Here is a 288,358-nt window from a genome sequence, read left to right as displayed (position 1 = left end):
AAGTCATGATTTTATTAAGGACACGGAGGCGAGTATTGCCCCACCCATATTATATTAACCCACCCTTATTGTCTATTTTATGGTATTTATTATTATGATGATGTTCTTGTTATTACTATTATGCTCTATCGTGCATCATTTTTCCTTAATATTTATTGATATATATTATTCTGCTTTAGTGCAGTATTGATCTGTTCTTCTTGTTATGCAGTGCATTAGACTTGCATTGATCTTACATTATCTATGTTTCTCTTTGTCTGTTTTTTCCTTAGGTTAATAGTACTGTCGTCCTTGGTGCCTGAGGTCAAGATTGGCTCTGTTGCCTTGTTTATACAATCATCCCGGTTGGATGCTTTCGGATGGGATTCTTCGTGATTGGATCCGGTCCTGTTGTCATCACGGTTTCTCAGGATGTGGCTTCGTCAAAGAAAGAGGAGGAGTTATTTGATGCCAGGACTCTTATACTGGGTTAGGGGTGGGCTTGTTGCCATAGTTACCCTGTGTGGTAAAGGTTTTTTCTCTTTTTTCTGTGCTGCTATGATAAATTTCAGTAAAGAAAGAGAATGCAATACTCGCCTCCGTGTCCTTAATAAAATCATGACTTTACGTCATAAACTAGGAAAATCATGCAATTATATCACAGAGAAATAATAAATGGACTTTTTTTTATCTGCAAGGTATTGTGAGTGACACCCTGTAACGGTATGAGTGGTGGCCTAGCCAGTGGCCACAGTACAGTCTGTGGGCCAGACACTCACTGGCATGCAACTGGGATTATATCACAGAGAAATAATAAATGGACTTTTTTTTATCTGCAAGGTACTGTCTGTGACACCCTGTATGAATAGTGTGCACACAGTTCTGTCTGTGAGCCTGCAGCCTCTCACACACGGGCAGGCAACAGCAATATATATATATATATATATATATATATATAATTTAAAAAAAGCAGACTGATGTACCAGCCCTAAAAAGGGCTTTTTGGGGTTCTGTCAGGATGCTGTCCTTACAGCAGATGAGTCTGTGGACACAGAACACTGCCCTAGCTAACGCTTTCCCTATTAAATCAGCAGCAGCAGCACTGTCCCTCCTCTCACTAAGAATGCAGCTTCCGAATGAATCTAAAATGGATGCTGTCCAGGAGGTGGGAGGGTCTGGGAGGGAGGGTCTGCTGCTGATTGGCTGGAATGTGTCTGCTGACTGGGGTACAGGGTCAAAGTTTGCTCAATGATGATGCATAGGGGGCGGACCGAACATTGCATATGTTCGCCTGCCGCGGCAAACGCGAACAAGCTATGTTCGCCGGGAACTATTCGCCGGCAAACTATTCGGGACATCTCTAATTAACACATGTGGAATTATATACATAACAAACAAGTGTGAAACAACTGAAAATATGTCATATTCTAGGTTCTTCAAAGTAGCCACCTTTTGCTTTGATTACTGCTTTGCACACTCTTGGCATTCTCTTGATGAGCTTCAAGAGGTAGTCACCTGAAATGGTTTTCACTTCACAGGTGTGCCCTGTCAGGTTTAATAAGTAGGATTTCTTGCCTTATAAATGGGGTTGGGACCATCAGTTGCGTTGAGGAGAAGTCAGGTGGATACACAGCTGATAGTCCTACTGAATAGACTGTTAGAATTTGTATTATGGCAAGAAAAAAGCAGCTAAGTAAAGAAAAACGAGTGGCCATCATTACTTTAAGAAATGAAGGTCAGTCAGTCAGCCGAAAAATTGGGAAAACTTTGAAAGTAAGGGCTATTTGACCATGAAGGAGAGTGATGGGGTGCTGCACCAGATGACCTGGCCTCCACAGTCACCGGACCTGAACCCAATTGAGATGGTTTGGGGTGAGCTGGACCGCAGAGTGAAGGCAAAATGGCCAACAAGTGCTAAGCATCTCTGGGAACTCCTTCAAGACTGTTGGATGACCATTTCAAGTGACTACCTCTTGAAGCTCATCAAGAGAATGCCAAGAGTGTGCAAAGCAGTAATCAAAGCAAAAGGTGGCTACTTTGAAGAACCTAGAATATGACATATTTTCAGTTGTTTCACATTTGTTTGTTATGTATATAATTCCACATGTGTTAATTCATAGTTTTGATGCCTTCATAGTCATGAAAATAAAGAAATCTCTTTGAATGAGAAGGTGCGTCCAAACTTTTGGTCTGTACTGTATATATGGTTAAAATATGGTCAGAAGATCCCCCATGGATGCCCCCCCTCTGGAATGTGCCTGCAGGAGGGAGAGACCGACAACTGGACATTTATGTCCAGTTTTGGCCCGTTCAAAGGACAAAGGATCAATAAAGATCCTCTGCCCTTTGTTAACATCTCCGGCAGCGCTGGAGATGGTATGCCTAACAGGGACATGGGAACAAAAAGTTCCCATTCCCCTGTGTGCCGCTTACCTCCGGTGCTGTAATTGCAGCGCCAGAGGTATGCATTATCCTCACAGGCGGGAGGATCAAAGGATCCCCCCCGCATGGAAGCACGCGCCAGGACATGCGGGCTGGTGCGGTGATGTCATATCATCGCGCCAGCCCACGTGGACTGGGCTGAGCGCGGGAAGACCGGAGAGAGCGCGGCCGGGTTTAAATACCCCGGCCGTGTGACGCTCAGTAGTTGAGCCGTGCCACCTCAAGAGAATCAACCCCTGGACAGCGAGCAATCTGGAATCAACCCCTGGACAACGAGCACAGAGGAATAGGTATCATTAACCCCTGCATTCCCTATCCATTATACCACCAACAATATAATTAACCCTTACCTCCCTATCCATTCTCCTATAACAACAACGATTCCCTGTTCTCTTGTATTTAACCCCTACTTCAGCATTCCCTCATTAACCCTTGCTCCCCTGCCATGTATTCCATTTACCCCTGCATTGCATTAACCCTTGCTCCCCTGCCCTGTATTGCATATACCCCTGCACTGCATTCCCCTGCTGCCCTGTCTATTGTATTTACCCCTTGTTATCCCCATAGGGACAATATAGTGTCAGGAGGGTGGGTTGCTACTATTTATGTGTGTGCATGTGAGTGTATTGTATAGCTAGTTTGTGGGGTGGAATTGTATTGTGTTAGCGTAGTTTAGGAACGTATACTGTGTATTGTAGTTCTATTATTGTATTGCGGTGTGTGCGTCTATATGTATATATATTTATAACCATTGATCTATAAATATATATAGATATAGCGTATTATTAGACTTGCATAATTGTATTGTATAATAAATACTTTATTATTCATAATACAGTTTATAGTGTTTTCAGTGACCGCCGCAGTATAGTAGAAGTAAGTCGCATGTAGTGTAGTTCAGTGTAGTGTATAGGCAATCAGAGGTAGTTAGTTAGCTAGTCAATTAGCTAGTTAACAGTTAGGCCTCTTTCACAAGGGCGTTGCGGGAAAAGGTGCGGGTGCGTTGCGGGAACATGCCTGATTTTTCCGCGCGAGTGCAAAACATTGTAATGCGTTTTGCACGCGCGTGAGAAAAATCGGCATGTTTGGTACCCAAACCCGAACTTTTTCACAAAAGTTCGGGCTTGGGATCGGTGTTCTGTAGATTGTATTATTTTCCCTTATAACATGGTTATAAGGGGGAATAATAGCATTCTGAATACAGAATGCATAGTACAATAGCGCTGGAGGGGTTAAAAAAAATAAAAAAATTATTTAAACTCACCTTAATCCACTTGATCCGTAGCCCGGCTTCTCTTCTGTCTTCTTCTTTGCTGTGTGCAGGAAAAGGAACTGTGGTGACGTCACTCGGTCATCACATGAATCTTTTACCATGGTGATGGATTCATGTGATGACCGGAGTGAAGTCACCACAGGTCCTTTTCCTGCACACAGCAAAGAGAAGACAGAAGAGAAGCCAGGCCGCGCAATCAAGTGGATTAAGGTGAGTTACATATTTTTTTTTTTAACCCCTCCAGCGCTATTGTACTATGCATTCTGTATTCAGAATGCTATTATTTTCCCTTATAACCATGTTATAAGGGGAAATAATAATGATCGGGTCCCCATCCCGATCGTCACCTAGCAACTGTGCGTGGAAAATCGCCCAGCATCCGCTCTTGCTTGCGGATGCTTGCGATTTTCCATTGCAACCCCATTCATTTCTATGGGGCCCTGCGTTACGTGAAAAACGCACAAAGAGGAGCATGCTGCGATTTTCACACAACGCACAAGTGTTGCGTGAAAATCACTGCTCGTGTGCAAAGCCCTATAGAAATGAATGGGTCAGGATTCAGTGCGGATGCAATGCGTTCAACTCATACATCGCATGAGGAATACTCGCCCGTGTGAAAGGGGCCTTAGAGTTATTATATTTAGGTATAAATAGGCGGAGTCATCACTAGACGACTCACGCCTATTTATGAAAATTAATTATTGAGATTATCCTAAATTTCAATAAATTAATATTTTCCTTAACAGGCAACTAGGCCACTTCTACTTTACACCAGTAAATCACCCCCATAATTTGTAAGGCTGGAAAATAATAATAAAAAAAATCCATCCAGTTCCCCCTGCAAGTTACACATATATTATCCAGATATAATATCCAGATACCCCTCCTCCCACCCCCATCTCCGTGAGATACAAGCAAATTACAAATGAGGCAGAAATATTAGAATCAGCCATTTATTTATTGAGGAAAATGATCCGTCTTAAAGGGTCACAAACTTTCAAGCACAACTGTATAAGCAAGTACACGCAGGAGGTAGGGAGACCAGTGTGAAACTGCATCCCATAGAACTACAATGGAGAAAATACAGGAGGTTTATATAACTGCAGCTAATCACTGCATACTGCACCTATATATACACTGCTCAAAAAAATAAAGGGAACACTTAAACAACACAATGTAACTCCAAGTCAATCACACTTCTGTGAAATCAAACTGTCCACTTAGGAAGCAACACTGAGTGACAATCAATTTCACATGCTGTTGTGCAAATGGAATAGACAACAGGTGGAAATTATAGGCAATTAGCAAGACACCCCCAATAAAGGAGTGGTTCTGTGGGTGGTAACCACAGACCACTTCTCAGTTCCTATGCTTCCTGGCTGTTTTGGTCACTTTTGAATGCTGGCGGTGCTTTTACTCTAGTGGCAGCATGAGACGGAGTCTACAACCCACACAAGTGGCTCAGGTAGTGCAGTTTATCCAGGATGGCACAGAAGGTTTGCTGTGTCTGTCAGCGTAGTGTCTAGAGCATGGAGGCGCTACCAGGAGACAGGCCAGTACATCAGGAGACGTGGAGGAGGCCGTAGGAGGGCAACAACCCAGCAGAAGGACTGCTACCTCTGCCTTTGCGCAAGGAGGAACAGGAGGAGCACTGCCAGAGCCCTGCAAAATGACCTCCAGCAGGCCACAAATGTGCATGTCTCTGCTCAAACGGTCAGAAACAGACTCCATGAGGGTGATATGAGGGCCCGACGTCCACAGGTGGGGGTTGCGCTTACAGCCCAACACCGTGCAGGACGTTTGGCATTTGCCAGAGAACACCAAGATTGGCAAATTCGCCACTGGTGCCCTGTGCTCTTCACAGATGAAAGCAGGTTCACACTGAGCATGTGACAGATGTGACAGAGTCTGGAGACGCCGTGGAGAACGTTCTGTTGCCTGCAACATCCTCCAGCATGACCGGTTTGGCATTGGGTCAGTAATGGTGTGGGGTGGCATTTCTTTGGAGGGCCGCACAGCCCTCCATGTGCTCGCCAGAGGTAGCCTGACTGCCATTAGGTACCGAGATGAGATCCTCAGACCCCTTGTGAGACCATATGCTGGTGCGGTTGGCCCTGGGTTCCTCCTAATGCAAGACAATGCTAGACCTCATGTGGCTGGAGTGTGTCAGCAGTTCCTGCAAGATGAAGGCATTGATGCTATGGACTGGCCCGCCCGTTCCCCAGACCTGAATCCAATTGAGCACATCTGGGACATCATGTCTCGCTCTATCCACCAACGTCACGTTGTACCACAGACTGTCCAGGAGTTGGCAGATGCTTTAGTCCAGGTCTGGGATGAGATCCCTCAGGAGACCGTCCGCCACCTCATCAGGAGCATGCACAGGTGTTGTAGGGAGGTCATACAGGCACGTGGAGGCCACACACACTACTGAGCCTCATTTTGACTTGTTTTAAGGACACTACATCAAAGTTGGATCAGCCTGTAGTGTGTTTTTCCACTTTAATTTTGAGTGTGACTCCAAATCCAGACCTCCATGGGTTAAAAAATTTGATTTCCATTTTTTTATTTTTGTGTGATTTTGTTGTCAGCACATTGAACTATGTAAAGAACAAAGTATTTCAGAAGAATATTTAATTAATTCAGATCTAGGATGTGTTATTTTTGTGTTCCCTTTATTTTTTTTAACAGTGTATATCTGCACTCCTTTAAATAGGGGAGACATATCTTCAACAGAATCTAACTGTGAAGAGGGGAGGAGCCTAAGAGCTGCAAGAAGGGATTTCAGTAGTAGTTCACAGGAAGTCAGCCCCACAGGGGAGAGACTGAGTTCTTGGTTACACATTAGAGCAAAGAGTTAGCCTTGAGATCATATGAACAGGTTCCTATGATGTCTTCTGCCCCATTCTTGTGTTCCCGCTATACTTTATTATTCACTTGTTTCTGTTGATGTCTCAGCCCCGATGGCCAGGTTTCCCTTCTCCCTCTGGAATTTTCGCAAATCTCTAATGCTTCTCACTGCCCAGATTGCTAGCTCCCTCAGAACATGATAACCCCTGACCTTCCTCTCAAAGACTCCTCCTGATCCACTATACACATCTATGTCTTCATCTAATTCTTTGTTTATGCCCATTGTTATTCCAAGGTGCTCTAGCTGAGACCTCAAAGCTGACACTTGTCTTAGAATGCTATGAAGACCACTATGGAGAGTACCCTCTCCTTGCAACAAGCTATCACCCTGTTCTTCAATCACTTGTATCAATCGTCTCTCCAAGTCCAAGTAAGCTTTTATATTAGCAAGTAGCCTCTGCTCCGTCGCCATCTCTGCCCAGGTGTAGGAATCCATAGATGTGTTCCCTCCAGGGACATCACAATGTGTTAAATTATGGAGTCCATGTGCTTCCACCTGTGAGGGAAAACATGGGGGTTAGAAAATGATATGTACTGTTTATCATAGCCAGAGCCATCTATATTTAAAGAAGCACTCCTATTGTTTTTTTTCTCTCCAAACCTAAAAGATACAAGTATGTCAAAACAGTTCTTACTGCTGCTTCATACCTGCTACATGTCTACTTTCTGCATTTCCTGTGATTGTCTGCCATCTTTATCTGCCTTTTCTCTTTACTATATTCTTTTAAAATGGTGGCTGCTGCAGTTTCAAAATGACTTTCCATGTGGCTGCAGTCTTGCCAACAAGTCCCAGAATACTGCTGTCCTAAGGGACTGCCAAGAGGACAAGGATCATTAGGCATTTACCCTCTCCTTAAATGCCCAATGATCCTCTATCCTGGCAGTCTGTATTCTCATCATCCTGACAGGAGCATATGAGGTCACTTAGTCATGTGACCCATTTTCTGATTTCCAATAATCAGAACACTTATTTGATTAAATGGGTTGTCCGGGTTCAGAGCTGAACCCGGACATACCTCCATTTTAAACCAGGCAGGCCCCCTGACTTGAGCATCAGAGCAGTTCATGCTCCAATGCTCTCCTTTGCCCTGTGCTAAATTGTGCAGGGCAAAGGCATTTTCAGGAGTTCCGGTGATGAACCGGGCTCTCCATGGGGGTGCCAGGAAGCCCGGTGATGTCACCGGCACTGACGGGCAGGCTTTAGAGCTGCCCTAGCCAGTAAAACAGCTAGGACAGTGCTAAAGCACGCCCATCAGAGCCGGTGACGGTACCGAACACGCTTCCTCTCGGCAGTGATATTGTAAACAAAAGAGCCCTTTCCCCGCGCGATCTAGCGCAGGGCAAGGGAGCGCATCGGAGCATGAGATGCTCCGATGCTAACATCGGGGAGGCTGCCTGGGTGAAAATATGGGTATGTCAGGGTTCAGCTCTGAACCCAGACAACCCCTTTAAATTATGCATAATTTTCTAATATATACATATGATGGTTTAATAAAAAAAGGGGGGTTGTCCAGCCTTTCTTTGAGAAGTTCCAATAGCACTTTATTTCGTATCAAAATTTAAAAACATCCAGGTACAGATAATGTTGGTCTACGTGTTTCAGGCAACAAAACAGTTACAGCCGTTACTCATGACCATTAAACAAACATTGAGTCCTCACACTTACACTGGGTTCACACCTGAGCGTTGCTGAGACGCGCGTTTTACGCGCATATTTGTCGCGCGTTCTACGCGCGTTTTTAGGCGCGTTTTTTGCAATAATAAACGCGCGTTTGTGTGATTGACTGCAGTGTTGTCCAATGAGCAAATATCCCTGTCTATATGAAGTTTGGCCAATCATAGGTCATTGTAGGTGTGAAATTCCATGTGTGTTGGTAGAGTGTGTGGTTTGGAGTCATGGAATGCTATAGACGGCGACGTGTTGCGGCACTTGTTGCAGCTATCGACCTGGAACGCTTGAGGAGAAGGCGGGACAGCGGGCGACGTTTCTGGGTCCATCCTGTCATTGCCAATAGACAGGAGAGGGGCAAGTTCTGGGCAGGGCAGTTTCTAGGTTATTTTACCAACAGGGCGGACATTAAAAAAGCGCCCCCCCCCCCCCCCCAAACATTAAATAACAATGACTTAACCAATGTTGCATAGCATACACAGAACAGAAAAGATTTTGCCTGCCCATGGCCTGTGCCTGGTATCGCAGCCTAGCTCAGTTCTGTTGAATGGAACTGAGTTACAATCAAATCCATATCTCATTACAGGTGAGGGTGGTGGAGTTTGTAATCATGGACAACCATTTTAGGTATTTTGGTCTTTATCTACAAAGTGCCTGGAGCAAAACTTATTCTAAAAAACATTTTCTTACTGTGCAGCTGTAGTCCAGTTGGTGTAGTTCAGATGGTGCTGTCCAGATGGTGTAGTTCAGATGGTGCTGTCCAGATGGTGTAGTTCAGATGGTCCTGTCCAGATGGTGTAGTTAACTTGCTGCAGATCTGTGTGTTTCCACTTCTGATGCAGAACAAGCAAGAACCTGTGAATAAAGGACAAGATGACACTATGTAAAATGCTTACCGTAGACCAATCTTCAGCAAAGACATAGATTGATATGTCTCTTACCGGTTATCTTCATTAGGTTGTCTTCCATCAAGATATTCTAGTTTTAAACAAAGTTCACTTTTCTTGACCTTACGCTGCTGCAAAGGCATCTATTGCTGCAGAATAATCTGTATATTTTGCCCATCTCACTCTCAATAGATAGGATTGCCTAGAGCGATAGCCTGTCTTCAGACATAGTAGAACGCAAGTATGTTTTTATTAGCTTTAATTTGCTAAAGCTCTTTCACAATTTGCAACTGTCACTGGAAGGGTTAATAAAATTCTCATTGCAATCCATCATATTTGGGACTAGGTCATGGCAATTGGGTATCTTGTATGTGTTGCAAACTTCAAGTGGTCTGATAGAATCTTTGCTTATAGTTGGTTGGATATGCTGTAGCTCTTCACATAGCTGAGATGCCATTTATATCATGCTGCAGTCTACCATCCTCAGCAGTGTGGGCTTAATTATTTGCTCCAAGTCCCTTACATAGACCTAGAAGTTTGTCTTTTACTGGCAAATCTAAAATATTATATAGAAAAAAAACCCCCCCCCCCATTGCTTATTATGTCTGGATAACTGTAACAACGGGTCTCTAAGGATTTCAGTCATGTTGTCGATCAGGGGGTAAAAGACAGACACCTTATAATGCTGTTCTGGATCTGTAACAGGTTCATCCTGACTTTCATAATCAAACATTCTTTTCTTTTTACTTGGCCTTTTCTTCACAATGAAACATGCTTCAATGCCCAAATCCAGAGCAATTTCTGATGCAGTTATTTTTGCAGAATTCAAGCCTGAGGACCTATAACTTCTGACATACTGAGTACAATTTTTCAGTAAATCGTTGCAACGAGTTAGTTCCATATCTCTAGACTGCATTTCCTTGCTGACTATGTTCACTTGAAATAGCACATCATACCAAATAACAACTGTCAAAAGAAAACTGAAGTCCTGCAGCATAAGTGAAAGGGATTTAGCTTCAGATGAAAGTTTTGGATCATCAGTGTTTTCCTCTAAATCTATAAGAGCTTCATAAATCTCAGTATACTGGTAACGGACAGCTTTCAAGCTTTCAACTCTGCATTCCCAGCGTGTGGCACACACTTTCTTAAGTGTTATATTTTTTACATGGTCACTTATTATACACCATCTTTTAGACGAAGAAGCAAATAGATTATAAAGCCTTTGCAGAGTGCCAAAAAGGTTCACAGACTTAACAGATGATTTGGATGCATCTGCCACTACAAGATTCAAGCTGTGGCAACCACATGGATTGAAAAATGCTCGAGGGTATTCTCTTAAAACTCTGGTTTGCACACCTTTGTTAATGCCAATCATATTGGCCCCATTATCATACCCTTGGCCTCTACAGTTGTCCATATCAAGGCCACAATTTGATATCTCATCAAAGAGAAGATTACTCAGACCTTCACCTGAGGTATCATTAGCTGGTCGGTAACCAATAAAATGTTCACCTACTGATAGCTTTTCTCCTGCGAGATCTAAAAACCTTAGGGTATATGATAGTTGTTCAATATGACTAACATCTTGGGTGCAATCCAAAATAACAGAGAAGTATTTAGCTTTCTTTACATTTTGTAATATGTTGTTTTTAATTTGAGAGGCCATTAAAATGATAATTTCATTTTGAATAACATTACCACAGTAATGGACGAAGGTTTGCTGAGACATTATTCTTTGTATATGGTCTTTCATCACTGGTTCAAATTTAGCCAAAAGTTGAATAAGACCAAGAAAGTTGCCATTATTCGGAGTATTTAATTTGTTTGATGACCCACGAAATGGCAAATTGTTGCTTGCCAAAAATTGTGTAACTGCCATAATTCTTTCAAGAACATCTCTCCAACGTTTAGTTTCTTGATTCATCTGGGTTTGTAAATTTTTGTCAATGCCTTGTACCTTTTTCAGATTGTTTTCTGCATGAATCCATTTCTGATGGCTAGAAATATGGGCAGGAGAAGATTCATGCATTGTTAGATATTCGCCAATGTGCTGCCATTTATTAATGCCTTCCATTCCAAATTTTGATTTTGGACTGGGGTCAAATAACTTACAGCAAAAGCAGTAAATTCTGTCGGTAGACAAAGAATATTGAACCCATCGCCTAGGCACCTGCTCCTTGTTTGGCAAAACTAAAAAGCCATAGAAACCGGAAAAATGCCGCTTATTATGATCTTTTGGGTAAACAAAATTAGCAGGGGGCAGAGGCTGTGGTCCTTGTAGTACAATAAGGTCTCTTAATCTACTGTTGATTATCCTTGGCCATAGTCCTACATCTTGATATGTGGTCACACTATCCAAATGGGCAGTGTTCCCAGCAACCGGGGTGTCTGACTCTTCACTACTTTCCTGCGCACACTCAGTATGGCCTTGAGACTGTGAAACCTGAGGGCTTTCTGTAGATGTTGTAGGCTGTATTATGACAGTGTCTACGGTTTCATCTTCAGATTGTAAAACATCAGAACAACCTTCTTTGTGTTGGGAAAGAACATTTATAGTAAATTCTTGCTGAATAGACAGATCTTCAGTTGATGTACACTGTAGATCTGTACTTGCTAATTCTGCATCTTTTTTTAAAAACATTGCCATTGTTTTTGCAGCTTTTTCATCTTCAAATTTTTGTTGTTTTCTTTTCTTTCTGTTTTGTGCTCCTGAAAGTTTTGGTGGGGCCATTTGTGTTGCTTTTGAAAAAAACAAAAAGTGTTGGTAACTACAGTTGTACATGCCCTTTTGTTTTAACAATAAAAATGCCAATTTCTGAACATCTGAAAATCAGTGTTTGGTCTGTAATTTCCATCAGTGATTGTGAGTGAAAAGTAGGAGTGGGTCAAAAACATAGAACAGAGGCAAAGTTTTTTTTATTATACCTTTATCTCTGTGTAACATTCATTCCTGGTTTTGGCTCACAATCACTCACCAAAAACAGAATGGGTGTAAGCAGCCTAATTATATACAATTGTATTTGCATTGCTATTTTTGTTTTAGTACAAATATGTGTTATAAGAAAACACTGAGCTGCCTACAATCATATCCATATTTCATCACATAGGTACGGGCGGTGGAGTTTCTATTCATGGACAGACATTTTAGGTATTTCTTTAAAAAGTGTCTGTAGCTACACTAAGGTGTATTTACACTGCTTGAACATTGGGCCAACCACCTGCCACAAGCATTCATCGAAACGCTTGTTCCAGATAATCGGCCAGTGTAAAGTTGCAACAGATCATGCGATGAATCCCTGTTTAAAATGATGAGGGGTATGGACGCCTGAATCAAAGTTGTCAGCAGCTAGTGTTGTCTATACAGTCGTCTGCCTAAAGAGAACAATGCTGGCTTAAGAGAAAAAGCGATAGCTCGTTCTTATATCAGGAGAAGAGACAGTCGTGTGTAAATGCAATGTCGACTGAATGAGCAGTAAATCCACTTTGTGCAATAGATTTTTTTCTTACTGTGAAGTTGTAGTCCAGTTGGCGTAGTTCGGAATGTGCCGTCCAGTTGGCGTAGTTCAGAATGTGCCGTCCAGTTGGCGTAGTTCAGAATGTGCCGTCCAGTTGGCGTAGTTCAGAATGTGCCGTCCAGTTGGCGTAGTTCAGAATGTGCCGTCCAGTTGGCGTAGTTCAAAATGTGCCGTCCAGTTGGCGTACTTAGGTTACTGCAGATCTGTGTTACAGAACAAGAAAGAACACGTGGATATGTAAATGCTTCCTTCCCACAGACTGAGTTTCAGCTACCACCACCAACTCTCTCTCCCACCGCTGAACTATACAGTCCAGCAGCCTCCACTAAGTGTGTAAATACAGAGCTTTACCTCCACACTGAATGAGCAGCAGATTGTCAGGAGGGAACCATCCTTACTGACAATCTGCTGCTAGTTGCAGTGTGTAAATCCACTTTGTGCAATAGATTTTTTTTCTTACTGGGAAGTTGTAGTCCAGTTGGCGTAGTTCAGAATGTGCCGTCCAGTTGGCGTTGTTCGGAATGTGCCGTCCAGTTGGCGTAGTTCGGAATGTGCCGTCCAGTTGGAGTAGTTGAGAATGTGCCGTCCAGTTGGCGTAGTCCAGAATGTGCCGTCCAGCTGGCGTACTTAGGTTACTGCAGATCTGTGTTTCCACTCCTGATACAGAACAAGAAAGAACACGTGGATATGTAAATGCTTCCTTCCCACAGACTGAGTTTCAGCTACCACCACCAACTCTCTCTCCCACCGCTGAACTATACAGTCCAGCAGCCTCCACTAAGTGTGTAAATACAGAGCTTTACCTCCACACTGAATGAGCAGCAGATTGTCAGGAGGGAACCATCCTTACTGACAATCTGCTGCTAGTTGCAGTGTGTAAATCCACTTTGTGCAATAGATTTTTTTTCTTACTGGGAAGTTGTAGTCCAGTTGGCGTAGTTCAGAATGTGCCGTCCAGTTGGCGTAGTTCGGAATGTGCCGTCCAGTTGGCGTAGTTCGGAATGTGCCGTCCAGTTGGCGTAGTTCGGAATGTGCCGTCCAGTTGGAGTAGTTGAGAATGTGCCGTCCAGTTGGCGTAGTCCAGAATGTGCCGTCCAGCTGGCGTACTTAGGTTACTGCAGATCTGTGTTTCCACTCCTGTTACAGAACAAGAAAGAACACGTGGATATGTAAATGCTTCCTTCCCACAGACTGAGTTTCAGCTACCACCACCAACTCTCTCTCCCACCGCTGAACTATACAGTCCAGCAGCCTCCACTAAGTGTGTAAATACAGAGCTTTACCTCCACACTGCAACTAGCAGCAGATTGTCAGGAGGGAACCATCCTTACTGACAATCTGCTGCTAGTTGCAGTGTGTAAATCCACTTTGTGCAATAGATTTTTTTTCTTACTGGGAAGTTGTAGTCCAGTTGGCGTAGTTCAGAATGTGCCGTCCAGTTGGCGTAGTTCAGAATGTGCCGTCCAGTTGGCGTAGTTCAGAATGTGCCGTCCAGTTGGCGTAGTTCGGAATGTGCCGTCCAGTTGGCGTAGTTCGGAATGTGCCGTCCAGTTGGAGTAGTTGAGAATGTGCCGTCCAGTTGGCGTAGTCCAGAATGTGCCGTCCAGCTGGCGTACTTAGGTTACTGCAGATCTGTGTTTCCACTCCTGATACAGAACAAGAAAGAACACGTGGATATGTAAATGCTTCCTTCCCACAGACTGAGTTTCAGCTACCACCACCAACTCTCTCTCCCACCGCTGAACTATACAGTCCAGCAGCCTCCACTAAGTGTGTAAATACAGAGCTTTACCTCCACACTGAATGAGCAGCAGATTGTCAGGAGGGAACCATCCTTACTGACAATCTGCTGCTAGTTGCAGTGTGTAAATCCACTTTGTGCAATAGATTTTTTTTCTTACTGGGAAGTTGTAGTCCAGTTGGCGTAGTTCAGAATGTGCCGTCCAGTTGGCGTAGTTCAGAATGTGCCGTCCAGTTGGCGTAGTTCAGAATGTGCCGTCCAGTTGGCGTAGTTCGGAATGTGCCGTCCAGTTGGCGTAGTTCGGAATGTGCCGTCCAGTTGGAGTAGTTGAGAATGTGCCGTCCAGTTGGCGTAGTCCAGAATGTGCCGTCCAGCTGGCGTACTTAGGTTACTGCAGATCTGTGTTTCCACTCCTGATACAGAACAAGAAAGAACACGTGGATATGTAAATGCTTCCTTCCCACAGACTGAGTTTCAGCTACCACCACCAACTCTCTCTCCCACCGCTGAACTATACAGTCCAGCAGCCTCCACTAAGTGTGTAAATACAGAGCTTTACCTCCACACTGAATGAGCAGCAGATTGTCAGGAGGGAACCATCCTTACTGACAATCTGCTGCTAGTTGCAGTGTGTAAATCCACTTTGTGCAATAGATTTTTTTTCTTACTGGGAAGTTGTAGTCCAGTTGGCGTAGTTCAGAATGTGCCGTCCAGTTGGCGTAGTTCGGAATGTGCCGTCCAGTTGGCGTAGTTCGGAATGTGCCGTCCAGTTGGAGTAGTTGAGAATGTGCCGTCCAGCTGGCGTACTTAGGTTACTGCAGATCTGTGTTTCCACTCCTGATACAGAACAAGAAAGAACACGTGGATATGTAAATGCTTCCTTCCCACAGACTGAGTTTCAGCTACCACCAACTCTCTCTCCCACCGCTGAACTATACAGTCCAGCAGCCTCCACTAGGATCAGAAATTATCTAAAATGAACACGTTTTTGCCAAGATTTGTCCATGGGCTTTGCCTGGTATTGTAACCTAGCTCACTTTTGTAGAATAGAACGGAGCTGTGTGAGGGCTTGATTTTTAAGTGACACCGTGTAGTTTTCATTTTGGGGTCCATCATGCTTTTTGTTCCCTTTCTTTGGTGGCAAATAAACAAAAACCAACAATTTTGTTTTGTTTTTTAAGCCATTGTTCACTATGTTAGTAATGCAGGCTACAGAGCCAGCTGCTCTACCATGAATGCTTGCTGTTGGCCAGGTTAAAAATGCTGCAGCCCCACCAGTTTGTGCTACGCATCACAAATGAAAGATATGGTGCAGAACGGAGGCACAGAACCTCAAAGAAGCACTATGGAGTGCTTCTGTGTGGTTTCTCACCATGCTCTTGCACCACAAAAAAATAGAACATGTTCAATTTTCTAACTAACCAAGGTTAGTGATGTGGATGGATCAGTGGAAACTGATGGGTGTCGGAATGTGTGAAAACGCCCATAGTATAAAAATATAAAAATATATTTCCCATACGGTAAACAGAAAAACGGAAAAAAGCGCCCAAATGGCCGATTTGCCGTTTTTGGACGCTTCATTTCCTCAAAAAAATTTTAATAAAAAGCGATCAAAAAGTCCTACACACCCCATAATGGTATCAACTAAAAGTTAAGATCGCCCCGCAAAAAATAAGCCCCCATACAACGCCATACACTTATATACAAATACGTTATAGCGGTCAAAACATGGCGACAAAAAAATAAAAAAAAATTTCCCACTTTTGAATTTTTTTTCACTATCAAAACGCAAGAAAAGCTATACATATTGGGTTTCGCCGGATTCGTACTGACCTGTAGAATAAAACTAAATGGTCAGTTTTATCGCAAATCAAACGTCGTAATTTAGAAACCCGTAAAACTGTGGTGAAATTGCTTTTTTTTTGCAATTTCACCCCATTTGGAATTTTTTTCCCGCTTCCCACTACACCGTATGCATTATTAAATGATGGCGTTGGAAAGTACAACTTGTCCCGCAAAAAATAAGCCCTCATATGGCTATGTGAACGGAAAAATAAAAAAGTTATGGCTCTTGGAAGGCATAGAGCGCAAAACAAAAACGCAAAAATGAAATGAAAAAACCCTGTGTCCTTAAGGGGGTATGCTGCATAGCTGATATATATATATTTATTACTGACAATATACGTGTCAGCTATGCAGCATCCATGTGTATGTGTGTATATATATATATATATATATATATATATATATAAGAGAAATGGCGGCACTGGACAAAAGTGCTTAGGCGGGTGCAATGTTCAATGGGGACTGACCATAAGCCCCAAGATAATATGGAAAAACGAACTGCACTCCAAAAAATAAATCAAAAAAAGATAATTTATTGACCCATGCGGTGCAACGTTTCATCTCTGAACCTAGAGCCTTTCTCAAGCTTGAGAAAGGCTCTAGGTTCAGAGCCGAAACGTTGCACCAGAAGGGTCAATAAATGATCTTTTTTTGATTTATTTTTTGGAGTGCAGTTCGTTTTTCCATATTATATATATAGCAGGCTTATACAGCTGAATATGAATAGTACATATGTACAATTATGCTCAGCGCTGTAACTGTACATATAAATTATAATTATACTCAGTATATTATCTATAGTATCATCTGAGACTGAGTATAATTATATATACAGCAAAAGCACTGAGCATAATTATATATATGCACATGTACTATGCAGCTATATATAGGCCTGCCATACTATCTGTTTTTAACTTAATACTTCTTTAACTGTACGGTACCTAACCTGCTGGGGGGCCTGGGCTAGCCTAGTGCCACTTCCTGACTGAATCTGCTGGTGGAGGACCGGAGGCTGAAATCCTGGAGGATTCTGTGCCAGTGCAGTGAGTAACTGAGCAGACAGACTGGAGAGACTAAGAAAATGGCATCCCCCTCGCTCTTCTGCTCCCGCCTGAAGTAATGGACGCACGCAGCAGCGCTGCCTATGACGTCACCCCGCACAGCGCACTGGTCTTGGGGCGTTCCGGACATGCTGCCAGGCCCTGCCCCTTACAGCTTACAGGACAGCCGAGCCTGCAGCCAGAGGCCCAGAACCATTAGCAATATGGAGCCGCAGCGTAGTAGCACTTTTAACTTTGCCTGCGCTGCGCTCCCAGCCAGTAAATAGATGCCCACGGGCCACGGCGCCCCCCTCTTCTTGCTGGAGACATGCGCCCCGTGCGGTTGCACCCCTCGCCCGGCTGTAGAAACGGCCCTGCTTCTGGGCACTGTATGCGAAACTCTGTGGCCATGAGGACAAGTTTTTTGACTACACCAGGATGTACATCCACAGGTTAGTACGTATACGTTGTAGCAATGTTTTTTCAATGTTTAAGCTAAGTGTTTTGTGCTTTTTGTATTGTTAACCCTGAACATTTTATTGTTTCCCAGCTTTGACGAGCTCCTGGTGCTGTTGTCCTCTCATTTGCAGCGTCAGGACACCTTCATGCGGGACTGCATCCCACCAGTGGAAAGACTGGTCATTACTTTGCGGTAAGTAGCCTATTATTGTGGCCATTTTAACCATTTGCAGTGTGTTGGGCCAGGATCAGAGTTTCTCTTGTTGTTTGGGACGTATGAGTGTTTGTGCGGGGGGTATGTGATGTGTATGTTGTCAACGTGTGGCATAGATATCCCATACATGCATCATGTATCCACATTTGGCCATGTTTTACCCCTCACTTTCAAAAAATAGTCCAAACATTTGCTTCAAATTTTTTATCTTTGGTGAATGTATTAACATCGTACATTTCCAAATTAAATGTGTTAACTCTGTTTAACAAACAAAGGAGCAATTTTTTTGAAACAACATAAAAATATTAGAAACCTTTTTCTTTATATGTGACCTTTTTGTCACCAAAACCCTTGAGCCTGAGAATTTCCCTCTTATAATTTTCAAAGGGTTTCATATTGCGGCCCTGAAAACTCTGCCTCGGGATCCCGCCGTGTCTCTCTGGCTCCGCGAGACTGATTGGCGGGTGGCATTTCAGTGGTGGTGGTGGTGGAGGTGCTTGGGCCCGTGCTTGTAGAGGGATATGGGTATGATGTGTGTTGTGTCTGCCATGTGTCAAGAGGGTGTTGTATGTTACTTTGTGTGTATGTGTGTGCTGGGTATGTGTGAGGGTGTTGTTGTGCATGTTGGGGATGTAGTGGCCCATATTGTGGCCCATATTGGGGGCAATATTGTGGCCCATATTGTTGCCCATATTGTGCTGGCTGCTGTGGGGCCTGCAGTGGGGCCTGCTGTGGGGCCTGCAGTGGGGCACTGATAGATGTTGGGCTCTCATAAGGGATGCAATATTTATCAATGGTCTTAGACAACTCATCCCTTACTTTTGTGACCAGATTTCTGGGCACATGTAGCATTTTCTCCTCTAGACTGAGGAGAAAATAGGCATAACATGAAAGTTTTGCCACAGGATGTGCCAGGGCATCCAGGCAGCCTATTAGCCTGTCCTCATGCCTCTCTGTTCGCCTCCTTTTATGTCGGGGCTGCCGACTTGCTTCTGGGACGGCTGGGACAGTCTGCATGGGGCTCACCAAACTCGGAGTGGGTGGGGGGCCTGGAGGACTCATTGGCCCCATAGACGGTCCGGGCTCACTGTCCATGGTTGTGCCCTCGTCCTCTTCATCGTCATCTCGCGCCTGGCTGGGTTCCCAGCTACTATCGGTGCTGTGAAGTGGAAAATCTAGGTAAGTATGTTCCCCATATGAAATTGAATGTATGTCATGTCATACCACAGCCTCTCCTCAATGTGTATGCCCTTGACTCACCTCCGCATTTCCGTGCATGGAATCAAAAAAGACATCTGTTGGGCATGCACGTAACTGGAGCGTGCGCTTGGGGACGATCCGCTCCTCTGCTCCCTTTCTTTCCGCCTATGGCGGATGAAGGCGTCTTTCAGGCTTTTCCATTTGCCTTTGATAGTGTTGACTATGAAAAAAAAACAAAAAAAAAAACGTTAATGTCTCTTTATTTTCTTACATTTGTTTCAGGTATTTTGCTACCGGACAGTCATTGGCCAGTCTACACTTCGCCTTTCTCATCGGGAAGTCCACAGCCAGTATGGTCGTCCGGGAAACCTGCGTGGCAATTTGGGACGTCCTTCATCCTGCTGTGATGGCCCAACCACAGAAGGAGGACTGGCTGCAAATTGCGGATCATTTTTTACAATCCTGCAATTTCGGCGCAATAGACGGCAAGCACATCCGCGTTCAGAAGCCCATCAGGAGCGGGAGTCAATTTTTTAATTATAAAAAATATTTCTCGTTTGTTCTTTTTGCGGTGTGTGACGCAAACTATTGCTTCAGGTACATTGACGTGGGGTCCTACGGCAGCAGCTCAGACTCAGCTGTTTTGGGGCATTCTGCTTTTGGCCAAATGCTCAATAATAATGAGCTGGACCTCCCGGGGAACACCACACTGCCTGGGACCACTTATCCGGCTATGCCCTTTGTTTTTGTGGGGGACGAGGCCTTTGCGCTGGGGGAGCATGTGATGAGGCTGTACTCCAGCCGGGGACTCTCCATTGCCAGGCGGGTATTTAATTACCGGCTAACAAGGGTAACAAGGGCACGCAGGGTGGTGGAGTGCGCCTTCGGCATTTTAGCAAACAAATGGCGCTTTCTCCATTCTCTGATTCATTTAAAATTGGAGACCACCATCTCGGCCGTGAAGGCAGCGTGTGCTCTGCATAATTTTGTACGTGTACGGGATGGCTTTAATTTTGAAGATTCCCTCAGCCATTCCTTGGAGAGTCCTAATGCGAGCGGTGTGCGTGGGAGCAGACACAGTGCGGCTGTCCGGGACCACTTCACCGCATATTTTTTATCACCACATGGGGCGTTACCCTGGCAATTGGAAGCCATCTAAGTTTATGTTAATTTATATATTTCGTCTGAAAAGAGTGTTTCAGTTTTATTTAATTTTCCTTTTTGGTTGTTTATTACTATGCCTAAATGACAAAATTTGAAACGATCTTTTGTGCATTTCAGTTTTTTCACCTATATAGTGCCCCTTGTGGATGCCCCTATAGTGGCCATCAATAGTCGCCCGTTAACACTGGTTAAAAATGTGGGCGAAATCATGTGTCCCATTTAAGTGCCCCATACTCGGCCAGTAGAATATAAGCCAATGTGGGTGAAATAACGGATCCCATCAAGGTGCCCAATACTGGCACGTTAGAAACAGAAGCACCTAAAATATGCCAGCCCACCCATAGCCCACAAGCAGTCGATTTTGAAAAAGTACACAATAACAATAACAACTTAGGATTCATCCCTCAACCCAAAATTAGGCCTACATTTCAAAATGCCACTACATTTGCGGATTGAGAGAGCGCAGTCTGGCACAAGACAGTGGAACCACTGCAAATTGAACATACTGGGCCATTGCATTGTACCAGAATGTGGGGGAGGGTGAACCAGGACAGTACTAAAAACTAAAGGGCTGAGGGGACACTATACAACATGTAATGTGCACATCATTCTTTATAAACTAAGGCCACTGAGTGCCCATATACAAGAACAGGGATGGTGATGCTGCGTCCCTCTAGCTGTTGCTAAAATACAACTCCATGCATGCCTGCACAGGCTCCAGCAAGTAAAATACAGCCCAGCATTTGTGGAGGTGGCGTTTGCCAACAGCTGGAGGGCTGCAGGTAGAGCTGGCCAGGGCTATTACATATAGTTGGTACACCACTGCACACAAGGAGTTTACTTTTCACATTAGAACACACATGGAAATACCTTTTCCCTGTTTCACTGTCTTTGTGAAAGTTGGCCAATCTGGCCAGATTCTTTTAGCTATATCCTCCCAGGCCTGCAGCCTGCTCTTCCTATTTTTATACTTGGCATCCTGCGTATCATACAGGCAGCGTTTGGCTTGCACCAGCCTGATCAGGGTCTCTGTGTCACACACAGACTCCTCCATGCTGGGTTCTCTCCAAAACTGTGCTTTGCACCTGGTGTTGTGCCTTTTCCAGCATGTTGCAAAATCCCAAACACGCGTTTTCAGTGTCAAAAATGCGCTAAATACAAGCGTTGCGCGTTCCCATTGAAGTCTATGGGCCAAAACGCGCGACAAACGCCCAAAAAAACGCTCAAGAACTTGTTTATGCGTCGTTCAAACGCGCTGTAAAACGCGAAAATGTGAACCAGTCCCATAGGGAAGCATTGGTTTGCATCGGTTATGCGTTTTACAGCGCGTTCGAACGCGCTGTAAAACGCTCAGGTGTGAACTGGGTGTTATAGGAGGAGAAAACCGCATCTGGACCAATCAATGGGTCATGCGGCCACTCACTCCTACAAAGATATATAACAATAAAACACTTTTAAACTTAAAATATCCTCATGATTAATATGGAAAATAAAGGGAATCTAATGTTCAGTATTGTAGAATCAAATCTAACCTTTTATTTAATCCTAGGGGTTGGCGGCTTTCTAATCTAAAAATCCAAAAGGATTCTCTATTTAGAAGTTTCCTTCTTCGGTCGCCACCTCTTGCTGGTCTATTGACCCTTTCAATACCTTGCACAAGCATATCTGATGTATCGCCACCATGAACTACCGCAAAATGAAGGCTGGCCGCAGAAACATTGCGGCTTTCATGGTGCGGTACTTCAGATACATGCTTTCTTATCCGGGTTTTTATAGCATTTGTGGTACATCCCACGTATTGGACCGAGCATTTAGTGCATGTAATCAAATAGATGGAGTACGTTGTGTTGCAATTTAAGAATGATTTTATCGCAAAGCTTTGGCCAGTGACACAGGATTCAAATGATCTGGATATTTTCATATATCTACTACAAATACACACAGAATGCCCACATTTATAATTGCCCTTGGTAGATAACCAAGTATTTTGAAGAAGCGTTGTTCCTTTGTTTTTCTGAAACATACTTGGGCTAACCGTATTTGCAATTGTAAGGGCTTTACCTGCTGCACATTTTACACCAGTTAAAGCCACCTCACTCCAGTTTTTATCAAATGCTAATACTGGAAAATGTTTTTTGATGATGTTGCAAATTTGATGGTTGTTTCATTTATCAGCTAAGAGTAGCCCATGTGACTTGATCTGGTCACATGACCAAGTAATGTCAAAAGGTCCTTGTAGCTTAGTGATTCTAAGCATTCTATGCTGGCGTTGGGGAGGTGGGGACTGTAGTGAGAGGAATGAAGAGCTACAGAGGGGAAGAGATACAGCAGATGACAATCTTCCTTCAGATTCCGCTTGTAGTTTCCATCTGCACAGGAAGGAAACTGGCTTCCTGGGGAACACATAAGTATGAGTACAGAACCAGTGGCGTAGCTACCAGGGAAGCAGCTGATTCGGGGGCCCGGAGCAGTACTAGATACAGTAACAGCAGTAATAGATCGGGAAGAACTGTCTGTCATGTGATTTGCTCCTCTCATAGCACCTCCCTTCTAGAGCGTGCAGTCCTTCCATGTTGTTTTCAGTGCATCAGGTAGAGCCAGCATCTTGAGATCCACTGGTAGCCACGCCCCTTAGTAATAGTAATAGTAATAGAACGCAGCTCAGGTTGGCAGTCAGGACTAACAGGAGGGGGAGGCTGCAGAGACTGAGCTGTCCGAGCCTGTCTATATCTTCACAGACTGCAGAGAAAGAGTAAGTGTAAATGTATGTATACAGTGTGTATGTGAGAATATATGTGTGTGTATATACAGGTTGTGTGGGAATGTACAGTGTAACTATATATATATATATATATATATATATTGTGTTAAAGGGGTTTTCTCATCTCAGACAATGGGGGCATGTCTTATAGGTGCGGGTCCCACCGCTGGGATCTGCACCTATATTGAGAACGGAGCCCGGCCGGCAGTGATCGGAACCCGGTGCCTGCTCAAATCATCGAGCAGGCACCTAGGCTAAATGCGCGGGGGGGTCCCGTGACCCCCCCATGTCGGCGATCGCGGCAAACCGCAGGTCAATTCAGACCTGCGGTTTGCTGCGATTTCTGCAGTTTCTGATCCCTGCGGTCCCTGACCGCGGGGATCAGAAACTTTAGTATTCCTAAAATAGATCTGTATCCCTCCCCCTGCACCCCCCGAGTGATTTTAGCCCGGTGGGAGGTGCAGGGGGAGGGTTGCGGGCAGTGCGGGCGGTGCGGGAGGCGGGCGGTGCGGCAGGCGGGATCGCGATCCCCCGCCCGCCTCCCCTTGTATAATCGTTGGTTTCTAGTGGGTATACCAGGGTGCCAGCACATTGCTGGCACCCTGGTATAAACGGCTGACATCTGCGATGCGATGTCAGCCGTTAACCCTTTCCATACAGCGGTCCGTACGGACCGCTGTATGGAAAAGGTTAACAGCGCAGGGAGCTCCCTCCCTCTCCCATCGGGGGGCTGCTGTGCCTTTGCAGCCCCCCGATGGGAGAGGGAGAGAGCCCCCAGAGAGCCCCCCTCAGCCCTGTGCTTACCCTTCCCCGTCTGCGCAGTTCTGAGCAGACGGGGAAGGTTCCCATGGCAACAGGACGCCTCTCAGGCGTCCTGCTGTCCATGGTGCTGAACAGATCTGTGCTGAAAGCATAGATCTGTTCAGTGTAAGTAAAATACAGTACAGAACAATATATATTGTACTGTACTGTATTATACAGACATCAGACCCACTGGATCTTCAAGAACCAAGTGGGTCTGGGTCAAAAAAAAAGTGAAAAAAAGTGAAAAAAAAGTAAAAATCAAAAAACACATTTATCACTGATTAAAAATGAAAAAAATAAAATTCCCTACACATGTTTGGTATCGCCGCGTCCGTAACGACCTGATCTATAAAACGGTTATGTTACTTTACCCGAACGGTGAACGCCATAAAAATAAAAAATAAAAAACTATGATGAAATTGAAATTTTGCCCACCTTACTTCCCAAAAAAGGTAATAAAAGTGATCAAAAAAGTCGCATGTACGCCAAAATAGTACCAATCAAACCGTCATCTCATCCCGCAAAAATCATACCCTACCCAAGATAATCGCCCAAAAACTGAAAAAACTATGGCTCTTAGACTATGGAAACACTAAAACATGATTTTTTTTGTTTCAAAAATGAAATCATTGTGTAAAACTTACATAAATAAAAAAAAAAGTATACATATTAGGTATCGCCGCGTCCGTATCGACCGGCTCTATAAAAATATCACATGATCTAACCCCTCAGATGACCACCGTAAAAAAATTAAAATAAAAACGGTGTAAAAAAAGCCATTTTTTGTCATCTTACGTCACAAAAAGTGTAATAGCAAGCAATCAAAAAGTCATATGCACCCCAAAATAGATGCCAATCAAACCGTCATTTCATCCCGCAAAAAATGAGACCCTACTTAAGATAATCGCCCAAAAACTGAAAAAACTATGGCTCTTAGACTATGGAGACACTAAAACATTTTTTTTGTTTTAAAAATGAAATCATTGTGTAAAACTTACATAAATAAAAAAAATTGTATACATATTAGGTATCGCCACGTCCGTGACAACCTGCTCTATAAAATTACCACATGATCTAACCTGTCAGATGAATGTTGTCAATAACAAAAAATAAAAACGTGCCAAAAAATCTATTTCTTGTTACCTTGCCGCACAAAAAGTGTAATATAGAGCAACCAAAAATCATATGTACCCTAAACTAGTACCAACAAAACTGCCACCCTATCCCGTAGTTTCTAAAATGGGGTCACTTTTTTGGAGTTTCTACTCTAGGGGTGCATCAGGGGGGCTTCAAATGGGACATGGTGTAAAAAAAAACTGTCCAGCAAAATCTGCCTTCCAAAAACCGTATGGCGTTCCTTTCCTTCTGCGCCCTGCCGTGTGCCCGTACAGCAGTTTACGACCACATATGGGGTGTTTCTGTAAACTACAGAATCAGGGCCATAAATAATGAGTTTTGTTTGGCTGTTAACCCTTGCTTTGTAACTGGAAAAAAAATATTAAAATGGAAAATCTGCCAAAAAAGTGAAATTTTGAAATTGTATCTCTATTTTCCATTAAATCTTGTGCAACACCTAAAGGGTTAACAAAGTTTGTAAAATCAGTTTTGAATACCTTGAGGGGTGTAGTTTCTTAGATGGGGTCACTTTTATGGAGTTTCTACTCCAGGGGTGCATCAGGGGGGCTTCAAATGGGACATGGTGCCAAAAAAACAGTCCAGCAAAATCAGCCCTCCAAAAACCAAACGGCGCACCTTTCACTCTACGCCCCGCTGTGTGCCCGTACAGTAGTTTACGGCCACATATGGGGTGTTTCTGTAAACAGCAGAGTCAGGGCAATAAAGATACAGTCTTGTTTGGCTGTTAACCCTTGCTTTGTTAGTGGAAAAAATGGGTTAAAATGGAAAATTAGGCAAAAAAATGAAATTCTCAAATTTCATCGCCATTTGCCAATAACTCCTGTGCAACACCTAAAGGGTTAACGATGTATGTAAAATCAGTTTTGAATAGCTTGAGGGGTGTAGTTTCTTAGATGGGGTCACTTTTAGGGAGTTTCTCCTCTAGGGGTGCATCAGGGGGCTTCAAATGGGACATGGTGTAAATAAACCAGTCCATAAAAATCAGCCCTCCAAAAACCATACGGCGCACCTTTCACTCTACGCCCCGCTGTGTGGCCGTACAGTAGTTTACGGCCACATATTGGGTGTTTCTGTAAACGGCAGAGTCAGGGCAATAAAGATACAGTCTTGTTTGGCTGTTAACCCTTGATTTGTTAGTGGAAAAAAATGGGTTAAAATGAAAAATTAGACAAAAAAATGAAATTCTCAAATTTCCTCCCCATTTGCCAATAACTCTTGTGCAACACCTAAAGGGTTAACAACGTATGCAAAATCAGTTTTGAATACCTTGAGGGGTGTAGTTTCTTAGATGGGGTCATTTTTGGGTGGTTTCTATAATGTAAGCCTCGCAAAGTGACTTGAGACCTGAACGGGTCCCTAAAAATTGAGTTTTTGTAAATTTCTGAAAAATTTCAAGATTTGCTTCTAAACTTCTAAGCCTTATAACATCCCCAAAAAATAAAATATCATTCCCAAATCAATTCTAACATGAAGTAGACATATGGGGAATGTAAAGTCATCACAATTTTTGGGGGTATTACTATGTATTACAGAAGTAGAGAAACTGAAACTTTGAAATTTGCAAATTTTTCCTAATTTTTTGTTAAATTAGGTATTTTTTGGTGCAAAAAAAATAATTTTTTTGACTTCATTTTACCAGTGTCATGAAGTACAATATGTGACGAAAAAACAATCTCAGAACGGCCTGGATAAGTCAAAGCGTTTTAAAGTTATCAGCACTTAAAGGGACTCTGGTCAGATTTTCAAAAAATGGCCTGGTCCTAAGGTGTAAAAAGGCTGTGTCCTTAAGGGGTTAATCGCTGGGGCTCTGTTCGGTAACCATGGCAACCAGGACGCTACTGCAGGCCTGGTTGCCATGGTAACTTAGCAATATTACAATATTAGAAGCATCATATTTACCTGCTGCGCTGTCTGTGACCGGCCGGGAGCTCCTCCTACTGGTAAGTGACAGATCATTAAGCAATGCGCCGCACAGACCTGTCACTTACCAGTAGGAGGAGCTCCCGGCCGGACACAGACAGCGCAGCAGGTAAGTATGATGCTTCTAATATTGTAATATTGCTAAGTAACCATGGCAACCAGGCCTGCAGTAGCGTCCTGGTTGCCATGGTTACCGATCGGAGCCCCAGCGATTAAACTGGGACTCCGATCGGAACTCTCCGCTGCCACCAATGATCGGGGAAGGGGGGGAGGGGAGGCCGCACACTGGCCACCAATGATAATACAATAGAGGGGGGGCCGGGGGAGGCCGCACACTGGCCACCAATGATAATACAATAGAGGGAGGGAGGGGGGGCCGGGGGAGGCCGCACACTGGCCACCAATGATAATACAATAGAGGGACGGAGGGGGGGCCGCACACTGGCCACCAATGATATTCAAACTGGGGAGGGAGGGGGGTCTGCCCCCTGCTGCCTGGCAGCCCCTGATCTCTTACAGGGGGCTGAGATACGAACAATTAACCCCTTCAGGTGCGGCACCTGAGGGGTTAATTGTGCGTATCATAGCCCCCTGTAAGAGATCAGGGGCTGCCAGGCAGCAGGGGGCAGTCATGTACACAGTTCGTAGTATATTCTAACTTGAAGCGTCCCCATCACCATGGGAACGCCTCTGTGTTAGAATATACTGTCGGATATGAGTTTCACGATGTAACTCAAATCCGATGGTATATTCTAACATAGAGGCGTTCCCATGGTGATGGGGACGCTTCAAGTTAAAATATACCATCGGATTGGAGAAAACTCCGATCCTATGGTATATTAACTCCTGACTTTACATTGAAAGTCAATGGGGGACGGATCCGTTTGCAATTGCACCATATTGTGTCAACGTCAAACGGATCCGTCCCAATTGACTTGCATTGTAAGTCAGGACGGATCCGTTTGGCTCCGCACGGCCAGGCGGACACCAAAACGATTTATTTTTTTCATGTCTGTGGATCCTCCAAAAATCAAGGAAGACCCACGGACGAAAAAACGGTCACGGATCACGGAAAAACGGAACCCGTTTTTGCGGACCGCAAAAAAATACGGTCGTGTGCAGGAGGCCTAAGTAGTATTGCAGTTAAGATAAGATTTCACTGGGAAGACCTTGTTATTAACTGTGGACTTAAAAGTCCTAGCTACCACGGTATGGTCACAGCATATACATTTGTTATGTCCACATTTGTAGCTGCCCTTTGTCTTTAACCAATTAGGTTGTGATGTCTTTCTATCCTGAAAGAGGCTTGGACTAACATAGGTTGCTACTGTGGGGGCTCTGCGGGCCGCACATCTTACACCCCCCCTGCTATTTTTGCCCATTGTTTATCAAATGCCAGGACCGGAAAATGTCTCTTAATGATCTTACAGATCTCAGGAAACTCCACGCTATATTGTGTTACAAATGTACTCTGGAGGGTTATGTCTGATGATACCCGTGCTTCAGTTTGTATCTGTCTCCTCGCCGGGTAAACTAGCAGGTTTCTATCCATGTCCAATGTCTGCTGAACACAACTATCTATATGTTTACGTGAATATCCCCTTTGTGTCAATCTGCTCATAATTTCCCCTGCTTCCTCCATAAGACCAAATAAGTATCAGGTCATCGATGTAGCGACCATACCACCTGATATGCTCCCAAAAAGGATGGGTGTCGATGAGGAGAAAGCTCCTCTCCCACCATGCCATGAAAATATTGGCTATGGAGGGGGAGAAATTAGCCCCCATCGACACCCCAGAGACCTGTAAGTAAAATGAACTGTTGAACATGAGGAGGAAGTCCACCACCATAACGACATATTCCTGCAGTCCCATTGTGAAGTCAGTGTATGTCCTCAAAAACCAAGCCAGGGATCTAAGGGCCAGCTCATGTGGTATGTTTGTATTAGGCAAATGAGTATTTTGACCACATCATCCTCTTTATGCATGTTGTCTTACTCCAAGCTGTAGAGGCTCGAAAGCCTACTACCAATTAAGCATATTAGGTGATGTGATCTCTGTAATGAGAAGGGGTGTGGTCTATGACATCAACACCCTATATCAGGTGTGCATAAATATTAGGCAACTTCCTTTCCTTTTGGCAAATGGGTCAAAAGAAGGACTTGACAGGCTCAGAAAAGTCAAAATAGTGAGATATCTTGCAGAGGGATGCAGCACTCTTAAAATTGCAAAGCTTCTGAAGCGTGATCATCGAACAATCAAGCGTTTCATTCAAAATAGTCAACGGGTCGCAAGAAGCGTGTGGAAAAACCAAGGCGCAAAATAACTGCCCATGAACTGAGAAAAAGTCAAGCGTGCAGCTGCCAAGATGCCACTTGCACCAGTTTGGCCATATTTCAGAGCTGCAACATCACTGGAGTGCCCAAAAGCACAAGGTGTGCAATACTCAGAGACATGGCCAAGGTAAGAAAGGCTGAAAGACGACCACCACTGAACAAGACACACAAGCTGAAACGTCAAGACTGGGCCAAGAAATATCTCAAGACTGATTTTTCTAAGGTTTTATGGACTGATGAAATGAGAGTGAGTCTTAATGGGCCAGATGGATGGGCCCGTGGCTGGATTGGTAAAGGGCAGAGAGCTCCAGTCCGACTCAGACGCCAGCAAGGTGGAGGTGGAGTACTGGTTTGGGCTGGTATCATCAAAGATGAGCTTGTGGGGCCTTTTCGGGTTGAGGATGGAGTCAAGCTCAACTCCCAGTCCTACTGCCAGTTTCTGGAAGACACCTTCTTCAAGCAGTGGTACAGGAAGAAGTCTGCATCCTTCAAGAAAAACATGATTTTCATGCAGGACAATGCTCCATCACACGCGTCCAAGTACTCCACAGCGTGGCTGGCAAGAAAGGGTATAAAAGAAGAAAATCTAATGAAATGGCCTCCTTGTTCACCTGATCTGAACCCCATTGAGAACCTGTGGTCCATCATCAAATGTGAGATTTACAAGGAGGGAAAACAGTCAACCTCTCTGAACAGTGTCTGGAGGCTGTGGTTGCTGCTGCACGCAATGTTGATGGTGAACAGATCAAAACACTGACAGAATCCTGGAGGGCAGGCTTTGAGGGTCCTTGCAAAGAAAGGTGGCTATATTGGTCACTGATTTGTTTTTGTTTTGTTTTTTGAATGTCAGAAATGTAATTTGTGAATGTTGAGATGTTATATTGGTTTCACTGGTAAAATAAATAATTGAAAATGGGTATATATTTGTTTTTTGTTAAGTTGCCTAATAATTATGCACAGTAATAGTCACCTGCACACACAGATATCCCCTAAAATAGCTTAAACTAAAAAACAAACTAAAAACTACTTCCAAAAATATTCAGCTTTGATATTAATGAGTTTTTTGGGTTCATTGAGAACATGGTTGTTGTTCAATAATAAAATTAATCCTCAAAAATACAACTTGCCTAATAATTCTGCACTCCCTGTATATAAAGAGACCACATCAGCTGTGATCCATACGTAATGTTCGGACCATTCCATGTTATCAAATGCCTGTATTACTGATCTAGTGTCCCTAAGGAACAGGAGGGGGAGGCTGTCCCTAAGGAACCCTGGTATGTGTGGGACTACAGGTTGCAGAAGTGAGTCTACCCATTGTGATAATCTCTCTGTGAATGAACCAATTCCTGCCACTATTGGTCTGAAGGGGGGAGGGAAGACATCTTTATGTGTTTTTGGAAGCGCGTGGAAGACAGATATAATCGTATACTCCATATAAATATATTCTGTTTCTCTCTTACTAAGAAAGCCTGACTCCAATTCTAGCGACAATAACTCCATCATTTCCTTCTGAAGGAGGGGAGCGGGTTGCCTCTTAATACAGCATATACATTTGTATCACTGAGCATAGCCTCAATTTGTGATTTGTACATTCCGCTGTCAAGTACAACCACCGGAGCGGCCTGTTTTATGATTATGTCATCCCTGTCTTTTAAGTCGCAACGCTTGTGACTCCCCTTTGGTCATATTATGGTTTGGCCATTCATCCATGGATTTGATTTTATTATCCAAAATAACCAGATCCTTTTCAACCAACTCCTGGTACCGGTCCAGTGCAGGGGACCTTGATTGGATCAGGTAATAATCCTGATTAGTAGTATTGAAACCAATGGATGTATTAATCCGTTCAAGGTCTGCCTGCTCTGTACGGGACTCCTGTAAATTACAAGTATGCATCATTTCAATAAAACTCATACTGCTACATTTCATAGACATGCTAGATGTACTGGTATCAATGTTAAGGGGTATTGCTATATCCTGGGTTGCCACGAGGCTGCCGTTTCCATAACCCTCAGGTACATTCTCAGGGGAATCCCGAAAATGTTGCCTCAGTCTAAGGTTGCGAGCAAGCCTATTGACATCCAGTATGGTTTTATACAGATCAAAATAACAAGTAGGCAGGCTCGGACTGGCCCACAGGGGTACAGGGGAATCCCCTGGTGGGCCCCTGAGCAAGGTGGGCCCCTAGTCTCCCACCCCCTGCAGAAGTGGCACATAACACATTAGATTTAGTACACTACATACATATATTCAATGTACAGCACCTCAACCAGCCTATGTTCATATAAAACACTTGTTAGATTATTTATTGTATTTGAATGTATCCAAACGGTGGGCCCCCAAAATTATCTTTTTCTGGTGGGTCCTAGGTACCCCAGTCCGACACTGCAAGTAGGTGAGAATGTTAGGCCTCTTTTGAGGACATTAATTTCATCTCCAGAGAGTAGAGATGTAAATGCTTGTATATACAATGGTGTGGATATATAGAGAGAGATAAAACATGTGTCTATATATACAGTATATATGAGTGTGTTTTTTAAATGTATGCCGCATAATGTATTCCAGTATTGTTTCTTTCTGTACAGTTAGGGTACTTTCACACTAGCGTTTTTCTTTTCCGGTATTGAGTTCCGTCCTATGGGCTCTATACTGGAAAATAATTGATCAGTTTTATCCTAATGCATTCTGAATGGAGAGCAATCCCTTCAGGATGCATCAGGATGTCTTCAGTTCAGTCACTGTACGTTTTTTGGATGGAGAAAATACCGCAGCATGCTGCAGTATTTTCTCCGTCCAAAATTCCGGAACACTTGCTGGAATGCCGGATCTGGCATTATTTTACATTGAAATGCATTAATGCCGGATCTGGCCCTAAGTCTTCCTAAAAAAACTGACCCGGTATTGCAGTCTGATAAATACCGGATCCGTTTTTGACAACCGGAGAGACGGATCTGGTATTGCAATACATTTGTGAGACGGATCCGCATCCGGATCCCTCTACAAATGCTATCAGTTTGCATACAGATTGCTGGATCCGGCAGGCAGTTCCGGCAACAGAACTGCTTGCCGAAATTCAGCGATGCTAGTGTGAAAGTATCCTAAGGGGTTTTCATAAGTATCCCCAATCCACAGGATAGAGGAAAGGTATCTGATCAGTCAAGTTCCGACTGCTAGGAAGGTGAAGTCCTCAGGGTGAATGGAATGGCAGTAACTAATGCACGCTGCCATTCCATTCATCTGTATGGGAAGTGTATAGCGCTGACCTGCCACCTGCAATCCCATAGGTTAAATGGGGCAGAGGGCTCTTGTGTGACCGCCGTTTCCATTCACTCCAGGGACTCCAACACCTCATTCTTGTGATCTCATTCTGAATTCGAGTTGTCAGATCCCCACCAATCAGATACTTATCCTCACCTAGTGAATAGGGGATGAGATCTTAGGCCTTGTCACATTTCCATTTTTCATAGCATGCATACTGTAGTACAGGAGGCCGGCCAACGAAGGAGGTGGGCAGAGGCTGGGATGGCTATCTGACAGCTACATGCTGATCCAAACCTCTCCCCACTCCTTCCTCTGCCATCCTTCTGTATTATGTCATATAGTACATGGCAGCCTCCCTTATCCACCCCACTGCTGCGCTGTGTATTAGTGCTTACTTTGGCACACTTACATATGACACAAAGTGGTGCCAGGATAGGCAGGTGCATGTGTGTAGGTCCTGGGTCTCCACACAGCAGGGCACTTGACCACTGCAGCCAATAACTGTTTGCAGCAGTGATGTGTCACCCATGAAGCTTGTAAGTGGGTCATGTGCCAATGATCATCGCCGGCAGGTTGGTGACTTTTAAAAAATCGAATCAGAAGCCATTTAACACCTTATTTTTATAAACCTAAGGTGTTAAATGGCTTCTGTGCTCCTCTGCTGGTCCTTTTCGTCAGTTGGTCCCAGCAGAGGAGCACACATCACTGTGAGTACATACCAAACACTACACTTAGCCCCAGATCACCCCTCATCGCCCCAATTAACCCCTTGATCACCCTGTCAATCACTAGTGAAAGGGAAAAAAGTGATCAGTGTAAACTGTCACTTTTTTTTCACTAGTATTGATGGTTTAGGTTTTAGGTTGTTTAGGCCCCTTTGTTAGGTAGTTAGCGTAGGTTAGCGCCAGCCCACCGCACCGCAGTCACTAGCGTATCGCTAATCAGCATTGGTACTTTTTATAGTATCTGTAAGTGATCAGTACTGATCACAGTCAGATCTATAATAGTATTAGTGTCACCTTAGTTCGCTCTCCACCCAAACGGCCTGATCCCGGCTCGCCCACACGTGCGTTCACCCTCGCCCCGCCCCGCCGCAGTGACAAAAATTATTTTTTTAATCAATGCACAATCACTTTACAAGCGCTGCGGCGATAAAAAATTCTGTTTTGATATTTTTTTATCAATCACAGCGGCTTCCTCCCATTTGTAAGACAGGCTTGCTTTTTTTCTTGGGTAGTCTCAGGAAATACCCCTAAATTTAGTTGACAAATGGCAAGTAAGGGGTATTCTTCTGAAGAGGCCTACAGGCTTCTGACCCAGTCGGATGAGGAATGGGAACCCTCATCTGACGAATCCAGCGGGTCAGAATACGATCCTGTAGAAAGCAGTGGCAGTCTGACCCAAAGTTCGGACGATGAGGTTGAGGTCCCTGATACCACCAGGCGTACCCGGCGCCGTGTTTGCTAGACCACAGGTTGCGCAGAATCCGCTTCAAGGGCAGCAGAGTGGGGCTGGCGCTGTCGGATTACGTGGTGAGGCATACACCAGCAGCGCAGCCCATCCTGGACCTAGTACCAACACTGCCGAAGAACATGGTGACGTAGCGAGCACCAGAAGGGGCAGTTGAAGCTGGTCGGTGGCACGTGCATTAGTTCCCCCGTCGCAGGCCACGCACAGACAGGCCCGTAGAGCCCCTAGAGTCCCTGAGGTGCTGGCAAACCCTGATTGGCAGTCCCAACTTCAGCCGTTACCAGTCTGGAGTTCGGGTTGAGACAGCTCAGATCGGATCGGCACTGGGGTTTTTTGAGCTGTTCTTGACTGCGGAGCTCTTGGACTTAGTCGTGGCAGAAACAAATCGGTATGCCACTCAATTTATAGCCGCCTTTTTTTGCCCAGTCTTTCCGGTGGAAACCCGTCCAAGTTTTCGAATTTAAAACTTTTCTGGGCCTTCTCCTCAACATGGGCCTGACAAAAAAGCATGAATTGCGGTCATATTGGTCCATGAACCCAATTCATCACATGCCCATGTTCTCTGCTTGCCATGTCCAGGACACAATTTGAGACCATCCTGCATTTCCTGCACTTTAGTGACAACAGCACCTCTTGTCCCAGAGGCCACCCAACTTTTGACCGGCTCAACAAATTTCGGCCCCTCATAGACCACCTAACACCAAATTTGCAGATTTGTATACCCTGAGCAAAACATCTGCATAGACGAGTCCCCTTATACATTTTTACCGGGCGCCTTGGCTTCAAACAATACATCCAAGCAAGCGCGCCCGGTATGGGGTTCAAATTGTATAAGCTCTGTGAAAGGGCCACAGGCTATACGCAAAAATTTCGAGTCTATGAGGGTAAAGATCAGACCCTGGAGCCGGTTGGTTGCCCTGACTACCTGGGGAGCAGTGGGAAGACAGTCTGGGACTTGGAGTCACCCTTATTTGGCAAGGGGTACCATCTTTATGTGGACAATTTTTACACAAGTGTGCCCCTCTTCAGGCATTTGTTTTTAGAACAGATTGGCTGCTTTGGCACCGCGCAACCTAGTCGACGGGGCTTCCCCCAACGGCTCGTTACCAACCGTCTTGCAAGGGGGGAGAGGGCTGCCTTGTGTAATGAAGAATTGCTCGCTGTGAAATGGAGAGACAAGCGTGACGTTTACATGCTCTCCTCCATTCACGCAGGACACGACAATCGAAATTAAACGAGCAACTGGAGTCATTGAAAGCCCCTCTGTGTCCACAACTATAATTCGCTCATGGGAGGGGTGGACTTCAATGACCAGATGTTGGCTCCTTATTTACTTTCCCGCAGGACCAGACGCTGGTATAAGAAGGTGTCTGTATATTTAATATAATTGGCAATGTACAATAGTTTTGTTCTCTACAGTAAGGCTGGGAGAACAAGACCTTTTCAAATTTCAGGAAGAGATAATCGAGAACCTCCTGTATCCAGGAGGTTCCATGGCCCCAACCACCAGTGTAGTGAGCCGTCAACACGAGCGACATTTCCCAGTGTCGTTGCTGGTACCTCAAACCAACCGCTAACCGAAAAATTTTTATGTCTGTAGCAGGAGTGGAATAAGGAGTGACATCGCTATTTCTGTCCTGACTGCCCTGACCACCCTGCCCTATGCTTAGGGGAGTAGTTTCCGGAAGTACCACACACAGGTACACTTAGCATAGGGATTGCGTTACACAGGACAGGCACACAGGGCTCTTAGGGCCCTTTCACTCACAGCTGCTGCAAACCTCTCCTTTCATCTGGACAAAGTGCATAATGTACTTCGCCACATCTCTGGGCGATTTGCGCTTTGCACATTGTCCCATGGGAAGGAGAGGTTTGTCCTATAAAAGGTAAAAAAATCACAGGTAAGCAAAAAGTTAATGTTCCAAAAGTTCAAAAAAGTTTTTAAAAGTTAATGTTCTGTTTTAAATGTTATATAAAGTTAATGTTAATAAATTTTATTGCGTTGCGGCCTGTTTTTTTTTTTTTTTTTTTACCTTCTAGGGGGACCAACCGATGAACCAGCTGCAGCACTGATGTGCATTCTGACAGAAGCATTGCGCTGCTGTCAGATTACACAAAAGTCTGTGTATGCGGCACTGCAAGACGAGATTTCTCCAGATACGTTTGCCGAGGCTTATGAGCTGAGGGGCGGTGTTCATATGCTTTGGCAAACATTTTTTATAAAAAAAATAATAATTCCGGCAATGATTTATTCATCCACATCGATTGATGTGAATGGAGAAATCGGGTTTGCCAGGGCATACGAGCTGAGTGGGCTTGGATGTTGGGCGGAGCTCCTATGTCCTGGCAGACGCCTTTCCCCTCCTTTTTTTTGGCAGAGATTTTTTCATCCACATTGATCGATGCGAATGAAGAAATCTGTGCCGTTCATTTTTTCTTTCAGCCCAGAGGCTGAACGGAAAAAAAAAATCTCATTACCCGTATGCTCAATATAAGGAGAATAGCAGAAACTCCTAATGCTGGCCATACATGTAATGATTGCGGAGACCCTCAAATGCCAGGGCAGTACAAACACCCCACAAATGGAAAAGAAGACACCCCAAGGTATTCGCTGAGGGGCATATTGAGTCCATGAAAGATTGATCTTTTTGTCCCAAGTTAGCGGAAAGGGAGACTTTGTGAGAAAAAAAAATATCAATTTCCGCTAACTTGTGCCAAAAAAAAAAAATCTTCTATGAACTCGCCATGCCCCTCACGGGATACCTTGGGGTGTCTTCTTTCCAAAATGGAGTCATATGTGGGGTATTTATACTGCCCTGGCATTTCAGGTAAGTCTGGAATCCAAATGTCTAAAAATGCCCTCCTAAAAGGAATTTGAGCCCCTTTGCGCACCTAGGCTGCAAAAAAGTGTCACACATGTGGTATCGCCGTACTCAGGAGAAGTTGGGCAATGTATTTTAGGTTGTCTTTTTACATATACCCAGGCTGGGTGAGAGAAATATCTCTCTAAAATGACAACTTTGTATAAAAAAATGGGAAAAGTTGACTTTTAGAGAGATATTTCTCTCACCCAGCATGGGTATATGTAAAAATACACCCCAAAACACATTGCCCTACTTCTTCTGAGTATGGCGATACCACATGTGTGACACTTTTTTGCAGCCTAGGTGGGCAAAGGGGGCCAAAATTCTAAAGAGCACCTTTAGGATTTCACAGGGCATTTTTTACACATTTGGATTTCAAATTACAGGGTGGGCCATTTATATGGATACACCTTAATAAAATGGGAATGGTTGGTGATATTAACTTCCTGTTTGTGGCACATTAGTATATGTGAGGGGGAAAACTTTTCAAGATGGGTGGTGACCATGGCGGCCATTTTGAAGTCGGCCATTTTGAATCCAACTTTTGTTTTTTCAATAGGAAGAGGGTCACGTGACACATCAAACTTATTGGGAATTTCAACTGGCCCATGACGACCAATCCACTTTCCAGGAAACTGTTCATCTAGGAATGCTCGGACCTGACACCCATAATGTGGTGGTGCACCATCTTGCTGGAAAAACTCAGGGAACGTGCCAGCTAGATGAACAGTTTCCTGGAAAGTGGATTGGTCGTCGTGGGCCAGTTGAATGGCCCCCAAGGTCTCCCGATCTGACCCCCTTAGATTTTTATCTTTGGGGTCATCTGAAGGCAATTGTCTATGCTGTGAAGATACGAGATGTGCAGCACCTGAAACTACGGATACTGGAAGCCTGTGCTAGCATTTCTCCTGCGGTGTTGCTATCAGTGTGTGAAGAGTGGGAGAAGAGGGTTGCGTTGACAATCCAACACAATGGGCAGCACATTGAACACATTTTATAAGTGGTCAGAAACTTGTAAATAACTCATGAAAGAATAAAGTTACGTTAAAACCAAGCACACCATTGTTTTTCTTGTGAAATCCCCAATAAGTTTGATGTGACCCTCTTCCTATTGAAAAAACAAAAGTTGGATTCAAAATGGCCGACTTCAAAATGGCCACCATGGTCACCACCCATCTTGAAAAGTTTCCCCCCTCACATATACTAATGTGCCACAAACAGGAAGTTAATATCGCCAACCATTCCCATTTTATTAAGGTGTATCCATATAAATGGCCCACCCTGTAGTTTGAAATCCAAATGTGTAAAAAATGCCCTGTGAAAAATATAAACTTCTATGAACTCACTATGCCCATCAGCGAATACCTTAGGGCAGTGATGGCGAACCTATGGCACGGGTGCCAGAGGCGGTACTCAGAGCCCTCTCTGTGGGCACCCGCACCCTGGAGAAAGTCTATGGTGTACCAATATGCCTTAGACTTTTCCTGCCATTCATCAGTGTGGGACATGCTATGAACAGCACAGGCAGCACATTGAATGTAGGCAGGTTATTATAGCTAAATGATAAAGTACATCGAAGATATATGATATTGGTGTTCAGGTTAAATTGCCGTGTTGGCACTGCGATAAATAAGTGGGTTTTGGGTTGCAGGTTGGGAACTCGGTCTCTAAGAGGTTCACCATCACTGCCTTAGGGTGTCTACTTTCCGAAATGGGGTCATTTGTGGGGTGTTTCTACTGTCTGACCATTGTAGAACCTCAGGAAACATGACAGGTGCTCAGAAAGTCAGAGCTGCTTCAAAATGCGGAAATTCACATTTTTGTACCATAGTTTGTAAACTTTTGCGCAAACCAATAAATATACACTTATTGCATTTTTTTTTATCAAACACATGTAGAACAATAAATTTAGAGAAAAATGTATATAGAAATGTAGTTTTATTTGAAAAATTTTACAACTGGAAGTGAAAAATGTCATTTTTTTGCAAAAATTTCGGTCAATTTCGATTAATAACAAAAAAAAAGTAAAAATGTTAGCAGCAATGAAATACCACCAAATTAAAGCTCTATTAGTGAGAAGAAAAGGAGGTAAAATTCATTTGGGTGGTAAGTTGTATGACCGAGCAATAAACCGTGAAAGTAGTGTAGTGCAGAATTGTAAAAAGTGGTCTGGTCATTAAGGGTGTTTAAGCTAGGGGAGATGAGGTGGTTAAAAAAAGTGTAAAATAGCCACAGGAGTGGATTTTACACGGGATGAGAAGGTTGCAAAGAAGTGTGTCTGTGGTGGGGGGGCCCCATTCAAAAATTTGCTGTGGGGCCCAGTCAGTTCTAGCTACGCCCCTGTACAGAACAGTCAGTCCTATTTATGTCACATGAAGAAATAACTGAAAATAAAGATGTGAATTTCTGCATAAACTAATCTAAAAATGTAACTTTATTAGTAAAGATTTAATATCTATTTAAAATGCAATTCTGAAAAAATAAATAAAAAAAACATGGGAGTGGCTCTTTAACCCCTTCAGGACACAGTCTTATTTCACCTTAAAGGGCTTCTGTCACCCCACTAAACTCATTTTTTTTTTGTTGTGTACTTAGAATCCCTATCCTGCCATATTGCCATACATTATGTTATTAATAATTTTCGTTCAGTAGATTTAGCAAAAAACTTACTTTTATGATATGCCAATTACCTTTCTACCAGCAAGTAGGGCGTCTACTTGCTGGTAGCAGCCGCAGAAAACCGCCCCCCTCCTTCTGTTGATTGACAGGGCCAGCCGCGATCTCCTCCTCCGGCCAGCCCTGTCAGCATTTCAACAATCACGCGCCTGTGTTGATTCGGCGCAGGCACTCTGAGATAAGGAGGCTCGCCTCCTCAGCACTCCCTCAGTGCGCCTGCGCCGATGACGTCACCAAAAGAGAAGACGTCATCGGCGCAGGCGCACTGAGGGAGTGCTGAGGAGGCGAGCCTCCGCATCTCAGAGCGCCTGTGCCGAATAAACACAGGCGCGCGATTTTTGAAATGCTGACAGGGCTGGCCGGAGGAGGAGATCGCGGCTGGCCCTGTCAATCAACAGAAGGAGGGGGCGGTTTTCTGCGGCTGCTACCAGCAAGTAGACGCCCTACTTGCTGGTAGAAAGGTAATTACCATATGATAAAAGTAAGTTTTTGGCTAAATCTACTGAACGAAAATTATTAATAACATAATGTATGGCAATATGGCAGGATAGGGATTAGAAGTACACAAAAAAAAAATTATGAGTTTAGTGGGGTGACAGAAGCCCTTTAACCACCTCAGCCCCCATGGCTTAAACACCCTGAAAGACCAGGCCACTTTTTACACTTCTGACCTACACTACTTTCACCATTTATTGCTCGGTCATGCAACTTGCCACCCAAATGAATTTTACCTCCTTTTCTTCTCACTAATAGAGCTTTCATTTGGTGGTATTTCATTGCTGCTGACATTTTTACTTTTTTTGTTATTAATCGAAATTTAACGATTTTTTAGCAAAAAAATGACATTTTTCACTTTCAGTTGTAAAATTTTGCAAAAAAAACGAGATCCATGTATAAATTTTGCTCTAAATTTATTGTTCTACATGTCTTTGATAAAAAAAAATGTTTGGGTAAAAAAAAAAATGGTTTGGGTAAAAGTTATAGCGTTTACAAACTATGGTACAAAAATGTGAATTTCCGCTTTTTGAAGCAGCTCTGACTTTCTGAGCACCTGTCATGTTTCCTGAGGTTCTACAATGGCCAGACAGTACAAACACCCCACAAATGACCCCATTTCGGAAAGTAGACACCCTAAGGTATTCGCTGATGGGCATAGTGAGTTCATAGAACTTTTTATTTTTTGTCACAAGTTAGCGGAAAATGATGATTTTTTATTTTATTTATTTTTTTCTTACAAAGTCTCATATTCCACTAACTTGTGACAAAAAATAAAAGCTTCCATGAACTCACTATGCCCATCAGCGAATACCTTGGGATGTCTTCTTTCCAAAATGGGGTCACTTGTGGGGTAGTTATACTGCCCTGGCATTCTAGGGGCGCAAATGTGTGGTAAGGAGTTTGAAATCAAATTCTGTAAAAAATGGCTGGTGAAATCCGAAAGGTGCTCTTTGGAATGTGGGCCCCTTTGCCCACCTAGGCTGCAAAAAAGTGTCACACATGTGGTATCTCCGTATTCAGGAGAAGTTGGGGAATGTGTTTTGGGGTGTCATTTTACATATACCCATGCTGGGTGAGAGAAATATCTTGGCAAAAGACAACTTTGTATAAAAAAATGGTAAAAGTTGTCTTTTGCCAAGATATTTCTCTCACCCAGCATGGGTATATGTAAAATGACACCCCAAAACACATTCCCCAACTTCTCCTGAATACGGAGATACCACATGTGTGACACTTTTTTGCAGCCTAGGTGGGCAAAGGGGCCCATATTCCAAAGAGCACCTTTCGGATTTCACTGGCCATTTTTTACAGAATTTGATTTCAAACTCCTTACCACACATTTGGGCCCCTAGAATGCCAGGGCAGTAAAACTACCCCACAAGTGACCCCATTTTGGAAAGAAGACACCCCAAGGTATTCGCTGATGGGCATAGTGAGTTCATGGAAGTTTTTATTTTTTGTCACAAGTTAGTGGAATATGAGACTTTGTAAGAAAAAAAAAAAATCATCATTTTCCACTAACTTGTGACAAAAAATAAAAACTTCCATGAACTCACTATGCCCATCAGAGCATACCTTGGGATGTCTTCTTTCCAAAATGGGGTCACTTGTGGGGTAGTTATACTGCCCTGGCATTTTCCAGGGGCCCTAATGTGTGGTAAGTAGGTAAATGACCTGTGAAATCCTAAAGGTGCTCTTTGGAATGTGGGCACCTTTGCCCACCTAGGCTGCAAAAAAGTGTCACACATGTGGTATCGCCGTATTCAGGAGAAGTTGGGAAATGTGTTTTGGGGTGTCATTTTACATATACCCATGCTGGGTGAGAGAAATATCTTGGCAAAAGACAACTTTTCCCATTTTTTATACAAAGTTGGCATTTGACCAAGATATTTCTCTCACCCAGCATGGGTATATGTAAAATGACACCCCAAAACACATTCCCCAACTTCTCCTGAGTACGGCGATACCAGATGTGTGACACTTTTTTGCAGCCTAGATGCGCAAAGGTGCCCAAATTCCTTTTAGGAGGGCATTTTTAGACATTTGGATACCAGACTTCTTCTCACGCTTTGGGGCCCCTAGAATGCCAGGGCAGTATAAATACCCCACATGTGACCCCATTTTGGAAAGAAGACACCCCAAGGTATTCAATGAGGGGCATGGCGAGTTCATAGAAATTTTTTTTTTTTGGCACAAGTTAGCGGAAATTGATATTTTTTATTTTTTTCTCACAAAGTCTCCCTTTCCGCTAACTTGGGACAAAAATTTCAATCTTTCATGGACTCAATATGCCCCTCACGGAATACCTTGGGGTGTCTTCTTTCCGAAATGGGGTCACATGTGGGGTATTTATACTGCCCTGGCATTCTAGGGGCCCTAAAGCGTGAGAAGAAGTCTGGAATATAAATGTCTAAAAAATTTACGCATTTGGATTCCGTGAGGGGTATGGTGAGTTCATGTGAGATTTTATTTTTTGACACAAGTTAGTGGAATATGAGACTTTGTAAGAAAAAATAATAATAATTCCACTAACTTGGGCCAAAAAAATGTCTGAATGGAGCCTTACAGAGGGGTGATCAATGACAGGGAGGGTGATCAATGACAGGGGGGTGATCAGAGAGTCTATATGGGGTGATCACCCCCCTGTCATTGATCACCCCCCTGTAAGGCTCCATTCAGATGTCCGTATGTGTTTTGCGGATCCGATCCATGTATCCGTGGATCCCTAAAAATCATACGGACATCTGAATGCAGCCTGACAGGGGGGGGGGGGGGATCAATGACAGGGGGGGGTGATCAATGACAGGGGGGTGATCAGGGAGTCTATATGGGGGTGATCACCCCCCCTGGAAGGCTACAGGGAGACGCCTGTATGTGTTTTGCGGATCCGATCCATCTATCAGTGGATCCGTAAAAATCATGCGGACGTCTGAATGGAGCTTTACGGGGGGTTGATCAATGACAGGGGGGTGATCAGGGAGTCTATATGGGGTGATCACCACAGTCATTGATCACGCCCCTGTAAGGCTCCATTCAGACGTCCGTATGCGTTTTGCGGATCCGATCCATCTATCAGTGGATCCGTAAAAATCATGCGGACATCTGAATGGAGCTTTACAGGGGGTTGATCAATTACAGGGGGGTAATCAATGACAGGGGGGTGATCAGGGAGTCTATATGGGGTGATCACCACAGTCATTGATCACGCCCCTGTAAGGCTCCATTCAGACGTCCGTATGCGTTTTGCGGATCCGATCCATCTATCAGTGGATCCGTAAAAATCATGCGGACATCTGAATGGAGCTTTACAGGGGGTTGATCAATGACAGGGGGGTAATCAATGACAGGGGGGTGATCAGGGAGTCTATATGGGGTGATCACCACAGTCATTGATCACGCTCCTGTAAGGCTCCATTCAGACGTCCGTATGCGTTTTGCGGATCCGATCCATCTATCAGTGGATCCGTAAAAATCATGCGGACATCTGAATGGAGCTTTACAGGGGGTTGATCAATGACAGGGGGGTAATCAATGACAGGGGGGTGATCAGGGAGTCTATATGGGGTGATCACCACAGTCATTGATCACGCCCCTGTAAGGCTCCATTCAGATGTCCGTATGCGTTTTGCGGATCCGATCCATCTATCAGTGGATCCGTAAAAATCATGCGGACATCTGAATGGAGCTTTACAGGGGGTTGATCAATGACAGGGGGGTGATCAGGGAGTCTATATGGGGTGATCACCACAGTCATTGATCACGCCCCTGTAAGGCTCCATTCAGACGTCCGTATGCGTTTTGCGGATCCGATCCATCTATCAGTGGATCCGTAAAAATCATGCGGACATCTGAATGGAGCTTTACAGGGGGTTGATCAATGACAGGGGTGTAATCAATGACAAGGGGGTGATCAGGGAGTCTATATGGGGTGATCACCACAGTCATTGATCACGCTCCTGTAAGGCTCCATTCAGACGTCCGTATGCGTTTTGCGGATCCGATCCATCTATCAGTGGATCCGTAAAAATCATGCGGACATCTGAATGGAGCTTTACAGGGGGTTGATCAATGACAGGGGGGTAATCAATGACAGGGGGGTGATCAGGGAGTCTATATGGGGTGATCACCACAGTCATTGATCACGCCCCTGTAGGGCTCCATTCAGACGTCCGTATGCGTTTTGCGGATCCGATCCATCTATCAGTGGATCCGTAAAAATCATGCGGACATCTGAATGGAGCTTTACAGGGGGGTGATCAATGACAGGGGGGTAATCAATGACAGGGGGGTGATCAGGGAGTCTATATGGGGTGATCAGGGGTGATCAAGGGTGAATAAGGGGTTAATAAGTGACAGGGGGGGGGGTGTAGTGTAGTGGTGCTTGGTGCAACATATTACTAAGCTACCTGTGTCCTCTGGTGGTCGATCCAAACAAAGGGGACCACCAGAGGACCAGGTAGCAGGTATATTAGACGCGGTTATCAAAACAGCGTCTAATATACCTGTTAGGGGTTAAAAAAAACACATCTCCAGCCTGCCAGCGAACGATCGCCGCTGGCAGGCTGGAGATCAACTCTCTTACCTTCCGTTCCTGTGAGCGCGCGCGCCTGTGCGCGCGCGTTCACAGGAAATCTCGCGTCTCGCGAGATGCCGCGTATATGCGTGACTCTGCGCAGCGCTGCCACCTCCGGAACGCGAATCTGCGTTAGGCGGTCCGGAGGTGGTTAAGGACCAGGCCATTTTTTGCAAATCTGACCAGTGTCACTTTAAGTGCTGATAACTTTAAAACGCTTTGACTTATCCAGGCCATTCTGAGATTGTTTTTTCATCACATATTGTACTTCATGGCACTGGTAAAATGAATTAAAAAAAATTCATTTTTATTTATAAAAAAATACCAAATTTACCAAAAATTTGTCAAAAATTGCAAATTTTCAAGTTTCAATTTCTCTACTTCTATAATACATAGTAATAATTCCAAAAATAGTTATTACTTTACATTCCCCATATGTCTACTTCATGTTTGGATCATTTTGGGAATGATATTTTATTTTTTGGGGATGTTACAAGGCTTAGAAGTTTAGAAGCAAATCTTGAAATTTTTCTGAAATTTTCAAAAACCCAATTTCTAGGGACCAGTTCAGGTCTGAAGTCACTTTGCGAGGCTTACATAATAGAAACCACCCAAAAATGAACCCATTCTATAAACTACACCTTTCAAGGTATTCAAAACTGATTCTACAAACTTTGTTAACCCTTTAGTTGTTCCACAAGAATTAATGGAAAATAGAGATACAATTTCCAAATTTCACTTTTTTGGCAGATTTTCCATTTTAATAATTTTTTGCAAGTTACAAAGCAAGGGTTAACAGCCAAACCAAACTCAATATTTCTGGCCCTGATTCTGTAGTTTACAGAAACACCCCATATGTGGTCGCAAACCGCTTTACGGGCACACGGCAGGGCGCAGAAGGACAGGAATGCCATACGGTTTTTGGAAGGCAGGTTTTGCTGGACTGTTTTTTTTGACACCATGTCCCATTTGAAGCCCCCCTGATGCACCCCTAGAGTAGAAACTCCATAAAAGTGACCTCATCTAAGAAACTACACCCCTCAAGGTATTCAAAACTGATTTTACAAACGTCGTTAACCCTTTAGGTGTTCCACAAGAATTAATGGAAAATAGAGATACAATTTCCAAATTTCACTTTTTTGGCAGATTTTCCATTTTAATAATTTTTTGCAAGTTACAAAGCAAGGGTTAACAGTCAAACCAAACTCAATATTTATGGCCCTGATTCTGTAGTTTACAGAAACACCCCATATGTGGTCGTAAACCACTGTACGTGCACACGGCAGGGCACAGAAGGAAAGGAATGCATACGGTTTTTGGAAGGCAGGTTTTGCTGGACTGTTTTTTTTGACACCATGTCCCATTTGAAGCCCCCCTGATGCATCCCTAGAGTAGAAACTCCAAAAAAGTGACCCCATTTTAGAAACTACGGGATAGGGTGGCAGTATTGTTGGTACTAGTTTAGGGTACATATGATTTTTGGTTGCTCTATATTACACTTTTTGTGAGGCAAGGTAATAAGAAATAGCTGTTTTGGCACAGTTTTTATTTTTTGTTATTTACAACATTCATCTGACAGGTTAGATCATGTGATATTTTTATAGACCAGGTTATCACGGATGCTGCGATACCTAATATGTATACTTTTTTTTTTATTTATGTAAGTTTTACACAATGATTTCATTTCCGAAGCAAAATAAATCATGTTTTAGTGTTTCCATAGTCTGAGAGCCATAATTTTTTCAGTTTTTGGGCGATTACCTTGGGTAGGGTATGATTTTTGCCGGATGAGATGATGGTTTTATTGGCACTATTTTGGGGGGCGTGTGACTTTTTGATCGCTTGCTATTACACTTTTTGTGATGTAAGGTGACAAAAAATTGTTTATTTAGCACAGTTTTTATTTTTTATGGTGTTCATCTGAGGGGTTAGGTCATGTGATATTTTCATAGAGCCGGTCGATACGGAAGCGGCGATACCTAAGGGCTCTTTCACACTTGCGTTATTGTCTTCCGGCATAGAGTTCCGTCGTCGGGACTCTATGCCGGAAGAATACTGATCAGGATGTCTTCAGTTCCGGTACGGAACGTTTTTTGGCCGGAGAAAATACCGCAGCATGCTGCGCTTTTTGCTCCGGCCAAAAATCCTGAACACTTGCCGCAAGGCCGGATCCGGGATCAATGCCCATTGAAAGGCATTGATCCGGATCCGGCCTTAAGCTAAACGTCGTTTCGGCGCATTGCCGGACCCGACGTTTAGCTTTTTCTGAATAGTTACCATGGCTACCGGGACGCTAAAGTCCTGACAGCCATGGTAAGTGTAGCGGGGAGCAGGGGAGCAGCATACTTACCGTCCGTGCGGCTCCCCGGGCGCTCCAGAGTGACGTCAGGGCGCCCCAAGCGCATGGATCACGTGATCACATGGATCACGTCATCCATGCGCATGGGGCGCTCTGACGTCATTCTGGAGCGCCCGGGGAGCCGCACGGACTGTAAGTATACCGCTCCCCCGCTCCCCGCTCCTACTATGGCAACCAGGACTTTAATAGCGTCCTGGGTGCCATAGTAACACTGAAAGCATTTGGAAGACGGTTCCGTCTTCAAATGCTTTCAGTACACTTGCGTTGTTACGGATCCGGCAGGCACCTCCGGCAACGGAAGTGCATGCCGGATCCCAACAACGCAAGTGTGAAAGAGGCCTAATATGTATACTTTTTTTTATTTATGTAAGTTTTACACAATAACAGCTTTTTTAAAACAAAAAAAATGATGTTTTAGTGTCTCCATATTCTGAGCCATATTTTTTTTTATTTTTTGGGCGATTGTCTCAGGTAGGGGCTCATTTTTTGTGGGATGAGGTGACGGTTAGATTGGTACTATTTTGGTGGGCAAACGCCTTTTTGATCGCTTGCTGTAGTACTTTTTGTGATGTAAGGTGACAAAAAAATTGTTTATTTAACACAGTTTTTATTTTTTACGGTGTTCATCTAAGGGGTAAGGTCATGTGATATGTTTATAGAGCCGGTCGATACGGACGCGGCAATACCTAATATGTATACTTTACATTTTCTCCCTATTTTTTACCAATTTATTTTTAATTTTATTTGGGGAAAATGATGTTTTTGTTTATTTTTACTTGAAACTTAAAATTTTTTTGGGGGAAAACTTTATTTTTTCAACTTTATTTTTTTACTTTATTTTTTGTCCCTCTTTGGGACTTGAACTTTTGGGGGTCTAATCCTTTACAATGCATTCCAATACTTCTGTATTGGAATGCATTGGCTGTATGAGTAATACTGTGTGTATTACTCATACAGCTTCCGGCCTGTGAGATCCAGGGGGCTGGATCTCAAAGGCACGTCACAGGAAGGCAGCGGCGATGCCTCAGGAACGCATCGCGCTGCCTTCCATGCCATCGGGCCCCCCCTACAGCCGCATGGGGACCCGATAATACCGCCGATCGCGCCGCAAACCGCAGGTAAAGCCGCAAACCGCAGGTCTGAATTGACCCGCGGTTTGCGGCGATTGCCGACACTGGGGGTTCATGGGACTCCCCCGCGCATTTAGCTGAGGTGCCTGCTTAACAATTTGAGCAGGCACAGGGCTCCGATCACCACCCGCCGGTTGGCGGTGGTCCGGAAATACACAGGACGTATCCGTACGCCCTGTGTCCTTAAGTACCAGGACATCAGGGCGTATCGGTACGCCCTGTGTCCTGAAGAGGTTAATGTTAGCTATATAACAGATGCAGATTTTCATGTGTAAATCTGGTAGATCATAATGAAATATTGGGAAGAGTTTAAATTCCATATCTACTCTAAATAATAGTGAAAGGTAAGCTCAACACTACATAGTTATTACTTACATGCAGTGTTGCTGTAGACTTTACTAAAGCCTCATGCACATGACAGTGAATAATGGCCGTGTGACGGCCGTTTAAGTAACCGCCGTCACACGGCCATTTTTAGCACAAATGAAAGTCTATGGGGCTTTTCACATGGCCGTTCTTTTAATGGCCAGTAAATAGCGTCTGTCCAAAAATAGGACATGTCCTATTTTTGGCCGTTTCCACGGCCAGACGGACACCATTGAAATCAATGGGACCATTTTTAACGGCCGATTGACAGGAGTGCACTTGTCTAATGGACGTTAAAAACGGGTACACTTTATCTATATGGATATTTAGGGGTAAAAAAAAAAACTTACCTTATCCACTTTCTTGCGCTGCGGCAGTCTCTTCTCTCTTCATTGAGCAGGACCTGCCATATCTGTGGTGACGTAACCACGTGGGAGCGCTCAGTGACGTCATCACGCACATCGCAGGTCCTTCGGCAGGTCCTGTTCAGTGAAGAGAGAAGAGACTGTGGATAAGGTGTGTTTTTTTTTTTTGTAAAATCGACAAAAAACAGCTGTGGGCCACTATAGGGGAATTATTTAAACAATGGGGGAAATTATTAAAGCTGGGGGCGGCAAAAAATGTTTTCTACACTATGGGGGGCAATATGTTACCAGGGGGCCTACATAGGGGACATTAAAGCTGGGGGCAGCAAAACAATTCCTACACTATGGAGGACATTATTTTAGCTGGGGGACTGCCATCCTGTGGGTGTTCTCAGAAGGGTGGGTCTAGAAATAACTGAAAAAAAATCACTGAATGCAAGGATATTCCAAAAGACAGTTGCTATAATGTAAGGGTCAGCCCCTAGAATGACTAAGTTACATTGAATTGCTAGTAATAATGTTTTACACAGACTGTGATGACTTCTTCAAACCACAAGAGGCCGCTGTGTCTTTGAGTAAGAAAGAAATATAGGTTGTTTGTTCCAGCGGATGTAGGAAGAGTTTCAAGTTCCCGGGCTTTGTCTGGTGTGTGTCTGGCTGCAGTTGGACAGAGCAACAGAGACTAAAAAGTGATTCTGAGAAAAGGATATTGTCCAATTGAAAGACTTGTGACAGGACACGGGGCCTGCATAACGTGCTATAGGTTAGCGGGACTCCTGGCAGAGCTGAACTGATGTGGATTCTTGTACCTGCAATCTAGAGATAGAGAGAGGAAAAGACAACGCGCTGGGACAAGCAAAGAGACAGACGACATCTGCCCCCACGTACCAGACCAAGACACGCAGCTACCTAGTGGGAGAATGTGACATAACTGATCTCTGCCCAGCTACCTATAGAACTGTGAGTGTGCACCGGTGCTAACCTGCGATAGGGCATAGAGCAGAAATCTTTAGTCAGAGCGTTGTAGCAACGTGCCCTGAGTAGCAGGGGTCAGGCAGGAAAATATCAGAGGAGAGTAGCCTGTATTTTTATGTGTTTTCTGGTTGGAGCGCATTTAGTATATCACGGATCAGTTACCCATCCTGTAAATTTGTGTAAACTTGTTAACATTGTTCCTGTCATTTGTCGATTGAGCCCCTGGTGCTTAGGCACAAAACTGTTAAACAGATTTTCAGGCCGTTATATTTTGTTATTTAATAAAGCCGGTATCTGCTTCTCGTCTGCTGTACTGTATTTGAACCCTGCCCTGCAGTCTCTTCCTCCCCTAACCGCTACAATAACACATAGATCACTGAGGGCAACTTCCTAAAACGTAACTTTTAATCTACATTCAATTTAAAATACAAAAGATAAATGCAGTCACAAACTGGACCATGATATCTATAGTTCAATAAGCTGTCAATACAATGGACAATTAGCAAAAAAACAATAGTTAGCAAAAAATCAGGACAAAATGCATTTGGGACAGAAAATCAAGATATAATATGTCTGTCCCTATTCTTACCCTTATCAACAATGCTCAGCCCAGAGATACACCTTGAAGGTAGGTGTACTCTGTCCACGTACCTGGGCTAACCTGTCCTTATACAGCCCTATCACTTTCTGACACAACGTACAATGTTCCAACGCGTTTCCCCTTATAGATAATGAAAGGTTCATCATGGGACCAATAGTATAAGTATGGTAATAGGATGCCATATACAAAAATAACCGATAAATCATAAATTACTGAAGCGTCCCAGACCAGCATTCATCTGTGACAAGGGGAAGATAACACAAAGAAAAAGTAAACTAATACAGTGTGTAAACACAGACGTGTACTTGATATAAATCCGATGCTAGTTGGAAGGTTTAACATCACTGTATTAAATAAAGAGAAAACAACTTAGCTGATTCAAGTCAATATGGAAATAAGTCAAGTCCTCTCACAGATGCAGGTTGCGCAGCTGGGGGGCTCCAGGGGGCCAAACAGCTCCATTTTGCCAGGGACGTGGGCTTTCATTTAAATGATAAAGTACTGGGCGGGCTCAAACTTTATTGGTAGGCTCACCCCTACACTCCATCCCTCATAGTCCCATGATCAGATCTAACAACCACTATTGGGTGGCAGCATAAAAATCTCCTCCCCAGCAGTCCCCACCAATAGTCCTCGAACGCCATGCATCCCAGGACTCACTTGGAGTTGGAGATATAATCTCCCCACCCTCATGCTTTTCATGCCTCACTCTGGAGGAGCGACGGGACCAAGATCGTGTTGCGCTCCACATATAACCATCGTGGAGCGCACAGTCACATGATACAAAATGGCTGTGCGTTCTATGCACAACGATTGCGTAACGCACAGATGATGCAGTCCAAGATGGCCATGCGTTCCACTTACGGCGATCGTGGAACGCACAGATCTAGCGCTCGGTAGGAGGCTCAGCGCACCTGGTAGAAGCGCAAACCACCTATCCAGAGGCATGAGGAGCTCAGACCACACTATTCCCCATAGTAGCCCCACCCCCTGCTGCATTATAACGGGGGGGGGGGGGGGGCGGTATAAGGGGGTTGTTATGTACATAGGGTCCGGCGATATTATATATACAGGGGAATATGGGGAATACCGTATGAGGATCACGTTATGACAAATCCATGGTCCCATTCAACAGATAAGGGTCGGACCATGTCATATACGTATAGAATGCCGCAGGATATAAATAGAGGGCGGTGACACCACTTTAAATATATATGCTGGTTGTTAATAGTCTGGTTATATAACAAAGTCTTAAGTCCTCCAGGTGACTGAGACCGGAACCTATATTTCCACTCTGTTTCTTTTTGGAGGATTCTACGGTCCCAGTCACCTTTTTTGGGGGAAGGTCTAATCAATTCCAGTGCTGAAAACGACAGATCTAGGATCTCCATCATGAGATTCCCAGATGTGATTGGCCACGGGAGTATTATTCTTTTTCTAGATGTCATTAACATGCTAAAGAATTCGGCAACGAAATTCCCTTAATGTTTTCCACACATAATCCAAGGGACAGGGGCACTTCTACAATGAATTAAATCCCTTACGGTAAAACTTCTGTTTGTGGCTGAACATATATTAACTTTCGAATTTCTGACAAAGCGACAAGCCGAGCACACCCCACAACGAAAAGTACCCAATGGTTTCCTGTCTAACCATGTCCCTGCTGGAACTGGACGTGAAAAGTGGCTACAAACAAAACGGTCCCGCAGGCATCTACCACGTCTGAAAGTAATGCTTAGACGGGGTAGCACCACGTCCGGATCCATTAGAAGGATTGGCCAGTATTTATCAGATAATTCTGATAACTTCCTCACCCCTGGGATAAGATTCCTTGGGGACCAAGAGGGTACTTAGCTCCCGTACTTCGGCATTCTGGAAAGCATTTCTTAAGACCTGTTGGGGATAACCTCTCGCCCTAAAGAGGTCATGAAGCCTCCTTGATTCACGATAAAAACTCTCTGGATCTGAGCAGTTTCTTTTCATCCTCAAGTACTGGCCACGGGGTATCCCTTTTTTAAGATTCATGGGATGATAGCTGTCCCAATGAAGGAGATTGTTCGTAGCAGTGGTCTTCCTAAAGGTGGTTGTGACCAATATATCCATCTCCTTGGTGACCCTGACATCTAGAAACATTAGTGTCTGGATGAAACTCAAAGGTAAATGACAGACCTAACTCGTTCGTATTCAACATCATAACGAATTATTTAAATTCATCAAGGTCACAATTCCAGATGACAAAGACATCGTCTATATAACGTGTCCAGAAGACAATTTTGTCACACCACCAAGCTTGATTATCAGGAAAGACCACTTTATCCTCCCACCAGCCCAGGAAGAGATTAGCATAAGTGGGAGCACAAGGGCACCCCATAGCGGTCCCCCTGAGCTGGTGAAAGAAGCGCAAATCGAACAGAAAAAAATAATGCGTAAGAACAAATTCAAGAAGAGTCAACACAAATTCATTATGGGAACGATAACAGACTGCCCTTGTCTTTAAAAATTCAGCTACCGCCATCAGCCCTTTAGAGTGAGGAATGGAACTATATAATGATACTACATCAATGCTCACAAGAGAGCATGATGGTTCTAAATTGATGGTTTCAATTTTCCTTAAAAAGTCCATTGTGTCCCTCGTGAAAAACGGAAGCACTTAAACAAACCCCCTGAGAACCTTATCAATGTACAATGTACCCCAGATACAATAGGACGACCCTTCAAAGGAGATAAACCTTTGTGGATCTTTGGTAATCCATAAAACGTAGCTATCTGGGGTGAACCTGGCCTCAGAAAGTGGTATTCAGCCTCACTGATGACACCTTTTATAAGGCCTTCATCAAGGATAGACACAAGTTGTTTAAGAAAGACCTCCGTAGGGTCAGATGGTAAGATGTGGTAGCAGTCACAATCGCTTAGCAGGCGTTCACACATTTGTCTGTATTGGTTACAGTCGATGATCACAAAGTTACCCCCCTTGTCGGCAGATTTAATAACTATCGAGGAATCTCTTTCTGAACCCAACAGGGCCTCTGTCTCAGGACCAGAGAGATTTCGATATGATGGTACATATAAGGGTAGCTTCTCAATATCCGCAATAAACTTTTGCAAAAAAATGTCTATGTGGTCATAACTCATAGGGGGAAGGAGTTTAGTACTCTTTGGATGAAGGTCCGTAAATGGTCCATGTCCTGGTTTGCGCGTTCCTTCCTCCAAAAGGTCCATGAATATTTTAAGGTCTGCAAAATCACTATCCTGAATGCCCAGTTGCTCACAGGTAAGTTTATTGTTATAGTTAATAAATTTATGCCATTTCAATTTCCTCAAAAACAGATGAAGGTCTTTAACCCAGATAAAGGGGTTAAACTTAGTTTTCTGAACAAATGATAGTCCCTTTTTTAACAAATGAAACTCAATATCACTGAGAACACAGGAAGAGAGATTACTTATTTGTAATTCATCACCTTCTTCTCATCCTCCCCCACCCTTGTTCGATCCCTCAACTGATAGGGAGTGCTTTTCCCCGGGCACTGGTTGCAGTAGGAGTGGAGGAAGAAGAGGGTAAGGGAGGAGATGACTACGATTTCCCCCCCCTTCCCCCTCTGACTGCCTGGCCTTGGCCATCTCCTATTGTTGAACCGTCCTCTACCACCGCCCCTTTAACCACGTCTATAGTTGGTACTACCTCTGAAATGGGAGGATTCTGAGTCGGAAAATTCCTGTTCCAAGGATGAAATCTCGGATTTGGAAGGGGGAGGTGGCTTACTATCCAGCTGGTACGCTCTGTTTTCTTTGAACTCCTTAAAGAGGACCTTTCATCAGAATCAAGTATGTAAACTGAATATACAGACGTGTAGAGCGGCGCCCAGGGATCCCCCTGCACTTACTATTATCCCCAGGCGCCGCTCCGTTCTCCGGTTATAGCCTCCGGTATAGTCATAGTTAGGCTCCACCCAGTTGAGCCTGCCGGCGTCTCTTTCTCCTATGCTGTAGCGCTGGCCAATCGCAGCGCTCAGCTCATAGCCTGGCTAAGAGCTGAGCGCTGCGATTGGCCAGCGCTACAGCATAGGAGAAAGAGACGCCGGCAGGCTCAACTGGGTGGAGCCTAACTATGACTATACCGGAGGCTATAACCGGAGAACGGAGCCGTGCCCGGGGATAAAAGTAAGTGCAGGGGGATCCCTGGGCGCCGCTCTACACGTCTGTATATTCAGTTTACATACTTGATTCTGATGAAAGGTCCTCTTTAAGGTCTTTATTAAACGGTCTATGCTTACGTTCTTTTAACCAGACCCTGAAATATCTCTACTGCAGTCTGTAGTGATGACTCTTTTATTGAAATCAGGGTCAGCCTTAAAAGTCACAGCAAGATAGATTAGTTCTTTTAGTCTCACTGATGATTTTTCAAAGAAAACTTTTTCTTCTTCAAGAAGTAAACTCATGAGCCTAAGGGAACTATTAGTTAGTTCCTGTTCCCACAGTACCAGTAATCCTGGTGACCGTATGTGTGCTGCTGGAAAAACAGGGATATGCAGTCCCTTGGGGATGATGTTCTAAATAACTCTCTAATGATTTAATTTCCCACCATGATTTAATGTTCTTTTTATATTTGTCATACAGGTCAGTAAAAGCAAGTTTACAGGTTACTGAATTTGACAGAAAATATATCTTGTGCTTCCTTGATAAGTGCCTCCGTAAATAATGTACCTGACAGAAATCCAGCCATAGGGAAACAACAAAATCACTGAATGCAAGGATATTCCAAATTCCTAAAACGTAACTTTTAATCTACATACAATTTAAAATACAAAAGATAAATGCAGTCACAAACTGGACCATAATAAGCTGTCAATACAATGGACAATTAGCAAAAAAACAATAGTTAGCAAAAAATCAGTACAAAATGCATTTGGGACAGAAAATCAAGATATAATAATATGTCTGTCCCTTATATCTCCGAGTGAGTCCTATGACGCAAGGCGTTCGAGCACTATTGGTGGGGACAGACATGAAAAACTGATGCAAAACAGACATTAAAAACGGACTCACAGACAGAAAATGGATGCACACACTGATGCAAAATGGCCATGAAAAACTGACAGTGTGTCAGTCTTTAACAGAAATTTTTTTTCACAGTCGTGTGCATGTAGCCTAAGGCCTCATGCACACGACAGTGAGAAAAAACGTCCGTTAAAAATTAACACACTGTCAGTTTTTCATGGCCATTTTGAATCAGTGTGTGCATCCATTTTCTGGCCGTGTGTCCGTTTTTAATGTCCGTTTTGCATCAGTTTTTCATGTTCGTTAAAAACTGACATGAAAAATTGATGAATTTGACCCACCCTTCTGAGAACACCCACAGGATAGTAGGCCCCCAGCTAAAATAATGTCCCCCATACTGTAGGAATCATTTGTTTTATAGTGTCCCCAATTTTAATAATGCCCCCATGTAGGCCCCCAGCTAAATAAATGTCCCCCACGGTGTATATCATTTTTTTTATAGTGTCCCCAGCTTTTATAATGCCCCCATGTAGGCCCCCAGTTAAATAAATGTCCCCCACAGTGTATATAATTTTTTTAAACTCCCCTAACTTTAATAATGCCCTTAATGTAGGGCCCCATCTTAAATAATGTCTTTCATAGGTTTTTTTTTTTTTTAAGGGCCCTCATGGTTTATATAATGCCCCCCATAGTGTCCCGCAGGCAAAAAAAACAAAAAAACAACAAACCCTCACCTTAACCACTTGCTCGCGCTGACGCAGTCTCTTCTCTCAATGACATTACTGCGTGCTCCCACGTGGTTACGTCACCACGCAGATCCTTTGGTAGGTCCTGCTCAATGAAGAGAGAAGAGACTGCCACTACTCGAGCAAGTGGATGAGGTGAGTTTTTTTTTAACCCCTAAATGGCCTGTGTACTAGTTTTTTCACTCGTCGTGTGCATGTAGTTTGTATAAGACATTGTTTACTTTGTGACCATAGATTGTTATGAGGATTTCATGAACTAATGGCATGCATTACAGATGTACAACAGATTGGAGGTCATTATAACAATATGGGTCCAGCCTTTCAATAGATATAATAACCAGGCAATAGGGATGATCCTAACTCCAAGACCCGTGCCACTTTTACGTTTGTAGGCATTTCAACTTTCTCCATTAAAGCTTTTATAGGTTTGGATCTCGTATTGAATTCAAAAGGTGGTACCACTATGCATCAAGTGTGTAATTTGATTTTTACTTCATTTTCAAACAAATTTGAGTTATTTCTTCCATACTTTCTCACTGACATGAGTGACAACAGAATTCAGAAATCCATTAGAACACCAAATCCTAAAAAGGTCATCAAAATAGCTTCAGTCACAACCCATCAAACAAATTGATCTGCAGTTGATTTGACTGTTAAATAATTTTACCTCTTTCAATAATTATATTGGGAAAATATAACCATATATCAGCAATAAATGTCAAATAGTACCTTCTACAGAAGAAATTACATATAGCTGAACAAGTTAAGGGTAACTGGTCACACTGGAGAAAAAAAAGATTCAGTCATAAGAGGCGACAAGCATTCTTTACTGTAAGGGCTGTGAATCTCTGGAATAGCCTGTCGCAGGAGCTGGTCACAGCAAATACAGGAGATGGCTTCAAAAAAAGGTTTAGATGACTTTTAATTCAAAATAACATTGACGCTTATGACCATGTATAGAAATCTAGTTCTACACAACCTTTCCCTTTGACTCAACCCCTTTTAAAAGGAAGATGGACATTGATCCAGGAATTTGTTCCGTGGATCGATATAGCAGGATTGCAGGTTGGACTTGGTGGACTTTTGTCTTTTTTCAACCTTAACAACAACTATGCAACACTGAACATGGTGTCTGAGCTGAAGACAGCAAGTTATAGAGCAGGAGGAGCTGAGCAGATTGATCTATAGTTTTATAGAGGCGTAGTGTTGGCTCACCTATTCTATGCTTATGGGTAGGGTGCCTCCAACCAGATCAGATGCACCCAATCTGTAGAAAACAAAAATGTAGTATAATAGTGGGTTGGGCACACCTCACTCGGAAAAATCTATATATAGGATATCTAAACTATATATTAAAATTAATTTTATTACAGCAGTATTATATAATATAATACCACTGAGGAAGGAGACAGGTGTCTCCGAAATGCGTCTGGTACATGGTACAATAGGACCCCCAAACAGATGACATCTATATAAAGCATTGATCCGGAGGACATTTACGAATATTTTAACTCTCCTATCCAAAAATCCTGCCTATGGCTACCAGGATTATTATTGCTAACATCGAATTAGCCGGCACCTGGATACTGACGACGGAGTATCCTGAGCAGGAGCGAGCCGATAAAGAGCAGGAGTCTATATGATTATGCACACGTGGGACGCCACGATTACATACTCTGCCACCTGATATATTTAGTATACGTCCGCAATACAAGGATAAGGAGATAAGAAAATGTCCGTACACGATTATATTTATGGATCGCCACTCTCACTATTCATAAAGAGATGACATCCAACCATGAGTAATACATCAATATATTCAAGTATACAAGTGACAATTGAATAAGAGATTCCCAATATACTGTTTTAATCTGTGGATACTGTTTTAATCTTTGGATACCTTAAAGTTAACAACGAAACCAGTACGCTAACTACAAAGGATATAGCGTTACGACTGTTTTGAGTTACCATAGTGGAATCACCAAACTTTGTATTTTGTTACTGCCACATATATATATAGTGTTGAGGGGGACATCGCAGCCTTGCACAGTTCATATATATCGACTATCTTTTAACTGAGTAGAGAAAAGAAAAGATTTCATATCTCATATTTTATTTATATCATTTGGAAAAAAGATCTTTCTGAATTGCATCGATATAGCTAAGTTTGGACTGTGACAGTTCAATATATTGGTGTGAGAAATAACCAATCACATCTAAATATACATGAATACGCTGCTTGTTCACACCTCATACACCAATATAAAATATATGGGTCTTAATACATATATCTGAGTGTTTTTGTATATGCGCATATATATATATTTGTATGATGTTTTAAATAGAGATAGTTATTGTTTTTATATTATATAATACTGCTGTAATAAAATTTATTTTAATATATAGTTTAGATATCCTATATATGGATTTTTCCAAGTGAGGTCTGCCCAACCCACTATTATACTACATTTTTGTGATCTATAGTTTTGTGGGAAAAGATTCGGTATAACTTGTATTTCAGTAATTTAAATTGCTTCTTATCCTGAGCTTTGAAGTCAAGGAGGTGGTCCTATCAGTGATTGACAGCTATCTCTGCATGTACAGTCATAGAAGCAAAGATGTCAATCACTGAGAGGACCGCCTCATTGACTTCAAAACCCAGAATGAGCAGGAATTTACATGAATGAAATACAAGTTTTACGTAATCTTTTACCACAAAGCTATATATCAATCTGCTTGGCTCCTCCTTCTCTATAACACACAGCCTGCACATTACACTACATTTACATGGTGACAGATTTCCTTTAAGGGGTGTTCCAGGCAGATAATTTTAACTCATATGACCCTTTCAAGAAAATTAACAAAGATGCTTTTCTTAATGAAATCACTGCAGTTCCAATGTTGCTCTGTTCCCAGTTGCTGTCTACTTCTTGTTCCAGCTCAACGAGCAAGAAAAAACTGGATAAGTGGGCCTTACAGATGTAGCAGAACTGAAAGAAACTGTGATGACATGCCTAAGTCTTATCTTGTGACAAAAGCTTAACGGATATAGCAGAAATAAAACCACTGAAAAAAAGTAAACTAACATTTTCTTGCTATTGTTTACTTAATGTGTTAACTAGAGATGAGCAAATTTTCAAAAAATTCGATTTGGCTGTTTACCGAATTTTTTCGGAAAAATTTGTTTCGATCTGAATAAATTCACGGCGAATTACGTAAAAAAATTGCCATTTCCTGGCTGCAGAGATCCTTGCAGTAACACGCATATGGAGTCTGCATTGGTAGTGAATTAATACTGTGAGTCCGTATGACATGCAGATGACAGGCGTCACACTTAGAATCACTGCATACTTCACTTATTTGGGCAGTCACACAAACAAAACTGACCAAATAAGTATTAACTCAGCCTTACAGGTCGATGTTAGCATCAAGAAGCACAGTCCTTTTACACCCTCGACAGCTGATTCCACATAGAGGTCTATAGAACCTGTTCTATTAAACGCTTATACAAGTAGAGCCCCCCTGACAGAGTGGAGAGGGTGTCAGAGGTAAGTTTGTGTTGACGTCACTGATTAATTTGCCTTTCCCCTGATACGTCAGAACAATAACCCACAAAAAACGGATCCAGTCTGTGGAGCATACGCCTTTGCTCGGTCAGCATTAGGTCAGTAATCCATCAGTATTGCTAATGCCCAAAAAAAATAAATGAGTGGATCCAAAACAGAGATGACACGTGAATGGAATATTTGCATGTCTTCTGTGTTTTGTACCCACTCCTGCTTTTCGCTACCAAATCATAAGCCAATTCTGATGGGACCATACAGGCCTTATAGCCGTTGCACAGACAGGATCCGTTGTGTGTCTAATTTTTCAGTCCTACTGACAGATCAGAAAAATGGTCAAATAAATGATTATGTCAGCCAGGCCAAAAGGCAAAATAGTGGCCCAGTCATGAAGTGCGGAGGATGGGAACAGCATGAGAAGTCCACAGAGTGGACATATGACATATTGATGAGGTGGAAGCAGCATGAGAAAACCAGAGTGGCCCAATGACAGAGTGTGGAGGTGGCAGCAACAGCAGCAGCAGCATCAGGAGGATACCCCAGAGTGGCAAGGTGACATAGTGTGGATATGGCGGCAGCATCATCAGACCACAGAGTGGCAAGGTGACATAATGTGGATATGGCAGCAGCAGCAGCAGGATACCACACAGTGGTAAGGTGACAGTGTGGAGATAGCAGTAGCAGCATCAGGAGACCACAGAGTGGCAAGGTGAAATAGTGTGGAGATGGCAGCAGCAGCTTCATCAGGAGACCACAAAGTGACCCGTGACAGAGTGGGGTGGTATGTGGCAATACCAGTACCCGCTGATGACGGTGGCTGAAAGAAGGAGCACTTGGCATCAGATGTGTGGCATCAGGCGGGTGGCAGCATCAGAGTAGCAGCTGAGGCAGGTAGTCATAAGAAACTTTTATCAAAGTGTTGGTGTGGCACCATGGATGATCTAGTCTGATGCATCAGGAATTTGTGGTTGGAAATCCTGACTGATTCACTCCTGATTCATCTTGACAAAGGTCAGTCTCTCCACATTTTGTGTGGACAGGCGAGTTCTCCTTGGGATAACTATGGCCCCCTCCACAGTAAACACCCGCACTGATGCCACACTACTGACCCAGTGGGCCCTGAAGGACATGTATTGTCCCTGACCGTAGTTACATCTCCACACGTCGGCGCTGCCATGCACTTTGGCAGACACCGAAAGGGTCAAGGACTGGCCCACCTCCTGTTCTACATATTTATGCAGGGCTGGTACTGCCTTTTTCGCAAAGAAATGACGGCTTGGGACTCTCCACCTTGGCTCGGCACAAGCCATCAGTTCTCTGAACGGTGCAGAGTCCACCGCTTGGAAAGGGAGGTACTGAAGCACCAGCAACTTGGATGTGTGAACGCATGCTGCTGTCTCTTGGAAATTGCTTTGGTGATCGATTGCTAACGGAATGACTGACTAGGAGTAGGAGCAGGAGCATCTGGACCAGCAGAAGATGGGAATGACAGACTGTTCCTTTTGGCTGAGATGGTGGAGCCTTGACTGGCTGAAACTGGGTGTGTGCCACTGGCTGATGCAGTGGTAGCTGCGGCAGGCTGGACCACATCTGAGCCACGGTTCTCCCAGGCCACTTTATGGTGACGCTGCATATGTTGCTGCAGGGCTCTGTGGTGCCAACATTGTCACCCTGGCCACGCCTCACCTTCTGCCCACATATTCTACATATGGCCATGTTGACCTCCTCCGGCAGTTTCACAAAAAACTGCCACACCGCCGAGTACCTGATTTTCCCCCCAACACTACTCCCTGACTGCTATCGCCGCTGTTTCCGTGAACCTGTGCAGCACTCCTTTCCGGGCAGGAAGGCTGCTGCAAAGCGGGTGGTCTACACCGTGCCTGTTTGGCTCACGACCTCCCACTGCTGCCACCCTGCTGACTCCCGGCCACGCTAGAAACTTGCTGACTCAGCCTCTGCCTGATGGGCAAGCTGCCACCCTCGTCTCCTGATGATGATAAAGCCCCTTCTTCACCGGCTCCCAAGTGCGATTGGATTCATCATCATCGAGTAGTGTCTGAACGTCACTGATGTCCTCCTCAACGGTCTCTGGGTCAGGAGCCTGACCGCTCGCAACACTCCCCTCATCACTACTTACCCGCCTAGCGGAGAAAGCGGTGAATGCCTCCTCCAGATCTTGGCTGGGCAGTAGCTGTTGACTGTCCTCTAGTAGCTCTTCCTCGCTGAAAAGTGGAGCTGAGCCCACAGCATATAGTACTTCTCGCAGTGAGGGAACAGAAAAGGACAGAGGCAGGTTGAGGACAGGTGAGGGCACAGGGCCTGCTCCCAGGCCATGCTAACTAAGGGTTGTGTCTGACGAATCCACCGACGGTTGGTTGGGGGTGTCTGATGTCACTTGGGATGACTGAATTAACCAATCAAGAACCGCTGGGTTGCTGGTCAAGACACGACAGCTAGATGACACCGGGAGCTCATGCCTGTTGCTGCGACTTCTGCTGCCACGCCCCCTTACTCTGCTGCGACCTTTGCTTGTGCCAGGAACATTTAGGCCTCTGCTACTCCTCTGTGCATGGCCTGGCACTTCTCTGCCTGACATACTTGTAGCTGAACTAAACAGATTAAACGGAAATTAAAACACCCCTAAAAGCGACTAATATATTTCTCTTTTTGTACTGAAATAGGCCACTAAATGCTTTCACCACAATTAACTGCAGAAGTGAAGTGTGTATATATTTTTCTTGTAGTACTGAAATACGTCCCTATACACTTTAACCAGAAATAACTGCAACAGTGCAGTGCATATATATATATATTTGTGGTCGTGGCTGGAAGATGAGACACTATAGTGAGGAATGGCTGGATAGCCAATAGTAAACTAACTGAATGGCTGGTGGTGTGCCCTTAGCCAAGTGCGCGGGTAGGCCTATAAGGGGGCATACCCTGGGTGAGTGTGAAAGATTATGGGAGAAAGGGTGGGGCACCGGAAGCACATGCGAGCAACAGGCACCCCCCTGTGGGTAGATATATCCATACGCCCCTCCCACAAATGCAGGCTTGAGAAAACTCAGCCTTCTAACTTGTGGTCGTGGCTGGAAGATGAGACACTGTAGTGAGGAATGGCTGGGTAGCCAATGGTAAACTAACTGAATGGCTGGTGGTGTGCCCTTAGCCAAGTGCGCGGGTAGGCATATAAGGGGGCAACAAACCAAGCGTAGGAGATATGTATGTATTATTATTTTTTTTTAGAAGCATGTTCAGAGAGCCAAATGACAGAAGGCTTTGGATATTTCTGCAAGTGGGTTAGGCATGTACCAGGCAAAACAAGAGGACTTCCAGCGACCTATTTTGCAGATGACATGCCCGGGCACCCCATGTCTGGAAGCTGCCGAAGCCGCTCCGATTCGGAAGGAATGCCCGGATATGACGTTAGGTTCGAAACCTAGACCGGAAGCTAGAGATCGGATGTGCGAGATGAACTGTGAGGATGTGAGTGAGCTATTTTTGAATGGAAGTAAGGGGCTAGCGGGCGGAGCGTCACCTAACACGGTGAGGAGTTTTCTCAACACTTGAACGGGGCACCATGCATTAAGGGACTGGAAATATTTAATCGCTACCGGGGGACTGGTTTGGAAAGTTTTGGAGGATAGAAGATGGAGAACGAAGTGATCGGAATGCCATTCTATTTGGCCCTTTGTCAATCCTTTATTCCTGAGTGAGGTGCTGGTAAATTCCCCGGGTCTTAAGAAACCATAAAAACCTAAATACATGGCAGCCTTAATGATGGTGCTAGGATATGGCCCAAAAGGATTCCCATCTAGTGAATTGGATAGCTTCCTGAACAGGTCGCCTGATACTGGCTGTCTAACGGAGGTGGAACCCTTGCAATTTTTTTGAATACCCCTGAGGGTTTTACCGCCTGAGGTGAAAAAGCCGACGCACTATCCGGATGCTCGAGCATGAAATAATGCTGGACCCCAGCCAAATACAATCTGATGGTGTTGTAAGAGAGCTTGAGCTCCGTGTGTCACTACCAGAGCTTTGGGACGTTCTCACAGCTCTGTTTCTCCACCCCTGTGATGATGTCACTACTAGAGCTGGGAGGAGTTTTCTGTTTCCTTCCTCCCAGCTGTTTCTCCTCCGTTTGATTTCCCTGCCTTTATATTCCCCCTCCTCCTATTGTAGGTGTGGATTATATTTCTCATTTGGGTTGTAGCTCTTGCTTGAGTATCTTCCCTTGTATGCTATCCTTTCACTGGACCTGTGTTCTGCTGCAGCAAGTACTCCGGATATTGCCAGCCTGTCTTTGGATCCGTCTTCACTGCGGCTGCAGCCCTTCAGCTAAGTGTGCAGACATTGCTGTGTATCTGTGTGTTTTCTGACTGGATCCGAGGCGACCACGGTTCCCTCCATATACTGAGCAGGGCACCGGTGGCCGTGCCCCTTCCACTATTGTAGGGGTTACAGTGGCCATCAGTCTTAGGTACGCGGGCATGCCTCCTTCCACCATTTGGATCCGGGCATGGGCTTAGCAGCATAGGGAGAGCTTTTGAGGGTCGGACAGGGGTCACCCTTTATCCTCCCTAGTTTGGGTCCGGTCAGTAGCTCTATTTTCTGTGCATGCTCTTGTTGCTCACACACAGCCGTGACACCGTGTGGCAGTAAGTCAGAAACGCTAGACTGTATGTAGTTTTGTCAGTGTTGGCCCCAGGGTATGAGAGCGAGAATTTTTTGAATATTTCCATGCGGACCCGTAGTTCCTGGCGGTATTGGCTGACAGTGACCTGTGGATGAGAGCTTTCGCGGAGGCAATGTGGGAATTTAGTCCATTGTCAGGGTATGGAAGGCTGGCGGGGTTAATCCTGTTTGGTCCGCTTCTGGCATTACCTGGAAAAAAAGTGGGGAAGTTAAATCGAGAAAGGGCATCTGCCGCCAGGTTCTTGGAGCCCTGGATATGCCTACAGAAAAAATGGAAATTGTAACCCATTGACAGCCAGACCAACTTGCGCAAACAAGACATGATTAGGGGGGATTTGGATCTGCCCTTGGTGAGTATTTCCACTATAGACTGGTTGTCTGTGATGAAGATGACTGGGGAATTGGCCCAGTGCCTACCCCAAACTTGAGCTGCTGCTATGATGGGATAAATTTCTAGCAATGGTGAAGATTTAAGGGGTACCTCGTCTGACAGTATTTCTGGTGGCCAGGGACCTGCGAACCACTGCCTGCCAAAAATTGCCACAAAGCCACAGGAGTTGGCTGCATCCGAAAAAACGGTGGGGGAAGCAGGGCTCCAGTGTGGAACAAACAAGGAAACACCATTCCATTGGGACAAAAATCTGTCCCACATTGCCAGGTCGGCCAAGGCTTAGTAATCCAAATGAATGGGAGAGTCCTGTTCGGCGGCTGTGGGGAGTAACTGGAGCAAGCTGGAAACAAAGGCCGTGCCTTGGGGCATGACTCTCGTGGCAAAGTTTAACATGCCTAATAAGGACTGCAAATCTGCCTTGGTGAGGGTATTAGATGACACTGATTTGGAGATGGTGATTCTGATTTTCTCCAGCTTTTCATCCAGAAGCCTTGCTTCCATCTTAACAGAATCCAGAACTTTGCATTGTCCACTGCTGGAGTCTGCCTTTAGAGGCCGGATGGACCTGGACGGGCCTATCTTGGGAAGCTGAGGCTAGATTGGGGCACCAGTCGGATGAATGGAAAATGGACTGGCAAGATGCGCAGGAAGGAGCCATGAGGCCTGTGAAGTGCCGGCAGAAAAGCTCCATGTCTAGTACGGCCCAGTTGGTGACATGGCTGAACTGAGCTAAGGTAACGGCGGCTTTGGCTGAGAAGGAGCGGTGGTAGTCGTAAAAAATGAAACCACCATACTTATCCCCCAGGTCGGTGACCCTGTAGAGATAAATGTCCAGCTCCTCCTGTCTCTCTGGCTGGGCAGAGCAAACGATGTCCCTGAAGAGGCTGAAAGCCAGAATGAATTCCGGTATAGACAGCTTCTTGTTTAGACGGGCGTTTTCGGACTTAAGGACTATGGACACATCGCCGCAGGCGATTGTCTTGTTCTCCATGGTATCGTGGGTGGCGATAAGTTAGGAGGCTAAATTGACCTCCTTCCCAGCCAAAATGTCCTTCCTAATATTCTCGGGAACAAAATGGGAAGGTGCGATGGCCGGGGTGCTGGGAACCCTCCCTATAGAGAGGCAGCGGGAAGTGGAGGGTACTGGAAGAGGTGGGACTGGACTACCGGCCGTGGAGGTTTGGGACTCGACAGCGAGCAGCCGAGACTGCATGTCCGATACAGCGCTGGAGATGCTATTTATGGATGCGTGCAACTGTTGCAGGCAGAGTTGAATAGAGGACATTGGCACTTGATCCTCAGCAGGAGCTGGTGTGCTGGTAACCAAAAGCCTGTATAGTTCAGCCTTCCGAGCGGAGGCCGGATGGTGAATGCCTCGATGATTTAGTTCCGCGATTAACCTAGGTACGGTCCAGCTTCACAGGGACATGCCGCTAGCACGATCGGATGTGTGAGATTCCAGAACTGAGACAGCGTCCTCGATATCAGAAGCGTGTGACATGACTGCAACTGTGAAGCAAGAAAAAATTAAGCCTAGCCGTGACCTCGATCTAACCAGAGCCACCCGAAGTGTGCAAAGGAGTAGAAGTCAGATGGTTGATAGTTGAGAGCAGATGGCGGCCCGCAAGACTGCGAAACGGAAGGATGTGGAAGTAAGAAATTAAAGCGAGGAGAGGGAAGTGACCGGCTGTTGGGTGCACTGTTACCTGAACTGAGATTAGCTGAGACCTGGAAGAAAAAACTAAAGAAACACGAATGCAAAACTAGAAGAAATAAATAACATGTAAAACATGAGTACAGGCAGCAACGTGATTGACAGTGGAACTTGAATGAGGAACTGCTGGATGGAAGCCCGATTGTGAAATGGGCTATGTGGCCTGGGAGAGGAAAATAAGAAACGTATCCTGGGTGACGTGGCAGGTTGACCCTAAACAAATTGTAGTATGTAGTCTGAGGAAGGTGGCAGGCCCCCCTCCCCCCCTTTTTTTTTTATGCGTGAGCTACGTGGCCTGATGACAGGCGGTAGAGAAATTAACAAACGTAAACCTGGCCGACGTAGAAGGTTGACCCTAAGAATTGTTACTACGTGGCCCGAGCAACGTGGAAGGCGGCAAAACATTAACAAACGTAACCTGGTGACTTGGCAGGTTGGCTTTGAACAATTTGAGCTATGTGGCCTGAGTGATGAGAGGAGGTGGAGAAATTAACAAATGTAAACCTGGGCGATGTGGCAGGTTGACCCTAAGACGAATTGATAGTATGTGGCCTGAGCAACGTTACAGGCGGCAAAACATTAAGAAACATAACCTGGTGACGTGGCAGGTTAGCTCTGAACAATTTGAGATACGTGGCCTGAGTGACATGACAGGCGGTAGAGAAATTCACAAACGTAAACTTGGCCGACGTGGCAGGTTGACCCCAAGATGAATTGATACTACCTGGCCTGGGCAACGTGGCAGGCGGCAAGAGATTAACAAACGTAACCTGGTAAATGCAGAAGGTACAAAAATGCAAATTTGAGCAGAAAAGCAGAGGAACGTACCTTTGACCTGGATGGAAAACAAGAGGTAAGAGAGTGGTTCGTTGAACCTGGTGAGATGACTCAAGGCCGCAACAGCTGAAAGCAATGGCAAGGCAAAGGATAAATATACTTTTTTTTACACAACTCTCTCTTTGCGGCCTCTGTGGGTAGCGAGGAAAGAGAGGGATCAGATACAGCAGAAATTGTAGGTAAAATCGCATGTGAGCTCCCAAATTTTGCTGTTGCATTGGGTGATGGTAGAGCTCAGTATCAATGTATCTGCTCATGCACTTAGACTACACTCATTGCCTGACAGTTTACATAACTGTTTATAAGAATCTGTGTGGTGCTGATAATTAATATTTGTATCACAGAGTGTCTATGCATGTTACTATGGTTGCAGGAAGCCTGAGGACGCCAGAGTCACGTGGTCTGAGTGCGGGGACGCAAACTCGCTGCTGGGGAACAGGAAGCCCAGGCGGCGAGAATCGGAGCATGCGGCCCACGTGACCCCGCGATGCCGGCCGGAAGGACAGAGCTGAGCTGGGAGAGTGGAGCCGGCCCGGCCGGCGGCGGGGACGGAGATTGGGAGGTAGGGAGCGAGTGAAGGCAGGGAAGGAGCAGACTTACCCGGGATGCCGGATGACACTGTGATGCCGAGACGGGCCCTGTCGGGGCCGTGCTTACCTGCGAAGTAACGCTGCGAGAGGGGACGTGCTGCTTGAGGTTGGGCACCGGAAGCACGCCACGCAAGCACCCCCCTGGGGGTAGATATATCCATACGCCCCTCCCACAAATGCAGGCTTGAGAAAACTCAGCCTTCTAACATACATATACACTGCTCAAAAAAATAAAGGGAACACTTAAACAACACAATGTAACTCCAGGTCAATCACACTTCTGTGAAATCAAACTGTCCACTTAGGAAGCGACACTGAGTGACAATCAATTTCACATGCTGTTGTGCAAATGGAATAGACAACAGGTGGAAATTATAGGCAATTAGCAAGACACCCCCAATAAAGGAGTGGTTCTGCAGGTGGTAACCACAGACCACTTCTCAGTTCCTATGCTTTCTGGCTGATATTTTGGTCACTTTTGAATGCTGGCGGTGATTTCACTCTAGTGGTAGCATGAGACGGAGTCTACAACCCACACAAGTGGCTCAGGTAGTGCAGCTTATCCAGGATGGCACATCAATGCGAGCTGTGGCAAGAAGGTTTGCTGTGTCTGTCAGCGTAGTGTCCAGAGCATGGAGGCGCTACCAGGAGACAGGCCAGTACATCAGGAGACGTGGAGGAGGCCATAGGAGGGCAACAACCCAGCAGCAGGACCTCTACCTCCGCCTTTGTGCAAGGAGGAACAGGAGGAGCACTGCCAGAGCCCTGCAAAATGACCTCCAGCAGGCCACAAATGTGCATGTGTCTGCTCAAACGGTCAGAAACAGACTCCATGAGGGTGATATGAGGGCCCGACATCCACAGGTGGGGGTTGTGCTTACAGCCCAACACCGTGCAGGACGTTTGGCATTTGCCAGAGACCACCAAGATTGGCAAATTCGCCATTGGCGCCCTGTGCTCTTCACAGATGAAAGCAGGTTCACACTGAGCACGTGACAGATGTGACAGAGTCTGGAGACGCCGTGGAGAATGTTCTGCTGCCTGCAACATCCTCCAGCATGACCGGTTTGGCATTGGGTCAGTAATGGTGTGGGGTGGCATTTCTTTGGAGGGCCGCACAGCCCTCCATGTGCTCGCCAGAGGTAGCCTGACTGCCATTAGGTACCGAGATGAGATCCTCAGACCCCTTGTGAGACCATATGCTGGTGCGGTTGGCCCTGGGTTCCTCCTAATGCAAGACAATGCTAGACCTCATGTGGCTGGAGTGTGTCAGCAGTTCCTGCAAGACGAAGGCATAGACGCTATGGACTGGCCCGCCCGTTCCCCAGACCTGAATCCAATTGAGCACATCTGGGACATCATGTCTCGCTCTATCCACCAACGTCACGTTGCACCACAGACTGTCCAGGAGTTGGCAGATGCTTTAGTCCAGGTCTGGGAGGAGATCCCTCAGGAGACCGTCCGCCACCTCATCAGGAGCATGCACAGGCATTGTAGGGTGGTAATACAGGCACGTTGAGGCCACACACACTACTGAGCCTCATTTTGACTTGATTTAAGGACATTACATCAAAGTTGGATCGCCTGTAGTGTGTTTTTCCACTTTAATTTTGAGTGTGACTCCAAATCCAGACCTCCATGGGTTAAAAAATTTGATTTCCATTATTTTTTTTTTGTGTGATTTTGTTGTCAGCACATTCAACTATGTAAAGAACAAAGTATTTCAGAAGAATATTTAATTAATTCAGATCTAGGAGGTTATTTTTGTGTTCCCTTTATTTTTTTGAGCAGTGTATATATATATATATATATATATATATATATATTTTTTTTTTTTTTTTTACTGAAATACACTACTATACGCTTTTAACAGAAATAACTTCAGAAGTGAACTGAGAATATATTTTTCTTGTTGGACTGAAATACGACCCTATACGCTTTGACCAGGAAAAACTAAGAGTGAAGTGCGTATATATATTTTTCTTGTAGTACTGAAATACTCCCCTATATGGTTTCACCAGAAATAACTGCAACAGTGCAGTGCATATATAGCTGGAATGACAGAGCTGTCTAATGGCTATTTGGATCCCCAAATAATCTTTCCCTGCACTTGTAAATCGCTTTCCTATCAATGTCCCTAGCGCCTTATGACAATTCCTCCCTATCCTTTCCCTGCACTTTTTTCTAATTGCGGTCTCTCAGGTTTTTTCTAATTGCTGTCTCTAGCGCCTTCACACGTCTGTCCCTGCACTCTGAACGCTGGAAAATGTCTGACTCTAAGATGGCCGCCATATTAATAGGGCTGTGACATCACATGGCTGACTGGCTGCATGCAGGCATGTTAATCTGGGTGATCCGGCCTTCCCAGAGTTCCTTGCCCCATGTCCTCACACGTGTAGCTGCCATTTTAGAAAAAATGCGATTCATTACCAAATTTTTTCAGAAATTCTAAACGAATTCCACTTCGTCAGCTTCGATTCGCTCATCTCTAGTGTTAACCATTCCTTTTGGTTTTGCTACAGTGGCATGCAACAGTTTGGACAACCCCTGGTCAAAATTGCTGTTACTGTGAACAATTAATCGAACTGAAAGGATCTCCAAAAAGCATAAAATTAAAGAGGAAACACACCTTTCAACATTTTAACCAATACTGGTGTATTGTTTTGGTTTTGTACAGTATTAGAGTGAAAAAGGAAAGGATTACCCTGCAAAAGTATGGAAACCCAAGGAGATTTGAGCGCTCAGATAAATTTGACTCGGACCATAAATAGCCTTATACCATCCATTCACACGTCTGTAGTGTATTGCGGATCCGCAATACACCCGGCCGCCACCCCCATAGAATTGCCTGTTCTTGTCCGCAATTGCGGACAAGAATAGGACATGTTCTATTTTTTCCGGAGCAGCGGACCAGAAGATCGGGGGCACGCTCCAGAAATGCGGATGTGAACAGCACACCGTGTGTTGTCCGCATCCATTCCTGCCCCATAGAGAATGAATGGGTCTGCCCCTGTTCCGCAGAATTGCGGAACGGGTTCGGACACATTCACTGATGCGTGAATGGACCCTTCAGGTTAAGGCTTGTTCACAATCATCATTAGAAAAGGCAAGGTGATGCAAATTTCAAAGCTTGTCCCAAAAACAGCAGCCATGGGTTCTTCTAAGCTGCCTAACACAATGGTTGAGGCCCACAAAACAGGAGAAGGCTGTAAGAAGATAGCAAGGCATTTTCTGATTGCGATTTCCTCAGTTTGAAATGTAATTAAGTAATGGCATTTAACCAGGAACAGTGGAGCTTAAGAGAAGGTCTGGAAGACCAAGAAAAATTTCAAAGACTGCTGCTCAAAGGATTGCTAGAAAGGCAAATCAGAACCCCTGCTTGACTGCAAAAGACCTTCAGGAAGATTTAGCAGACTCTGGAGCTGTGGTACACTGTTCTACTGTTCAATGACACCTGCACAAAATTCAGCATCAGAAGTTTGCAAAAGAACATCTAAACAAGCCTGATGCATTTTGGAAAAAAGTCCTGTGGACCAATGAAGGTAAACTAGAACTCTGTGGTCACAATGAGCAAAGGTATGTTTGGAGAAAAAGGGCACAGCATTTCATAAAAAGAACACCTCTCCAACCATTAAGCATGAGGGTGGATCAATCATGCTTTGGGGCTGTGTTGCAGCCTAAGGCATGTGAACAATTCACGGACAGAGGGAAGAATGGATTCAATAAAATTCCAGCAATTTCGAGAAGCAAACAATCTTTTTGTTAAAGTTGGTGTTAAGTTGAAAAGAAGATGGCTTCTACAAATGGATAATGAACACACCTCAAAATCCACAACAGACTACCTTCAAAAGGCATAAGCTGAAGTTTTTACCATGGCCTGCACAGTCCCATGATCTAAACATCATTGAAAATCTGTGGATAGACCTCAAAAGAGCAGTGCATGCAAGACGGTCCAGTAATCTCACACAACAGGAAGAATTTTGCAAGGAAGAATGGATGAAAATTGAAATACTGTTATGTAGCTGACTGACATTAGCGATGCGCTAATGTCAGCACTACATAACAGTATGTTGTACCAATTCCCGCGCCTGCGCCATGCGCTTTTGTATTCGGCGCAGGCGCAGTGAGTGAATGCCGCGCTCCTGGTGCCGGCTTCCTCATTGTAACGTAGTTGGCGCAGGCGCAGTGAGGAAGCCGGCGCCGGGAGAATACAGAAGCGCACGGCGCAGGCGCGGGAATTGGTACGAGATACTGAGAAGTTTCACGTCAATGAACAGGAGCGGGGCGGGCTGGAGGGACGCGATGGGCAGCTGAAATGGTTAGTGGACGGAGCTCTCTAGGTGCTAATGAGGCCAACATAGCACCTAGAGGCTCATTAGCATATCTATAAAAGTGCTTTTTTAACAAAAACGGCTGCAGGGACTAATGTTAGAAACATAGCGCATCGCTAATGTCAGTTAGCTACATAACAGTATTTCTGGTGGTAGAAACCCTTTAACTGTATGCCTTTCATCTTGTTTAACTGTTCACAGTAATAGTAATTTTGAACAGGGGTGCCCAAACTTTTGCATGTCACTGTACAGAAACTGTAAAGCAGCCGAGACCAATGTAGCAATGCAACAGCAGTGAAGGGGGATAAATAGGAGGTGAGTAACACACTTTTGTAATAGTCAACCCTTCATGTCCCTTTTTTGTACCAAAATGATCTGATTGGAACATCCCTTAACCCCTTAAGGACTTAGGGCGTACCGGTACGCCCTGTTTCCCGAGTCCTTGAGGACTCAGGGCGTACCAGTACGTCCTAACTTTAAATCGCGATTGCGGCGCGGCGGGGGTTAATCGCAACAGGATGTCCGCTGAAATCATTCAGCGGGCATCCTGTCACAATGCCGGGGGGGGGGTCCCGTGAATTTGGGCCCCTTTGCCCACCTAAGCTGCAAAAAAGTGTCACACATGTGGTATCGCCGTACTCAGGAGAAGTTGGGCAATGTGTTTTGGGGTGTCTTTTTACATATACCCATGCTGGGTGAGATAAATATCTCTGTCAAATGACAACTTTGTATAAAAAAAATGGGAAAAGTTGACTTTTACAGAGATATTTATCACACATAGCCCTACTTCTCCTGAGTACGGCGATACCACATGTGTGACACTTTTTTGCAGCCTAGGTGGGCAAAGGGGCCCAAATTCTAAAGAGCACCTTTAGGATTTCACAGGGCATTTTTAACACATTTGGATTTCAAACTACTTCTCACGCATTAGGGCCCCTAAAATGCCAGGGCAGTATAAATACCCCACAAGTGACCCCAATTTGGAAAGAAGACACCCCAAGGTATTCCATGAGGGGCATGGCGAGTTCCTAGAATTTTTTTTTTTTTGGCACAAGTTAGTGGAAAATTATGATTTTTTTTTCTTACAAAGTCTCATATTCCACTAACTTGTGACAAAAAATAAAAACTTCCATGAACTCACTATGCCAATCACGAAATACCTTGGGGTGTCTTCTTTCCAAAATGGGGTGACTTATGGGGTATTTATACTGCCCTGGCATTTTAGGGGCCCTAAAGCGTGAGAAGAAGTCTGGAATATAAATGTCTAAAATTTTTTACGCATTTGGATTCCGTGAGGGGTATGGTGAGTTCATGTGAGATTTTATTTTTTGTCACAAGTTAGTGGAATATGAGACTTTGTAAGAAAAAACAAAAAAACAAAGAAACTAAAAATCTATTTCCGCTAAATAAAAAAATCTTCTATGAACTCGCCAGCGATTTTACGGTGTTTTTGCAGTGATCAAAAAATATATAATTTCTGTCACTGCGGTGGGGCGGACTGAATGCAAGTGTGCGCACAAGATTAGGCCTGATCGGGCAAACACTGCGTTTTTTGTAGAGCCTATAGAACATGTCCTATTCTTGTCCGCAATTGCGGACAAGAAAAGGCATTTTCTATATAGTTCTGCCAATGTGCGGATCCGCAAAATGCGGAAAGCACATTGCCGGTGTCCGTGTTTTGCGGATCCGCAAAACACATACTGACGTCTGAATGGAGCTTTACAGGGGGGTGATCAATGACAGGGGGGTGATCAGGGAGTCTATATGGGGTGATCAGGGGTTAATAAGGGGTTAATAAGTGACAGGGGGGTGTAGTGTAGTGGTGATTGGTGCTACTTACAGAGCTGCCTGTGTCCTCTGGTGGTCGATCCAAGCAAAAGGGACCACCAGAGGACCAGGTAGCAGGTATATTAGACGCTGTTATCAAAAGAGCGTCTAATATACCTTTAAGGGGTTAAAAAAATCGCATCTACAGCCTGCCAGCGAACGATCGCCGCTGGCAGGCTGCAGATCCACTCGTTTACCTTCGGTTCCTGTGAACGCGCGCTCCTGTGTGCGAGCGTTCACAGGAAATCTCGCCTCTCGCGAGATGACGCGCCGGCGCGTGAAGGTGCCTTTATCGACCTCCTCCGGACCGCAATCCTGCGTTAGGCGGTCCGGAGGCGGTTAATTCTTGTGGAACACATAAAGGGTTAACGACGTTTGTAAAATCAGTTTTGAATACCTTGAGGGGTGTAGTTTATAGAATGGGGTCATTTTGGGGTGGTTTCTATTATGTAAGCCTCGCAAAGTGACTTCAGACCTGAACTGGTCCCTAAAAATTGGGTTTTTGAAAATTTCGGAAAAATTTCAAGATTTGCTTCTAAACTTCTAAGCCTTGTAACATCCCCAAAAAATAAAATATCATTCCCAAAATGATCCAAACATGAAGTAGACATATGGGGAATGTAAAGTAATAACTATTTTTGGAGGTATTACTATGTATTATAAAAGTAGAGAAATTGAAACTTGGAAATTTTAAATTTTTTACAAATTTTTGGTAAATTTGGTATTTTTTTATAAATAAAAATGATTTTTTTTTACATAATTTTACCAGTGTCATGAAGTACAATATGTGGCGAAAAAACAATCTCAGAATGGCCTGGATAAGTCAAAGCGTTTTAAAGTTATCAGCACTTAAAGTGACACTGGTCAGATTTGCAAAAAATGCCCAAGTCCTTAAGGTGAAATAGGGCTGAGTCCTTAATGGGTTAGAAGACACTAAAACCTGGAAAAAACATAACTCTAAAACATTTAATCCATAGGGTACACACAGCTATGTCTACAAGATGCTGCTCAAACTGCTGCCATACGCAGTTTAGGAGAGATCTTGCAGACAAAAGAACTTTCTCCTTCCCTAATCCTCTCCATCTTTGGCTACAGAATGGCTAGGTGACAAGTGCTTGATGTCACACACACTCACTCAACAGGAAGCTCGTAAAAGAGGCTTAAGTCTCCATTACATGGAAATGCCAGCAGCAGATTGAAATGCCTGCACTGTTTTAAAGTGTAATTGTCTTTTTTTGTTGTAATGCTTTTTTTTCTCTCTCTCTCTCTCTCTCGAAAGAGAGAGAGAGAGAGGCAGTGAGGGCAGCAATTAGTGTGAAGTGTGTCTCCACAGTTAAGTAAACAGAAGACATGGAGCACAAAATGGGACAATTTTGAACTATTTTTCTAATAATGTACAAATTAACAAAAATGGTCAATATCACTGCCGCTACACATTACAAAAAACATAATGACAGTTACACTTTAAAGTACCTTCTCTGATTCTATATATAAGTTAGGAGTCCCTGCTCTGGTCTCTTGCTGACTCCATATATGGATATGGCCTATATAAGTCCCTGTAATTTCTGTCTGACTCCATATATGGAGTCAGCACTATGCAGATGAGTATCCCCAATGCTTGGGGATACCCATTGTGGGGATCCGCTCTGGTAGGCAGTGGTAGCGAGTGGAGTATAGAGGCAACACAGACCGGTCTTGGTGTAAAACACAATCATTTGTTTATTCACACGGTGCAGACAAGTGAAAGATTGTGCAGTTCATAGGGAGGGTGGTCACACACAACAGCAAAATAATTGTTCAAACACAGCAAGTCCCTGCTGCAGGCTACTTGAGGCCTGTTTCCGTCACATAAAGCAAAGTCTATTTAAAGCCAGGAGTAATGTCACTTTTTTCTTCTTGGTGAAGTAAGTCCCTGGGTCCAGCTTCTAGCCACGGAACACGGATCCCTCCTGGCTTCAGCTGCGGGTTCCCGCACACTCCTTTACAGGCCTCAGCACACAGCCTAGCTCACCTCCACTTCTCACTCTCACAGCCAGAGAGCAAAGAAGCTCCACATTGCGCACCACACCCTTGTTGCTGGTCGGGTTTTAACCCTTCCCTGCAAAACCTGGCCTGGGCCGTGGGGAGACAGGCACCCGCCCGCATATCTGCCTGCTCCCAGTAAGAGCCGTCCCGGATCCGCTGTGTTAACAGCATAACCGTTGGAAAATGCACTTTTCTGGCTCTTACTCCACTGGGGCCAGGACCCCCGGTGGCACGTACCTCCCGTCTACCACTACCCCAGGTACTCTCCTACATATCCCCCCCCTTTGTTCAACCCTGAAGGGTTGCACACCCTGTTCTATCCTGAGAGGTTGGACACATGTACAACAGTGTACCCGGGACAGGCCATCGGCATTCCCCTGTAAGCGGCCTGCCCTGTGTTCGACACTGAACTTAAAATTCTGGAGGGACAAAAACCATCTGGTGACCCGGGCACTCCCCTCCTTGGCCCGGCTCATCCACTGGAGAGGTGAATGGTCGGTGACCAGATGGAACCTTCTCCCTAACAGATAGTACCTAAGGGACTCAAGGGCCCACTTAATGGCCAGGCATTCTATCTCTACCACGCTGTACCTGGTTTCCGCTGGGGTGAGTTTGCGACTCAGGAAGACAACGGGGTGTTCCTCCCCACTGATTTCCTGAGAGAGTACTGCCCCTAGGCACATTCCAGAGGCGTCCGTCTGAACGACAAATTCCCGTGTGAAGTCGGGTGTCACCAAAACCGGGGACCCACACAGAGCAGACTTCAAACGGGAGAACGCCTCTTCCGCCTGCTCATCCCAGCGGACCATCACCGTCTTCCTCCCCTTTAAAAGTACTTTGCCCGCTACTGTGGCAAAGTTGGGGATAAATCGCGTGTAATATCCTATCATCCCTAGGAGCGAACGTACTTGCTTGGTAGTAAGAGGTCTGGGCCAGCTCTTGATCGCCTCAACCTTGTCTACCTGGGGTTTGACAACTCCCCGCCCAATCACGTATCCCAGGTACCGGACCTCCTCGAACCCGATTGAACACTTTTTTGGGTTGGCCGTCAGTCCGGCTTTTCTAAGTGAATCGACTACGACCTGTACCTTGGGCAGGTGACTGTCCCAGTCCTGGCTAAACACGATGATGTCGTCCAGATATGCCGAAGCATATGGACGATGGAGCCGTAGGATGACGTCCATCAATCGCTGGAAGGTGGCTGGAGTGCCATGTAGGCCAAAGGGCAAAACTTGGTACTAAAATAACCCCTCGGGGGTGACAAAGGCCGTCTTCTCCTTTCCCGCCTCCGTGAGAGGCACCTGCCAATATCCTTTTGTGAGGTCGAGGACCGAGAAATAGCAAGCTTTCCCTAGCCGTTCTAGGAGCTCATCGGGGCATGGGGTAGGCATCGAATTTCGACACTTCGTTGAGCTTTCTAAAGTCATTGCAGAAGCGCAGAGTACCGTCAGGTTTTGGGATGAGGACTATGGGGCTGGCCCACTCACTCCTTGACTCCTCAATGACCCCTAACCTCAACATGGACCTTACTTCTTCTGAAATCGCTTGTCGCCGGGCCTCCGATACATGATACGGCTTTAACCGTACCCTGACGTGGGGCTCGGTGACGATGTCATGCCGGACTACCGAAGTTCGACCAGGAAGCTCAGAGAACACGTCCCTATTTTGACTCACCAACTCTTTGGCTTCCTGAGCTTGTTTGGTCGACAGACCACCCGCTATCTTTACTGCGGAGGTGCCCTCCGGGACCTCGGGTGGAGCTGGGATCTTCCCCGCAGACAAGACAGTGCTTGGGCCGTCCCCAACGAGACACTCCCTATCTCTCCACGATTTCAGTAAATTTACACGATATACCTGTTCTGGCTTCCGCCGACCTGGCTGGGATATCTTGTAATTCACTGACCCTACCTTCTCTTTCACCTTGTAGGGACCTTGCCACCGTGCCAAAAACTTACTGTCAATGGTGGGGACTAGCACCAGTACCCGGGTTAAATGTCCGGACCTGGGCACTCCGGTTGTATACCCGGCTCTGTGCTAGTTGGGCGGCCGCCATGTGTTCCCGGACGAATGGTAGGACTGTCTCTATACGGTCCTGCATCTTCTCTATATGCTCTATAATACTCTTGTGTGGGGTGGGCTGTTGCTCCCACGCCTCTTTAGCGTTGTCCAGCAACCCTCTTGGACGTCGACCGTATAATAGCTCGAAGGGCGAGAAACCCGTAGATGCCTGGGGCACTTCTTGCACAGCGAACAATACATACGGCAGCAACAGGTCCCAATCCTTTCCGTCTTTGGCTACGGTTCTTTTGAGCATAGTTTTTAGGGTTTTGTTAAAGCGCTCCAGTAGTCCGTTGGTTTGAGGATGGTATACGGACGTGTGTAACCGTTTAACCCCTAAAAGCTTGCAGAGCGCCCTTGTCACCTTAGACATGAAGGGGGTCCCCTAGTCGGTCAGGATATCTTTCGGAATCCCCACCCTTGCGAACATACCCATGAGTTCTTTAGCTATGAGCTTAGCCGAAGTATGACATAGTGGGATCGCTTCAGGATATCTGGTGGCATAGTCTAGGACCACCAAGATATGCTGGTGCCCTTTGGCCGACTTGTTTATGGGGCATACCAGATCCATCCCTATTTTTTCAAAGGGGACCTCGATGATGGGCATGGGTACTAGGGGACTGCGATAGTGGGGCTGGGGGCTCGTCATCTGACACACTGGACAGGATTGGCAAAACCTTTTGACCTCCTCATAAACCCCGGGCCAATAGAACCTTTGCAGAATCCGCTCTTGTTTTTTTTTACGCCCAAATGTCCTCCCAGCACGTGGGAGTGGGCCAAGTCCAGTACCACCCGGCGGTATGGCTGCGGTACCACCAGCTGCTTCACTACCTCCTGCTGCACTTTGTCCACCCTGTAGAGCAGGTCCTGGTTAAAAGCCAGATGGGGAAACACTGAGTCGGCCCCTGGGTGCTGAGCCACCCCTTCCCTCGCCCGCAATAATGTCAGATCCTGGAGCTGGGCGGTCCCGAACATGTCACGGGATACTTCCAGGTCCGGGATAGACGGGGTTTCCACGGATTCGCCTGCCAACACCTCTAGGGGAAACCTATCGGGATGACACTCTACAGGTGATGGGGTGACCCCTACGGCTGGTATCCCCGCATCTGGATCTTTGGGCACTGGGCCCGATTGTCGTCTGTCCCTAAGGGAAGGCATATCACTCTTCCATAGAGTCCAGAACAAAGGAAAATCCCTTCCCAGTATGGCGGCATAAGGGATTTGGCGTCCCACTCCGACGACATGCTGCACCTCTCGGCCCAACACGGACATGGTGACCCCAGCAGTGGGGTACTCCCGGCGGTCCCCATGGATACAGACAATGGACAGGGTTTGCTTCTCTGGGAGTGTCACTCAGACACTAAGGACTCATGCACTAGGGTCACCAGGCTCCCAGAGTCCAGCAAAGCATTAATCGGATATCCATCGACCAAGACTTGGCACAGAGGCGGCATATCGGCAGCCGCCCAGGCATCCGCGGTACATACAGGCCGGGCAAAGAAAGAGGACCGGCGAGCGAACCCGCAGTCCATGGGTTCAGGTGTTTGAGGACAGTTCGCTGCCCTATGTCCCAGGCCGTGGCAGTGCCAACATTGAATCCCCGTGGTCCCTCCCCGGTCTCTCTTGCCCGGAGTAGGACTAGCCTTCCCCCCCTTTGTGGTTGGGTCCCTTTTTCCTGATCCCTAGCCTGAGAGGGAGCCTGACGGGTTTCCCGTGCCTGCGTTGAGTCCCGCACCAAGTCCTGGGTCGCCACATACCTCTCAACTAGGCTTACTAACTGATCCAGGTTGCCGGGGTCTCCCTGACCAACTCAGCGCTGTATGACCCTTGGCAGTGTCCGCACGGAACGGTCCACGACCACTCGCTCGATCATTTGGGAGGGGCTCAAAGTTTCCGGCTGGAGCCACTTCCTCACCAGATGTACCAGGTCATATGCCTGAGACCGGACGGGTCTGGACTCAGAAAAGGCCCACCGATGTACTCTCTGCGCCCGCACAGCTTCCCATAGTCCTGTGCGTCCTCCTTGCTGAGGTCGAAGTATGCTTTTTGGGCGTCTTCGACTAGGAATGGTGCCACTACTTCAGCCCACTGTCCCGACAGTAAGTTCACCTGTTCCGCGGTACTCTTGAACACCATCAGGAAGGCCTCTACATCATCCTTTCGGAGCCATTTTCCTTAATGCTGAACGGACTTTATCCCTGGGAGCCGACGGCGATGGAATCACTGCCGGAGGAGTCTCTCGCTGGGACGCACGCAGAGCCTCTTGCATAAACGCCATTTTATGTACCAGCAAATTGTTTGTTTGTTGCTGTTGTGCATTGCTCTGCACCAACTGCTTAACCAGCTCCTCCATTTTGTCCGGGATGACCAAGCATGCTGGTTTAATGTATGACATGCAGCCGTGCACCACCCGGATAAATATTCTTGGCCAGCCTCACTGCAGTACGCCCGCCCCAAGCCACCAATTGTGGGGATCCTCTCTGGTAGGCAGTGGTAGCGAGTGCAGTATAGAGGCAACACAGACCGGTCTTGGTGTAAAACACGATTTAGGGAGGTGGACGAATTCTGGAAGTCTTGCCCGACCTGCCAGGCAACTAGCCCCCAGCACCTTTTCCGGAGTCCCTTGGTGCCTCTTCCGATCATCGAGGTACCGTTTGAGCGAATCGCTATGGACTTCATACACCCAGTACCGAAGTCCGCTAGAGGACACCAACACATCTTGGTCGTCCTAGACTACGCCACTTGGTACCCGGAGGCGGTGCCACTGCGACATACATCGGCTAAACTTATCACTAAGGAGCTAATGGAGATGTTCTCCCGAGTAGGGCTACCTAAAGAGGTTCTGACTGATCAGGGGACCCCTTTTATGTCCAAGGTCATGAGGGAACTCTGTAAGTTGCTGCATATCGAACAGTTACGGACATCTGTGTACCGTCCGCAAACAGTCTGGTAGAGAGGTTTAACAAAACATTTAAAAACATGTTAAAAAGGGTGGTGTCTAAAGATGGGAAGGATTGGGACCTTCTTCTGCTGTATCTCATGTTCACTGTGCGAGAGATACCCCAGGTCTCTACTGGCTTCTCGCCCTTCGAAATGCTATATGGCAGACATCCTCGTGGTTTGTTGGACGTAGCCAAAGGGGAGTGGGAACAGCAACCTACTCCGCACAAAAGTGTCTTTGAGTACATTACCCAGATGCAAAAAAGGATGACAGTATTTTACTCTCTGTTAGGGAGCATATGGAGGCAGCTTAGCAAGCACAAAGTCGGATCTATAAATCAGCAGGCCCGGGTCTGAAACTTTAACCCGGGTGATCTGGCACAGACTGTGGACAGTAAGTTCCTTGTTAGGTGGCAAGGGCCCTACGAGGTACTCGAGAAAGTTGGAGAGTTAAATTACAAGGTACACCAGCCAGGGCGATGAAAGCCAGAGCAGGTTTACCATGTTAATTTACTAAAACCTTGGAAAGATAGGGAGACATGTACTGAAGACAGCCCCGCTGCAGCTGGGTTTTCTAGGGGAAGAGGTTCCGGCCCCTCTGATGTAAGGGAAGCGGTTGCCACAGTAAAAATTGCTCACAGCCTCTCCACTAAACAGGCTCAGGAGGCCAGAGAGTTCGTTACTCAGAACACGGATGTGTTCTCGGACCTCCCTGGACGCACTTCCGCAATCCAGCATGACAGACACTGAGCCTCAGGCAAAAGTCAGGTTAAAGCCAAACCGGGTACCCAAGGCTCGGCGACAAGCCATCTCGTAGGAAGTGCAGCTAATGCTGTGGCTAGACGTCATCGAGGAGTCTAAAAGTGGGTGGGACAGTCCTATAGTCTTAATACCCAAGCCGGACGGGACGTTACAGTTTTTGTAACGATTTTCGCTAGCTGAACGAGATATCTAAATTCGTTGCATATCCCATGCCCCGGGTGGATGAGCTAATCTAGAAGTTAGGACAAGCACAGTAATTTTCTGTTTTGGACCTCACGAAAGGGTACTGGCAGGTGCCCTTAACAAAGGCTGCCAAAGAGAAAACTGCCTTAATCACGCCTGAGGGGCTGTATCAATATAAGGTGTTACCCTTTGGTCTGCATGGCACCCCTGCCACTTTTCAACGTCTCATGGACATTGTGCTTCGTCCACATCGGCCTACCTGAATGATATTGTCATTCACAGTACTGACTGGGAAAGTCACCTGCCCAAAGTACAGGCCGTAGTGGACTCCCTTCAGACGGCTGGACTAACAGCTAACCCCCAAAAAAATGTGTGATAGGGTTAGAGGAGACTAAATACCTAGGGTATGTCATTGGGCACGGAGTCATCAAAACCCAAGTAAACAAAATAGAGGCGTTACGGAATTGGCCCCGACCTGTCACCTCTGGGCAAGTAAAGTCGTTCCTGGGGATGGTGGGCTATTACATAGGTTTGTCCCCCACTTTGCTACGATAGCCGCGCAATTGACAGAACTCTTGAAGGTACAGAAGTCCGTGATGGTTCACTGGGATTATTGGGCGGAAGAGGCGTTCTTAGTTTTGAAGTCGGCCCCGTGTGGGTCCCCAGTTTTGGTGACGCCCGACTTCAAGCAGGAATTTATAGTACAGACGGATGCCTCCGAAGTAGGCCTCGGTGCTGTATTGTCCCAGGCCAAAGACAGAAATGCTTGGGTCACCCATAGGTTCCTTTCCCTACAGAACTTTAAAATTAAAATTTACAGTGGAACACAGGGCAGGCCGGTTACAGGGAAACGCGGATGCCCTGTTCCAAGTACATTGTCTGGCGAGTGTTCACCCCCTCAGGGTTGAACAAAGGGTGGGTATGTGACACAGTGAAGGGTATGGTCTGGGACAACAGGCATTTTCCTCCCAGCGTGTGCTGCTGGGCTGATTTGCAGCCAGGTGGGGTCAAACACCTGACTGGATTTTAAGTGCCGGTCTGGGTTTTGACACCACCTAGCTGTCCTTAAAAGACATCTGGCCTCAGCAGCAAAGTGTTTGCTGGGATCTGAGGCTTGTGCCGTGCTGGAGGGCTGAGACCCGTGTTTAGGGGAAACAGGCCCCCTAAAAGCCTGCTATGGACTGCTGGAGATAGAACTGCCAACAAGGTGATTTTTGCTATGTGGACTATCCATTGTGTGTGAACTAACACCAAGACTGCAAAGTGACGTTTTGTTTTTGCTTTATGTGTGAATAAACACGGAAGTTTGATTGAAGAACTGGTAATTTGCCTTTGTACTGCGTCCGCATACCCCATCTACCAGAGCGAATCCCCACTAATATATATACACAGGGCCGGCCTTTGGGGTGTGCGGGCTGTGCACAGGGCGCCATAGCAACAGGGGCGCCGGGTGGCCGACAGCTCGCAATGTAATATGCGGCAGGCGAGGCGGCACTTGTGTTCTCCCTCGGGGCGGGGCAGGCACTGAGATGAGCCAGGGCTGGAGATGATAGTTCTCTGCCCCGCCGCCGATGTTCTATTCAGCAGCGCAGTGGAGAAAGAGTCTCTCCCTCCCCCTGTGCTGCCAATAAGAAGAGAGACGGGAGGAGGAGGGGATGGGCTGTGGCCACTGTGCCACCAATGAAGATAACTGACCTGTAATACAAATACAGGAGGTGGGTGCTGGAATCAAATAGCCCGCACCCGACCTCTGTGACAGGGAGCTGCGATCAGCTGCAGTTGAGTTAACACTTCAGGTGCGGTACCTGAGGGGTTAACTGTCGCTGATCGCAGCTCCCTGTCACAAAGATCGGGTGCCGGCTATTTGATTCCGGCACCCGCCTCCTGTATTTGTATAACAAACGTTGGTGGCACAGTGCACCCCCCCCCCCCCCCCAACCCCCTAGTATAAGAAACATTGGTGGCTCAGTGGGAAGTGCCAATGAGGGTTAAAAAAATAATTAAAAAAATTAACTCACCTTCTCCAGTTGATCGCGTAGCTGCCGGTCTCCTGTTCTTTCTTCAGGACCTGTGGTGATGTCACTGAGCTCATCACATGGTCCATTACCATGGTGATGGATCATGTGATGAGCACAGTGATGTCACCACAGGTCCTGAAGAAAGAACAGGAGACGATCAATTGGAGGAGGTGAGTTAATAATTTTTTTATTTTTTAACCCTCATTGGCACTGCCCACTGCGCCACCAATGTTTATTAAATTGAGGGGGGGCGCACTGCACCACCAATGTTTATTATATTGAGGGGGGGGTGCACTGCACCACCAATGTTTATTATATTGCGCCACCAATGTTTATTATATTGGGGGGGCGCACTGCGCCACCAATGTTTATTATACTGGGGTGTTGGGGGGGCGCACTGCACCACCAATGTTTATTATACTGGGGGGGGCGCACTGTGCCAATGTTTATTATATTGGGGGGGCGCACTGCCCCACCAATGTTTATTATACAGGGGTGTTGGGGGGGCGCACTGCACCACCAATGTTTATTATACTGGGGGGGCGCACTGTGCCAATGTTTATTATATTGGGGGGGCGCACTGTGCCAATGTTTATTATATTGGGGGGGCGCACTGCCCCACCAATGTTTATTATACTGGGGTGTTGGGGGGGCGCACTGCACCACCAATGTTTATTATATTGGTGGGGGGCGCACTGTGCCAATGTTTATTATATTGAGGGGGGGCGCACTGCGCCACCAATGTTTATTATATTGACCTTCTACCAAGCCTTCTGTATTAAAGAATGCTATTATTTTCCCTTATAACCATGTTGTTATAAGGGAAAATAATACAGTGAATAGACTGTCACCTAGCAACCATGCGTGAAAATCGCACCGCATCCGCACTTGCTTGCGATTTTCACGCAGCCCCATTAACTTCTATGGAGCCTGCGTTGCGTGAAAAACGCACAACATAGAGCATGCTGCGATTTTCACGCAACGCACAAGTGATGCGTGAAAATCACCGCTCATGTGCACAGCCCCATAGAAGTGAATGGGTCCGGATTCAGTGCGGGTGCATTCCGGTATTTTGAATGCCAGATCTGGCACTAATACATTCCTATGGGGAAAAATGCTGGATCCGGCATTCAGGCAAATCTTCAGTTTTTTTCGCCGGAGATAAAACCGTAGCATGCTGCGGTTTTATCTTTTGCCTGATCAGTCAAAATAACTGAACTGAAGACATCCTGATGCATCCTGAATGGATTACTCTCCATTCAGAATGCATGGGGATATGCCTGATCAGTTCTTTTCCAGTATTGAGCCCCTAGGACGGAACTCTATGCCGGAAAAGAAAAACGCTAGTGTGAAAGTACCCTAAAATATTACGTTTAAATCCCCCCTTTCCCAATTTTACATATAAAATATATAAACAATAAATAAACATATTACATAGCGCTGTCCAAACTATAAAATTATTAAAAAATATCTCCTATGCGGTGAGCATTCGCCATTTTTTAGTCACCTTGTCACCCCAAAAAATAGGATAGGACTGTTCTATTATGGGCCGAATGTTTCATAAAATGCGAAATGCACGCGGCTTTTTTTGGTGTTTTTTTTTTTTTTTTGCGCGGTATTGAGTATCGCAATACTTTTTTATGGTGACGAAAGCGCATCAAAATTTTGGTATCAAAACAACCCTACGCCGATCTGATCTATGCCATGATGCCAGCAACAAGCAGTGTTTTTTTTTTTTTTTTGGGGGGGGGGGCGCCACAAGGTTAGCTCGCACAGGGCGCCTGAACACCTAAGGCCGGCCCTGTATATACATACACACACTGAACAAAAATATAAACGCAACACTTTTGGTTTTGCTCCCATTTTGCATGAGCTGAACTCAAAGATCTGAAACATTTTCTACATACACAAAAGACCCATTACTCTCAAATATTGTTCACACCAGTCCAGGACCTCCACATCCAGCATGTTCACCTCCATGATCGTCTGAGAGCAGCCACCCGGACAGCTGCAGCACCAATCGGTTTGCATAACCAAAGAATTTCTGCACAAACTGTCAGAAACAGTCTCAGGGAAGCTCATCTGCATGCTCTTCATCCTCATCGGGGTCTGGACCTGACTGCAGTTTGTCGTCGTAACAGACTTTAGTGGGCAAATGCTCACATTCAATGGCGTCTGGCACGTTGGAGAGGTGTTCTGTTCATGGATAAGTCCCGGTTTTCACTGTTCAGGGCAGACAGTGTGTGTGGCATCGTGTGGGTGAGCGGTTTGCTGACGTCAGCGTTGTGAATCGAGTGGCCCATGGTGGAGGTGGGGTTATGGTATGGACAGGGGTATGTTATGGTCAACGAACACAGGTGCATTTTATTGATAGAATATTGAATGCACAGATATACCGTGACGAGTTCCTGAGGCCCATTGTTGTGCCATTCATCCACGACCATCACCTCATGTTGCAGTATGATAATGCACGGCCCCATATTGTAAGGATCTGTACACAATTCCTGGAAGCTGAAAACATGCCAGTTCTTGCATGGCCAGCATACTTACCGGACATGTCACCCATTAAGCATGTTTGGGATGCTCTGGATCGGCGTATACGACAGCGTGTTCCAGTTCCTGCCAATATTCTGCAACTTCGCAAAGCTATTGAAGAGAAGTGGACCAACATTCCACGGGCCACAATCAAAAACCTGATCAACATTATGCGACGGAGATTGGTTTCACTGCGTGAGGCAAATGGTGGCCACACCAGATGCTGACTGGTTTTCTGACCGAAGGCATATCTGCAAAATTGTGCAGTTAAGGGAGGAATTATCACTGAGTAATGCTACTTTCACACCTGCGTTAAGTGCGGATCCGTCTTGTATCTGCACAGACGGATCCGCATCGATAATGCAAATGCTTGTATCTGTTCAGAACGGATCCGTTTGCATTAGCATGAACAAAAAAATATATATATAATTTTTTTTTTTGTTCATGATAATGCACACGGATCCGTTTTGACTTACACTGAAAGTCAATGGGAGGCGGATCCGTTTTCAATTGCACCATATTGTGTCAGTGAAAACGGATCCGTCCCTATTGACTTACATTGTTGGATCTGTTTGGCTCCGCATTGTCAGGCGGACACGTTTTGGTGTCCGCCTCCAGAGCGAATGGAGGCTGAACGGAGGCAAACTGATGCATTCTGAACGGATCCTTATCCATTCAGAATGCATTGGGGTTAAACTGATCCGTTTTGGGCCGCTTGTGAGAGCCCTGAAACGGATCTCACAAGCGGACCCAGAAACGCCAGTGTGAAAGTAGCCTAACTGGGCATATTAGCTATTCAGCTGTACATGCTACAGCTGATACAATTGGCACTATGGCCGACACTGTTACCAAATCTATTTTGTAAATAATAATAATAATAATAATAAATTCCTTCCAGCAAAATGGTTACGCTGACCGAAGGGTGGGGGGCTTGAGAACACATGGCTGCAGTCTGACAGAACAATGCACTGCTTTTCAATTGTATTTTTTATGGCCTGCAATTGTGATAAGGTAAAGCAAATAAAGCCACATAAGGAGGTTATGTTAGGTTTTGTTGGTTGTTTTTTTTTACATGGTTTTCCAGGTCACAGATATTGATGACTTATCCATATCTTCCAGTTTGTTTTAGTCGTATCGCTTGCTACTTTCAGTAAAGCGATAACAAGCTGATGAATGATGACATTTCTGTTATTGCTAACCTGTGCTGTCTTTATAAAAGAAAACTTATAAAAGAAAACAAAGCTATAAGCTCAGTCATCATTACCAAGCTTATTTCAATGCTTATTGAAACAGAGTTTAACCAACCTTCATTTTAGTCAGAACTTCAAAATACTTTTTACTGTATAAAGAACAGGGTAACGCAGGCATTAGACAGTTTTACAAATAAACAATTATACATAGCTCACATATTTCTCAGTCAAGGGCAGGAGGTCCACACGGATTTGTCGCAGCTGTTGAATAACACGTGAGCAGAGGTCTGTGTGTGGTAGCACTTCCAAATCCATCACAGATTTCGGGTTAGTATGTTTTACAAGAGACAGCACAATTGCTCTGAGACCAAGTACTGTTATAATGGAGGGATCAGCAATACTAGAAACTGACAAACAGAAAACAGTGCATGGAGGTAAATGGGAGGGGGGGGGGGGTAGAGAGACAGAGAAAAAAAATGAAAAGAGTCTGAGTGACAATGAGCACAGGGTAGACAAAAGCACACATACTGTAGCATTAACAGCATGATCCCACTGTCTGTTCTTCAGAGTAACTGTTCTAGGTATGTGAGGGATGTCAGCCAGGTACCACATACAACCTTGGTCATACAGTAACACCACAGACATGATAAAAAGCTGATGTGGTGCATATACTGTAAGGTCACTATTTTGACTAGTGCATAGGAAAAGAGAAATGGTGAGGAAGAAAAACATAAAACAAAAACACAAATATCCAGTGATATCTAGCTACGTATTTTTTCCCATTACAAAAAATGTCTGGCCACTGGCTTTTAAATGTATCTGATCTATTAAAGTGCACAGCTGCTAAGATAAGCAGACCATGTTTTCCACTTATTCCACCACAGATGCATGAGAACGAGCTGTCAAAGCCAATTCCACCCAAGACTCAAAAATGGCAATAGAAGATTGTTTTGGTTTTCTATCTGGCTGGGGGCTAGCTAGACTTTTGCATGACTCCATAACTGTAGTTCATATCTGGTGGCAACATACTTATTTTAATGTCTGGCCTAAATTGATCAGTTTCATGACTTACAACAAACCTTTCACCAGAAAGTCCTTCAGCACGAGTTCCGGCAGCATGAAAATAAGGTCTTTATTGGGTTGTCACTTGGGCAAATGGCACGAAGGCTGTTACAAAAAAAATAAAAAAATCCAAATGCAGAGCTCTAAGTGACTGCCATACATGTTTGGTCAATGGACGCATCTACCCACTCAACCCAAGAGGTGGAGACTGCTCTAGTTGAATGAGCACCAAACCCAGCACCAAACAACTGAAGTGTACACAGAGAGCTCTAAAAATCCATCTACCGATAGTACAACTGGAGGCGCTCTTCCCTCTGTTAGACCCCTGATAAAAAGCAAAGAGAACCTGGGCACTCCTCTCATTAAAGAGGACCTTTCACTAGAATAAAACATCTAAACTAACTATACAGACATGGAGAGCGGCGCCCAGGGATCTCCCTGCACTTAGTGTTATACCTGGGCGCCGCTCCGTTCGCCCGGTATAGGCTCTGGTATCTTCATAGTTAGGCTCCACCCAGGCGTCTCATTCTCCCATGCTGTAGCGCTGGCCAATCACAGCGCTCAGCTCATAGCCTGAGAGGCTTTTTTTTCTCTCAGGCTATGAGCTGAGCGATGCGATTGGCCAGCGCTACAGCCTGGGAGAATGAGACGCCGGCAGGTTCCCCTGGGTGGAGCCTAACTATGAAGATACCGGAGCCTATACCGGGCGAACGGAGCGGCGCCCAGGTATAACAGTAAGTGCAGGGAGATCCCTGGGCGCCGCTCTCCATGTCTGTATAGTTAGTTTAGATGTTTTATTTTAGTGAAAGGTCCTCTTTAAGACAATGCAATCTCACTTCTTTAGAATTCTTAGGGTCCCGACAAAGGGAAGCTAACACTACCTCCTAAGCGCGGATGGAAGTAAGAAAACTACCCTAACACTCAGTAGGTTAGTATAGGGAGAGGCGGAAGCTAGGACAATTCTTCCACCTTTCTGGCTATTGTAAAGGGAATTAAAAGAGCAGTTTTTTGGGACAAATCCTCAGTATCAGTTCCATCAGTGGGATCAAAAGGGGATCCATTACCCAGGAAAGGAACAAATTTAAATCCCAAGGAGGGGAACATCCTGGATATGGCCTTAAACAAGCTCTTTGTCAACAGAGAGACCTAAGGGGAGAGATTTGCACCTTAGTGGTTGGCCTAAGCTTTTTCTTTATACTGGGAAAATTTAAACTTTCCAAAAAAAGACAGGGATACTCAAAAACTTGACAAATGTTTTCTAAATTCTTAAATGAATGCTTGATGCCATCTTCTTCTTGGTAGACAAGAGAGTAGAAATAACATTATCAGACAATCCAGACTTAAAATCCCACTCGAAGATTCCATGCTGTCAAATATACATTTGATGGTTCCCAGATGAAAGACTGGGCCCTGGTGGAGCAGATCCTCTCTCTGGACGCAACCAGGGTTTGGAGGCAACTAGTCCTGCTCACATTCTAGGACGGGATTTTGGCAGCCATTTTAAATCATTCCCAGAGAACCCCTTTAACTATATCCTTAATACTCTAAGTTAATGATGGGATCTCATCCTGAATAATTCTGTCTATACATGAGTAACATAACAGTTTACTGTAACTTGGCTGTAGAGATCATCTGTACATTCTTCACTGCCTCTCTTTAGATTTATAGGAAGCCTTCTTGGAGTGGGGGGTCTTAGATCACTATAAGAATAAGATGCTTAGCTACATTAGGGTCTGTCTGGAGATTATCAGTTTGTAAGCTCTTCTTGCCCATCCTAGTGTGGATCACTGGGAGTAGAAAAAGCCATCAAACAGTGCAGGCTAGCTGGGTCTACTCATCCAGGGCACGCTCCTGAATTCTCTAAGTATCATAAGGGTTCTTCCATTCACCACCATGTAATCCCCACTTTGACTTTAAGTGGAAAGCCCACATGCCCATTACCTTTTCTCCACCCACACGCCATAACCATAACTAATGCGCCCCACCACTCCCTTCATGACATCAGCCTGACAGAGAGCAGCACCTAGACGCTCTACAGGTCACAAATAGCAACACCGTCCACCAAGACACTCACTTAGGACAACACGCTTCCCGGAAAGTAGAGTGAAGGAAAGGAATTCCAGAGGAGCAGAGATAACTTTCTAGAGCAGCCCAGGCATTACCCCAGACTCGGGGATGATGAGGAGGGAGTCTTACACATGCAGGTAGTCTTTTAACACCAAAGCATGGTCTAAGGGTCCTACAGACAAATTCTGGATGCATCCTGACAGACCTTTCATCCCTTGGGACGGGAAACAGGAGGTGTGATAGAGGTATCTAGGGAATCTGTCACCAGCAACCTCCCACTACCTGGCCCTGTCAATGAAAGCAGCCAGGGAGGGGCTGGCCACAGAAAGGAATGGAGCCTGGGTGCAACAAGAAAAATGGTGGAGCCTAATTTGCATATTAAGAAAAAGTATCATAACTCGGGGACAGAGTCTTGGATTAACAAAAGAAAAACAGGATCTTAAATCGGGTGAACAGTTTGATTGGCAGGTCACTGACAAATTCACTCTCAAAGCATTCCAGAGGTGTTACTGTTCCAGGGGGAAGCTGGTCTCTCGAGACACTGGGCGAAAATTGAACTCAGACAACCTCTTTAATGGAACAAGTAAATGGATGACATTTTATTTTATTGTTAAGGAATGTGCATAAGAGAATCGCACAGTACCTCTGACCTCCCAAGCAGCTGAATCATGACTAGTGCAAATGACTGCTGATCCCTAGAAAGCACATAATGGTGCCATTCATAGCACCCCAATGGAGGTGATGGTCATAGTGCCCTTTCTGTTATGTGGTGACACCATTGGTGGGTCCATGATGGCAGCAAGGATTGACACTCAGATCAAAATGAGCCTTTGAAGATAAGCAGAAAATATATGCAGATGGGAGGGGGAGTAAGTTCAAAAAATGGACATATAACATCCAGGCTTCGGCACATGAAGGAGGGGGGGGGGGGGGGGGGCATTTCCTAGGAAGATGGTGGCCTATGAGCCTCCGTGTCAAAAGGGAACCTAATTCTGGGTAGCTTCATCAATGGTTTTTCATTACTGAATTATGTTTTGCTACTAGATTGTTTAAGATTGTTGGTTGGTCGTGTTTTTAGTGTTTATTTCCAGGATTCTTTAGTACAAGAATCAACAAAATATGTGTTGCTTATAGTTACTTATTTAATGGTGTCTCCGTCCCTTATACTTAGATCAGAGGTCGGGAACCTATGGCTCGCAAGCTCTTTTGATGGCTGCATCTGGCTCGCAGACAAATCTTTATTAAAAAAAAAATATTAACGTTAAAAATATAAAACACTCATGTATTTCAATCCATTCATTTTCCAACAGAAGACTAAGTTGGTTCCAGCTTGGGTGCAGATAAATACGTGGTTGGTGGGATAAACATGTGTCGTAGCACAGCTAAATTCTGCAAGGCTGAACGAGGCAAGGGCTGAAGGATTAATGCCCCTGAAGCATAGTTTCGCCCGATATGGGACTCGTCACCCCACTTGCCTAGGGAAGCCGAAGACTGTCGGGTGTATAAATACGGTGTGGGCTACCTCAGCTCATAGGGTCCAGAAACCCAGACTACAGGAGCCAGACTCATCACCCGGTGAGGGCCTTACTGTAGCGACCTCCAGGGTAAAGCTGCATAAGGAGGTCGGACCCAACCCCGACAAATCAGGCATGGGGCATCGGAGGGCAAATAATGCAGGTAAATGTTCCTGCACCACGAGCGGAAACATGGGTGGAATACCGCAAGGGATTGTGGCTTGGTTGTGACTATGTCCCGGGCCTGGCCTGAATGAAGAGTGCGTGCGGGTAGGGCTGGTCCCCTGCTCGTGAGTTATCACAGCCAATCACAGCTGTTTTCCGGGACAACACCAAATTTCTATTGCATAATGCGTAACGTACACGGGTCGTTGTGAGGTCAGGAAGTAAACTTCCCTCCTTTTAATCAAGTATTCATCTAGCTAATTGCAGAAACCCTTTTAATCGAAGAAGATGGCTAAAAGAAAAAAAGATAAGGAGTATCGTACTTTTCAGCAGGAATGGACAGAGGAATTTGCCTTTCTGGAGAACGCAGGTTATGCAGTGTGTCTAATATGCAATGATAAAATTGCATCGATGAAACGGTCAAATCCGCCACGCCATACTACATTTGCATCGAAATATCCTGCGGGGGACAGCAGGAAGAAAGAATGTCAAGAGCTACTGTGCAGAGTGCAATTTAGTCAGCAGCAACTCCGTGTTTGGATCCAACAAGGTGACTGGAATTCGGCTAGCTTTGCTGGTGCTTTAGCAATTGTGAGAAATGGAAAGCCATTCACAGATGGGGAGTATGCCAAAACATTCATGCTTGATGTTGCTAATGAATTTATTGACGACTTTTTGGATAAAGACAAAATAATCAAACAAATAAAAGACATGCCTCTGTCGGCAAGAACTGTTCACGATCGTACCATCATGATGGCAAATCAAATTGAGGCAACACAAGTGAAGGATATAAATGCAGCACCATTCTTTTTTCACCAGACGTAAGCCATTTATCCCAGTTCAATGTGATTGCAAGGTATGCTGTCGGTGACACTACGTGAGGAAAGTCTTGCTGTTTTACTTATGAAAGGGACAAGAGGGGAGGATTTATTCAAGTCTTTCACTGAGCTCGTTAAAGAAAAAAATCTACAGATGGATAAACTTATTTTGGTGTGTACTGATAGTGCTCCGTGCATGGTGGGGAAAAACAGAGGATTCGTAGTGCTTCTTCGTGAACATGAAAAGAGACTCATCCTAAATTTTCACTGCATCCTACATCAGGAGGCACTTTGTGGTCAGATGTGTGGCGAGCAGCTTGGTGAGATGATGTCGCTGGTCATTCGGGTGGTCAACTTTGTTGCCCGAGCTTTAAATGGTCGCCAGTTTAAAATACTGCTGGATAAAGTTGGGAATAATTATCCTGGTCTGCTTCTGCACAGCAATGTGCGCTGGTTGACTGAACATCTAAAACCAGCTTAATGTGAAAATGCAATGCATTGGAAATACAGTCTTATCCCTTCAACAAGCAGTGTTTGCATTTGAAAACAAGCTAGAACTCTTCATTGCCGACATTAAAACAGGTCCTTTACTACACTTTGAAAAACTGGGAGAGTTTAAAGATGCATGCACAGCAAGTGACCCTGCTCAACATCTTGATCTTCAGAAGCTAGCGGGCTTCACTTCTAATCTCCTGCAGTCTTTCAAAGCGCGCTTTGGAGAATTTCGTTAGCGCACTCGTCTTTTTAAGTTCATCACCCATCCACACGATTGTGCAGTGGACAGAACCGACCTGAGTTACATGCTCGGTGTCTCCGTCAGAGATTTTTAGCTACAAGCTGCTGACCTAAAGGCCTCAGACATGTGGGTGAATAAGTTCAAGTCACTGAATGAAGATTTGGAAAGACTTGCACGACAGCCAGAAGAGTTGGCGAGCAAACACAAGTGGGTAGAAATGAAAATACTTCAACCCGCGGACCAGCTGATTGTCAAAACTTGGAACGCGCTTCCTGTCACATACCACACACTGCAGCATGTAAGTATTGCTGTACTGACAATGTTTGGCTCTACGTATGCATGTGAGCAGTCTTTCTCACATCTAAAGAACATTAAGACCAACATACGATCACGTTTAACGGATGGAAGTCATGAAGCTTAAAAGGATAACTGTCACATTTAGACCCCAATTTCAATTTTCATATATGTAGTTACTAATAACATGATATTCCAGAATCAGTTACTATTAGACTGACTTACCCCATATTTAATAAGATTCAGCCCTTAGCAATCAGTCTGCATAAAACTGCAATTTCACTATTCAGTTACTGCCCTCACCCTGAGGCTAATCCCGCCTGCCATCATTACCCACAATGCATTGAGCTCCTCACATGCACTAGCCAGCCCCCCAAAAGTGTCATTAAATAGAGCCCTCCCCCTAAAGGGTTAATCTCCTGCAGCACAAAGGGGTCCTCTTACCACATGTTGCTTTCATTTATACACTGAGCAGATGGCAGATTTCCCTTCCCTGGTCTGCGCTGCTCCAACTCTGCATTCTCCAGCTCTGCTGAGTGAGGGAGCGTCTGCCAAGCGCAGGGACAGGGAGAAGTGCACACAGCCCAGGCACTGTTATCAGCTGCTGGGGAGGACCTGGCTTTAATCATTCACTTACAGATAGACGGACCATGCCTAGCAACCCTATTTTAAGCACAGGAAAAAATAGGCAGTACAGGGAACAAAAATGTGGAATTAAGGGGTAATTGAATACGACAAAAAAAAAATACGACAGTTATCCTTTAACCTCACCCCGTATCAACCAGACTACAAAGCCATCAGCAAAACCATGCAGCATCAGAAGTTGCGTTAATGGTAATAAGTACTTTATACATCATTGGTTAGCAATAGCATAACAACGTTATTAAAAAGAATTCAGAGTCTTATTGTACTTTAAAAGTATTGGTCTTACATAAAATGCACACATTTACTTGCATTTAGTTTTAAACATATTGTATGGCTCTCACGAAATTACATTTTAAAATATGTGGCGTTCATGGCTCGCTCAGCCAAAAAGGTTCCCGACCCCTGACTTAGGCCTCCTGCACACGAACGTGTGCTTCCTGTTGCCGTATTGCGGACTGCATTTGCGGATCCGCAATACACGGGCACCGTTCCGTGGGCATTCCACATCACGGATGCGGACCCATTCACTTCAACGGGTCCGCAAATCTGGAGATGCGGAATGGTGCGGAACGGAACCCTACGGAAGCACTACAGAGTACTTCCATTCCGCAAAAAGATAGAACATGTCCTATCTTTTTGCGGAACGGGCAGATCGCAGACCCATTAAAGTGAATGGCCCTGCGATACGCTGCGGCTGCCCCATGGTTGGTGTTCGTGCATTGCGGCCCGCAATTTGCGTGCCGCAGCGCGGCCACGGGGCGCACGCACTCGTGTGCAGGAGGCCTTAGATTGTGTTCTTTGTTAATCTTTCCTTGATCAACTTCAGTTAACTTTGCATTTTGACACTGTATTGTTGTGTTATGGTTTGTTGAATACCTGTCCTATTCATTGAACTGATTATTTTATGTTATGATAAATTGGTTTATTTGATTTATCAATATTCATGCTACATAAAAAAGACTCCATCCACTCTGTATATACCGTATTTTTTGCCCTATAAGACGCACTCCCCCCCCCCCAAAAGTGGGGGAAAAATAGCAGTGCGTCTTATGGGGCGAATGCTGCATTTTGCCGAACTGTCAATGATACGCCGTGCCGCCATGCCGCGTGGCGGGTGTATCAGCTGAGAGGGAGGAGGGGCTGGGGGCCAGCATCTGCTTTTATAATGACAGCAGGGCCCATGCAGTGACTGTATTCTACTACACGGGCCCCGCTCACTGTATATACCTTAATCTTATCTATAAATTGTAGGCATTGTTAATATATACAAATTCAGGGTAATCAGCGCCTGTATTACTTACAACAAGCGCTCGGTAGCAGAGAGGAGGGAGGAGGCAGGCCGGGAGGACGGGTGCTGGCAGCGTGAGTCACTACGTCACGCGCCTGCGCCGCCCACTTTACGAATGAAGCAGGCGGCGTGGGCGCATGACGTAGTGACTCACGCTGCCAGCGCCCGTCCTCCCGGCCTGCCTCCTCCCTCCTCTCTGCTACCGAGCGCTTGTTGTAAGTAATACAGGCGCTGATTACCCTGAATTTGTATATATTAACAATGCCTACAATTATCAATAAGATTACGCTATATACAGTGAGCGGGGCCCGTGTAGTAGAATACAGTCACTGCACGGGCCACGCTGTCATTATAAAACCAGATGCGACCCCCACCCCCTGTATTGGGGGTCATTCACACTACAGGGACACTGTTATGGAGGGGATCTGTGGATGACACATATGTATCATCCACAGATCCCCCCATAACAGTGTCATCCACAGATCCCCATAACAGTGCCATCCAGAGACCCCAATAAGAGCCATCCAGAGATCCCCATAACAGTGTCACCCACAGATCCCCCATAACAGTGTCACCCACAGATCCCCCATAACAGTGTCACCCACAGATCCCCCATAACAGTGTCACCCACAGATCCCCCATAACAGTGTCACCCACAGATCCCCCATAACAGTGTCACCCACAGATCCCCCATAATAGTGTCATCCACAGACCACCATTAGTTCAAAACCCACCAAAAGCACACCTTTTTGTTCAAAATATATTTTTTCTTATTTTCCTCCTCAAAAACCTTATAGGGCGAAAAATACGGCATTTTCTTTTTTTCTCAATATAAACTTTTGTTGGTGTGCTTTCTTGGCTGACCATCACCTAGAACTTATGTGGGTATATTTTTATTGCTCAATATTATCATTATTTAATAGTAACCCTCCCAAAGCCATAACTTTTTTATTTTTCTGTTCGCATAGCTGTAGGATAGTTTTTTAGTTTTTTTTTGCGGGACAAGATGTCCTTTCAAATGGCACTATTTACGGATGCATACAATGTGGTGGGAAGCTGGAAACAAATTATAAATGGGGTGAAATTGGGAAAGAAACAACAGTTTTTTGTTTTTATGGCGTTCCACATACCATAAAACTGACCAGTTAGGCCTCTTTCACACGGGCGAGATTTCTGCGCGGGTGCAATGCGTGAGGTGAACGCATCACTTTTTTTCACGCATCACTTGTGCGTTGCATGAAAATCGCAGCATGCGCAAGCAAGTGCGGATGTGGTGCGATTTTGACGATCAGGATGGGGACCCGATCATTATTATTTTCCCTTATAACATGGTTATAAGGGAAAATATGGGATTATACTTACCGGTAATCGTTTTTCCTTGAGCCTATGACAGCACCCATGGATAGCATCCGCCCCTTTCCTCAGGACAGGAAACAGGAAGCACAGCCTCTTTAAAAGGGAAGTACAACTCCCATCATGCCAGTCCTATTCCAAGAACTAAGGAGACAAAAAACAAGACTACACCACAACAAATCTACGACAGAACAAACGTTTATATCCGTGTGTATATAGATATACATACCCATACAAATACACACGTATATCTCTCTTCATATTTTTTTAAATTCTTTTTTAAATTATTTTGGGAGGGTACTAGGCGGGTGCTGTCATAGGCTCAAGGAAAAACGATTACCGGTAAGTGTAATCCCATATTTCCCCCCTCGCCTATGACAGCACCCATGGATATCTAGGCGAGATTATCTAGGGTGGGACAACTGCTTGGAGGACTTTACGCCCAAACCCTAAACCCTTCTGTGAAGGAAGTTGCAGTCTATAGTGTCTAAAGAAGGTATGAGAAGAACTCCACGTAGCAGCTCTGCAAATCTGGTCAATAGAAGCGGAAGCTCTTTCTGCCCAGGATGTAGACACCGCTCTAGTTGAGTGTGCCCCAAACCCGGCAGGAGGAGGAACCCCTTTAGAGGAATATGCAAGATAAATGGCCTGTTTAATATATCTGGCAATGGACTGTGAGGAAGCAGGGGAGCCCTTCTTCTGTCCCTGAAAGGAAACCACAAGCTTAGAGGACAACCTCCAGTCCTGAGTGGCAGAAAGGTATTGAATTAGACACCTTCTAACATCGAGGCAATGAAATTCCCTTTCCTTCTGATTCTTGGGTGAGGGACAGAAGGAAGGTAAAACTACGTCCTGAGACCGGTGAAAGGATGATGAAACCTTTGGAAGGAAGGCAGGGTCAGGAGATAAAATAACCCTATCTTCTAAAATATTAAGATACGGTCTCTCGATTGAGGAGGCCGATATCTCGCTCACTCTTCTAGCTGAAGAAATGGCTAGCAAAAAAACTAATTTATAGGTTAAGATTTTTATTGGGATATCCTCAATGGGCTCAAAGGGATCCCCAGTTAAGGCAGACAAAACTAGATTTAAATCCCAGGGGGGAACTCTGGACTTCTGGACGGGAGCAAGTTTAGAAATTGCAATAACAAATCTTTTAATCCAGGGGTGGTCTGCTAACTTATACTCAAAGAGAGCACTTAAGGCAGAGATATGGACCTTTAGGGTACTAGGTCTAAGTTTTTTATTCCAGCCCTCCTGGAGGAAGCTAAGGACTACAGGGAGTGCAGAATTATTAGGCAAGTTGTATTTTTGAGGATTAATTTTATTATTGAACAACCACCATGTTCTCAATGAACCCAAAAAACTCATTAATATCAAAGCTGAATATTTTTGGAAGTAGTTTTTAGTTTTAGCTATTTTAGGGGGATATCTGTGTGTGCAGGTGACTATTACTGTGCATAATTATTAGGCAACTTAACAAAAAACAAATATATACCCATTTCAATTATTTATTTTTATCAGTGAAACCAATATAACATCTCAACATTCACAAATATACATTTCTGACATTCAAAAACAAAACAAAAGCAAATCAGTGACCAATATAGCCACCTTTCTTTGCAAGGACACTCAAAAGCCTGCCATCCATGGATTCTATCAGTGTTTTGATCTGTTCACCATCAACATTGCGTGCAGCAGCAACCACAGCCTCCCAGACACTGTTCAGAGAGGTGTACTGTTTTCCCTCCTTGTAAATCTCACATTTGATGATGGACCACAGGTTCTCAATGGGGTTCAGATCAGGTGAACAAGGAGGCCATGTCATTAGATTTTCTTCTTTTATACCCTTTCTTGCCAGCCACGCTGTGGAGTACTTGGACGCGTGTGATGGAGCATTGTCCTGCATGAAAATCATGTTTTTCTTGAAGGATGCAGAGTTCTTCCTGTACCACTGCTTGAAGAAGGTGTCTTCCAGAAACTGGCAGTAGGACTGGGAGTTGAGCTTGACTCCATCCTCAACCCGAAAAGGCCCCACAAGCTCATCTTTGATGATACCAGCCCAAACCAGTACTCCACCTCCATCTTGCTGGCGTCTGAGTCGGACTGGAGCTCTCTGCCCTTTACTAATCCAGCCACGGGCCCATCCATCTGGCCCATCAAGACTCACTCTCATTTCATCAGTCCATAAAACCTTAAAATCAGTCTTGAGATATTTCTTGGCCCAGTCTTGACGTTTCAGCTTGTGTGTCTTGTTCAGTGGTGGTCGTCTTTCAGCCTTTCTTACCTTGGCCATGTCTCTGAGTATTGCACACCTTGTGCTTTTGGGCACTCCAGTGATGTTGCAGCTCTGAAATATGGCCAAACTGGTGGCAAGTGGCATCTTGGCAGCTGCACGCTTGACTTTTCTCAGTTCATGGGCAGTTATTTTGCGCCTTGGTTTTTCCACACGCTTCTTGCGACCCTGTTGACTATTTTGAATGAAACGCTTGATTGTTCGATGATCACGCTTCAGAAGCTTTGCAATTTTAAGAGTGCTGCATCCCTCTGCAAGATATCTCACTATTTTTGACTTTTCTGAGCCTGTCAAGTCCTTCTTTTGACCCATTTTGCCAAAGGAAAGGAAGTTGCCTAATAATTATGCACACCTGATATAGGGTGTTGATGTCATTAGACCACACCCCTTCTCATTACAGAGATGCACATCACCTAATATGCTTAATTGGTAGTAGGCTTTCGAGCCTATACAGCTTGGAGTAAGACAACATGCATAAAGAGGATGATGTGGTCAAAATACTCATTTGCCTAATAATTCTGCACTCCCTGTAGAGGCAACTCCGGGGGCTCCAAAACATTAACTGGCTTATTTGCAAACCTAAGGAAGGCCCTCCAAACCCTCAAATAGATCTTAGAAGTAACAGCCTTCCTACTGGACAAAAGGGTGTTTATCACTTCCCCAGAAAGACCCTTCATTTCTAGGATCTGCCTCTCAACAGCCAAGCTGTCAAGTGCAGGTTCTCTAACTGTGGATGAAGTATCGGCCCCTGCACTAGTAGCCCCGGGAAGACAGGAAGTACCCAGGGATCTGCTACTGACATCCTCCTTAGCCAGGAAAACCAGACCCTCCTGGGCCAAAAGGGGGCTATAGTAATTACTAGGGCCTTCTCCTCCCGAATTTTCTTCAGGACTCTCGGGAGTAGCTTTATAGGAGGGAAGGCGTACAGGAGGCCTACTCTCCATGATTGGGCCAATGCGTCCACCGCCGTGGGCTGCTCTAATGGGGATAGGGAGAAGAATTTTTTCACTTTCCTGTTTTCCCTTGTGGCAAAGAGATCTACCACCGGGAGACCCCAAAGAGCCACAATGTTGTTGAAGATCTGTTGATCCAGGGACCATTCCCCCTGCCGCACACAATGTCTGCTCAGAAAATCTGCCGTTACATTCTCTTTTCCCTTTAAGTGTACTGGCCTGATCGATGGGAGGAAACCTTCTGCTAGCTCGAAAATGTCTTTGGTGAGAGACATTAGGTCTGCAGATCTGGTCCCCCCCTGACGATTGATATGAGCTACTGCCGTCATGTTGTCTGAGTAGATCAAAATATTTCTGCCTTTTAAGAGGTGGAGGCTCCTCTTCAAGGCCATGAGGATCGCTAGAAGTTCCTTGAAGTTGTGAGACTTGGGAACTATCTCCTGATTCCACTGTCCCTGCAGAAGTAGAGAATGTGTGTGAGCTCCCCGGCCCCAAGGACTCGCATCTGTAGTCAGAGTAAGAGGATCCTTCCTTGACCAAGGGACTCCTTTTTGAAGCAGAGATATTAGCAGAGATATTTTTTGTGTTGGAAGGAAACACATTTGTTTTTGGGAGTCCAGGACTAGCCCCAGAAAGGTGCATATCTGGCTTGGCACAAGATTGGATTTTTGGAGATTTAATTCCCAACCCAACTTCACCAGCACCTCCCTGAACCAGGAAATCCGATCGATTAACTGGTCTGGTTCCCGAGAGAGAAGGAGGAAATAGTCTAGATAGGGAATGGCAATCAGATCCCTCTCCCTCAGATGAGCCATCATCTCTGCTACAATCTTTGTGAAAAGCCTGGGTGCCTGAGACAACCCAAACGGCAGGGCCCGAAATTGTACATGTAGGAGTCTGTCCGGGAACTGAACTGCTACTCTTAGGTACCTCTGGTGACTGGGATGGATTGGTACATGGTAATAAGCGTCCCTGAGATCCAGGGTCGCCATGTAGCAGCCTGGGAATAGATTTGGAATTATAGAACTGATAGTCTCCATACTAAATCTCTCGTACACCAGGTATTTGTTGAGCAGTTTCAGATTTATTATAGTGCGGAAGGTGCCATTCGGCTTCTTTACAAGGAAAAGCGTTGAATAATAGCCCGTCTCTCTCTCCTGTGCTGGAACCTCCTGCAGGACCTTTTTCTTCAGCAAATCCGAAATCTCCAGACGTAATGCCTCGAGCTTCTCTGGGCTGGAGCGATAGTCTGTCAAAATGAACCTTTCTGGAGGAGTTCTTAGAAAGTTCAGGCAATAACCCTCTGAAATGATTGAAAGAATCCAGGGGCTGTTCGAGATCTTCCGCCATTGCTCTGCGAAGAGAGAGAGACGACCTCCAACTGGGGATCTGGCGTCATTGCTGTGGCTTTTTAGAGGCCTCTCCACCTGAAAAAAGAAATCCCTGGTTTCTTCTGGCCGCATTACCGGACTGTCTGGGAGTTTCTCTTCTCTTGAAGTTGAATCTGGATGTCTGAGAGCGAAAGGGTTTCTTAGGAGGTTGCTGATGTATAGAGGGGAACCCCTTTTTTCTGTCAGAAGCTTTTTCCAGTAAATCGTCTAACGTAGGCCCAAAGAGGAATTCCCCCTGACAGGGAATAGCACACAATTTCGCCTTTGAACCCGCATCTCCTTTCCAATCCTTAAGCCAAATGGCCCTCCGGGCGAAATTCGAAAGAGCGGCGGCTCTTGCTGACAGCTTCAGGGAATCTACTGAGGCATCTGCTAGAAAATCAATGGCACTATAAAGAGTTGGAAATGAGGCAAGCAACTCTTCTACAGGTGCTCCCTTCTTTATTTGCTCTTCCATTTCTTTCAACCAGACTTTTAAAGATCTGGCCACAGAAGTAGCAGCTATAGCGGGCCTGAACGAGCCAGCCGTCGCTTCCCAGTTCTTCTTTAAATAGACCTCGGCTCTTCTGTCCATTGGATCTTTAAGAGTTCCTGAGTCCTCAAACGGGAGGGCTGCCTTTTTAGAGATCTTCCCTACCGGAGCATCTAGTTTCGGAGATCTATCCCAATCAGCTGAAGCCTTATCTTCAAAGGGATACTTCCGCTTTAGGGCAGAAGGCACGAAAAACTTTTTATCCGGCCTACTCCATTCATTTTTAATCACAGAACTTATGTTTTCATGCACGTCAAAACACTTCAACCTCCTAGGACCTAGGCCCTCAAACATAGAATCCCTCATAGACTGGGGTTCTGACTGATCATCGAGTCCCATAGTTGCCCTGACAATCCCGACTAGGGAATTAATGTTCTCTGGAAGGAACAAAGGTCTCCCTGCCATTTGTTCATCCTGGGAGTGATCCGAGGACGGTAGTTCTCCCTCCTCCTCTAACCCCGATAACAACTCCTGATCACTTGAAGCGGGAATAGACAGCAGCAGAAGTGCTAGGGCGATCTTCAAGCAGATTACTCAAGGACTCCTTCACTGATTCTTTAACCTCATCCTTGATAATCTGTTTTAGGCTTAATAAGAGAGAAGGGGCCTCATCCTCCAATAATTTGCCCACACAGGCCTGGCAGGCAGGTTTACCCCAACCGGACGGTAGCTTTCTTTTACAAATAGCGCAGCCCCGCTCCTTGGACCTTGACCCCCTTCTCTCTTTGGAAGTCTAGAAACACAGAATGAAAAAAGACTCCCATCAGGATAATGTAATAAATGAAAAAAGGCAGGGCATTCACCCCTCTTACCCCCACCGGTACCAAGGATTCGTTGGTGGTTTCAGTGGGTTCTGCGCGCTGTGTGGGCTCCATTTTCTGCCACAGACTTTCATCTATGGAGGTCACTGCAGGCCAAAACAAAAGCCTGCAGTGAGAGCTGGCTGGATTTGAACTTGCCGGGCGCGTACCAGCACCCTCCACTTCCGGCCTAAGGCAACGCCCCCTCCCACTGCTGAATCCGGAGCCCACTAATGACGTCAGCGCCGGCCTGACTAACCGGAAGTGACGGCGTCGCGCATTCCTCGTGCGAACGCCAGACAGCAGCCGAACATATGGCACGGCCGCAGAGGTTCGCCGTGCAGGGGACACCAAGGCAGCCCCGACGGGGGAGTGACCGGAACGAGGGGGAGTCCAGGGATCCAGGCTTCAGCAGCGGCTTCCAAGGAAGGCTTATGCCGCACGGGTAGGCCCTCCTCCCACGGGTAAATACCAAGGGGCTCCCGCAGCTCCATCTCTTTCATGCTGTGCATCCACCCTGTCCCTTAGGACAGGAAACAGAACTGGCATGATGGGGGTTGTACTTCCCTTTTAAAGAGGCTGTGCTTTCTGTTTCCTGTCCTGAGGAAAGGGGCGGATGCTATCCATGGGTGCTGTCATAGGCGAGGGGGGAAATAATAGCATTCTTAATACAGAATGCTTAGTAAAATAGGGATGGAAGGGTTAAAAAAAAATTAAAAATATTTAACTCACCTCATCCACTTGTTCGCGCAGCCCATCTTCTCTTCTGTCTTCTTCTTTGATGCCCAGGAGGAAAAGGACCTGTGGTGACATCATTGCATTCATCACATGATACATTATCGCTCATGTGTCACTGTACTGCGCACTGGCTTCCGCTTCCAAGGCAGCTACACATAACAGTGTAGCGGCGTATGAAGAGTCTCTGCTCTAGACTTGAAGCAGCAGGGCAGACGCGTCAGAGCCGGGCAAGCTGTCTGACCCTGTCAATCAAGTGTCAGACGGGAACTTCGTCTCCAGAGGGGACACCTCCTAATGTGTAGTACCGATTAAAGTGTACCTACGTTTAAAAAAAAGAAGTTTACATAATAGCTGTGTGTCTTTGTACAATCATAACCGTAAAGGAACAGTTATGTTTGGGCTTTCCTTAAGTCTCTTTCAGCCATATTATTCCTGTTTCAGCAGCACAACTAGATGCATTTCTCTCACAAGCAGTGAATCTGCTAGAACTGTATGCAGTCACCTCACTTCCCTTTATGTTTGCTTTCTTCTAGGGAGCTCAGAAAGCTGATAAGGAGAGATACATCACAAAGAAAAGCAGGATATGATGTTCAGAAGCAGTGTAGAAGCAGTTGTTTTATCAGGCACACAATCTCAGCTAGCTCTGACATACCCTCATTTCCTGTGAGTGGTCTTCCTATGGATGGCTCTTGCCTGACAACAGGCAGTGAGCTGAAAGTTAGGTGGAATTGAGACCCCTAGTGCTCATGAAACTTTTTTTTTTTTCAGGTGGATGCATGCATATTTTTTTTTCATGAAGTTAGCAATTTGCTATTTACACATTTCTCTATTAAATTAAATTGTGAAAGTACAGTGAGATTCATTAGAATTGACCCAATGCTCTTTACTCCAAACTTATACCTCCAACAGAAGCATAAAAGCAAATTATGTAAAACAAAAATAAAATAAAAAAATCAAACAAACACGTAGATGTATGTAACAGGTTTTATCTGCTAAAAACACAAACCCAATAACTGCGTAGTAAATATTTGTGATAAAGAGGTCTTGCAGCACGGTAACTGGCCACATGGCACACTATATTACTAATACTTAAAATTACTTTATGACAGCGTTCAACTCTAGTCCTCAAGGCTGACCTGCCGGTCAAGTTTTCAGGATTTCCTTAGTATTGCGCAGGTTGATATAATTACTGTCAGGATTTATTCTAGCCACATAAAAGGCTAGTATATAAAATGTGTGTATGTGGGTAAATAACTGGCTCAGTGATAGAAAACAGAGGGTGGTTATTAACGGCACACACACAGATTGGGTCACCGTCCCTCGTTGGGCCTTGTTTGCTTCAATATTTTTCTTAATTATCTTGTAGAAGGCTTTCACAGTAAAATATTTTCTGCAGATGAGACTAAACTATTTAAAGTAATTAACACAAAAGAGGACAGTATACTGCAACAGATAAATCTTGCTAGATTGGAGGCTTGGGCAGATAAGTGGCAGATGAGGTTTAACACTGACAAATGTAAAGTCATGCACATGGGAAGGAATAATGCAAGTCACCCGTATATACTAAAAAGTAGAACACTGGGCAACACTGACATGGAAAAGGACTTAGGAATTTTAGTGGACAGCAAACTGCAGATGGCTGCTGCCAAGGCGAATAAGATCGTGGGATGCATCAAAAACAGCATAGATGTACGTGATGAGAACATAGGGGGTTATTTATTAAGACCGGTGTCTATGAGGCCGGTCTTAATAACCCCTATATCTGGCGGTGGATCCGCCAAAGTTATCCGGAGGCGCCGGCCTGTACATAACTTTGGTGTATCCACCGCTAGTCTAAATGTAAGACATCTTCCTTGTTGGCTTACATTTAGATATAGCCCGTCCCCTTCCCCGTCTGCACCACACCCACTTTTTTATACCTGGGGTGAAAGGAGAAGAGTCACAGCTTGTGGCGCAAATAACCTTTGCACCGCAATCTGCGCCAGAAATACGCCTAATATACACGTTTTTTCCTGGATAATAAATAACCCCCATAGTCCTGCTACTTTACAAATCACTAGTCAGACCACACATGGAGTACTGTATACAGTACTGGGCTCCAGTGAACAAGGCAGACATAGCAGAGCTGGAGATGGTTCAGAGGAGAACAACTAAAGTAATAACTGGAATGAGTGAACTACAGTACCCAGAAAAACTACATTAGACTAAAGTCAACATTAGGGTTATTCAGTTTAGAAATATCAGTAATTAGTCTTACTGATAATTTCCCAGGAGTCCAACATGACAGCACGTGGGAGGTTGTCCTTATGGATCTCTGTAGGCACAAGAAGCGAGATAGGTTAAAACCCCCTTCCGTTCCCACCTTCTTCAGTGTTTTCCAAATTACTACACTGGATAGATGCAACTTAATATTTATTTTTTATTTTTTTAAATCACAATGTTAAAGAGGACCTTTCACCTTGAAAAACATTGTGAACTAAGTATGCTGCCATGGAGAGCGGCGCCCAGGGATCTCACTGCACTTACTATTACCCCTGGGCGCCGCTCCGTTCTCCCGTTATAGGCTCCGGTATGTTCGCTCACTAAGTTATAGTAGGCAGTGTCTGCCCTTGTCCTGTGGGCGTCTCCTTCTCCTAGGCTGTAGCGCTGGCCAATCGCAGCGCACAGCTCACAGCCTGGGAGAAAAAAACCTCCCAAACTGTGAGCTGTGCGCTGCGATTGGCCAGCGCTGCAGCCTAGGAGAAGGAGACGCCCACAGGACAAGGGCAGACACTGCCTACTATAACTTAGTGAGAGAACATACCGGAGCCTATAACGGGAGAACGGAGCGGCGCCCAGGGGTAATAGTAAGTGCAGTGAGATCCCTGGGCGCCGCTCTCCATGGCAGCATACTTAGTTCACAATGTTTTTCAAGGTGAAAGGTCCTCTTTAACATCACACTATTATTCATAACTACCAACCGGGGCGGTTTTAAACGGTGGGGGACTACTGCCCGAAGGAGCTTCCATCCAAACACCAAATTTTGTTTTGCTGGTAAGTCCAGTCTGTAAAAATTACGCAAAATGTGCCGAGGGGGAACGTATGATGATTTACTCCCCTTGAACTACCCCAATTAAACAAAGCAAATGTATAGAGGTAGCACAATTATAAAACTTAACTTTTAAATCAATTATTGGTAAAAAAATATATATACATATACACTTAACAGATAAAGAGTAGTGTGCGCAAAGCAAAAAAATCATGCCACAAACAAACCAAAAATAATAATAATAATAATAATAATAATAATAATAATTACCCTCTTATTAGACCAAATATTTGGGATAAATAAACAGACTCACTCCAAAGTCCTGGAGTTCTAATTGCCATTAAAGAAGATTGTCTCTATGCGTTTCGTCCAATATTTAATGCCCAAGACTCATCAGGGGACAAGGGGCAGCAATGTGTCTGCTCATTCCAATGATGAAGCAGTCCCACACAAAGTAGGGAATGCAAATTAGTTTACTGGTATCCCCATATATAGATAATGGAGGGATATGTAACCCACCAGATATTCAACTTGGTATGGGGATGGGGGCATTTGTCGCACTTCTTGAAAGCTGGAGGCCAACAATTTATAGCACATAATGCTCTTATTCTGGAACTACTGTGGTTGGTTCTCACAAAGAACTACTTCTTATTTGATAACCATTTCTACCACTAGCTCAGGATCACCACGATGGGCGGTTCTTGTGGGCTGTCCTACGCTAATCTGCTCCTGGGCTGGTGGGAAGAAACAGTGGTGTTTGGGGACACTCTAATACAGGACCTAACTGATGTAGTCCTTTGTGCACGCTTCATTGATGACATTTTTGTAATCTGGAGTGGAACAGAATCAGATTTTGATAGGTTCGTTGCACAACTTAATGCGAAATCTGTGAATTTGAGATTCAGATCAGTAATAGAAAAGGAGTGTCTGCCCTTTTTAAATATATCTATCCAGAAAAAACAAACATTCGGGGCATTTAGAAACCACTGTTTATCGTAAACCTACCTCCACCAACTCCCTTTTGATGTGGGAAAGTAAACACCTGGCCCCCCTCAAACGTGGGATACCTACTGGACAGTACCTGAGACTAAGGCAGAATTGCTCTGCGCAGTCTGAATTGAATCATCAAGCAAACAACTTGAGAACAGGGTTCTCCAAACAGCTTATCAAAAGGGCACTACAACAGGAATGCACTACACTATTACATCCCACTAGTGATCCCCGTCAGACCCCACGAGGTATGATTAGGTTAATAGGGACGTTTGACGCAGCATCAGGATGAGTCAGAGACATTGTTTTACGACTTTGGGATACATTGTTCATGGACCCAAATCAGTCCCCATCCAATGATTACATAAAGAAGAAGCAGGAGCCTAAGAGACCACTTTGTACATAGCCACTTTATACCTCCACAAACATCTAAGACATGGTTGGACAATCCAACAAAAGGGTACGATCGATGTGGTAACGGAAGTTTTTGTGATTCTATATTGACAGGCAAGACTTTAACAGGGAAAGAAAGACTTACATTACTCTTACCGGTAATCGTTTTTTCCCTTTAGCCTCCACAACGGCAGTAAACATGGAGATTATCCCGCCTTCTCAGGGACAGGAAAACCGCTTTGTGGATCAGCCCATATAAGGCCCCCTCCCTCTTACCTCTCCAGTTAGTAACCTAGTACTCAGAGATAAATGCAAGGAAGGTTTAAGAACAAAAGTAACAAATATCAGAGCCAGCATGCTCTAACTTACAGGATTAGAAGAACATATATATTTCACCAATAGAATACATACATATAAGTATGAATACATATTAAATAAATAAATATATATATATCTATATATTTTTTATTAATTTTTTTTGGGGGGGGGAATTCCTCCTGCCGTTGTGGAGGCTAAAGGGAAAAAACGATTACCGGTAAGAGTAATGTAAGTCTTTTCCCTACGCCTCCACAACGGCAGTAAACATGGAGGAAATAACATAGGAAAATAGCCTAGGGTGGGACAACTGCAGATAGGACCCTACGCCCAAAAGCTAAATCCCTATTTGCAGAAACATCAAAAATGTACATGGATTGGACCATGTGGCTGCACGGCAGATGTCCTCTAAGGAAGCTGAAGCACCCTCAGCCCAGGACGTGGCTAAGGCCCTGGTAGAGTGAGCTTTGAGAAACGGTGGAGGAGGAACACCCTCTGTCTGGTAGGCTAGATAGATACAGGACTTGATCCATCTTGATATTGAAGTCTTGCTGGCAGCTTTCCCCTTCAACATGCCCAGGTATTGAATTAGAAGTTGATTAGTCTTCCTAATTTCCTTAGTGGCTTCCAGGTATTGGAGGACACATCTCCTGACATCCAGGTTATGAAAAAGTCTCTCTTTTTCGTTCTTTGCCTGAGAACAAAAGGAGGGAAGGATAATTTCCTGTTGGCAGTGAAATTTAGAGACTATTTTCGGAAGGAATTCAGGAGCATGTTTTAGCGTGATCCTGTCGTCTGAAACAGAAAGGTATGGATGCAGAATAGAAAAAGCCTGTATTTCGCCTACTCTTCTGGCCGTAGTGATGGCTAGCAGGAAAGATGTCTTAAGAGTAAGAATTCTTAAGGGTATATCTGCAATTGGCTCAAATGGAGGGTACATAAGCTTGGACAGTACCAAGTTTAAGTCCCAGGGAGGCACTAGGGATCTTAACCTAGGGCGAATCCTGGTGGCCGCCTTAAAAAACCTTTTAATTATTTCCATGTTAGCCAGTTTACAGTCCATAAATACACTCAATGCTGCTATCTGAACTTTCAATGTACTTAATGCGAGACCTTTATCCAACCCTGCTTGGAGGAAGTCCAGTATGAGGGACATTTGAGGTTCTCCTGATGGATCGTATTTGTTTCCCCCAAAAAGCAGAAAGGATATTCAGGCCCTCAGATATATTTTCGAGGTGACAGGTTTCCTACTAAGTAGTAAGGTGGAGATCACTTTCCCGGAGAAACCTTTGTTCCTCAGGATATTTCTTTCAGCCTCCAGGCCGTCAGACGGAGTTGAGAGACTTGAGGATGAGAAACCGGACCCTGAAGTAGAAGGTCTAGGCGAGGGGGGAGGATCCAGAATTCTTCTCCTGCCAGAATCTTCAGGATCGGAAACCATGATCTGCGGAGCCAAAATGGGGTGATCAGGATGATTCAGACTTTTTCTTCCAAAATTTTCGCTATGACCCTTTGTATGAGGGAGAATGGCGGGAATGCATATAACAGGATTGGTGGCCAGGGTACCGAAAGCGCATCCACTCTTAAGGGTTGATCTTCTACTGCCAGAGAGTAGAAATTTGGAACCTGTCTGTTCTTTCTTCTGGCGAACAGGTCGATCTTCGGCGTTCCCCATCTGGAACAGATCTGCTTGAATACCTGGGGGTTTAGCATCCATTCTCCTGCGTTTAGCTGGTCCCGGCTGAGAAAGTCCGCCACCCGATTCTCTTTTCCTCTCACATGGGCTGCTGAAAGAGACTGAATATTTTTTTCCGCCCAACTGAAGATTCTTCTCACCACCAGGGCTAGCGATAGGCTTCTTGTGCCGCCCTGTTTGTTCAGATATGCCACTGTCGTAGAGTTGTCCGACAAGATCTTTACATTCCTCTGTAGGAGGGAGGGTGCGAATGTTTTCAGGGCTTCCCAAATCGCAGACAATTCTCTCTTGTTGGAAGAGGCTTCTTGCAAAACGAGACCCCACTGGCCCGGAGCTAGTTTCCCTTCCATGTGGGCTCCCCATCCTTGTTGGCTGGCGTCTGTAGAAATAACCACCTGGTCTGATGGTCTCCAGGGTACTCCTTTCAAAAGGTTCTTCCAATCTGCCCACCAATTCAAGGATGTCTTTACTGCCTGAGGGATCTTTACCTTCTTGTTTAAGGAGGTCTGCTTTTTGTCCCAGGTTCTTAAGAGGAATGATTGGAGGATCCTTGAGTGAAACTGTGCCCATTTTACTGAAGGGATAGTGGATGTCATTAGACCCAGGATGACCATTATCTCTCTGAAAGAGACCGAGCTCTGTTTCTGAAATCTCTTCACTGTCGTGATCAGGAAATCTTGTTTCTGCAGAGGAAGAAAGGAGATCATTTTCTCCGAGTCTAACAGCACTCCTAGAAAGGTTATCTGGGTTGAGGGTAGGAGACAGGATTTTTCCGTATGGATTATCTACCCCAGGCTGGTAAGTGTGGTCCGGATTGTCTGGAGCTGCAGGAGTAACCGATACGATGATGGGGCTGCTATTAGGAAATCGTCTAGATACGGAAAAAATAGAATTTCTTTTAGGTGGAAGAACTTTGATACCTCTGTTATGACCTTTGTAAAAAGTCTTGGGGCTGAGCTGAGACCAAACGGAAGTACCCGGAATTGGAAGTGGCACAGCTTTCCCTCGAACCATGTCAACAGTCTCAGGAATCTCTGATTTTCCTTTCTGATGGGTATATGGTAGTAGGCATCTGCCAAATCTAATGTTACCATAGCGCCGTTCCTTGGGATCAGGCTGATGACTGTCTTTATGGTTTCCATTTTGAACTTTTTGTATATGATGTATCTGTTCAACATTTTCAGGTTTATTATTAACCTGAACGAGCCGTTTGGTTTTTTTTAATCAAGAAGATCGGGGAGTAGAAACCCTTCCTTTGTTCCTGCTTTGGAACTGGGATGATGGCCCCTTTCTCCAGCAGAAGTGTCAATTGGTGATCCATAACTTTCTGGCTTATTTCCCCCAGACGAGGGTTCTCCATATATCTGTCTGGTGGGCAGGATTTTAATTCTAGACTGTACCCGTTTTTTATTACTGACAGAACCCATGGAGAGGCCTGGATATTTACCCAGGCAGGATAGAATTGGGACAGTCTTCCTCCCACCGCGCCTTTGGCGTCATTGAGAAGAAGTGTGGGCCGATTTGTCAGGGTTAAACAGGAACCCTCTGCCTTTACCCCTATTGGACTGCCAGGCTGGTCTAGTGTCCTTTCTTTTTTGGTCCGGCCTACCTTGTTTTTGGGACCGAATGGACCGCCTTTGCTGAAAGAATTTTGATTCTGTAGGAAAGCCCTTCTTTCTATCCGTAGCTTTCTCCAGAATGTCGTCCAAGGCCGTTCCAAACACCCTATCCCCCTCACATAGTAAAGTGCACAGCTTGTTTTTGGAGGCTGTGTCACCGGACCAGATGCGTAACCATACTGCTCTTCTAGCAGAGTTAGAGAGGGCTGCAGATCTGGCTGAAAGCTTCACTATATCTGCTGATGCATCTGCCATGAAATTAGCGGCTTGTTTTAGCATTGGTATAGAAGCCAAGATGTCTTCCCGTGGAGTGCCTGACTCTAGATGTTCCTCCAATTGTCCCAACCAAAGGCCCAGGGTTCTTGCCATATAAGTTGCGGAGATCCCTGGTCTTAGAGTGGCCGTAGAAGATTCCCACATCTTTTTAAGGAGGCTTTCACATCTTTTGTCCATCGGATCTTTAAGAAGACCGAGGTCTTCAAATGGAAGGGCAGTTTTTTTTTAGAGATTCTTGCTACTGGGGCATCTACTTTAGGGGTCTTATCCCAGGCCACAGAATCTTCTTCCACGAAAGGGTATTTTCTTTTTAACCACTTAGAGGCGGATTGTTTTTTCTCAGGGTCTCTCCATTCTGAGTGTATTAATGCCCTGATGTTAGGGTGGACGGGAAAAACTCGTTTTTTCTTGTCCCCTAATCCAGCAAACAATTGGTCTTGTACTGAAAGGGGTTCTCTGGGTTCTTCCAGATTTATTGTAGCCCTAATTGTTTTCAGTAGGGAATCCGTTTCTTCAACTGAACAGAGAGGTTTACCGCCTGCTTGGTCTGAAATATCAGAATCAGACCCAGAGGAAATTTCACCTTCATCCAGGTCAGAGTCCTGCATATTAGAGACTATGGCTCCGGAGGTAGATGGTCTGGGAAACAATGTAGATAATTTAGCTTCTACAGCTGCACCCACTTCTTCTCTAATTATGGTCTTCAGACTTTCTATTATAGATGGGGTCTCCTCTGACACAACCTTGTCACAACACTTCTGGCACAAGGATTTGTTGTATGCACTAGATAGCGATTTTTTGCACATTACGCATTTTTTCTTCAAAGGTGGATCTTTTTTTGAGGATTCTTTACCTTGAGAGACACAAAATTAAGAAAGGGTAAAGAACCACCACCAAGGAGACCCAAGTACAGGATAAAGCAACCTGTTATTTAGTAACGGGAGGAGGCTTACCGGGCTAGAGGGCCTGGAGGTATCTGTGGGCCGCCTGGGCGAATCATCTGCTTGTTGGGACATCTTTCTCAGGAGAGGAGCGCAGGAGCTGCATCAGAACGCCGGCAGCCGCGCTCCTTTACTTCCTGGTCCCCAAGGATGACGACATATGCTCCGGCCCCCCCTGCGTCACGCGCCGGCCACTGACGTCACGTAGGATACTGCCGCCGGCACGCGCACAGGGGAAGATGTGGGAAGCGCGCCCAGGAACGCTCCCCCGGCTCGCAGAACAGGGCCAGTCCGCACTGGACGCGGGTCCATAGCCCGGGGTGGCCAGCTTCGCTGGGCTTAAACCGCAGGGAAGGAGGAACTTTAACAGAGTTCCGCGACCCTATCCCCTGCCTCAGCCCTCCGGCCAGAGCCGGGATAACAAACCAAAGGCTGGGCACGTGACTGATCCATCCGGCAAGTCCTGACCTTCTGAGGGACAGGAAAACAACTGGAGAGGTAAGAGGGAGGGGGCCTTATATGGGCTGATCCACAAAGCGGTTTTCCTGTCCCTGAGAAGGCGGGATAATCTCCATGTTTACTGCCGTTGTGGAGGCGTAGGGAAAATTGAGTTTGTTTAACACATATGTGATTTTATTGATTGTAACAGGTCATATACTTGATCACCTGTGAATGTGGGCAAAACACAGAGGGAGCTCCATCGCCGCATTGGTGAGCATCTTAATGATGCACGTAATAAGAAAGATACATCAGTAGCCAGACATGTTAATGAACTACATGAATGAAATCAGGTGTAATCAAGTTCAAGGGTATCAAACGAGTCATTCGGTCACCCAGAGGGGGAGACTGGAAAAAACATTTTGCAGAGAGACTTGGTGAATCTTTAGATTTAAATACACCAAGTCCTAATGGTTTAAATGAACAACTACATTTTGGTTGTTTTCTTTGATTAGATGCATTTTGTGTAAAGTAAGTCTTCGCACAGTTCTTTTTGACCCAGCCATAAATTTCCTTCACCTGCCCACATTTGTGTTAAACCTGTTAACTCTGGAGATTATTGCAGACTTATTTACTCTGACGAGTAGCAATGTAAATAGTAGGGACGGCGGTTGCTTAGCAGCGCCCAAGCTACATCGCTCTTTTTAATCAAGCCCCTCCCTGTACTCTCTCCAGCCGCATGCACAACACTAGTGTGGTGACGTCATCGGGACTGCCGGAGTGGAGGAGGAGATCACGCTTTTTTCAGGTAATTACATTGTGGAGTGTCATGCCGGCTTCCACAAAATATTTACAGGGCTTCCACATGCATTTTTGAATAGCTGTGACTTGCAGATATCTGATAACAGACCTCCTGACATCCAGGAAATGAAAACACTCCGCCTGAGGATTTCTAGGGCAGTCACAAAAAGAAGGCAAGATTATTTCTTGCTCTTTATGGAACGTAAAAACCATCTTTGGTAAGAAGGCTGGATCCAGCTTTAAGATCACTTTGTCATCTAGAATTCTTAAGTAGGGCTCTTTCATGAACAAGTCTTGAATCTCTCCTATTCTAAGAACAGAGATAGTGGGCAATTAAAAAAAAAGGCCATTTTCATGGACAGATATCTTTTGAGAGATATTCTCTAAAGACTCAAAAGGCGTATCACAAAGGGAATTTAGGACTAGAGACAGGTCCCAAGAGATATGGTTTTAATGAACCTTTTAATCCACCTGCGCTCTGCTAACGGGAAGTCTAGAAAGGAAGATAAGGCTGAAATCTGAACTTTTAAAGTACTAGGTCTGAAACCTAAGTCAAACTCCTTCTGCAGGAAATCTAAAATATGAGCAAAAGAAGGGGAGGAACAATCAGGGTGCTCAGAAGACAACCAGGATCCAAATGTCTTCAAAATCTTATATATTGCAGAAGTAACAGACTTTCTACTATTTTGTAATGTTAAAATTACTCGATCTGAAAGACTTTGCCTTTTTAGCATCTGCCTCTCAGGATCCACACTGTTAAATTCAATCTTCTCAGGTTCGAATGTTGTAGAGGTCCCTGGGTAAGAAGATCTAGTCTAATGTGTAGAGCTACTGGTTCCTACAGAGACATCTTTTTTAGAAGAGGGAACCAACTCCTCTTCGGCCAGGCTGGAGCTCTAAACAGAATTTTCGCTGAGTCCTCCCCCTCAGTAAGACTCCTGGAAGGAAAGGAATTGATGGAAAAGCATATGCAAAGTTCATGTCCCACTCCTAAGGGATTTTTCCTGGGGTTTAGAAAGAAGAAATAGGTTTTTCAATATTCCTTCTGGTCGCAAACAGATCTATTTGCGGACATCCCCACTTGAGGCACAGTTCCTGAAAGACCTCTCTGTTCAGCATCCATTACCCTGGATCGAATTTGATTCTACTTTAACATTGTTTATGCCCTTTAGGTGCAGATGAAATTGACTGCACATTGTGTGGAGTAACATACAGTGCTCACATTGACCGTATCCTTAGATTTCCTTTTTAGGGTACTTTCACACTTGCGGCAGACTGATCCGGCAAGCAGTTCCGCCGCCGGAATTGCCCGCCGGATCCGACAAAACGCACACCGCCGCACATTTTTAACGTAACGGATCCGTCGTTCCGTCAAGGACCATAAAAGCCGGATCCGTCGTTCAGTTTCATTCCGTCGTCAATTTTCGCCGGATCCGTCGTAAAAGCGGATCCGTCTATTCCGTTTTTAGACTGAAAGACGGATCCGGCATTCAAATTTAGAGATAAAAAGATGCTATCTGTTAAAGCAAATACTACAACTGGCTATAAAAGAAAACCGAAGGTTTCTTCAGCAGATTGCAAAGATGATGCCGGACCATATTCGCTTTGGATTTCAGGCTCTAATTCTGGTTTCACGCTGGAGAAGACGTCTTCGAGCCAGACAGCGTAGAAAGCGTCGCTATTGGGTGCATCCAATAACCTCTGCAAAAGTAAGAAGGGGAGTTTTTGAAACTCTGTTTCCTGAATTGAGGGATTATCCTAAAAAATTCTTTAACTACTTACGGATGACGGTAGAAAGTTTTGATGATCTTTTACGTGTGTCACCTCACATTCAAAGACAAGACACCACTTTCCGTCGCTGTTTTTCCCCAGCAGAACGCCTATTGTTGACCATAAGGTAAAGTACATACTTTATTACATATTGTACCAATATTTGGTCTAAATTTTTAAAAGCTGCTGTTTGGTAGTGTGAAGACCTAATTTTTTTAAGCAGAATTTGCTTAGTTTTTCTGGGATCACTGTAAAAAGTGTCTAATTTTGGCCCCAATTGATGCTCATCATTATTATTTTTTATTGTACATCTTGTTTGGAAAAGTTTTAATCAATATACTCGTCATTAACTGCCTCCGGACCGCCTAACGCAGGATCACGTTCCGGAGGCGGCAGCTCCAGGCAGAGTCACGCATCTATGCGTCATCTCGCGAGACGCGAGATTTCCTGTGAACGCGCGCACACAGGCGCGCGCGTTCACAGGATCGGAAGGTAAGCGAGTGGATCTTCCAGCCTGCCAGCGGCGATCGTTCGCTGGCAGGCTGTAGATGCGATTTTTTTAACCCCTAACAGGTATATTAGATGCTGTTTTGATAACAGCGTCTAATATACCTGCTACCTGGTCCTCTGGTGGTCCCTTTTGCTTGGATCGACCACCAGAGGACATAGGCAGACATAGGCAGCTCAGTAATAAGTAGCACCAAACACCACTACACTACACCCCCCCCTGTCACTTATTAACCCCTGATCACCCCATATAGACTCCCTGATCACCCCCCTCTCATTGATCACCCCCCTCTCATTGATCACCCCCCTGTAAGGCTCCATTCAGACGTCCGTATGTTTTTTACAGATTCACGGATACATGGATCGGATCCGCAAAACACATACGGACGTCTGAATGGAGCCTTACAGGGGGGTGATTACCCCATATAGACTCCCTGATCACCCCCCTGTCAGGCTCCATTCAGACATCCGTATGTATTTTACAGATCCACGGATACATGGATCGGATCTGCAAAACACATACGGACGTCTGAATGGAGCCTTACAGGGGGGTGATCACCCCATATAGACTCCCTGATCACCCCCCTATCATTGATCACCCCCCTGTAAGGCTCCATTCAGACATTTTTTTGGCCCAAGTTAGCGGAAATTTTTTTTTTTTTTTCTTACAAAGTCTCATATTCCACTAACATGAACTCACCATACCCCTCACGGAATCCAAATGCGTAACATTTTTTAGACATTTATATTCCAGACTTCTTCTCACGCTTTAGGGCCCCTAAAATGCCAGGGCAGTATAAATACCCCACATGTGACCCCATTTCGGAAAGAAGACACCCCAAGGTATTCTGTGAGGGGCATATTGAGTCCATGAAAGATTGAAATTTTTGTCCCAAGTTAGCGGAAAGGGAGACTTTGTGAGAGAAAAAAAAAATATATCAATTTCCGCTAACTTGTGGCAAAATTTTCTTTTTTCTATGAACTCGCCATGCCCCTCATTGAATACCTTGGGGTGTCTTCTTTCCAAAATGGGGTCACATGTGGGGTATTTATACTGCCCTGGCATTTTAGGGGCCCTAAAGCGTGAGAAGAAGTCTGGGATCCAAATGTCTAAAAATGCCCTCATAAAAGGAATTTGGGCCCCTTTGCGCATCTAGGCTGCAAAAAAGTGTCACACATGTGGTATTGCCGTACTCAGGAGAAGTTGGGCAATGTGTTTTGGGGTGTCATTTTACATATACCCATGCTGGGTGAGATAAATATCTTGGTCAAAAAATGGGAAACGTTGTCTTTTGCCGAGATATTTCTCTCACCCAGCATGGGTATATGTAAAATGACACCCCAAAACACATTGCCCAACTTCTCCTGAGTACGGCGATACCAGATGTGTGACACTTTTTTGCAGCCTAGGTGGGCAAAGGGGCCCACATTCCAAAGAGCACCTTTAGGATTTCACAGGTCATTTTTTACACATTTTGATTTCAAACTACTTACCACAAATTAGGGCCCCTAGAATGCCAGGGCAGTGTAACTACCCCTCAAGTGACCCCATTTTGGAAAGAAGACACCCCAAGGTATTTCGTGATGGGCATAGTGAGTTCATGGAAGTTTTTTGTCACAAGTTAGTGGAATATGAGACTTTGTAAGGAAAAAAATAAAATAAAAAAAATCATCATTTTTCGCTAACTTGTGACAAAAAATAAAAAGTTCTATGAACTCACTATGCCCATCAGCGAATACCTTAGGGTGTCTACTTTCCGAAATGGGGTCATTTGTGGGGTGTTTGTACTGTCTGGTCATTGTAGAACCTCAGGAAACATGACAGGTGCTCAGAAAGTCAGAGCTGCTTCAAAAAGCGGAAATTCACATTTTTGTACCATAGTTTGTAAACGCTATAACTTTTACCCAAACCATTTTTTTTTTTTACCCAAACATTTTTTTTTTATCAAAGACATGTAGAACAATAAATTTAGAGAAAAATTTATATATGGATGTCATTTTTTTTGAAAACTTTTACAACCCAAAGTGAAAAATGTCATTTTTTTGCAAAAATTTCGTTAAATTTCGATTAATAACAAAAAAAGTAAAAATGTCAGCAGCAATGAAATACCACCAAATGAAAGCTCTATTAGTGAGAAGAAAAGGAGGTAAAATTAATTTGGGTGGTAAGTTGCATGACCGAGCAATAAACGGTGAAAGTAGTGTAGTGCAGAAGTGTAAAAAGTGGCCTGGTCATTAAGGGTGTTTAAGCTAGGGGGGCTGAGGTGGTTAAAGATGTAGAATGAACTGTGATGAATATTGTTCGCCATGGAGAACAAACATTTATCGTTGAATTTTATTAAAAATGATATTGGCCACAGAAAAAATCTTGACCAAACTAATATGTAGGGGTGCAATACAATTGCGTCAGATTGATATACCTTGTATATTATGTTGTTTGGAAAACTTTTTAATACCCTTTTTTTTTTCTTTTAAATTTTAGGTTTTTGGCAAGTGGAGAAAGTTTCAGCTCACTCCATCTTCAATTTCGCCTTGGGATATCAACGGTCTCAATAATTGTCAAGGAGACATGCCGTGTTTTGTGGGAACAACTGCATGATGAATTCATCCCACATCCAACTCGACAGCATTGGACAGAAATATCTGAAAGATTTTTGACGTTTGTCAGTTTCCCAACTGCATAGGTGCGGTAGACGGGAAACATATTCGTATTATCAAGCCCCACGGAACCGGATCAGAGTTTTTCAATTACAAGAAATATTTTTCCATAATACTAATGGCCATCGCAGATGCTCAATATCGTTATGTTGCCGTCGACGTAGGGGCCTATGGACGCGCCAACGATTCCATGGTATTTAAAAATTCAAATATGGGCCGTAGTCTATATAACGGACAATTCGATTTTCCTCTCCCTCAACCACTGCCAGGTACTGATGGCCCACCCATGCCGTTTGTATTGGTTGGTGATGAGGCATTCCAAATGTGTGGAAATCTAATTAAACCATATTCCAGCCGCGGATTAGATTTAAAAAAACGCACATACAACTACCGCTTGACCAGGGCTCGAAGAATGGTTGAATGCACATTTGGAATTTTGGTCACAAAATGGAGGATTTTCACTAAACCAATTCAGATGAAGGTTGAATCGGTCGTTGAGGTTGTAAAGTCTGCTGTGGTGTTACACAACTACCTCCTTCAAAAAGAACCACTCAATTTGGAACAGGTACCGGAGGACAGCGAGATCGCAAGCATTCAAAGTTGTCGACATAGGTCAACTGTAACGGTTGCACGGATGAGAGACTCGTTTGCCGATTATTTCTGCTCTGAAGCATGAAGGGTGGACTGGCAGGACCAATTTGTATAAACATTTTGGGATTCATTTTCAAATAACTGTTAATTTATGTTTGTTGTCCCGTTGGTTGATGGTTACAGTGTGTTGTATTTGATTTCAATTGCATTTTGGGTTCAATAAATATAGTTTTACGTAATTGAGATTTTATTTTAATATATTGATGTGCCCACGCTATATGAGCGACACATACTTGTGTCGCTCCACTGGCGCTGGTAGATTTAATCAGGCCTGTTATGGAGACTGAGGTTAAATCTGCCCACGCTATAGGAGCGACACATACTTGTGTCGCTCCATTGGCGCTGGTAGATTTAATCAGGCCTGTTATGGAGACTGAGGTTAAATCTGCCCACGCTATAGGAGCGACACATACTTGTGTCGCTTCACTGGCGCTGGTAGATTTAATCAGGCCTGTTATGGAGACTGAGATGAATGCTGAGCCTGTTGCGGCTGTAAAGTTAGATAGGTGTGGGATGGGGGATAGGTGAAGGATGGGGGATAGGTGAAGGATGGGGGATAGGTGAGGGGTGGGGGAATGGTTGTGGGGCAGTGTGCCAGTTGCCACAAAACGCTGTCCATCTATCTTCTGGCCTCATACTGCTGGTCGGGTGATAAGCGTTCCAGCGCAGGTAACAACGATACAATATAGTGATGCATCGGACTCATTTGTGTCGTCAACACCGCCCCCTCCTGAAGACGACGCAAATGATCCTCCACAGATGCAACCCTATTTGTGATCCCCACCAAGGACTCATACATGAGCCTTGTGAGGTCTTCGTAGTCAGCCTGGCGGCTCCTACCTGACCTCTGGCGACGCATGAGGGCCTCAAAAAGTGGAGCCATCTTTGACATTGTTGCATCGCCAGAGGGCACAAGTAGGTGAACAGGTTGGGAAACCTGATGTTCCTGACCAGCAGTAGGAGCAGGACGAGAGGGACCCGCGGCGGCTTGCTCTTCAGGGACCGCCTCCTGAGGAACTTCGGGCGCAAGAGTGCTGCTTGTTGTTCTGTGAAGCAAAGAAAAAAAAAATATTTAGCATTTTTTATGGATGGGAGAAAACAGTGGAATAGAGGTGAGTAAAGAGACTTCAGAAGCTACATTACAGGAGGTTACATTCCAAAAAATAGAGAAACATACTGTACATAGATAGAGGCCATGAATTAAATGAATTTTCAAGGAAGTGTCTATGTACAGTATAGCCTTTTTTTTGGAAAGCAACTTCGAATGAAAAATCGGAAGCATACATTGCTCCTCTCTACTCCACTAAATACAATGTGGATGTCCAAGACAAAGTGCCAAATGAGAGTCTGTCTGGGCCATACACCTAGTTTGAAAATTTTTTTTTTTGGAGACACCTTATATCTTACCTTCGCATCTCAAGGGTCCTTCGTAGGAACCCCAAGGCGGCAGAATAGCGGTATTCACGCCTTGAGGTTCCTCCCGACCCACTTGGACGCCGAAGTTCCTCATTAAAGGCCTTCTTGTAGCGGTCCCTGATTGAGCGCCACCGAACCATGATCGTATCTCCTAGAAAGAAAGAAATCAAATAAGGATGTATAATAAAAAAATCAGTGGTTTAATCAAAGTTGGTTTACTTGAAACAGCCACAAGAAGAAAAAATTTTTTTTTTAAAAAACTGGCGGTTATAAAAAAATTCGACTGATTATTTTTTTTTTTACATGTCTGCTCTCTACAAATAATTTATACTTACGGCATTGGCCCTGTTGCCTTTCTCGGAGGTCATCCCAGTTGGGCAGAATGACCGCACATATCTCGTTCCAGAGGAGCCGTGTTAGATGATGGTCTGCATGACGGCGGTCGGTGTGGTCCCACAACAGTGTACGCTCCTCCACCATATGAATGAGGAGGTCATTGTCGATATAAAATCGTTCAACGTCCTCCTCATGCCTTCTGGTGGAGGTTTGGGAAACCTAAAAGAAGAAAAAAATATAGAATAAAAATTAAGTTTAATATTCGATAAATTTCTTTTTAATAAAAACCATAACTTTACAATACTCACACGACCACGACCGCCACGTGCTCTCTGACCTCTCTTACTGGCAACAGGACGAGATGGCAAATTTTTATATATATATATATATATATATATATATATACAGTACAGACCAAAAGTTTGGACACACCTTCTCATTCAAAGAGTTTTCTTTATTTGCATGACTATGAAGGCATCAAAACTATTAATTAACACATGTGGAATTATATACATAACAAACAAGTGTGAAACAACTGAAAATATGTCATATTCTAGGTTCCTCAAAGTAGCTACCTTTTGCTTTACTGCTTTGCACACTCTTGGCATTCTCTTGATGAGCTTCAAGAGGTAGTCCCCTGAAATGGTCTTCCAACAGTCTTAAAGAAGTTCCCAGAGATGCTTAGCACTTGTTGGCCCTTTTGCCTTCACTCTGCGGTCCAGCTCACCCCAAACCATCTCAATTGGGTTCAGGTCTGGTGACTGTGGAGGCCAGGTCATCTGGCGCAGCACCCCATCACTCTCCTTCATGGTCAAATAGCCCTTACTTTCAAAGTTTTCCCAATTTTTCAGCTGACTGACTGACCGACCTTCATTCCTTAAAGTAATACAAATACAAATTCTAACAGTCTATTCAGTAGGACTATCAGCTGTGTATCCACCTGACTTCTCCTCAACGCAACTGATGGTCCCAACCCCATTTATAGGGCAAGAAATCCCACTTATTAAACCTGACAGGGCACACCTGTGAAGTGAAAACCATTTCAGGGGACTACCTCTTGAAGCTCATCAAGAGAATGTCAAGAGTGTGCAAAGCAGTAATCAAAGCAAAAGGTGGCTACTTTGAAGAACCTAGAATATGACATATTTTCAGTTGTTTCACACTTGTTTGTTATGAATATAATATATAATATAAATCTGGAGTTTCTTCAGCATGTACTAGGAGCAACACGTGAGCAGTTCGAAAGAGCTGATATTAAATTGAAAGATGCTCTCCCTATACAGGACTATGCAGGACTATGACACTTATTTAACCAATTGTTCTGCCTATCTGGAGAAATTCAGAAAAGAGCAAGAATTGATTAAGCGGCGTAAATGGCTGCGAGATGCGGAGGACTACAAACGCGGAAATGTGTACACATGGCAAGAACAAAGAAATCAGAGACGACAACCTAACTATGGTAACACCACCAATATCAGGAACAACAGCAGTAATTCTACCCAGAGAATGAAAGCGGCTACAGAAGTGGGATCCATGCAAATGGAACAGCGGCGTGATGATCGTTTTTTAGGCCCCACTCCAGATCCAAAAGGACCAGACGTGGGGGACAAAGACAATACAGATGGAGAAAAAGATCAGCGCACAGTAAAGAATCGGCCCACGAGGAAGAGAAATCATCAGTGGTGGTAAATATATCTTCTCAAGTCTTAACAGTTGCACAGACTGAACTTTTGGCTAAAGGCCTATCATACTGTCCTTCAGTTGGTATTGACTGGTTTCAGCTTGAGGTCGACTTACAAAAATTTTTTAGGAATATTAAGTTGAAGGTCTGGTTTTCTGAGAAGCAGTCAATTGTAAATACTGATGCACGAGGTTGTGAACTCTCCCTTCACAGTGTTGGATTACACGTGAAGAGCGACTTCACGCCACAGATTAGAAGTCCAGCTATTGACACGTACATTAATGCAGTGAAGGTGGAGATGGAAGGGTTAAAGGATTCTTTACAAACCAGTGGTCTCAAACACCCGAACATGACATCTGCTGAGATACGGGCCCTGGGTGAGCTGTGCAACGACGGCTCCCTCACAGTGAAACCCGCTGATAAAGGGGGAGCCGTCGTTGTAATGGACACCGCATGGTATATCTCTGAGATACAGAGACAACTGGGTGATGTTCTGGTTTACAAACGGTTGAATCATGACCCCAAGTTTGAAGTGATTAAAGTCATTACCAGGGTACTTGATGGAGCCAAACTAGGAGGTCTGATTGATGAGTCTTTGTACAATTTTCTATTGGTTACACATCCCAAGACACCATTAATGTACGTGCTACCAAAGATTCATAAGAGCATGTGTAACCCCCCGGGGAGACCCATAGTTTCCGGGAGGGAGTCTGTACTCTCTAATTTGGCGATCTTTCTGGACAGGATTCTTCGGCGGTTTGCCTGTTCAGCTAGATCGTACATACAGGACACAGGCGATTTCCTAGACAGAATAGCTGGAGTGGAAGTGACACCCATGACTATACTAGCATCTTTTGATGTGGTCAGTCTCTACACCTCTATCAATCATGATAGGGGTGTGGAGGCTGTCAGGAAATGTCTGATCTCAACACATTATACTGATGAATGTAAGGAGTTCATAACTGACCTGCTCGGTGTAGTGCTCAGATACAATTATTTCGCTTTCCAAAATGGCTACTACCTCCAATTACGTGGAACCGCAATGGGGTCAAATATGGCACCAACCTATGCCAACATTTTCATGTCAGACCTGGAGGCCGGGCACGTCTATGTGTCCCACCACTTCAGCCATGTGCTGGGGTGGTGGAGATACATAGATGACGTGTTCGTCATCTGGGAGGGCACTGAGGGTGAATTGACCCAGTTCCATGAATTTTTGAACAATATGGATCCTGAAATCCGGTTCACTCTGACGCACTCCACCGAGCAGGTCCAGTTTTTGGACACTATGGTGAGGAAACAAGAGAAGAGGCTGGTAACTGACTTGTACATTAAACCGACTGATTGCAATAAGCTCTTGAGATTTGAGAGCTGCCATCCGCGGCCTATGGTCAAGTCTTTGCCACGGAGCCAGTTCCTCCGTATCCAGCGCATTGTAAAAGATCCTATTGTAAAAAATAAAAGACTGTCTGAGATGGCCGAGAAATTTCTAAATAGAGGGTATCCCAAGAGATTAATACAGAAACATCTGGATGATCTGAAACCTAGGAACCCTAAGAGAGTGACTGAACAAGCCAGAATACCATTCATTTCCACCTACACTGAAGGAAGTGTTCAAGTAGCAAGGGTTATTAGGAAACACTGGCCTATACTGAGTAGCAATTTTGGCCATGTGAAAGAATTCTCTACACCCCCCCTGATGTCTTACAGGAGAGCTGACAGTCTGAGGGACAAATTGGTTAGAGCAGAGGTGGCAGGTGATAAAACCGCAGTTCAGACATACATGGGTCGAAAAAGATTTGGAAGCTATCCATGTTTGAACTGTGTAAACTGCAACTATATGTTGAAGGGAGAAACATTTACACACCCAGTGACCAATAGAGTGTTTGAGATCAGACATTTCTTGACCTGTGATAGTTCATTCGTGGTCTATTTATTGACATGCCCCTGTAGTCTCCTATATGTTGGGGAGACTAGTTGTGATGTGAAGACGAGAATGAACTATCACAGGTACTCCATCCGTCAGAAACGGAGAGACCTCCCGGTGTCCAAACACTTTGTAGAGGCTGGACACAGGGAAAAGGATCTCAAGTTCAGGGTGATAGATTTTATTCCCCCACTTAAAAGGGGAGGTAACAGGGAGAAAAAGTTGAAACAACGTGAGATCATGTGGATACACAAATTGCGTACACTGAGGCCTGATGGTCTTAATGCTGAATGCAGATGGGAGTTATGTGGATAGGTAATGTGTTATTTGCTCATCAGATGTGGAGGTGATATTATTAGTTGAGTCGAATGGGGAGGATATACAACAGTGCTATTTGTAATCATTTGTATGATAAATACACTCATATATCTTTGGTTTATTTATAGATGGAAGTTTTGAAGAACACAATGAACCTTTGTCTCATGATTGGACTGTTCCGTATATGGACCACCCCGGCGCGCTGACATAATGGTGACCAGTGGCTTATGCTGAGGAGGGGCGCTGATGACAAGTCACGCGTAGCACGTTAGGACAACCCGACCTGCATCAATTTTTACTAGAATGGTACTTGATGCCAACTTGGACCGGGAATCTATAAGCCAGAAGTTGGCTGTATATATACCAAGTTTTAGTGCATGGAGATGGGATGGATCCCTCCCATTGCAACTGCACAGATTTTTCACTCTGGATGTGCACATTAACCTAGGGGGCGCACTGCGTCAGGTCAGTGTATGGATGCTGTAGTGGCCGCCACTCCTGGGTTCATTTGCACATCAATATGCAGGTTGGCTAGGTAATTATGCGCTCGTGACTGCCTCGATGTCCCTCTCTTTTTGTTCTGTATTGATTTCCACTGTGCCCCCTTGACGCCCCGGCAGTGTGTCCGGTCATGTGTCTTTTCTTTCCCTCCCCCCGCCGCCGCTATGTTCACTGTGCGCTCCACTGGGCGAAGTTGCGTTCCAGGGTGCGTGCGTGATGACGCGACGACGTGGGGAGGTGGACGGATGACGCATGGCGCGGCGCATGCGCCTGGCTGACGGAGGGACGCTGATGCCAACGCGCCGGGCTGATCAATGACGGTTAGTCCCAAAAAGTTTTTAAAGTTTAATATGATGCAGCTGCATCGAGTATTCGATTTTAACCCTTAATGGATGGAGCACTTTTTTTACTCACATATGTGTAATTAGAAGCTGTACACGAGGGATATTGATACAGCGCATTGGAACACTATGTATGATATATATAGAACCTATTAAGTAGGTACTTCACTATTGAATATGTTACCACTTCTGTATAAAAATTTTGACATGTAGAATATGTTTACACAAATAGTCATGTGAGATGTGACGTTTTTGGGATCATGTGATTTTATTGTCCACATGTGGTTTCACTAATTGCACCAATTTGTATTGGATTGTGGGTATATGAACCCCACAGTGTAGCACTGTTGTAGCTTGACAAAGGCCTCATTGAGAAGGCAGAAACGTAGCTGGAATAAAGTTTGGGGTCGTCACCCTATCACCTAACAACTGGAAGTGCTGCCTCTTCATTCTTTGAATATATATCTTGGAGGACAAGCCAGCCTCTGTGAGGATTTCTTGCACCCAGAGCTCCACATCTGACTGTGCTGCTGCATTATTTGTGGTACTGTATGTATATATATATAACACAGGCATAAAACTTTGAAAAGTATAAAAAAAATATTAACCAACCGTTTCTCCTCCACCCCCAACTTCCTCCTCCCCTGTTCCTATGGCTCTGGGTTGACCGGGGGAACTCTCCTCCATAGAGTCTGACTGATAAACAAAAAAAAAATGTATTAGAATAATAACACAATATACAGTTTGGAATGCTAAGGAACTTTACATACCACATCCTGGAGGTGTCGTGATCGGGGAGGAGAGCTCCCGGCCTCGCTGGAAGATGAAGATGTGCCTATAAAAATAAATAAAAAAATAATATTTGAACTTTAAATAAAATAACAGACATACCGACGGAAAAAAAACTTACTGGTCATTTTAATAATTTGCTGCCTGGCTGCGTTTTTTGCTGGCTGATTTTTTTTTTGGATCAGTCTAAAAAAAATATATATATTTTTGACAGGTGGTCATATTGTTGAACGAAAACATACTACTCCTAACATGCACTGTGTAGTTATATTACCTGCAACCCCTATGCTACAGTACATAGGGGTATGCAGTTAATATAAGTACATAGTGGATGCTAGGAGTAGCAGCAGACAGGACTACTACTCCTAACATGCACTGTGTAGTTATATTACCTGCAACCCCTATGCTACAGTACATAGGGGTATGCAGTTAATATAAGTACATAGTGGATGCTAGGAGCAGCAGCAGACAGGACTACTACTCCTAACATGCACTGTGTACTGACAGCTACTATGTACTTATAGCTCTTATGTATAAGTACATAGGAGCTGTTTATGAGTTTTTTCTGTCAGAAAATAAGAAAAAAAACACATATACTCACCTTCTCTGGCTTGCACCCGACTCCCTCGCAGGCAGGATCCAGACAGGATGGCGCGAAACTTGCTCCTCCTCTATCCGACGCGGGCGCAGACAGGATATCCGGATCAGTCGTTGCGTCGTTCCCCGGAACATTTTAAGTCGGATCCGTCCTTAATACAATTCAATGGGAATTAAGGACGGATCCGGCGTTACGGCAAATGCTACGGCTTTTGAGACGGAGAAGAAAATTATGCATGCTACGGTTTTTCATTTTGACGGAAACGTCGAAAAGACTGAAGCGGAGTAATCCTGATGCATCCTAAAGGACGGACTCTCCATTCAGAATGCATGGGGATAAAACTGATAAGTTATTTTCCGGATTTTAGCCCCTAGGACGGAACTCAACGCCGGAAAAGAAAAAAGCAAGTGTGAAAGTACCCTTAGCTTCTAGGTGGCTGCTGTCAGAGTCCTCAGAACCGAAGTTAACCGCTCTGACGTCGGACTGTAAGTATACCGCTCCCCCGCGCCCCGCTCCTACTATGGCAACCAGGACTTTAATAGCGTCCTGGGTGCCATAGTAACACTGAAAGCATTTGGAAGACGGTTCCGTCTTCAAATGCTTTCAGTACACTTGCGTTTTTCCGGATCCGGAGTGTAATTCCGGCAAGTGGAGTACACGCCGGATCCGGACAACGCAAGTGTGAAAGAGCCCTAAGATGAGGGGGGTTGCTGTCCGAATTGTCTCCATTTAGAATTTGTAATAACTGGTCCATTTGTTTAGGTATTTCAGGTTTATAATAGTCCTAAAGGAACCATTCGTTTTTTATTAGGACATAAGACATGTATAAACATCACATGTGACAAAAGTCCATTGGGTTTTTTGCATACATAATACAAACAGAACCAAGTATTAGGTAATTTGAAAAATAAGGAAAAGAGTACTCTGCAGAAACCGGCCAGTGTCAACATGGCTCTTGAACCTCCGGGTGAGATGGCAGAATTACAACATAACGTTCTTACCCATTTCACTTCAGAGGGAAAGTTAGCTCAAGTTCAGCGAAGAGGACTAGGAGACCAGAAGCCCCCACCAGCACCAGTGGTAGCGAGTCACTCTGGAGTGCTCTCTAGGGCTGGGGCACCAGATTTTAGCTATGATCTCTCCAACTTTTCGTCAAAATGTTTGTATGAGGGCACAATCCCACCAGATGTGGACATAAGTGCCTACATAGGAAATACAGTGCCAGCATAGATTAGGTATGGAGGCATTGATCCTATGCAGGACGACAGGAATTTTGTCCCAGCAGCACGTCAATTTATAGTTAGTCTCCTGTCGTGCAATGCATCTACAGCTATTTTTGTATACTTGTGAGATTTCGTGGGGAGTGAGAGACCTAGTTCTTGTTCCCAGGCACTGATATAGTGCATCGGGGAGTTTAGGGGGGGGGGGCATAATCAGTTCCTTGTATATCCTAGAAATACATTTAGGAACAGGGGAACGTAGTGCGAATAATCGTTCCAGCCAAGTGAGTTCTTGTGGCAGTCGGCCTAGTTTCAGGAATGTCCTGAAGCCTAGGGCTATCCGATTATAAGTTAACTGCGTCACGGAGATAGAAGAAAACTGACTGCGCAATGCTTGGAAATCTGGTAGTGTGCCATCAACTAGGATATCCCCTAATTTTTTTGTGTTTAAGCCCTTTTGTAAGGGCAGGCAGGTGGAGATTTATGGAGTGTTAAGACCGAGAAGGTCTCCCAGACCAGTGATAGGGGAGGGGGGAGGACCATATGGGAGTCATGTTACGAAGAGAATCCCATACCTGAACGGTCGCCTTGGTGATAGCGTTTAGGGAGGATGGTAGCCGTTTACTGGTTTGGAAAAGTAAAAGGCCTTGAGTGAGTTAGAAGCTCGAAACTGCTTCCTCTATGGGAACATACAGCTTAGGGAGGGTCCCTCAGTGCCAATCCACCATCACAGCTAGGTGGATTGTCTGGTAGAGTACCTCTATGTCCGTGAACCCTATTCCTTCAGCCCCTTTAAGGTTTCGTCAGGGTCTTATCAGCTATTCTGTGATTCGTTTTCCACCAAAGAAACTGCAAAAACTGCCTGCGGAGATTTGTAAAAAAAAAGGACCGGGAAGGTAGACAGGCAACGTTTGGAATAGGTAAAGAAATTTTGGGATAACCATCATTTTAAAGAAGTTCTCTCGACTGAACCATGGGATATATGAGATTTTCCAGAAGTCTATAATCTTTGAGACTTGTGATAGTAGGGGGACATAGTTGAGTAAATACCAGTGTCCTGGGTTAGCCGAGATGGAGAGGCCCAGATATGAAGAAAATGTGTTGTAACGTTGGGAAGGAGACATCAGGATTCGACTTGAGTATTAGCATGTCATCTGCGTATGCCGCCGTGAGGTGTACCTGGTTTCTCACTGTAATGCCTATAATGTCAGGGTGCTGCCTAATGTGTTGAATGAGTGTTTCTATCGTGAGGACGAATAGTAAGGGACAGAGGGCATCCCTGACGTGTACAGTTGGATATTTGGAAGGAGGGGGATAGAGAGCCATTGACTTGTACTGAAGTGGTGGGGGTAGAATAGAGTGCCATTATTCGAGAGATAAAGTGTGGGGGTAAGCCAAATTTAGCCAGAGTTTGGGACATGAAGATCCAATCCACTCGGTCGAACGCTTTTTCTGCGTCGGTGGATAGAAGAGCCAAAAGGAGTCTTAGTAGACCGGGCAAACTGGATCAGCTGTAGGACCCTGAGCGTGTTGTCTTTGCCCTCTCTCCCCTTCACAAACCCTACTTGTTCAGCATTTACTAGACCCAGCAGCATAGCATTCAATCGATTTGTCAATAGTTTCACGTAAAGCTTGATCCCCACATTGAGGAGAGAAATAAGGTGATAGCTGCTACAGAGGGAGGGGTCTTTACCATCCTTTAGTAGAATCGTTATGTGTGCTGCTAAGGTTTGTGTAGGGAACCCCGCTCCATCTGTCAGTGAGTTAAATGCATTCACCATTTGAGGAAGTAAGGTCTCCTGGAAGGATTTGTAGTATTGTATTGGGAGGCAATCGGGGCCCTGGCTCTTGCCCTGAGGGGATGACAAAAGGGCCGATCCAAGTTAGTCTAGGGTGAATTGCTTATCTAATTCAGAATGTTGGGTAGCAGTCAATGAAGGGAGGGACAGTCAGTCCAAAAAGGCAGCTATGTCTAGCTTGCGTTGGGCAGTGAGGTCTGAGGATTCATCTTCACGTATGTTGTATAAGGGGGTATAAAACTGTTGGAATTGTTGTGTGATGCCCTGCGTTTCCGTAACTTGAGAGCTCGACGCAGAGACAATTGTTTTAATGTGTAATTGATCTCATAGTTCATGTCAGGAGAAGCCTGACAGTTTGCTTGTTATTTGTTATGTGCTGTGTTAGTCATGCTGATGTGAAGGAAGAGGAGCGTGAGGTAAATGAGGTCCTTAGAACCAACTCATCATGTCAGAATTGCGGGTAATGTCCTGGAATGTAAGAGGATTGGGGACGGCGAGAAAACGCACTATGGTATTCTCGGCTGTCAGGAATTTTAATCCACACATCCTAGGTTTACAGGAGACTCACCTGACAGCCGAGAGTATAGGGCGAGTGCAGAAACCTTGGATTCAATGGGCACAACACTCGTGCCATACGACCTTGTCCAGGGGAGTGTCATTGATGGTGCATAAATCCCTTAGATGGGAACTGGAACAGTGTCAGATTGACCCAGTCGGGAGATATGTGTTTGCAGCTGCATATATTAATTGTACGCTATATGTGATTCTTGGTATGTATGTCCCTCCACCTTTCTCCTTGCAAGTGATACAACAGGCTGTAAGTTTTGCAGCCTCTTACCCATCAGCACGCATAGTGGGCCTTGGAGACTTCAATATGACTCTGGATAGGGAGCTTGATAGACACCATCAGGCAGGGACTGTAGATAGTCGACACCATAATAAGACATCCCTTGCTGCACTATTGGAGGAGGTAGGATGGTTGGATATGTGGCGCCTTAAGTACCCATATGTCAGGCAATATTCTTGTCACTCGTCCAGTCATAACGCATTGTCACGTATAGATTATGCACTAGGTAACTCACATATGTGCGCCCTAACATATAACATTGAATATGGATCAAGGGGTATATCCGACCACGCACCAGTACTGCTGAAATTGATGTTGGGTGGGGGTGCGATCAGACGCTCAACACGGATCAATCCTTTTTGGCTGACCTTGTTTGGACCGTCTGATCGCATTCCCGATCAATTGGCGGTGTTTTTGGAGGGCCATGGAGAGGAAACAGATAATATGTTACTATGGGAAACCATGAAGGCATACCTCAGAGGATGCCTGCGGTCCACTATATCATATATTAAAAAGTAGACGGCTAGACAGGAGGAAGGTTTAGCAAAAGATTGCACAAGATTAGAAACAGCATACATAGCAGATCCAAGCGATGTGAATAGGGATGCTTGGCTGGCAATGGGGAGACAATACTTAGCCCTAATCAAAGAAAAAGCTCAAAGGAAAATGTTTTTTTACAAAACAAACATACTTTGAATTGGGTAACCAATCAAGTAAACTTTTGGCACACATTGTTAAACAAAATCAGAACTCCCCTGCGGTATTACGAATCAAGGCACAAGATGGACAGATACTGTCTGAGCCGGAAACTATATCAAGTAGATTTCAGGAATATTACAGGGATTTATACGAATCTAAGGCACAATATGAGATAGAAGATGTCACACAATATCTTGAGGACCTGGAATTCCCTACTCTGACACAAGAGGCAGTGGAGATCCTGGAAGCACCGATAACTGCCCTAGAGATACAAGAATCCATAAAACAGTTAGCAAGGGGGAAAGCTTCTGGCCCTGATGGACTTCCACTGGAAGTATATATTAAATATGCCTCCCATATCAATCCGTTGTTGTTAAACATGTATACAGACGCATTTAAAAACAGATGTTTCCCACCGTCACTATATGACGCAACTATAGTTGTTTTGTTAAAACCGGGAAAGGATGCGGATGAGTGCGGATCTTATCGTCCGATATCTTTATTAAATATTGATTATAAGATCATTGCAAAGATTTTAGCTATACGACTCGGCAGGGTAGCCTGTACCTTGGTCCATCCTGATCAGTCCGGGTTTTTACCAGGGAGATCCACCACTGATAACATCAGGAGAGTGCAAGTAGTGACGCAGATTGGGATCCAAAGGCAGGAAAAATGGGCCTTAGCGTCTTTGGATACAGCAAAGGCGTTCGATTCTGTTGAATGGCCTTATTTATTTCTGGTTCTCAAGAAATTAGGTTTTGGCCCTAAATTTATACAATGGGTGGAAATGCTGTACAAACACCCTAGAGCGGACATACTGGTAAATGGAATGCTGTCTGAAAGTTTTAGGTTAGGACGAGGCACCAGGTAAGGTTGTCCCCTTTCGCCATTGTTGTTCGCCTTAGCTATAGAGCCGTTGGCCATGCGGATTAGGGCGGACTCGCAGTTCCATGGCACCAGAATAGGGGATCAGGAAGATAGAGTGGGTTTGTACGCCGACGACATGGTACTATTCATGTCACAGACTGAAACCACACTTCCTAGGACGATAGCTATAATTGAACAGTTTAGCCAATTCTCCGGATTACGGATAAACTGGTCCAAATCTACTCTGTGTCCATTATATCAGATGGGGGAGGCTGTGGGCCGACAGGATCTACCTATTGTAGAAAGTTATAAATACCTAGGGATATACATAACAAAGGATGTCACATCCTATCATACCTTAAATATACAACCACTTATAACATATTGCAAAGATAAATGCAGGGTGTGGCAGGGATTGCCTCTATCAGTGTCAGGGAGAATAAATTTGATTAAACTGATTATATTACCGAAGTGTTTATATATCCTACAGCACGCTCCCTACTTAATTCCAAAAGTAATTTTTCAGAGACTTACCTCTCTGATATCACCTTTCATCTGGGGAGCAAATAGACCCAAGTTGTCAATGTTGAACTTAACTCGCTTTAAAAAAGAAGGGGGAATGTCTCTGCCAGACATTCACATGTATTACCTTGCAGGGCAATTAAGGAATATCAAGTCATGGTTGAATCCGTTAGGTTCTCTTTATAGACAGGAAAAACAACTTGCTGACTATCTGGGACTCGTTAACCTATGGCCGGTTCTGGAAAGACCAAAGTTATTCCCACGTAGACTTTTGCCAATCCACAGAGTGGCAGTTCAGGTATGGACGGCATGTAAACGGCTGCATGGCGTGGAGGCGGAACTGCTGGAAACCCCGATTTGGGATAACCCCATGTTCCCAGATTTGATGACATTGCAAGGCGGGACATTCTGGAAGGAACATGGGGTTGTCACAATGGGAAATATCTATGATAATAATGTTTTCGGTGATTTCGAATCCATGAGCCGTAAATATGCACTTCCAAGGCAAGCATTTTATAGATACCTACAATGGAGACACGTTATGCAGACGCACTATAGAGACACCCCGATTCTCTTGTCCTCATTTCCAATGATTGGTGTAATACGTTCACAGGGACCACGTGGTTTCATATCAGCACTATATACTCACCTCTTAGATGCCAAGTTGAAAAGCTCCCCGATGCTAGTATTAGATAAATGGAAAGTTCTGATTCCCGATTTGTCCAATGAAGATCTGGAGGGCATGCTGGAATCCCCTACACTTGTGTCTCCAGCCATAAATAACAAATTTATACAAGTATGTATGATACATCAGAGTTACCTAACTCCATCTAGGCTATTTAAGATGGGCAGACGTAATCATTCCGAGTGCCACAGATGCACATCAGAGGGTGCTGATTTCTGGCACCTCATTTGGGCATGTCCAGTTATAAAATCATTCTGGGAGGAAGTAACAAAATTGCTTTCCGATCTACTAGATAGCACAATCTCACTACACCCGAAAATTTGTCTTTTCGGAATATTGGATGAAACTACATATTCACATCATACTAGGATATTTTTGAGGGGGACTTTGTTTATGGCGCGGAAGGCAATAGCCTTGAGATGGATGGGGGATAGGGCACCTACTTTGACGCAGTGGAAACAACTGGTTAATACTATCATACCATACGAAAACATAGTATACAAAAATAGAGGTTGCTCCACCAAATTTCAGAAAGTGTGGGGAGCATGGTGCGCGTCTCCTAGGACAGCATATTCTGTTCGAGTGTTGACAGGAGCTTTGAATGCAGAATAAATTGAATAGTAGGGGTGCACCGAAATTCCGGCAGCCGAAAATATCGGCCGAAAATGCACCTAATCCACTTCGGCCGATATTGTTACATATCGGCCGAAAATATGGGGTGTGGGATTTGTCACCCACCATCTGCGGGCGGGCGGTTTACTTTGTCACTGCATCTTTATTTTACCTTACAATCGTGAGGCTCCAGTAACTAACAACTCTGCAGGCAGAGCGGAGGCCGGCGTAACGTCACTTACTCACGTGACGCGCCTGCTCCGCCTCCTTCATTCATAAAGTGGGCGGAGCAGGTGCGTCACGTGAGTAAGTGACGTTACGCCGCCCTCCGCTCTGCCTGCAGAGTTGTTACTGGAGCGTCACGATTGTAAGGTAAAATAAAGATGCAGTGAGTGATGCTGTGAGCAGCAGGGCCGGGGCTGTTATGGGTAGGGGGATCGGTCTATGGCACTGCTATGGGGAGGGGGGATCTGTGCACTGTTATTGGGAAAGGGATCTGTGCACTGTTATGGGGAAAGGGATCTGTGCACTGTTATGGGGAAAGGGATCTGTGCACTGTTATGCCCATAACAGTGCACATATCCCCTTTCCATAACAGTGCACAGATCCCCCTCTCCATAACAGCGCCACCCACAGATCCCCCTCTCCATAACAGCGCCACCCACAGATCCCCCTCTCCATAACAGCGCCACCCACAGATCCCCCTCTCCATAACAGCGCCACCCACAGATCCCCCTCTCCATAACAGCGCCACCCACAGATGAATTTCATTCATGAAAAAGAATTATTAATAAAATCATTAAAAAAAAAAGTATTTTAAAAGTATTTGGGCAAAAAGGCAGTTTCGGTTTCGGTTTTCGGTCAAGGGCATCCTGAATTTTCGGTTTCGGACCAGAATTTTCATTTCGGTGCACCCCTATTGAATAGATATCCACTTTTACAATGTGTAATAGGGAAAATAGGTGAAAGAAATAGCTAAAGTAGATGAAGCCATACCTAGATTGTTTTGCTCAAATTAGACAATTACCTCATTTTTGGGCAGGAAAAAGGCAAGAGGGAGGACACAGCACATGGTTTATTGTATTGTTTGTTATGTAATCTTTATATAAAAAATGGACTATAATGATGTACATCATGAAGTGAAATATGTACAATGATTGTCATTATTTTTGGCTTTGTGTGTTCAATAAAGCGAATTTAATGTGTAATTGATCTTGTGTACGTTTGGCAAGCAAGGCCATAAATTTAGAGCCTTTGTTGCCATGTTGATACACTGTGTGCTGCGAATACAGGTACGGTTTCGCAGCTTTTAGATTGAGAAGATGTTTCAATTTCTCCTGTGATTTGGTGAGAGCAGTTAGAACCGAGGAAGCCAAGGATTGTTTATGAGACCTCTCTAGCCTAGCTATATTGGACATAAGGGAGTCAATCTCCCTGGTCCTGTGCGCATTTAGGGTCCATTCACACATCAGTATTTTTCCTTTACAGATATTTGTTCCATTTTTTTCAGAGCCGTCTTTCCACAAAACCCTTCAGTTTTTTTTCAAATGTACATCAACATCCGTTCCATTTTTCCACAAAAAAAAAGGATTGCAGAAAAGATGTTGCTAGGGTACCAACAGAAAAGAAAAAAAAAAGTATAAATCAGAGCACGTGATAGAACAGGTATCAACAGGTGCCATTTTATAGATGTTGCTAGGGTAACAGAAAAAAAAATAATGTATAAATCAGAGCACGTGATAGAACTTGTACAGAGCTGTGTGAGAAAACTCTGCTTGGCTGGCATTGATTTCTACCTATTCTAAGCGAACATCATGGCAGAAGACCTTATGAATGAAGTTTTATTTCGATGGATTCTTTCCCGGCGATTTGGACGGCAGTCTGTGATACTGGACGAAGAACCGGGGAGGAAGAGAAGAAGGCAGTGGGTCCATCTCATTGTTGCTCAACGCCTTCAAAAAGGACAGTTCCATACTTTATACAATGAGCTGCGACAGGACCCCATGGAAGCATTTGATCATCTGCTGGTCTGTCTTCATCCGGACCTGACTTTCATGGACACCAGGATGAGGCGCAGCATATCAGCTGAATAAAGATTGATTGTCACCTTGAGGTAAGTGAATTTTATCTTTTTACAAACTATATATTTGATATATATCTCATGAAAACGAAGATATATATATATATATATATATATATATATATATATATATTTTATTTTTATTTATTTTTCTGATTCCTTGCTACAGGAAACTCTTTTGCTTCCTTTCATTATGAGTTTCTCCTTGGGATCTCAACAATCTCTGGGATTGTCTGTACCACCTGCAAAGTGATCTGGCAGCGACTCAGAAGCGGTGATGCCCACGCCCAAGGCGGAAGATTGGCTTAGTATCGCCAAGGGATTTTACAAATCAGCGCAGTTTCCTAGCTGCATTGGGGCACTGGACGGTAAGCATATCCGTGTTAAGAAGCCGTCTGACTCAGGGTCCAGGTACTTCAATTACCAAAAATATTTTTCTGTGGTGCTGATGGCCTTGGCTGACAGTAATTACAGGTTTGCAATTGTGGATATCGGGTCCTATGGAAGCACTTCAGTAACCCGCATCTTTAGTGGTTCCAGAATGGGTGAACGACTTCAGACAAACCAGCTTGTCCTGCCAGAGCTAGGGTTGGACGATATACCACGGTATTAAAAAAAACAGTGATATGGCGATATCGCGTATCCTAAATACCGCAGTATTTTGTGACGTCATCAAAGTGGTCATGTGCGCTGACCACTTCTAAACGTGACTCCACCCGCCCCTGCACCTTGCATAGCGCTGAGTAACATTACTTCCTCTCGCTCCAGGCTCCTTCTTGCTCCGCCTCCCTTAGTCAAGTCTCCACCCACCATCTGACATCACCGTCATCACCCACCAGTGCCGGCTCTATTGTATATGTGGCGAACTCTGTGTGAGTACTGGTGTCTCTGGAGAGACTTTTCCTGCGGCTGCCTCGCTAGTGTGTGCTCTGATGACGAAATTAGAAACTTATTACTTCCCGCAGCGGCCGCCCCGGCTCTCCCTCCTCCTTGCTCCCATATTCAAATCTCCGCCCACCGGCATCTGATGTCAGAATCGGAGCACACAAGCGAGGCAACCGCGGGAAAGGTATATCGCAAAGTATTACTGCATGTATGGTGGCCTGTGGCCACAAGACTTTATTATAACGTCTCCTTGTGGCTGCCCCCATACAGTGTAACGTCTCCTTGTGGCTGCCCCCATACAGTGCAACTTCTCCTTGTGGCTGCCCCCATACAGTGCAACGTCTCCTTGTGGCTGCCCCCATACAGTGCAACGTCTCCTTGTGGCTGCCCCCATACAGTGCAACGTCTCCTTGTGGCTGCCCCCATACAGTGCAACGTCTCCTTGTGGCTGCCCCCATACAGTGCAACGTCTCCTTGTGGCTGCCCCCATACAGTGCAACGTCTCCTTGTGGCTGCCCCCATACAGTGCAACGTCTCCTTGTGGCTGCCCCCATACAGTGTAACGTCTCCTTGTGGCTGCCCCCATACAGTGTAACGTCTCCTTGTGGCTGCCCCCATACAGTGTAACGTCTCCTTGTGGCTGCCCCCATACAGTGTAACGTCTCCTTGTGGCTGCCCCCATACAGTGTAACGTCTCCTTGTGGCTGCCCCCATACAGTGTAACGTCTCCTTGTGGCTGCCCCCATACAGTGTAACGTCTCCTTGTGGCTGCCCCCATACAGTGTAACGTCTCCTTGTGGCTGCCCCCATACAGTGTAACGTCTCCTTGTGGCTGCCCCCATACAGTGTAACGTCTCCTTGTGTTTTTTTTTTCTTTAAAACGGGTATTTATCGCGATATATATCGTTATCGCGATCAATTTTTTAATATCGTTATCGTCTGAATATTTTTGATATCGTCCAACCCTAGCCAGAGCCCAGTAGACTTCCTGGATCTGCAGGTCCGCCAGCTCCATTTGTGATCGTGGCAGACAAAGGATTCGGATTGGCACCCCACCTGATGCGGCCCTTCCCTAGACGCGATCTGAATGATCGGAAGCGCATCATCAACTATCGATTGACTCGTGCCAGTCGGTATGTGGAGTGCGATTTCAGGATACTGTCCACAAAGTGGAGAGTATTCCTGTCATCCATACAGATGAATCTGGACAATGCCACCCTGGAGATACAGGCTTGTGTACTGCTACACAACTTCACCAGGTTTTACGATGCCTCCACTGATGCAGAATTGGCCCTAAATATGACATCTCCTGTCATTTTAGACCTCAGTCGGCCTGCACACCCTGGAACTGCTGGACTAGCTGTTCGGGAACGCTATGCCGACTACTTTTGCAGTCCTGTGGGGGAATTGTCGTGGCAGTATGACGCCATCAGTGGTAGACGTTGATTTCAGCTGGAATCTGGTTCTAAATTGTATCTAAATTTCAATATTCTTAGTTTAGTTAGATCCCCTGTTAGTTTAGATTAGGGACTCGCAAGAGAATGAGGACCCTTGACGTGGGCTTGCGGGCTGAGGTATTTTGTAAAATCCAAATTTGGTGTAAATACCTTCTAATACCTCATTTGTAATTACGTCTTATCAATTAAAATTATAATTTTAAATTGTTATTTAAAAATACTTGTCCAGGTTCAGAGCTGAATGAGTCCATGTCCCGAGCTGAACGAGTCCATGTCCCATTGCTCTTATAATTTTTTAGTGGATATTAGGGCTGCACGATATGGGAATTTTGTGCGATTGCGATTAGGGCCCTAAAAATTGCGATAACGATATGCAATGCGATATTTTAAGGGAATTGTGCTAGAGGTCCATTTGCTTGGATTTTCCCATATGAGCCGCTGACGCGGCTGGGTATGACATAGTTATGGGGGGGACCTGTGGATGACGCTGTGTCGCGGGGGGGACCTGTGGATGACGCTGTGTCGCGGGGGGGGACCTGTGGATGACGCTGTGTCGCGGGGGGGGGACCTGTGGATGACGCTGTGTCGCGGGGGGGGGGGACCTGTGGATGACGCTGTGTCGCGGGGGGGGACCTGTGGATGACGCTGTGTCGCGGGGGGGGACCTGTGGATGACGCTGTGTCGCGGGGGGGGGACCTGTGGATGACGCTGTGTCGCGGGGGGGGGACCTGTGGATGACGCTGTGTCGCGGGGGGGACCTGTGGATGACGCTGTGTCGCGGGGGGGACCTGTGGATGACGCTGTGTCGCGGGGGGGACCTGTGGATGACGCTTATGGGGGACCTGTGGATGACGCTTATGGGGGACCTGTGGATGGCACTGTTATGGGGTGGATCTGTGGAGGACGCTGTTATAGGGGATGTGTGCTATGACACATAGGGCCATGAGGGGGGCCAGCATAGGACATATAGCATCTTATGCTGGTCCCCCTCATGGCCCTATGTGTCCCCTCATGTTTCCTGCGCACATAACTGGCTTTGTGTGTAAAGTATTTTACTAGTGTGTGAAACAATCTCTCTCCTATTGATAACATGGCTGTACTCACTGTACTGTATATCATGGCTGTACTCATCTGTACTCACTGTCACTATGAATGCACTGCAGCGAGCGGTAGCGAGCTGGCCGGCGCGTAACTGACGTCACTTAGTAACGCTCCTCCCACTTCAGGAAGCAGGAGCGTTACTAAGTGACGTCAGTCACGCGCCGGCCAGCCCGCTCGCTGCAGTGCATTGCATTCATCGTGAAAGTGAGTACAGAGGCTGGCCATGTTATCAATAGGAGAGAGATTGTTTCACGCACTAGTAAAATACTTTACACACAAAGCCAGTTATGTGCGCGGGGCCACTTCATATATAATCGCGGCATTTTCGGGTCGGCCAAATCGCCATTTGATTATTTTTTCGATTTATCGTGCAGCCCTAGTGGATATTTCTGTGTTCATCTTTGAACTTGAACAACACATGACTTAATCAGACCCGCAATCCACAAAGAATAACATTCTATGCAGAAAAGGAGAGTATAAAACATCTGCATTTTTAAAGAACAACTTTAATGGGTCCCAAAAATCTGAAGTAAGTGGCAGGAAGTATAGAGCGGCACTTAGGGATCTTAGTGCACTTACTATTATTCCTGGGCACCGCTCCGTTCGCCCGCTCTTGGCCCTGTTACATTCTCTGGTCGCAACAACAGGGAGGAGACGCCAGTGTCTTACCTTCTCCCTGAGAGTAGCGGTGTCCAATGGCAGTGAAGCTCAGCACTGCGATTGGACAGAGCTGCTGTCAGTGAGAAGGAATGCCCAGGGAGATAAGCTGATGTCTCCTCCCTGTTCCGACAGGAAAATGTTACAGGGGCCAGAGCAGGCGAACGGAGCGGATCCCAGGATAGTAAGTGCAGCTCAACACTTCCAGCTACTTAGTTCAGAGTTTTGGGACCCATTAAAGGTCCTCTTTAAGTTGACAGCACATGATGATCCGTTCCAGCCGTGGCATGGACGTTGCCCGTGCATTGGGGAACACAAATGGTGGTCCCCAATGCACGGAACGGCTGCATAACGGCCATGTGCCTGAGCCCTCAGACTACAATAATTTTGATTAATGTAGAAAAATTATTTGATATTGGTGACCTACATAGATAATAGCTCATAAATATCAAATGCAATACTACATTTATTTTTGGGTACTTTCATACTGGCAGCAGGATGTTCTGGCGAGAGAACAGCTTCAGAATGGATCCAGAAGTCTGATCCCCTGCCAGAAGAGCCAGACGGACTCTTCTGCCTCCAGTGTGAAAGCATAGCAAACTTCACTTAAAAAAAAATATATTTTTTTTTTACAGATCATACAACTCCCTTGTAAAAGGGCCAGGGGTTTGAATAATTGGTGGGTCTGGTCGATGGACCCGTGAGCGGGGATTTTCCTCATTTATACGTCTATCCCGAACAGCCTCCTTTGTGTGAATGACCTCAATGGGTTCTTCGGGATGATCGTATTGGCTTAGCAATAACACCACAGCAGAAACACATTGTGATTGCCGTTCAGCAGACACACGAGTTAAATAGGGCGCAAGACTTTTTAAAAGCCTTTCCTCATGTGTATCAGACAGATTCCGATTTAGAAATTCGAGAACCTGAGAATCAATCAGGCCTCGAACATCTACCTCGGAATCGGCCGCTGGTCTGCGCCGTCGTCTACCTGCTGAAGGGCAAGCACGCTCCTCCGAAACCGGATTAGTTTCAGCGATGGCCTCATTAGGTGGCGGCATTATTACGTGTTCCGTCAGCTGTTCCACATTTAAAGATTCTTCCAGTGCAGCTTGAGATGGCTCTGAATGTGACACTTCACCGCTGTCCTCTGGATTACGTTCGTTGGGTTCAGACGAAAGATTGTCCACAGTGCTGTAGAATAAAGAATTTGTTTTCATTTTTAATTTTTTTTACTTTATATAAAAAAATAACTCATTTATGAAAAATATACTTACCCCCTAAGGTCCATCACAGGTTTTAGGAATTCTAGCTGCTTTGTGTAGAGGTAAGGTTTATTTTTCAATGATCCATCCCCACTACGCAATTTTTGGTTAAGCTCCCTCCTGAATTGATCCCGGCAGGAGTACCACCTTTTCTTTACATCCTTTACTGTTAAAAAATAGAAATAAAAAATTTAACATCAAATTTATATTAACAAACTTCTAAAATTTTGATGAGACAGGCAATATGCATGGGCCGGACGTAATGAATACAAAATCTGTTCAGCTATAATGAGTCCATGCGCCGTCAGATTTCGATAAATAAATATAAGTGCTCATGGCCACGAACGTAAGAGCTCTGTGCCCATGCTGTGGCCACAAATGCACAGGCACAGACCGTGGGGCAGCTGCGTGCAGATAGCTGACCCTCTCACTTGAATGGGGTCCGTGATTCGCATCCGCCAGTCCGCACCGCAATAAAGTAGTGCATGCACTATTTTTTGCGGTGCAGAGGCACTGGCAGAAACACCACAGAAGCACTCTGCAGTGCTTCCATGGGGTTCCGGTCTGTCCTTCTGCACCGCATCTCCCAGATCACTGACCCATTTAAGTGAATTGGTTTGTGATCGGTCATGCGGCATGCACACGGCCGGCGCCATGAATTGTGGACCATAAGCACGCTGCAATACGACCACGGGGGCACACGATCGTGTGCATGAGCTTTAAAGGGTTCTATGCCTGTGACTCTGTACCCAAAATCATCTTTCTGTCTATCAACTATCAATTGTTAAAGACCTATAAAATTGTTAAAATCAACAATATAAAGGATTTAATAAAGTTTTAACACAAGAATATTTAGAAAAAAAAAAAGCTTGCTATGCAACAAGTTGAATAATGCATTGCAGACAGGGAAAAATTAAATAATGTAATGCAAGAAACACTAGGCCTCGTGCACAAAATATGAAAATATATAAGTTATAACAGTGAGTGGCCATGTCCTGAAACAGCATAGAAAATGTTCAAATGAGCAACCCAAATTCACGGTCACTCAAATGTACACTATATATGCTATTCAAGGACATGCTATTCAAGGACCCACTCACCGACCTTATGTCTGAATCTATACATTAAATTTACACATTTTATATCTTAACATTTAATACTCACAGATTTTTTCTCTTTTTGCGATGTTCGCCGATTCCCAGGCAGATGGGATCAAATCTGACGCTATTTCTTCCCAGCAGTGGTCCTTCTTGGAACGGTCTTGATACTCTTCGGAACGGAAAGGAATGACGAAATGAAATGAATGGGTCCGCATAACGTTCCGCAAAATTGCGCAACGGATACGGAATACAAAATACGGATGTGTGAATGGATGCTTAGGGAGTGTCTGGATTTTTTATCCGACCAGGACCAGAGCATGGTCCGAGACAGTGATTTGCCCAATATGCACTCTAGTCACTTGATGTAAGTAGTGGGCGGAAACAAATAGATAATCTAGTCTTTGGTAGGAGTTGTGGGGAGTGGAAAAATAGGTAGAGTCATTGTGAAGGATACAAAGTGCGCCAAGCATCTCACTCCCAACGACTGGAGAGCCACTTTCATGGATCTAAGTTTACAGAAAGACATCTGAAACTTGAGGGAAGAGGAGGAGTCTAAGTTAGGTTCAATAGCGACGTTAAAATCTCCTCCTACTATACATAGGCCCTCTTTAAACGAATCAAACTGACGTAGGACCCTCACTAACCAATGAGCTTGGTTACTGTTCGAAGCGTATAAGCCCGCAATGGAAACTACTGTGTTAGCTATAGTGCTTTTAAGAAATAGAAATCAGCCTTCCGGGTCGGCTAGGCTGGAGGATACTGTGAAGGGGACTGATTTATTTTATTTTTTTAAAGGCAATAGATCTTGGACGTGGGGTGGCAGGAATGGAACCATTGTGAGTAGCTGGTGTGTAATAATGCAGGAATTTCATTGTATTTGAAGTGAGTCTCCTGTAAGACCGTGATGTCTGTGCGCAACTTAGGTGTTGAAAAATTCAGGACCTCTTCACCGGAAAGTTCAAGCCATGAGCATTCCAAGTGACTACATGAACAGTAGACATAAATGAGGAAGTTGAATAAACAGTGTAAACCAAATGATAACAACAATACAATCCTATGGAGTGAGCTCCTAAAGAGCTGGGAGAGGGAATATGTACTAGGGATCGACCGATTATCGGTTTGGCCGATATTATCGGCCGATATTGAGGATTTTGAACGTTATCGGTATCGGCATCTATTTTGCCGATATACCGATAACGTATGGGGAACACAGAACGCGCCGCTCTCAGCGCTCTGTGTTCCCTCCGCAGCACAGGAAGGAAGGAAGCAGTGTCTCCCTCCCCCTGTGCTGCTGCTGCTGCCGCCAATGGCAGGAGAGAAGACAAGAGGAGGGGAGGGGCTGTGGCCGCTGCGCCACCAATGAAGATAAGCCTTTCATGTATTCATATACAGGAGGCGGGAGCTGGCTGCAGAATCACATAGCCGGCTCCCGACCTCTATGAGCGATAGCTGCGGTCCGCGGTAGTTAACTCCTCAGGTGCCGCGGATCGCAGCTACCGCTCATAGAGGTCGGGAGCCGGCTATGTGATTCTGCAGCCAGCTCCCGCCTCCTGTATATGAATGATTGAGAGACTTATCTTCATTGCTGGCGCAGTGCGCCCCCCCCCCCCCAAGCCCCCCAGTATTAATCATTGGTGGCGCAGTGCGCCCCCACCCCAATCCCGGCCAATAGTAAAAACGTTGGTGGCGCAGTGCGCTGCGCCCCCCCCCCCCAGTATTACTCATTGGTGGCAGTGGCCACAGGATCCCCTCTCCCCTGCTCCTCCGATCGGAGCCCCAGCTGTGTAAGCCTGGGGCTCCGATCGGTTACCATGGCAGCCAGGACACTATTGAAGCCCTGGCTGCCATGTTCAGCTCCATGCTGCTGTGTGCACTATGCACAGAGCAGCAGGGACAGTGCGATCTCCTATTCACCCTGATAGAGATCTATCAGGGGGAATAGGACAAGGGTTCTAGTCCCTAGGGGGGCTAAAAGTTAGTAAAAAAAAAAAACAAACAACAAAAATATTAAGTATAAATGAAAAAGACTTATAAAAAAAAAATACACATTAACAATAAACAAAAAAAATACACATTAACAATAAACATATTCATTTTCAGCAGATTTGTGTAGGAATTTTTATTTTTTTCTCAAAAATGAAAATTCCCAGAATATCGGTATAAATTATCGCCTATCGGCCTGAAAGTTCACAAATTATCGGTATCGGCCCTAAAAAATCAATATCGGTCGATCCCTAATATGTACCAAACCTCAGAGCCGAGAGGGGACATACATGCGTCTTAGTTATGGAACAATAAAACCATTACGCAATGTTGCGCTGGGTGCCCGCAGTGGGGAGGAGAAGGAAGAGGGGCCGGCACACCTCAAGGGGTTGGGCTCCGTAAAAACCAAACCAGCCCATCCCCCATAACCACCCCCCGGCGGAGAGAAACATTCAGATACCCGCTAATGAGTTTAGCAAAAAGTATGTCTGTAGTAAGGGAGAGCTACTCAAAGATAGGACAAAGTCGGTTCTAAGCTAGAAAGAAGGGTGAAAACATTCAGTCCTTATTAGGTACAGCAGATCTCTTCCTTGAAGCAGGCTCCGATACGGTTTGCCACGGTGGAAACTCAGGGAGATACAGGACATCTGAGAATTGGAGACAGAAAGGGATGTTGGAGGGATCCAGTTGCAGGACCGAGCAGATGGGAGGAAGGTCCTCAGGGTAGCGGATTACTTTCAGTGAGCCGTTAAAGGTGAAAGATAGGCCAAAAGGAAATGGAATTTTCTTTCTCCTCAATGCCTCCGTAATCGGCTTAAGACATTTGTGCTTATTAAGAGTCAGAGAGGGTAGGTCAAAAAAAAAAATGTGATAGGAGCGCCTCCACATGTGAGGTTTTCTAAATCTCTGGCTGACTTTAGGATAAGTTTGTGGTGTTGGAAGTTCAGAATTCTACATAGGATATCCCTTGGAAGGGGGAAGGGGGGGCGGTCTCCTTCTCTCAGTTTCTGGCGGTGTGCCCTGTGGTCTCGTTCAAGAACTAAGTGAGGGTTATCCTCCTCTGGAAGCTTGGATCTCAGGATGTCATAAAAAGTGTCCATCAGAGAAGAGGGTGGTATAGTTTCAGGGACACCGCGGATCCTTATTGTTCTGTATGTCCCTGTTTTCTTGATCTTCCAGGTTAGAGAGAAGGGCATTGAGGTGGGAGTGGCAAGAGTGAAAGGCGGCAGTCGAAGCTTCGCCAAAGGAAACTATAGATGACTGATTTGCTTCGTTCTTCCACTCCAAGACCAATATTGCGAATGTCATGCTTAATGTCTGAGAGATCATTCTTAAGTGCTTTAAGGGCAGTTTCAATTATCCACTGCAAAGCTGCTTGAGAGATTGATAGGATCTGATCAGAGTCCTGAGGGCCCTCTCTGTTTGAGCCTTCTAAAGCAAAGTTATCTGGTGGATAATTTTTCAGTCAATGGCAGAATCTTCTGTTTAGAAGAGACTGAGGAAAAGACGTCCCCTTTTTTCCAAAATTTCAGCAGGTGGCTGGGGACCAGTCTCAGGTGGTAAGGGCAGGCAGTGAACGCCAGGTAGGTCCTTACGATGGGGTTAGGGAGCACATTCCAGGCTAGGGCCTCTGGGGAAGGGACCGGGTGCCCAACGTCCACTCAGGAAGAGCTATCCACAGAGGCTAAAGCAGTGGGTCCACTAGCTGGAGTGGTGGGCCCTGAATTGGATGGGCTGGAGGAAAGGGCCCGGTGTCTCTCCTGCAGGCATGCACGGGTCATCTTATGCAGAAAAGGGCAGGGGATCATTTGCCTGGAGGCGATTAAAGGCGGGTTGGCCAGCACGTAGTCCTGTGTGCCAAGCTCGCGTTGGGGGGGGGGGGGAATGTCTCCCTCTGGCCTGCTGATCCGCTCCCGAAATGAATCGGCGGTCCCGCTCCTGCGATAGCGGCTCCCTTCTCCGGGCAGGTGCCCGTAGTCGAGGCCAATGATTCGTAGGCCCGATTAGGCCCTGCCCAGAAGTCGGGATCTGGTGGGCCAAACTGGATGATAGAGGGGTCCCCTTGTAGCTGGTGATGAGGGGAGTTCAACCAGGGCAGATTAAGCCTGTCTGCCGGTCGGAACCAGTGAGATGCTTTAGGATGCCAACGGGGTGAGGAGAGACATGGAGGAAGCCGTCTGCCCTGCTCGGCGGTTAGCCACGCCCCTTTAACAGGAATAATTTTTAATAAAGGCCTTTGAACTGTTGAAACCGAGGAACTGGAACTAAGGCCTTCATTCTGCATAGCTTCTGGACATCTTGTATAAGCTGAATCTGGAAAGTTTTTGACTGGAGATTTGTCAGTTGGAATCTGTGTGGGGGAGGAGACTTGAATTCCAGCTTGTAACTTTCCCGGATGGTCTGAATTACCCAGGGATTTTGCGTGATGGACGCCCACTGTTGACTGAAATATCAAAGTCTTCCTCCCACTGGCCTGGCATCATTACTTCCCGGGGTTGTTGGTATTATTGTGATTGAGCAAAAAGAAACCCTCTTCTCCTTCCCTCTTTAGGGTAACCCCACCTTCCAGATTTACCTTTCCCTCGGCCTGGAAAATTCTGAGATTGTCTTGGCAGCTTACGAAAGGGCAGAATTTTCCTGGGCTTTTCCTCCGGGAAACCATTTCTTCTTGTATGCTACTCTCTCCAGAATGGTGCCAAACACATTAGAACCAGAAATGGGTATAGAGCATAATTTATTTTTAGAAGCAATGTCACCAGACCAGTTTTTTAAACATAAAGCTTTTCTAGAGGTATTAGCTAAGGTTCCATTCTTTGTAGCCAAGCGGATGGATTCAGCGAAAGCTTCCACCATGAATGCTGTCGCCATTTGTAAAAGTGGAAAAGAGTCTAAGATCTCATCTCTAGCCATTTTTTATCCAAGATGGTTTTCCAATTTGTTCAATGTTAGTACCTGCATCCCTTGTAATGGAGGCCATTATTACCGTTTACCATTTTTGGTGCAGAGTGGATCCAGCATGCATGTGGATCCAACACTCCCTGAATTTTATGGCGGCCATTATGGCGCATAACAGGTAGTATTTAGTGTTAGGACCCATCTAACAGAGATCGCCTTGACGTACAGCAGACGGGCTCAGATGGTTTTGTACAAAATGCATTGGCCAAGCATCTCACTTTATAAATAAGCGTAGCATTAGCACTATAATTTTTGTGACTGGCATTGTTGTACTTTATCTGATTTGCAGGGTGCTGCTACATTGTCTCTTTTTCCTCTAGGTCTTTGCCATGGCAGCGTGCACCTGCTCACTGGGAGGTGCTGACTAACCCCCTTTTCTGCAGCAATTAAACCCTTAGGTGCTGCACCACACTATGGACTGCCTGACCGCAGTGATCACACTACACTATGGACTGAATGACCTCAGTGATTACACTACACTATGGACTGAATGACCTCAGCGATTACACTACACTATGGACTGAATGACCGCAGTGATTACATTACACTATGGACTGAATGACCGCAGTGATTACATTATGGACTGAATGACCTCAGCGATTACACCACACTATGGACTGCCTGACCGCAGTGATCACACTACACTATGGACTGAATGACCTCAGTGATTACACTACACTATGGACTGAATGACCTCAGCGATTACACTACACTATGGACTGAATGACCGCAGTGATTACATTACACTATGGACTGAATGACCGCAGTGATTACATTATGGACTGAATGACCGCAGCGATTACATTACACTATGGACTGAATGACCGCAGCGATTACACTACACTATGGACTGAATGACCTCAGCGATTACACTACACTATGGACTGAATGACCGCAGTGATTACACTACACTATGGACTGAATGACCTCAGCGATTACACTACACTATGGACTGAATGACCTCAGCGATTACACTACACTATGGACTGAATGACCTCAGCGATTACACTACACTATGGACTGAATGACCTCAGCGATTACATTACACTATGGACTGAATGACCGCAGTGATTACATTACACTATGGACTGAATGACCTCAGCGATTACACTACACTATGGACTGAATGACCTCAGCGATTACACTACACTATGGACTGAATGACCTCAGCGATTACACTACACTATGGACTGAATGACCTCAGCGATTACATTACACTATGGACTGAATGACCGCAGTGATTACACTACATATGGACTGAATGACCTCAGCGATTACACTACACTATGGACTGAATGACCTCAGCGATTACACTACACTATGGACTGAATGACCTCAGCGATTACACTACACTATGGACTGAATGACCTCAGCGATTACACTACACTATGGACTGAATGACCGCAGTGATTACATTACACTATGGACTGAATGACCTCAGCGATTACACTACGGACTGAATGACCGCAGTGATTACATTACACTATGGACTGAATGACCTCAGCGATTACACTACACTATGGACTGAATGACCTCAGCGATTACACTACACTATGGACTGAATGACCGCAGTGATTACACTACATATGGACTGAATGACCGCAGTGATTACACTACACTATGGACTGAATGACCGCAGTGATTACACTACATATGGACTGAATGACCGCAGTGATTACATTACACTATGGACTGAATGACCTCAGCGATTACACTACACTATGGACTGAATGACCGCAGTGATTACACTACACATGGACTGAATGACCTCAGCGATTACACTACACTATGGACTGAATGACCTCAGCGATTACACTACACTATGGACTGAATGACCTCAGCGATTACATTACACTATGGACTGAATGACCTCAGCGATTACATTACACTATGGACTGAATGACCGCAGTGATTACACTACATATGGACTGAATGACCGCAGTGATTACACTACATATGGACTGAATGACCGCAGTGATTACACTACACTATGGACTGAATGACCGCAGTGATTACACTACACTATGGACTGAATGACCGCAGTGATTACACTACACTATGGACTGAATGACCTCAGCGATTACACTACACTATGGACTGAATGACCTCAGCGATTACACTACACTATGGACTGAATGACCGCAGTGATTACACTACATATGGACTGAATGACCGCAGTGATTACACTACACTATGGACTGAATGACCTCAGCGATTACACTACACTATGGACTGAATGACCTCAGCGATTACACTACACTATGGACTGAATGACCTCAGCGATTACACTACACTATGGACTGAATGACCGCAGTGATTACACTACATATGGACTGAATGACCGCAGTGATTACACTACATATGGACTGAATGACCGCAGTGATTACACTACACTATGGACAAACAGCACTTCTAGCAATAAATCGGCATGTAACTCTGAAACACCCTCAATCCCTCTGCTACGGTAAAAATTTAGATTATAGGGGACTCCATCAGATTTGTTGCCCAGTGGGCGTTAACCAAGCTTAATCCAGCCCGGCATATAACACAACACTTCAAATTATTCCCCACCTGAAGAAAAAAATAAGGCAGCGCTAACGTCACAGTGTAACTGGAGACTCAGCACCATGTCTCAATAAGGTCACCAACCCAGTACAGCGAAGAAATCACGTGACGAACGCCTTTGGCATCTCCGCTCCGGTTCTGGGGAACTCCTTGACGCTGCATCACCAGCTAAATAGATGTCCTGCCCATCTCTGCTTTCAGTGACGTCATGGCGCACGCCGGTGCATTCTGATGACGAAGACACAGGAATACGAAAAGGTAAAAGGAAAACAAAATAAAAGGGCGCAGATAGCTGAAGACCAGAGGTAATGGAGGGCTAGTGTGGACGTGCTTGTCCGTAGAGGAAATTCAGTGCGCAGCATGCTTGGATATTGGATAACAGTAAGAGCTGCTCTAAACCAGCTTGCTGGGAAATCCAGAGCTATAGATCAATGATGTGGTGCATGGAGTTGATTGTGATTTTTTTTTCAGTGCCAGCTTCACATCACATGTCAGTAGGATCATATAGCGATGGCCTGGAGTGAGACATGAGCAAGTACATGATGAGAACCACAAATGAGGACATGGGGAACAATAACCAGTGATAAGCTCGATAATATCTATTTTCCATGGGGGAGTGTATATGCAGTGCAGTGTGCAATATGATCGCAGTGGAGCCCAATGGCAACTATTAAACAGGAAATGTGTAGAGCACCTACTGTCTACCCGACCAGTGAGGAGGAACAGGAGCCTCCTAGAAGGAATGTGGTGGCATTTGGCACTCCCTAATTGTGCTATCTGCATGTCTGTTCCGTGGCACCCACGAAAAAATAGAACATGTCCTATACTTGTCCGTCTCCCGTATGCAGGGCAGGACGTTCCCTTTCACAAAAAGCGGAACGCACACGGCTGGTGTCCATGTTTTGTGGATCTTCATTTTAGCTTATAGAGCTGCGGACAATATCCATTTCCCATAGCTCTCTGTGCTTTTATTGTGTAAAAAAAAACAAACGATTCTATAGATATTTTAATGAGGCAAGTAAGAAGCCCAAGGAGCTGTTACTAATGTTTCCGGAGCCCAGCCATGCCCACTGTGAAGGAGCCCATCACCGCCCTGCATCCTCCGAATCTCCTCCTTGCTCCCTGACGTCACAAAGCTAGAGCGCTGTAATCTCGCAATGCGTGAGCTAGCGCATGCGCAGTGTCGGCATAGTGTTCCTTCCCTGTGCTGTCATCAGCCTCAGGGAACGAACTGTGCATCGCGAGATTACGGCGCTCTATCTTTGTGACCTCGGGGAGCAAGGAGGAGATTCGGAGGATGCGGGGCGGTGCTGGGCTCCTTTACAGTGGGTGTGGCTGCACTCCGAGTTTGAGAGAACGCTGGACTCCTCTCTGAAGCATGGAGGAGACTGGACTCATCTAAGGTTCATTTACATATATGGTGGGAACATTTATTTTAGGTTTTTGTCTGAACTGATAGTTTGTTCAGAATTGATTTTAATATCATTATCAATGTATTAAAAAGTATTTTTAGAAAAGTGAGTGGATAAATAGGCTTAGTAATTGATGTCAGGTTTCCTTTAAATGCATGGTGCTGGCTTTCATTCACCGAAACTTTTGCAACAAATCTGTGTGATTAAATCCTTAAAGGGCTATTCCATCTTTTTATAAGTTTAGAAATTCTCTGCCCTCCCCGTATCATCTCAGACAATGGGGGCATATCATTAGGATATGCCCTCATTGTCTGATAGGTGCAGGTTCTATCTCGTAAACGGAGCCTTGAAAGTCTCAGAGGGTGCACCACGCATGTGCAGCCGCCCTCCACTCATTTCTATGGGGCCAACCAGAATGCTTGGCTATTTCCGTCGGCCTCATAGAAATGAATGGGAGTGCACTGCGCTTACGTGGCCACCGCTCCAATTAATTTCTATGGGGCCGACGGCTATTTTCGGCGGCCCCATAGAATTTAATGGAGGCTGCATGCGCGGTGCGCCCTCCGTGACTTTCAAGGCTCTATTTACGAGATAGGTGTGGGTTCCACCTGGGACCTTCACCTATCAGAAAAGGGGGCATATCCTAGCAATATGCCCCCATTGTCTGAAATGATACAACCCCTTTAACCTGCTTCCTACTGATTTTTTTTTTTTTTTTTTTAAATGTGGTTTTCAGAAAATGGTGACAAAAAAGGTTTTATTGTGTAAAACCAAAAGAAAAAAAAATTGATATCTCTGCGTCCGTAATGACCTACTCTATAAAAAATATTACATGATATATCCCACCAGGTGAACGCCGTAAAAAATAAAAACTTTGACAGAATAGACAGTTTCTGGTCACCTTGCCTCACAAAAAGCTTAATCTGAAGCGATCAATTTTTTTTTTATGTATCCCAAACAAGAACCAATGAAACCCAAACTTTATCCCGCAAAAAACGAGACCTCGCACAAGAAAAATTTAAAAGCTATAGCTTTTAGAAAATGGTGACACAAAAACATGATTATTTTTTTTTTTAAAAACTGCTTTCAGTAAAAGTGGTAAAACATAAAGAAAAGCTATTTTTGATATCTCTGTAATTGTACTGACCAGCAGAATAAAGAGAACGTCATTTTCCCTGCATGGTGCACGCTCCAATAACAAAACACAAAAAGCAATGGCAGCTTTCCAAACAGTGATAGAGATAAACAGAAATAAAAAGAAATAAAAAAGTCATATGAAACTCAAAATGGAACCAATGATAATGGCAACTAATTCCACAAAAAACCCTCACATAGCTCCATCCCGAGAAGAATTAAAGTATAGTTTACAGAAATTGGCTGCACTGATGCCTCAGAGGTTGTTTAATAGCAACATAATCCAATCCATCAAAATATCCGCTGCAAAAGCCAAATCGCAGGCTTTCCCTTCTGAACCCTGCGGTGTACCCAAGCCGCAGTTTATGTCCACATTTATAGCATTTCTGTAGCAAGTGGAACCCGCCTAACAATTTAAAGGGGTGGTGTTGTGTCTCAGATGTCACAAGCTGGGCACAACATACTGGATACTGAAATGCCATATCTGTCTCCTGCTCATAAATATCTGCATAACACCTTTTGGGGTCAAAATGCTCACTCAACCCTTTAATAAATTATTTCACCCCAGAGCCTTTGCAGTCCTCAGCACAAGATGCGTAAATCACAATAGGTCTCAAATTCACCTGGTGCTCTTTTACTCCTGAGCCCTGTGGTATCTCCAGGCAAAAGAATAGGGTCACATGTAGGGTGTTTATAACACCTGGAATCCTGGCATAAGAATAAGAGGGCTTGTATTTCACACTGGCACATTCTGGGCACAACATATTATGCACTGAAATAGCATATCTGTGTAAAAACTAAAATTTTCACTTTCCACCATCTGCTGTGAATTGATTTTTACAAAACACCTGTGGGGCCAAAATGCCCACTTACACTCCTTGAGAAATTCTGTGAGGGGTGTGGTTTGTAAAATGGGAGTCACTTCTTGGGTTGTTTTTTATTTTATTTAACTCCTTAAGGATCGGGCTCATTTTCACCTTCAGTACCAGGCCATTTTTTGCAAATCTGACCAGTGTCACTTTATGTGGTGATAACTTTAAAACGCTTTGACTTATCCAGGCCATTCTGAGATAGTTTTTTCGTCACATATTGTACTTCATGAAACTGGTAAAATGGATTCAAAAAAATTCATTTTTATTTATAAAAAAGTACAAAATTTGCCCAAAATTTGGAAAAATTAGCAAATTTCCAAGCTTCAATTTCTCTACTTCTATAATACATAGTAATACCTACAAAAATAGTTATTACTTTACATTCCCCATATGTTTACTTCTTGTTTGAAACATTTTGGGAATGATATTTTATTTTTTGGGGATGTTACAAGGCTTAGAAGTTTAGAAGCAAATCTTGAAATGTTTCAGAAATTTTCAAAAAACCACTTTTCAAGGACCAGTTCAGGTCTGAAGTCACTTTGTTAGACTTGCATAATAGAAACCACCCACAAATGACCCCGTTCTAGAAACTACACCCCTCAAGGTATTCAAAACTGATTTTACAAACTTTGTTAACCCTTTAGGTGTTCCACAAGAAATAATGGAAAATAGAGATTTTTTTTGGCAGATTTTCCATTTTAATAATTTTTTTCCAGTTACAAAGCAAGGGTTAACAGCCAAACAAAACTCAATATTTATGGCTCTGATTCTGTAGTTTACAGAAACACCCCATATGTGGTCGTAAACCGCTGTACGGGCACACGGCAGGGCGCAGAAGGAAAGAAATGCCATACGGTTTTTGGAAGGCAGATTTTGCTGGACTGGTTTTTTGACACCATGTCCCATTTAAAGCCCCCCTGATGCACCCCTAGAGTAGAAACTCCAAAAAAGTGACCCCATTTTAGAAACTACGGGATAGGGTGGCAGTTTTGTTGGTACTATTTTAGGGTACATATGATTTTTGGTTGCTCTGTATTACACTTTTTGTGAGGCAAGGTAACAAGAATTAGCTGTTTTGGCACCGTTTTTATTTTTTGTTATTTACAGCATTCATCTGACAGGTTAGATCATGTGGTATTTTTATAGACCAGGTTGTCACAGACGCGGCGATACCTAATATGTATACATTTTTTTATATTTATGTAAGTTTTACACAATAATTTCATTTTTGAAACAAAAAAAAATCATGTTTTAGTGTTTCCATAGTTTTTTCAGTTTTTGGGCAATTATCTTGGATAGGGTATAATTTTTGCAGGATGAGATGACCGTTTGATTGGCACTATTTTGGGGTGTGTATGACTTTTTGATCGCTTGCTATTACACTTTTTGTGATGTAAGGTGACAAAAATGGCTTTTTTTACACAGTTTTTTTTTTTTTTTTTTACAGTATTCACCTGAGGGGTTAGGTCATGTGATATTTTTATAGGGCAAGTTATTAAGGATGCGGCGATACCTAATATGTATACTTTTTTTTATTTATGTACCGTAAGTTTTACACAATAATATAATTTTTGAAACAAAAAAAAAATCATGTTTTAGTGTCTCCATATTCTGAGAGCCATAGTTTTTTCAGTTTTTGTGCGATTATCTTAGGTAGGATCTCATTTTTTGCGGGATGAGATGACTGTTTTATTTTGGGGTGCATATGACTTTTTGTTCGCTTGCTATTACACTTTTTGTGATGTAAGGTGACAAAAGAATGGTTTATTTAGCACAGTTTTTATTTTTTACGGTGTTCATCTAAGGGGTTAGGTCATGTGGAATTTTTATAGAACCGGTCGATACGGATGCGGCGATACCTAATATGTATACTTTTTTTTTTTATTTATGTAAGTTTTACACAATATCATTTTTGAAACAAAAAAATATATCATGTTTTAGTGTCTCCATATTCTGAGCCATGGTTTTTTTTTTTTTTTGGGCAATTATCTTAGGTAGGGTCTCATTTTTTGCGGGATGAAATGATGGTTAGGTTGGTGCTATTTTGGTGGGCACTGGGCATACACCTTTTTGATCGCTTGCTGTTGTACTTTTTGTGATGTAAGATGACAATTTTTTTTTATTTAGCACCTTTTTTATTTTTTACGGTGTTCATCTGAGGGGTTAGGTCATGTGATAGGTATCGACCGGCTCTATAAACATAATATGTCTACTTTATTTATTTATTTATTTCTATTTTTTACCAATTTTTTTTTTTTTTTTTACTTTATTTGGGGAAAATGAAGTTTTTGTTTATTTTTACTTGAAACAGATTTTTTTTGGGGGGGGGGGGGGACCTTTTATTTTTTCAACTTTTTTTCACTTTATTTTTTGTCCCACTTTGGGACATCAACTTTTGGGGGTATAATCCACTTTACAATGCATTTCAATACTTCTGTATTGGAATGCATTAGCTGTATAAGTAATACAGTGTGTATTACTCATATAGCTTCCGGCCTGTGAGATCCAAGGGGCCGGATCTCACAGGCTCGTCACAGGAAGGCAACGCCGATACCTCAGGAAGGCATCGCGCTGCCTTCCATGCCATCGGGTCCCCATTACAGCAGCACGGGGACCCGATGGCACAGCCGATCCCCGCTGGAATGACCCGTAAACGCTGCAAACCGCAGGTCTAAATTGACCTGCGGTTTGCGGCGATCGCCGACACAGGGGGTCACGGGACCCCCTGCGCATTGACCCAAGGTGCCTGCTCAATGATTTGAGCAGGCACCGGGCGGCGATCGGAAATACACATGACGTACCGGTACGTCATGTGTCCGGAAGAGGTTAAAGAGGACTTGTCACCTCTCCTAACTACTTTCATTTCCCATGTAATGACAATTCTAGAGCATCTATACTTATGACTGTCCCATTCTTGTATTATTCCTGCTAGAAGTTTACAAATAACGTATTTTTCGTCCTATAAGACGCACCGGCCCATAAGACGCACCTACGTTTTTGAGGAGGAAAATTAGGGGGAAAAAAACTTTTTAACCAAAAGGTGTGCTTTTGGTGGGTTTTGAACTAATGGTGGTCTGTGCATGACACTATTATGGAGGATCTGTGGATAATGCACTGTTATGGAGGGGATCTGTGGATGGCACTGTTATGGAGGGGATCTGTGGATGGCACTGTTATGGGGGGATCTGTGGATGGCACTGTTATGGGGGGGGATCTGTGGATGGCACTGTTATGGGGGGGGGATCTGTGGATGGCACTGTTATGGGGGGGATCTGTGGATGGCACTGTTATGGGGGGGATCTGTGGATGGCACTGTTATGGGGGGGATCTGGGGATGGCACTGTTATGGGGGGGATCTGTGGATGGCACTGTTATGGGGGGGATCTGTGGATGGCACTGTTATGGGGGGGATCTGTGGATGGCACTGTTATGGGGGGGATCTGTGGATGGCACTGTTATGGGGGGGATCTGTGGATGGCACTGTTATGGGGGGGATCTGTGGATGGCACTGTTATGGGGGGGATCTGTGGATGGCACTGTTATGGGGGGGATCTGTGGATGGCACTGTTATGGGGGATCTGTGGATGGCACTGTTATGGGGGGATATCTGTGGATGGCACTGTTATGGGGGGATATCTGTGGATGGCACTGTTATGGGGGGATCTGTGGATGGCACTGTTATGGGGGAGATCTGTGACACTGCTATATATGTGTCATCCACAGATTCTCCCCCCCCCCCCCATAACAGTGTCCCCCAATACACCGGGCCCTGCCAACTCACAACAGTATTTCTAAATAGTAATCCTTAACCTCTTAATAACTTTAACTAAAGTTGCGCTCTCCTCTGTATAAGCACTTACTAACGAGCAGGCAGAGCGGCTGGCAGCGTAATGTCACTCACTGATGTTGCGCGCCTGCTTCATTCATAAAGTGGGAGCAGCAGGCGTGCAATGTCATTGAGTGATGTAACGCTGCCAGACGCTCTGCCTGCTCCGGATGCTAGTTAATAAGTGCTGATACAGGGGAGAGCGCAACTTTAGTTAAAGTTATTAAGAGGTTAAGGATTACCGTTTAGAAATACTGCTGTGAGCGGCGGGGCCCGGTGTAAGGCCTCTTTCATACAGGCGTGTGCCCCCCCGTGGTCGTGCTCGAGCACAGTCTGTGGGGTAGGCCGCAACGGATCGCGGACCCATTCAATTTAATGGGTCCGCGATCCGGCCGTTCCACAAAAAGATAGAACATGTTCTATCTTTTTGCGGAACGGAAGTATGGGACGAAACCCCACGGAAGCACTCCGTAGTGCTTCCGTAGGGTTCCGTTCCGTGCTTCCGTTCCGCATCTCCGGATTTGCGGACCCATTGAAGTAAATGGGTCCGCATGCGTGATGCGGAATGCCCATGGATCGCCCCCCGTGTATTGCGGATCCGCAAATGTGGTCCAAGAGTACAGTGACTGCATCGGGCCCTGCCGCAAGTTTCCGGACTCCAGCCCCTCTTCCCTCACCGCTGATGCATCGCAGTGTGTAAAATGGCAGCATTAGCCCCATAAGACACAGGGGCATTTTCCTCCCCTCTTATGGGGCGAAAAATACCTTAACCGCCTCACGCAGGATTGCGTTCCGGAGGCGGTCGATTCATTCCTCGTTGACGCGCCAGCGCGTCATCTCGCGAGGGGCGAGATTTCTTGTGACCGCGCGCACACAGGCGCGCGCGTTCACAGGATCGGCAAGTAAACAAGTGGATCTACAGCCTGCCAGCGGCTATCATTCGCTGGCAGGCTGTAGATGCGATTTATTTTTATTTTTATTTTTATTTTTTTAACCCCTGAAGGGTATATTAGACACTGTTTTGTTAATAGCGTCTAATATACCTGCTACCTGGTCCTCTGGTGGTCCCTTTTGCTTGGATCGACCACCAGAGGACACAGCAAGCTCTGTAAAGTAGCACCAAACACCACTACACTACACCCCCCCCCTGTCACTTATTAACCCCTGATCACCCCATATAGACTCCCTGATCACCCCCCTGTCATTGATCACCCCCCTGTAAGGCTCCATTCAGATGTCCGTATGTGTTTTGCAGATCCGCGGATCCACACATCCGTGGATCCGTAAAACACTCCCTGATCACCCCCCTGTAAGGCTCCATTCAGACGTCCGTATGTGTTTTGCGGATCCGCAAAACACGGACACCGCGGATGCTCAAAACACGGACACCGGCAATGTACTTTCCGCATTTTGCGGTTCCGCACATTGCCAGAACTATATAGAAAATGCCTTTTCTTGTCCGCAATTGAATAGGACATGTTCTATAGGCTCTACAAAAAACGCAGTGTTCGCCCGATCAGGCCTGATCTTGTGCGCACACTTGCGTTCAGTGATCAGTAAATTTTTATTTTTTGTGATCACTGCAAAAACACCGTAAAATCGCTGCGGCGCTATAAAAAGATCACTTTTGAGGGGCATGGCGAGTTCATAGAAGATTTTTTTTTTTTTGGCACAAGTTAGCAGAAATTGTTTTTTTTTTTTTCTTACAAAGTCTCATATTCCACTAACTTGTGACAAAAAAATAAAATCTCACATGAGCTCACCATACCCCTCACGGAATCCAAATGCGTAAAATTTTTTAGACATTTATATTACAGACTTCTTCTCACGTTTTGGAAAGTAGACACCCCAAGGTATTCGCTGAGGGGCATATTGAGTCCATGAAAGACTGAACTTTTTGTCAAAAGTTAGCAGAAAGGGAGACTTTGTGAGAAAAAAATAAATAAATAAAATTTCCGCTAACTTGTCCCAAAAAAAAATAACTTCTATAAACTCGCCATGCCCCTCACGGAATACCTTGGGGTGTCTTCTTTCCAAAATGGGGTCACATGTGGGGTATTTATACTGCCCTGGCATTTTAGGGGCCCTAAAGCGTGAGAAGAAGTCTGGAATCCAAAGTGCCTAAAAATGCCCTCCTAAAAGGTACTTATTGGAATTTGGGCCCCTTTGCGCACCTAGGCTGCAAAAAAGTGTCACACATGTGGTATCGCCGTACTCAGGAGAAGTTGGGCAATGTGTTTTGGGGTGTCTTTTTACATATTCCCATGCTGGGTGAGAGAAATATCTCTCTAAAATGACAATTTTGTATAAAAAAAAAAGTGAAAAGTTGACTTTTAGAGAGATAGTTCTCTCACTCAGCATGGGTATATGTAAAAATACACCCCAAAACACATTGCCCTACTTCTTCTGAGTACGGCGATACCACATGTGTGACACTTTTTTGCAGCCTAGGTGCCTAAAGGGGCCCAAATTCTAAAGAGCACCTTTAGGATTTCACAGGGTATTTTTTTACGCATTTGGATTCCAGACTTTTTCTCACGCTTTAGGTCCCCTAAAATGCCAGGGCAGTATAAAAACCCCACAAGTGACCCCATTTTGGAAAGAAGACACCCCAAGGTATTTCGTGATGGGCATAGTGAGTTCATGGAAGTTTTTATTTTTTGTCACAAGTTAGTGGAATATGAGACTTTGTAAGAAAAAAAAAATATAAAAAAAATCATCATTTTCCGCTAACTTGTGACAAAATATAAAAAGTTCTATGAACTCACTATGTCCATCAGCGAATACCTTAGGGTGTCTACTTTCCGAAATGGGGTCATTTGTGGGGTGTTTCTACTGTCTGGGCATTGTAAAACCTCAGGAAACATGACAGGTGCTCAGAAAGTCAGAGCTGCTTCAAAATGCGGAAATTCACATTTTTGCACCATAGTTTGTAAACGCTATAACTTTTGCGCAAACCAATAAATATACACTTATTGCATTTTTTTTTATCAAAGACATGTTGAACAATAAATTTAGAGAAAAATTTATATAGAAATGTTTTTTTTTTTTTTTATTTTTTTTTTATAACTGAAAGTGAAAAATGTCATTATTTGGCAAAAATTTAGGTCAATTTCGATTAATAACAAAAAAAGTTAAAATGTCAGCAGCAATGAAATACCACCAAATGAAAGCTCTATTAGTGAGAAGAAAAGGAGGTAAAATTCATTTGGGTGGTAAATTGTATGACCGAGCAATAAACCGTGAAAGTAGTGTAGTGCAGAATTGTAAAAAGTGGTCTGGTCATTAAGGGGGTTTAAGCTAGGGGAGCTGAGGTGGTTATATTGCCAGCAGTCTGCAGTAAAGGTACTTCTGGGTGTTACCAGTAGCAGAGGTGTCTGACTCTGCTGCTGGTGTCAGACTGTGCAAGGACACACCCATGTGTATCTTTATTTCAAGCTTTTGGCAATTCATTCATAACTTCTAGCAGAAATAATAGACATAGATTCATAAGAATAGGTGCTCCAGTATTGTTATAACTTGGGGAATACAAGTAATTACACAACAGACATGTCAGGAGAGGTGACGGGTCCCCTTAAGGCTGCATTCACACGTCCGTGGTGTGTTGCGGACCCGCAAATTGCGGGTCCGCAACACACCAGACCGGCACCCCCATAGAAATGCCTATTCTTGTCCGCAAGCTGCGGACAAGAATAGGACATGCTCTATCTTTTTGCGGAGCTGCGGACCCAAAATCGGGGCCGCGCTTCGCAATTGCGGCTGCAGACAGCACACTGTGTGCTGTCCGCATCCATTCTGTCCCCATAGAGAATGAATAGGTCCGCACCCTTTCCGCAAAATTGCAGAAAGGATGCGGACCCATTTTGCGGACGTGTGAATGGAGCCTTACACCTTAAGGACCCTGCCATATTTCACCTTAAAGGGCTTCTGTCACCCCACTAAAGTCTTCTTTTTTTTTTTTTTGGCTACTTATAATTCCTATACTGCGATATATCAATACATAATGTTATTAATCATTTTGGTTCAGTAGTTAATTTAAAAAAACAGACTTTTATCATATGCAAATTACCTGTCTACCAGCAAGTAGGGCGGCTACTTGCTGGTAGCAGCCGCATCCTTCTTTCATAAAGACTCCCCCTCCTCATGTTGTTTGACAGGGCCAGCGAACGCGCTCGTTCTCTGGCTGGCCCTGTCTGCTTTCAAAATCTGGCGCCTGCGCCGTACCGGTCTTCAGTCGGCGCAGGCGCACTGAGGGGAGGACGCTCGCTCCGCCGCTCCATCCTCAATGCGCCTGCGCCGATGACGTCACATCTACACCCGGCGCAGGCGCACTAAGGAAGGAGCGGCCGAACTACTGAACCAAAATGATTAATAACATTATGTATTGATATATCGCAGTATAGGGATTATAAGTAGCCAAAAAAAATAAAAATAAGACTTTAGTGGGGTGACAGAAGCCCTTTAACCACCTCAGCTCCCATAGCTTAAACACCCTTAACCACCTCCGGACCGCCTAACGCAGGATCGCGTTCCGGAGGTGGCAGCCCTGCGCACAGTCACGCATATATGCGTCATCTCGCGAGACGCGAGATTTCCTGTGAACGCGCGCACACAGGAACGGAAGGTAAGAGAGTCGATCGTTCACTGGCAGGCTGGAGATGTGATTTTTTTTAACCCCTAACAGGTATATTAGACGCTGTTTTGATAACAGCGTCTAATATACATGCTACCTGGTCCTCTGGTGGTCCCCTTTGTTTGGATCGACCACCAGAGGACACAGGTAGCTCAGTAATATGTTGCACCAAGCACCACTACACTACACCCCCCCCCCTGTCACTTATTAACCCCTTATTCACCCTTGATCACCCTTGATCACCCCTGATCACCCCATATAGACTCCCTGATCACCCCCCTGTCATTGATTACCCCCCCCTGTCATTGATCACCCCCCTGTAAAGCTCCATTCAGATGTCCGCATGATTTTTTACGGATCCACTGATAGATTGATTGGATCCGCAAAACGCATACGGACGTCTGAATGGAGCCTTACAGGGGCGTGATCAATGACTGTGGTGATCACCCCATATAGACTCCCTTATCACCCCCCTGTCATTGATTACCCCCCTGTAAAGCTCCATTCAGATGTCCGCATGATTTTTACGGATCCACTGATAGATGGATCTGATCCGCAAAACGCATACGGACGTCTGAATGGAGCCTTACAGGGGCGTGATCAATGACAGGGGGGTGATCACCCCATATAGACTCCCTGATCACCCCCCTGTCATTGATCACCCCTCTGTAAGGCTCCATTCAGACATTTTTTTGGCCCAAGTTAGCGGAATTTTTTTTTTTTTTTCTTACAAAGTCTCATATTCCACTAACTTGTGTCAAAAAATTAAATCTCACATGAACTCACCATACCCCTCACGGAATCCAAATGCGTAAAAATTTTTAGACATTTATATTCCAGACTTCTTCTCACGCTTTAGGGCCCCTAGAATGCCAGGGCAGTATAAATACCCCACATGTGACCCCATTTCGGAAAGAAGACACCCCCAGGTATTCAGTGAGGGGCATATTGAGTCCATGAAAGATTGAAATTTTTGTCCCAAGTTAGCGGAAAGGGAGACTTTGTGAGAAAAAAATAAATAAAATCTATTTCCGCTAACTTGTGCCAAAAAAAATAAATTTCTATGAACTCGCCATGCCCCTCATTGAATACCTTGGGGTGTCTTATTTCCAAAATGGGGTCACATGTGTGGTATTTATACTGCCCTGGCATTTTAGGGGCCCTAAAGCGTGAGAAGAAGTCTGGGATCCAAATGTCTAAAAATGCCCTCATAAAAGGAATGTGGGCCCCTTTGCGCATCTAGGCTGCAAAAAAGTGTCACACATCTGGTATCGCCGTACTCAGGAGAAGTTGGGCAATGTGTTTTGAGGTATCATTTTACATATACCCATGCTGGGTGAGATAAATATCTTGGTCAAATGCCAACTTTGTATAAAAAAATGGGAAAAGTTGTCTTTTGCCGAGATATTTCTCTCACCCAGCATGAGTATATGTAAAAAGACACCCCAAAACACATTGCCCAACTTCTCCTGAATACAGCGATACCACATGTGTGACACTTTTTTGCAGCCTAGGTGGGCAAAGGGGCCCACATTCCAAAGAGCACCTTTAGGATTTCACAGGTCATTTACCTACTTACCACATATTAGGGCCCCTGGAAAATGCCAGGGCAGTATAACTACCCCACAAGTGACCCCATTTTGGAAAGAAGACACCCCAAGGTATTCCGTGAGGGGCATGGCGAGTTCCTAGAATTTTATATTTTTTGTCACAAGTTAGCGGAAAATGATGATTTTTTTTATTTATTGTTTTTTCCCTTACAAAGTCTCATATTCCACTAACTTGTGACAAAAAATAAAAACTTCCATGAACTCACTATGCCCATCACGAAATACCTGGGGGTGTCTTCTTTCCAAAATGGGGTCACTTGTGGGGTAGTTATACTGCCCTGGCATTCTAGGGGCCCAAATGTGTGGTAAGAAGTTTGAAATCAAAATGTGTAAAAAATGACCGGTGAAATTCGAAAGGTGCTCTTTGGAATATGGGCCCCTTTGCCCACCTAGGCTGCAAAAAAGTGTCACACGTGGTATCTCCGTAGTCAGGAGAAGTTGGGGAATGTGTTTTGGGGTGTCATTTTACATATACCCATGCTGGGTGAGAGAAATAACTTGGCAAAAGACAACTTTTCCCATTTTTTTAAACAAAGTTGGCATTTGACCAAGATATTTATCTCACCCAGCATGGGTATATGTAAAATGACACCCCAAAACACATTCCCCAACTTCTCCTGAGTACGGCGATACCACATTTGTGGCACTTTTTTGCAGCCTAGGTGGGCAAAGGGGCCCACATTCCAAAGAGCACCTTTCGGATTTCACCGGTCAATTTTTACAGATTTTGATTTCAAACAACTTACCACACATTTGGGCCCCTAGAATGCCAGGGCAGTATAACTACCCCACAAGTGACCCCATTTTGGAAAGAAGACACCCCAAGGTATTCTATGAACTCCCTATGCCCATCAGCGAAGTTTTTATGAACTCACTATGCCCATTAGCGAATACCTTAGGGTGTCTACTTTCCAAAATGGGGTCATTTGTGGGGTGTTTGTACTGTCTGGCCATTGTAGAACCTCAGGAAACATGACAGGTGCTCAGAAAGTCAGAGCTGCTTCAAAAAGCGGAAATTCACATTTTTGTACCATAGTTTGTAAACGCTATAACTTTTACCCAAACCATTTTTTTTTTACCTAAACATTATTTTTTTATCAAAGACATGTAGAACAATAAATTTAGAGCAAAATTTATATATGGATGTCGTTTTTTTTTGCAAAATTTTACAACTGAAAGTGAAAAATGTCATTTTTTTGCAAAAAAATCGTTAAATTTCGATTAATAACAAAAAAAGTAAAAATGTCAGCAGCAATAAAATACCACCAAATGAAAGCTCTATTAGTGAGAAGAAAAGGAGGTAAAATTCATTTGGGTGGTAAGTTGCATGACCGAGCAATAAACGGTGAAAGTAGGGTAGGTCAGAAGTGTAAAAAGTGGCCTGGTCTTTCAGGGTGTTTATGCCATAGGGGCTGAGTTGGTTAATGACCAGGCCACTTTTTACACTTCTGACCTACAGTACTTTCACTGTTTATTGCTCGGTCATGCAACTTACCACCCAAATGAATTTTACCTCCTTTTCTTCTCACTAATAGAGCTTTCATTTGGTGGTATTTCATTGCTGCTGGCATTTTTACTTTTTTTGTTATTAATCGAAATGTAACTATTTTTTAGCAAAAAAAATGACATTTTTCACTTTCAGTTGTAAAATTTTGCAAAAAAAAAGAGATCATATATAAATTTTTCTCTAAATTTATTGTTCTACATGTCTTTGATAAAAAAAAAATGGTTGGGTAAAAAAAAAATGGTTTGGGTAAAAGTTATAGCGTTTACAAACTATGGTACAAAAAGACCGTAATTAGACTTACCGGTAATTCTGTTTCCTTGAGTCCACCATGACGGCTCTACTATGAGATTGACCCTTGACCTCTGTAGGGGCAGGAACACACAGAGTTTAAAAGGCCACCACCCACACTCACCCTCAGTGCTTTCCAAATTACCAAGTGGGTGTAGCCTTAACCTAGGCAAGTATATGAATATATACATTATTTTGTATTTTTTTAAATATTTTTTGAGTATTAATTCATACTCAACCCCTCCTTAAATCTCAGGGGGGGAAATCTGGGCCGTCATGGTGGACTCAAGGAAACAGAATTACCGGTAAGTCTAATTACGGTCTTTCCATTTCGTCCACCATGACGGCTCTACTATGAGAACTACCAGATTATTAAACAGGGTGGGTAACTGCTTGTAGAACCTTCTGACCGAAGGTTAAATCCGCAGAAGCTGACACATTAATCCGGTAATGTTTGATAAAAGTACTTATATTCGACCAGGTGGCTGCTTTACAAATCCTGTCAAGGGAGACACCTCCTCTTTCTGCCCATGAAGACGCCATAGCTCTTGTAGAGTGAGCTTTTATATTCGTGGGGCTATCTAGACCCGACTTCTGGTAGCAGCAAATAATAGTAGATCTGATCCATCTTCCGATCGTGGCTTTGGATGCCTTTTTCCCCCTGTTTGGACCCCCATACTGAACGAAAAGGTTATCATCTTTCCTAAATTCTTTTGTTAAGTCCAGGTATTGTATGATGGTATCCCGGACGTCCAGGAGCTGGAACTGATCTTGTGATGGGTCGTCCTTGGGAAAAGATGGAAGGATGATCTCTTGGTCTCTGTGAAAGTCCGACACCACTTTTGGGAGAAAACCTGGATCTAAACGTAAAACTATTCTGTCCGGGAAGATCGTGAGGTATGGTTCCCTGCAGGACAGCGCTTGGATTTCACCCAGACGTCTGGCTGAAGTGATTGCCACTAGGAAGGCTGCTTTTAAAGATAGGTGTTTGAGAGATATATTCTGCGTAGGAGAAAAAGGCGAATTTGTAAGGTTTTTTAGGACCAAGTTTAGATCCCATTGAGGCGTCCTAGGGGTTAGGGAAGGTCTCAATCTTGAGGCAGCTTTTATGAACCTCCTTATCCACCTGTGACTGGCCAGGTCCGTATCATAACAAGCCCCCAAAGCAGAGATCTGTACTTTGAGAGTACTTGGTCTAAGGCCCAGATCTAACCCTCGTTGGAGGAAGTCTAGCACTTTTTTAATATTGGGAGAAGAGTTTACGGGAGGAGTCTGGCCAAGCCAACTACAATATTTTTTCCATATCTTAAGATATATTGCAGAAGTAACTTCTTTCCTGCTGGACTTATGGGTGTGTATGACTTTCTCTGATATCCCTCTGCTTTTTAGGATTTCGCGTTCAGGATCCAGACCGATAGTCTGAAAAGACCTGGATTCTGGTGAAGAATTGGACCCTGAGAGATAATGTCCTCCCGTGTCTTTTAACACTGGGAACCAATTCCTTTTTGTCCAGTACGGGACAACCAGTATTACTGTTACTGGGTCCGATCTTATTTTCTGCAGCACCCTGGGTATTAATGGCCAAGGATGGAAGGCATAGGCTAGATCCCAAGACCACCTGACTGAAAATGCGTCTGTCGCCCAAGGGTTGTCTCTTGGGTTTAGGGAGCAAAAGGGATGTACCTTTGCGTTCTTTTTTGATGCAAACAGGTCTATCTTGGGGGTCCCCCACCTCCTGGTAATCTGCTCGAATACGATTGAGTTTAGGGCCCATTCCCCCGGATCTATGGTTACTCTGCTGAGAAAATCCGCCTGTATGTTTTCTGTACCCTTTAGATGGATAGCAGTGATGGATAGAACGTTCTTTTCCGCCCAGGAGAATATTTTTTCTGCCAATTCCTTTAAGCCTGATGATCGTGTGCCCCCCTGATGTTTCAGGTATGCTACGGCTGTTACGTTGTCCGAGAGGATTTTTAGGTGTTTTCCGGAGACCCTGTCCTGTGACACCTTCAGCACCTCCCAGATTGCCCTCAATTCTCTGTGATTTGAGGAACATTTTCTCATGGCGTCCGACCAAGTGCCCTGGTAATTTATCGAGCCTATTTTTGCTCCCCATCCTGTACCACTTGCATCCGTGTTTATTTGAATCTCCGGATCTTTTACCCAGGGTACACCCTTTTGCAGGTTTTCCTCTTTCATCCACCATTTTAAATCAGATTTTACCTGACTCGGGATGGGGATTTTTTTCTCTAGAGAGCACTGTCTCTTGTCCCAAATTCTCAGGATCCAAGATTGGAGAATCCTGGTGTGGGCCTGAGACCAAGACACCGCTGTTATGCAGGAGGTCATTGTGCCTAGGAGGCTCATGGCATTGCGAATGGAGCACTGGGATTGACTTCGGAATTTTTGTGTTTTTTCTATAAACGACGTAACTTTTTCCCGAGGGAGGGATGTCACCTGGGAGACCGAGTCCAGTATTACCCCCAGAAATTTCATTTTGGTTGAGGGGATTAAACTTGATTTTTTTCAGGTTTATTACCCACCCCAGGTCTGAAAACCTGTGCATCAGGTCTCTGGTAATGCTGGTTGTCTCCTGCTCCGAGGGTCCCAGGACCAGAAAGTCATCCAAGTATGGGAAAATTTTTATCCCTTCTGCTCTCAGAGGGGATATCATTTCTACTACTAGTTTTGTGAATACCCTTGGAGCAGATGAGATTCCAAAGGGTAACACGGTGAACTGGAAGTGTCTTACAACTCCTGAGCTGTCCACTAGGGCAAACCTGAGGAATTTTTGCGATGATCTGTTTATGGGGACGTGATAGTACGCGTCTTTTAAATCTATTTTGAACCTCTTTGGAGGGACTGAGGAAAATTCTATCCGGTAGCCATCCCGAATTATATTTAGGGCCCATGGATTTTTTGTAATGGACTCCCACTGGGACAGAAAATTCCACAGTCTTCCCCCTACTCTGGCGTCATTGTTTATCTTTATTTTGGGGGTTAAGAAGGAAACCTCTGCCTTTCCCCCCCCTTCTGGTAACTCCACCTACCCCCCTTTCCTTTGCCCCTATAGGGTCTAGTTTGGGAGTTGGAGGAACGAAAGGGCTTCTTTTTGGTCTCTTCCGGGAACCCCTTTTTTTTGTCTGCAGCCTTTTCCAGGATAGAGTCTAATACGGGTCCAAAAACGTATTCCCCAGAAAACGCTATGGAGCATAGTTTTGCTTTTGATGCTCTATCCCCTCCCCAGGCTTTCATCCACAAAGCTCTCCTTGCGGAATTGGTGAGGGCCGCATCCTTAGCGGCGAACCTCACCGATTCCGCCGAGGCATCCGCCAAGAAGGCCGTGGCAGATTTGAGGAGTGGGATAGAGCTCAATATTTCCTCCCTAGGAGTCTTGTTTTTGATATGTTCTTCTAGTTCGTTAAGCCAAAAACACATAGATCTTCCGGCTATGTTGGTTTTGACCCCAAACATGGCTGTCTCCCAGGATTTCTTTAGGAGAGAGTCGGCTTTCCTTTCCATTGGGTCCTGTAGTTGTGAAGAGTCCTCAAATGGGAGGGAAGTCTTCTTAACCACTTCAGCCCCCAGTGCTTAAACACCCTGAAAGACCAGGCCACTTTTTACACTTCTGACCTACACTACTTTCACCATTTATTGCTCGGTCATGCAACTTACCACCCAAATGAATTTTACCTCCTTTTCTTCTCACTAATAGAGCTTTCATTTGGTGGTATTTTATTGCTGCTGACATTTTTACTTTTTTTGTTATTAATCGAAATTTAACGATTTTTTTGCAAAAAAATGACATTTTTCACTTTCAGTTGTCAAATTTTGCAAAAAAAACTACATCCATATATAAATTTTGCTCTAAATTTATTGTTCTACATGTCTTTGATAAAAAAAAAATGTTTGGGTAAAAAAAAAAATGGTTTGGGTAAAAGTTATAGCGTTTACAAACTATGGTACAAAAATGTGAATTTCCGCTTTTTGAAGCAGCTCTGACTTTCTGAGCACCTGTCATGTTTCCTGAGGTTCTACAATGCCCAGACAGTACAAACACCCCACAAATGACCCCATTTCGGAAAGTACACACCCTAAGGTATTCGCTGATGGGCATAGTGAGTTCATAGAACTTTTTATTTTTTGTCACAAGTTAGCGGAAAATGATGATTTTTTTTTTTTTTTTTTTTTCTTACAAAGTCTCATCTTCCACTAACTTGTGACAAAAAATAAAAACTTCCATGAACTCACTATGCCCATCAGCGAATACCTTGGGGTGTCTTCTTTCCAAAATGGGGTCACTTGTGGGGTAGTTATACTGCCCTGGCATTCTAGGGGCCCAAATGTGTGGTAAGGAGTTTGAAATCAAATTCAGTAAAAAATGACCTGTGAAATCCGAAAGGTGCTCTTTGGAATGTGGGCCCCTTTGCCCACCTAGGCTGCAAAAAAGTGTCACACATCTGGTATCCCCGTACTCAGGAGAAGTTGAGGAATGTGTTTTGGGGTGTCTTTTTACATATACCCATGCTGGGTGAGATAAATATCTTGGTCAAATGCCAACTTTGTATAAAAAAATGGGAAAAGTTGTCTTTTGCCAAGATATTTCTCTCACCCAGTATGGGTATATATAAAATGACACCCCAAAACACATTCCCCACCTTCTCCTGAGTACGGAGATACCAGATGTGTGACACTTTTTTGCAGCCTAGGTGGGCAAAGGGGCCCATATTCCAAAGAGCACCTTTCGGATTTCACAGGTCATTTTTTACAGAATTTGATTTCAAACTCCTTACCACACATTTGGGCCCCTAGAATGCCAGGGCAGTATAACTACCCCACAAGTGACCCCATTTTGGAAAGAAGAGACCCCAAGGTATTCGCTGATGGGCATAGTGAGTTCATGGAAATTTTTATTTTTTGTCACAAGTTAGTGGAATATGAGACTTTGTATGAAAAAAAAAAAAAAAAAAAAAAATCATCATTTTCCACTAACTTGTGACAAAAAAAAATAAATTTGAGGAACTCGCCATGCCCCTCACGGAATACCTTGGGGTGTCTTCTTTCCAAAATGGGGTCACTTGTGGGGTAGTTATACTGCCCTGGCATTTTCCAGGGGCCCTAATGTCTGGTAAGTAGGTAAATGACCTGTGAAATCCGAAAGGTGCTCTTTGGAATGTGGGCCCCTTTGCCCACCTAGGCTGCAAAAAAGTGTCACACATCTGGTATCTCCGTACTCAGGAGAAGGTGGGGAATGTGTTTTGGGGTGTCATTTTACATATACCCATGCTGGGTGAGAGAAATATCTTGGCAAAAGACAACTTTTCCCATTTTTTTTTATACTAAGTTGGCATTTGACCAAGATATTTATCTCACCCAGCATGGGTATATGTAAAATGACACCCCAAAACATATTCCCCAACTTCTGCTGAATACGGAGATACCACATGTGTGACACTTTTTTGCAGCCTAGGTGGGCAAAGGTGCCCAAATTCCTTTTAGGAGGGCATTTTTAGACATTTGGATACCAGACTTCTTCTCACGCTTTGGGGCCCCTAAAATGCCAGGGCAGTATAAATACCCCACATGTGACCCCATTTTGGAAAGAAGACACCCCAAGGTATTCAATGAGGGGCATGGCGAGTTCATTGAAAAAAAAAATTTTTGGCACAAGTTAGCGGAAATTGATTTTTTTGATTTTGTTCTCACAAAGTCTCCCTTTCCGCTAACTTGGGACAAAAATTTCAATCTTTCATGGACTCAATAAGCCCCTCAGCGAATACCTTGGGGTGTCTTCTTTCCAAAATGGTGTTATTTGTGGGGTGTTTGTACTGCCCTGGCATTTGAGGGTCTCCGCAATCATTACATGTATGCCCAGCATTAGGAGTTTCTGCTATTCTCCTTATATTGAGCATACGGGTAATGAGATTTTTTTTTTTCCGTTCAGCCTCTGGGCTGAAAGAAAAAAATGAACGGCACAGATTTCTTCATTCGCATCGATCAATGTGGATGAAAAAATCTCTGCCAAAAAAAGAAAAAGGAGGGGAAAGGCGTCTGCCAGGACATAGGAGCTCCGCCCAACATCCATACCCACTTCAGCTCGTATGCCCTGGCAAACCAGATTTCTCCATTCACATCAATCGATGTGGATGAATAAATCATTGCCGGGATTTTTTTTTTTATATATACAAAGTGTTTGCCAAAGTATATGAACACCGCCACCTCCTCAGCTCATATGCCTCGGCAAACGTATCTTTTACTGCAGAGGAGAAATCTCGTCTTGCAGCGCCGCATACACCGACTTGCGTGTAATCTGACAGCAGCGCAATGCTTCTGTCCGAATGCACATCAGTGCTGCAGCTGGTCGATCGGTTGGTCCACCTGAAAGGTAAAAAAAACAAAACAAAAAAGAAAAAACCAGGCCACAAAGCAATAACTTTATTAACTGTTGAACAGAACATAGAAACTTTTTTTAAACTTTTTTAACTGAACGTTTAACTTTTTTACTTACCGGTATTTTTTTTTTTGTTTAGTTTTTTTTACCTTTATAGAACAAACCTCTCCTTCCCCATGGGACAATGTGCAAAGCGCAAATCGCCCAAAGATGTGGCGAAGTACGTTATGCACTTTATCCCAGGTGAAAGGAGAGGTTTGCAGCAGCTGTGAGTGAATGGGCCCTAATAGCCCTGTGTGCCTGTCCTGGTGAGATGTGATCCCTATGCTAGGTGTACCTGTGTGTGGTACTTCCGGAAACACTCTCCATAGCATAGGGCAGGGTGGTCAGCACAGTCAGGACAGAAATAGCGGGTGTCACGCCTTATTCCACTCCTGCTACAGACACGACATCTTTTTCGGGGTGACGGTTGGGTTGAGGTACCAGGAACGACACTGGGGAAATGTCGCTCGTGTAGACGGCTAACTACACTGGTGGATGGGGCCACGGAACCTCCTGGGTAAAGGAGGTTCTCGATGATCTCTTCCTGGAATTTGAGGAAGGATCCTGTTCTCCCAGCCTTACTGTAGAGAACAAAACTATTGTAGAGCGCCAATTGAATTAAATATACAGACACCTTCTTATACCAGCGTCTGGTTCTGCGGGAAACTAAATACGGAGACAACATCTGGTCATTGAAGTCCACCCCTCCCATGAGCGCATTATAGTCGTGGACACAGAGGGGCTTTTCAATGACACGGGTTGCTCGCTCAATTTGGATTGTCGTGTCTGCGTGAATGGAGGAGAGCATGTAAACGTCACGCTTGTCTCTCCATTTCACCGCGAGCAGTTCTTCGTTACACAAGGCAGCCCTCTGCCCCCTTGCAAGACGGGTGGTTACAAGCCGTTGGGGGAAGCCCACGCGACTAGTTCGTGCGGTGCCACAGGCGCAAATCCGTTCTAGAAACAAATGCCTAAAGAGGGCCACACTTGTGTAGAAATTGTCCACATAAAGATGGTACCCCTTGCCGAATAAGGGTGACACCAAGTCCCAGACTGTCTTCCCACTGCTCCCTAGGTAGTCAGGGCAACCGACCGGCTCCAGGGTCTGATCTTTTCCCTCATAGATCCGAAATTTGTGGGTATAGCCTGTGGCCCTTTCACAGAGCTTATACAATTTGACCCCATACCGGGCACGCTTGCTTGGGATGTATTGTTTGAAGCCAAGGCGCCCGGTAAAATGTATTAGGGACTCGTCTACGCAGATGTTTTGCTCAGGGGTATACAAATCTGCAAATTTCAGGTTGAAATGGTCTATGAGGGGCCGAATTTTGTGGAGCCGGTCAAAAGCAGGGTGGCCTCTGGGACGGGAGGTGGTGTTGTCGCTAAAATGCAGAAAACGGAGGATGGTCTCAAATCGTGTCCTGGACATAGCAGCAGAGAACATGGGCATGTGATGAATTGGGTGCGTTGACCAATATGACCGCAATTCATGCTTTTTTGTCAGGCCCATGTTGAGGAGAAGGCCCAAAAAAATTTTAAGTTCGGAAACTTGAACTGGTTTCCACCGGAAAGGCTGGGCATAATAGCTTCCCGGGTTAGCGGTTATAAATTGTGTGGCATACAAGTTGGTCTCTGCCACGACTAAGTCCAAGAGCTCCGCAGTCAAGAACAGCTCAAAAAATCCCAGGGCCGAACCGATTTGAGCCGTCTCAACCCGAACTCCAGACTGGGCGGTGAAAGGGGGAACTACTGGTGCGGCTGAAGTTGGTGACTGCCAATCAGGATTTGCCAGCACCTCAGGGACTCTAGGGGCTCTACGGGCCTGTCTGTGCGGTGGCTGCGACGGGGTAACTATTGCACGTGCCACCGTACCAGCTTCAACTGCCCTTCTGGTGCTCGCTACTTCACCAGGTTGTACGGCAGTGCTGGTACTAGGTCCAGGAAGGGCTGCGCTGCTGGTGTATGCCTCACCACGTGATCCGGCAGCGACAGCCCCACTCTGCTGCTCTTGAAGCGGATCCTGCGTAACCTGTGGTCTAGCGACATGGGGCCGGGTACGCCTGGTGCTGCCAGGGACCTCCACCTCCTCGTCCGAACTTTGGGTCAGAGAGCCACTGCTTTCCACAGGTTCATATTCTGACCCGCTAGATTCGTCAGATGAGGGTTCCCACTCCTCATCCGACTGGGTCAGAATCCTGTAGGCCTCTTCAGAAGAATACCCCCTGTTTGACATTTTGGACTACTAAATTTAGGGGTATTCCCTGAGACTACCCAAGAAAAAAAGCAAACCTGTCTTACAAAGGGGAGGCTAGCGAAGTACCGGAGGCCGCTGCGGTTGATAAAAAATATCAAAACTGATTTTTTTTATCGCCGCAGTGCGTGTAAAATGAATGTGCAGTGATCAAAAAATATATATTTTTTGTCACTGCGGTGGGGCGGGCGTGGGTGAACGCACGTGTGGGCGACCGATCAGGCCTGATCGGGCAAACACTGCGTTTTGGGTGGAGGGCGAACTAAAGTGACACTAATACTATTATAGATCTGACCGTGATCAGTTTTGATCACTTACAGATACTATAAAAGTACAAATGCTGATTAGCGATACGCTAAACAGCGAATAAAAGTGACTGCGGTGCGGTGGGCTGGGCGCTAACTGACGCTAACTACCTAACCAAGGGGCCTAAACTATCCCTAAAACCTAACAGCCAATACCAGTGAAAAAAAAAAAGTGACAGTTTACACTGATCACTTTTTTTCCTTTCACTAGTGATTGACAGGGGCGATCAAAGGGGTGATCAAAGGGTTAATTGGGGTGCAGGTGGGTGATCTGGGGCTAAGGTGTAGTGTTGGTGCTACTCACAGTTCAGTCTGCTCCTGTGCTGGATCCAACCGACGAAAAGGACCAGCACAGGAGCAGACAAGCCATATAACAGATCATATTTACTAATATGATCTGTTATATGACTTTGGATTGGATTTTTAGAAAATCGCCAGCCTGCCAGCCAATGATCGTTGCTGGCAGGCTGGTGACGAAATACTTATTTTAATTTTGCCGGCCCGCGATGCGCATGCGCGGGCCGGCTTTGAGCGAAATCTCGCGTCTCGCGAGATGACGCGTATATGCGTGACTCTGCGCAGCGCTGCCACCTCCGGAACGCAATCCTGCGTTAGGCGGTCCGGAGGTGGTTAACTACTTTCGCCACTTGGATGTCAATTTTGGGGGTCTCGTTAAATAATTTGATGTCCGCTGGATCAAACAACAACCGGTTTCTGAATTTCCGAGATACCCCTAGTCTCCTCTCGGGGTCAGTCCACTCGTCTAAGATCATGTCCTTTAAATTTTCATTCATTGGGAAAACTTTTAACTTTTTTGCTCTGAGTCCCCCGAACATCTCGTCTAAGACGGACCTTGGTTTTTTCACCTCCTCAATCCCCATGGTTGCTCTGACAGCTCCCAATAGCTCCTCCATATCCTCGGAAGAAAATAAATATTTTTTATTATCTTCCATTATCTCCCCCTCTGATAGAACGTCAAAGTCCACATTCTGTCCAGAGGTGGAGGCCCCCTCGTCCATAATCTCCAAAACAGAGGAGGATGGGGCGGATAATCTAGGTTTTTTTGCAGCAGGAGGTGTAGACGGGGCTGATCTGAGGGAGGCCAAAGAGGACTTAATTTCGTTCTGAATAAGCGTTTTGACCTCGGACAAAATTGACCGCTGCTCCTCTTTTATAAGGTCTTTTATGCAGCTCTGGCAGAGCTTCTTTTTATAATTCTCGGGAAGCTTCTTATTACAAGTTGCACATCTTTGAACTTTAGACCTTGTTCTGGGCTCTTTAACTCCCTATAAAAGAGAGGAGCAGCCAGGTATCAATAGACAAAACAGCAAGTAAGTCAAAAAAGGATACATCATTTTGTCTTTCCCCACAGGGGAACTCACTGTTGGAGTAGCTGAGGGAGTTTCAGAGTCCATCTGGGCTGTAGAGGCGTCCGGGGCTTCAGGAGCAGACATTAGTGCTGTATGCGCCAGGAGGAAGATCGGTGCCACTGCCTGTTTGAATCTGCCGCCACAAGTAGTCAGTCCGGCGTCTGACGTCACCGCCGTGCGGCCGATCTAAGTGCCGCCCCTTCCGGTCTAAGCTCCGCCCTTTCGCCTCCAGCCGCCGGGAGCAGAGAGTAATGCTGAGGCTTCCTGTCGGCGTTCAGCATGCTGCTTCCCTGCGGTCAGCTTCCTCAACATAGGGAAGGGGGACCGCACTGTGGGGAGGGATACAGGCTCCTGGTACAGAAGCGAGATCGGCTCCATATGAATCCCCTGCCCAGCTTTGGACCAGACCGTAGGAGGGCAGGGGACGAGGACGGAATCCTCAGGTATTTTATAAAATAATAAACTTTTTCTTCACCTCCACCAGGAGGGCTCTCTGTGTGGTTGACCCCGTAGGGACAGGAAACACTGAGGGTGAGTGTGGGTGGTGGCCTTTTAAACTCTGTGTGTTCCTGACCCTACAGAGGTCAAGGGTCAATCTCATAGTAGAGCCGTCATGGTGGACGAAATGGAAATGTGAATTTCCGCTTTTTGAAGCAGCTCTGACTTTCTGAGCACCTGTCATGTTTCCTGAGGTTCTACAATGGCCAGACAGTACAAACACCCCACAAATGACCCCATTTCGGAAAGTAGACACCCTAAGGTATTCGCTGATGGGCATAGTGAGTTCATAGAACTTTTTATTTTTTGTCACAAGTTAGCGGAAAATGATGATTATTTTGTATTTTTTCTTACAAAGTCTCATATTCCACTAACTTGTGACAAAAAATAAAAACTTCTATGAACTCACTATGCCAATCAGCGAATACCTTGGGGTGTCTTCTTTCCAAAATGGGGTCACTTGTGGGGTAGTTATACTGCCCTGGCATTCTAGGGGCCCTAAAGCGTGAGAAGAAGTCTGGAATTTAAATGTCTAAAAAAATTTACGCATTTGGATTCTGTGAGGGGTATGGTGAGTTCATGTGAGATTTTATTTTTTGACACAAGTTAGTGGAATATGAGATTTTGCAAGAAAAAAAAAAATAATTTCCGCTAACTTGGGCCAAAAAAATGTCTGAATGGAGCCTTACAGGGCGGTGATCAATGACAGGGGGGTGATCAGGGAGTCTATATGGGGTGATCACCCCCCTGTCATTGATCACCCCCCTATAAGGCTCCATTCAGATGTCCGTATGTGTTTTGTGGATCCGATCCATGTATCCGTGGATCCGTAAAAAACATACGGACATCTGAATGCAGCCTGACAGGGGGGTGATCAATGACAGGGGGGTGATCAGGGAGTCTATATGGGATGATCACCCCCTCTGTCATTGATCACCCCCCTATAAGGCTCCATTCAGATGTCCGTATGTGTTTTGCGGATCCGATCCATGTATCCGTGGATCCGTAAAAAACATACAGACATCTTAATGCAGCCTTACAGGGGGGTGATCAATGACAGGGGGGTGATCAGGGAGTCTATATGGGGTGATCACCCCCTCTGTCATTGATCACCCCCCTATAAGGCTCCATTCAGATGTCCGTATGTGTTTTGCGGATCCGATCCATGTATCCGTGGATCCGTAAAAAACATACAGACATCTTAATGCAGCCTTACAGGGGGGTGATCAATGACAGGGGGGTGATCAGGGAGTCTATATGGGGTGATCAGGGGTGATCAAGGGTGAATAAGGGGTTAATAAGTGACTGGGGGTGGTGTAGTGTAGTGGTGCTTGGTGCTACATATTACTGAGCTACCTGTGTCCTCTGCTGGTCGATCCAAACAAAAGGGACCACCAGAGGACCAGGTAGCAGGTATATTAGACGAACGATCGCCGCTGGCAGGCTGGAGATCCACTCTTACCTTCCGATCCTGTGAGCGCGCGCGTTCACAAGAAATCTCGGCTCACGCGAGATGGCGCGTATATGCGTCGCTGAGCGCAGGGCTGCCACCTCCGGAACGCGATCCTGCGTTAGGCGGTCTGGAGGTGGTTAAGGACCCAGCCATTTTTTGCAAATCTGACCTGTCACTTTATGTGGTGATAACTTTAAAATGCTAAGAATGGCGTGGTATTAAACAGGCAGGAAGTGCTCAAACCCACATGCAGTTGTGCATATATATCCAGGGGAGCAGATCTTGCACTTGTGGCCCGTTGCTAATGACGATCCCCAGTTAAAATGCATACAATGGAGGATGCCCGCAGCGAACCACAAGTACCACAATAGACATCCTACACAAGATAGCAATTATGTGGATGTGATAATCATTATAACAATATAATAATAACAAAGACAGGTGCACTCTGCGGTCTGTTGTCTGTGAGTCGGACCTCATGCTCCTGTAATTTGCCCACTGGCCCATGGTATTGCCCATACGGCACAGGTAGGTGAGTGTTGGGTCCCGAGCTACTTGAGAAACCTTGGCTCGGGATCAGACATGTCCTATACCGTAGGACATGTTTGCTAATCTCTCAATTTTAAAATCAGTTTGAGGGTTTAGTAAGACTGCCGAGTGCACCTGTCTTTGTTATTATTATAACTTTAAAATGCTTTTACTTATCCAGGCCATTCTGAGATTGTTTTCTCGTCACATATTGTACTTCATGACCGTGGTAAAATTTTCATTTTTATTTATAAACTTGAAAAATTAGCAAATTTCAATTTCTCTACTTTTATAATATATAGTAAAACCTCCAAAAATTATTACTTTACATTCCCTATATGTCTACCTCATGTTTGGATCATTTTGTAAATTACATTTTCTTTTTTGAGGACGTTAGAAGGCTTAGAAGTTTAGAAGCAAATCTTAAAATTTTTCCGAAAATTTCCAAAACCCACTTTTTAAGGAGCAGTTCAGGTCTGAAGTCACTTTGTGAGGCTTACATAATAGAAACCACCCAAAAATGAACCCATTTTAGAAACTACACACCCCTCAAAGTATTCAAAACTGATTTTACAAACTTTGTTAACCCTTTAGGTGTTCAAGAAGACTTAATGGAAAATAGAGATAAAATTTCACTTTTTTGGCAGATTTTCCATTTGAATCCTTTTTTCCGGTTACAAACAAGGGTTAACAGCCAAACAAAACTCAATATCCATGGCCCTGATTCTGTAGTTTACAGAAACACCCCATATGTGGTCATAAACTGCTGAACGGGCACACGGCAGGGCGCAGAAGGAAAGGAACGCCATATGGTTTTTGGAAGGCAGATTTTGCTGGACTGTTTTTTTTTTACAACATGTCCCATTTGAAGCCCCCCAGCAGCACCCCTAGAGTAGAAGCTACAAAAAAGTGACCCCATTTAAGAAACTACGGGATAAGGTTGTTGGTTGCTCTATATTACACTTTTTGTGAGGCAAGGTAACAAAAAATTGAAATTCTGAAATTTCATCTCCATTTGCCATTAACTCTTGTGGAACACCTAAAGGGTTAACAAAGTTTGTAAAATCAGTTTTGAATACCTTGAGGGGTGTAGTTTCTTAAATGGGGTCACTCTTTGGGAGTTTCTACTCTAGGGGGGCTTCAAATGGGACATGGTGTCAAAAAAACAATCCAGCAAAATCTGCCTTCCAAAAACCATATGGCGTTCCTTTCCTTCTGCGCCCTGCCGTGTTCCCATACAGCAGTTTACGACCACATATGGGGGCACAGTTTTTATTTTTTGTTATTTACAACGTTCATCTGACAGGTTAGATCATGTGCTATTTTTATAGAGCAGGTTGTTATGAAAGCAACAATACCAAATATGACTACTACTTTTGTTTTGTTTTTGTTTCAGTTTTACATAATAAAGCATTTTTAATATTTTTTTAGTGTTTCCACATTCTGAAAGCCATAATTTATTTTTATTTTTTTGGGCCACTGTCTTATGTAGGGGCTAGTTTTTTTTACGGGATGAGATGACTGTTTGGCACTATTTTGGGGGGCATATGACTTTTTGATCGCTTGCTATTACACTTTATGTGATGTAAGGTAACAAAAAAGTAGCTTTTTTTACGGTGTTCATCTGAGGGGTTAGGTCATGTGGTATTTTTATAGAGCAGGTTCTTACTGACGCAGGGATACCTAATATGTTTACTTTTTTAAATTTATTTAAGTTTTACACAATAATATCATTTTTGAAACAAAAAAAAAACATTTTAGGGTCTCCATAATTTTTTTATTTTTTGGGCGATTATCTTAGGTAGGGGCTAATTTTTTGCAGGATGAGGTGACTGTTAGATTGGTACTATTTTAGGGGGCATATGCCTTTTTGATCGCTTGGTGTTGCACTTTTAGTGATGTAAGGTGACAAAAAAAAGTATTTTTAGCACAGTTTTTATTTTATTTTTTTGACAGTGTTCACCTGAGGGGCTAGGTCATATGATATTTTTATAGAGTCGGTCGTTACGGACGTGGAAATATCTAATATGTATACTTTTCTTTTATTTAAGTTTTACACAATATAATTTTTGAAACAAACAAAAAAATATATATCATGTTTTAGTGTCTCCATAGTCTGAGCCATAGTTTTTGTTATTTTTTTGGGCGATTGTCTTATGTAGGGGCTAATTTTTTGTGGGATGAGATGACGGTTTAATTGGCACTATTTAGTTGTGCATATCAGTTTTTGATCGCTTGCTATTACACTTTTTGTGATGTAAGGTGACAAAAAATGGCTTTTGAGACAGTTTTCTTTTTTTTTGCGGTGTTCACCTGAGGGGTTAGGTCATGTGGTATTTTTTTTTGGGCAATTGTCTTAGGCTACTTTCACACTACCGTTGAGAGCGGGTCCGTCTGATGTCTGCTCAGACGGATCCGCTCCTATAATGCAGACGTTTGGATCCGTTCAGAACGGATCCGTCTGCATTATAGTTTAAAAAAAATTTCTAAGTGTGAAAGTAGCCTGAACGGATCCGTCCAGACTTTACATTGAAAGTCAATGGGGGACGGATCCGTTTGAAGATTGAGCCATATGATGTCATCTTCAAGCGGATCCGTCCCCATTGTAAGTCTGGACGGATCCGCTTGCCTCCGCACGGCCAGGCGGACACCCGAACGCTGCAAGCAGCGTTCAGGTGTCCGCTCGCTGAGCGGAGCGGAGGCTGAACACCGCCAGACTGATGCATTCTGAGCGGATCCGCGTCCACTCAGAATGCATTAGGGCAGTACGGATGCGTTCGGGGCCGCTTGTGAGCCCCTTTAAACTGAGCTCACAAGCGGACACCCAAACGCTAGTGTGAAAGTAGCCTTAGGTAGGGGCTAATTTTTTTTTGCGGGATGAGGTGACGGTTAGATTGTCACTATTTTGGGGGCATACGCCTTTTTGATCGCTTGGTGTTGCACTTTTAGTCATGTAAGGTGACAAAAAAATATTTAATTTGTTAATTAATTTGTGTTCATCTGAGGGGTTAGGTCATGTAATATGTTTATAGAGCCGGTCAATACGGACGCGGCAATACCGAATATGTCTACTTCTTTTTTTTTTTTTTTGCCCCAAAAAAAATTTTTTTTTACTTTATTTGGGGAAAATGCCATTTTCCTTTTTACACGACACTAATTTTTTTGGGGGGGAAACGTAATTTTTTCAACTTTTTTTTTTTTTTTAAACATTTTTATTCAATTTTCCATATAATTGTCAATATTACACAGCTTGTATAGGTATACAGATTTTTGTAATTCAAAAAAATGAGTATAATAGTCATATACAATCATTATTTCCCTATTTCCTGCTGTTCCCCCCCCCCTTTCCCAAATGCTGTATCTTACATTACACAATAAAAACTCTTGTGCTCTATGGTAATTATCTCTGAGCCTGCATTGATGCTTCCATTTATTCGTGTTTTCCATGGCTAGGAGTATGAACATGTTTTCATTTGTGTCATTTATTATCTGGCCTGATGGTCATATCAAGTCTCCAGCTGAATCACCATTTTGCGTGATATCGTTTCGTAGCTTCCTTTCCCTCCCTGTCAGCCGCCCACCTGTCTGCCAGTATACATTTTTTCGGATAATTTATGATTTCATTTATCGATGGTAACGTTGGTGATAGCCAATGTGTTAAGATACACTTTTTTGTGGCTAATAGGACTACATGGGCTGCTAAAGGAACCTGGGGGCTTGTGGCTTGAAACAACAACTCTTTCGGGTCTATGGATAGGTTTGTTTTTAATTTATCATTAAGTTCTCTTGTTATCTTGTTCCATAATTCACCAATCCCTTTACATTCCCAGATGCAGTGATACATATTTGCCCCTGGAAGCAGGCATTTAGGGCATGCTGTCAACCGTTTACCATTGGAAGTAGTATTGGTGCTTTTGACATCAAAACCATATATTGCCCTGTGAATAAACCTAAAATGAGTCTCCTTCCATATTTCACTGGACACTGCTCTCTGTACATTTTTCCAACCCCTCAATACATCATCAACATCTATCTTTATTTTCGGATCCCCTGACCATTTTTTAAAAAGAGCATATCCTGTGTTAGAGGAGAGTGTTTTCCTCACCCTCTTATATAGGAAGGCTATAAAGGATTTGCCATGTCTAGGTGACATCATATCATCAAAATCATTTTGAGCAAATTCTGCCATTGTGTTCATCAATATCTTTTAAGAACCTTTTGATTTAATGATATGCCAGAAAGTGTTTTGAGTTTAGACCATAGATTGCTTGCAATTCAGTAAAGGAGTAGTATTGCGATTTCTGTTTATCCCATAAGTCTGTTACTGTGGCTATCCCTTTACTCTCCCATTCCAGGAAAATGTTTGTTTAATGATCCTGGTTGGAATTCTGGGTGGTGCCATGGAGATAGATATTTTGATAATAAGAAGGGGAGTTTATATAGCTTCCTGGCTACTTTCCAAGCCGCTACTGTATCTTTAACTAGTACGCTCTTTTTAATCGCAGATGGGAAAGCTGAGTACCTAGTGTGTAATAGAGCATTGAGGCTCCAAGGTTTCACCAGTTCCGAATACAAAGAGAAGTTAGAGAACATGGAGGATCCTCTAATCCAATCCATGCCATATCTCATCAGACTTGCTATGTTATAGTGCCATATGTCAGGGAAGCCAAAGCCCCCTTCATCTTTACTGAACATAAGTGTTTTCAGGGCAATTCTCGAACTTTTACCTGCCCAGATAAATCGACGAAAGGCACTTTGCAAGATATTAATGTCTGAATGTTTCAACAGGATCGGTATTGTTTGTAATTGATATAGAAGTTGTGGGAAGCTTATCATTTTTATCAGATGACCTCTACCCATCAATGAGAGTGGGAGATGTGACCATCTCTCCAAGTCTGTTTTTATGCTTTTAATTAAATTTGGGTAATTGAGCAGGTACAAGGATTCCGGCGTTTTTCCAATGTGGATACCCAAATATTTGATCGACGTGTTTACAATTTTCACTGGGACATCTTTTCTCATTCCAGAATATCTATTATTAGTGAGGTACAGCATTTCACATTTAGACACATTTACTTTGAATCCTGACACTGAACCAAAGCTAGTGAGGAGGTCAAATTGTTTGGATAGGTCCTGATGGGGGTGTGCCAAAAAGACTAATAGGTCATCCGCAAACAATGCATGCTTAAGGCCTCTTTCACACGGGCGTTGTGGAAAAATGTGCGGGTGCGTTGCGGGAACACCCGCGATTTTTCCGCGCGAGTGCAAAACATTGTAATGCGTTTTGCACGCGCGTGAGAAAAATCGCGCATGTTTGGTACCCAAACCCGAACTTCTTCACAGAAGTTCGGGCTTGGACTCGGTGTTCTGTAAATAGTATTATTTTCCCTTATAACATGGTTATAAGGGAAAATAATAGCATTCTGAATACAGAATGCATAGTAAAACAGCGATGGAGGGGTAAAAAAAAAAAAAAAATATGTTTAACTCACCTTAGTCCACTTGATAGCGCACCCGACATCTGCTTCTGTCTCCTTTCTTTAGGACCTGGGTAAAGGACCTGTGATGACGTCACTCCGGTCATCACATGGTATGTCACATGATCTTTTACCATGGGCTACGCGAGCAAGTGGATTAAGGTGAGTTAAATGATTTTTTATTTTATTTTAACCCCTCCAGCGCTGTTTTACTATGCATTCTGTATTCAGAATGCTATTATTTTCCCTTATAACCATGTTATAAGGGAAAATAATAATGATCGGGTCTCCATCCCGATCGTCTCCTAGCAACCGTGCGTGAAAATCGCACTGCATCCGCACTTGCTTGCGGATGCTTGCGATTTTCACGCAACCCCATTCACTTCTATGGGGCCTGCGTTGCGTGAAAAACGCACAAAGAGGAGCATGCTGCGATTTTCACGCAACGCACAAGTGATGCGTGAAAATCACCGCTCGTGTGCACAGCCCCATAGAAATGAATGGGTCAGTATTCAGTGCGGGTGCAATGCGTTCACCTCCCGCATCGCATCCGCGCGGAATACTCGCTCGTGTGAAAGGGGCCTAAGTGTTTCATTTCCCACTGTAATCCCTCTGATACCTTTGTTATCGGCTATGGCTCTATAGCTAAGTTGAATAACAAGGAGGATAACGGGCATCCCTGGCGTGTTCCTTTTTGTAGGGCAATTCTAGGTGACAGCCTGGCGTATAAACTTGAGAGGTATTGTCTAAAGGGTCCCACTAGTTTCACTGTGTCTAAAACCCTATTTAGCCAGTCCCAGGCCACATTGTCAAACGCTTTTTCCGCATCAATAGCTACTATGGCCGGGGACTGGCCCAACCTAGGCTTCATCTTCAGATCATCTAATACAGTTAGTACTTTTCTGATGTTAGTTACAGCAGCTCTATTTTGTGTAAATCCTGCCTGAGCAGTGGATATAAGATCTGGCATCAATCTCGCTAGTCTACTGGCCAGTATTTTGGATATTAGTTTTATATCAACGTTTATTAAGGAAATTGGTCTATATGAAGCAGGTGAGAGTAAATCTTTCCCTGGTTTCGGAAGTACTTTAATATATGCCGTTTTGGCTGATTCTGACATCTGTTTTCCTGACATATAGTCGTTTGATAGGGTCACCAGTACTGGTGCAATTTACTCCTTCATTACTTAGTAAAATTCGGCAACAAAACCGTCTGGACCTGGGGCTTTATTAGTTGATAATTGGCTTATGGTCTCTGTAATTTCTTCTTGTGTGACTGGCTTATTTAGAATCTCTAGATCTTCATGTTTAATTTTTGGTAATGGTATGTTCTGTAGCCATTTCTCGGTTAATGTCTTACCCCTTGGACTATCCGAATATAATTCTGTATAATAGTCTTTTAAAACCCCACTAATTTCAGAAGGTAGTGTATATGTGATTCCCTTGCTGTCTTTAAGGGCTAGTATTGGGTTATTTTTGTATGGACCTTTTGTTAAACGCGCCATTAATTTCCCTGCTTTATTCCCATATTTAAATAATTGGGCTTCAAATTTCGTCTGAAACATTGCTTCTTTTTTGTTTATCCACTCCTCATATTCTATTTTCGCCTGTGTCAAAGCCTTTTTATGTACCGTATTAGGAAGAGTTTGGAATAAGGTATATGCCTCTTTTAGCTTGTGGCTACATTTATTTAGTTTCTCTAGTGTCTTTTTCTTTAGTGATGCTGTATATGCTATTATTTTCCCTTGCAATACTGCTTTCCCTGCATCCCAAAGCATTTGTGTACTTTCAGTTGTGGCATTAAAGCGCATATATTCCTCCCACCAGGTAAACAAAGCGGATTCAAACTCCTCGTTGCCTATTAAGTTTAAGGGAAATCTCCAAATATAATCCGTTCCTCAGGGGATCGTGTCGGATAATGTGAGGAGTACTGGCGAGTGATTGGATATTACCAATTCCTCTATGGAAATTGACTTTGCCCTGGTTTGTAGTGTGGAAGACAATAGTATGTAATCTAATTTGGACCAGGACTCATGGGGATGAGAATAATGGGTGTATTCTATTCCCTCTGGGTTCTTTGCCCTCCAGATATCGCATAAGGAATGTGTTGTACATAACCGCTTCAGTGCAGTGTTTTTATTCCTCTGTATGGTCGTTCTACCTTGCGCCCTTCGTCTATCTTCAAGAAGATTACATACCTCATATCCCCAGCTATTATCTGGTGAGCATAACTGTCTGATTGCAATCTCTTCCCTAGATCTGTATAAAAGGATACATTAGCATAATTTGGTCCATATATATTGTAGATACTAAGGGCGTCAGAAGGAGAATCCAGACATACCTGAAGCAGCCTCCCCTCACCATCTTTATAACCCTCCCGGATTGTATAAGGGAGGTTTTTACGGATTAGCGTTACGACCCCTGATTTTGAATGAACAGATGGAGAGCTAAACACGTCCCCCACCCATAGCTTATGTAATCTAGTGCATTCTGCTGCACTCAGGTGTGTTTCCTGAAATAAGGCTACATCAGCTTTCAGCCGTTTCAAGTGACGCAGTACTTTCATCCTCTTTTGAGGGGATTTTAACCCCTTCACATTCCACGTTATTATTCGCATACTTTTACTCTACCATTATTTTTATCTTTGGCTCCGATGTATCTTTTTCCCATTATTTTAAAGATTAAGGAAGCATAGCATCTGATATGAGAACGTGACAGCATCAAACATAACCCACCCCAACTCCCTTTTTTCCCCCATAACTTCTCTAACAAACTGTCTATCTAGACATGCATTTTCAAACTGGTATGATCTCACTAATAACCAGCCTAGGAATGATAGTGTAGCTTTCTCTAGCCTCACTTTCCCTTGACTGTCATAGACGTTTTTGCTGGACTTTGAATGATGGAAAAACGTGGTACACTATGCTTTCCGTTCCTGCAGAGTCCTGCAAAAAAATAAAGTATACATTTTTTTTTTATAATGGATCTTTATGGTGACGCCTCAGTATGGTATCTGTCTGAGGCATCCGTTAATGTATACTTTTTTGTGTAAGGGTGGGTTCACATCACGTTTTATGCCTCAGTTTGACCTACACGTTAGAAAAAAAAAGTTTTTGTATCCTGCACAAATCCGGTAAAAAAAAAAACAAACGTGTGTTTTTTTTACAATTGAACTCTAGGGGGAACGGATGCCTTCATGACGTACTATTATGTCATGGCGGATGATGCGTTTCCGCAACTTGACGTAATAGTACGTCATGTTTAACGCCAGTCAACGTGCTCTGATCGGCAGGCAGCCATCTTAACTGAACGCAAGTAGGCGTATTTTCGCCCCCCCTGCAGCCCTGATGGCCGGGTTAGTGAAGACCGGCCCATTGCAGCCCCGGCAATTGTATGGTGCTGCAGGGGCCTTAGCTAGAGGTGGCAGGGGCTGATTACATCAGCCCATGTCACCTCCGAGGTCAGGGTGGGGACACCAGACACTGGTGTCCCCTCCCAGCTCTGGAGTTGGCTGTAACAACGCTCCAGCCAATGGCATTGCTATACAGTTGAAAGAACAGTTGGTGCCTCTCTGCAGACAGCCATTCTAGCTTGGTGACTGCTTGAAGAGAGGACCTGTGCCCCTCTGTGCTGCTGGTTGTCGACTGGGACTTATGGTACTACCACAGTAAATCAATGCTCTTCACTCAGAAGAAAACAACAACATCTGGAACATCTGCAGCAGGTTCAGATTTCCATTCCCTGTCCCTTTCCCCCCCTCCCCAGTGGACTCCAGTCTTTTCCAGCTCTGCACCACTTTTTCTGTGTGCGAGCTGTGATTGGCAAATGCTGATCAGCGCGTTTAGTTTTTTTTGCCGTTTGCGTGCGTGGGTCCTGCACCTGCTCAGCGCCAGTCAGTACTGGCAATTACTGACAGCGTCTGCTCTGGTTTCAGTAATAGATCTAGATATAGATATAATCAGATTATTTTTTTTGCCTATATTTTTTTTTTATACATTTTATCTTAATATTTCTCTTTTTTTTTTTTTCTTTATCATAAATTTTATTTTAAATTCATTACAAGCCCCCTCACGTGTTAAATCACTCCATACACCCCTCTGACACTTTTCATTATACACACACCAATAAAAATGTCCCTCTGAAATGGCGTCTGCAAGTGAGGGAGAATAGGATGCCGCATTCCTCTACTCCTCTGCTCCCTCATCATCATCGTCATACTGTGATGAGAGACACCCCAGGAGAGACTAAATAGCCCCCCACCCCCACTCGGTGATCCACTATGGACCATACCCACAGTGGGTTATGAGCCACAAATTCCAGAGTTGAGTGCATGGGCTTCACAGAAATAGATTTTTTTTAAATCTTTTTCTCTGACGATTTAATAAATTTGATGGTGACCCAAAAAAATGTATACGCCCAGCAGTTTATTTCCTAAAACCCCACAACGCCATATGCTAGACCTCTAGGTTGGACCCCAGTAAATGCAGCAGAGATGATGACGTTTTAGGGGCTCGTGCTGCATATGGGCCTTGTAAAAAAAAAATTATATATAAAATAAATGATGCAAATTTGTAGTTTAGATGTCTTGTACCACACTCCAATTTACAATATGGCCATGTCCCGCACATTTGAATGCATTTTTAAATTCCTACATTGTAATGTTAATGCACACTGCCCCCCCCCCCCCCCCCCCAAAAAAATGACCCACAATTTGACCGTCTATTCAAAAGGGTTAAATTCCGCCAGTACCTGCCCAGCAAGCAGGCAAGGTACGGAAATAAAATGTAAAAGCTGTGCGAGAGTACCTCCGGGCACACCTACAGGTTCCGTGTTTATGAGGGGAAAGACTCCCGGATTGAACCCCCTGAATGCTCCCCCCCCCGTACCTCGTCCTAGGAGTGGAGTTAGTGGGACGATAGTGTGGAATTTACAGGGTTACCACCTCTATGTGGATAACTATTATACCAGCATCCTACTATTCATGTCCCTAAAAGCCAGAGTTACTGTGGCTTGTGGTACAGTACGCAAAAATCTGAGAGGCCTCCCTAGATCCTTGTTAGGGTGACTACTCTTAAAAGGTGACAGTAAGGCTCTCCACTATAAGAACATCCTGGCGGTTAAGTACAAGGACAAGAGGGATACAAAGACAAGACCACCATTCACAGTAACACCAGTTCTCCTGCCTGAGTGTGAGGTACCACTGCCACTGTCAACAAGCCAGACTGCATCCTTGATTACAACAGGCACATGGGAGGGGTTGATCTGTCTGATCAAGTTCTGAAGCCCTACAGTGCCATGTGTAAAAAAGCTGTCCATATACATTGTACAAATGGCACTTTACAATGTGTACATTTTAAATCAAGCTGAAGGCCACACAGGTCATCAAGGCCTCTTATTTTCCAAAATCGGGAAGGGGAGGCCCCAGTACTTCAGGAGGTCATGGTGCCCGTGTTGTACCAAGACAACATTTCCCTGTTGAAGTCCCCCAAACAGTGAGGAGGGGAAAGACCCAAAAAAGATGCCGGGTTTGTTACAAAAGGAGAATATGAAAGGACACTATATATCAGTGTGACACCTGCCCTGATAAACCTGGCCTGTGCATGAAGGTTTGTTTCCAAACATACCACTCATCCATGGATTATTAATTTCATATGCTCCCCGTAATATTTCCACTTTATATACCTGATTTAGTCTGCCTCGATTGCATATCCACTTTCCAACAACCACTACATATTCTTTTCTGTGAGACACCTGTTAGGGTTCAAAAGTGCCCTTTCCACCCCTTAAAATGTTCTTCCAGGGGTGCACTTTCCAAAATATGGTCACTTCTTGCAGTTTTTAATTTCTGGAGACCACAGGATTTTTTTTTTAACTGCGTCATCGCTCCTAAAATTCATGTCTACAAATTAAGGCCTGCAAAATCCATATTTTGTAGTTTGCCTCTAGAGCCCTGCTGTGCTCACATACAGCAGGCTACAAGCACATATGGGGTGTTGCTATAATGGGGTGAAAATGGGTAACACATACTGGGGTGCATTTTCTCCTGTTAACCCTTTTGAAAATGAAAAATTGGGGTCTGCTAGTTATTTTTCAGTTTTACAGCTGTGTGCTTTTAAATACTTTTTTAACAAGTGTTTCTGCCTTCTGTGAAACACCTGTCAAAAGTGCCCTTTCCACCTCTTAAAATATTTGTACAGGGGTGCACTTTATGGGGTCACTTCTTGGGGGTTTTTAATTTTCGGGGACCTCCGGAATTATTTACAAGCGTCATGGCACCTACAATCTATGTCTGCTTATTCAGACCTGCCTGCAAAGTCCATATTTTGCAGTTTCTATTCAACACCCTTCTATGTACTAATACTGCAGGAATTGAGCACATATGAGGTATTGCCGTAATCCGGAGGAAATGAGTAATACATTATGGGGTGCATTTTCTCCAGTTCCACCTTGTGAAAATTTTGAGCCAAAAGTCAATTTTGCTAGAATTTTTATTTTATTTTTCATAGTCAAGTGTTTCCTAATATTAAATTTGCATCTAAATTTCAAAGCCATCTAACATCATAAAAAAATGACATTCACAAAATGATGCAAACATAAAGTAGACATATGGGGAATGTTGTTAGGTATTAATATCTGTAGAAAATTTTTAAAATTTGTGAATTTTTCCAAATTCACTAAATTTTGATGTTTTTCACCCGAAAAAAATATTGACTCAAATTTACCACTTACATAAAGTACAATGTGTTACGAGAAAACAATCTCAGAATTGGTTAGATAAGTAAAAGCATTCCAAAGTTATTACCACATAAAGTATCACATGCAAGATTTGCATAAATCTCCAATCTGGTGACCGCCATATTGGAAAGGGGAGCATTGCCCACTCATTAGTTTATTCTAAATAAACTGCCGATTGCCATTCCACAAGAAGTCACTATGGGTCAATCCCATGTTCGCAGGTTAGAAGAGTCTCCACCTTTTTCAAGTAGGAGGCTCAATTCCAATCGTTACCCCAGTTCTGCAGGCACGTCAGTGCCATCAGTGCTGTGGGTCCCAGACCCGCTGGAATACATGACTGGGAGGGTTCTCCTCATTTCTATGTATCAGAACGGTACCTAATAATTATAGGTCGGCAGTAAGCAGCATAAGCATAAATTCTATCCTACCTCAGAATTGGGGAAAGGGAAAGAAAAGAATGGGGGACAAATAATTCCTCTATTCTGCGGGACATATGCAAGAATCACAAAGAAACAATATCATGAAAGTAAAAAAGGAATTTCCACGTGAGCCCCTCATCCACTGTCCAGGTTCATCAATTCTCCAAGATACCTTCTCTAAAGGTGTAGGTGTACCTAGGATAATGAAATAAAAAATCTGTGATGTATATATTCCAAACACTATAGACAAAAAAGTACTGTGGCTTGTTTCACATTTATCTTTGTTACCCAGTTACCCTCCCAGTCATGTATTCCAGTGGGTCTGGGACCCACAGCACTGATGGCACTGACATGCCTGCAGAACTGGGGTAACGATTGAAATTGAGCCTCCTACTTGAAAAAGGTGGAGACTCTTCTAACCTGCTCGAACATGGGATTGACCCATAGTGACTTCTTGTGGAACGGCAATCGGCAGTTATTTAGAATAAACTAATGAGTGGGCAATGCTCCCCTTTCCAATATGGCGGTCACCAGATTGGAGACGCCTGATGCGCATGCGCTTCCTCCTCTGGCTATTGTGCAGGATGCCGCGGGTCATTGCATTGTGCGCCGCTTACGTCACTGACATGTGACTATGCGACGCACGTGCGTCTCCGGGCGGGCGCCTGACAATGACGTGGTAGCTATCGGGACATGCGCATAGGCATCAAAAGGACGCGCTGTACAGCGCGTTGGTCTACGTGGTCGCTATCACTTCCCCCAGGTATCAATTAACTAATTCCCTCCTCCTGCACATGTGTATCATTATGGTTTATGCAGTAATCACGTTTGTAGATAATGCAGCTGTGAAGAATTATGTATTTGGAGAAATATGATATGGAATTTTGATATAGCATGCACTTTATGCACTTACTGCACTCGTCACCTTACTAATTATATCAAATTTGATGTGTTTTGGCATATTTGTAATATGCTTTTGATTTATATGTTTTTAAAGTATCAATTAAGTTGAAGCACCAATTGTTATGATTGACACACCTTTAGGCTGGGTTCAGACCTGAGCGTTTTACAGCGCGTTCCTACGCGCTGTAAAACGCTCAACAGGCAAGAACCAATGCTTCCCTATGGGCATGGTTCTCACCTGAGCGTTTTATAGCGCGTACGATCGCGCTGTAAAACGCCCGACGCCCCAAGAAGTACAGGAGCTTCTTTGGGGCGTCTTGTCGCGCGTTCCCGTACATAGACTTCAGCTGGAACGCGCGACAATGGGCGTTCGCTTGTTCCGGAGCCGCGTCTGTAGACGCGCATACAGAGCGCTCCATCCCGTACGCTCAGGTCTGAACCCAGCCTTATATGTAACTTGCTCACTTCTTACCAATGCTTGAGAAGGGCTCAGGCTCATGTATGAGCCGAAACGTCGCTTTTGCCACCATATGGGTGAATAAATATATGATTTTTTTGTTCCGTATAAGTGGGTAAACACCAGTTACCATACTCGGGCGTTGCACCCTTCTTACTTTCTTACATTGTTTTGGATGGTGCTGCCAGTTATTTTTCCCCAAATAAATATATATATATATATATATATATATATATATATATATATATATATATATATATATATATAATAAAAATAAATAATGTACACTGCTCAAAAAAATAAAGGGAACACAAAAATAACACATCCTAGATCTGAATTAATTAAATATTCTTCTGAAATACTTTGTTCTTTACATAGTTGAATGTGCTTACAACAAAATCACACAAAAATTAAAAAATGGAAATCAAATTTTTTAACCCATGGAGGTCTGGATTTGGAGTCACACTCAAAATTAAAGTGGAAAAACACACTACAGGCTGATCCAACTTTGATGTAATGTCCTTAAAACAATGTCAAAATGAGGCTCAGTAGTGTGTGTGGCCTCCACGTGCCTGTATGACCTCCCTACAACGCCCGTGCATGCTCCTGATGAGGTGGCGGACGGTCTCCTGAGGGATCTCCTCCCAGTCCTGGACTAAAGCATCTGCCAACTCCTGGACAGTCTGTGGTGCAACGTGACGTTGGTGGATAGAGCGAGACACTATGTCCCAGATGTGCTGAATTGGATTCAGGTCTGGGGAACGGGGCGGGCCAGTCCATAGCATCAATGCCTTCGTCTTGCAGGAACTGCTGACACACTCTAGCCACATGAGGTCTAGCATTGTCTTGCATTAGGAGGAACCCAGGGCCAACCGCACCAGCATATGGTCTCACAAGGGGTCTGAGGATCTCATCTCGGTACCTAATGGCAATCAGGCTACCTCTGGCGAGCACATGGAGGGCTGTGCGGCCCTCCAAAGAAATGCCACCCCACACCATTACTGACCCAATGCCAAACCGGTCATGCTGGAGGATGTTGCAGGCAGCAGAACGTTCTCCACGGCGTCTCCAGACTCTGTCACGTCTGTCACATGTGCTCAGTGTGAACCTGCTTTCATCTGTGAAGAGCACAGGGCGCCAGTGGCGAATTTGCCAATCTTGGTGTTCTCTGGCAAATGCCAAACATCCTGCACGGTGTTGGGCTGTAAGCACAAGCCCCACCTGTGGACGTTGGGCCCTCATATCACCCTCATGGAGTCTGTTTCGGACCGTTTGAGCAGACACATGCACATTTGTGGCCTGCTGGAGGTCATTTTGCAGGGCTCTAGCAGTGCTCCTCCTGTTCCTCCTTGCACAAAGGCGGAGGTAGCGGTCCTGCTGCTGGGTTGTTGCCCTCCTACGGCCTCCTCCATGTCTCCTGATGTACTGGCCTGTCTCCTGGTAGCGCCTCCATGCTCTGGACACTACGCTGACAGACACAGCAAACCTTCTTGCCACAGCTCGCATTGATGTGCCATCCTGGATAAGCTGCACTACCTGAGCCACTTGTGTGGGTTGTAGACTCCGTCTCATGCTGCCACTAGAGTAAAAGCACCGCCAGCATTCAAAAGTGACCAAAACATCAGCCAGGAAGCATAGGAACTGAGAAGTGGTCTGTGGTCACCACCTGCAGAACCACTCCTTTATTGGGGGTGTCTTGCTAATTGCCTATAATTTCCACCTGTTGTTGTCTATCCCATTTGCACAACAGCATGTGAAATTGATTGTCACTCAGTGTTGCTTCCTAAGTGGACAGTTTGATTTCACAGAAGTGTGATTGACTTGGAGTTACATTGTGTTGTTTAAGTGTTCCCTTTATTTTTTTGAGCAGTGTGTATGTGTGTGTGTATATATATATATATATATATATATATATATATATATATATATATATATATTAAGGGATCGCTGTACTTGGGGGGTTATTCTTACAAGAATCGTCGTCCACCGCAGCTTTCGAGGTCAAACATTGCATTTATTGGGACATTTTTCATACACGGAACAGTCCAGTTAATAATCACTGATTGTGGTGAGGTTCCCACATACATCAAAACAAATACCTGCCCGGCTGGGCTCTCACTTCACCTGTTAACGTGGCCCTGACTCAGCTACAGAACCCTGTTCACACACGGAACCCATATGCAGCTTTTTCTCAGCCCGTAGTTCCCCAGCCTCTCCGGCTGTAATCGGTCCCGTACCTGTATGGGGAAGTGTGGCCCAACAGTCCTCCCGACTCCGGCCTTGTGACCCTTGAATCACGGCGTTCCCCAAACTTCGGGCTGTCACAGTGCCCCAGGGTCTCTCAGCCTGGCGAGCTGAGACCACGCACAGAGCCTCTGCTCTGGGTCTCTGTATCTCACAGCGTATCTCTCCCCAGACTGACCTACTATGAGGCGCTTTATGCCAGCCTGATTACAGCAGGCCTCACCTGCGATCACCTCAGGTAGAAAGAAAAAACCCGTACTGGAAGGGTGTGGACTGGCAACTCCCTCTACCAAGCCTAGCCACCAGTCCAAGTAAAATCCAGCCCAGAAAATGTATACAAAAATGTCTCAGCAAACTATGCTTTGCTGAGACTACTGCCACTCTGGATTTTATCTGTCTCACCCATCTGAGGTACCTGAAGTGGGACAACACACCTTCCAGCACTGTTCACATTACCACATATCCCCCCCTCTGTTCAAACCCGTGGGGGTGAACACTTGTACCAACCGGATGCTTTTGACAGCGCATCAGCATTATCTTGCCATCGCCTGGCTCAACCTTCCCCCTGGAAGATGTGGTCAGCGTCAGAGGCTTCCCTTTATTTTGCCAGACCCATGCCATCAGTGCTTGGTTTGTTACCCACACTGACATCTTGCCCAAGAGACATTGTCTACAAGGTTCTCATGTCCATGTGACAGGCAGACATAGTAACATAGTAACATAGTACATAAGGCCGAAAAAAGACATTTGTCCATCCAGTTCGGCCTGTCATCCTACAAGTTGATCCAGAGGAAGGCAAAAAAAAACCCTGTGAGGTAGAAGCCAATTTTCCTCACTTTAGGGGAATAAAAATTCCTTCCCGACTCCAATCAGGCAATCAGAATAACTCCCTGGATCAACGACCCCTCTCTAGTAGCTATAGCCTGTAATATTATTACACTCCAGAAATACATCCAGGCCCCTCTTGAATTCCTTTATTGTACTCACCATCACCACCTCCTCAGGCAGAGAGTTCCATAGTCTCACTGCTCTTACCGTAAAGAACCCTTTTCTATGTTTGTGTACAAACCTTCTTTCCTCCAGACGCAGAGGATGTCCCCTCGTCACTGTCACAGTCCTGGGGATAAATAGATGATGGGATAGATCTCTGTACTGCCCCCTGATATATTTATACATAGTAATTAGATCTCCCCTCAGTCGTCTTTTTTCTAACGTGAATAACCCTAATTTTGATAATCTTTCAGGGTACTGTAGTTGCCCCATTCCAGTTATTACTTTAGTTGCCCTCCTCTGGACCCTCTCCAGCTCTGCTATGTCTGCCTTGTTTACAGGAGCCCAGAACTGTACACAGTACTCCATCTGTGGTCTGACCAGTGATTTGTAAAGTAGTAGGAATATGTTCTCATCACGGGCATCTATGCCCCTTTTGATGCAACCCATTATCTTATTGGCCTTGGCAGCAGCTGCCTGACACTGTTTTTTGCAGCTTAGTTTGCTGTTTATTAAAATTCCTAGATCCTTTTCCATGTCAGTGTTACCGAGTGTTTTACCATTTAGTATGTACGGGTGACTTGCATTATTCCTTCCCATGTGCATAACTTTACATTTGTCAGTGTTAAACCTCATCTGCCACTTATCTGCCCAAGCCTCCAATCTATCCAGATCCCTCTGTAGTAGTATACTGTCCTCTTCAGTGTTAATTACTTTACACAGTTTAGTGTCATCTGCGAAAATTGATATTTTACTATGCAAGCCTTCTACAAGATCATTAATAAATATATTGAAGAGAATAGGGCCCAAGACTGACCCCTGAGGTACCCCACTAGTGACAGTGACCCAATCTGAGTATGTACCGTTAATAACCACCCTCTGTTTTCTATCATTGAGCCAGTTACTTACCCACTTACAGACGTTTTCTCCGAGTCCGAGCATTCTCATTTTATATACTAACCTTTTATGAGGTACAGTGTCAAATGCTTTGGAGAAGTCCAGATACACGACATCCATTGATTCGCCGCTGTCAAGTCTAGTACTTACCTCCTCATAGAAACTGATTAAATTAGTTTGACATGACCGATCCCTCACGAAGCCATGCTGATATGGCGTTATTTGCTTATTTCCGTTAAGATGCTCTAACATAGCATCTCTCAGAAAACCTTCAAACAGTTTACCCACAACAGATGTTAAACTTACCGGCCTATAGTTTCCAGGCTCTGTTTTTGGACCCTTTTTGAATATTGGCACCACATTTGCCATGCGCCAATCCTGTGGGACATTCCCTGTCAGTACAGAGTCCGCAAATATCAGAAATAAGGGTCTGGCTATGACATTACTTAATTCCCTTAGGATACGGGGGTGTATGCCATCCGGTCCTGGCGATTTGTCTATTTTGATATTTTTAAGTCGCTGTTGTACTTCTTCCTGGGTCAGACAGGACACTTTTAATGGCAAATTTATTTCAGCATTCAGCATTTCATCTGACAGTTTATTTTCCTCAGTGAATACATTGGAGAAAAAAATATTTAATAGCTTTGCTTTCTCCTCGTCGCTCTCTGCGACTCCCCCCTCATTACTCTTTAAAGGGCCGACACCTTCAGATTTATACTTTTTAACATTTATATAATTGAAGAACATTTTAGGGTTAGTTTTACTCTCTTTGGCAATTAATCTCTCGGTCTCTAGTTTGGCCGCTTTTATTTGTTTTTTACATGTTCTGTTTTTTTCCTTATAGTTTTTCAGTGCTTCCGTGCTACCCTCCTGTTTTAGTGTTTTATATGCTTTCTTTTTGTCATTTATTGCTTTCTTTACAGTTCTATTTATCCACATTGGTTTCTTTTTGTTCCTTAACCTTTTATTCCCATACGGTATGTACCTCTCACAATGAGATTTTAGGATGTTTTTAAAGATATCCCATTTTTTGGCTGTATTTTTATTTTTGAGGACTTTGTCCCAGTTAGTTAGGCCTATGGCCTCTCTTAGTTGGCTAAATTTAGCTTTTTTGAAGTTTGGTATTTTTGTTCCTCCCTGTAGAAACGCTCTTTTGAATGATAATTGGAAGGTTATTACTTTATGGTCACTATTTCCCAGGTGTCCCCCAACCTGCACGTCTGTTGTTCTGTCAGGTCTATTGGTTAATATTAAGTCCAGTATGGCCGTCCCTCTAGTCGGGTCCTGAACCAGTTGGGAGAGATAATTGTCTTTGGTTATTGCCAAGAATCTGTTTTCCTTTATGAGATATACAAGTTTCAGTTTCCCAGTCTATATCTGGGTAGTTGAAGTCCCCCATAATAACCACCTCATTATGATTTGCCGCCTTGTCTATCTCGTTTAGTAGTAGATTTTCTGTGGACTCTGGTATATTAGGTGGTTTATAGTAGACTCCTATTAGTAATTTATTGTTGTTTTTAGCTCCATGTATCTCTACCCACAGTGACTCCACATGTTCATGTCCCTCACTTATATCTTCACGGAGTGTGGGCTTTAGACAAGACTTTACATAAAGGCAGACCCCTCCCCCTCTCCGGTTTTGACGATCCTTTCTGAACAGACTGTAACCTTGTACATTAACTGCCCAGTCATAGCTATCATCCAGCCATGTCTCAGTTATTCCCACTATGTCATAGTCCTCCTCACACATCACTAATTCCAGTTCACCAGTTTTATTAGTCAGGCTTCTGGCATTAGTATACATACATATGAGAGGTTTATGTATATTTTTTACCCTACACCTTTCCTTCTGAACTGTTCTTGTCCCTCCTTCCATTTCTCCCCCAGTCCCACTAGCTTGCCCCCGGTCTCTATCTGCACTATCTTCCCCTTCTATAGTGTAATTACCCTCCCCCCCAGTCCCTAGTTTAAACACTCCTCCAACCTTCTAGCCATCTTCTTCCCCAACACAGCTGCCCCTTCCCCATTGAGGTGCAGCCCGTCCCTACGATAGAGCCTGTAGCCGACAGTGAAGTCGGCCCAGTTCTCCAGGAACCCAAACCCCTCCATCCTACACCAGTTCTTGAGCCACTTGTTAATTTCCCTAATCTCCCGCTGCCTTTCTTGTGTGGCCCGTGGTACCGGTAGTATTTCGGAAAATACTACCTTTGAGGTCCTTGCCCTAAGCTTTTGCCCTAAATCCCTGAAATCATTTTTAAGGACTCTCCACCTACCCCTAACTTTGTCATTGGTTCCGATATGGACCATGACCGCTGGATCTTCTCCAGCCCCTCCCAGTAATCTGTCAACCCGATCCGCGATATGTCGAACTCTAGCGCCAGGAAGACAGCACACTGTTCGGCGATCACGGTCTTTGTGACAGATTTCCCTATCTGTTCCCCTAATAATTGAGTCTCCCACTACCAGCACCTGTCTGGCCTGCCCTGCTCTCCTGGTCCCCTGCTTACCGGAGCTGACATTCCCCTGACTGGCAGAGGAAGTGTCCGGCTGCGGCAGTGCCGTCCCTGGACTGATATCCCCCTCATCTGCCAAACGTGCAAACTTGTTGGGGTGTGTCAGATCAGGGCTAGCCTCCCTGGCACTCTTCCCTCTACCCCGCTTTCTAACTATTACCCAGCTAGCTACCTCACTTTCCTCAGCCTCCTCTCTGTCACCCTCTCCCTCATCTACCCCAAAGAGTGCTTGCTCGGTGAGAAGCAAACTTTTTTGCAAATTGTCAATGCCTCTCAGTGTTGCAACTTGCCCATTTAGAGACTCGATTAGCGATTCCAAACGGGTAATTTGCTCACATCTTGAACAAAGAAATTCACCCTGGAACGGCTGTTCCAGGACTGCATACATCATGCAAGATGTGCACTGGACTGCGTTGTCAATTGTGCAACACATACTAAATGGGGATTACACCACAAAAGCAAAAAATACAATACAATGTAGTAATAAGAAACTGGCTAATTGCAGTCCCCCACTGAAGTCCCTGAATCTAAAGTCACTTAATCTTAAGTCACACACTTACACAACCACACTTAATCAACCACGCGTCGCGGTCAAACTCGCGTTATATATCTGCTTATATTAATATAAATGCAGCTCACTGCACCAGCCTGGTTTGCTTCCCCTCTGGAATCAAAAAGACCCTCTCTTTTTTTATTTTTTTTATCTTTCTCTCTCTTTGACTTACACAGCTGCTTCAGCCGAGCACGCTTCTTACGAATCGCCTCTTTTTGTCTCTTTATTTTAACAGCAGATTGTACATTTCTTTTTCCTTTACTCTTAGAATTTCGATCTCGGCTTCTGGAACTCCCTTCACAATATATTTTTATGCAAATGACAGACTCTCTGTTTGACTTTGCTGGCTCTTGCAGATGCTTAGGCCTTGTCTTTGCGAAGCTGGCTTGCCCCCGCTCGCTTCTTTTTCAGCAGTGTTTTTCTCAGATGGTGCCTCAGTTTCAGGGTCTTCTGCCTCTTCACTGGCTCTCCCCACTTCGGCTTTACCCTTGATCTCTGGAACATCCAAGGATTACTCCCACTTCAAGAGCTCGGCCTTAGCTTCCTTGGCCTCTGTCTCTTTGGCGTCCTCCTTCACTTTATTAGCCTTCTCACCATTCAGGGACCTGGCATCATATCCTTGCTTTCTTAACTCCTCCTCCCCTTTCGCATCAAGGTTGGAGGCACTGGGAACAACGGGATCTTCACCAGACTCGTCATATTCTGGCAATCCCTTTAGAGGTTCACCCAGGATATTGTTCCCCATCAGACCCCTGGCTTTCTGGAAGGCATTGACGGCAGAGGGGACAACTTTCATGCTCAAGCCCAGGCTGCTCACTGTCAGGAGCCTCTTGGCTTCTGTATCCACATCAGCCCCATCAACTGGCTCAGCCGATACCTTTTCTACCTTCTCTGCCTTGGCCAGCACCCCGGCACCACCATCTCCAGACCCACTCTTACCAGGCTCTGACTTCTTGGCACCTTCCAGAGGATCTTCCTCTTCCGGTTTCTTATTTTCTTTAACAAATAGGAGGGGGGGGGGGGGGGAGGAAAAAGACCTCTCACTGGCTTTGGGAAACCACAACTCCAACCGACCACCTCCATGTGTGCTGAGGGGTACAGAAACCTATATGATGTCCCTCTAAGCAGACCAAAAAAGAAGTATTAATTGACAGGATATAGGACCAAAGGGCTGGCAAGGACAATAATGGTCACAAGAAGCAACCAACGTTAAATTGCTCGTTGAGGCCATAGGGGGTGATTGTGTTTAATGTGAAGGTCCACTAGCATTCTTTTTGAAGGATATATTTGTCCCAGGAGGTCTTTTTCCTCCCCCCCCCTCCTTTTTGTTAAAGTTGATATCGGGTTTAAGCCCTTCCTTTGGTCATGTCTTCACCAGTATGACCAGTAGGGGGCGCCCTTGCATGGTGCCGTGCAAACATAAGGAGATGTGTTGTATGGAATTTTTAAGGCAGATATGTTACCTTGTTCACCTGTGTAACTCTTACTGGGCTTCAGGTATGTTACTTGTCTCGCCAGCGCATCTTTGCGCGAGCGCGGCCGGCTCTTTCCTGATCACGTGACCGACATGATGTTTCTGCTGTATGTGACGTCGGCGTCCGGTCACGTGACACGGAAGTTATTGCCGGCTTGCGTCCCACCAGGCCTCATGAAATACATTGGGGCTGTCTTCTTTGCGCGGTCACGTGACTCCTGTATTTTCGATCACGTGACCGCAAGGGTGAGTAACATCCACTGACATCATCAGCGGACGACTGGTCATGTGACGCTGATCAACAGGTATGCGTCTCACCTGGCCCCTCTGCCTACATAATGGGGCTGTGTGGCTCCATAAGCTGCTGGTCTCTTCATCCAGGTGGACACCACCACCCTGGTTCTCCCCTTCATTTGGGTCCACAGCCATACGCTGACCGCAGCCATCAAACAGTAAGTCGCCACTTCCCCCATCGTCCTGCTTTATGGATGAATGGTGGTGTTATGGTTATCATTCTTATGTGGTTTTCTTTTTCTGTTATGTTTTAGGCTCAGCCATACACTGACTGTAGCCATCAAACAGCTACCCCCTATCTGTTGAGCCATACGCCAGCTGGGGTCACCATCATTATGCCCCGTGTCCCCTGAAGAATCTTGGGGCTCATTTTGAGGAAACGCGTCGGGACACTTAGTATTTTTTTGCTACAAGCCTGATTGGGTTTGGTTGGGATAGTTTTTCCAATAAGCTCAATTAAGATTTTTTAGCCATGATTTGTATCACTCAATGGGTATATGGTTCCTTTATCGCTGTCTAGGGCCTCAACAGGACATCCAGCGTAGGATCAGAGTTCCAGTCGGGGCCACCCCTTGCAGGGTTTTTTTTGGACCCCGTTCCAAGGATACATCAGTAGGGTGGACTACCACATCATAAAGAAACACTGGCATCTTGTATTGAAAGACAGATTGATAGGTCCTTCACTCAGTAACGGTCCACACATTATTTATACAAGAGAACCTAATCTATCTCTCAAAGTTGCACCGACAACAAGACAGAAAAAACATAGGGACTCTATTTCACATGAATGGTTCAATATAAAAGGTTTTTATAAACCAACAATACCTTTTCATGGGAAATTAGAGACTTTCTGACATGTAATTCAGTCAGTGTAATATACAGTCAGGTCCAGAAATATTGGGACATTGACACAATTCTAACATTTTTGGCTCTATACACCACCACAATGGATTTAAAATGAAACAAACAAGATGTGCTTTAACTGCAGACTGTCTGCTTTAATTTGAGGGTATTTACATCCAAATCAGGTGAACGGTGTAGGAATTACAACAGTTTGCTTATGTGCCTCCCACTTGTTAAGGAACTAAAAGTAATGGGACAGAATAATAATCATAAATCAAACTTTAACTTTTTAATACTTGGTTGCAAATCCTTTGCAGTCAATTACATCTCACACTATTCAAATATGCTAATAGACGTTCCTTGATCCTTATGTTATCACAGCCTGATGAACGTTAAAAGAAAAAACAAAAACTTTATTTGTCTGTTTAAAAGGGGGCAAAAGGCCTATATGTCACAGTCTGTGACCACCAGACTTGAGAAGTACAGAAAGGGACTATACAATAACCCTCTGCACTGTTACAAGTCTGGACTAAATTCCTGACTTGCTAGCAAGTAGCTGCTAATCAACTGCAAGCAGGATAACAGGACCCGGTCCAAACTTTTAATGGACACTGGTGTGCTGCAAGTGAACCTTTTGGATCAGTGGCGTTGCGGGCCGCACCGGGTGACACCAGTGATGGGGGTGACACCAGCAGGGTCGGCATTTACGAATCATAGTCATTTGTATTGCCGACCTCAGGAGAGATGTGTCTGGGATTCGAACCCACGACCTCTTCCTGTGTCCCGCCCTTTATGTCCATATGGTCAGTGCTTGTGTATTCTAATTTAGCCTGTATTTCAGAAAAGTTTCTGCTGGGATTCGAACCCACGACCTTCTGTATCAGAGGCAAAGCACCTAACCACACGGCCATAAGAGATGCATTGAAACTGATTGAAAAAATATGAGACTTCAAGTGTACATCTATACACATGACTGCTGCCCTAACGCACCCAGCACTGCTATATCTATATATGACAGCTGTCCCAGCACACTCAGCTCTGCTATATCTCTATATATGATAGCTGCATCTATACACGACAGCTGTCCAAACACACCCAGCTCTGCTACATCTATACACATGACAGCTGCCCCAGCACACTCAGCTCTTCTATATCTCTATATATGATAGCTGCCCCAGCACACCCAGCTCTGCTACATCTAATACACATGACAGCTGCACCAGCACACTCAGCTCTACTATATCTCTATATATGACAGCTGTCCCAGCACACCCAGCTCTGCTACATCTATACACATGACAGCTGTCCAAACACACCCAGCTCTGCTATATCTCTATATATCTATCTACTGTATAGCAATACTTAGAGATATATAGATGTAGCAGAGCTGGGTGTGCTGGGGCAGCTGTCATATATAGAGATATAGTAGAGCTGACTGTGCTGGTGCAGCTGTCATGTGTATAGATGTAGCAGATCTGGGTGTGCTGGGGTAGCTGTCATATATAGAGATATAGTAGAGCTGAGTTTGCTGGGATAGCTGTCATATAGAGATATAGCCGTGCTGGGTGTTTTAGGGCAGCAGTCATGTGTATAAATGTACACTTAGCCAGCTATAACAGTAGAAGTCTCATATTTTTCCAATCAGCGTCAATGCATCTCTTATTGCCGTGTGGTTAGGTGCTTTGCCTCTGATACAGAAGGTCGTGGGTTCGAATCCCAGCAGAAACTTTTCTGAAATACAAGCACTGACTCCATATATGGACATACAGGGCGGGACACAGGAAGAGGCTGCATCACATCGCTGACATGGAGTAAGTATAAGTGTGTTTTTTTTTTTTGTTTTTTTTTAATACCCGACTGTTACTGCCATGGGGGGAGCGGGAGGCACTTGATACTGGCACATGGAGGGAGGGGGGTTGGCACCTGATACTGGCACATGAGGGGGAGGGGGGTTGGCACCTGATACTGGCACATGGGGGGGAGGGGGGGTTGGCACTATGATACTGGCACATGGGGGAGGGAGGAGAGAGGCACCTGATACTGGCAGATGGGGGGGGGGGGGGGTGGCACTATGATACTGGCACATGGGAGGAAGGAGAGAGGCACTTGATACTGGCACATTGGGGGGGGGGGGTGGCACTATGATACTGGGACATGTGGGGGGGAGGAGAGAGGCACTTGATACTGGCACATGAGGGGGGGGCATCTATGGGGACACTTACTGGCACATTATTGGGGGGCATTATGGGGGACACTAGGCCAGCAGCCTATCAGAGGCCGGACACTGAGGGCATCTACTGGGGCACTATATATAGGGCATTTTATACTAGTACATTATGGGGGGCACTAGCAGGAAGGGGGGAGAGGAGCACTATGGGGGAATTTACTGAGGGCACTATATAGGGGTATTTTATGCTGGGACATTATGGAGGCACTATGGGGACATTAGCTCAACTGGGGGCATTACAAGGGGGTATTTTTTGCATTGTCACATTATAAGGAGAATTATTTCTACTGGGGGGGGGGGGGGGGGGGATTATGGTGGGCTTTATTACTCCCCCATGGTATGACCCCCTAGTAGTAGCACCAGCCTCTCCCTGCTCTGCTATCCCTCTGCCCCTTCTCCAAATCCTTATTATGAAATCTTTCTCATTAGGATAAAACACAACATCGGCTCCGCCGAGCCCCCTGCCAAAGTGTGGAAGTGGCGTCCGAGATCCCCAAGGGCCAAGCCAAGTAATTGTAAGTTTTCATGTGGAATATGTTTGTTATACACACATAGCATACACTGTGCCACACAATATACAGTATACCTCTACACTGTGCCACACAATATACAGTATACCTCTACACTGTGCCACACAATATACAGTATACATATACACTGTGCCACACAATATACAGTATACATATACACTGTGCCACACAATATACAGTATACCTCTACACTGTGCCACACAATATACAGTATACCTCTACACTGTGCCACACAATATACAGTATACCTCTACACTGTGCCACACAATGTACAGTATACCTCTACACTGTGCCACACAATGTACAGTATACCTCTACACTGTGTAGTCTGTTCTATAAGCACCATTGTTTTGTGGCAGCGGACACAAAATAATCTGGAAGTGCCCCTCCCGAGACCAGGCTCTGACTGCTAGGGGGGGTCTGCTGAGCTAACGGATGCCCCCTATGGCGATGACACCATTTTGTACCGCACCGGGTGACACCAGCCCTAGCAACGCCACTGTTTTGGATTGTACTGACCAATGTAGCTGCATCAGCTGGTTATTGGCTGGATGGGGCTGTGTTGTGTTAGCCGCACTGACTGTACTGGGCAATAAACGTATGGTCTATGGTTCAGACCAGTGCTCCACACTTATATACTCTGCACCGCTATGCCTGGAGCCACTTATCTGTAGCATCACTCATCCAGATTACTCTACAGCATGTAGCGTTTATTCAGTGTATGTGGACACACACATGCCCTCATACAGTTAAGTGTTCAGGCCAGCCTCTCAAACATCCACTCTCTTGCGGTCAGTATATTGTGGCTAAACGGTGAAATGCCACATCTAGTGCACACCCTGCCTAAAGAGCCGTGCCCTGAAACTTAACATCAGCTCTACGCGTTTCCACGTGACATATGTTCGTCACGTATCTTCAGGAGCTTAATAAAGAGATGCCTATATCAAGACATGATGCCTATGTTGTGTGCTAGGGCTCCGGAGCTATGATGGCCGTACGCGGCCAAAAAAACGCAGACTCCATATGGCTGAAGCCCCGCCTACCGGGAGGGGTGTACCGGTATCCGCACCAATCAGATGTAGGGGCGTGTTCCTAATCACGCCCTCTGACAGGCAAGTACCGCAATGAACCTTACCCTTCCCGGGGAGCTTGCGCATGCGCAATTTGTGGGAGAATCCAAATCGCGGCCCATATACCATCATCGGATTCAGAGCAGGTCTGCTGGCCGGGACCCACCAAGGGGGTCTTCTAAAGAGCAAATTACGATGCCTCCATCTCCATCTTAGTATACAGCACTGACGGAGAGGCGCATCCCCATTACATACAAACATTAATTACAAACATTAAGGTATTACTGCAGATCGCAGCTACTCGCAAATCATAGTGTACTCTATATACAGATGTACATATATATGCATAGAAATATTAGTACACACTAGACCACTTGACAGGAGAAAAAGAGAAAGAAAGAAAGAGAAATGATGTGACCACCTATCCTAAGGAGCAGGACATCACATGTACTATACTGTATAGGATGACGCGCGGTGCTATATGGAATGGGCAGATAAATCAAAGCTGGCATATGAGAGAGCCTCATTTAACCCCTTGGGTTGAATTGTCTGCAACTTGAAAGTCCACATTGCTTCCTTGCGGAGTAGGGGTATGTCAATATCACCTCCACGGATTGACATCTTGACTTGTTCAATCCCCTGTACTCTCAACACATCAGGGTCACCGTCATTCATATCACATACATGACGTGCCACAGATGTGTCCAGCTGGTTGCGAATATCAGACAGATGTTCCCCAAATCTTCTCTGGTGGTCACAGACTGTGACATATAGGCCTTTTGCCCCCTTTTAAACAGACTTTTTAATAAAGTTTTTCTTTTTTTCTTTTAACGTTCATCAGGCTGTGATAACATGCAGTCAATTACAGCCTGAAGTCTGGAACGCATAGACATCACCAGACGCTGGGTTTCATCCCTGGTGATGCTCTGCCAGGCCTCTACTGCAACTGTCTTCAGTTCCTGCTTGTTTTTGGGGCATTTTCCCTTCAGTTTTGTCTTCAGCAAGTGAAATGCATGCTCAATTGGATTCAGGTCAGGTGATTGACTTGGCCATTGCATAACATTCCACTTCTTTCCCTTAAAAAACTCTTCGGTTGCTTTTGCAGTATGCTTTGGGTCATTGTCCATCTGCACTGTGAAGCGGCATCCAATGAGGTCTGAAGCATTTGGCTGAATATGAGCAGATAATATTGCCCGAAACACTTCAGAATTCATCCTGCTGCTTTTGTCAGCAGTCACATCATCAATAAATACAAGAGAACCAGTTCAATTGGCAGCCATACATACTCACGCCATGACACTGCCACCACCATGCTTCACTGATTAGGTGGTATGCTTAGGATCATGAGCAGTTCCGTTCATTCTCCATACTACTCTCTTCCCATCACTCTGGTACAAGTTGATCTTGGTCTCATCTGTCCATAGGATGTTGTTCCAGAACTGTGAAGGCTTTTTTAGATGTCGTTTGGCAAACTCTAATCTGGTCTACCTGTTTTTGAGGCTCACCAATGGTTTACATCTTGTGGTGAACCCTCTGTATTCACTCTGGTGAAGTCTTCTCTTGATTGTTGACTTTGACACACATACACCTACCTCCTGGAGAGTGTTCTTGATCTGGCCAACTGTTGTGAAGGGTGTTTTCTCTTACCAGCGAAATAATTCTTCTGTCATCCACCACAGTTGTTTTCCGTGGTCTTCCGGGTCTTTTGGTGTTGCTGAGCTCATCGGTGTGTTCCTTCTTCTTAAGAACGTTCCAAAAAGTATTTTTGGCCACGCCTATTGTTTTTGCTATCTCTCTGATGGGTTTGTTTTATTTTTTCAGGCTAATGATGGCTTGCTTCACTGATAGTGACAGCTCTTTGGATCTCATCTTGAGAGTTGACAGCTGCAAATGCAAATAGCACACTTAAAATGAACTCTGGACCTTTTATCTGCTCATTGTAATTGGGATAATGAGGGAATAACACACACTTGGCCATGGAACAGCTGAGAAACCAATTGTCCCATTACTTTTGGTTCCTTAACAAGTGGGAGGCACATATGCAAACTGTTGTAATTCCTACACCGTTCACCTGATTTGAATGTAAATACCCTCAAATTAAAGCTAACAGTCTGCAGTTAAAGCACATCTTGTTCTTTTCATTTCAAATCCACTGTGGTGGTGTATAGAGCCAAAAATTTTAGAATTGTGTCGATGTCCCAATATTTATGGACCTGACTGTATATAAAAATGTCCATGTAAAAAACAATACATTGGAAGGACCAAAAGATCGTTAAAAAAGAGAATCTCTGAGCACATAATAAACATTAAAAATGGCTATCAGAAACATTCTTTATCTTTACACTTCAAAGAGCATCATATAACCTTGGCACTCCAGCTGTGGTAAAACTACAACTCCCAAGATGCCCCTCTTGCTTGGCTGCTCTCAGAACTCTGTAGAAATAAATGGAGCATGCTGGGAGTCGTAGTTTCACCACAGCTGGAGTGCCAAGGTTAGCCATCACTTCCCTAGTGGAAGGATATTCGCAGCTCTCGAGATGGTAGAAACACATTGGAGAGGTGGGAATCATATTTCAAGAATGTCAAGACTGGAATCCAGACGTATCTATGAATTTGAAACTTTGATACCTGGAGGCCTCAATTTGGAATTTGAGATATTTGGCTTCCTATAGATATATGGGTGGATGTCTCTCACTGATGGGACATCGTGGTCAGGCTGTGTTAGAGTACTTTCAAGCTAGCGTTTTTGTTTTCCGGCATTGAGTTCTGTCCTAAGGGCTCAATACAGGAAAAAACTGATCAGTTTTATCCTAATTCATTCTGAATGGAAAGCATTCTATTCAGTATGCATCAGGATGCATCAGTTCAGTCACTCTTATGTTTTTTGGCCGGAGAAAATACTGCAACATGCTGCAGTTTTCTCTCTGGCCAAAAATCCTGAACACTTGATGGAATGCCGGATCCGGCATTAATTTACATTGACATGCATTAATACCGGATCCGGCCCCAAGTGTTCCGGCAAAACGGATTCGTTCTTTCCGTCCGCGCATGCGCAGACCATTAAGTCAGTGAAAAAAATAAAGACCGGATCCATTTTTACGAATGACAACCGGAAAGTCGGATCCGGTATTGCAATGCATTTGTGAGACGGATCCGTCTCGCAAATGCATCAGTTTGCGTCCAGATTGCTGGATCCGGCAGGCAGTTCCGGCGATGGAACTGCCTGCCGGAGTCGTCTGCCGCAAATGTGAAAGTTCCCTACCAGCACCACGATCTTCCTTCGGAGGGAGGCCACCACCCCTTCTCATCCTTTTCATCAAGATGCACTTCATCCTTATCAAGATTCATTTTATTTTTTTAAGATTTTTTTTTTCATCTTTTTCAAGACCTGTAGTCGAGGACAGAGAAAATATTGAATAAAAAACAAAATTAAAAATTAAAATCAATTAGCCAATTTCTGAAACAAGTCTATCCAAAAGGGGAAAGAAGAAATCAAAAACAGAAATAAAAGATAGTCTACTCCAATAAAAAAAACAAAAAACACATGTCTTAGGCTACTTTCACACTAGCGGCAGGACCGATCCGACAGGCTGTTCACTCTGTCAGATCCGTCCTGCCGCTATTTCGCCGTGCTGCGCTGGAGCTCCGCCCCGTCCCCATTATAGTCAATGGGGACGGAGCGGCGGCACGACGAAATAGCTGCCGGACGGATCCGACAGGGTGAACAGCCTGTCGGATCCGTCCTGCCGCTAGTGTGAAAGTAGCCTTACCTAGGGTTGTCACGATATTTTCATTTTGACTCTATTTCGATACTATAAAAAAGTATTGCGATACTCGATACCACGTGAAAAAAATAAAACGCCAAAAAAGCCGCATGCATTCCAGATTTTATGGAACGTCTGGACCATAATAGAACAGTCCTAACCTAATTTTTGTCGGGAAAAGGTGACAAAAAAATTGCAAATTCCACTGCAGAAAAACACTTTTAATCCACATGCAAATTAGGCTGTGAAGGTGCCCAGGGGCGACGTTACAACGGCCGGTACCCAGGCCCCTCGATCATTTTCATACGAATCCACTCCCCCTCCGCCGCGTCTGCCCGCCCTTAGTCTCTGCTCTAACCTCCCTCCTCCCGTCCGTAATCCCGCGCATACGCCGATGAACGCGACATCGGCGCGTGCGCATTGAATGACCACAGTCTGGCCGGGGCATCACAGTTTACCATGCGCCGGCCCAGGCCTAACTTACGTTGTTGCCGTGCGGAGTCGCATCACAGCGCTACGCTGAAGGCATAGAAGAGTCGGGTCTGAGGCAGGCATTATTACCTCTCTCTCCTCAAGTGTCATAGAGGATTGATTCTGTTTGTATAGTATAGTAAATATAAGTGCAATGTATGTTTCCCCTACTTGTGTATGTCCAAAACATAGGCAAAAAATAAACTGATAGAGACTCCAGCCATACTAAATAACATGCTGCTAAGTGTGTCTTCCCTACTTTTGTCACTCAAAGACAGAGCCACATGTCCCCTACTTTTGTCACTCAAAGACAGAGCCACATGTCCGCCACCTTTGTATGTCAAAGACATAGATGCAGTATAAAGAGAAATAGACTCCTGTCTAAATAAATAACCAGTGTCATTTGTAATTGAGTACAGCAGTACAACAATGTGCATCACTCTAAGAACTTAAAAATATACTGTGTTAGCATGTGCATCACTTTAAGAACCTTAAAGTAGGCTGTGTTCGCAGCACATTCTTGTCAAAGAAAAAATGGTGTTAGGTCTGCCTTATGTGCACAGGTGGATGTGATTTTTACTTATCCGGATAAACATGATGTAATGAGGCGTTGTGTACCTGTGGACCTTCTACATCATGGCAGCAAACGACGATGCCAATCTTTTTGTCTGTGTGTGTGTGTGTGTGTGTGTGTGTTTGTACCAGTGGACCTTCTACCTCATGGATGTAAACTCTACGGCCAATCTCTGTGCGTACCTGTGGACCTTCTACATCATGGCAGCAAACGACGAGGCCAATCTCTATTTGTCTGTGTGTGTGCGTGTGTGTGTCTCTGTGTGTTCACGTAAAGGGGGACCTTAGACATCATGGCAGCTAACACCGTACCAAACGGCCTTCGGTCTGAAATATTTTCAAATTTGTTGTTTTCTCAATTCTTAAGTTATCTATGTAATTTTTTAAAAATTAATTACTTTAATGTCAATAAGGTATGTACTTTACCGTATTTAAAAAAAATTGGAAATCTGTCTAGTATTAGGTAATACTCCAATGTAATTTTATGTAATTTTTAGGCCGTTGTTTTATTCCGTGTCCATTTTGCCGTTTTTCATGATTTTCTGCGGACCCGTTGATTTTCAATGGGTCCGTTGAAAACTCGGCTAATGCACCGTTTGTCGTCCGTGATCCGTGGTTCCAGTCCGTCAAAAAAATATAACCTGTCCTATTATTTTCGCGGAAAACTGTTCGCGGACCCATTCAAGTTAATGGGACCGCTAAAAAACACGGAGGCACACAAGATTGTCATCCGCGCGTCAGTTTTTTTTCTATCATTTGCATGGCAAACCTGTCTTAGATTTTTTTTTACTTTCCTTTATGTCTGGTGAGCCTCCAAAAATAAAGGAAGACACACGGAAACAGAAACGGATCACGGAACAACGGAACCCCATTTTGCGGAACGGAAAGCAACAACGGTCGGGTGCATGAGGCCTTAGAATGTTAGATCTAAAGGGAAAAAAATTAGGACAATGCCTTTCTGTATAGTTAATCAGTGCCTAAGCAAATCCGGCAAGAAGAACCAAAACAAAGATATTTTATTGCACAGATTTCCAAAGGATTTATGTAAAATAAAATTATGGCTGCAAGGCACAGGTCAATATTTTCAGGATCTTGAAACACTGTCAAATAGCATTTTGGTGGGAAACCAAAAAGACAAATTTTAGAATATGTTCAGGTTATTTCTCAAAAGAATGCTACAATATTGGTCCAAATAGAAGATATTTGAAGCCAGATGCCATTCCAACAATATTCCCAACTCTTGGAGATGGAGAATGTATAATAGAAGAGACCCTAAAGAAGGTTTATAAACGCAGTTTGAAGCCGCTAAAGAAACCCACACATGGAAGAAGACGTAATTGTTACAACTAGCGAAACACAATATTGTTGTGTTGCTACTCAGACTGATTTTACCTTTACTAACTGCAAGATTATATTACTGTCAAATGATCAAAATGAGGAGGAAGATTCATTTCAAGATCTACCAAGAGGTTTAAAAAATGATAGTCCTATGATGTCAACTCCATTCAATACCATAAAATACAACCATATTTCACGAACAACAAATTTATCATCTCCACAGAAGAAAAGGCCCAATCTAAGCTTCGGATTTTTTAACGATAGTGAACAACAACACATTAACGGGATTGAACCTCTTTCACCCATTTTGGAAAAAAAATATGTGATTGAAGAAAATGATGACATCGAAATGAATGAAGACCTCACAGTGACCGGTGATACTCACGAACATAGTTATGTCCCAGAGTTTGGAAGCTTAGACAACTCTAATGAATTCTTGACATCTTCATTTTTTTTCAGAAATCAAAGAATTACCACCATTATCTTTTACATACTCAAATGAACGTGATATAGTAAACGATAAGAAGATTATTCTCTTTGAATCCTGTTTAGACAACTTATTGATGAAAGTTAAGTGCCAGTACAATATTGACTGCCATTCTACGGTTAAGGCTACTTTCACACTTGCGTTCAGAGCGGATCCGTCTGGTGTCTGCACAGACGAATCCGCTCCTATAATGCAAACGTTGGGATCCGTTCAGAACGGATCCGTCTGCATTATAGTTCAGAAAAATTTCTAAGTGTGAAAGTTAGTCAGACGGATCCATCCAGACTTTACAAGTCATAGGGGGACAGATCCGTTTGAAATTGCACCATATTGTGTCAACTTCAAACAGATCCGTCCCCATTGACTTACATTGTAAGTCTGGACGGATCCGTTTCCCTGCGCACGGCCAGGCGGACACCCGGACGCTGCAAGCTGCGTTCGGATGTCCGCCTGCTGAGCGGAACGGAGGCCAAGTGGAGCCATCCTGATGCATTCTGAGCGGATCCGCATCCACTCAGAATGCATTGGGGCCGTACGGATCAGTTCGGGGCCGCTTGTGAGAGCCTTCAAACGGAACTCACAAGCGGAACCCCGAACGCTAGTGTGAAAGTAGCCTAAGACTTTAAAAAAATAATTTGACGGTTCTTATGTAAAAGTCACTGGAATGTGCTCTCAAGGACACCGATTCTGAATATTTGAAAGCCAACCCAGAGTAGGTACTTATGCAGCTGGAAACATAATGACAGCAGCTGCCATCCTGTTTAGTGGTCAAATTTTCACCAAATTGAAAGAATTTTGTGATGTTCTTGGGTTGGTAATTATTTCTGAGACAACACATTACCGATACCAATCGTTATTTCTTTTTCCTGCCTTAGACCTTGCATGGAATAGAGAAAAAGAACAAATTGCCAAAGATATAAAATGTAAACCACTATGCATTGCGGGTGACGGGCAATGTGATAGTCCCGGTCATAACGCAAAATATTGTGTGTACTCCGTGATGGACACCTTATCCACCAAGATTGTCGACTTTGAAGTAGTCCAGCGCACTCAGTGTTCTTCATCAGTCGCTATGGAAAAGCATGGATTCTCAATCGTTATGGATCGTCTAATAGACAACGGATATAATATCAAAATATTTGCCTCTGATAGACATGTCGGCATACGTAAACAGGTACGATTGGAGTACCCTTTAATAGAACACCAAGTCGATGTTTGGCATTACGCCAAATCTTTAAAAAAGAAATTAACCAATGCAATCCAAAATAAATTTTGTAAAGAGATAAATCCATGGATTAACTAAATTATTCTACACTTCTGGTGGAGTATTCAGAATTGCAATGCTAATACTGAATTACTGCGTGAAAAATCGTTGTCATTACTAAACCACATAGTCAACGAGCACGAATGGAATGGGAGTTTGTACAATCGTTGTGCAAATGGCAAAATTGATGAAAGAAATGGAGAAGTACTTTGGCTTTCCAAGGAGACCCCACCCTTCATGAATATAGAAAAAGTAGTAAATAGCAAAGTTTTGAATAATGATCTCCGACATCTAACAAACTGCCATACAGGACAATTGGAAAACTTTCATAGTTTGGCACTGAAATACAGAACTAAAAGAATCCATTTTGGCATAGACGCAATGGAGGCCAGGACAAAATTTGCTGCCCTGACTCATAACAGAAATGTTGGTCCAGAACAAGCAGTGATCAAGTGCCCAAAGAAAAATTCTGAATCAACTGGAACGAAACGTACATGTCTTGTGATTCCAAAGGGTACAACAAGATGGATAGTACGTGACGTTTATGAAAAAATATCAGTAGACTTTCTAGAAGATATATGTGTAGACGTTTTGAAACTAGTCAAGGGTGATCTAAAATCCACATGGACATCTAGAGCACCGACATTACCACCGAATATCATCAACAAGGAAAGACCACAGCAAGAGGACATTAACCTCCTCAGGACCGCCGTACGCAGGATTGCGTCTTTGCGGCGGCCCTGCTCTTCTGGGTGGACGCGCCGGCGCGTCCTCTCGCGAGACGCGAGATTTCCTGTGAACGCGCGCACACAGGCGCGCGCGCTCACAGGAACGGAAGGTAAGAGAGTTGAGTTGATCTCCAGCCTGCCAGCGGCGATCGTTCGCTGGCAGGCTGGAGATGTGTTTTTTTTAACCCCTAACAGGTATATTAGAAGCTGTTTTGATAACAGCGTCTAATATACCTGCTACCTGGTCCTCTGTTGGTCCCCTTTGTTTGGATCGACCACCAGAGGACACAGGTAGCTCAGTAAAGTAGCACCAAGCACCACTACACTACACTACACCCCCCCCCCCGTCACTTATTAACCCCTTATTAGCCCCTGATCACCCCATATAGACTCCCTGATCACCCCCCTGTCATTGATTACCCCCCTGTCATTGATCAACCCCCTGTAAAGCTCCATTCAGACGTCCGCATGATTTTTATGGATCCACTGATAGATGGATCGGATCCGCAAAACGCATCCGGACGTCTGAATGAAGCCTTACACGGGCGTGATCAATGACTGTGGTGATCACCCCATATAGACTCCCTGATCACCCCCCTGTCATTGATTACCCCCCTGTAAAGCTCCATTCAGATGTCCGCATGATTTTTACGGATGCACTGATAGATGGATCGGATCCGCAAAACGCATCCGGACGTCTGAATGAAGCCTTACAGGGGCATGATCAATGACTGTGGTTATCACCCCATATAGACTCCCTGATCACCCCCCTGTCATTGATCACCCCCCCCCTGTCATTGATTACCCCCCTGTAAAGCTCCATTCAGATGTCCGCATGATTTTTACGGATGCACTGATAGATGGATCGGATCCGCAAAACGCATACGGACGTCTGAATGAAGCCTTACATGGGCGTGATCAATGACTGTGGTTATCACCCCATATAGACTCCCTGATCACCCCCCTGTCATTGATCACCCCCCTGTCATTGATCACCCCCCTGTCATTGATCACCCCCCCTGTCATTGATCACCCTCTGTAAGGCTCCATTCAGACATTTTTTTGGCCCAAGTTAGCGGAATTATTATTTTTTTTTCTTACAAAGTCTCATATTCCACTAACTTGTGTCAAAAAATAAAATCTCACATGAACTCACCATACCCCTCACGGAATCCAAATGCGTAAAATTTTTTAGACATTTATATTCCAGACTTCTTCTCACGCTTTAGGGCCCCTAGAATGCCAGGGCAGTATAAATACCCCACATGTGACCCCATTTCGGAAAGAAGACACCCCCAGGTATTCCATGAGGGGCATATTGAGTCCATGAAAGATTGAAATTTTTGTCCCAAGTTAGCGGAACGGGAGACTTTGTGAGAAAAAAATTAAAAATATCAATTTCCGCTAACTTGTGCCAAAAAAAATAAATTTCTATGAACTCGCCATGCCCCTCATTGAATACCTTGGGGTGTCTTCTTTCCAAAATGGGGTCACATGTGGGGTATTTATACTGCCCTGGCATTCTAGGGGCCCCAAAGCGTGAGAAGAAGTCTGGTATCCAAATGTCTAAAAATGCCCTCCTAAAAGGAATTTGGGCACCTTTGCGCATCTAGGCTGCAAAAAAGTGTCACACATCTGGTATCGCCGTACTCAGGAGAAGTTGGGGAATGTGTTTTGGGGTGTCATTTTACATATACCCATGCTGGGTGAGATAAATATCTTGGTCAAATGCCAACTTTGTATAAAAAAATGGGAAAAGTTGTCTTTTGCCAAGATATTTCTCTCACCCAGCAAGGGTATATGTAAAATGACACCCCAAAACACATTCCCCAACTTCTCCTGAATACGGCGATACCACATGTGTGACACTTTTTTGCAGCCTAGGTGGGCAAAAGGGGCCCATATTCCAAAGAGCACCTTTAGGATTTCACAGGTCATTTACCTACTTACCACACATTAGGGCCCCTGGAAAATGCCAGGGCAGTATAACTACCCCACAAGTGACCCCATTTTGGAAAGAAGACACCCCAAGGTATTCCGTAAGGGGCATGGCGAGTTCCTAGAATTTTTTATTTTTTTGTCACAAGTTAGTGGAAAATGCTGATTTTTTTTTTTTTTTTTTATTTTTTTTCATACAAAGTCTCATATTCCACTAACTTGTGACAAAAAATAAAAACTTCCATGAACTCACTATGCCCATCAGCGAATACCTTGGGGTCTCTTCTTTCCAAAATGGGGTCACTTGTGGGGTAGTTATACTGCCCTGGCATTCTAGGGGCCCAAATGTGTGGTAAGGAGTTTGAAATCAAATTCTGTAAAAAAAATGACCTGTGAAATCCGAAAGGTGCTCTTTGGAATATGGGCCCCTTTGCCCACCTAGGCTGCAAAAAAGTGTCACACATCTGGTATCTCCGTACTCAGGAGAAGTTGGGGAATGTGTTTTGGGGTGTCATTTTACATATACCCATGCTGGGTGAGAGAAATATCTTGGCAAAAGACAACTTTTCCCATTTTTTTATACAAAGTTGGCATTTGACCAAGATATTTATCTCACCCAGCATGGGTATATGTAAAAAGACACCCCAAAACACATTCCTCAACTTCTCCTGAATACAGAGATACCAGATGTGTGACACTTTTTTGCAGCCTAGGTGGGCAAAGGGGCCCATATTCCAAAGAGCACCTTTCGGATTTCACTCGTCATTTTTTACAGAATTTGATTTCAAACTCCTTACCACACATTTGGGCCCCTAGAAGGCCAGGGCAGTATAACTACCCCACAAGTGACCCCATTTTGGAAAGAAGAGACCCCAAGGTATTCGCTGATGGGCATAGTGAGTTCATAGAACTTTTAATTTTTTGTCACAAGTTAGTGGAATATGAGACTTTGTAAGGAAAAAAAAAAAAAATAAAATCATCATTTTCCGCTAACTTGTGACAAAAAAAAAAAAGTTCTATGAACTCACTATGCCCATCAGCGAATACCTTAGGGTGTGTACTTTCCGAAATGGGGTCATTTGTGGGGTATTTGTACTGTCTGGGCATTGTAGAACCTCAGGAAACATGACAGGTGCTCAGAAAGTCAGAGCTGCTTCAAAAAGCGGAAATTCACATTTTTGTACCATAGTTTGTAAACGCTATAACTTTTACCCAAACCATTTTTTTTTTACCCAAACATTTTTTTTTTTATCAAAGACATGTAGAACAATAAATTTAGAGCAAAATTTCTATATGGATCTCGTTTTTTTTGCAAAATTTTACAACTGAAAGTGAAAAATGTCATTTTTTTTGCAAAAAAATCGTTAAATTTCGATTAATAACAAAAAAAGTAAAAATGTCAGCAGCAATGAAATACCACCAAATGAAAGCTCTATTAGTGAGAAGAAAAGGAGGTAAAATTCATTTGGGTGGTAAGTTGCATGACCGAGTAGTGTAGGTCAGAAGTGTAAAAAGTGGCCTGGTCATTAAGGGTGTTTAAGCACTGGGGGCTGAGGTGGTTAAACGCCAGCGAATCAGTCGATTTCAAATCTATATAAATACTGTAGAAAATTTGACCAGTGGACACATTCCAGTCAACTGAAATTGCACAAACCTAATTGTTTCAAATGCTAGATTTGAAAACTGTTCAAATTTATATGTTTTCTTTAAACAGATACCCTGTGTTGGTGAATATGCAGTGCTTAAATCCTTAACGCACTACGGGGAATAGACTGTGAAAAAGGCATTTGTGAACATCAAAGTTAATTGCTTTGTTTTTTGTAATTGCGTTAATTTTGAAAATTGTTTTTTTCTGGTTCTTTATTATAGGCTACTTAATATCGAGCGCTTGGATCTCTGATATGCTGATCTGGCGATTTAACAGTTTTACAGATACATGGTGCAGCTAGTGCAGTTTTCCGCACTAAACTCCTTTCTTTATTAAAGTTATTCTTTAAACTCGCTATGGCCATATACAGGGTGGGCCATTTATATGGATACACCTTAATAAAATAGGAATGGTTGGTGATATTAACTTCCTGTTTGTGGCACATTAGTATATGTGAGGGGGGAAACTTTTCAAGATGGGCAGCACATTGAACACATTTTATAAGTGGTCAGAAACTTAAATAAATAAATAACTCATGAAAGAATAAAGTTACGTTTTTCTTGTGAAATTCCCAATAAGTTTGATGTGTCAAATGACCCTCTTCCTATTGAAAAAACAAAAGTTGGATTCAAAATGTCCGACTTCAAAATGGCCGCCATGGTCACCACCCATCTTGAAAAGTTTCCCCCCTCACATATACTAATGTGCCACAAACAGGAAGTTAATATCACCAACCATTCCCATTTTATTAAGGTGTATCCATATAAATGGCCCACCCTGTACAGTTCATACATTGTTATATAGCACACCTATACATGAATGTAATGCTACCTTGTTTTTTTTCTTTACACTTGCAGAAGTTGCAAATGAGCACTCGAAGGTGCCCAGGGGCGGTGCTTACTGTGTTTGAGCCCAGGGTGCTCTCCCTACTTTGATTGTTTCCCCGCCCAGCCTCTGCCAGTGCCAGTGCCAGAACCAGCCTGATGCAAGGGAATAGGTGGTGGGCATAGGCAGAAGCTGAGCGGGGAAACAATGAAAGAAGGCATAGAAGCCTGGGCTCAAACACAGTAAGCTCCGCCCCTGGGCACCTTCGAGTGCTCATTTGCAACTTCTGCAAGTGTAAAGAAAAAGACCAAGGTAGCATTACATTCATGTATAGGTGCTATATAACAATGTATGAAATGTATATTGTCATATGGAGGAGAAAGACTACATTTATTTATCCTATATTTAACGGTATTTAGGAAACACATGTGCAATTATATTAAAAACTATACAAACAAACACAAGTTATAAAAAGATTATCAAACATAAACAAAGCTACTGTATGTTTAGTCTTATGCCACTTGAACAATAATGTTTATTAAAAAAGTATTTGCTCTAGTCATGTTGAACTGGCTATAGTTTTTTAACAAACACAGTACACTTTTTAAAGCATTTATATATTATATGTATTAACCAATAATGAGATTCAACATCCAAAAATGTTTCCAATAACATGAATTTTAATGTGAAATTGAAAACAGATATAGCATAATATTAATATTAACGTTGCTTAAAGCGGGTGCCTGTACTTTTAGTATACTGTAGATTACCTATCCTATTAATAGACCATCAATATAAGATCGTTGTTATTTCTACCCCTGGAATATCAGGCGCATGCTTGAAACCAGTGTAATCTTCATCCGGGTCAGGAAAGGCTTGCCGTACTTTATGGACCACACATGCCGGGATGGATTGCCCTTCCAAAGATATCCATGCACCCATGCAGTAAAAGTCCGATATGCAGTCTTTCTGCGTTGTCTATAAATAAAAAAATTTAAATTTATTCAAATACTTAGAAAATAAGTAAAATTACCGGAAAGGGATTATTTCACCTAATCGTAGCCTTTTATAATCAGCCCATCAGAATACAGAATGTTTGACTCTTAGTTCAATGGTACCTTTTTTTTTTTTGTTGTTTGTTTTAAACATAATGAAAAAAAAAATTTTTTTTAAAGTCTGCAATTGAGCTTCTAAAGGTGCCCCGAGTTGGCATTACTGGGCTATGTGAATGGGGAAAAAAAACCATCTTTCAGCCTTCTGACCAGCCCTTCTGTCGTATAACCACCTCCCCCTCCAGCTGGCGAAAGTCACAAGAGTCAAGGGAATAAATCAAGCTAGGAAATGTTCTGCAACTGAGCGTTGCTATCCCCATTTATGGCAGAGAATTTTTTTTCCATATTGCTCATGAGCCCGCCAAATAAAAACAGCCGTCCCGCCGTTCTCTGATGCACCTGGTCACGTCTTCAGGCTCGAGTCAGAGGGCAACACATCCGAACCCTTTCACCCACCTGTCGCCTCCGACTCAAAAACCTATCCTGCATCCGCGCTTTACTCAACTTTTAATCTGCTTGTACATGCCCTCATCATCTCTTGGCTACACTAGCGCAACATTCTATTGTGTGGTCTTCCATCTAGCACTCTTGCACCCCAGAACTTTATTTCAGCTGAGGATCTATCCTTGTGATAGATCATCAGAATCTGATCAGCGGGGGTCCTACTCCACGGACCACCGCCGATCGGATGCTGATGATCTATAACGAGGATAGATCTGCAACTGAAAGAAAGTTCAGGTAACCCCTTTAAGAAAAAAAAAAAAAAGGAATAATATATGACATTACCTGTTCATGTCTTTGGCAGGTGGTGGTTGTTGCCAAACCGTGTGAAACACCACACTAACGGTATCTTCTCTCTGGCAGAAAATTGAAAATAATTCATGCGTAATGATGCAACCCGATTCCTCGATAAATTCTTGTGCATTTTCTACCTCTCTGCAACAACTTTTTTTTTTGTTTTCGATGTTTGTTTTCATTATTGGACAGTTGTCACAAAGACACCAATCTCTTCTTCCTATACGACAATTAGAGTTTGCCAGTTGAAACACGATATACTGGCTGTTTTCGTCTCTAATGGGATTGCTGGGGAAACAGTTAGTGTTCAAGAGATCTCCAAAATATTTTATTCTTAACTGAGACATAAGTTCTTGTAACTGTAAAAAATATATATTAATAAATAATTGTAATCAACATTCAAGTCAGTTAATTAGTATTAGGATAATTATGAATATCTAATTACCTCTGGATCGTCAGAATTATTTGTTATATTTGTATCTGTCGTCAACAATGTTTGTTGAGATCCTGTTGTTACTTCCTCCAATGGAAACCCGTTCTCCGAACCATGTAAATCAGTGTTTTCAAATAACGCCTGAAAAAAATAAAATATATAAACAAATTAATTATGAAATATTAATCATTAAATACAAATACTCTGTTTGATCTATGCAATCAAATTTGTCTGTTTATTTGATACCAGTGTTGCCGCAGTAACACTTGTATCAAATAAACAGACAATTTAGATTGCATCGATCAACCTGAGTATTAGTAATTCATGATAAAAAAGGGGTGGCAACTGTACTCCAGATCTAGACCATTGAGTGCTACAAAGAAATTTTAAAAAAATTGAAATTGGATGACTCCGTAATTAAGCTTACAAAATTACTACAAAAAAATAATTTGTTTCATAATTAATCAGTAGCTAAATTACTAATCATCTACAATGAAAAATAAAAAAAATTTGAACCGAGGCCAGGTAGATTGAACTAACTATTATTGATTTTAAAAAAAATCCAAATTATTTTTTTGGGCAAATATTACATACTTCTAGATTAAGAGAGTCATCCTCGACGTATCATGCTAATATATTGTAATTAGAATTTTACAAAATTCTTGAATTCGATTGTGTCGATATTATCACGTATAGATCGCTGGAATCATTTGCCAGGATGTTCTCTTCCGTCTAAAAAAAATAAAAGGTTAATGTACATATGAAAAAAACTATATCTTTGATAATTTTTGAAAGGAGTAATTAATACTCTTGATAATTATAATTTTCAAAATTGTTATAGCTTGATTTAATTAAATACATATAGAATTGAGACAATTTCAACCAAAAAACAATTTAAACCATACACGTCTGGTCAACAACAGAAAAGGTGTGTACTGCATGTCAACTTTAAATTAAAAAGCTCAGTTTTACTGCCCTCCCTGTGAGAGGTCAGAGCAGATCCGATATATTTGCAGAACTTGAGTCTATCAGACAGGTCTCTGTGTTGACATGTGGCTCTCGATGTTTTTGGTCGTTTGAAGGATGTCCCTTCTATTAATTTTCTGCACATTAGCAGTTTATTTGACATATTTGAACACGCTTCTCTCAGCAGACCTTGTGTTTGATATTTACTGCAGTAGTATTTTGAAGGTTGTTGGAGGATCTCCGGTTTCTAAATTGTCTCATGAGGAGTCCTTTATGGACTTTAGACTATCATATAAAAAAAATATATAAGTAAATTTTGCACTACTAATTATCTTTTAAAGTAAATAAATAGTATAAAAAAAACTTACTTCATCTTGAGCAGTTCCTTCCTCCGTATTAATACCAAGATCATTATGTGTTTGCATATCCTGCGGGTTATTCATAATTCACTGTTACCTTTTAAGGCTATAATATAAATTTTCAAATAAAAAAAATATAAAAATTAGATAATAAAGTTGGTACAAATCTCGCTGTGTTACAATACACACATTAGACTTTCAATCTGTTGCCATATCTTTGAAGATTCACCGGTACGCACAGAGATTGGCCTCGTCGTTTGCTGCCATGATGTAGAAGGTCCACTGGTACGAACACACACACACAGAGACAAAAAGAGATTGACATCGTCGTTTGCTGCCATGATGTAGAATGTCCACAGGTACACAACGCCTCATTACACCATGTTTATCCTGATAAGTAAAAATCACATCCACCTGTGCACATAAGGCAGACCTAACACCATTTTTTCTTTGACAAGAATGTGCTGCGAACACAGCCTACTTTAATGTTCTTAAAGTGATGCACATGCTAACACAGTATATTTTTAAGTTCTTAGAGTGATGCACATTGTTGTACTGCTGTAATCAATTAAAAATGACACTGGTTATTTATTTCGACAGGAGTCTATTTCTCTTTATACTGCATCTATGTCTTTGACACACAAAGGTAGCGGACATGTGGCTCTGTCTTTGACACACAAAGGTGGCGGACAAGTGGCTCTGTCTTTGACACACAAAGGTGGCGGACAAGTGGCTCTGTCTTTGACACACAAAGGTGGCGGACAAGTGGCTCTGTCTTTGACACACAAAGGTGGCGGACAAGTGGCTCTGTCTTTGACACACAAAGGTGGCGGACAAGTGGCTCTGTCTTTGACACACAAAGGTGGCGGACAAGTGGCTCTGTCTTTGACACACAAAGGTGGCGTACAAGTGGCTCTGTCTTTGACACACAAAGGTGGCGGACAAGTGGCTCTGTCTTTGACACACAAAGGTGGCGGACAAGTGGCTCTGTCTTTGACTCACAAAGGTGGCGGACAAGTGGCTCTGTCTTTGACACACAAAGGTGGCGGACAAGTGGCTCTGTCTTTGACACACAAAGGTGGCGGACAAGTGGCTCTGTCTTTGACACACAAAGGTGGCGGACAAGTGGCTCTGTCTTTGACACACAAAGGTGGCGGACAAGTGGCTCTGTCTTTGACACACAAAGGTGGCGGACAAGTGGCTCTGTCTTTGACTCACAAAGGTGGCGGACAAGTGGCTCTGTCTTTGACACACAAAGGTGGCGGACAAGTGGCTCTGTCTTTGAGTGACAAAAGTAGGGAAGACACACTTAGCAGCATGTTATTTAGTATGGCTTGAGTCTCTATCAGTTTATTTTTTGCCTATGTTTTGGACATACACAAGTAGGGGAAACATACATTGCACTTATATTTACTATACTATACTATACTAACAGAATCCATCCTCTATGACACTTGAGGAGAGAGAGGTAATAATGCCTGCCTCAGACTCTTCTATGCCTTCAGCGTAGCGCTGTGATGCGACTCTGCACGACAACAACGTAAGTTATGCCTGGGCCGGCGCATGCGCACGGTAAACTGTTATGCCCCGGCCAGACTGTGGTCATTCAATGCGCACGCACCGATATCGCGTTCCTCGGCGCTTGCGCGGGATTACAGACGGGAGGAGGGAGGTTAGAGCAGAGACTAAGGGCGGGCAGACGCGGCGGAGGGGGAGTGGATTCGTATGAAAATGACCCAGGGGCCTGTGCACCGGCCGTTGTAACGCCGCCCCTGGGCACCTTCACAGCCTAATTTGCATGTGGATTAAAAGTGTTTTTCTGCAGAACGATGATAGCAAGCAACATACGGTAAGCACAGTCTTAATAGGGGGATGCCGTGGACATAACGCTGTTAATAGGGTGAATCGGTGTGAAAGACTCCCTTTAAGCTTAATATTTTGGTGGGGTTTTTTTTAACTTTTTTATTTTTATATAACTATTTCCCCCCTTAGGGGCTAGAACCTGGGATATTTTGATCCCTTGTCCTATTCACCCTAATAGAGCTCTATTAGGGTGAATAGGACTTTACACTCTTCCTGCTGCCCTGTGCTTTGTGCACACAGCAGCAGGGAGCCGACTATGGCAGCCAGGCCTTCAGGAGCGTCCTGGCTCTGCCATGGTAACCGATCGGAGCCCCAGGATTACACTGCTGGGGCTCCGATCGGAGCAGTCATAGAGGCTGGGTATGGGATATAGCCGGCACCCGCAGCGCAGCCTGCGTTTGTATTAAGCCCATTGGTGGCAGGGGGGAGGGACTGCCTCCTTCTCCCCTGTGCTGCTGAGGAGAACACTGCACACGCTGACAGCAGCGCGCGCCATGTCAGTAATGTGAAAGCGGCAGAGCAGCGGAGGGTCTAGGAGCAAATGGCGACAAGTCTTGTCGCCATTTAGCAATTTTAAGTCGCATTGGCGACCATTTTGGTCGCCATCTGGAGCCCTGCCTCTTATCCCAAATAACAAAACACAAGAAGATAGTGTTATATTTTTTATATTTTTACTTTGTCACAGTCACTTTTAGATATTTTGAATACTCAAGATCACCTATTATGGCTTTTTGCTAGGACTTGGAATACCTTCTAAACACGTGGAATAATGTATCATTATTACGCATTTTTGTTTTAAAGATTACAGTTTATATTGGTCCGCCAATCACTGTTTATTGAATGTAAAGTACTTTTAGTATTTTTAACAGCTGACCACTAATTACATTTGAGGATGAATCAACTGATACACTAATCTGCTACTATATAAGAACTATATTACGGAATAGAGTTACACTTACCTTTGTCTAGGTTTTTTTTTTTTTTTTTGCCTAATCTTGTCTTAACGTTTTTTAAAGGATATATATATTTTTTATGTTTCTTTATTAAATAAATGTATTTTAAATTTTGAATCTGTGATATAGATGGTGAGTGCCTGTATCATTCCTCTTATAAAACTGGGAGCAAAACCGAAAATGTTGCATTTATATTTTTGTTTAGTGTATGTAGTGCAGTGTTGGATGTATAGATGTGAGTGATGTATGTAGTGCAGTGTGTGATGTATGTACGACTGAAACGATTACTCAATTGAATCGAGTATTTGTTTTGCATCGAGGATTTGTTTGTGTCATGTGGCCACGGAGCGGGAGTGAAACGCTTGCTATTACTCACCGCTCCGTTGTCACCTGCCAGCCCGTATCACGCTGCATTTTCAGCCCTGACACATCGTCAGGACATAGTGCACGTAAGCGTGCACTATGACCTGACGCTGTGTGACGGGAGGGTGGATGTATGTAGTGTAGTGTGTGGTGTATGATCATCACACACTGCACTACATACATTACACACGTCGATATATTACACCCTGCTCTGTCACCTTGTTCTGCACTGGATGTCTGGGCTGTAGTTTTCCCATCACGGAGTCCTCTCCAGCTCCACTGCCGCCATGTTCTCTGTTGTCCTCGAGCACAGCATGCCGCTGCCCCCTGCTCTCCTGAGCACAGCGCCTGCCCGGGAGCTGGCCCCTCCTCCTTACAGCTCCCAGAGTTGCAGGGCACTATCGCTCCAGCATCCCGCCCCAAATCAACTAATAACAAAGCTGCTTGCTGTAAGGGAGCTTTGTTATTGGTTATTTCAGGCACACGCAGGATCGATGCGCTGTCTGCACTGTTCAGAGCGCGCCCTGCACTGGTGGATTTCAGGGAAAAGTCTAAGGCGTATTGGTGCACCTGTGACTTTTTTCATAGAGTAAAATGGCCTGAACAGATGTTATTGCGACCTTTGCTCACACATATGGGGCGTTTCTGTAAACTGCAGAATATTGAGTTTTGTTTGTTTGTTAACCCTTCCTGTGTTACAATAAAAATGTATTAAAAAGGGAAAATTATCTATTTTCCTTCAATTCTTGTGGAACACCTATAGGGTTAAAAAGTTGATTTAAAAAACTTGATGTAGTTTCTAAGGCCTCGTTCACATCTCTGTTAGTGCACACAACCGTATGTATTTTGCGGTCCGCAAAACATGGATCTGCAAAAAATACGGATGACGTCTGTGTGCATTCCATATTTTGCGGAACGGAACAGCTGGCCCCTAATAGAGCATTCCTATTCTTGTCTTTAATGCTGACAATAATAGAACATGTTCTATTCTTTTGCGGAACGGACGTACGGAAATGGAATGCACATGGACCAACTTCCGGTTCATTTTTGTTGACCCATTGAAATGAATAGTTACGCATATGGTCCGCAAAATAAAAAGGAACGGACACGGAAAGAAAATATGTCCGTGTGCATGAACCCTTGAGGAGATCTGGCAGGCTGTATTGGGACAGAGCAGTGAGAGGATTCTTTACTTCATTGACTGTAATGAGCATGCAAAGATTTATTGTCCAACCAATAGCTGTCATTTGCACCAGATCAAGCAGCTGGATCTCCTTACTGAAGATGTGAATGTAGCCGTAAATGGGGTCTTTTATGGGTGGTTTCTATTGTGTAAGGCCCACAAAGTGACTTCATAACTGAATTGGTTCTTTAAAAAGTAGATTTTGGAAATTTTCTTAAATTTTAAAAATTGTATCTAAAATTCTAAGCTAATGTCTGAAAGAAGATAATATGACATTTACAAAAGCAGTGCTCCAGACTAAAAAAAGAAATATCAAGGAACCATTGGCTCCTAACCTGAAAAAATTTAGGAGCCAAATAAATTTTTTTAGTCTCCAAATTTAAAATACATATGATTATAATAAAAAATAAAAGACTTGTCTTACCTTGTGCAGTTGCCCACAGTCTCTCCTTTTGGATTCGTTCTTCTTACAGCCAACAAAAACGTTAAAACTATTTACAGTCCTTAACCCCTTACATATACGGCGTAGGTCCGGTCCCTAACATGGCGCCCACTAGCACGTGCAGCGGGCGCTGTAGCTGCCAGTTTTCTGCTATTTTAAATAGCAGAGACCAGTGGCATTTTACTCTTCAGATGCCGTAGTCAAATGAGATCGGGGAAACTGTTACATTGCTGAAATAGCCGAAGCCTGCTTGAGGCTTTGGTGCCTATTTCAGGAATATACCAATACAGGCCACTAGGTGGCAGCATTGTATTGGTATAGTGCAAATTAAGTGTTCAATGATGTCTATATAGACCTCAATGAACACAATGGGCAATCTAATGGTTGCCAGTTATTGTCACCCAAGGTGACTTTAAAAAAAAAAGTTTTTACAAATATAAAAAAAAACTAAAAGTTCAAATCACCCCACTTTCTTTAAATCAAGAATACTTAACCAATAAAAAAATAAACATCATGGGCATCGCCGCGTGCGAAAATGCCAATACAAAAATTAAATTTGCCATTTTTTGTCACTTTAACTACCCAATAATTTTTTTTATAAAAAGTGATCAAAAAGTTGCGCACACTTCAAATTTGTATCACTGAAAAGAACAGATTGTCCCGCAAAAAAATGAGCCCTCAGACAGCCCTGTACACATAACAACAAAAAAGTTATAGGGGTCAGAATATGGTGATAAAGAAAAAAATTAACAAGTGTGGTATTGTTGTAACTGTACTGACCTGGAGAATGAAGGTAACAGGTACATTTTATCGCATAATGTACAGTGTAAATAAAAACCTTTATCGGAATTGCATTTTTTCACAATTTTACCCCATTTGGAATTTTGTTTCCGCTTCGTACTACATGGTATGCAACCGTTAATAGTGCCATTAGAAAGTACAACTTGTCCCGCAAAAAAATAAGCCCTCATAAGGCTATGTGAATGGAAAAATAAAAAAGTTAGGACTATGGGAAGGCGGGGAGTGAAAAACGAAAAGGCAAAAATGGAAACTCCCCTGGTCCTGAAGGGGTTAATAGATAATTTATTGCTCCGATTCTTAATCAATGTCACTGACTACCAATAAGTCAGTGTCACTTGGCCATCCAGAATAATGAGGCTTCCTCTTGGCTCCAAACTATCGTCTCACGCAGGGCTCAAGATCAAACAGGTCAAGTGAAGGGCCTTCTGAGCTAATTCGGAAAAGATTCTCCAGTGTAGAAATATGAAGTGAATTGCATACTTGTGATTTTATTCTGTTTTGCGCAGAAAAGCCTCGTTCACACTGTGCAGCTGATATAGGAAGTATAAGCATAATGTTCACCAAATGTAATACATTTTTGTAGTCTGTGGATTAGGGTTGTTTCGGGTATCGAAATTTCGATACCCAATCTACACTTTTGCACTGGTTTCGATACGATACCGGGATTTCTATTTTTTTTTTTCGATACTGGGCTGCGCAGTCTTGTATCAGTCAGTCAGCACGCTCCAAGTTCCCTCAGCAGCACAGGGGAGAAGGAAGCAGTCTCTCCCTTCCCCCTGTGCTGCCGCTGCCAATGAGGAGAGACTGGAGGAGGAGCGGGCGCACTGCGCCACCAATGAAAGTTAACTTCTAATACAAATACAGGAGGTGGCAGAATCGCATAGCCGGCACCCTGCCTCTATGACAGGGCGCTGTGATCAGCCGCAGTTAACTGCCGCTGATCGCAGCTCCCTGTCAGAGGCAGGGTGTCGGCTATGTGATTCTGCCGGAACCGCCTCCTGTATTAAAGGTTAACTATCATTGGCTCACTCCTCCCCAGTATTAAAAACATTGGTGGCGCAGTGCGCCCTTCTCCCCCACCCCCCTTCCCAGTATTAAAATCATTGGTGGCAGTGGCCAGAGGGTTCCCTCCCCTCCTCCTCATTGGTGGTAGTGGCAGCTTCTGATCGGAGCCCCAGAAGTGTAATCCTGGGGCTCTGATCGGTTACCATGGCAGCCAAGATGCTACTGAAGCCCTGGCTGCCATGGTAATCTCCCTGCTTTTTTCGCGTGGTATTGAATGGTATCGAGTATCGCGATACTTTTTTATGGTAAACCGAATCAAAATTTTGGTATCGAAACAACCCTAGTCAGGATTACCTCCCACAAATTGTTGTAAGACATTTCTGCAAACTGGCCTTTGATTAAGAATTTTAGCAATCTTCACTCACTTTGGATTGCCTCCAAATCACAGTGATTCTTCAACAAGACGGGTTTATACCACTGTGTTAGCATAATTTCCTCTTCTCCATACGTGATGAAGTCTTCAGGCCAAAAATCGATGGCAAAATATAGAAAAACTTTGGATGATTGCTGAACCTCATATGTTCTCTTCCTGGTCTTTCCCTATCATCACTCCAAATCTTTTTTCCAGTTCTGTAATTGTTACCTCTACTGTTTTTTTTGTTTTTGTTTGTTTTTTTATATGTTCTTAAAGGCTATCCATAAAACTGGAATGGCTTTCTTTCAGTTGAATGCATGTAACACTTGTGATTTTATCCCGCCTTTTAGCAACCGTCGTCTGGGTATGCATTTCTTTACCAGCTACTTGCAGGAAAAAATCCTGTAGTTTCCCATTTCTTAGTGGCTTTTCTTTAATGCTTTCTATTGTCATAATACAACTTTTAATAGCAGAGACAGCTTGTGGTAATATTAGAGAATTTTTCTGAAGACTAAGACTCAACTTTGAGATTTCTCCAAAGAGGTAATGGAGAAAGTGACCGAATCAAAAAAACACTATGTTCTCCATTTGCTGTACAGGATATAGCACTGTTTTTGGATGAGGCAGCAAGGTGTTCCATGTGATGATGTGCAGCAGTGTACTGTCCTGTTTCATGATCCGAGGAAGACAGAGTGCACGAAAAATATGAGGTAGCCAGCGCTGGGTCTTCACTGCCGCAGGACAGCTTATTTTACAGCCTAAGGCTACATGCACACGACCTTATGGCCTCTTTCACACGAGCGTGTCCGGATAAGGTCCGGATGCGTTGCGGCAAACCCGCGCGAGTAGGTACGCAATTGCAGTCAGTTTTGATTGCGTTCCGTTGTTCAGTTTTTATCGCGCGGGTGCAATGCGTTTTGCACCCGCGTGATAAAAAACTGAATGTGGTACCCAGACCCGAACTTCTTCACAGAAGTTCATGTTTAGGTTCAAGGTTGTGTAGATTGTATTATTTCCCCTTATAACATGCTTATAAGGGAAAATAATAGCATTCTGAATACAGAATGCATAGTACAATAGGGCTGGAGGGGTTAAAAAATAATAATAATAATAATTTAACTCGCCTTAATCCACTTGTTCGCGCAGCCGGCATCTCTTCTGTCTTCATCTGTGAGCAATAGGACCTTTTGATGACGTCGCTGCGTCACTGAATCATGTGATGGACCATGTGATGAGCGTAGTGATGTCATCAAAGATCCTATTGCTCACAGATGACAACAGAAGAGATGCCGGCTGCGCAAACAAGTGGATTAAGGTGAGTTAAATTTTATTTTATTATTATTATTTTAACCCCTCCAGTCCTATTTTACTTAGCATTCTGTATTCAGAATGCTATTATTTTCCCTTATAACCATGTTATAAGGGAAAATAATAAAGATCGGGTCCCCATCCCGATCGTCTCTGTAAATGGGGAATATTAATTACCAATATTTATGCAAATATCAATAATTAATATTCATAAATAGGAGTTGTCTAGTGATGACTCCCCCTATTTATACCTTTTATAAATTAATAACACTTTCACTTTGCCTTACGCTAATCACTAATCTAGCTGCAAGCGCCTAACTGAGCTAACTACCGCTAATAAACACACGTTACACAGTAGGTATAATACAAATAAGGCTACTTTCACACTTGCGTTCGGGGTTCCGCTTGTGAGCTCCGTTTGAAGGCTCTCACAAGCGGCCCCGAACGGATCCGTACAGCCCCAATGCATTCTGAGTGGATGCGGATCCGCTCAGAATGCATCAGTTTGGCACCGTTTGGCCTCCGTTCCGCTCAGCAGGCAGACACCCGAACGCAGCTTGCAGCGTTTTTGTGTCCGCCTGGCCGTGCGGAGCCAAACGGATCCGTCCAGACTTACAATGCAAGTCAATGGGGACTGATCCGTTTGACATTGACACAATATGGTGCAATTTCAAACGGATCCGTCCCCCATTGACTTTCAATGTAAAGTCAGGAGTCCCCTATTAACCCCTTAAGGACATAGGGCGTACAGGTATGCTCTTGTGCCCTGGTACTTGTACATGTACGCCCTGTGTATTTTCGATCACTGCCGTGCGGCTGGCAGTGATCGGAACCCGGTGCCTGCTCAAATCATTTAGCAGGCACCTAGGCGTGACCCCCCCATGTCGGCGATCGTGGCAAACCGCAGGTCAATTCAGACCTGCGATTTCAGCAGTTTCTGACCGCGGGGATCAGAAACTTTAGTATTCCTATAATATATCTGTAAGGCAAAGTGCTGTGCCTTTGCAGCCCCCCGATGGAGAGGGAGAGAGCCCCCAGACAGCCCCGTCCTTACCCTTCCCCGTCTGCGAAGTTCTGACCACTACTGAGCAGACTGGGAAGGTTCCCATGGCAACAGGACGCCTTCTCAGGCGTCCTGCTGTCCATGGTGCTGAACAGATCTGTTCTAAAAGGCATAGATCTGTTCAGACAAAGTGTAAAATACAGTACAATATATATCAAAAAATCAAAAAACACATTTATCACTGATTAAAAATGAAAAAATAAAATTCCCTACACATGTTTGGTATCGCCGCGTCCGTAACGACCTGATCTATAAAACCGTCATGTTACTTTACCCGAACGGTGAACGCCATAAAAATAAAAAACTATGATGAAATTGAAATTTTGCCCACCTTCCCAAAAAAGGTAATAAAAGTGATCAAAAAAGTCGTATGTACGCCAAAATTGTAACAATCAAACCGTCATCTCATCCCGCAAAAATCATACCCTACCCAAGATAATCGCCCCAAAACTGAAAAAACTTTGGCTCTTAGACTATGGAAACACTAAAACATGATTTTTTTGGTTTCAAAAATGAAATCATTGTGTAAAACTTACATAAATAAAAAAAAGTATACATATTGGGTATCGCCGCGTCCGTATTGACCGGCTCTATAAAAATATCACATGACCTAACCCCCCAGGTGACCACCGTAAAAGAAAAAAACGGTGTAAAAAAAGCAATTTTTTTGTCATCTTACGTCACAAAAAGTGTAATAGCAAGCGATCAAAAATTCATATGCACCCCAAAATAGTGCCAATAAAGCCGTCATCTCGCAAAAAATGAGACCCTACTTAAGATAATCGCCCAAAAACTGAAAAAACTATGGCTCTTAGACTATGGAGACACTAAAACTTTTTTTTGTTTTAAAAATTAATTCATTGTGTAAAACTTACATAAATAAAAAAAATTGTATACATATTAGGTATCGCCGCGTCCGTGACAACCTGCTCTATAACATTACCACATGATCTAACCTGTCAGATGAATGTTGTAAATAACAAAAAAAAAAAAACTGTGCCAAAAAAGCTATTTCTTGTTACCTTGCCGCACAAAAAGTGTAATATAGAGCAACCAAAAATCATATGTACCCTAAACTAGTACCAACAAAACTGCCACCCTATCCCGTAGTTTCTAAAATGGGGTCACTTTTTTGGAGTTTCTACTCTAGGGGTGGATCAGGGGGGCTTCAAATGGGACATGGTGTCAAAAAAACCAGTCCAGCAAAATCTGCCTTCCAAAAACCGTATGCCATTCCTTTCCTTCTGCGCCCTGCCGTGTGCCCGTACAGCAGTTTACGACCACATATGGGGTGTTTCTGTAAACTACAGAATTAGGGCCATAAATATTGAGTTTTGTTTGGCTGTTAACCCTTGCTTTGTAACTGGAAAAAAAAATATTAAAATGGAAAATCTGCCAAAAAAGTGAAATTTTGAAATTATATCTCTATTTTCCATTAAATATTGTGCAACACCTAAAGGGTTAACAAACTTTGTAAAATCTGTTTTGAATACCTTGAGGGGTGTAGTTTCTTAGATGGGGTCACTTTTATGGAGTTTCTACTCTAGGGTTGCATCAGGGGGGCTTCAAATGGGACATGGTGTCAAAAAAACAGTCCAACAAAACCTGCCTTCCAAAAACCATATGGCGCACCTTTCACTCTACGCCCCGCTGTGTGGCCGTACAGTAGTTTACGGACACATATGGGGTGTTTTTGTAAACTGTAGAGTCAGGGCAATAAAGATACAGTCTTGTTTGGCTGTTAACCCTTGCTTTGTTAGTGGAAAAAATGGGTTAAAATGGAAAATTAGGCAAAAAAATGAAATTCTCTAATTTCATCCCCATTTGCCAATAACTCTTGTGCAACACCTAAAGGGTTAATGAAGTTTGTAAAAATCAGTTTTGAATACCTTGAGGGGTGTAGTTTATAGAATGGGGTCATTTTTGGGTGGTTTCTATTATGTAAGCCTCGCAAAGTGACTTCAGAGCTGTAGTGGTCCCTAAAAATTGGGTTTTTGTAAATTTCTGAAAAATTTCAAGATTTGCTTCTAAACTTCTAAGCCTTGTAACATCCCCCAAAAAAAAAAATATCATTCCCAAAATAATTCAAACATGAAGTAGACATATGGGGAATGTAAAGTCAGCACAATTTTAGGGGTATTACTATGTATTACAGAAGTAGAGAAACTGAAACTTTGAAATTTGCAAATTTTTCCAAATTTTTGTTAAATTAGGTATTTTTTGGTGCAAAAAAAATATTTTTTTTGACTTCATTTTACCAGTGTCATGAAGTACAATATGTGACAAAAAAACAATCTCAGAACGGCCTGGATAAGTCAAAGCGTTTTAAAGTTATCAGCACTTAAAGTGACACTGGTCAGATTTGCAAAAAATGGCCTGGTCCTAAGGTGAATTAAGGCTGTGTCCTTAAGGGGTTAATATACCATCAGATCAGAGTTTTCTCCAATCGATATATTTTAACTTGAAGCGTCCCTATCACCATGGGAACGCCTCTATGTTAGAATATACCATCGGATTAGAGTTAGATCGTGAAACTCAGATCCGACAGTATATTCTAACACAGAGGCGTTCCCATGGTGATGGGGACGCTTCAAGTTAGAATATACTGAGTACTGTGTACATGACTGCACCCTGCTCCCCCCCCCCCTGTATTTAACTCATTGGTGGCCAGTGCGGCCCCCCTCCCTCCCCAGTATTAAAAGTGACCAGTGCGACCCCCCTCCCTCTATATTCATTGGTGGCCAGTGCGGCCCCCCTTCCTCCCTCCCCAGTATTAAATGTGACCAGTGCGACCCCCCTCCCTCTATATTCATTGGTGGCCAGTGCGGCCCCCCTTCCTCCCTCCCCAGTATTAAATGTCGATCACAGACATCGCAGCTCGCAGGTAAGTATAATGCTTCTAAAAATTGCTAAGTAACCATGGCAACCAGGACTGCAGTAGCGTCCTGGTTGCCATGGTTACCGATCGGAGCCCCAGCGATTAAACTGGGACTCTGATCGGTACTCTCCGCTGCCACCAATGATGGGGGGGGTTGATTTTAATTAGGGGGGAAGAAGAGGGGAGGCCGCACTGGTCACATTTAATACTGGAAATCCGCACTGGCCACCAATGAATATATAGGGAGGGGGGCCGCACTGGTCACATTTAATACTAGGGAGGGGGGGGGGGCCGCACTGGCCACCAATGAATATAGAGGGAGGGGGGCCGCACTGGTCACATTTAATACAGGGGAGGGAGGGGGGTCTGCCCCTTCCTGCCTGGCAGCACCTGATCTCTTACAGGGGGCTATGATTCGCACAATAATTGTGCGGATCACAGCCCCCTGTAAGAGATCGGGTGCTGCCAGGCAGCAGGGGGCAGTCATGTACACAGTTCTTTTAGTATATTCTAACTTGAAGCGTCCCCATCACCATGGGAACGCCTCTGTGTTAGAATATACTGTCGGATCTGAGTTTTCACGAAGTGAAAAATCAGATCTGTAAAAAACAGTTATGCAGACGGATACGTTCTGAACGGATGCAAGCGTTTGCATTATAGGAGCGGATCCGTCTGTGCAGACACCAGACGGATCCGCTCCAAACGCAAGTGTGAAAGTAGCATAATACACTATTTATTAACACCTACAGTGCACAACGCACACAATGCACTTAACAATACAGGACTAAACTACACTACACGGTTCCCAAATTCCACCCACAAAACTAACTATACAATACACTTACACACACACACATTAGCAGCCCACCCAACCTGGACTAAAAACTATCCCTAAGAACGAAGGGTTTACAGTGGCACTGCAAGGGTAAATGCAGGCCACAGACACAGGGTTGCAGGGATTAACCCAGAATAGGGAGTGGGGTTAAGGGTCCAGGGGTTAAGGGTAGGGGTGCAGAACAGGGGTACAGGTGACAGGGATAGGAGTATATCAGGGAATAGGGGTAGGTAGGGGCCACAGGTAAGGGTTGGTATAGGGTTAAATCGTTAATAGGGGTATATATGTCCGTGGGGGCTACAGGTATAGGGTAGGTATTCCTTTACGGGATAGGGTAGTTAGGGGTTAATGATACTTAGCCAGTGCTCGTCCCAGGAGAGATCCTCGCTTGCTCATTTTCCTGGGAATGGCTCTCCCTCATCCATGAGGCTGCATGCACTCCACTTCTGTCCCCTCTACCAAGTGTCCCTTTCTTTATCCTCAAATCCCTAGAGTCCTCCCCCCAGTCCCAAAATGCTGGAAGTAGGGGGGTGGGGTTTAGCCATGGGGCAGAGGTGTGGAAACAGGTTCATGATGTCTCTGGTTAGAAAGCTCCTGACAAACGGTGCCAGAGAGTCTGCAATCTCTTTGTCCTGAGGTGACCAGCAAACGAGACCATCCTACTGTTTAGGGCCTGAACAAAAGAGGACTAGATATTGATCAGCTGTTATCCTACAGGCTATCAGCACAAGTTTTTCTCTAAACATGGGGGATGAACTGTTGATAAGAGTTGATAGTGATTCGAATCTAGGGAATATTCAATACACTTCCCTCTACATGTACAGTACAGACTAAAAGTTTGGACACACCTTCTCATTCAGAGAGTTTTCTTTATTTTCATGACTATGAAGGCATCAAAACTATGAATTAACACGTGTAATTATATACATAACAAACAAGTGTGAAACAACTGAAAATATGTCATATTCTAGTTTCTTCAAAGTAGCCACCTTTTGCTTGGATTACTGCTTTGCACACTCTTTGCATTCTCTTGATGAGCTTCAAGTGGTAGTCCCCTGAAATGGTTTTCACTTCACAGGTGTGCCCTGTCAGGTTTAATAAGTGGTATTTTTTGCCTTATAAATGGGGTTGGGACCATCAGTTGCGTTGAGGAGAAGTCAGGTGCATACACAGCTGATAGTCCTACTGAATAGACTGTTAGCGGCTTTTTTCTTGCCATAATACAAATTCTAAGTAAAGAAAAACGAGTGGCCATCATTACTTTAAGAAATGAAGGTCAGTCAGTCAGCCGAAAAATAGGGAAAACTTTGAAAGTAAGGGCTATTTGACCATGAAGGAGAGTGATGGGGTGCTGCGCCAGATGACCTGGCCTCCACAGTCACCGGACCTGGACCCAATCGAGATGGTTTGGGGTGAGCTGGACCGCAGAGTGAAGGCAAAAGGGCCAACAAGTGCTAAGCATCTCTGGGAACTCCTTCAAGACTGTTGGAAAACCATTTCAGGGGACTACCTCTTGAAGCTCATCAAGAGAATGCCAAGAGTGTGCAAAGCAGTAATCAAAGCAAAAGGTGGCTACTTTGAAGAACCTAGAATATGACATATTTTCAGTTGTTTCACACTTGTTTGTTATGTATATAATTCCACATGTGTTAATTCATAGTTTTGATGCCTTCATAGTCATGAAAATAAAGAAAACTCTTTGAATGAGAAGGTGTGTCCAAACTTTTGGTCTGTACTGTGTGTATGTGTATGTGTGTGTGTGTATGTATGTATATATATATATATATATATATATATATATATATATATATATCCACCCACAGATGCTTGGGGCACATCTATAAACATATACACATACATACATACATACATACATACAAAACCGGGTGCATGAATGGGCAGCAATAAGCCCACATACATACTGTCATGCTGACATACGTGTATACACTGCGTGCAGAATTATTAGGCAAATGGGTATTTTGACCACATCATCCTCTTTATGCATGTTGTCTTACTTCAAGCTGTATAGGCTCGAAAGCCTACTACCAATTAAGCATATTAGGTGATGTGCATCTCTGTAATGAGAAGGGGTGTGGTCTAATGACATCAACACCCTATATTAGGTGTGCATAATTATTAGGCAACTTCCTTTCCTTTGGCAAAATGGGTCAAAAGAAGGACTTGACAGGCTCAGAAAAGTCAAAAATAGTGAGATATCTTGCAGAGGGATGCAGCACTCTTAAAATTGCAAAGCTTCTGAAGCGTAATCATCGAACAATCAAGCGATTCATTCAAAATAGTCAACAGGGTCGCAAGAAGCGTGTGGAAAAACCAAGGCGCAAAATAACTGCCCATGAACTGAGAAAAGTCAAGCGTGCAGCTGCCAAGATGCCACTTGCCACCAGTTTGGCCATATTTCAGAGCTGCAACATCACCTGAGTGCCCAAAAGCACAAGGTGTGCAATACTCAAAGACATGGCCAAGGTAAGAAAGGCTGAAAGACGACCACCACTGAACAAGACACACAAGCTGAAACGTCAAGACTGGGCCAAGAAATATCTCAAGACTGATTTTTCTAAGGTTTTATGGACTGATGAAATGAGAGTGAGTCTTGATGGGCCAGATGGATGGACCCGTGGCTGGATTGGTAAAGGGCAGAGAGCTCCAGTCCGACTCAGACACCAGCAAGGTGGAGGTGGAGTACTGGTTTGGGCTGGTATCATCAAAGATGAGCTTGTGGGGCCTTTTCGGGTTGAGGATGGAGTCAAGCTCAACTCCCAGTCCTACTGCCAGTTTCTGGAAGACACCTTCTTCAAGCAGTGGTACAGGAAGAAGTCTGCATCCTTCAAGAAAAACATGATTTTCATGCAGGACAATGCTCCATCACACGCGTCCAAGTACTCCACAGTGTGGCTGGCAAGAAAGGGTATAAAAGAAGAAAATCTAATGACATGGCCTCCTTGTTCACCTGATCTGAACCCCATTGAGAACCTGTGGTCCATCATCAAATGTGAGATTTACAAGGAGGGAAAACAGTACACCTCTCTGAACAGTGTCTGGGAGGCTGTGGTTGCTGCTGCACGCAATGTTGATGGTGAACAGATCAAAATACTGACAGAATCCATGGATGGCAGGCTTTTGAGTGTCCTTGCAAAGAAAGGTGGCTATATTGGTCACTGATTTGTTTTTGTTTTGTTTTTGAATCTCAGAAATATATATTTGTGAATGTTGAGATGTTATATTGGTTTCACTGGTAAAAATAAATAATTAAAATGGGTATATATTTGTTTTTTGTTAAGTTGCCTAATAATTATGCACAGTAATAGTCACCTGCACACACAGATATCCCCCTAAAATAGCTAAAACTAAAAACAAACTAAAAACTACTTCCAAAAATATTCAGCTTTTGATATTAATGAGTTTTTTGGGTTCATTGAGAACATGGTTGTTGTTCAATAATAAAATTAATCCTCAAAAATACAACTTGCCTAATAATTCTGCACTCCCTGTATACATAGACATGCGTGCAAATACATACACACATCTATATATATATATACACACACTCACATATACCTGGGGCATCACATACAGGGGACATACATATGTCCCCACTTGCCATACAGGGCCAATATATACACGGCCATACAGGAAATATATATCCCTATTGGCCATATAAAGGGGCCCATATATATATATATATATATATATATATATATATATATATATATATATATATATATATACATATATACACATATCAAAGAAGGGGCAGATACATATATATATCCATATACATTCGCCCACCTGACTTCCCTATACAGTCTCCTAGCAACCGTGCGTAAAAAATCGCACCGCATCCGCACTTGCTTGCGGATGCTTGCGATTTTCACGCAGCCCCATTCACTTCTATGGGGCCTGCGTTGCGTGAAAAACGCACAAAATAGAGCTTGCTGCGATTTTCACGCAACGCACAAGTGATGCGTGAAAATCACCGCTCATGTGAACAGCCCTATAGAAATGAATGGGTCCGGATTCAGTGCGGGTGCAATGCGTTCACCTCACGCATTGCGCCCGCGCAGAAAACTCGCCCGTGTGAAAGGGGCCTATGTGTTTTGCGATCCATTGTAACAATGCCTAAAACTGACAGGAATAGGACATGTTACATATTTTTTTGCGGGACTATGGAACGGACATAATGATGCGGACAGCACACTGTGTTCTGTCCGCATTTTTTGCGGACCCATTGAAATAAATGGGTCTGCATCCTATCCGCAAAAAAAAAAACGGAACTGACACAGAAACCAAATACGTTCGTGTGAATGAGGGCTAACTCTGTGCCAATTGCTCTCAACTCCCTTTTACTTTTGGAACTAAAATAAGTCTTCCAACAAGATGCAACAGGTCATATACTTTTTGAACCATAGGAAGACATTTTTGTGTGCTCAACATGGCCAGTTCCAGCCTGTGTGGTAAGCAGTGAAATGAGAGTATATGCTTTCCTATATCTTGTCTTATCAATGCACCTACACCACCTGTCGCACCCTTATTAACACTAGCTCCATCTGCACCAAAAGCACTGAGCTTATCTTGCCACCAATTTGGATTACTTTGGTCTGCACTAGTAAGTGTATCTGTTATTACTTTAAAGAGGACCTTTCACCGATCCTGACATTGTGAACTAAGTATACATACATGGAAAGCGGCGCCTGGGAATCTCACTGCACTTACTATTACCCCTGGGCGCCGCTCTGTTCTCCTGCTAAGCCCTTGTTCTGCTGTAGCGCTGGCCAATCGCAGCGCAGAGATCACAGCCTGGGAGGTTCTTTTCTCCCAGGCTGTGAGCTCTGCAATGCGATTGGCCAGCGCTACAGCAGAACAAGGGCAGACTCCGCCTACCATAACTTAGTGACCGAAGATACCGGAGGGCATAGCGGGAAAACAGAGCGGCGCCCGGGGATAATAGTAAGTGCAGTGAGATCCCCGGGCGCCACTCTACATGTCTGTATACTTAGTTCACAATGTCAGGATCGATGAAAGGTTCTCTTTAAATCAGGCATGCACAACCTGCGGCCCTCCAGCTGTTGCAAAACTACAACTCCCACAATGCCCTGCTGTAGGATGATAGATGTAGGCTGTTCGGGCATGCTGTGAGTTGTAGTTTTGCAACAGCTGGAGGGCCGCAGGTTGAGCAGCCTGCTTTAAATAATCATATCACCGTAAAAAAGGATTCAAATGATTCAGCTGAATCACGTTACAGATTAGGTCAGGTTTCACACAGGAAAGGAACGTGACTTAAAATATACCTTTAATATTAAAGTAATGGGTATTAGTACAATAAGTACCTATTAGTTAACTATACGTGACGTAATCCCCTAACGGAAGATATAATTGATAAAGCAACGGGGAAAAAATTAAAGAAAGAAGAAAAAAAAGAGGATGATCAGGGGTTGCTATCCCTGTAATGCCCTAGTCTATCCTCAGCCCAGGGTCACCCCCTGATGGTGGAGGTTCCCTGTCCCCGTGCCTAATCCTAGAGCATCCCTTTTAAAAACTCTATCAGAAAGGGATATAACATTCAAGTTAGATGAACAAAAGATGTTTCAAAGATGTATAAATATGAACTAAGTTCGGCACACCACAGATACACAGATAATCCGATACTTATGCAAGCAAAAGAACCCTACGCGTTTCACCTAAGAACAAGGATCATCAGGGGGTAGATAAGGTAATACAGTGTATATATAATAGATGTATACTTAGCTCCCCATTCTGATATTGGGAAACATCAATCTTGGCTGGATTATTTAGGGCCTGAAAAGATCAAAGTTAAATGTCACATGAACTGTACCAAAGATAAAGATACCAGGTGTAGAGAAATCCCAAAAAGTGCCTACTTACATTCTGCCAAGAATATGGTTAAATGATGTTCCTGGGGAGCTGTCAGCTGTTTATACCTATTTATAGTGTGTTTTTCCCGCGTCCGAATCGATATCCGGACGCCGCATGCGCCACTTCCGGTGCCATAAAACGCACCAGTGGAACGCATCACGTGTCCGCACGCCACCCCTGCTACTTCCGGTGCTGTGGAACGCACCATGGAGCGCATAAGGTGACTGTATTCAAACCGGAAGTTACAATAAAGCGCGATTAATGCGCATGACGAAGTCCAGTAATGCGGTGCCAGATATTAAGGGAAGGGGGCGCCTAGCTAATTAATAGGTTTGACGCTGCATAATGTACACAGTGCCAGAAGCCTGAATTTACTGAGGAATGTATAGATTAGAAATAGAGAATTTTAATAGTCATACATTGCTAATATAGATGATTATTATACCAATATACCCTCATTGATTCAGAAGGGGTATAATATTTAAATACTTTGAGCTAAAATAAGGCGAATCAATAAATATCGCCTTTTAAACATGATGCTTTTCGCATCGATGAGACCAGTCACGGGTCAATCATCACAGTGATAGAGGGTAAGCCTTTGCTGACTATGAGATTTACCAGGAGAGACACAATTGTATGTCAATTTTTCAATTAAATAAAGCAAGTGAATGTGAGTCTTTCGTTTAAACCACCAGGTGACTGGGAGCGGAAACGGTAGATCCACTCTGTCACCTTCTGGAGGATTTTCCTATCCCAGTACCTTTTCTCGGAGAGGGGGGGTCAGTTTCAATGGCCACAAAGGAGATAGATTTCAAATCTCCATTGTGATGTTCATTAATGTGGTTGGCCACAGGGGTGTCGTTTAATTTGACGATGTCATTGATGTGCTCACATACTCTCCTCCTGAGGTACACTGGCAAATATAAACAACACCCATGGACCTACAATTAATAAAATCCCTGATGGTGTAAGATCTTTGCGTAACTGAACATACCACGATTTTAGTTTTCTTGATATAATTGCAGGCTTTACATAAACCACATCTGAACATCCCCACTGGCTTTCTATCCAACCAAGTACCCTCTTTTTTTGGGACCCACGTAGTGGCTGTGAACTAAACTATCCCGTAGGCTTCTGCCCTTTCGTAATTTGAGGGTATTTATTAATGGCACCTATGAGTTCAGGGTCCATGGTAAGGATAGGCCAGTAAGTGCGGAGGGGGAATAGAACTTCCTTATTGGCGGTGTCAAATGTGGATATAAGACAAATTAATTTGTTGTCTTTTCCATCTTTTAATTTGGGGACAAGAAGATTTTCCCTATTACTTGACTCTGCATGTTGGAAGGCATCTCTCAAAAGACGCTGTGGGTAGCCCCTCTGTGTCAATCTGTTCTTCAGTTTTTTGGACTCCCTATGAAAATTCACCAGGGAAGAACAGTTCCTACGAGTCCGTAGGTACTGACCCCTGGGAATTCCTCTCTTAACTGCTGGAGGATGATGACTACTCCAATGCAGTATATTGTTGGTGGCTGTTGGTTTCCGAAAGACTGACGTGACTAACATGTCCTCAACCTTAACCACTTCTACATCCAGAAAGGTGATTCGTTCTGACTGACTTTCAGAGGTGAAGCTCAAACCAATTTCATTATGGTTGAGTGTATTGATGAACCTACTGAAACTATCTCTATCCCCATCCCATATCAGGAAGATATCATCAATATAACGGATATACACTGCTCAAAAAAATAAAGGGAACACTTAAACAACACAATGTAACTCCAAGTCAATCACACTTCTGTGAAATCAAACTGTCCACTTAGGAAGCAACACTGAGTGACAATCAATTTCACATGCTGTTGTGCAAATGGGATAGACAACAGGTGGAAATTATAGGCAATTAGCAAGACACCCCCAATAAAGGAGTGGTTCTGCAGGTGGTGACCACAGACCACTTCTCAGTTCCTATGCTTCCTGGCTGATGTTTTGGTCACTTTTGAATGCTGGCGGTGCTTTCACTCTAGTGGTAGCATGAGACTGAGTCTACAACCCACACAAGTGGCTCAGGTAGTGCAGCTTATCCAGGATGGCACATCAATGCGAGCTGTGGCAAGAAGGTTTGCTGTGTCTGTCAGCGTAGTGTCCAGAGCATGGAGGCTCTACCAGGAGACAGGCCAGTACATCAGGAGACGATGAGGAGGCCGTAGGAGGGCAACAACCCAGCAGCAGGACCGCTATCTCCGCCTTTGTGAAAGGAGGAACAGGAGGAGCACTGCCAGAGCCCTGCAAAATGACCTCCAGCAGGCCACAAATGTGCATGTGTCTGCTCAAACGGTCAGAAACAGACTCCATGAGGGTGATATGAGGGCCCGACGTCCACAGGTGGGGGTTGTGCTTACAGCCCAACACCGTGCAGGACGTTTGGCATTTGCCAGAGAACACCAAGATTGGCAAATTTGCCACTGGCGCCCTGTGCTCTTCACAGATGAAAGCAGGTTCACACTGAGCACATGTGACAGACGTGACAGAGTCTTGAGACGCCGTGGAGAACGTTCTGCTGCCTGCAACATCCTCCAGCATGACCGGTTTGGCATGACCGGTTTGGGTAGTGTGTTTTTCCACTTTAATTTTGAGTGTGACTCCAAATCCAGACCTCCATGGGTTATAAAATTTGATTTCCATTTTTTTATTTTTGTGTGATTTTGTTGTCAGCACATTCAACTATGTAAAGAACAAAGTATTTCAGAAGAATATTTAATTCAGATCTAGGATGTGTTCCCTTTATTTTTTTGAGCAGTGTAGAATGTGATGTTATCATTCCACCAGCATTGTTGGTCGGGGAAGACCAATGTAAGTAGGCACTTTTTTGGATTTCTCTACAACTGGTATCTTTATCTTTGGTACAGTTCATGTGTCGGGATTCGAACCAGTGACCAGCCATGTCCCAGGCAGTAGCTCTAGCCACTAGACTACCAACCCTTCTGGACATTTCCTTCTACTGAACTCTTTGATCTACCTTGTTCCAGCCTTGCCTTGTTAATCTCTGTGATTCCTTGCACCTGCTACTTCCTCTTTATAAGCCCAGCCTCTTGCACCAGATCCCTGCTGGTTATTGTTCTTCTGGACTTGATCCTGCTGCATCTACTGCTGTTCCTCTGCTGCTACTGCTACCAATAAGACTTGCCGAACCATTGCTGTCACTGAATTACGGGAATTACAACAAGCTACAATTTCACCCTTGGCCTCTGAAACCATGGACACTACAGGTACCGGGTCCCACTTCATTGTTCCCATCCTTATCACCATTGGGGAACGACAGCTTCCCTGCTCCGCAATGCTTGACTCGGGGGCCGGCGGAAATTTCATGGACTTGACCTTCGCCCATGAGAACAACATACCACTGGTAACCAGGGCAGCCCCCATCGATCTGGAAACCGTCGATGGGACCCCGCTCTCTTCTGGGCCGGTTACGCACCAGACCGCTGATCTTCAACTTCTCGTCGAACCCGATCATCAGGAAACCATTCACTTCTCCCTGATCACCTCCCCCAAGTTTCCGGTGATCCTAGGCATCCCTTGGTTGGAAACTCACAACCCCTCGGTGGACTGGGATGCCCGCTGCATACGGTTCCGCTCGGACTTTTGTTCTCAGAACTGTTTACGTAAATCCGTCCCTTCTCCGCCCGAAGAACCTACCATATTCGGACTATCCACCAAGGAGCTTTTACCCCCTCAATATCTGGAGTTCCAGGATGTCTGTGACAAAAGAAATGCAGACAAACTGCCCCCGCATCGGCCTTATGACTGCCCGATTGAGCTGCTACCTGGAGCCGAAATACCCTTCGGCAGTATATACTCCCTCTCCGAGCCGGAACTAAAGGCCCTGAAGGAGTACTTAGACGAAAATCTAAAAAAAGGTTTTATCCGACCTTCCACATCCCCTGCAGGGGCCCCTTTCTTCTTCGTGGAGAAAAAAGACTCTTCTCTACGCCCTTGCATAGATTATCGAAAGCTCAACAACGTTACTGTGAAGAACCGGTACCCTCTCCCCCTGATTTCTGAACTCCTTGAGAGACTTCGGGCGGCAAAAGTCTTCACTAAGCTCGATCTCCGAGGAGCCTACAACCTGGTCCGAATTCGCCCGGGGGACGAGTGGAAAACCGCCTTCCGAACCCGCTATGGTCACTTTGAGTATCTGGTCATGCCTTTCGGCCTCTGCAATGCCCCTGCTACCTTCCAACATTTTATCAACGACGTCCTCAGGGACATGCTTGACCAATTTGTGGTAGCATATCTGGACGATATTTTGATTTTCTCAGAAGACCCTGAACAACATCGTGGGCATGTCCGCAGGGTGCTACAGAAACTCCGTGAACAGTCTCTCTATATTAAGCTGGAGAAGTGCGAATTTGAACAGACTTCCACCCAATTCCTCGGCTATATTATTTCACCGGAGGGCTTAAGTATGGATCCCCGGAAGATCCAGGCCGTGACTGAGTGGCCTGCCTCGAAGAACGAAAAGGAGGTCCAGAGGTTTGTAGGTTTTGCAAACTTTTATCGGAAGTTCATCAGGAACTTTTCAAAAATCATCGCCCCAATCACTCAACTAACAAAAAAGACTGTCCCCTTCGGGTGGACTCCGGAGGCACAGGAGGCCTTTGCTAAACTGAAGTCCCTCTTCACCTCTGCCCCGATCCTGGCCCACCCAAACCCTGAATTACCATTTACGGTCGAGGTGGACGCCTCCGACGCTGCGGTGGGCGCAATTCTGTCTCAACGTTCAGGGGAAAAGATGCTCCTACACCCTTGCGCTTTCTTCTCCCGCCAGATGTCCCCCGCTGAACGGAATTACGACATCGGGAATAAGGAACTGCTGGCAATCAAGGACGCTTTCACCGAGTGGAGACACTTGCTGGAGGGGGCCCATAATCCCATCTCTGTATACACTGACCACCGGAACCTAGAGTTTATCCGCAGCGCCAAGAGACTCACCGCCAGACAGGCCAGGTGGAGTCTGTTTTTCTCCAGATTCAATTTTGTTATCTCCTATCGCCCTGGGTCGAAGAACGGCAAAGCGGATGCTCTCTCAAGGATGTTCTCTGAAACCTCTCAGATCAATGAGGCTCCGGCCGGTATCCTTCCCGACAGAAGCATCATAGGAGCCACCTACTTGAGGGAACTTCTGGGTTCCCTCAAGGAAGGGTATGAGAACGATCACCTCCTCACCTACCCACCTGGAGCTGTAAACCTTACTCTCAAGGGTGGCTACTGGTTGTACCGGGATCAGCAGTTGTACGTACCAGAATCTGCACGACTTGACGTACTTAAACTCAACCACGATTCCAGACCGGCCGGCCATCTGGGTATCAGAAGGACCCAGGAGCTCCTCTCCCGTTTCTTCTGGTGGCCAACTTACAGAAAAGATACCGAGAGGTTTGTCTCCTCATGCACGACGTGTGCCCGCAACAAGACCCCCCGCTCCTCCCCCGTGGGCTTGCTATGTCCACTCCCGGTTCCCTCCCGCCCCTGGGGTTCAATCTCCATGGACTTTATTGTGGAACTTCCTCCCTCCAAAGGCATGAACACCGTTCTGGTCGTCGTCGACCGTCTCACCAAAATGGCCCACTTCATCCCCTGCAAGGGCCTACCTACCGCCAAACAGACGGCCGATCTCGTACTCAGAGAGGTTTTTAGGCTACATGGGGCCCCGGACGATGTTGTTTCGGATCGGGGAGTACAGTTCACTTCCAGGTTCTGGAGAAACTTCTGTCAAGCCCTTGGGATCAAGGTGAACCTGTCTTCTGCGTTCCACCCCCAATCCAATGGGCAGACCGAGAGAACGAATCAAACCCTCGAGCAGTATTTGCGCTGTTTCGTCACCCATCTGCAGGACGACTGGCTGGACCACCTCTCTACGGCCGAGTTCGCCTAAAACAATGCGGAGCACAGTTCTACCCAATACAGCCCGTTCTACGCTAACACCGGCCTACACCCAACCTTCATCCCTCACTTGCCCATTTCCACCACAGTCCCAGCTGTGGCCGAACGTCTTGCAAGTCTACAACAGGCACAGGAAAATATTCGGGACAATCTACATCGAGCCCAGAGCCGCTTCAAGCAGGCAGCGGATAAACACCGCAAACCCGCTCCGGAATTCCAGGTAGGGGACAAGGTGTGGCTCTCCACCAGAAACCTAAGCCCAAAGGTTCCCTCCCGGAAGTTGGGCCAAAAATACATGGGTCCTTTCCGGATCACGGCTCGAATCAACGAAGTCACCTTCCGACTCGACCTTCCCGACTCCATCCGAGTGCACCCGGTTTTCCACTGCTCTCTCCTGAAACCACATGTTGAGAACACTTTCCCAGGCCGCCACCCCCCTCCTCCTCCTCCGGTAAGAGTACAAGACCAGGAGGAATACACTGTGGCCAAGATCCTTGACTCCAGACTCCACCGTGGAAGGCTGCAGTATCTAGTTGGGTGGAAAGGCTATTCCCCCGAGGATAACTACAGGGAGCCGGAGGAAAATGTCCATGCCCCCAGACTGGTAAAATCTTTCCACCAAAGACATCCCGATAAACCATCATCTGCGGTGCCCGGAGGTCACCTTGGAAGGGGGGGAGTACTGTCGGGATTCGAACCAGTGACCAGCCATGTCCCAGGCAGTAGCTCTAGCCACTAGACTACCAACCCTTCTGGACATTTCCTTCTACTGAACTCTTTGATCTACCTTGTTCCAGCCTTGCCTTGTTAATCTGTGATTCCTTGCACCTGCTACTTCCTCTTTATAAGCCCAGCCTCTTGCACCAGATCCCTGCTGGTTATTGTTCTTCTGGACTTGATCCTGCTGCATCTACTGCTGTTCCTCTGCTGCTACTGCTACCAACTTGACTGCTGCCGACCTTGGAATTGTCCCCGACTACTCTTCTGCTTGTCCCTACCAACTGACCTGCTTCCACCGTTCCTGATCCGGATTGTCTGACCACGCTCACTGCTGCCTGCCCTGACCCACCGCCTGCTAACCGATTACGCCTCTGTCTGACTACGCTGCAACTACAACCTGCCTGCGGTCCTTGCCACTGGGCTCCACCTCCAGCCAGCTATCCTCTGACTCAGGTGAGCCTGTAGGATTGTAACATCATGTGACATTTAACTTTGATCTTTTCAGGCCATAATTAATCCAGCCAAGATTGATTTTTCCCAATATCAGAACGGGGAGCTAAGTATACATCTATTATATCTACACTGTATTACCTTATCTACACCCTGATGATCCTTGTTCTTAGGTGAAATGCGTAGGGGTCTTTTGCTTGCATAAGTATCGGTATCAGATTATCTGTGTATCTGTGGTGTGCCGAACTTAGTTCATATTTATACATCTTTGAAACATCTTTTGTTCATCTAACTTGTATGTTATATCCCTTTCTGATAGGGTTTTTAACAGGGATGCTCTAGGATTAGGCACGGGGACGGGGAACCTCCACCATCAGGGGGTGACTCTGGGCTGAGGATAGACTAGGACATTACAGCGATAGTATCCCCTGTGGTCCCCTGATCATCCTCTTTTTTTCTTCTTTCTTTAATCTTTTCCCTGTTGCTTTATCAATTATATCTTACCTTAGGGGATTACGTCACGTATGCTTAAAATAATCCCTGCGCATGACAATGCTGAAGTTCAGCTAATCCAACAAGACTGTTTACTGGTATACCAGACAAAATGTACCTTAAGTACACAATCACATTTTCGCTTCCTGATACATCTGTTCAACAGTCTGTTATGACTGAAATGTAAATTGCCTTGCTAGCTTTATTTACTGTTTGGGCTCTTAATTCATCCGCAATGCAACCAATGAACTCAGTGCATGCAGTGTCATTATCATACATTTTGGATATATCCATTCCGGGGTTTTTTGATAAGCAAGATTTGAGAGGCAAACTTTGTAAATGGTAGCTCTTCAGGTGCAATCATGTAGGCTGCATACAATTTAAGCTTCATTTCTTTGAAATCTTTCTCGGCCATTTTTTCACAGGCTCTGGACACAGAACAGGCTGAAGGTGTCTCTGTTGGGGCACACCTGGCTATGACACGAGTTTTTCTATGCTTCTGACTCTCTCCATGTTTTTTTATAGTTCTTTTCTTGAAATAATGCGTTCCTTTGATAAAATCTATTTTGCCAGCAATATCTGGACTTGCCTTACAACAAAACCCACAGTACATCATTTCTTTCTCTTTATTATATCTAAGCCAAGAAAATTCCTGAAGCCATAAACTTTTAAAATTTCGCTCAGCTCTGTTGGCAGAACCTTTTGTCCCACTACTGGCTCTTTGATCTGATGGTTGTCTGTGACTAATGAAAGGGCTTCACTTGAATTTTGATGATCTAGTGAAGAGGTACAAGACTCTCTGGAGGATGGATCTTTGAAAAAGTCTGTGATTTTACGTGTTGCCATACTGAGCTAAGTGTTGTAGCCTGTGTATAACGCTGATGAATAATTCCCTGACCAGCCTAGATGTTTACAGTACACAAGAATCAGTCATGAATAAGACAGTTTGTCGAAACGTGTAGACCGTAAAGCGCTCTGATCAGTTCATGGAATTTTTGCAGACCGTCTGCGGAACCATTCACTTCAATGGGTCCGCAAAAAAAAAAGGTACTCTGTGTGCATTCCGTTTCCGTATTTCCGTTCCGCTGGGGTATAACCCCTCTTACCCTCACCAGGAGTACAGCACCAAGCTACACTGACACATTGTAACAAACTCACAGCTCTGTCACCAGGATGGGTTTTCAGCCTCTGTTTATTCACTGTGTGTTACTACCTCACTATTTTCTAACTCTCTGCTTGCAGTCAGCCACTGGGAAACTAAAAACTATCTTAACCTTCTACTTATTACAGCTGAAGTTCCGTTACAATATCAGTGTAGATAAAGCACTGGATTGCAGGTTTTGGATGTAAGCATGAGCATCTGCATTTACCGACAGCAAGCAGACCTCTTCAATTTGATGCAGTGTGGCAAGAGGAGAGGGAGGGAGTTCCATTTTGAAGATAAAGGTTTGTCTGGACTAGTCAGCATCAATATAGACCGTGTAGGCCACTACAAGCACGTCCCTTTACAAGAACATGTAACTTCTTTATTTGCAAAGTTGTCACACAGCAAACACTCACCCAGCACATAACATGGCCAGTTCCCTTCTCAGGATCTATGTGCACGCCAGCCGGGATAAGACACAGGCGATGCTTGTTCCGCCCACTACACTTACAAGCCAATCAGCGAGCAGGACACAGGAGGAGACTCACAACCGTCTAATAGAAACGAGCGTTCGCGCAGTAGCGATCGATGGCCTGGAAGCAGGAAATTGCTGGAAGCAGGAGCACAAGATGCAGGAACCCAAGCCCCGCCCACCCTCTATGCCGGGTAGTGTGAGGGGCGGGCGGATCTTCGCCCAGCAGCGTGTGTCTGCTGTATAAAATTTCTTCAAGCGGCAGAGCAATGGAGGGTCTAGGCGCAAATGGCGACAAGACTTCATTTTGCAATTTTGGTCGCCATCTGGAGCGCTGAAAATGATGCCAACATAAAGTAGACATATGGGAAATGTAAAGTAATAACTATTTTATGAGGTATCTTAATTGCAGAGTATTTCTAATTTTGAAAAACTGATTATTTTTTTTGGGGTGCGGCATGGGGGAAGGGTTTGTAAATACAAGTGTAATGTATCTACTCAAGTTTACCACTGTCATGAACGACAATCTCATCAAAGTAGTGGAAGAAAAAAAAACTGTATCCAGCTCTTCCTCTTAAAAAGACCAGTGGGAGATGTATCATGAGGGGGAAATTTTAAGTCTGTTTGGCTTGAGTGCTTTATGCCACATTTATCAAATGTCTCATGTTACTTGATAAATTTGTCTTAGCCTTAGGCCTAACACTTTTGTCAAGAAAAGCTACATCAGTTTTCCTACTCTACCCTCCAGCTGGAGTGAGATTGCGACTTTTTTGCAACTTAAAAAAAAGAATTTGCAAAATGTTGCGCAAGCGAATGCAAAAAAGTTCTGCGCAGTCGCTTACATTTTGCACAAGCAAAGTGCAGAAAGTTGCAAATGTCCTATTTTTGCAGCTTTTTGACGTCAGAATTCTCGAGTGAAGGTATGATAAATCAGGGCCATGGTTCTTATTTGTATAAAAACATAAATAAACTAAAAGAGGACTATAATTATGGTAGGTAATATTAACCACTTCAGGACACAGTCATTTTTCGCCTTCCTGACATGTCTCTTTATGAGGTAATAAATTAGCAATGCTTTTATTTATCCAATGCAAAAGGGTAATTCAAAAAAGAGGGGTTATAATAACCTTCTTGAAACCTTTATGCACATCCAGGTTATCAAAGAGATGTACAGATAAGGGCGCCAATGGGGTGGCTTACATAAAAAATTATAAATAGATAAATGGATAAAAAGATGTAGAAATGCGATTGCCAGGTGGGTGGAGGAGATGGAGTTTGGTGGGAGTAGAAGGTGCGGAAGGGGGGGGGGGGGGGCTAGGAATAAAATGGAACGTATCTAGGTAGGCTGCTGAGTGGTTACGTGTATGGAGGACACGTTTTTGAAATCATAAAACAATAGTAGCAAAAAACACTGGAGAGCGCCAATCCTAGATACAGATCCAAGCGTAAAAGGGATTTAAAATGCTAAAATACTTCAACCATAAGCTGAAAAGGCAGATGGCGGTATATCAATTTGTGATATACCCAATGGTTAGAAAATGAGAATTAGATGTACAATATAGAAGAACAAAGTCTCCACTCACTTCACTGGGGGGGAAGAAACCACTAGGATGAACTCAAGACATATGTGGTGATGATATTCCCCCCGTTCCCCGGGCAGGATCGCCAGTAGTATTGTAGAAGTAGAGGTCAGCGTCACGGTCGTGCTGAAGGTGTGGAAAACAGCACTCTGATACAGCGGCTTCTTCTCACTTCCTTTATTTCATATATGAACGGCTCAACACGTTTCGGGGGTGCAAACAAAGTATCCCCCTTTTTCAGGAGTAAAATAATTGCTAATACATACAAATTGAACAAGTGTTACCTTTTATAGACTGTCTAGTGGATTGACGGTGCACAAAAGGCGGGAAATTTTGAAAAAATGCGGGACCGAAAGTGACTTCACTTCCGGTTTTTGCGGTCCAGGGTGGAACGCAAATTTAATCCTATTGAATAAATAAAGATTGGTGTTCCCATACTAAAAATGGCTTCATAGCGAGATCTACTGGACCTCCATGTCCGCTAAGGTTGTGTTAATGTGCCTGAGAGGTATGTTACAAGATGCTCATACCTCTCGGCTCTCATATTTCGTCACTTCCGGTCCGGTGACTGAGCTTCCTGTTTTCAGCGCTCCAGCCTGGAACGCATGTCATACATCCGACTTCCGGTGCGTTCCAGCGTGGAACGCACATCGTAGGTCAGGCTTCCGGTGCGGTGGTTATAGCAACCATGGGGCGGACTGGACCGCACTTCAGAGCTAATAGCTACTACTAGGTGATGATATAAAATGGATAAATGGGAATATTGATATTAAAAGATAACATATAACATATAATTGGCGTGTAGCAATCCACATAAAAGATATATAAAAAATATATAGATAGCATGTTGCAATCTACATAAAAAATGGAAATCATAATAGTAAAATCCCTAGTAGAAATGGAAAAAAATGGGACAGTAATAGACATGTAACCTAGCATATTAAAATAGATATATAGTAAAAGCTTTACAAAGATATGCAATAGATGGCTCAATATTTGGTGTGTGAAATTATTATATAAAAAACTATAATAAAAAAAATCCTTAACATGCATAAAAATGTATATCCCTACCAAATATAAGAACATGATAAGAATTCTTAGTGTATTCACTAGAATATATGACGTCATATGGATTTTTTGTGAGCCTATTGAGAAAAATAAATATTAAGATAGATATATGGATGGGGGTGTGTAGGGAAATGGGCATGAAAGAGGGAGACTATTTTAAAAAGTACGGATATGATAAGGGACAAGCTATTTTCAGAAGTGAATCCGTTTTTTGTCTATAGAACTACTGTATAGATAAAGTTTTTTTGTGTAGGTAAAATTTTTTAATAATTTGTGTGTTCAATAGATTCATTTTAAACCAAAGGGGGTTAGTGTGTTTAGGCGAAAAATCCAGAACATTTCTTTACGGCAAAGCTGTTAGTATGAATGGGGGACCCATTCAAAGGGAGTTGCATGAAGTAAATTGGGGTCTCCATTATGATGTGATTCGAAGTGAAACACTGTGTGATAAAATCTTTCTACCGATATTTGAGCGATGTTCATTCATTCTAACTCTAAGAGATTGGGTGGTTCGGCCCACATATAGTAAATCACAAGGGCACTTCAGTAGATATATGACATTGGAGGACTCACATGTCATCCTATGACGGATATATATAATTATATTCGTCTATGGGAACTCGATTTTCTTTCTTTTGTCAGTAGAAAATCATAGGACAACATTTAAATTTGTTAGATCCACATTTAAAGCCCCCTGGCTCTTCCTGACCATCTTTTATTTTTTTTTCGTAGTGATATGTTTCAGGCAAGATGGGGCTAATAAATTCTTCAAAGTTTTAGCTCTCCGAAAGGTTATCTTAGGCTACTTTCACACTAGCCTTGTTTGAATCCGGCGTTCAATTCCGACACCGGAACTGCCCGCCGGATCCGGAAAAACGTGTGAAAACGGATTACATTTGAATCCTGATCAGGATTTTGATCACAATGAAAAAATGCATTGGAAAAAACGGATCCGCCATTTATGGACTTAAAACTCAAGTTTTTCGGGTTTAACATGCAAAAGCCGGATCCGGTTTGATGGAACACACGGCGCCGGATCCGGCGTTAATGCAAGTCAATGGGAAAAAGGCCGGATCCGGCGTTCAGTCAAAGTGTTCAGGATTTTTGGCCGGAGGTAAAAATACAACATGCTACGGTTTTCTGAAAAGCCTGATCAGTCAAAAAGACTGAACTGAAGACATCCTGATGCATCCTGAACAGATTACTCTCCATTCAGAATGCATTAGGATAAAACTGATCAGTTCTTTTCCGGATTTGAGCCCCTAGGACGGAACTCAGCGCCGGAAAAGAAAAACGCTAGTGTGAAAGTACCCTTAGGAACATTGGGAATAGTTTTGCTAATAATGGGATCTTTCATCAAGACTGCCCAATTGTTTGTTATAATGTCCCTTATTTTGATGTGTTCTGAGTTATACCTTGTGATGAGTTTCAGTTGGTGGATTTTCTGTGATGAATGTATTGTATCATTTTTTGGGGGGTTAGTTTGAGTGGTGTTTTTCGGAATCGTATCTCTTGGGAGAAGGCTTTTTTCTTGGGAAATCTGGAGAATACTTTTTGCAGAGTCTTTTAATAGTTTTTTCGGATAGCCTTTTTCTAGGAACCTATTCCTCAGGATGTTTAATTGGGTTCTCATATCCCTGTCGTTGGAGCAGTTTCTTCTTATGCATTTCATTTGGCTGTAGGGTATATTATGTTTCCACTTCTGATAGTGGCAACTTTTGTAATCTAAGTAGCTGTTTGCGTCAACATTCTTAAAGTGGGTCTTAGTGGATATTTTATTGTTGAGAATTGATAGGTGCAGGTCTAAGAACACTATTTCCGTTGAATCATGTTCTAGACTGAAAGATAAATTCCAATAGTTCTGGTTAAGGGATTCTATATATTCTTTAAGTTCAGGAGTGTCCCCCTGCCAGATAGAAATGATATCATCAATATAACGGCAATATAAACGTATTTTTCGGATGTGTAGTAAGACCAATGTAGGTTTCAAAGATACCCATAAAAATGTTGGCGTAGGACGGGGCAAATTTGGTCCCCATTGCGGTGCCCTTAGTTTGGAGATAAAATGTTTCATCGAATGTGAAATAGTTATGATGGAGTATAAACTCTATTGCTTTAAGTAGAAATTATTTTTGTAGAGTGGGTAGTGAAGGGTCTTTAAATGTTTCGGAGACAGCTTTTAGTTCTAAGTCGTTTGTAAGATTACTGTAGAGAGAGGTGACGTCTAGTGTAACCCATACGTAGTCTTCCTGCCATACTAAAGGTTCAATTAGTTGGATAAGATGAGCTGTGTCCCTCAGATATGAGGGGAGAAGGGGGACATATTTCTGTAGATAGCTGTCTACGTAAGCCGAGAGATTAGCTGTTAGGCAGTCGATTCCAGAGATTATGGGTCTATCCCGTGGATTAATAAGGATTTTATGTATCTTGGGAACTATGTAAAAGCGAGATATCGTCGGATGTTGTATAGTAAAAAAATTCTTCTCTTTTTTGGTGAGAATACAGTTTTTGAAGCCTAAATCTATAAAATCGTGTAAGGATTTTTAGAAAATCTTTGTTAGATCTTCTTGGATAATACGGTAATAATTTTTATCTGACAATATCCTGTTTGCTTCCTCTCGATACTGATTAGCTTCCAAGAGGGCTATTTCCCCCCCCCCCCCCCTTGTCGACATTTTTAATTACCATCTCTCTATTTCCCATTAGATTTTTAAGGGCCTGTTGTTCCGTTTTACTTAAATTGTTAGGATGTCGAATATGTTTTTTAGGTTGGTTAAAGGCTTCTTGGAAGTCATTGAGGGCCATGTTATAAAAAGATTCTATGTGGGGTCCCCTACTTGCTAGGGGGTAGAAAGATGATTTGGCTTTCACTTTGGAGGGAACGGGATGGGGTTCCAAAGTGGTGGGTGAACACAGGCCAATGTCTAAAGGAAACAGGGGAGAAGATATAGTAGTGTTGGTACGTGTGTACGATTCTGATTTCACTGGTGGTAAAATGGCGCTTGAGTGTTAGTTTGCAGATAAATTGGTTTAAATCAACGAAGAGTTCAAAAAGATCAGGTTGATTTGTGGGACAAAAAGAGAGTCCTTTTACTTAGTAGGGTAATTTCATTGGGTTTAAGTTTATATTGAGAAGTTGAAGATACCCCTTGTTCTTTTGTCTGCCATTTCATTTTTATATAGTGTTTTTTTTAATATAATTTTACACACCAAATATTGAGCCATCTATTGTATATCTTAGTATATCTTTGTATATATTTTACTATATATCTATTTTAATATGCTAGGTTACATGTCTATTACTGTCCCATTTTTTTCAATTTCTACTAGGGATTTTACTATTTATTATGATTTCCATTTTTTATATATCTTTTATGTGGATTGCTACACACCAATTATATGTTATCTTTTAATATCAATATTCCCATTTATCCCTTTTATATCATCACCTAGTAGTAGCTATTAGCTCTCAAGTGCGGTCCAGTCCGCCCCATGGTTGCTATAACCACCGCACCAGAAGCCTGACCTACAATGTGCGTTCCACGCTGGAACGCACCGGAAGTCGGATGTTTGACATGCGTTCCATGCTGGAGCGCTGAAAACAGGAAGCTCAGTCACCGGATCTGAAGTGACGAAATATGAGAGCCGAGAGGTATGAGTATCTTGTAACATACCTCTCAGGCACAACCTTAGCTGACATGGAGGTCTAGTAGACCTGGCTATAAAGCCATTTTTAGTATGGGAACACCAATCTTTATTTATTCATTAGGATTAATTACATTTGCGTTCACATGCAGATGCGTAGTCGCTCTTTGGTCACGGCTGGAGGCTCCACTTCGATACTGTTGTGGTAGCCTTCACCCGATCCCACTTAGCCACCTTTTATAATTATAGGGCATGTTCATATGCCACTACCACCTTGATCCTGTAATGTACCAGACTTAGCTGATATTCTGTGCACTTGCGCCGATCAATGAGTTGATTTCACCCTTATTCAAGATGGCCGACTCGACTCTATGGCTTGAAAGCGCATGCGCCGTATGACGAGGATAACAAAACTCAGAAGCATGAAATATACGTCACACAGACATGCGCAGTGGCGATTCAGGCACGCCGGACCGCACGTGTCAGCATGGATGACTGCTGGTCTCTCTCCTTCATTCTCCGTCCGCATCACCTGCGTAGTAAGCACCTGACACTTTATTAAATTGATCACAGCTGGCACTGTTAATAATATCAATTATGTGGTTGTGTATGTATTTTGTAATCACGAATGTATTTTATGTAAAATCATGTGCATCACGATTATGCAGCACTGATTGTTTGGGTTAGACTTTTCCTATATATTTGTAATGCACCTTTTATCTTGACTATTTATTAATTGTGATTGAAGTGGGTTCACCTGACATGTAAATTGTTATGATTTGGCACAATACTATATATGCTCAGTATTTGGTTTGTACACACTGCTTGAGGAAGGCTCTTGTGTAGAGCCGAAACGTTGCATGATCTTTATGGATAAATAAAGTATTTTTCTATTTTTTATCCGTTGGAGTGCTGCCCGTTTTTACATATTTTTGTGTTTATTTGGATTGGCTTATATCCACATTGGGCTGGTGCACCCTTCATCCGTTTGCATTTAGAACGGTGCTGCCAATCTTTTTTTTTTATATATATATATATATATATATATATATATATATATATATATATATATGTAGAAAAATCCAAGGCAGCACACGAATGACGGTGAAAAAAAAAAAAATTTATTCCCCCATGTGCAGACAGCAACGTTTCAGCTCTCTCAATGGAGCCTTTGTCAAGCCATAACAATCAGTGCAGTCTCAAGTGTTTAAATAACATACATGATTACTGTGTAAATTAAATAATTATACAAAAAATTACATGATTATACAAAAATAATATATAAAAAATTCATCCTAGTTAACCACATTAGTGACACATGTTTATAATAAATCAACCAAACAATTCATATCCATCGTTGCAGTTATACTATTTGGACAGTATCCCTAACCCACTTAATTGTGATGTGTATACATAATTCATAATAATTACAATCAGGTGCCTGTGGTTGTGTAATGTTAAAAACATACAAGGAAAACTCACATACTGGAGGAGAGCAGGAGTCGTTCGGCGTCCGGAAATCGCAAATGCGCATGCGCGGAACTTCATCAGTGCCGCGAGACAATCCGTGTTACACAGAGATCAGAGACCCATAACCAAGATGGCCGCGCCTGGACAAAAGCGATCTGCGCATGTCCATTCCCAACCCAGGGCGGAATCAGTACTACCAGCGTGACAGTCATGTGTCCTATCACATGATGTAAACAACCCACCACGTCATGGACTATTAGCGATCATACGCTGCAAATACTATGTTAAATCCTCACAAGAAAGGGGGGTCCAGCGGTTTATTATGAAGCAGTGGCATCCACCACCAAGCTATATTACCACCTCGTCCCAATATTCAATACAAAATGTAACTCATATCCATGTGGTTCATACATACAGATGACAATCTCTCGAGCCCGCAGTCTTCAACCGAGATTCAATCGGAGACCCTAGGCTTATGCGGCAGCTGCAGGCACGGGTGCCACCCCTAAGGGGCCCCAAGCCACAGCTGTCCCAAGGAGAGATACATCAAAACAACCATTCAGCACACACATCTCCTGTCACCGCCCCTGATCCAAACACTTGTCAGTCATGGAGATCATGCCCAAGATCGCCGCCAGGCCACGCCCCCTCCCTGGTCCCAGGTCTCAAAAATCCAACCGTATACACTATAACCTTATACAAATATGTAAACATAACAGCTAATAATTGCCGATCGATCCTGCCTTCATCCAGTATGTCCAGAGATAATCCAGTTGTAGAGCTGAATTTCATATTGGTCTATAAAACATAAAAACAAAGAAACAATATTAATGTTCCCTATTATTAAATACTTGCACTTAAAAAACAGCCTTACTCATGAGGTAAGTAGAATTTCTCAGAACCCCAATACATATAAATCACAGGACACAACAAAAGAGAAGAAAAGGGTCACCTACATTCATAACATACAATACACAAAAGGATAGGGGAAATAGAACAGGACTGAAAGAATCAAATTACCCTAAAATCCACATTGAGCCCCATTGGTTTGAGAGTCTGCAACTCAAAAATCCAATAGAGCTCTCTTCTTTTGAGACGTGTAGTCCTGTCCCCACCCCGTCTGGGTAAGAGCACTTGTTCCAAAATCCTAAATTTTAAATCACGCTCAACATGACCTGCTTCTGTAAAGTGCTTGGGCACAGGTAAATCCAATCTCTTCTTTCTGATGGTATATCTGTGCTGATTTAATCTAGTTTTGACATCCCAGGTCGTTTCTCCAACGTACCATAGTCCACATGGACATGATAGTAGTAGGTAAATGGCATAGGTTGAGTCACATGTCAAGTATTGTTTAATATGCACTGTCTTCCCATTTGCTGGATTAAGAAATGACTCGCCCCTTAACATATATGGGCAGTTCACACACCCGTGGCACGGATAGCAGCCCTTCCGAGATGAGCCAAAATATGTGCCACAGTCAATCTTGGTAGACCCCACGTCAGATCTAACTAGTTTGTCACCCAGGTTCCGGCTTCTTCGGAACGAGCACAGTGGGGGGACTTTGAATTCCTCAATCTTGTCGAAACCACTGGCCAAAATTGACCAGTGTTTCCTGACAATGGACGACACCTGTGGACTACTGTTACAATAGTCAGTGACCAAAGGTATTCTAGATGTGGATTTACTAGATCTAGCCAGGTCACCATCTCTCATCCTCATTTTTGTCTTCTGAATGCTATCTGTAACAAGCTTGTTAGGGTACCCCCTCACCCTGAATTTACTGGCCATTTCACATAAACGCTGGTCCCTCACTGGACCTTCCCCAACTATCCTAGCCACACGTAACATCTGACTTAGGGGAAGAGATTCAATCATCGGCCTGGGATGGTGACTCTCAAATCTAACCAAGGTATTTTTGTCTGTAGATTTGACAAAAAGGTCGGTGACTAGGGTGTCACCCCGAACCATCACCTCTGTATCAAGAAATTGCATTTTTTCTTTCGAGTACAGTACAGTAAATTTGACACTAGGGTCAATGCCATTCAAAAATGAATGAAACGCCATGAGGTCCTCTGTGGCGCCCACCCATATCAAAAACACATCATCTATATAGCGCCACCACCCCAGCACATGGCTGAAGTGGTGACACCGATAGACGAATGCGTCTTCCAAGTATGTCATATATATGTTTGCATAGGTGGGTGCCACATTGGACCCCATCGCGGTCCCCCTTAAATGTACATAATAATCATCCCGAAATAAAAAATAATTTCTACACAAAATAAATCTCAATAGGCCAAGCAGAAATGTTCTACATTCCTCTGTATAATCCGTCTGGAGGAGACATAATTCCACAGCATGTAGACCCAACTCGTGTTCGATTGACGTGTACAGACTGCACACGTCAAACGAAGCAAGAGTAGCTCCATCTGGGATCCTCAGCATGTAGACCCAACTCGTGTTCGATTGACGTGTACAGACTGCACACGTCAAACGAAGCAAGAGTAGCTCCATCTGGGATCCTCAGATCTTTGATCTTGTCCAAAAAATCATTAGTATCTCTGATATAAGATCTGGCAGACACCGCAGACACTTGCTTCGTTTGACGTGTGCAGTCTGTACACGTCAATCGAACACGAGTTGGGTCTACATGCTGTGGAATTATGTCTCCTCCAGACGGATTATACAGAGGAATGTAGAACATTTCTGCTTGGCCTATTGAGATTTATTTTGTGTAGAAATTATTTTTTATTTCGGGATGATTATTATGTACATTTAAGGGGGACCGCGATGGGGTCCAATGTGGCGCCCACCTATGCAAACATATATATGACATACTTGGAAGACGCATTCGTCTATCGGTGTCACCACTTCAGCCATGTGCTGGGGTGGTGGCGCTATATAGATGATGTGTTTTTGATATGGGTGGGCGCCACAGAGGACCTCATGACGTTTCATTCATTTTTGAATGGCATTGACCCTAGTGTCAAATTTACTGTACTGTACTCGAAAGAAAAAATGCAATTTCTTGATACAGAGGTGATGGTTCGGGGTGACACCCTAGTCACCGACCTTTTTGTCAAATCTACAGACAAAAATACCTTGGTTAGATTTGAGAGTCACCATCACAGGCCGATGATTGAATCTCTTCCCCTAAGTCAGATGTTACGTGTGGCTAGGATAGTTGGGGAAGGTCCAGTGAGGGACCAGCGTTTATGTGAAATGGCCAGTAAATTCAGGGTGAGGGGGTACCCTAACAAGCTTGTTACAGATAGCATTCAGAAGACAAAAATAAGGATGAGAGATGGTGACCTGGCTAGATCTAGTAAATCCACATCTAGAATACCTTTGGTCACTGACTATTGTAACAGTAGTCCACAGGTGTCGTCCATTGTCAGGAAACACTGGTCAATTTTGGCCAGTGGTTTCGACAAGATTGAGGAATTCAAAGTCCCCCCACTGTGCTCGTTCCGAAGAAGCCGGAACCTGGGTGACAAACTAGTTAGATCTGACGTGGGGTCTACCAAGATTGACTGTGGCACATATTTTGGCTCATCTCGGAAGGGCTGCTATCCGTGCCACGGGTGTGTGAACTGCCCATATATGTTAAGGGGCGAGTCATTTCTTAATCCAGCAAATGGGAAGACAGTGCATATTAAACAATACTTGACATGTGACTCAACCTATGCCGTTTACCTACTATCATGTCCATGTGGACTATGGTACGTTGGAGAAACGACCTGGGATGTCAAAACTAGATTAAATCAGCACAGATATACCATCAGAAAGAAGAGATTGGATTTACCTGTGCCCAAGCACTTTACAGAAGCAGGTCATGTTGAGCGTGATTTAAAATTTAGGATTTTGGAACAAGTGCTCTTACCCAGACTGGGTGGGGACAGGACTACACGTCTCAAAAGAAGAGAGCTCTATTGGATTTTTGAGATGCAGACTCTCAAACCAATGGGGCTCAATGTGGATTTTTGGGTAATTTGATTCTTTCAGTCCTGTTCTATTTCCCCTATCCTTTTGTGTATTGTATGTTATGAATGTAGGTGACCCTTTTCTTCTCTTTTGTTGTGTCCTGTGATTTATATGTATTGGGGTTCTGAGAAATTCTACTTACCTCATGAGTAAGGCTGTATTTAAATGCAAGTATTTAATAATAGGGAACATTAATATTGTTTCTTTGTTTTTATGTTTTATAGACCAATATGAAATTCAGCTCTACAACTGGATTATCTCTGGACATACTGGATGAAGGCAGGATCGATCGGCCATTATTAGCTGTTATGTTTACATATTTGTATAAGGTTATAGTGTATACGGTTGGATTTTTGAGACCTGGGACCAGGGAGGGGGCGTGGCCTGGCGGCGATCTTGGGCATGATCTCCATGACTGACAGGTGTTTGGATCAGGGGCGGTGACAGGAGATGTGTGTGCTGAATGGTTGTTTTGATGTATCTCTCCTTGGGACAGCTGTGGCTTGGGGCCCCTTAGGGGTGGCACCCGTGCCTGCAGCTGCCGCATAAGCCTAGGGTCTCCGATTGAATCTCGGTTGAAGACTGCGGGCTCGAGAGATCGTCATCTGTATGTATGAACCACATGGATATGAGTTACATTTTGTATTGAATATTGGGACGAGGTGGTAATATAGCTTGGTGGTGGATGCCACTGCTTCATAATAAACCGCTGGACCCCCCTTTCTTGTGAGGATTTAACATAGTATTTGCAGCGTATGATCGCTAATAGTCCATGACTGGAGCTTTATCATTGGTTCTATTATGAGGTACATAAAGCTTTTTGATCGCTTTTTGGAAAGCAGGATAAAGAAAGGCGGCGCAGGCACGTGACATCAGTGAGTTACGGCCGCCCGCCCTGCTCTGCCTGCTACAGGACCTTTAGTAAGTAGTACAGATGGGGCTGGGGATCGGAACTTCAATTAAAGTGATTATTATAAAAGGTTTAGGCAATAAAGCAGTAAGTGAGCGGCGGGGCCGGAGTACAGTAACCGCACCGGCCCATCCCACATGTTTAGCTCCGGTATAATAGGCCATCTGTGGATGCCACTATTATGGCGTGGGGGCTATTTGGATGGCACTGTTATGGGGTGGGGGATCTGTGGGTGACACATATATAGCAGTGCCATCCACAGATCCACCCCCCATAACAGTGCCATCCACAGATCCCCCCCCATAACAGTGCCTTCCACAGATCACCCCCCCATAACAGTGCTATCCACAGATCACCGCCCCCCATAACAGTGCCATCCACAGATCACCCCCCCCATGACAGTGCCATCCACAGATCCCCCCCATAAGTGCCATCCACAGATCACCCCATAACAGTGCCATCCATAGACCCCCCCATAACAGTGCCCCCCTCAGATCCCCCCATAACAGTGCCCCCCTCAGATCCCCCCATAACAGTGCCATCCACAGATCCCCCCCATAACAGTGCCATCCACAGATCCCCCCATAACAGTGCCATCCACAGATCCCCCCCATAACAGTGCCATCCACAGATCCCCCCCATAACAGTGCCATCCACAGATCCCCCCCATAACAGTGCCACCCACAGATCCCCCCATAGTAGTGTCATGCACAGACCACCATTAGTTCAAAACCCACCAAAAGCACACCTTTTGGTTAAAAAAGTTTTTTTCTTATTTTCCTCCTCAAAAACCTATGGGCAAAAAATACGGTTTACATTTTTGTTTGCAATCTTACACAATAAAAGCATTTATTTTTTTTAAATGCTGTTTTTGTGTTGGCATTTTCTGAGACCCATGTTTTTTTTATTTTCGTGTTAAACATCTTCTATAGGGGCTCATTTTTTGCAGAATGAGGTGATGTTTTCAGTGGTACCATTGTGGGATAAATTTTACTTTTTGATCGCTTGCTACTACATCTTTTGTAAGGCAAAGTGACCAAAAAAAATGGCTATTTTGGTGCGGGGTAGATCATGTGATATTTTTATAGAGCTGGTCATTACGGACACGAAGATATCTAATATGTCTGTTTTTTTTTTTTGTTTTACAATTTTATATGCGTTTATTATGTGAAAGGGGTGGGGGGGTTTTATTGTGAAAAACACTTTTTTTTTTTCTCTTTATTTTTGTCCCACTGTGGGGACAATACATGTGTATTGTAATGTATTGACTTTAAGTGTATTACCAGCGTAATACACTGACAGGCTGCCTCTCACAGGCTTCCGTAGAAGACTAGCCCTGATTCCTATGGAAGGCATTAGGCTGCTTTCCCAGCCGGTGCCCATCACTGCAGGGCAGGGACCCGATGGGGACAGAGAGGGAGCTCCCTCCCTACACACAGCCCGTATGTCACGGTCCCTCCTGTGAGAGAGGTGAGAAGATCGGATAGACTTGCTGCACGTGAGGCTATCTGAAAGGTCTCTCTGTTTTCATCTATGTATGTTGTTTGGCAGGGTCTCACCTCTCCTCAGGTGCCGCTCGTTATCAGTGATGAGGCTCTATTTAGATCCACCTCACACTGCTAACCATGCAGTTGATAGTTTCTGCTTGAAGTTGCTAGTGCTGGTTTGTCTTGGATCTCCTACTTCTCCATACTCTCCATCTCTAAGCTAAGTACTTATTGCCTTCGCTGTTTCTTATCTGGTGTGTGTTGTTTCTAGGCCTCAGGGAGACGCAGCTTCCTTCATTCTGGAAGGAACCAGCTGTCTCATCCCCTGCTACCTATCCTAGGGCTCATCAGTTTTAGCAGGGCTTTAGGTATCCGTGTATGAGTATTTCCACCATCAGGATCTGCTCATACTGGCAGGAGTTAGGGAAAGGCCTAGGGATTACTAGGAGGTCACCATCCCTCTTCCTTAGCTTTTGAGGCCTAGATTGTTGTCTTTTTGTTGTGGTGTGTATTTGTGTTTTCCCTTCCCCTTTTACCTGTGACATTATCAACCACCAAACCGTTATGCTTTGTTTTATCAGTGCACTTATGGATACTGTTTCTGCACTGGTCGATCGTTTGCAGCGGCTGTCTTTGGCGGTGGCTGACCTCCGCATTGCCGTTGCACTGTTTGAGACCACAGGCAATGGGTTCCGGCAGCGGGAACCAGGTCTGTCCTGAACCAAAGGTTGCTCTCCCGGATAGGTTGACAACTTTGTTCAGTTAAGGGAATCGTGCAAATTATGTTTCAGACTGCGTCCTGTCTCTTCTGGAGACGAGAGTCAGAGTGGGGATTATTATTTTGTTGCTGAAAGGTGACGCTCAGTCTTGGGCTTTCTCTTTGCCAACTGATTCACAATCCCTCCGGTCGGTAAATGAATTTTGCACAGAGCTCTGGGACTTATCTACGATGACCCAGATCGTGTTTCCCTGGCCGAATCTAAGTTGCATTGCTTGTGGCAGGGAGAGCGTTCAGCTGAGTCCTATTGCTCTGAATTTAGGAGGTGGGCAACTGATACGGAGTGGAATGACCAAGCTCTCCGTACTCAATTTAGTCAAGGACTGTCTGAGAACCTGAATGACACCTTGGCATTTCACGCAAATTCAATCATTGGAGGCGGCCATGTCTCTGGCGGTGCGTATTGATAGACGCCTGAGGGAGAGATCTAAAGTTCCTCTCGCTCAGGACGTATTATCATACAGGGAAGCGGTCTCTTCTGACACTCTGGGTAAAGAGACACTCGAGCTTGTGTCTGGTGATGAGCCAATGCAATTGGGTCAGGTCACACCTGGACCAGGTGATAAAAACTTTCGGGTTAAGAAAAGACTTAGCTTTTTCTGTGGTCAAGGAGGACATTTTGTTAACGTATGTCCTTATGTTAAGCATCAAGGTGAACAGGAAAAAAAAAAAAGTCCTAATGTGTCTAGTCCTCTTCTCATTCTTGGTAGTGTGGATGGGGAAGTTGAGAATGTACTTTTCTTTTACCGTTAGTACCCAATTTCTACTGCCTGTCAAGGTGGCGCTAGATTCCAAAATTGTGGAAATGGAAGTATTTATTGACAGTGGGGCAGGGGTTAACTTAGTGGATGGCCAGTCTGTCCGTATGCATGGTTTGACAACAATCACATTAGACAAAAATATTTCTGTGTTTGCGATTGGTTCCGCCCCTCTCTCTCAAAAGTGTCTGTCTCAAACGGTCATTCGCCTAAAGGTGGGAGATTCTCATATTGAATCTATTTCATGTTTTGTGCTGGAGGGTTTGCCTGCTCCTCTGGTGTTAGGTTTACCATGGTTAACCAAACATAACCCTACTTTCGATTGGCAAGCAAGACGGATTCTCGATTGGAGTGATTTCTGCCTTGACAACTGTCATAGCACGTCGCTTTCTGTTGTAACTACTAAAATGTTACCTCCTTTCCTTTCAGATTTTTCTGATGGGTGGAGACCAGGAGTTGCCTCCTCATCAGGAGTATGATTGCCCTGTCAACCTTATTCCCGGAGCTAGATTGCCAAAGTCTCGGTTGTATAATCTTTCTGAACCTGAAAGAGTAGCCATGCGACAGTATATTACTGAGAGTTTGGCTAAAGGTCATATTAGACCATCCAAATCACCAATGGCGGCAGGCTTCTTTGTTTATAAAAAAGTATGGAACTTTTAGGCCATGTTTGTACTTCCATGAGCTTAATCGCATCACTATACGTGATCCCTATCCCCTTCCTTTGGTCCTAGATTTATTCAATCAGATTGTCAGCGACAAGGTTTTCTCTAAATTGGATTTGAGGGGGGAATATAATCTGATGAGTCAAGGAAGGGGACGAATGGAAAACTGCTTTTATTACTCCTGAGGGTCATTTTGAGAATCTGGTCAGGCCTTTTGGTTTGTCCAATGCTCCTGCGGTTTTTCAACACTTCATCAATGCAATTTTTCATCATCTGGTGGGCAGGTTTGTGGTGGTTTATCTGGATGATATTTTAATTTATTCCCCTGATATGGAGATGCATAAGGATCACGTGAGACAGGTCTTACAGATCCTAAGAGAGAATAAATTATATGCCAAAATGGAGAAGTGTGTATTTGCGGTCCCTGAAGTGCAATTCCTGGGGTACCTACTCTCATCTTCGGGTTTTCATATGGGTCCGGAAAAAGTCTGTACTGTGTTGGACTTGAATCGACCCGAAGATCTGAAGGCACACATGCGATTTTTGGGGTTCACCAACTACTACCGTAAATTGATCTTGAATTACTCAACTGTTGTTAAACCATTAACTGATATGACTAAGAAAGGCGCATATTTCTCAGTCTGGTCTGAAGAAGCATTGCTTGCTTTTTCAGCAATAAAGGACTGTTTTGCTTCTGCTCCTATTCTGGTGCAACCGGATGTGTCACAACCATTTATTGTGGAAGTTGACGCATCAGAGGTAGGAGTTGGAGCAGTCTTGTCGCAGGGTTCTTCTCCTAGCAAATGGCGCCCTTGTGCTTTTTTCTCTAAAAAACTCTCTTCTGCCGAAATAAATTATGATATATGTAATAGAGAATTGTTGGCCATTAAATTGGCTTTTGAAGAGTGGCGTCATTGATTGGAAGGAGCGATTCATCCCGTTACGGTAATTACTGATCACAAAAATCTGGCCTACTTGCTAGGGATCGACCGATATTGATTTTTTAGGGCCGATACCGATACCGATAATTTGTCAACTTTCAGGCCGATAGCCGATAATTTATACCGATATTCTGGGTATTTTTATTTTTGAGGAAAAAAAAAAATTTCCTACACAAATCTGCTGAAAATTTATGTTTATTGTTAACGTGTATTATTTTTTTTTTTTTTTAAATCTTTTTCATTTATACTTAATATTTTTGTGGGCTTTTTTTTACTAACTTTTAGCCCCCTTAGGGACTAGAACCCTTGTCCTATTCACCCTGATAGATCTCTATCAGGGTGAATAAGACCTCACACTGTCCCTGCTGCTCTGTGCTTTGTGCACACAGCAGCATGGAGCTTATCATGGCAGCCAGGGCTTCAATAGCGTCCTGGCTGCCATGGTAACCGATCGGAGCCCCAGGCTTACACTGCTGGGGCTCCGATCGGAGGAGCAGGGGAGAGGGGATCCTGTGGCCACTGCCACCAATGATTAATACTGGGGGGGGGAAGGCGCACTGCGCCACCAATGTTTTTACTATTGGGATGGGGGGCGCACTGCGCCACCAATGTTTTTACTATTGGGATGGGGGTGGGGGGGCGCACTGCGCCACCAATGATTAACACTAGGGGGCTTGGGGGGGCGCACTGCGCCACCAATGAACATAAGTCTCTCATTCATATACAGGAGGCGGGAGCTGGCTGCAGAATCACATAGCCGGCTCCCGACCCCTATGAACGGTAGCTGCGATCCGCGGCACCTAAGGGGTTAACTACCGCGGACCACAGCTGCCGTTCATAGAGGTCGGGAGCCGGCTATGTGATTCTGCAGCCAGCTCCCGCCTCCTGTATATGAATTAATGAAAGACTCATCTTCATTGGTGGCGCAGCGGCCACATCCCCTCCCCTCCTCTTGTCTCCTCTTCTGCTATTGGCGGCAGCGGCAGCAGCAGCACAGGGGGAGGAGACACTGCTTCCTTCTCCCCTGTGCTGCGGAGGGAACACAGAACGCGCTGAGAGCAGCGCGTTCTGTGTTCCCAATACGTTATCGGAATATCGGCAAAATAGATGCCGATACCGATAACGCTCAAAATCCTCAATATCGGCCGATAATATCGGCCAAACCGATAATCGGTCGATCCCTACTACTTGCAGTCTGCTAAACGTCTGAACCCAAGGCAGGTCAGATGGTCGTTGTTTTTTTTACTAGATTTAATTTCATTGTCACTTATCATCCTTGGGGGAGGGGGGGTGATTCGAAGGATCCTGCTCAGATATTGGCTGAAGGGGTGGTTGTATCCGCCCTTTATCCTGAACTTGAGGCAGAGGTGTTGGAGGCCCAGGGAGAGAAACCTGATTCCTGTCCTCCAGGGAAGTTGTTTGTCACAGATTTGCCTAATTCTTCTGCTGTCAAGGTATATCTTTTATATAAAATATAAATATTTTATATAAAAAAATAAAATGTCAATAAAATATGGAAATCAGTCAGGAAATCCACTAGGCGGACATAAAACGCCTTTTCTTTTATCTTGAGACTCTAAATTTAATTTATGCAATTAATGAAAACAATGGGGCAATCAATTATGCAAAAATATATGTAATTTATTTATAAATGAATGTAAAAATCCAATATAAAACAGACATAAGATCAATGGATAGACAAATTGACGCAGTACCAACAAACCACCACTAGATGGTGGTGTAACCCACTATTGCTTTCTCACCAGCATAAAATTATCCGAAGATTAATGAAATATATATCATACACAATTGAATATGAAAAGGATAAACACAGATTAATACTGGAAGCCTAACTGATCCTCTGTCTCCTTATGACCAATCAAAAATATATATATGATATTAATATGATATTATATCCCACTCGGCAATCATACTATGGAAATATAATTTCCCAAAGGTTTTTCCTCTACTCAGATAATGTCCAATCTCTATTAGCAATATGCATCTTTGCAAAGAGGACAACTAGCATTAGGGAGGTGATTAACACTATATGTTCCCTCAGTATGGGGACTCTTGACTATATGCCGAGAGGAATATCTTATTAATATCACAATCAGTAAATACAAATATACATTACCGGGTCAAGGATGAACAGGGTTTCGGGTGTGATCAGTTCTCAAAACTCTTCCAGTAGACAAAAATGAATCCAAGTTTATTTTTGTTGTTGAAGTAAATTGTTAGTTGCAGTTGTTTCAGTTGAAGAGTGTAGATCCCGTCTAACCTTTTACATGCATACTTTATACCCCATGTTATCTAAGAATTCCTCCCCTTCTAGATTAGGGATCTCCAATCAGACAAGATGGGTGTATTCGTATGCAGATACCAATGATGTCATTTTAACCCTTGGAATACTGGTGAAATGACATACTATTATCCATCTACCTCTAGATGGCACTGTTGTACCACATAACAATTTCAACATTAATTCTAAATACCTAATAATACATTAACATGACCTTTTTTAACCTATTCAGTATACATCAGTATTAAGGGTTTCTTCCTGACATTTTAATTACCCCTAATCTAGACATGTTGGAGTCACCATCTCCTACTGTCTTCTTAGGGACAATGGACAATGTTTCCTTTTACTTGACATCCGGGTTCATTAACTTGCCCACATGGCTGGCTAATAATATTCAGCTCTCCTCATGAAACCCAATTAGTAGGAAGACAACTTCAATACTTTCTAAACCTTAAAAATTCTATATGGTTAGTTGGATACACACGGCATAAGATATATATTCTAAATGATATATATATATATATATATATATCTCGACACACTGTTATACATAGATGACATATTATATAAGTCATTGGTTAAGATATGTTGCAAATTTAAATACACCACACAGGAATATATAGAATATAATTATGAAGACATGAATGGGACATTCACACACCCCAATGTTTATAAGGCCGACTTCCCTAATGACTTTGTAATGAAGTAAAATAATACATTGCTATTCAAATGGTTCTCTCTCACAGACACATGTCTGTAGGACCCATCATAGCATTAACAGATATACCACATCTGCTCATAATCTCAATTTTAAGAGACAATGCACTCTATGTCCCTACAAACATTTTACCCAAACTGAACTCAGCATAACCTCATCTCGGCCTGTTTTAACCTATAGAAAAGATTTTAGACTCTGGTTCAGTCTGTGATTATACTTAAAGGCAATGAGCATTGATATTTAGACTATAATATCTTCAGATACGATTATACACTTATGAAAATGCATGACACTGCGAAAACTGTGATTCTGGTGGTTGTTGACCGCTTCAGCAAGATGGTGCACTTTAAACCATTATCAGGTTTACCTAATGCCAAAACTCTCGCTCAAGTGTTTGTCGATTAAAATCGTGAAACTACACGGCATTCCCTCTAATGTGGTGTCTGATAGAGGGACTCAATTTGTTTCCAGATTCTGGAAGGCGTTCTGTACTCGTCTAGGGGTCTTCTTTTCGGCCTTTCATCCTCAGTCGAACGGGCAGACTGAGCGCACTAACCAGATTCTGGAGACTTATTTGAGATGTTTTGTCTCTGAGAATCAAGAGGAGTGGTCTTCATTTTTGTCGTTGGCAGAGTTTGCCATAAATAACCGTAGACAGGAGTCCACTGATAAGTCACCGTTTTTTGGTGCATATGGGTTCCATCCGCAGTTTGGCACATTTTTTGGTACTGAGACGTCTGGTATACCTGAAAAGGAAAGATTATCCTCTTCGTTGTCATCTATTTGGCGGACCATTCAAAACAATTTAAATAAAATGGGCAAAAAGTATAAACGTATGGCTGACAAGAGACGAGTGGTCCAGACCTGAGAGTGGGTGATTCTGTGTGGCTGTCCACAAGAAACATTAAGTTAAAGGTACCCTCTTCGAAGTTGGGGCCAAGATTTATTGGGCCATACAAGATCTCTGCCATTATTAATCCGGTTGCTTTTCGTCTTGAGCTCCCGCAGGCTTTGTAGATTCATAATGTTTCACAAGTCATTGCTGAAAATATATGTTGAATCTGCTGAACCGTCCTCCCTGCCACCACCTCCTGTCATGGTGGTTGGAAATCTTGAGTTTCAGATTGCCAGGATAGTGAACTCACGTATTCTTTGTGGATCTCTTCAGTACCTCGTGCACTGGAAGGGTTATGGTCCAGAGGAAAGAATGTGGGTTCCTGCAACCGACGTTAATGCCAGTCGCCTTGTGAGGGCCTTTCACAAGGCGCATCCTGATAAAGTCGGTCCTTGGTTTCCGGAGGCCACCTGTAGAAGGGGGGTACCGTCATGGTCCCTCCTGTGAGTGAGGTGAGAAGATCGGATAGACTTGCTGCACGTGAGGCTATCTGACAGGTCTCTGTGTTTTCCTCTATGTATGTTTGCTTTTTTTCAGGATCTCACCTCTTCTCAGGTGCTGCTCGTCATCAGTGATGAGGCTCTATTTAGATTCGCCTCACACTGCTTACCATGCGGTTGATAGTTTCTGTTTGGAGTTGCTAGTGCTGGTTGGTTTTGGATCTCCTGCTTCTCCATACATCCCTAAGCTAAGTATTTGTTGCCTTCGCTGTTTCTTATTATTTGGTGTGTGTTGTTTCTAGGCCTCAGGGAGACGCAGGTTCCTTCATTCTGTCTTATCCCCTGCTACCTATCCTAGGGCTCGTCAGTTTTAGCAGGGTTTTAGGTATCTGGTGTATGAGTATTTCCACCATCAGGATCTGCTCATACTGGCAGGAGTTAGAGAAAGGCCCAGGGATTACTAGGATGTCACCATCCCTCTTCCTTAGCTTTTGAGGCCTAGATTGTTGTCTATTCGTTGTGGTGTGTATTTGGTGTTTTCCCTTCCCCTTAACCTGTGACACCATACATGCCGTCGTCAGCGCTGACCTTGGCATACAAACAGTTAAAGCGTCTGCATTGGTGTATTCACTGATTCCGGCGTATAATGGACCCCTGCTGCTGGTCACTTCCTACTGTGCTGTACATTGTCAGATGTCGGGAACGGGTTAAAGAACCAGATAACTCGTTTCGGGCCCTTGCCCTTCCTTCAGGTGCAGGAATGTGGGGTTAGGTGGAGCCTGGGAAGATAAGGCATGCTGTTTTCTTTCGGGCAGAGGTAGCGAGGTCACCAGCCATGGCTTAGGCAAGGCCGCGGCTTTCAGTCCTGCTAGGCCTTGATGTCATACAAGCCGCAGGACGAGGATACCTCTAGAGAGATGTTAAATGAAGAGTCTGGATTTGGGCAGCTGCCTGGATGACAGATGAAGCAGTAGACAGATAGTAATTGGCTGGATGGGACAGGATGGACCCAGATCTTAGTGTGATGCAGCAGAGTTCCTCTATATGCGTATGCTTGGCTCGGTGGCTGGCCACCCTGTTTTTATTATTATTTTATTATGTTATTGCTTGCTGTTGGTCTTTATTCCAAATCAAGCTTCGTTGTATAATTAACATCACAATAATGGTCTATCTATCTACTACATTATCTGTACTCAGGGAATTATCACTGTGTTATCTGTGGTGTTACAGGAAACGTCTTCCGCTTTCCCTGCTTCTTCTACGTTGCTGTGTCCCTCAACTTATCATCTTGCTGCCTGTGCAGCATATCAATTTCCAAATGTTTGATAAGTGGAGGTACAGTGCCTCTGCTGATCATCGCACTGAAGGGGCCATGGGACACTGCATCCCCTTCATCAATGTACCGTACATATGGCTATATCTGTACTTTTTCATGTGAACAGGACAAGATGCAGTGTTCAGCATAGCCTGTGTATGTACTGTAGGGGTTATTGTGTCTTTGTAAACAAAAAATTGGGGTGCATGACTTGCAGGAAAGCAGGATCTCCATTTACTGATGATTGGTGGGAGACCTGGAGTTCAGACCACCATGATTATAATAATACAGAGGGGGCTTTTATATATACTAATAACTACAGAGGGGCCTATTATATATTAATATGGGCTCATGCACACGACCGTATGCCCTCCGAGACATACGGTCCGTGAGCGGGCCATATGTCCCGGACCAGCTTACATTGTGCGCACGGGAGCGCACAGCATCTTAGGTTACTATAATGCTGTGTGTGATATTAGGAGTGTTGGACAATAGCCCAGCGGGCGGCTCGATGCGCATAGTATCATAGCAACCTATGATGCTGTGTGCTTCCGTGCGCACGATGTATGCCGCTCCGGGACATATGGCCCGCTCACGGACCGTGTGTCTCGGAGGGCAAACGGTCGTGTGCATGAGCCCTAATACAGAGGGGATTATATATACTAATAATACAGAGGGGGCCATTTTATATCCTAATATTACACAGGGGCCATTATACACTGCTCAAAAAAATAAAGGGAACACAAAAATAACACATCCTAGATCTGAGTTAATTAAATATTCTTCTGAAATACTTTGTTCTTTACATAGTTGAATGTGCTGACGACAAAATCACACAAAAAAATAAATAAATGGAAATCAAATTTTTTAACCCATGGAGGTCTGGATTTGGAGTCACACTCAAAATTAAAGTGGAAAAACACACTACAGGCTGATCCAACTTTGATGTAATGTCCTTAAAACAAGTCAAAATGAGGCTCAGTAGTGTGTGTGGCCTCCACGTGCCTGTATGACCTCCCTACAACGCCTGTGTATGCTCCAGATGAGGTGGCGGACGGTCTCCTGAGGGATCTCCTCCCAGACCTGGACTAAAGCATCTGCCAACTCCTGGACAGTCTGTGGTGCAAGAGCAAGACAGTCTGTGGATAGAGCGAGACATGATGTCCCAGATGTGCTCAATTGGATTCAGGTCTGGGGAACGGGCGGGCCAGTCCATAGCATCAATGCCTTCGTCTTGCAGGAACTGCTGACACACTCCAGCCACATGAGGTCTAGCATTGTCTTGCATTAGGAGGAACCCAGGGCCAACCGCACCAGCATATGGTCTCACAAGGGGTCTGAGGATCTCATCTCGGTACCTAATGCAGTCAGGCTACCTCTGGCGAGCACATGGAGGGCTGTGCGGCCCTCCAAAGAAATGCCACCCCACACCATTACTGACCCAATGCCAAACCGGTCATGCTGGAGAATGTTGCAGGCAGCAGAACGTTCTCCACGGCGTCTCCAGACTCTGTCACGTCTGTCACATGTGCTCAGTGTGAACCTGCTTTCATCTGTGAAGAGCACAGGGCACCAGTGGCGAATTTGCCAATCTTGGTGTTCTGTGGCAAATGCCAAACATCCTGCACGGTGTTGGGCTGTAAGCACAACCCCTACCTGTGGACGTCGGGCCCTCATATCACCCTCATGGAGTCTGTTTCTGACCGTTTGAGCAGACACATGCACATTTGTGCCCTGCTGGAGGTCATTTTGCAGGGCTCTGGCAGTGCTCCTCCTGTTCCTCCTTGCACAAAGGCGGAGGTAGCGGTCCTGATGCTGGGTTGTTGCCCTCCTACGGCCTCCTCCACGTCTCCTGATGTACTGTCCTGTCTCCTGGTAGCGCCTCCATGCTCTGGTCACTACGCTGACAGACTCAGCAAACCTTCTTGCCACAGCTCGCATTGATGTGCCATCCTGGATGAGCTGCACTACCTGAGCCACTTGTGTGGGTTATAGACTCCGTCTCATGCTACCACTAGAGTGAAAGCACCGCCAGCATTCAAAAGTGACCAAAACTTCAGCCAGGAAGCATAGGAACTGAGAAGTGGTCTGTGGTCACCACCTGCAGAACCAATCCTTTATTGGGGGTGTCTTGCTAATTGCCTATAATTTCCACCTGTTGTCTATCCCATTTGCACAACAGCATGTGAAATTGATTGTCACTCAGTGTTGCTTCCTAAGTGGACAGTTTGATTTCACATAAGTGTGATTGACTTGGAGTTACATTGTGTTGTTTAAGTGTTCCCTTAATTTTTTTGAGCAGTGTATATTATAATTATAAAGAGGGGGCATTATTAATGGCCCCTCTGTATAATTATAATATATAATGGCCCTTCTGTAAAATTAATATATATACTGGCCCCCTCTGTATAATGTGGCCCCTCTGTATAATATAAAACTGCCTTCTCAGTTTTTTCTGCTATTTAAACTGATAATGCCCCCCACCTCCATAGTGCCCCCAGTATGGCATGCCTTAGGGTAGTTACACAAAAAGATAAAATACTAACTCGCCTCTCTTCCTCACTCCATCATTGCTTGTGGCGTCCCAGCGCAGGCAGTCACGAACGCCTCACTGTGCCTTCCCGCGCCACGTCAGCTCGCGAGACCCGATGCAGGAGGTCACGGTGAGGTAATCGCGATCTCCTGCGCTGTTCTACTGCCTCATAGGCTTCAGGCCACTGATTCTGCATGTAATAATTTTGTAGCATTATTTCCATTCCTTTAATATTTCTACTAGAAGTTGTGCATAAATTGCTAGCAGTCTGCAGTAAGGGTACAGAGGGGTGGCAACAAGTTGGGGATGTGCACCTGCACAGTCTGAAAATGACAGCACTGGTTGGATAGAGCGCAGTTACCACCCCTCTGTTACCTTACTGCAGACTGCGAGTATTTCATTCATAACTTCTATTAGAAATAATAAAGACTGGCACAACATAGAGCCGTAAGAATAGATGCGTCAGAATTGTTATTACACCTAAAATGCACTCTAAACTTTACAGGTGAACTTAATTTGACCTTCTTTAAACTTTTGAATGCACATATCCAACTGTTCAAGTGCTTTTTGCACAACTTGTTGTTCTCTAACAAGGAGCTTAACGGCAAAATTCACAACAGGTGTTTAAGTTGTGGCTGGGGTTGTGTGGCATTCGTCATTCGTTTCCATAGGGCATTGTTCACAATGAAGCGGTCATCAGTGTGGGATGTGGCCAAAGGACATCAACTTGTATGCCTTTCTGTGTCTCTTCCAGTCTCTCCTTATCTCTTTTGCAACCTGCTAATGACACTGTGACACTCTAAGCTCAGTGGCCACTTCTGTCTTATAACATCCTGCCTGAAGCTTTGCAATGGTGAGGTACTGTTGATTTAAATGTTTGGTGTCATTTGGTCTCATGATGTCAAAATGTGAACAGCATGATGAGGAGGACTGTTTAAATACCAATTCTAATTGAACCAGGAAATTTATTGGGCGATTCATGGATCAAACACCTGTTGTGAATTTTGCCGTTAAAGGGGTTATCCAACCCCCAAAACGCCCCGCCCCCCCCCCCCCATATGCACCAGCCCCTCACACACAGTGTACTTACCTGGCCGCCCGGAATCCCGTCGCTCCTAGTCCCCGCACAGCTATCACTGCTTCTCTCTGTGCACGGATGAAAACATTCGGTGTCGGGGGGAAACCAATGGCAGGCGGTGACTGGGACGATCCTCCCTAGCATCGTGGGTGACACTAGGGGGGCTCATCCCCATCACCGCCTGCCATTGGCTGCCCAGCCTCCTATGCCCCACCCTCCCGAAACCAGATGTTTTCATCTGCATACGGGGAGAAGCGGCGGTCGTGCGGGGACCAGTAGAGACACGGGTGCCGGGGAGCGAGGTAAGTACAAGCTCTGTGAGGGGACGTTTCAGGGGTTGAATAACCCCTTTAAGTTCCTTGTTAGAGAAAGGCAAGTTATGCAAAAAGTACTGAAACAATGAACAGTTGGACATGTGCATTTAAAAGTTTAGAGAAGGCCACATTAAGTTCACCTGTAAAGTTCAGAGGCATTTAGTTTCATCCTGAAATTTCACCCGCAAGCCAAATATCCCTAACTTTTTAAGAGTAGTGTAGATATTGCTGCACAACACCTTCAGTGACATTTGGCCATTTGTGTTTGCTTGACCTGTGATATTTCTTTTGTGGACCATACTTGTAATAAGGAGAGTACTTTTAATCCTGTAGTTTTCTTTAGGATTCCATCAATAAGCCATGAACTCTGCTCCATCATCACTGGGGCTTCTGTCTGGATACAATTCCTCCAGCTCTGATGATGAAGATGAAGCAGCTGACAATACATCTTGGTGAGTTATGGTGTCCTGTCATAAAATATATTTATATTTACCTTTATTATGATACTTGGCGGATTACATGACTGGACAATGACACAGTTTCATAGCTGAAATGTCTTTTGGCCTAAGGACATACAGGTGAAACTCCAAAAATTTGAATATCGTGCAAAAGTTCATTTATTTCAGTAATGCAACGTAAAAGGTGAAACTAATATATGAGATAGACCAGGGGTGGCCAACCTTACAGACACAAAGAGCCACAAAAAAAAAAAAAAATAATGACTGCCAGGAGCCACAAGCTATACATTTACACAAATATGCGTGTACACGACAGTATTACTGCAATTGAGTTTTCAAACCTTTAAAAGTGTATTTAAACCACCTTTCCTACCTGTAATGTAGACAAATTTAGTGAGACTTCTGGCAATCTTTGTTTTTCACAATGTGTTTCAAATCTGGCTTGTATTCAGTCATTGCTACTCGAAGCAATTCTTTAAAGGTCCATTCAAATGTCCGCAGAATGGGTCCGGATCCGTTCCGCAACGTTGCAGGATGAATCCGGACCCATTCATTCTCTATGGGGCCGTAAGAGATGCGGACAGCACACAATGTGCTGTCCGCATCCGCATTTCCGGAGCGCGGCCCCTATCTTCTGGTCCGCGGCTCCCGAAAATGTATATGTATTTCGCCATAGCGATGTGCACCTGCATATAGGGTTGTGCTGACTGTATCCCCCACATTTTTTCTTTGTAGTATATATTGGAGGCGTGGCGATCTCCATGCAGTCATGCACACCTGACCAGTTAATCTGCCCTGGAGGCTGGTTTTAAAGTCCGTATAAAACTGAGTCTACTTCTACAGGGCCTACCAGTAGCCATTTGGCTCCAGGAGAAGTATATAGTGGAGCCACTATATAGTATATAGTGGAGCCACTATATAGTATATAGTGGAGCCACTTGGCTCCAGGAGAAGTATATAGTGGGCTCAGCATGCATGCATGCTCAGTACTTGCATCCCTGGATCCGATGAAAGCTGTAATGGCACCGGACGGGGTTAAAAGCAGAGTGTGCCTGGCAGGGGCGGACTGAACGGTCGGGCACTTCGGACATGGTCCGAGGGCCCCGCCGGGATGGGGGCCCGCCGCAGAATAACATTGTAGTCTTAATGTTATGCTGGCCCGGATAATGGCAGCGGGGCCCGGTGCAGTCACTGTATTCTACTACACCGGGCCCCGCTCACTGTAATACTAATGGGGGGAGGGGGGTTGGGTTGGCACCTGATACTGGCACATGGGGGGGGTTGGCACCTGATACTGGCACATGGGGAGGGGGGTAGGCACTATGATACTGGCACATGGGGGGGGAAAGGAGAGAGGCACCTGATACTGGCACTTTTTTTGGGGGGGGGGGGGGGGTGGAGATGGCACTATGATACTGGGACATGGGGGGAAGAGAGAGGCACTTGATACTGGCACATGGGGGGGTTTGGCACTATGATACTGGCACATGGGGGTGGGAAGGAGAGAGGCACTTGATACTGGCACATTGGGTGGGTGGCACTATGATACTGGGACATGTGGGGGGGAGGAGAAAGGCACTTGATACTGGCACATGATGGGGGGGGCATCTATGGGGACACTTACTGGCACATTATTGGGGGGCATTATGGGGGACACTAGGCCAGCAGCCTATCAGAGGCCGGACACTGAGGGCATCTACTGGGGCACTATATATGGGGCATTTTATACTAGTACATTATGGGGGGCACTAGCAGGAAGGGGGGAGAGATATAGCAGTGATGTGAACAACTTGAAATCCTCTGCGATCCTCTCCCTCTGAGCACTCTGTACTCACAAACTCAGTAGCAACTTTTCCTGTATGTCCATATATGGAGTCAGTGCTTGTGTATTTCAGAAAAGTTTCTGCTGGGATTCGAACCCACGACCTTCTGTATCAGAGGCAAAGCACCTAACCACACGACCATAAGAGAGGCATTGACACTCTACACTTCTACTGTTATAGCTGGCTAAGTGTACATCTATACACATGACTGCTGCCATAACACACCCAGCACTAGTATATATATATATATATGACAGCTGTCCCAGCACACTCAGCTCTGCTATATCTCTATATATGATAGCTTCCCACGCACACCCAGCTCTGCTACATCTATACACATGACAGCTGCCCAAACACACCCAGCTCTGCTACATATATACACATGACAGCTGCCCCAGCGCACTCAGCACTGCTATATCTCTATATATCTACTGTATAGCAATGCTTAGCGATATATAGATGTAGCAGAGCTTGGTGTGCTGGGGCAGCTGTCATATATAGAGATATAGTAGAGCTGAGTGTGCTGGTGCAGCTGTCATGTGTATTAGTTGTAGCAGAGCTGGGTGTGCTGGGGCAGCTATCATATATAGAGATATAGCAGAGCTGAGTGTGCTGGGACAGCTGTCATATAGAGATATAGCAGTGCTGGGTGTGTTTGGGCAGCTGTCATGTGTATAGATGTAGCAGAGCTGGGTTTCCTGGGGCAGCTGTCATATATAGAGATATAGTAGAGCTGAGTGTGCTGGTGCAGCTGTCATGTGTATTAGATGTAGCAGAGCTGGGTGTCCTGGGGCAGCTATCATATATAGAGATATAGCAGAGCTGAGTGTGCTGGGCCAGCTGTCATATAGAGATATAGCAGTGCTGGGTGTGTTTGGGCAGCTGTCATGTGTATAGATGTAGCAGAGCTGGGTGTGCTGGGGCAGCTGTCATATAGAGATATAGTAGAGCTGAGTGTGCTGGTGCAGCTGTCATGTGTATAGATGCAGCAGAGCTGGATGTGCTGGGGCAGCTGTCATATATAGAGATATAGCAATGCTGAGTGTGCTGGGACAGCTGTCATATAGAGATATAGCAGTACTGGGTGTGTTAGGGCACAGTCATGTGTATAGATGTACACTTAGCCAGCTATAACAGTAGAAGTCTCATATTTTTTCAGTCAGTGTCAATGCAGCACTTATGGTCGTGTGGTTAGGTGCTTTGCCTGTGATACAGAAGGTCGTGGGTTCGAATCCCAGCAGAAACTTTTCTGAAATACAAGCACTGACTCCATATATGGACATACAGGGCGGGACACAGGAAGAGGCTGCATCGCATCGCTGACATGGAGGTAAGTATAAGTGTTTTTTTTTAATACCCGACTGTTACTGCCATGGGGGGAGCGGGAGGCACTTGATACTGGCACATGGGGGAGGGGGGTTGGCACCTGATACTGGCACATGGGGAGGGGAAGGAGAGAGGCACCTGATACTGGCACATGGGGGGAGGGGGGTTGGGTTGGCACCTGATACTGGCACATGGGGGGGGGTTGGCACCTGATACTGGCACATGGGGAGGGGGGTTGGCACTATGATACTGGCACATGGGGGGAGGAGAGAGGCACCTGATACTGGCACATGGGGGGGTTGGCACCTGATACTGGCACATGGGGGGGGGGGGGGTGGCACTATGATACTGGCACATGGGGGGAAGGAGAGTGGCACTTGATACTGACACCATTTTCTACCGCACCGGGTGACACCAGCCCTAGCAACGCCACTGGCTCCGCCTGCTTCATTCATAAAGTAGGAGGAGCAGGCGTGTGACGTCAGTGAGTTGCGCTGCCGCCCAGCCTGCTACTGAGTTTGTGAGTACAGAGAGCTCAGAGGGAGAGCATCGCAGAGGATTTCAAGTTGTTCACATATGAATATTAGTATTACAGTGAGCGGGGCTCGGTGTAATAGAATACAGTGACCGCACCGGGCCCCGCTGCTATTACAACACCAGATGCCGGCCCCCAGACCCTGTATTGGGGATCATTCACTCACAGGGACACTGTTATGGGGGGATCTGTGGATGACACATATATAGCATAAGGTGCTATATATGTGTCACCCACAGATCCCCCCCCACAACAGTGCCATCCACAGAGGCCCCACAACAGTGCCATCCACAGAGCCCCCACAACAGTGCCATCCACAGAGCCCCCACAACAGTGCCATCCACAGAGCCCCCACAACAGTGCCATCCACAGAGCCCCCACAACAGTGCCATCCACAGAGCCCCCACAACAGTGCCATCCACAGAGCCCCCACAACAGTGCCATCCACAGAGCCCCCACAACAGTGCCATCCACAGAGCCCCCACAACAGTGCCATCCACAGAGCCCCCATAACACCTTTTGGTTCAAAATATTTTTTAATTTGGCTATTCCCCACCCCTCTTGTAATTGTTCCGCTACTTGTGGGCTGTGCGGGAATGAGTTCAGTCACTTCGGTGGGCAATCCCATCCTGCAGCGCGTGATCCCGCAAGACCCGCCGCTGTAGGTCACGGGTCTCGCGGGATTGCGCACCGAAGTGACTGAACTCATGCCCATGTAGCCCGCAAGTAGCAGATCAGTGGAACAAGTACAAGGTGGGTGGGGGGATGATCTGTGGGGTTGCCCAGACGGCTAGGCCCTTCACAGTAGTTATTAACCCCTTTCAGCAGTCCCCCATTCACTGAAGGGGGGACTGCTGAAAGGGATTAATAACTACTGTGAAGGGCCTCCCCCCCTTTCACAGTAGTTATGCCCAGATATGTGCCCCCTTCACAGTAGTTATGCCCACACTGCTTCTAACAGAGGCTCACTAATGGACGCTGAGATTAGATCACCCCATACGAAAGCATTGAATCAATGCTTTCCTATGGGGAAAAATCTGACCCTGGAGGTCATCATGCAGGGTGTGAGGACGTCCATCGTCAGATACCAGACCAAAGGTCTGTTTTAATCCAGGAAGCCCTCAGGTGGCTACTAGAGGCTGACTTATTGCTGGAACGTAAACAATGCAGTTTCTCTAGAACATTGCAGCTCGATTTGCAAAAGGGACACTGTACCCAGACCACTTCAATGAGCTCAAGTGGTCTGGGTGCCTTTTGTGTCACTTTAACTTTGAAATCTTATTAAAGATTGTGTGGGGTGTGGCTGGAGGCGGGACAAGGGTGGGGCTTGCAGCAGAACATGGGTGGGGCCTGTAAGGGGGCCCTTGATTTATTTTGCCCGGGGGCCCTGAGGGTTCTCAGTCCGCCCCTGGTGCCTGGCGTTCATGCTGTGCCTGCGCTCCCTGGACTTTGTGTGGCTGTCATGGCCCATAAACAGGTAGGAACTAGTGTTAGGGACCACTCATAGAAGCGACCTTGACGTGGTGAGTGGCTTATTACGCTTTGGCCAAAATGTACACCAATGCCTCATTCAACATCCAGCATGGAGGCAGGACGGAGTGCTGGTTGCAGAGTGCTATTGCATTTGTGTCTTTTTCTTTGTATATGTATTTCGCTATAGCGATGTGCACCTGCATATAGGGTTGTGCTGACTGTATCCCCCACATGTTCTATTCTTGTCCGCAAAACAGATTCACAAACATAGGTTGAGCCAAACATTGACAGAAGCTTCAGTGCAGCTCGTTTTACATTGGGATACTTCTCCATAGGCACGATTTTCCAAAACTCCACAGTTCCCTCACTCAGAATTGACCTGAGTCGGTCATCTTCCAAAAGTTCAATCATCTCAATTTGAGTTGTTGCTTCACCAGTGCGGGTTTCAAACCATCTGAATCGGCAGCCAAAGAGTTAACGAGGAATGTAATTTGTGGCCTCTTCAGTTGTAGATCCTGGAATCTGTCCTCAAAGGTCTGTTGTAGGTTTTCAAGAAGTTCTTCTTAGTAAGAAGTTCTCCTTTTTAGGATCTCAGCAGCTTGGGCACTTTACATTTGCCACAGAAGGGAAATGTGTTTGTTCTCCCTTTCTCAGATGAGTTTTAAAAAGCTTGAGCTTGTTAACAAATGCAAAAACTGTTTGCACTAGATCGGGCAGCATCTTTAATTTCCCTTGGAGCTCAAGGTTGAGTCTATCCAGGTGGTGCAGCATGTCCACCAGAAATGCCAGATCCAAAATCCACTAGGAATCGGAGAGCACAGGATAGTCTTTGTGTTTTTCTGCCAGAAACAACTTTACTTGACTCAAAAGTAAAAAAAAAATGAGTTATCACCTTACCTCTTGAAAGCCACCTTACAGAGCAGTGAAGTGGCAAATCACTGGGAAGGTTCTCATCAAGGTCTGCAATGAGATTTCTGAACTGTCTGTGATTAAGCGCATGAGTGCGAATAAGATTGACAATTTCCAGAACAGGCATCATGACGTGGTCTAAATTTTTAGCTTTTTAGACACCAGCTGCTCCTGATGAATGATGCAATGAAATGTCCAAAATTCAGAAAATCTGTCATCACATTTACGTAGCCCGACAAGGCCATTCACAGATCATAGACTGTGCTCCATCTGTGGTTATGGCTGTGAGTTTTGATAATGGCAAATTTGCCTTTTCAACTACAGTCATCAAGGTCATTTCATATCGATGCCATGAGTTCTGTCTGTTAACGGGACAATATCAAGTAGCTCTTCTTTTATTGTACAGTTGTCTGATACAGACCGTACAAAAATTGCCAACTGAGGCTTGTCTTGTATATCCGTAGACTCATCATATGTCGTGACAATTGGAGGTCTGATACCATTCGTTTCAAACGTTTATCTTCTGGAGACAAGATTGCAATGGCGTCACTAAGGGAACTTTTCACAAATTCCCCTTTTTTTGGGCGCGAGCGATATTCCATGCCAGTTGATAGGATGGAAGAGTGACAGTTTCTGAATATTTTGTAAGTTTCTTAAAGAACTGAGTCTGTTCAATGCATTAAGCTTGTGTTTGCGAAGTTCGGTACCAGCCGGAAAGTCGTGGTCCATTTTAGCATGTTGTGAGGCGAAGTGGCGCTGTAGATCCATCAGCTCTCCCCCACCCCAGAGCCATCAGCTCTCCCCCACCCCAGAGCCATCTGCTCTTCTCCCCCCCCCCCCCACGGAGTGCACAGCATCATTGGTTGCTATGACGGTTGCTATGACGCTGTGCACTCCGGGCGCCCGGCCTTAATCGCACCAACTTACCTTTCCAGCAGGGGCGCGGCCAACACTCCATTGTTCCGCGCTGCTCTGCGTCTGACGTCACGCAGCGCGTCAGGTCATGGCGTGCGTACGTCAGGAGGTCCGTGCAGTGCGGGACCATGGATGTGCTATGGAGTGTCCGGAGTCCCCCTGCTGGAAAGGTGAGTATTGCGGGCCAGCGGGAGACCACGGAGCGGGAGTAATAGCAAGCGCTTCACTCCCGCTCCGTGGTCACGTGACACAAACAAATCTTCGACATGGTGGATAAAAATCAATGATTTTTTTGAAAAAATCTAATAAACCAGATTTTTTATTTAAATCTGATTTTTTTGATTTAAATCAGATTTTTTTTTTTTATATATAAAATGATTTTTGAGGAAAATATTACCATCCAAAGGTTATTCCATCATGAAATAAAGATTAGTTTTTTAATTATGTTGAATAAGGCTGTATATGTTCCATTAATCTGTTCATAATGTCATGCTCTTCCAGAGGTTTTGTAAGATTATTGGGCAGTTTCTCTGCCTACAAGATATTATCACAGATGCTTGGTTTACTTTTGCAGCTCTCAAAACTGAATTTGACTCAGCAGAGATCACATGCCTCTTCACAGCAAAAATGTTATAACATGAACAGAGTTGAGAAAAATACCTTAATCCTAACTTCTACAAACCTATAAATACAGAATCAACCTAATCAAACTAATATAAAAAGTTGTTATTCTAAAAAATCTTCATCTACTTGCATATTATAAGTTATACCAGCAAGAATTAGTCTTTATGTAGAAAACTATGATTTAAAATCAAGCCTTACTGACTAGTGATTTAAATCGTGATTTAAATCAGTTTGATTTAAATCAAATCCGCCCTGATCTTTGATGCAAAAAATTAGCATCAAGGATTTTTTTTTGTGTCGAATTACTCGATTCAAACGAGTAATCGTGTGTTGGAGGCTTATCCTGCCGTACGTCTGCTGCCCCCATGCTCTGATCACCCACAATGCTCAGGCAACCCCCCATGCTCAGATGATCTGACATGGGGGGAGTTATGAGCACGGGGTGTATGATTTGTGGTGTCTTATGTGAGCACTGGGGCTTATTTTGTTGGTCTGATGAGGATTTGGGGGTCTTATCTGAGCTCATACTACCCCTATGTCAGATAAGACCCCCATGATCAGTACTTCAATAAAAAACTGTGGACTGTTCTCCATGTGTAGGGGGCTTATCCTGCCGTATCTCTGCTGCCGCTGCTCTGAGGACTGTGGTGCCCTCTCCACAGTGACCCGATGTGCACAGGGTCAGGTCAGAGCGTGGGCCTGCACATATTAACTATGCGACACCAAGCTTGTATGTGTTGTTTGTTTGTTTTTTGTTTTAATACTGGAAAAAAATAAAGGCTTTGGGAAAAAATATTTTCTTCTTTTCATCACTATATTCTGGCCCCCATAACTTTTTTTTATAGTTACGTGTGAGGGCTAAATTTTGTGGAGTAAATTGTAACTTTTATTGATACCAATTTGGTGTGTATCACATTTTTATTCGTGTTTTTTTAGGCCTCATGCACACGGCCGTTGTACGGTCGTTCTGTGCATTGCGGACCGCAATTTCACTGGTGCGGGGATACAGAGGACACAGACGATACACCTCCCACA

The 288,358-nt window shown here is 44.3% G+C and overlaps 2 long non-coding RNA genes across 2 annotated transcripts; one reads left to right on the top strand and one right to left on the bottom strand.

The window, feature by feature from the left end:
- The first annotated feature begins 151,950 nt into the window (after positions 1-151,950).
- On the top strand, positions 151,951-287,317 carry LOC121004888. The gene is made up of 3 exons (XR_005779837.1): positions 151,951-152,035; positions 279,604-279,712; positions 287,274-287,317. It is a non-coding gene; the product is annotated as an uncharacterized LOC121004888 (long non-coding RNA).
- Positions 222,636-223,561, bottom strand: LOC121004889. The gene is made up of 3 exons (XR_005779838.1): positions 223,433-223,561; positions 222,851-222,979; positions 222,636-222,764 (listed from the first exon to the last, which is right to left on the bottom strand). It is a non-coding gene; the product is annotated as an uncharacterized LOC121004889 (long non-coding RNA).
- Positions 287,318-288,358: the final 1,041 nt, after the last annotated feature.

This window comes from Bufo bufo, chromosome 6 (assembly GCF_905171765.1).
Source record: "Bufo bufo chromosome 6, aBufBuf1.1, whole genome shotgun sequence".
In the NCBI taxonomy this organism is placed as follows: Eukaryota; Metazoa; Chordata; class Amphibia; order Anura; family Bufonidae; genus Bufo; species Bufo bufo.
This window is presented reverse-complemented; position numbering and strand designations above follow the sequence as displayed.